Source organism: Rhinoraja longicauda, chromosome 10, assembly GCF_053455715.1.
Source record: "Rhinoraja longicauda isolate Sanriku21f chromosome 10, sRhiLon1.1, whole genome shotgun sequence".
NCBI lineage: Eukaryota > Metazoa > Chordata > Chondrichthyes > Rajiformes > Arhynchobatidae > Rhinoraja > Rhinoraja longicauda.
The window spans coordinates 4,473,789-4,741,484 of record NC_135962.1 but is presented as its reverse complement, the minus strand read 5'-3'; the positions used below and the strand labels follow the sequence as shown (position 1 = coordinate 4,741,484).

At 45.3% G+C, this 267,696-nt stretch overlaps 3 protein-coding genes across 7 annotated transcripts; 2 read left to right on the top strand and 1 right to left on the bottom strand.

Annotated features, from left to right (window-relative positions):
* Positions 1–25,058: 25,058 nt before the first annotated feature.
* ino80 (INO80 complex ATPase subunit) lies at positions 25,059–169,525 on the bottom strand. 4 transcript variants are annotated; one of them, XM_078406099.1, is made up of 36 exons: positions 169,113–169,525; positions 137,179–137,365; positions 129,007–129,179; positions 126,275–126,345; positions 121,444–121,596; positions 119,352–119,472; positions 118,147–118,355; positions 115,025–115,078; positions 113,604–113,807; positions 111,179–111,374; positions 102,449–102,516; positions 100,010–100,219; positions 99,130–99,210; positions 98,518–98,613; positions 96,136–96,195; positions 93,299–93,441; positions 91,233–91,317; positions 90,383–90,500; positions 88,417–88,502; positions 87,406–87,573; positions 86,388–86,521; positions 84,394–84,461; positions 84,214–84,307; positions 82,339–82,504; positions 78,636–78,776; positions 70,319–70,544; positions 56,776–56,903; positions 52,096–52,190; positions 49,096–49,168; positions 46,913–47,071; positions 43,902–44,004; positions 37,911–37,999; positions 31,819–31,995; positions 30,645–30,798; positions 29,811–30,023; positions 25,059–25,301 (listed from the first exon to the last, which is right to left on the bottom strand). In XM_078406099.1, exons 2-36 carry the CDS (start codon positions 137,319–137,321, stop codon positions 25,081–25,083), a joined length of 4,680 nt encoding a protein of 1,559 aa, XP_078262225.1. In that variant the 5' UTR covers positions 137,322–137,365; positions 169,113–169,525; the 3' UTR covers positions 25,059–25,080. The 4 variants fall into 4 exon arrangements, with proteins under 4 accessions (XP_078262225.1, XP_078262228.1, XP_078262227.1 ...); XM_078406102.1 differs by having other exon boundaries at positions 31,819–31,992; XM_078406101.1 differs by having other exon boundaries at positions 126,275–126,342.
* On the top strand, positions 169,166–228,690 carry exd1 (exonuclease 3'-5' domain containing 1). The gene is made up of 11 exons (XM_078406103.1): positions 169,166–169,445; positions 180,037–180,108; positions 183,645–183,702; positions 188,234–188,289; positions 191,919–191,992; positions 200,724–200,810; positions 204,885–204,989; positions 212,917–212,997; positions 221,938–222,081; positions 224,915–225,106; positions 228,311–228,690. Exons 1-11 carry the CDS (start codon positions 169,166–169,168, stop codon positions 228,632–228,634), a joined length of 1,473 nt encoding a protein of 490 aa, XP_078262229.1. The 3' UTR covers positions 228,635–228,690.
* An 11,504-nt stretch (positions 228,691–240,194) lies between these two features.
* Positions 240,195–262,081, top strand: chp1 (calcineurin-like EF-hand protein 1). 2 transcript variants are annotated; one of them, XM_078406098.1, is made up of 8 exons: positions 240,198–240,303; positions 240,337–240,438; positions 240,996–241,068; positions 252,810–252,890; positions 257,153–257,280; positions 258,477–258,538; positions 259,760–259,882; positions 260,238–262,081. In XM_078406098.1, exons 2-8 carry the CDS (start codon positions 240,372–240,374, stop codon positions 260,289–260,291), a joined length of 588 nt encoding a protein of 195 aa, XP_078262224.1. In that variant the 5' UTR covers positions 240,198–240,303; positions 240,337–240,371; the 3' UTR covers positions 260,292–262,081. The 2 variants fall into 2 exon arrangements, with proteins under 2 accessions (XP_078262221.1, XP_078262224.1); XM_078406095.1 differs by having other exon boundaries at positions 240,195–240,438.
* Positions 262,082–267,696: the final 5,615 nt, after the last annotated feature.

The following is a 267,696-nucleotide window of genomic DNA, read 5'->3' as shown; positions in this document are numbered from 1 at the left end:
GTTAGGCTCGTGCACACGGCAAGACAGTCAATAATATTTTTTTAAGGTTGGTATCTCATCATTAATTTAAATGTGAAGCACGAAACTTTATACTTTTATAAAATTATTTTGTATATAGTGTATATTTATAAATGTCTTGACGTGTGTAAACAAAAATCAGTTCACCCATGGTTTTAACTTCATGGCAAAGTTTGAATTTTTATTTCAAACAATGAAATAATTCTTGCTACATGATCAGTTGTCTGTTTTATTCAGTGGCCGCTGGTTTCTCGGCTTTGTGTAGTTTGTTCCCGTGAGGAACTCCTTCAGTCTTCACTGGATATTAAGAGGTAACCTCAGATCCAAAGTGAACATTCATTTCACAAGACACAGGGTTCAACCACTCTCTATTTTCCCTTCTGGGCTGCACACCTTTAGTTTAGTTTAGTTTAGAGATACAGCGCGGAAACAGGCCCTTCGGCCCACCGAGTCCGCGCCAACCAGCGATCCCCCTACATTAACACTAATCTACACTAGGGACAATTTTTACATTTATTCCAAGCCAATTAACCTACAAACCTGTACGTCTTTGGAGTGTGGGAGGAAACTGAAGATCTCGGAGAAAGCCCGCCCAGGTCACGGGGAGAACGTACAAACTCCGTACAGACAGCCCCCGTAGTCAGGATGGAACCCGGGTCTCTGGCATAGTAAGCACTGTAAGGCAGCAACTCTACCGCTGCGCCACCGTGCCATTCTACATCTGACATTACTGTGTGATTCCTTCCTTCTCTGTCCTCCATCCCGCTCATAGGTCAAGCCGAAATATTCCCACATACAAAGGCATCTCAAAGCTCCCTGCATGAACAGTGGCAGACCACTGGTGACTGGTGAAGAGGGAGCTTCACTCACTGTCTAACCCTGGGAGTGTGAGATGGGACCGTGCAGAGGGAGCTCAACTCTCTGATCCTGGGAGTGTGTGATGGGATGATGCAGAGCAATCTCCACTCACTGTCTGGCCCTACTTTAGCTCGCACTAAATGCTGTACCCTTTATCCTTTAACTGTGGACACCTTGATTGTAATCATGTATAGTCTTTGACTGGATAGCATTCAAACAAAGGCTTTTCACTGTACCTCGGTACACATGACAATAAACTAAACTGAACCCACCACCCTTTGTGTGTAAACTTGCCCCTCAGGTCCCTATCAAATCTTTCCCCTCTCACCTTAAACCTATGCCCTCTAGTTCTTGATCCCCTGTCCTGGGTATAATACGTGCATTCCCCTGACAGGGCCATTTTACACAACTCTATAAGATCACCCCTCAGCCTCCTGCGCCTCAAGGAATAAAGTCCCAGCCTGCCCAACCTCTCCTGGTAGTTCAAGGCATTGGGTCGTGTCAACATCCCTGTAAATCTTAGGTAGACACAAAAAGCTGGAGTAACTCAGCGGGTCAGGCAGCATCTCTGGAGAGAAGGAATGGGTGACGTTTCTTCAGTCTGAAGAAGGGTCTCGTCCCGAAACGTCACCCATTCCTTCTCTCCAGTGATGTTGCCTGACCCACTGTTACTGCAGCTTTTTGTGTCTACCTTCCATTTAAACCAGCATTTGCAGTTCTTTCCTACACATTTCCCCATAAATCTTCACTGGACTCGGGGAGCTTCACTCCACGTCTGTCCCTGTGTTGGGAGAGTTTCTCCCGCTGATTCCTCCTGACTGTGGACGCCACAAGATTCTTATTCCACACGCATCGGCCTTCCCCTCCACCCACCTTTGCTACCCTGGTTCTCACCATGCTCCCCGTACCTGCCGGCCTGCCCCAGGCCTGGCCCCGGGGGAACCTGGGTCTCTCCCGCCCGCCCGCCCGCAGCCTGATGAAATCTGGAAGGAGATTTTGGAGCGGGCAGCTCTCCCACCCAGAGACCACTGATCTGTGGAGAGTTCAGCTGCAATGCATGGGGTAGAGGTCGGGGTCAATAAAGACCCACGACAGGCCGACAACAAGCTGACTACAGTCTGACTGCAGACCGACTACAGTCTGACCACAAGCTGACTACAGTCTGACCACAAGCTGTCTACAGACCGACTACAGTCTGACCACAAGCTGTCTACAGTCTGACCACAAGCTGTCTACAGTCTGACCACAAGCTGACTACAGACCGACTACAGTCTGACTTCAGATCAACTACAGTCTGACCACAAGCTGACTACAGTCTGACCACAGACCAATTACAGTCTGACTACAGACCAAGTAGTCTGACCACAAGCTGACTACAGTCTGACTACAGACCGACTACAGTCTGACCACAGACCGACTACAGTCTGACTACAGACCGACTACAGACCAATTACAGTCTGACTACAGACCAACTACAGTCTGACTACAGACCAAGTACAGTCTGACCACAAGCTGACTACAGACCGACTACAGTCTGACTACAGACCGACTACAGTCTGACCACAAGCTGACTACAGTCTGACCACAGACCAACTACAGTCTGACTACAGACCAAGTACAGTCTGACTGCAGACCAACTACAGTCTGACTACAGACCAAGTACAGTCTGACCTCAAGCTGACCACAAGCTGACTACAGACCGACTACAGTCTGACCACAAGCTGACTACAGTCCGGTCCAGGGTGACTGCAGCCCAACTACAGGTTGACCGGACAACTCTGACACACTGCACAGCGATGTGGCCAGAGGAGGCTGTCCCAGACGGCCGCCCTGGCCCTGACACCGGGCGCTGTGGACCCTCGGATTACAGGTCGCTGATCTGGGAGACGGACTTTGAATTCACCTCCAGGTAGGTAGGTTTTAGCCGCTGCCCCGACAGGAGGTTCTGGCAAGGAGACAACCGTCACTGCGGCCACCAGCGGGAGGTAGGTGTTCCAGCTGAGGTGAACCACCCCTGCTCACCCTCCATTCAGGGGATTCTGCATCTACTCCACTGGATTTGCCCCCGGGGTGGAGCAGTCTGACACCCCACCCTGGGGAGCATCATACCTGAGCTGCCAGAGTGGCAAGAGTCCCCGACCACGCTCCCCCTCAGCACTGGAGACATTGAGACTAGTTAATTTATGTGGTCAGAGAAAGTCAGAGACCTAGGGTGGGGCAGGGAGGGAAAGCAAGGGTTACTTGAAGTTAGAGAAGTCAATGTTGATACCGCTGGGGTGTGAGCTGCCCAAGCGAAATATGAGGTGCTGTTCCTCCAATTTGCGCTGGGCCTCACTCTGACAATGGAGGAGGCCCAGGACAGAAAGGTCAGTGTGGGAATGGGAGGGGGAGTTAAAGTGTTTGGCAACCGGGAGATCACGTAGGCCAAGGCGGACTGAGCGAAGGTGTTCAGCGGAACGATCGCCCAGTTTCCACCTGGTCTCGCCGATATGTATGAGCCCACACCGAGAGACACCGGATACAGAAGATGAGGTTGCAGGAGGTGAAAGTGAATCTCTGCCTAATCTGAAAGGATTGTCAGGGTCCTTGGATGGAGGTGAGGGAGGAGGTATAGGTATCTCCTACGCTTGCAGGGGGAAGGTACCTGGGGAGAGGGTGGTTTGGGTGGGAAGGGATGAGTTATCCAAGGAGTTACAGAGGGAACGGACTCTGCGAAAAGCTGAAGAGGGTGGAGATGGAAATATGTGGATCGTGGTGCGATCCTGTTGGAGGTGGCGAAAATGTTGGAGGATTATGTGTTGTACGTACCCAGTGGACACCATAATAAACAATGAAAGAGCTCGATATACTAAAACAAACTAATATACTGCAAAACAAAGTCCCAAGTCCACGTGGAATCAAGACAGATGGTAGTTTAGATGGAGTTGATGGTGTTCAATACACCATCTGATGATGCTCCTGAACCTGGACGTTACAGTTTTCAATCTCCTGTACCTTCTTCCTGATGGCAGGAGCAAAATGAGTGTCCAGAACATTGTCCCTGATGTTGCTTGACCCACTGAGTTGCTCCAGCACATTGTATTTAGTTTAGGTTAATTTAGTTTGGAGATAGAGCACGGAAACAGGCCCTTCGGCCCACCGAGCCCATGCTTACCATCGACCCGTTCAATCGCCCATTCTATGTAATCCTATTCCCTACAAACTAGGGGCAATTTACAGAGGCCAATTAACCTACAAACCTGCATGTGGGATTCACGCAATCACAGGGAGGACGTGCAAACTCCACACAGACAGCACCCGAGGTCAGGATCGAACCCAGGTCTCTGGAGCTGTGAGGCAGCTGCTCTACCAGGTGTGCCACTGGGCTGCCCTTGTTCTGCTGAAGATTCCACAGAAGATTCTGCTGAAGGGGCCACAGTTTAAGAATTAGGGGTAGGCCATTTAGAACTGAGATGAGGAAAAACTTTTTCAGTCAGAGAGTTGTGAATCTGTGGAATTCTCTGCCTCAGAAGGCAGTGGAGGCCAATTCTCTGAATGCATTCAAGAGAGAGCTAGATAGAGCTCTTAAGGATAGCAGAGTCAGGGGGTATGGGGAGAAGGCAGGAACGGGGTACTGATTGAGAATGATCAGCCTTGATCACATTGAATGGTGGTGCTGGCTCGAATGGCCTCCTCCTGCACCTATTGTCTATCAGCAGTACCTTGTGTCCCTCCTGTTTATGGACGCTCTTTATTCAGGTCTGAGTGTCGACAAACCTGCCCTTGATTTTCAGGCCTGGACGAGTCAACAGTTTACTGGAAGACCCAGAGGTCGGTACCTGTCCTGTGGTGGAGGTGAAGGGTCCCGATCCCACACTGGCCCCGGGACTGCCTGTTGTTCGACAAATGAGTAACAGTCTGTCAGTAATCCCTGCACAGCTCACCGGCCAGTCCAAGGGGATTTACAGGACATTCCGCCCTCTGACGAAATAAATCCCTCCTCATCGAGGGGAGGGGAGGGGGAACGAAGGAGTGGGTGGGATTCTGTGTCTCAAAGGGAAACGTTCCTGTTCACCCTCGTGACAAGGGAGACGGGCTCCCACATCCAGTGAAGGAAGAGAGATGTGAGATTCCTCTCCGGGTTAAGAAGGGTCTCGACCATCACCCATTCCTTCTCTCCAGAGATGCTGCCTGTCCCGCTAAGTTACTCCAGCACATTGTGTCTATTTTCCCCTCCAAGTGATAGCTTGGGATGGGATAATGTCACCAATTTCGCCATGAGCTTTTGCCAATTCACTGGATGTTTTGATATGATGAAAGAATGGGTCAATTGGGCTTGTATTCACTGGAATTTAGAAGGATGAGAGGGGATCTTATATAGAAACATATAAAATTCTTGAAGGATTGGACAGGCTAGATGCAGGTAATTGGTACATGTACCAACTAAGGTACAGTGAAATTCGAATTGCCATACAGCCATACTAAAAAAAAGCAACAAGACACACAATTACATAAAAGTTAACATAAACATCCACCATCGATGGTCCAGAACCAAGGGTCACAGTTTAAGAATAAGGGGAGGCCATTTGGAACTGAGGTGAGGAAAAACCTTTTCACCCAGAGAGTTGTGAATCTGAGGAATTCTCTGCCACAGAAAGCAGTGGAGGCCGATTCACTGGATGTTTTCAAGATAGAATTAGATTTACCTCTTACAGCTAAAGAAATCAAGGGATATGGGGAGAAAGCAGGAACGGGGTACTGATTGTGGATGAATTGCCATGATCACAGCTGACTCGAAGGGCCGAATGGCCTTCTCCTGCACGTATTTTCTATGTTTCTATGATACCAAGACCCCTCTCTTCGACCTCCCCTGCACATCCCAATCATCAGGGCAGCAGCTGGAGCCAACTGGCCATCAACCCTCCGACAATAGAAACATAGACAATAGGTGCAGGAGGAGGCCATTTGGCCCTTCGAGCCAGCACCGCCATTCATTGTGATCATGGCTGATCATTCTCAATCAGTAACCTGTGCCTGCCTTCTCCCCATATCCCTTGATTCCACTAGCCCCTAGAGCTCTATCTAACTCTCTTAAATCCATCCAGTGTATTGGCTTCCACTGCCCTCTGTGGCAGAGAATTCCACAAATTCACAACTCTGGGTGAAACAGTTTTTATCTCACCTCAATTTTAAATGGCCTCCCCTTTATTCTTAGACTGTGGCCCCTGGTTCTGGACTCCCCCAACATTGGGAACATTTTTCCTGCATCTAGCTTGTCCAGTCCTTTTTATAATTTTATACGCCTCTATAAGATCTCCTCTCATCCTTCTGAATTCTAGTTAATACAGTGGAATGCCCCGGGTCACCATTCCAATGCAGTATCGAGGCAGGGTTGTACAAAGCACGAATCGCAATGACAGACGTGCAGCCTACCCAGGATAGACGTGACAGGAGGGCGACACTGCTGCTGATATGGATTCCACAGTCAGGTTGTGGTGGGGTTAAACATATGGGTCAGGACATAAGTGGACCCGCTGGGCCCAAACCTCTCCAGCATTGGTGCAGCACCCTCTCCCCCTCCCCACTCCCCTTCTCTCCCCTTCCAACACCCCCCCCACTCCCCCCTTCCCATCCCTCCCTCCTCCCCCCGTCTCTCCCTCCCCATCCCGTCCCCTCCCCCTCCCCCCTCATCTCCCCCCCATTCCAACCCCCCATATCCTCCCTCCCTTGGAGATAGATTTACATTTTAAAATGTGAATAACTTTAACAATATAACACCGATTTCAATGTAACTTCTTCCATTAGCACCAAAGGGACGACGGTGAGTAAGGTGGGCCTAAAATTGTCACGCTGTCGTGTACCGTTTAGGCTGTAGTTCAGGAACAAACAAACAAACAAACGAGCGTTTTAGTATGTAGATGTGGAAGAGTTCAGTGGTGATTTCTACATGGGAATCCAACACCCACACGGATTATAACACAGACACACAGTTTGTGTCTCAAACTTGCGTTGCTTTATTTACGAGAGTGATAAAGATTCAAAGGACTTTGTCTGGGGTTCAAACCAACAATAAATCACCACTAAACCGCTATACACTAAAACTCTCGTTTGTTTGTTTGTTTGTTTGTTCCTGAACTCCAGCCTAAACGGTACACGATAGCGCGACAATTTTAGGCCCACCTTACTCACCGTCATCCCTTTGGTGCTAATGGAAGAAGTTTCATTGAAATCGGTGTAATATTTTTTAAGTTATTCACATTTTTTAATTTAAATCTATCTCCTAGGAAGGAACTGCGGATGTTGGTTTGAACCGAAGATAGACACAAAATGCTGGAGTTACTCAGCGGGTCAGGCAGCATCTCTGGAGAGAAGGAATGGGTGATGTTTCGGGTCGAGACCCTTCTTTAAATCACTGGAGACGTCCAAATAAAACATTCACCTTTCAGCAGGAATCACATCTTTCAGGGATTATTCTCGTCGCGTCTCAAGCCGGGAGTCGGAGTCAGTTCCTTGGTCACCAACAAGATGTCTCTTGCAGCTGAGCAGAATGCACACAGACAGCTGTTTGCGGGCAGTTCACGTCTATGGGGAGATTGATGAGGGAGATCCAAATGAAATGGTTACGCCGCTGGTCCTTAAGAACCGTGGCTGGTCCTCTTTAACGTGGAGAGGCGCAGCGGTAGAGTTGCTGCCTCACAGCGCCAGAGACCCGGGTTCCATCCCGACTACGGGCGCTGTCTGTACGGAGTTTGTACGTTCTCCCCGTGACCTGCATAGGTTTTCTCCCACGCCCCCAAAGATCTACAGGTTTGTAGGTAAATAGGACAGTGTTGGTGTACGATCGTTTGTACTAATAGTGTACTATTTTCCCGCGCTGTATGTCTAAAGTCTGACAAGGGTCTTGACCCGAAACGTCACCCATTCCTTCTCTCCTGAGATGCTGCCTGACCCGCTGAGTTACTCCAGCATTTTGTGTCTGTCCTCTGTCTGAAGTCTTGTTCAGTGTTAGTGCCTCTGGCTCTGTCAGTGTGTGTGAGTGTGTGTGTGTGTGGGTGTGCGCGCATGTGTGTGTTTGTGTGTGTGTCACAGTTTGTGTGTGTATGTCAGAGTGTGTGTGCATTTGTGTGTGCGTGTGCGGGTGTGCGTGTCACAGTGTGTGTGTGATAGTGTGTCATGGTGTGTTTGTGTGTGTCTGTCACAGTGTGTGTGTGTGTGATTGTGTCATGGTGTGTGCGTCTGTCACAGTTTGTGTGTGTTGGTGTGTGTGTGGGGGGGTGTGGGTGTGTGTCATGGTGTGTATGGGTGTGGGTGTGTGTATGGGTGTGTGTGTGGGTGGGTGTATGGGTGTGTGTGTGGGTGTGTGTATGGGTGTGTGTGTGTTGGTGTGTATGGGTGTGTGTGTGTGGGTGGGTGTGTGTGTGGGGGGGTGTCATGATATGTGTGTGTGTGTGTGTGTGTGTGTGTGTGTGTGTGTGTTGGTGTGTGTGTGTGTGGGGGGGTGTCATGGCATGTGTGTGTGCGTGTGTGTGTGTGTGGGGGGAATGTCATGGTATGTGGGTGTGTGTGTGTGGGGGGGGGGTGTCATGGGGTGTCATGGTGTGTGTGTGTGTGTGTGTGTCATGGTATGTGTGGGGTGTGTGTGTGTGTGTGTCATGGTATGTGTGGGGCTCTGTGAGTGCACGGACAGGTTCCTCCCCCCAGCCCAGTGAAGGGGCACTGGGTCGGGAGGTGTCCGGGGATTCAATGAAGAGAGGTGGTACCACGTTCGGGGAGAGTATGAGTCTAGAGAACACGTAAATAATGGGAGAATAAATATTGTGTCCTACAAAATAATGAATGCGTTTGAAAAGGGGTCAGGCCGTGACAAGTGTTGCTGCAATGGCCACCCCAGGTTTATCAGAGTGATACAGAGCTTCCTGTATGTTCAATGCAAGACACACAATGGGAACTTTCTCTGTCTCCCTGCTAATTCCCGCGGTCCGGCTCCTTTGGGAAGTAAAATCCATCAATGGGGCCAACCCAAGAGAAACAATAGGTGCCAGATCCCCAGACCCGTGAGGTGACGAGACTCAAAGGATCCAGGAATTACACAAACATTCATTCAGAGGAAAAATAAGTTCACACCATTATAAGAAAACATTAATACAACGTCTGAGGAGGTTGAGATAAACTGTGAGCGATAGTGGAACCAACAGCGACACAATGGTAACATACAGTGCATTGAGTCACGGGGTGGAAGTCAGGAACCAATAGTTCTGTGAAGCAAAACTGGAAATAGAGGCAAAAGACAAAGTGGAGTCTAAGAAGGGTCTGGACCCGAAACGTCACCCATTCCTTCCCTCCAGAGAAGCTGCCTGTCACGCTGGTATTTATTCACAAAATGCTGGAGTAACTCAGCAGGTCAGGCAGCTTCTCGGAGGAATGGGTGACGTTTCGGGTCGAGACCCTTCTTCAGACTGATGTCAGAGGGGTGGGACAAAGGAAGGATATAGGTGGAGACAGGAAGATAGAGGAACATCTGCCTGTCCCGCTGAGATACTCCAGCTTTCTGTGTCTATCTTCACCACGACCCGAAACATTCTCTCCGCAGATGCTGCCTGACCCGCTGCCTGAAGTTCTTCCAGCACTTTTTTAGTGTTTTGCTCAAGATTTCAGCATCTGCAGTTCCTTGTGCCTCCAGAAGATGAAGGCAGCGAGGTGGTAGGGGCAACGTAACGCGTGGGACTGCAGACAGACACAAAGTGCTGGAGTAACTCAGCGGGACAGGCAGCATCTCTGGAGGGAAGGGATGGGCGACTGGACTTGCCAACGTATGGGGCTTGTGGGAGACACGAGAGGGGGGGGTCTGATTAAAAGGCGTTCTTCAGAATCATTGTTTATACAGAACACAGCAAGGAGCTGGGTGGGGGTGGGGGCAGTGGCGAGGAGAATGGACAAAGAGGAGAGAATAACCATATAACCATATAATAATTACAGCACGGAAACAGGCCCGTTCGGCCCTACCAGTCCACGCCGACCACTCTCTCTGACCTAGTCTCATCTACCTGCTCTCAGACCATAACCCTCCAATCCCCTCCCATCCATATACCTATCCAATTTACTCTTAAATAATAAAATCGAGCCTGCCTCCACCACTTCCACCGGAAGCCCATTCCACACAGCCACCACCCTCTGAGTAAAGAAGTTACCCCTCATGTTACCCCTAAACTTTTGTCCCTTAATTCTGAAGTTATGTCCTCTTGTTGGAATCTTCCTCACTCTCAAAGGGAAAAGCCTACCCACGTCAACTCTGTCCAACCCTCTTAAAATTTTAAAAACCTCTATCAAGTCCCCCCTCAACCTTCTACGCTCCAAAGAATAAAGACCCAACCTGTTCAACCTCTCTCTGTAGCTTAAGTGCTGAAACCCAGGCAACATTCTAGTAAATCTCCTCTGTACCCTCTCCATTTTGTCGACATCCTTCCTATAATTTGGCGACCAGAACTGCACACCATACTCCAGATTCGGCCTCACCAATGCCCTGTACAATTTCAACATTACATCCCAACTTCTATATTAACATTAACTGTTGATTGCACTGGGCAGCAGAAGGCAGGAGGGTGCAGAAGTTGAACTGGCCAGGGCACCGTAGAGTACTGAAAGCGTTCTGCTACAGGCGCTGCTCGATTGGGGAGAAAACAGGAAAGAAGACTAGGAGACAACTCACAGAAGTGAGTGGTGATGGAATGGGGGGGATTCTAAAGGAGTTAGAATCTACCCACACTACCTTTTCCAGGAAAAACAAGTTTTCACTTCTTCGGGGATGGGAGAAGTTCCCAGAACTTATCTGAAGTGTGCATGCAGCATTTAAATATCTAGATGAGAATTTGATCTACGGTTTAGTTTAGAGATCCAACATGAAACAGGCCCTTTGGCCCACCGAGTCCACACCGACCATAGACCAGCTGTTCAGACTAGTTCTACGTTATCCCATTTTCTCATCCACCCCTGACACGTTAGGGGCAATCTTACAATGGCCAGTTAACCTACAAATCCGCTCGTCTTTGGGATGTGGGATGTGGGAACAAACCTGAGCACACAGAGGAAAGACACAAAGTCACATGGAGAAACAAACTATCTCCCGGAAATACTAGGGGACCCAGGATCTAGTGGGAGGAACTGAAGGGAATCCACATTAGTCAGAAAATGGTGTTCAGTAAACTGTTGGGACTGAAGGCAGATAAATCCCCAGGGCCTGATGATCCGCATCCAAGAGTACTCAAGGAGGTGGCCTTAGAAATCGTGGATGCATTGGTGATCATTTTCCAATGTCCTATAGACTCTGGATCAGTTCCTGTGGACTGGAGGGTAGCCTATGTAACTCCACTTTTTAAGAAAGGAGGGAGAGAGGAAACGGGGAATTATAGACCAGTTAGCCTGACATCTGTAGTGGGGAAGATGCTGGAGCCGATTATTAAAGATGTTTGTAACAGCGCATTTGGAAAGCAGTGATGGGATCGGTCAAAGTCAGCATGGATTTATGAAGGGGAAATCCCGCTTGACTTATCTTTTGGAATTTTCGAGGATGTAACAAGTAGAATGGATAAGGGAGAGCCAGTGGATGTGATGTATCTGGACTTTCAAAAAGCCTTTGACAAGGTCCCACACAAGAGATTAGTGAGAAAAATTAGAGCACATGGTATTGGGGTTAGGGTATTGGCATGGATAGAGAACTAGTTGGCAGACAGGAAGCAAAGAGTAGGAATTAACAGGTCCTTTTCAGAATGGCAGGCAGTGACTAGTGGGGTGCTGCAGCTCGGTGGTGCTGGGACCCCAGTTGTTTACAATATATATTAAGATTTAGACGAGGGAATTAAATGTAACATCTCCAAGTTTGCGGATGACACAAAGCTGGGTGGCAGTGTGAGCTGCGATGAAGCTGCAGGGTGACTTGGATAGGTTGGGTGAGTTGGCAGAAGCATGGCAGATGCAGTATAATGTGGATGAATGTGAGGTTATCACTTTGGTGGCAAGAACAGGAGGGCAGATTATTATCTGAATGGTGTCAGATTAGGAGAAGGGGAGGTGCAACGAGACCTGGGTGTGCTTGTACATCAGTCACTGAAAGTAAGCATGCAGGTACAGCAGGCAGTGAAGAAAGCTAATGGCATGTTGGCCTTTATTGCGAGAGGATTTGAGTTTAGGAGCAAGGAGGTCCTACTGCAGTTGTACAGGGTCCTGGTGAGACCGACCCTGGAGTATTGTGTGCAGTTTTGGTCTCCTAATTTGGAGACATTATTGCCATTGAGGGAGTGCAGTGAAGGTTCACCGGGATGGCGGGACTGACATATGATGAAGAAATGGGCCGACTGGGCTTGTATTCGCTGGAATTTAGAAGCATATAAAAATTTTAGAGGAATGGACAGGGTAGATGCAGGAAAAATGTTCCCGATGTTAGAGGAGTCCAGAACCAGGGGTCACAGTTTAAGAACAGTTTATGGCCATTTAGGACTGAGACGAGGAAAACCTTTTTCACCCAGAGAGTTGTGAATCTGTGGAATTCTCTGCCACAGAAGGCAGAGGAGGCCGATTCACTGGGTGTTTTCAAGAGAACGTTAGATTTAGCTCTTGGGGCTAAGGGAATCAAGGGAATTGGGGAAACTGGATGATCAGCCATGATCATATTGAATGGCGAGGATGGCGACAGACAGGAATACTGGAAAATGGGATCTGTATGGATCTCGGAGAGACTCTGGTTATTCTTTTCACTATATATTTTCAAAATATATTCTACTTTATATTGCACTACACTACATCATACTATACTATACATTTTGACATTATCCTTTTCACTATATAGCACGTTCACTCTAAGTTCACTCTCACCCAAACTGCGCCCTCAGGTTGTGCTGAACATGTCAAAATAAACTAATCTCATCAGCCCGCAAATGATCCACAACCTATCTAGAAACCTCTCAAACGCCTTTATCGGATCAGTCTCCACCACCACCGTGCACTCCAAGCACCCACCACGCTTAAAAACAACGACACATCTTTAAATGTTGCCCCTTCACCTTAAAGCTATGCCCTCTAATCTTTGACACTTCTAAAAGTGTCAAAGGTTCTGATGGTTCACCCTATCTATGCCTCTCACAACTGGACATACTTCTAACAGGTCTCCCCACAACCTCTGGCGTTTCAGAGAAAACAATGCAAGTCTGTCCAACCTCTCCTTATGGCTAATACCCTCTAGAGACTCTACCTGGAATATTATGGAGAGGTCTTGTCTCAATAGACAATAGGTGCAGGAGGAGGCCATTCAGCCCTTCGAGCCAGCACCGCCATTCAATGTGATCATGGCTGATCATTCTCAATCAGTACTCCGTTCCTGCCTTCTCCCCATACCCCCTGACTCCGCTATCCTTAAGAGCTCTATCTAGCTCTCTCTTGAATGCATTCAGAGACTTGGCCTCCACTGCCTTCTGAGGCAGAGAATTCCACAGATTTACAACTCTCTGACTGAAAAGGTTTTATTTCACCTCAGTTCTAAATGGCCTCCCCTTTATTCTTAGACTGTGGCCCCTGGTTCTGGACTCCCCCAACATTGGGAACATATTTCCTGCCTCTAACGTGTCCAACCCCTTAATAATCTTATACGTTTCGATAAGATCCCCTCTCATCCTTCTAAATTCCAGTGTATACAAGCCTAGTCGCTCCAGTCTCTAATAGAGAGTTCAATGAAGAGTGACTTGATTGGTTCTAGAGATGGGGAGGCAGATACATCTTGGAAGTGTATCTAGACTTTCAGAAAGCCTTTGATAAGGTCCCACACGGGAGATTGGTGAGTAAAATTGGAGCACATGATTTTGGGGGTAGGGTGTTGACATGGATAGAAAATTGGTTGGCAGACAGGAAGCAGAGTAGGAGTAAACGGGTCCTTTTCAGAATGGCAGGCACTGGTGAGTGGGGTGCCGCAAGGCTCGGTGTTGGGACCGCAACTGTTTACCATATATATTGGAAGAGGGAGTTAGAAGCAACATTAGCAAGTTTGCGGATGACACAAAGCTGGGTGGCAGTGCGAACTGTGAACAGGATGTTAGGAGGTTGCAGGGTGACCTGGACAGGTTGAGTGAGTGGGCAGATGCGTGGCAGATGCAATATAATATAGATAAATGTGAGGTTATCCACTTTGGCGGCAAAAACAAGGAGGCAGATTATCATCTCAATGGTGTTAGGTTAGGTAAGGGGGAGGTGCAGCGAGACCTGGGTGTCCTTGTACACCAGTCACTGAAGGTTGGCGTGCAGGTACAGCAGGCAGTGAAGAAAGCTAATGGCATGTTGGCCTTCATAACGAGAGGATTTCAGTATAGGAGTAAAGAGGTTATTCTGCAGTCGTATAGGGCCCTGGTAAGACCAGATCTGGAGTATTGTGTACAGTTTTGGTCTCCTAATTTGAGGAAGAACATCCTTGTAATTGAGGCAGTGCAGCTTAGGTTCACGAGATTGATCCCTGGGATGGCGGGACTGTCATGTAAGGAAAGATTGAATAGACTAGGCTTGTATTCACTGGAGTTTAGAAGGATGAGAGGGGATCTTATAGAAACATATAAAATTATAAAAGGACTGGACAAGCTCGATGCAGGAAAAATGTTCCCAATGTTGGGGGAGTCCAGAACCAGGGGCCACAGTCTTAGAATAAAGGGGCCATTTAAAACCGAGGTGAGAAGGAACTTTTTCACCCAGAGAGTTGTGAATTTGTGGAATTCTCTGCCACAGAGGGCAGTGGAAGCCAAATCACTGGATGGATTTAAGAGAGAGTTAGCTAGAGCTCTAGGGGCTAGTGGAATCAAGGGATATGGTGAGAAGGCAGGCACGGGTTATTGATTGAGGACGATCAGCCATGATCACAATGAATGGCGCTGCTGGCTCAAAGGGCCGAATGGCCTCCTCTTGCACCTATTTTCTATGTTTCTATTAAAAATTGTCCATTGATGAAGCAGACATCAGCTCCTTGGAATGAGAGATGATTTGATTGAAACATATAACATTCTGATTGGGTTTAGAAGAGTGGATGCAGTGATGCTTCCTATGGTTGAGAATCTCTAATCTATAACTAGGCGTCCCAGTATTAAAATAAGGTGCCATTCACACCAGACAATAAATGTCTTCACTCAGTGGATAGTGAAACTTTGGATAGACACAAAATGCGGGACGGGCAGCATCTCTGGATAGAATGAATGGGTGACGTTTTGGGCCGAGACCCTTCTTCAGAGGCGTCACCCATTCCTTCTAACCAGAGATGCTGCCTGTCCCGCTGAGTTACTCCAGCATTTTGTGTCTATCTTCGGTGTAAACCAGCACCTGCAGTTCCTTCTTACACAGTGAAACTTTGTGAAATTTTCTGTGATACAGGGCCTGTTGCGTATGAGTTGCAGTCTGTTCAAAAACAGAAAGATTTGTGAATATTATAAAAGCGATAAAGTGCAGGAAAATGAAACCGCTGTAAATGCTCAGCTGCGTTAATGAAATATGGGACAGGCACAAGAGAGAAATGGCCTGCTTCTGCTTCTATTTTATTTATTTCCAAAAATAAACTTTATTTCAGAATAAAAAATATATACAAAACAAAACTGCTCTTCAGAAATTTTCTACTCCTACATTCATTAGTGTCATACTCAGTAGTGTTCACACCTATATTTAAGCACATCATTGCCACCCATGTGGCTTCTTGGGATGACCCCACCAGACTGCTCCTCAATGTCCAGCCAAGGGCAGGACCCTAGACTCCGGTCCTTCCTCAGAGCCTTTGCGTGGCTTCAGCGAGCACATAGAAACATAGAAAATAGGTGCAGGAGTAGGCCATTCGGCCCTTCGAGCCTGTACGCACCGCCATTGAATATGATCATGGCTGATCATCCAACTCAGTATCCCGTACCTGCCTTCTCTCCATACCCCCTGATCCCTTTAGCCACAAGGGTCACATCTAACTCCCTCTTAAATATAGCCAATGAACTGGCCTCAACTACCTTCTGTGGCAGAGAATTCCACAGATTCACCACTCTCTGTGTGAAAAAAAACTTTCTCATCTCGGTCCTAAAAGACTTCCCCCTTATCCTTAAACTGTGACCCCTTGTTCTGGACTTCCCCAACATCGGGAACAATCTTCCTGCATCTAGCCTGTCCAACCCCTTAAGAATTTTGTACGTTTCTATAAGATCCCCCCTCAATCTTCTAAATTCCAGCGAGTACAAGCCGAGTCTATCCAGTCTTTCTTCATATGAAAGTCCTGCCATCCCAGGAATCAATCTGGTGAACCTTCTCTGTACTCCCTCTACGGCATGTTCACTTGCAGTGTGGAATGGGCGGTCGGTAACGTTCCCTGACAAACATCTTGCTGTGCTGGGAGGCCAACAGGTTTCAGGAAGATCAAAGAGCATCTTTCAGCGAGTTGTTGATCTTCCAGCAGCACTTGATGTCTTGTCTCTGAATGTGTCCCCGGGAACTGTGTAAATCAGAGAGTCCTCTGTTGCTGAGCTGTTCGGGATGACCTGTACAAAGGGTTCTTGCCTCATTCTCCAGGGCCTCTTCGCAAATCCACACTCTGTGATAAGCTGGGCGACCGTCTCCCTCTCCGTAACAGCATTCCTGAGGACAGCGTACATCCATCCATCGGTAGTACCACAAAATGCTGGAGTAACTCAGCGCGTCAGGCAGCATCTCGGGAGAGAAGGAATGGTTGACGTTTCGGGTCGAGACCCTTCTTCAGACTGATGTCAGGGGGGGCAGGACAAAGAAAGGATATAGGTGGAGACAGGAAGATAGAGGGAGATCTGGGGGGGGGGAGGGGAAGAGAGGGACAGAGGAGCTATCTAAAGTTGGAGAAGTCAATGTTCATACCGCTGGGCTGTAAGTTGCCCAAGCAAAATATGTGGTGCTGGTCCTTGCAGTGTGGCAGTGTCCCCGCTGACTGGCACGTCGTTCGGCATTGAAGCCATGCCCATCCTTTGCAAGGCTGGGGGCAGGTGGAAACTCAGCAAGTAACGACCCTTGGTTCCCACGTGCTTTGGCTTTAATCACGGCCTGATGCAGCCACACACAAATGTGGCCATCAGGATGAGGATGGTGTTGGGTGTGATTTTTGCCCCCATTGTCTGCAGCCTTTTGTATCGTTTCCCATCGGACCCACTCCATTTTGATCACCAGATGAACTGGAAGACGGCCAGGGTGATCGCCAAGGCAGAGGAGAGATGCTGGGGGGGGGGGGGGGGGGGGAGCGCACACCTGCACCAGGTACAGGAGCCTCATCACCCTACACCTGATGACCAAATTCCACATACCTAGCTTTTGCATGACCGTGGCTATCCACTCCAGCCCAATTCTCGTAGCATACCTTGGCCCCTCCGAATCTGATCTCCAGCACCATCAGGTAATCGGACATGATGGTGAAGGGGACGGAAGATTGGTCGGGCCAGTTGCCAAAGAGACTGGCCTCGCTCTTCCTGTGGTTGACTCAGGCCCCCTTTGCTAAATCAAACTGGTCGCAGGTGCTGATCAATCTGCTGACCCACCGTGGATCCGAGCAAAAGACGGCAACCTCGTCCACGTACAGGGAGATTTTGATCTGTGTTCCCCCACTGACCAGCAGTGTCACCCCTCTTATGTTCTCCTCCTTCCTGATGGATTCAGCAAAGGGTTCCATAAAGCACACAAACAAGGCAGGGCAGAGAGGGCACGACTGCCTGACTCCAGTCCTGACGGGGAAGCTATCCATTTCCCACCCATTGATTTAGACTGCATTATCATTATCAGTATAGTGCAGTTGGATACAGTTCCCGATTTCCTTCCCAGTGCCCATTTTGGACAGCACGTGCCTCATGTATGCGTGCAACATCCTGTCAAAGGCCTTCTCCTGGTCCAAGCTGACCAGACAAGCATTCACCCCTCTGTCCTGCACACAGGTGATGGTATCCCTAGGCAGTGCTTGGCTGCCCAAGATTTGCCTGCCAGATACAGCACAGGTTGGGATCATCTGTCCCAGAGCAAGCATAACCTGGACAGGATCTTATAGGTAGAGTTGCCAACTGTCCCGTATTTTGGGCTAAATTGGTTTGTCCCGTACAGGGCCGCCCTTGTCCCAGACGCTGTAGGCCCGGACAGTGTAGGCCCCGAGGCCCGGGTGCCGCCTAATGGAAGTTGCGTAGCAACCGCCTACCGGACCGGGCAGCGGCCATTGGTGGAGCGGGAGCATGTGGCCGCTGGCTGGGTGAGGTCATGTGGGGCACGGGGCAGTGACATCACCTTGTCCCTTATTTGGGAGTGAGATAGTTGGCATCCCTACTTAAAGGTCACATTTAGCAGAGAGATGGTGTTCAAATTCCTGCGGTCATCCTTCTCCCCTTTCTGCTTGCGGATGAGGGTGATGACATCGTTCCTCCTGGAGTCTGACATGTTGCCAGCCAGAATCATACTGTGGCACACTTTCAGCATGTCCGGGTCCCACCCAATCCCACAGCCCAGTACAACTCAGCCATCACTTCTGGGAGTTGTATTTGATTCAAAGGAATGGATGAAGCCAGTCAGCTCCTCCAGGGTCAGTGGTTAGTCTTTCAAGACCTCTGTGATAGAGAACAGGACATTCCAGGAGGCTGTGCAGCCTGTGGCCTTTCTGAAATAGATTGGTATAGAAGGATCTGCAGATCCTCAATATGTTCCAAAGGTACTAGAGGAACAAGATAGACTACTCGACCCTAAAAACCCATAGTATGTCACGGCGCCATTTTAGTAGGCAGAAACTTGCAGAAACATTTAAAAAGAAAAATAACAAAAACCTGTAAATTGATAGATGAGATATATTCTGCATTTTAATCACACATACTGTTCCCCCAAAACACTGATTACACTGCGAGAGGCATAGCGAACAGCGGGTTTTGCTTACTAAAATGGCTCCTTTGCATACTACACTTCAGTATAGGCGGTTTCAACGGAGTGGTCCATCTTGTTCCTCTAGTATCTTTGATATGTCCTTAAGGCCGTGGATCACAGAGCACCCTGTGAACCTTTTGGAGGGAAGCATAAACAGGACCCATCCTGCTCCATGGGGAGGACTCTGGATTAGAAGTTGATCTTGGAATATTGAGGCAAAGGGGACAGCTTGTCAGCTCTTCTGAGTTCCTCCCTCACATTCACCCACCCGCATTGCATGAGTGGCTGCAAGTCTGTCTGGAGTTGACACAATTCCCTCCAACCCTGTCATGGTTTCTGAAAACCTTTGATGATGTAGAACATCTTGATGTTCTCCCACCAGTGTATCAGGGGGTCAAAGAGGGGCCTCGCAGTTCTCGGAGCCTTTAGGCCACGGTTTGGGTTTTGGGGGCACGGTGGCGTAGCGGTAGGGCTGCTGCCTCACAGCGCCAGAGACCCGGGTTCGATCCCGACTACGGGTGATGTCAGTACGGAGTTTGTACGTTCTCCCCGTGACCTGCGTGGGTTTTCTCCGACCTCTTTGGTTTCCTCCCACCCTCTGAAGACGTACAGGTTTGGAGGTTAATTGACTTGGTGTATGTGTAGATTGACCCGAGTGTGTGTAGGATAGTGTTAATGTGTAGGGACCGCTGGTGGGCTGAAGAACCAGTTTCCACGCTGCATCTCTAAATTAAAAACTAAACTAAGCTCCTTGATGTTCTCTGGAGTATGACATTTAACTTGCACGTCCCCCGTCTGATCCTCCTTTACGTGACATGAATCCCGAGGAGGCAGTGGTCGGAGATCTGACGTCGAGAGGGTGACGTCGTGTGCCTGACATTGATGGCCTTCGACGTGAAGACGAAGTCTATCTGGAACCACGCTGAGTCATTCGGTCTCGACCAGGTGAATTGTGACTGTACCCTGCCTACAAGATTGGCAAAGGCGTCGCGCAGCTTTGCGACTTTGATCGTCTCCATCAGGAGGTGCTATTCAGCCTGCTGCCAGCACTGGCAGATTGCCCAGAACGTTGCTAGTAGCTGTGGGAGATGGGCAGTTGCTTATTCCGCATGGGCGAGGTGTATACATTGATCGGCCAGAGCGGAGATTACAGTACATTACACCCACCACGAGGAGACCCCCCCACATCCACTTCCCAGACTTCAGTGATGGAGATGCTGCCTCCTCGCAACAGGATCCCCAGGCTGGAAGTGCAAGAGTCATTGCCCCTGAACATACTGGCACGCGGCCATCATAACCACCTCCGATAGATGCAGTGATGTGGCAGCCCACGCGCTTGTAAATGAACTCGCACCGGCATCGACGGTGGCAAGGTACTGCAAAACGCTGATGCATTGCACAGTTCCCTTTCAATGCACGCGTTTAATGATGTCTGTTTTATCTCCATTGTCATCTTGGAGTTCAGTCATTTATCCTGAGCCCGCATGGCCAGCGGCGCGACGGTAGAGTTGCTGCCTTACAGCGAATGCTGCGCCGGAGACTCAGGTTCAATCCTGACTACGGGTGCTGTACTGTACGGAGTTTGTACGTTCTCCCCGTGGGTTTTCTCCGAGATCTTCAGTTTCCTCCCACACTCCAAAGACGTACAGGTCTGTAGGTTAATTGGCTTGGTAAATGTAAAAATTGTCCCTAGTGGGTGTAGGATAGTGTTAGTGTGCAGGGATCACTGGGGCCTGTTTCTGCGCTGTATCTCTAAATCTAAATCTAAAAAATCTAAAATGCCCACAATTGTAGCACCGCTTCCACACTCAGCTACTGGGTGTCGTCTTCCCCAGGTAGAGGGGCCGCTCTGGCAATACTGGTGGTGTTGCTGGGAGATCATTCCTTGATCCCCTCTCCTCTGAGAGCCCTATAGCATCCATCTCCCGGAGCCGGGGTGCGTTGAGCAGTTCGCTGTTCCCGGAGGTGGGGGCCGCTGGCATCGGTCGGTACTGCTCCCAATCTCCCGGAGCCGGGGTGTCCTCTCACACAGGCCTGTCAGGAAGGAGCTGCCTTTCTCCTTCCAGACCTCTGCATTTTTCCGTTCCTCTGCTTACGTCGACAGCTTCCAGAATTGCATTCATCCTCAGACAAGGAGATGTTGCTGCCGTCAGTCTGCGGCAGAATCATTTTCTTGCCAATGCTGTTCCCAGCCTTTGTTTCTTTTTTGGCGTCTGTCTTCTGTGGCTTTCCCCTCTTCACCACTGTCGGCCACGCCCCGTCTTGTTTTCACCCAACTCCCTCTTCCATCAACTCTCCCTGGTGGTCCATCACTAGGGTCTGGGAGCATGAGTTATCCTTGGTATCTGCTCTGGTCTTGGTGGTGGTGCCAACATCCCTGAAGCTGTTGTTGCCAACCGGCCCCTTATTGCCTGTGAATAGGTGTCGGTTCATTTAGGGCAGGGCCTATAAAGGTGGCCTGCTACCCAGCACTGGCTGTAACACTTGCTTTCTTTGCAGTCTTTGGACCCATGACCTTCCTGCTTGTAGTTCTTGCAGATGACTGCAATGCACTGCACTCGATCGCCACATGTCCAGGTTTGATGCAATTGTGACATTCCCTGTGGAATCATAAACCCCTCCGGTTCCCCCTGATAATGAACACCAACTGTGGGGGGGGGGGTCCATAGTCACCGAAGGATGATGCATCCTTTGTCTAGTTTAGTTTAGTTTAGAGATACAGCGCGGAAACAGGCCCTTCGATCCACCGGGTCCGCGCCGACCAGCGATCCCCGCACAGTAACACTACCGTACACCCACTAGGGACAATGTTTACATTTACCAAGCCAATTAACCTACAAATCTGTACGTCTTTGGAGTGTGGGAGGAAACGAAGCTCTCGGCGAAACCCCACGCAGGTCACGGGGAGAACGTACAAACTCCGTACAGACGGCGCCCGTAGTCGGGATGGAACCCGGGTCTCCGGCGCTGCGTTCGCTGTAAGGCAGCAACTCTACCGCTGCCCACCGTCCACCCTCACCTGGCACTTGCTGACCCAGAACAGATCCTTTATACCGACACAGCTTCCTATTCCCACAACATAACGAGCCTTGGCGGCGAGGACATTCGCGACTGGCATGAACACTGTAACCACAAGTCCCTTCTGGGTGGGAAACGAACGTGCAGAGTGGCTACACCTTCAGCAGTGACAGTGGAGCCTCATTTCCTTTCTCCCCGAGCAAGGGAGCAGCTTCTGCCTTCCCGTCGGGTGTTTGATGGTAACGTCGAAGTATCTGAAACCCGTGAGGTTCTGGAGGGCCATGGCCTCACATTTGCACTTCCCCAGCATTACATTCTCGAGGAATAGGTCCCTGGTGAAGGGGCTCTCCTCGCTGAAGTCCTTTACCATCACCTTCAACATGTTCTGAATCCCCTGTCCTCCCCAGGCACTCAAAAGCCACAGCCATCCTGCTTGAAGCAACTTTTTGAGCTGGAAAGTTGGTATGAGATTGGTCTCCTAATCAGCTTGAATCTGCCTCTAACTCATAAATTGACAGGGAACAGAAACTAAACTACTGAGACTCCAGCCAAAAGGCCAAGAAGATTCTATGTTGCAGACTTTGTCTTTCAAATGATGGCCTAATTTGTCAGCAGCCTGAAGTTATTCAGTTGTTACTGACTCCACAACCTCCCTTTGAGCATCAATCTTAACATGTGCTTTCTTGCATGACATAGAAGAGCTGTTACATTATGACTCTTTCAAATTACATATTCATTTCCTCTGATTATTTTGCTGCTGTGTTCTTGTCGACTGTCCTCCATTACATACTAGGCTAGACTTCACTTCCCCCACATCTAGGTTCTTAGCGGAGAGCCTACAAAATGAGTACTGCAGTCAGTGGGAAAACAGTGAACTAGATTAAATAGGCTCTTTCTAAAAATGATGTCCGTTAGAAATTAGATTGGAAACAACCTGTGCACACAGCCTTCCTGTTCCATTCCCTCCTGTTGTCTTGTTGGAGCCCAGGCATTGAGCATGGTCCTTGGATCACACCAGGGTCTTGACTGGTCAGTTGATTCCCCAAACCGAACCACATCAGGAAGTGCTGAAGCTCTATTTCACAGTCAAGCTTACTTCAAGAAACATAAACCACCACCAGCTCATTAGACACTTTGATTTTATTCTGACACAGATGTACCTGAATCAGTCTTGCTAAAGTGAACACAAATTGTGTGATTTTGTTAACTGATTGTATTAAGTTATGGGGATGCAGTAAAATAAATCAGTTAACCTACCCAGTGTCAAGTTGGTAGGGGAAGAACCGATTCAGAGAACTCGTATTGCATACATTGCACGGTTAACCCTCAGACCCTTCCTCCATGCACCCTTCTCAAACATTCTCCATCTTGTTCCCCGGGCTACAAGTTGAATCTTTGCACAGGCCAATAAGGAATTGAAAAAAAAGTTTCCCTGACTCAGTTTATGACCTGTGCAACATTCAAAACAAGGTGCTGGGTCTTAAACAGAAGATGAGAGTTTGTGAATATAGGGAGTAACAATGTGTGTATAGCTTGAGACCAGAGTGTGGCAGCGACTTCAAACAGGGCTCAAGGATCTGCAGACCTTCCACCTTAACAGGCACCATTCTATACTTGGACAAAGGACTTGCCTCTGAGAGGAAAGTGCCTTCCAATGAAGATTTCTTACGACGTACGAACTGGGAAGAAATGGAATGTAATCTCAGGTACGGACGTACAAGCGATATGACTTTAGTGTGACACAATCAATTGTCCTCTGGACATTCTAAAGCCAAGCACTCTCAGAGGATTAATTCTGTTCAGGGTTTACAAAGGCAAACTGCAGCAGAGTTTATTTATATGGGGGAGGGGTAGTGACGAGGGCTGTTTGCAGCCGGACAAGCAGAACGATGTCTTCTAAATTATACATTGAATCTTTCAACAGATCCATTCCACAAGATGGAAAAACTAGCCTGGCGGCCTACCAGGGATGAAAGGCAACACCGAGGGTGGCAACTGAGAGCCACTGAAGGTTCAAATGAGCAGCACTGTTCTCTGCACATGCTCCAGATTCTAACATTCATATAAAATATCTAATTTTAAAATTGCGTATATTCTTTTCGTGAAAAAAAAGCAAGGGGAAGCAGACTAGAGAAGGGAACAGGTGGAATTTTCTTTTTAAAACAGTCAGAGTGTGAGAGAGAGTGAGAGAGATAGAGAGATAGAGCAAGAGAGGGAGGCCACAGAAAGTGGGTTGAATATAGGGATGGGAACAACAGAGAAGGGCGGAGGAGAAAATAAGAGGGAGAGAAGCACCTGTACTACAGTCTGAACACAACTGAACTCAAGCAGTGACACAGTAGAACTTGCGCACATTTGGAGCTTTGGTGCTTTCTGCGCACAGCTTGCCCCTTTCCACTGGCGTGCAGGAGAGGATAGGGACCTCTGGGATAATCTGCAGAAATCAGTGCATGGTAAAGTATGTTGGAATGCCAGGCAGTGCTGGGGAATCACCCTCCATGTATCTGTCATGACTGGGCTCCACTGGGTCCCGTCCTCTAGCCTTTACAAAGGCTTGTCATCGGCCTGCAAGTTCCCAATCAGACCACTGCACAGCACATTTTTGCATGTTTACAGCTGAAATGCACAGAGGGCGTGTCGCTGCATGAAAGGGAGAGACCATAACCAAGTCAGACCTCAGTGCACATTGCTTGCCAGAGCTCTGTGGCATACATTCGGCATCCTCTCCCAGCTGCTGGAGGGGATAACAGCACCACAGAGCAGATGGCACCTGTAGCCGCTGCAACAAGTGGAAAGGAGGAGGCATGGAGGAGGGCACGAGGCAAATGATGCTTCTGTTCTCAAGGGGAACTGGCTAGCGCCTTTGCAAATTAAACACATGGACCTCAGAATGTTTACCTTTCAGCACTGGACACTAGTAAAAATTCACACGCATACAATCTCTCCATAAAATTACTATTCATCACTCAACTGGATTCTCACCAGCATCTGTCAGGTTAGTAAAAGATAGCAGTTTCTGTTTGATTTTTTTTCCTTTTTTTGTACATATTTACAAGTTCATCTATAAAAAAATAGCACATTCAAAAAAAAAACAAACAAAGATTCTGTGCTCTCCTGGTAAACATTATGTACACATCATTCAGAGGAAAAGGCTTTTCCATGATTTTGCTTATTAGGCTTCTTAAACTTTAAACCCTTACATGTGAAAGTTATTGACACCCCACTCCCCCTCCATACAATCAAGCCCCTTCGCCTCCCCACCCGCCCCCAATCCACCCCTCCCCTCCCACAGCATGCTGCTTGTGGTTACCGGCCCCCAGCTGCAGGGGGCTGAACCAGACCTCTGCTGCCCTTCTTGACGGGGGATGGAGAAGGCGTGCTAGTGTCGGTCGGAGTCTGTGGAGTTCCTGGGACGCTGTTGGACAGGCTGTGCGGGGAGCCCAGGGGAGAGGTGCTGATCATTCCGAACGTGTTGCTGCTTGCTGGCCGGGAGAGAGGCGACTGTCCTGGGCCACCACAGGCCACGCCTGGAGAGCCAAGAGAGAACATGGGAACAGTCAGCACAGTTCAAAGCAACCAGAATTAAAATGCAAAATCTTCGGTGTTGTCAAGATATCACCGACCAAAACGAGGGATTGTCATGCTGGAAATCTCACCCTGACAGCAAGAAACCTCACCCTAACAAAGCTCCATCTCCACTCTCCAAAGCAGGTGCAGAATGAAGCTCACTTTGCCTGGATGCTTTCAAGAGAGAGCTAGATAGAGCTCTTAATGAAAGCGGAGTCAAGGGATATGGGGAGAAGGCAGGAACGGGATACTGATTGTGGATGATCAGCCATGATCACGGTGAATGGCAGTGCTGGCTTGAAGGGCCGAATGGCCTCCTCCTGCACCTATTGTCCTGTCCATTTTACAAAGTGCTATACTTCTCAGTCATTGCCAGAGCAGGTACACAATAATAACTTAGACTGATTCTTCTACTATACTGTCCCTTGAAACATGAATGAATGAATGAATACGTTTATTGGCCAAGTATGTGCATATACAAGGAATGTGCCTTTGTGCTTCGCTCACAAATGACAACACAAACATACAGTTAACAATTAAGAATAAAGCATAAACACATCAAAACAATAAGGATACACCATTACGGTCTAAACATGTGGGTGAAAATAAACCAGAGCAAAAAAGAGTCTACAGACTTTGGTTATTGAGTAGAACTATCACTCGTGGAAAAAAGCTGTTTTTATGTCTGGCTGTGGCTGCTTTGACAGTCCGGAGTCGCCTTCCAGAGGGAAGAGCTTCAAAGAGTTTGTGGCCAGGGTGATAGGGGTCAGAGATGATCTTGCCCGCTCGCTTCCTGGCCCTTGCAGTGTACAGTTCGTCAATGGGGGGGGAGGTTGCAGCCAACATTCCCAGACTTTTAGTTTTTTGAGATACAGCGTGGGAACAGGCCCTTCAGCCCAACAACCAGTCATCACCCTTTACACTAACACTATCCTACACACTGGGGACAATTTACAATTTTACCGAAGCCAATTAACCTACAAATCTGTAGGTCTTTGGAGAGTGGAAGGAAACCAAACCAAGCAGAGGAAACCCACGTGGTCACAGGGAGAAAGTACAAACTCCGTACAGAAAGCACCCGCGGTCAGGATGGAACACGGGTCTCTGGCGCTGCAAGGCAGCACCTCTACCGCTGTACAATTGTGGCACCCCAGACTAAGTACAATACAGTAAAGCTTCCTTTATACTTTCCTATTAAACACTCCCAGGGTGGGAACAACCCAGGTTAGTGATACAGCTCCCCCTACAGAGTGCCATTAATTTCGGCAAAAGAAAGGAGTAGAAACAAATACTGATGGGGTTGGATGAAAGGTGGGAGGGGAAACATTAAAACAGATCTTTACTCTGAATTTTCTTATGAACTGTAAATATTTTGTAACATTTCAATAGTCTAGCCAATTTGACACAGAACCTTTACTGGCAGAATAAAGCTGAAAATATTGTGTCATGAACTTGAAATGAACTTGCGGTCAAAGACTTCAGAGAATGGAAGATCTCCCACAGGCAGTCTCCCAGTTTGAATTACTATTGGTTGTTCCAGGTGCACCAGCTAAAATAGCAAGTGCTTAATTTTCACTCTGACATTAATAACACACCAGTGCATGCAATCTCACCTTCATGAAAGGTGATACTTAATGAAACCCATTTTAAAGTATGAAGATAAGTTACATTGATTCAGTCTGCCATCTTTACACATGGTCAACAGTCAATAAGCGAGTTCGGTATCGCGACCACCCATGGCCATGCCATAAGTCATTGGTGATAAACATTCTCACCAGCCGAGCTGCTGTGTGTATACACACCTGCGTTTCATCCGCATTTTCCAGTTTTGCTTTGTAGAGGTAAGAGCATACTGCTTTCAAAACTATTAACTAGGTGTATTTATGGTTAATTTGAACAAAACTATGATGATTTTGTTGGTTTTATTGCTTTGTGCTTCAGTGAACGAGATCGATTTTATTGTTTTTTGTTTTGGCGGGGGAAGAGAATGAAATGAAATGTATGATTTCTACAACTATCAATAGACTTCTGAATGAGCTTTTGACACATGTACATGCAGAATTCATTCAGAAGTCTATTGATAGTTATAGAAATCATACACTTCATTTCATTCTCCCCCCCCTCTCCAAAACAAAATGCTTGTTATTCATCGTCACGATCTCTATCACTCACTGAAGCACAAAGCAATAAAACCAACAAAATCACAGTAGTTTTGTACAAATTAACCATAAATACACCTAGTTAATCGTTCTGAAAGCAGTATTTTTCTTACCTCGAAGAAGCAAAACTGGAAAATACAGATGAAACGCAGGTCTGAATACACGCAGCAGCTCAGCCGGCGAGAATGTTTAGCACAGGTGCTCTATGACCTGGACATGCGCAGTCGAGATACCGAACTCGCTTATTAACTATCTGCTTTGATTTCTCTAACTTCAAGTAACCCTTACTTGCCCTCTCTCCGTCCCTCCCCCACACTAGTTCTCCAACGAGTTTCACTGTCTTCCTGATTAATTCAGCTGATTGTATGCCTCGTGTCACCTTTCCCGCAGCTAACAATGAACCATTCCACATTTCCTTGATCGTCGTCTGTTTAGAAATATAATGGTCAACCGTACACTAGTTCGATTGTACACACTAGGGACAATTTAAAGAAGCCAATCAACCTACAAACCTGCATATCTTTGGAATATGGGAGGACCCGGAGAAAACCCACACGATTACAGGGAGAACATACAAACACCCATACAGACAGCACCCTAGTCACGATCGAACCCAGGACACTGACACTGGCAGCAACTCTACCACTGCTCCACTGTGCCACACGTAATAAATGTTTCTCTGTTTCTGTTTTCTACTGCACAACCGCCAACAGCTGGGCTATCTGGTGCATTTCTTAATATATAATTATGGCTATGCCCTCTAGTGTCTGACATTTCCACCATAGGAAAAAGGTTTTGACTGTCTACCCTATCTATGCTTTTCATAATTTTATATACTTCTATCAAGTCTCCCCTAAACCTCGGTCATTCCAGAGAAAACAATCCAAGTCTATCCACCTCTTCTTGTTGCTGAAACCCTCCAATCCAGCAGTATTCTGGTAAACCTCCTCTGCACTCTCTCCAGAGACTGCACATCCTTCCTGTAATAGGGCAACCAGAAGTGCACACAATACCCCCAAATGTGGCCTAAAGAGTTGCTTCATGACCTCCTTATATTCAATATCCAGAGCAATGAAGGCAAGTAGACCATACGCCTTCTTTACCACCATATCTACTTGTGCTGCCACCTTCAGTGAGCTATGAATTTGAACTTCAAGAGCTCTCTGCACACGAGTGGTAAGAGTCTTTCCATTAAGTTCTCCTTAGATTGAATCTCCCAAAGTGCAACATCTCGCATTTGTACGCATTAAACTCCCCCTGCCATTTCTCTGCCCATTTCTGCAGCTGATCTACAACATGCAGTATTTTATGACATCCTCTAATTTTGGTGTTGTTACCAAACTTATTCACCAATCTACATTTATGTCCAGGTCATTTGTATGTATCACAAGCAGCAGAGGTTCCCGCACAGATCCCTGTGGAACTTAGAATGGAGACGAGGAGCAATGTCTTTAGCCAGAGGGTGAGCAATCTGTAGAATTCATTGCCACAGGCAGCTGTAAAGGCCAAGCCATTTGGGTATTTTTAAAGTGGAGATTGATAGGTTCTTGGTTAGTAAGGATGTCAAAGGCTACGGGGAAAAGCCAGAAGAATGGGGTTGAAGAGGAAAATATAGATCAGCCATGATTGAATGGCAGAGTAGATTAGATGGGCCAAATGGCCTAATTCGGCTTCTATATCTTATGGTCCACTGGTCTCGGACCTCCAGCCAGAAAATACACATTCCACTGCAACCTTCTGTCTTCAATGAATAAGCCAGTTGTGAATCCACATGACCAAGTCATGGTGCATTTTGTACATCTTAATCTTCTGGATCAGCGTACTGTGAGAGGCCTTATCAAAAGCCTTACTAAAATCCATGTATACAACATCTATTGTGCTACCTTCATTAATTTGGAGTGTTCTTGACTTTAAAAAATAGGGAAGACAATTGTCCTTGTATTGTAAGGATCTGAGCGTCCACAGTTCTTCATTATTAAATTGGACGTGACAAGAGAACTGCACACACCAAGTAATGGCGCCAGCTCCTGAAAATAATTTAATGGGGTGGGGGGGAAATGAATACCATCCCATTAACACAGATGTACCCCTCAGGGAGGACTGATGCCAACCAAAGATTCATGCAGTTGTTTCATCATCCTGAGCCACAATGACCAAACCCAACACTGTAACAAGCCATTACAGATGATTGATCAAGGCAGATGACGTGGAGTTATTAAAGGGAGAGTTTGCCAAAGTCGACATGCACATGTCACTGAGCCAAAGTCGACATGCACATTGGTCCTATTAAGCATTTGGCCTGTCTCTTACCTTTGGACACACTGTACCCGAACGCTACGTATGCAGCAGCTGAGGCTGCTGCTGCCCCTGCCCTGGCTCCTGCCATCGCTGCAGCACTACCAGCAGTGGACTTCCTTGCACGATTCTTCCCTGAACTCTTTGAAGTGTGCCCAGATCCTTTTTGGTGTCCCCTGCCCTTGCCTGAAGCCCCCATGCTGGAGCCAGACTTGTCTTGCAAAACACCTGCAAAGTAAACACATCAATGCATCACCAACAGCAGCATCCAATTTAGTCCAGGATTCCAACGTGGTCCTAGCTGAAGAATCGGCAGAAGTGGTCACAAGACATCCAATACCATGCAGAACCAGAAGCCAATTTCAGTCCCCTCCCGATGGTGGAAAAGACTCATGCTTTTGCCTTTCCGACATCACTCCATCCTCTAGTTAGTGTCTGCCCCTCTCACCCAATCTTTCTTTGCAAATACACACAAATACACTGACATTTGTATAGAATTACCAGCAGGATACGAGAAAACAATTCACCAAGTGCCGGGGGAAGATTACAAATTGACACTTTGGACTGATATCACAGCTGAATTGTTCTCCGGCCTCCCATTAATCCCCAGCTGCTAATTCTATTTATAACCACAGGCTTGAGTGGTACAAGAAAATAAACAGGAAACTGCACAATTAAACAGTAAGGGTGACAATCACTGCCCTGGGTGACTCAAAGTCACGCAACACCACCAGATTTGAGTTCAAGGTTTCAAAATTACCAGCTCATTGCATCTGGCTACATTTTGGGCTCTACATTTGGTAGAGGGATTGGTTACAGGACATGGGAAGGGATGTCTCAATGCCATACCATTCATGTGGTCCGAAGTTGAGCCTGCAACAGACACTGGAGAGTTGGTTGCTCTGGACTGAGAGGCTGATGTTGGGTCATCCACGATCACAAGGTCACTGCTGCTTTCATCAGGCGCAATGGATCCCGTGTGCTGTTCACTACTCATGGATATCTATGGGAACAGAGATTGCAGGTTACACCACATGCGACTGACAATCCATGCCTTATTCCTTAGAGTTCCTCCACAGCATTATTGACACTGAGCAGCAAACTTATATATTGTGGCAATAGTATAGAAATAGAGGCATCAACTTTGAGGAATTTGTAAACATTAATAGAAAAGGAACAAAACCAATAAATGGCATTGTAGATCCAAGCTCCATATTGCAGGGGCTCTTTACAGATGCGTTAAAAAATACATTATCCCATGACCCTGGTCTTCCTCTCAATCTTTCACTTTAGTGTCTTCTGCAAACTTGCTAATCATGCTTTGTACATTCTCATCCAAATCATTGACATGGACAACAAACAGCAATCAGCCCAGCAACAAACCGTGAGGCACACCATTAGTCACAGGCCTCCAGTCCAACAAAGAGCATTCCACCATCACTCTACTTCCTTCCATGAAGCCAATTTTCCATCTATTCAGCTATCTTTTCTTGAATCACACCTGATCTAACCTGCCAAGTAAATACAAACTGTAAGATTCTGCATTCTTTTCTGAAGATCTATAATAAATTCTGGAGATTTGGTTCCTCAAGTACTCCTACAATTTGTTAAATTTGGAGAAAAGACTTTTCCTTCAGACGTCTCTCCCAGAACGTCCCATCCTACCTTGCTGCACTGTTCCAATGAGAAGAGTTCCAGGGTCAGCTGAGGTGGGGCTCGATGTGAATAATTGCCGTGTGTTAAAATCCCTATGTCACGTTGCATCCCCCTTTAGTGGTTCCTTCCCTTGTTCAAATCTGGCCTCTTGATTATCCCAGAATTTACCTGTTCTACCATGGCCCTTTAAGTGGCAACCACCCTATTTGCCTTCTCTCATTTAATCAAGCTCTTTATCAAATATAAATTCTGTTTCATAATGTGCCTGGGAGGCACCTTGGAACACATTTAGGCATGTTAAAGTTGCTATTGTTGGGCTGGAGGCTTGCTCCAGCATTGGAAGACTTGGTTGTAGGAGCGCCATTACCTCACTGTACGGGCTGGGCATAGCGGAGTCCACACTAATGAAAGACTCTTCTCCGTCTGCAGACATGTTTCCTGAGGACATGTTGGAGTTATCAGCAGATGCCAATGAGGGTGTTAACATATTCCAGCCGTCTTTCCTCCTCTTTATTTCATTTTCATTATCCTCCTCCTTCTTCTTCTGTTGAAAACAAACAGAATAAATCAAAAATTGCATTGACCAGACACACCCAGTTGTTGCAGTAGCGTGGTAAACTTACGAGTAAAACATAAGTGCTGGAGGATCTCAGTGGGTCAGGCAGCATCTGTGGAGGAATTGACAGATGATGTTTCACGTAAGGTCCCTTCTTCAGACTGATAGGACACAAGAAACTGCAGATGTTGGAATCTTGAGCAACATAGAAAATAGGTGCAGGAGTATTCTTTGGCCCTTCGAGCCAGCACCATTCAATATGATCATGGCTGATCATCTACAATCAGAACCCCGTTCTTGCTTTTCCCCATATTCCCTGATTCCTTTAGCCCTAAGAGCTAAATCTAACTCTCTCTTAAAAATGTGAATTGGCCTCCACTGCCTTCTGTGGCAGAGTATTCCACAGATTCACAACTCTCTGGGTGAAAGTTTTTCCTCACCTCAGTCCTAAATGGCCTACCCCTTATTCTTAATATAAAGTGTTGAGGGAAAACACAGTGGGTCAGGCAGCTGGGAATGCCCATTCCCTCCATTGATGCTACCTGACCCGCTGAGTTTCTCCAATACTTGGTGGTACTTAAGATTTCAGCGCCTGAAGTTTCTAGTATCTCTGTATCACATTTTGTGACTGGAACGACAAATGTGAATCTGCCCTCACCCCCTTGGTTGCAATTACCTTTCTGACAGCAGAAGTAATGGTACCTATCCCAGGATAATGTGGATGGCAAGGCAGAAACATTGCTGGGACCATGACAAAGATCACAGGGCCCTCTTTAACTGCAGGCAAAGCCTTAGAAGACTGGAGAATAGCCAATGTTGTTCTTTTGTTTAAGAAAGGAAATAGGGATAATTCAGGAAATTATAGGCCGGTGAACTTTACGTCAATGGTAGACAAATTATTGGAAAAGATTCTTCAGGACAGGATTTAGTCATATTTGGAAAGGCATGAATTTATTACGCAGTCAGCATGGCTTTATACACAGGAAGTCACGTCTCACAAGCTTAATTGAGGAGATGACGAAAATGATTGATGAGGATAGGGCCGTGGATGTTGTCTACCTGGACTTGGTTTGATCAATGGGTCGTAGTTGAGAGGTGTTTCTCTGACTGGAGATCTGCGACCAATGGTGTTCCACAAGGTTCAGTGCTGGGACCTCTTGGTTGTATAATATATAAATGATTTCAATTAAAATGTAGGCGGTCTGATTAGCAAATCTGCAGATTATATACTAAATTTTGGGGAATCACAGATAGTGAGAAGGTTGCCAAAGAGTACTACGGGATGTACATCAGTTCTAAATTTAAGTGAGAAATGGGAGATGGAGTTTCATTCAGACATGGGTGAGGTATTGCTAATGGTAGGTGGTTGAATGTAGAAGTGCTAGAAGCAGATACAATAACAACATTTAAGAAGCATTTAGCTAAGACACCTGAATCAGCAGGGAATAAGGGACATGGACCTTGCACAGGCCCATAGGATTAGTTTAGACTGCATTCATGAATATGAGCTGAATGGCCCGTTTCGGTGCTGCACTGTTCCATGCGAGGTCAAACGCAAGGGGAAAATATGCAGTAAGTGGCAGCTTCCTTGAGCTCTGAAGTACAGAGGGATCTTTTGTGTGCAAGTCTTCATTCCCTTAAAGTGGCAACACAAGTGGATAGGTTGGTAAAGATGGCATTTGGCAAGCTTGCCTCTTTGGTCAGAGATACGTGTGGAAATCATGTTACCGACTTATAAAACTTTAGTAAGTGTAGGAAAGAACTGCAGACAGGCAGCATCTCTGGAGAGAAGGAATGGGTGATGTTTCATGTCGAAGCCCTTCTTCAAACTTTAGTAAGTCTACATTTGGAGAATTATGTCCAGTTCTGATTGCCACATTATGGAACCTTGGCCCTTGCACAGGCACATAGGATTAGTTTAGACTGGATTCATGATTGTGAGCTGAATGGCCCATTTCTGTGCTGTACTGTTCTGTTGTTATAATACTGCACTTCGCAGCAAAATGAAGTTATAGAAAGTAAAGCATTTCTATTATTAACCATAAATGAGGATTTGTGTTGAAAATGTTGGCAGGCAGGCATCAACTGTGTGTGAGCTTCTCCAAATACCATTTCCCTCAAGTACCTGCACTTTTCCGGGATGGGAAAACATTAAACTATTTTGGGAGCACCCTTACTCTCTATACCCTTCGATGTATTTGATAGGACAACACAGGGAGGCTGTATTCTGCGAGTCACTTGCATAGCATCTGACCTGATCGTTATGTTCACACTTAGTACTTGAAATCCTGAACTACCGATACCCCTCCGAGTTCATTACAAGATAAGAATTAAATCACAAAGGGCTCAAGTCCCTTTGGCAAGGTCAGCATTCATTGGCAATTCCTTGGACTGAATGACATTTTAGAAAAGATCTAACCACACTCTTGTGGGACTAGAGTGGTAGGAATGGCAGATTTGCTGGTGAGTAGATGGGCTTTAACCACGATTAGTAATAACCATGGTGCATCCACCATGGTGGGATTTAAGCATATTCCTGGATCAACAATTAACCTCATTACAATATTCCAAGGAATATCCAATAACATATGTGACTGCAACTGTGCGCACGCAAATGACGTGATAGTAAATATTGTAAATGTGAGTGTATGCGTATTGTGCAACTTATCTTTATATGTTTAGTTCCTTTAACGATAAGGGTACTGCATGTGTGCACATATTAGGGGCAATAAGAGTGTGAACATGGGGTGAGTAATAGATCTGTGAAGTGTTTTGTTCCTTCAACATATATCCATGAAATGAACTTGTGCTGCAGTGAGCTGGGATGGATGCGACACTCAGTTTTATTAATTTTGGCAATCTGATCAGTAGCACTGATGAATAAATCATGGTCAGGAGATTACAGACATCATTACTGCACATGCAGCTGCAAAGGCTACATACCAGGATCAGGATTGACACCACTGCCCCAGAAAGGAGCCTGGGCGGCAGGCACGGGCAAGAAGAGATGTGGAATATGTTTGATGATGTGGCGCAGCAGGGAGGAATGGTTGTAAAAAATCAGGTTAAGATGGAACCAACTGTTCAAGGGGAATGTTGCAGACTAATTAATTATGGCAGGGATCTCGTGACAGTCTCAGCAGAGAAAAGATTCACTGACCTGTGTTATCTAAAGACCAAACTGCACAAGTTGCCGGGTTTTGCAGAAATGTGCTTTTCTTTGTGGCATTAGGAAGAGGTCAGGAACTCTTGCCCACTGCAGTGTTTAAGGGATGTCAGATATTTCAAGCGGAGAAAGACCGAAGGCTGAGAGGTAATAGGCAGTTTTTGATAATCAGCCACTGTGGATACAGAGGAGTTGAACCTCACCAAGGAAAAATTGAGATAAGGGAAGAACAGAGAAACTGATGCTTGTTGGAAGAGTGTCCAGGGTTGTATTCTCATATTGAGAATCCTCGCCCTTTTACAGGAGTTATGTGGTGGTTTGAAGAGGGTGCAGAAGAGATTTACCAGAATACTGCCGGTGTTAGAGGGTATAAGGAGATGTTGCAAGAACTAAGATTGTTTTCTCTGGAACGCCAGAGGTTGGGGAGGTATCCGTAATAGAAGTACTATAAAATTAAGAGAGGTGTAGATATGGCAGTTAGATTTTTTTAAAATCCAGGGTGGAAGTGTCAAGGACTAAAGGGCATAGCTTTAAGGCGAGAGGGACAACATTTAAAGGAGATGTGCGGGACGATTTGTTTGCATACCCAGAGGGTAGCGAGTGCCTGAACTCCCTGTCAGGAATGGTGGTGGTGACAGATATGACAGTTGTATTTAAGAGGCTTTGAGATAGGCACCTGAATGGAGGGATATAGGTCATGTGTAGGCAACGATAAACTTAAGTTGGCATCTTGGTTGGCACAGACAGTGTGGGCTGAAGGGCCTGTTCTCGTGCTGTCGTGTTCTACGCTGTAACTCCTTGACATTGGTACAGGCTGATTGTAAATTAGCACTTAAACCATGCTCCAATACTTTTGAGTATTTCTCATCTCGGGTCACGGCTCCACCTGGTGCTCAAATCCCGAACTGCTAAAGTTGATCCCATTAGCTAGATCCTCTCTTCAGCCTTCAACAGAGCCTCTCCAGGGAAGACAAAAATACACCCTTCCTCGCAAGCTGGCTCAGTAGCGAAAGTCTGCTTTATCAGGCCTTAATCTCTCTCAGGGTAAAGGTTGGCCATTTAGGACTGAGAAGATGAGAGCCATACTGGGAATTTAAGTTTGCAGGTCTGTGGATACCTCAGTTTATTCCAGTTTCGCATCTGCCCGTGTCCTTGGGTTGCACACAGAGCAAGTGCACTTGCAATTTGAAGCCAGTGGTATGGAAAGTCTCAGTGCACATAAATTCCCAGGCATCCTTTGGAATCGCCAGTCCCAGAGGAAAGTGATACGCAGTCAGGATATATCCAGACTGAGGGTGACGTAGACTTTTGGATGCTAAGAAATTCTAGGATGTGAGAATTCGTAACAGAGCTCCCTCCCTCCCACCCATGGTCTCACCAAGTGGCATGGAGCGCGCTGCCTAAACCTGCACTTCTTTCACTCCCATTTCCTTCTCAAACACGATTTCCCTCTCGTAATTCCGCATTTGAATGCTATCCCATTACCATTTTCTAAATAAAAGATCCAAACCTTTTTACAGGTCTGCAGTTCCCCGTTTTCTCCTCCTTTCCTTTCTTAAAAAGTGGGATTACATTTGCTACCTTGGAAACTGTGGGAACCATTCTGGAATTTGAGCACAGAGACCAGTGACTTTAAATCAGACCATCCCGGAATGGCGGGACTGTCATATGTTGAAAGACTGGAGCGACTAGGCTTTTATACACTGGAATTTAGAAGGATGAGAGGAGCGTCGAAACGTATAAGATTATTAAGGGGTTGGACACGTTAGAGGCAGGAAACATGTTCCCAATGTCGGGGGAGTCCAGAACCAGAGGCCACAGTTTAAGAATAAGGGGTAGGCCATTTAGAACGGAGATGAGGAAAAATGTTTTCAGTCAGTGAGTTGTGAATCTGTGGAATTCTCTGCCTCAGAAGGCAGTGGAGGCCAATTCTCTGAATGCATTCAAGAGAGGGCTAGATAGAGCTCTTAAGGATAGTGGAGTCAGGGGGTATGGGGAGAAGGCAGGAACGGGGTACTGATTGAGAATAATCAGCCGTGATCACGTTGAATGGTGGTGCTGGCTCGAAGGGCCGAATGGCCTCCTCCTGCACCTATTGTCTATTGTCTATTCCTAAAACTCTGGTGTACCAGTCATCAGTTTCTTGCCAAAGATAGACACAAAGGAGTAACTCAGCGGTATGGGCAGCATCTCTGGAGAGAAGAAATGGATGACGTTTCGGGTCGAGACCCTTCTTCAGACTCTGAAAAACGTCACCCGTTCCTTCTCTCCAGAGATGCTGCCTATCCCGCTGAGGCTTCAGAGAGCCCTCTGGAATGTCAAAGGTTGAGTGGAGGTGATAGAAGTATATACATTTATGAGGGGCATAGACAGTAAGAACCTTTCTCCTAGGATGGAAATGCCCAACATTAGAGGGCATAGCTATGTGAGAGGTGGAGACGTGCGGGGCAAGTTGTCCTTTTACACTGAGAGTAGTGGAGGCCTGGAACGCATCGCCAGGGCTGGTGATGGAGGCAGATATGATGGTAATGTTTAGGATAGGCACCTGAAAGTGCAGGGAATAGAGAGATATTGATCATGTATAGGCAGATGTGATCAGTTTAAGTTGGCATCATGTTCAGCACATACATTGTGGCCCGTTCCTGTGCTGTTCTATGTTCTCATCGCTGCTAATAAAAACTTACACGATTAAGAAAATCTAACAATAAAATTACAAAAGCCAGGAAAATTATTTCACCTTTTCTGCATATTTTTCTCGTTTCCGTTTGCGATCTTTAACTTTATTTGATTCTTCTTGTGTCCGCTTTTCTTCTTGCCGTAGACGCACTTCCCAGAAAGATAAACAGAAAAAAATCAATGAACCAACCAACCCAATGCGATACTCAGCAAACCCAATCTCAGTCACTGTGACTCAAGGTTGTACATTGAGTCAGAGTGATGCAGACTCCCATTTACACAAATCCCATTTTATTCTTCCCACATTCATTTTTTTTGTTTACCACCTACTGGCTTTAACCCTAACAAATACTAGGGCAGTTTACATTGTATGTGTGAGAGCATAATCTGTTTGGAGCACTATGCTTGTGCACATAACAAATATAGGCATAGTCATAAAGCACGGAAAGAGGCCCTTCAGCCCAACTCGTTCTCGCCTACCAAGATGTCTCATCAAGTCGGTCCTATTTGCCCAGGCTTGGTCCATATCCCTCAAAAACGTTCCTATCCATGTACCTGATCAAGTGTCTGTTAAATGCTGTTATAGTACATGTCTCAACTACCTCCTGTGGCAGCTCATTCCATATACCACCCCCATCCCCTCAACCCAGTACATTCTAGAAAGGTTGTGGGATAGGGTGACCAGTTGTTCTGAATACTGGGATAATTTGATATTTGGAGCTTTTTCCTGACATCTGATCAAATTACTGCTGAGAAAGAGCTTTTCACATTTGTAAATTGGCCAAGAAGAGTTAGCAGAGTATGGCGAATATTTGAGTAGCTTCCAGTACAATCAGGTGCTTTTGTGTACGGTAATTGCAATAATGCTTATGGTGCAATGGGAGAGGCGTGTACGTGCTGAACCACTCCTCTGTTTAAGAAGGTCATGGTCAAGACGGAACAAGGATAGTGTTCCCCTCGTCCTCAACTTTTATCCCACCAGTCTCCACATTCAACTTATCATTCTCCAGCATTTCCATCACCTACAGTGTGATTCTACCACCAGTCACATCTTCTCTTCCCAGCCCTTTCCGCTGAGACCACTCCCCCCGCAATTACTTGGCTCACTGATCCCTTCCCACCCAAAACACCCCCTCTCTCTAGGCACTTTGCCGCGCAACTGCAGATATAATATTTGTTCCTACATCTCCTCTCTCACATCCATCCAGAGACCCCAGCAGGGCTTTCCAGGTGAGACAGAGGTCCACATGCATCCGATGTCCCCTCCTTGGCAACAATCACTTGTGCTCGATCTGCATGTTGGATCTCCCGGTTGCTAACCATTTTAACTCTTCTTGCCACACCAACCTTTCTATCCTGGGCCTCCTCCATTGCCAGTGCGAGGTCACACGCAAACCGGAGAAATACCACCTCATATTCCACTTGGGTTGCTTACAACCCAACCATGAACATTGAATTGGCCAATTTTAAGTAACACCCATCTTCCACATGCCCAAAGGGAGACACAAAAAGCTGGAGTAACAAGCTCGTTTCCCTTTCTCGTGAAGTTCAGACCGAAGAAGGTTCTCGACCTGAACGTCACCCATTCCTTCTCTCCAGAGATGCTGCATATCCCGCTGAGGTACTCCAGCTTTTTGTGTCTATCTTCGGTTTAAACCAGCATCTGCAGTTCCTTCCCACACACTTCCCCATTCCCGATCCTGGTGCACATTAATTTCTCCCAGTATCCCTTCCACCTTTATCCCTCCCTCTAGATTTACATTTCACTCTTCTCTCTTTATTTGACACCCTTTTATTGCCTTTTCATCTCGAGCCTTTGTTACTTACTCCACCCATCTGCCAATAAAAAACACCCTCACTTGTTTCCACCTATCACTTGCCAGGCCTTGTCTCGCCCCCACCTCTTTCCCAGTTTTCTCGCCTCTACTACAATCAGTCTGAATAAGGGTCCCGAGCTGAAACATCGCCTATCCATTCCCTCCACAGATGCTACCATGATCCGCTGCGTTACTCCAGTGCTTTGATTTTTGCTGAAAATTCCCGCATCTGCAGTTCCTTGTGACTCAATTGCCAAGTGACTTTTCCATTTCACATTTGGGTGCCTACTCTGATGGTTGGTGGCAATTTCTCGTTTAATCCTTTTTATTTTAACATATTGCTAGTAATCCAATTAAAGCAACTGGCTGTGCTTCTTCAGAGGCCACAAGTATCAATAACTGTTGCAGATTAGGAGTACTGTGTCAGTAGATGAGGCAAGGACTAACATTTCATCTTCTAAAGTAGATGGGTTTAAAATCAATCTGATTGTTTTGAGGTCATCTTGTTGCATCTGTACAAATCATTGGCTAGACTGCATTTAGTGGCGTATAGGATGGATGTGGTAACAAAGGACAGCGCAGAAGGGATTTATCCAAATGTTGCCTCGAATGGATGGACTGTAATAGCCAGTCCTTCCCTGGAAATGAAAATCTAAACATTTCTCAGGAACAGAACATAACCAGGGGACTTCACGTATAAGGAGGCAGATGGCTGACAGGTCACCTTATAGAAGTTTATAAAATAACAAGGGGGAAAGATAGGATTTTTTTCCAGGGCAGGGAAGGCCCGAATTAGAAGGCATGCATTTAAGGTGAAAAATGTAGTGATCTGAGGGGTGGGTTTTCCACAGATGGCAGTGCTCAGTCCTCAATGAGGTGGGCGAGCTTTTGGTGTGTGGTGAGAGAATCTGGTTTGATCAGAAGGAGAAAGAAAGAAACACGAGGAGTACGGGCAACCCAACGCTGGAAAATTCAATGTTCGCACCAGGTGGAATATCAGGAGCTGTCCTTCCAGTTTGTGTTTAGCTGTACTATGGCAGTGGAGAAGGTACAGACTGATTGGGAATGGGAAAGAGAATTGAAATGGCATGCAACTGGGAGCTGAAGATATGCACTGTGAACAGAGTACAGGTGCTTGACAAAGTGGTTGTCTAGTCTATGCTGGCTCTTGCTAATATAAAGGAAGTCACATTCCAACCATTGATTGAAGGTGGTGCAAGTGAATCGGTGTATTATTGTTTGAATGTGTGATAGCATATGCATACCTCTCTACTTAGTTCTGCGGCCTATAATCAAACAATAGACAATAGGTGCAGGAGGAGGCCATTCGGCCCTTCGTGCCAGCACCACCATTCAATGTGATCATGGCTGATCATTCTCAATCAGTACCCCGTTCCTGCCTTCTCCCCATAACCCCTGACTCCGCTATCCTTAAGAGCTCTATCTAGCTCTCTCTTGAATGCATTCAGAAAACTGGCCTCCACTGCCTTCTGAGGCAGAGAATTCCACAGATTTACAACTCTGTGACTGAAAAAGTTTTTCCTCATCTCTGTTTTAAATGGCCTACCCCTTATTCTTAAACTGTGGCCCCTGGTTCTGGACTCCCCCTACATCGGGAATATGTTTCCTGCCTCTAACGTGTCCAACCCTTTAATAATCTTATGTCCATGTCAGACACTACTCCCAATACCATGTGCTCTAATTTTGCACACTAATCTCCTATGTGGGACCTTGTCGAAGGCTTTCTGAAAGTCAAGGTACACTACATCCACCGGCTCTCCCCTGTCCATTCTCCTGGTTACATCCTCAAAAAATCCCAGAAGATTAGTCAAGCATGATTTCCCCTTCGTAAATCCATGCTGACTCGGAACGATCCTGTTACTGCTATCCAAATGCTCCGCAATTTTGTCTTTTATAATTGACTCCAGCATCTTCCCCACCACTGATGTCAGACTAACTGGTCTATAATTTCCCGTTTTCTCTCTCCCTTCTTTCTTAAAAAGTGGGATAACATTAGCTACCCTCCAATCCACAGGAACTGATCCTGAATCTATAAAACATTGGAAAGTGATCACCAATGCGTCCATGATTTCCAGAGCCACCTCCTTAAGTACCCTGGGATGCAGACCATCAGGTCCTGGGGATTTATCAGCCTTCAGTCCCATCAGTCTACCCAACACCATTTCCTGCCTAATGTGAATTTCCTTCAGTGCCTCCGTCACCCTAGGATCTCTGGCCACTAGAACATCTGGGAGATTGTTTGTGTCTTCCTTAGTGAAGACAGATCCAAAGTACCAGTTCAACTCGTCTGCCATTTCCTTGTTCCCCATAATAAATTCACCTGCTTCTGTCTTCAAGGGGCCCACATTTGCCTTAACTATTTTCTTCCTTTTCACGTACCTAAAGAAGGTTTTACTATCCTCCTTTATATTATCGGCTAGCTTACCTTCGTACCTCATCTTTTCTCCCCGTATTGCCTTTTTAGTTATCTTCTGTTGCTCTTTAAAAGAGTCCCAATCCTCTGGCTTCTCGCTCTTCTTTGCTATGTTATACTTATTCTCTTTTATTTTTATGCTGTCCTTGACTTCCCTTGTCAGCCACGGGTGCCTCTTACTCCCCTTAGAATCTTTCCTCCTCTTTGGGATGAATTGATCCTGCAACTTCTGCATTATTCCCAGGAATACCTGCCATTGCTGTTCCACCGTCTTCCCAGCTAGGGTCTCCTTCTGGTCAAACCTGGCCAGCTCTTGCCTCATGCCTCTGTAATCCCCTTTGCTATACTGTAATACTGACACTTCCGATTTTCCCTTCTCCCTCTCAATTTGTAGATTAAAACTTATCATATTATGATCACTGCCTCCTAATGGCTCTTTTACCTTGAGTTCCCTTATCAAATCAGGTTCATTACTCAACACTAAATCCAGAATTGCCTTCTCCCTGGTAGGCTCCAGTACAAGGTGTTCTAAGAATCCATCTCGGAGGCACTCCACAAACTCCCTTTCCTGGGATCCAGTAGCAACCTGATTTTCCCAGTCTACCTGCATGTTGAAATCTCCCATAACCACCGTAGCATTACATTTTCGACATGCCAATTTTAGCTCTTGATTCAACTTGCACCCTATGTCGAGGCTACTGTTTGGGGGCCTGTAGATAACTCCCATTAGGGTATTTTAACCCTTACAATTTCTCATTTCTATCCATACTGATTCTATGTCACCCTTTGCAAGGGAGTGAATATCATTCCTTACCAACAGAGCAACCCCACCCCCTCTGCCCACCTGTCTGTCTTTTCGATAGGTTGTATACCCCTGAATATTCAGTTCCCAGCCCTGGTCCTCTTGTAGCCATGTTTCTGTAATTGTCATACTTGCCACGGTCTAACTGAGCCTCAAGCTCATCCACTTTATTTTTTATACTTCGCGCATTTAAATACAACACTTTAACTTCGGTATTTACCTCCCCTCTCACACCGGTCACCATTGGCCCTGACCTTACTCTCTTATCCCATCTAGAACTTTCCTTCCCATTTATTCTAGGGTCCTTTGCAATTTCTCCTGTATTCGCTTCCCCTTTAACTCCATCTTCATATTCCCAGTTTGTCAACCCCTCCCCCCCACTACTTAGTTTAAACCCATACTAATTGTGCAAGTACTAATTTCCAAGAGAGACACAGAGTGCTGGAATAACTCAGCGGGTCATGGTAGCTTCTCTGGAGAAAAAGGATGGGTGACGTTTCGGGTGGGGACCCTTCTTCAGACGACCCGAAGCGCCACCCATCCTTTTCTCCAGAGACGTTGCCTGGCCCACTGAGTTATTCCAGCACTTTGTGTCCATCTTCAGTTTAAACCAGCGTTTGCAGTTCCTTTCTACACATACTAATTTCCAAGGCTTAAACCGGAATGGTTATATGGATATAACACAAGATGCCACCGAGTAAACCTAGAACATGGAGGCCAGTTCGTTGGATGCTTTCAAGAGAGAGCTGGATAGAGCTCTTAAGGATAGCGGAGTGAGGGGATATGGGGAGAAGGCAGGAACGGGGTACTGATTGAGAATGATCAGCCATGATCACATTGAATGTCGGTGCTGGCTCGAAGGGCTGAATGGCCTCCTCCTGCAGCTATTGTCTATTGTCTGACATAATGACAACAAACCGCAGGGCCACCTGGAGAGAAGACACACCCAACTGGGAAGGAAAAAATAGATATTATTTGAACCAGAGGGAGTGTTCTTACATTTCTTCTCCAATTCCTCGTCATCCAGCAACAAACTGACCACCTCCTTGGGTTTGAGTGTGTCGGGTTTGAAGTTCCCTCCAGAAATGACCATCCGCTGAATCTATTTGCAGATAAAATATTAAAATGATTTCAGATCAAGGCAGTTTTATGGGCTGATGGGATCCGTGCGGATCCAAATTCCATCATAATTATACAACAGCATCCAGTTTGGAGTGAGCCTTCTCGATAAAATATGCACAAGATAGGAATTAGGATACACCGTGACATAAATGGACTATCAATTCTCACATGGTAACTATGTCTGGATACCACTGTGCAACCAATCGATGTGTGTATTTACATGTCCCCCAAAACACTTTGGATTCGTTCGTAGAGGATGAAAGGAACAGTAGTTGATTCAGTAAAGCAAACTTTACTTCTTAATTTTTCTTCTTGTGGGACTTAGTGTAGCATTTTACATGATAATTGAATTCAGCACGTTACTATAGACTTACCAAGTCTGTGGAGAACACTGGGCTGTCAGTTTCAATCAGAAACTACAGGCCAGCTAAGGAAGAATTACTGACATTGGGTGCTAATAAAGACCCAAATGGTAAGAGCTACCTAGAGTCGGATGATCCAAGATCTGTGCAGAACCCACCACTCTATCTCCAGGTCCCTCAGGTCGGCCGACTTGGGGCTACTGACTATCCCGCGGTCTAGGCTTAAGCTCAGGGGTGACCGCGCTTTTGCGGTTGCAGCTCCTAGACTGTGGAACATCATCCTTCTCCCCATCAGAACTGCCCCCTCCATCGATTCCTTTAAGTCCAGGCTCAAAACCTATTTCTACTTCCTAGCGTTTGAGGCCCTCTGAGGGGGCGCTGTGAACTGTTTACGTATGTGCTGTTATGTTTGTGTGCTATTGTATGTTCCTTTCTTAGTACCTGAACTGATGTACAGCACTTTGGTCAACGTGGGTTGTTTTTAAATGTGCTATACAAATAAAATTGACTTGACTTGAGAATGAGCTAATGTCATTAGTTTCAGAACCTCTGCATTAGCCAGGAAAATGCAGACAACTCTGGAGTGACGTAAAAAGGAATCACCTCTCCTTCAATACTTTGTCAGTATTCATCCAATTATATTTGTCAATAACATTTCAAATTTCAACCCCACTAAAAATTATAATTTGGGGCCTCTGCAGACCTGGGCTGTGCAGATCCATTCATATTAATTGGTCCACAACAGTGGGCTACCCTTGCATCTGACCTTGTCAACAAGCACAAGACACCTCCAAATCTCTGGACATACTCATATTAGACACTGGGACTATGATGTGCAGCACCATGGTGGCATTGCTGTACAATCTTTAAGTAAATACTAGACCAAGTGGACCAGCTGGGCCAAAGCCTCTCCTGTATTGGTACAGTACCCTCTCCTCTCCCCCCCCCACTCCATCACCCACAACCCCTCCCCCCTCTCCACCCCCTCCCTCCCTCCCTAGAAGATAGATTTAAACTTTAAAATGTGAATAACTTTTAAAATATAACACCGATTTCAAAGAAACCTCTTCCATTAGCACCAAAGGGACGACGATGAGTAAGGTGGGCCTAAAATTGTCGTGCTATCATGTATCGTTTTGGCTGCAGCTCAGGAACAAACAAACAAACAAGAGTTTTAGTATATAGAGAGATGAACCAACCTCATGTTGCTTTCGTACTTGTGCCCACCTAATTACAATGATTTGACGAAGGATATATTAAACACAACATTTCCAGGTTTGATGGTGTTACAGATACAAGTGGTAAGCAAACAGGGCTCAAGGATACAGGCAAGCTGTGTGACAGTGACAGCATGGCCATCCAATGTGGAAGAATGCCAGTTTGTCCTCTTTTGTAGGAAAAAAACCTATTTAGTAATTCTTAAGTGGAAAAAGCTGGGAAATGTTCATGGTCAAAGGGACCTGTCCTTGCACGAGGTCATGTAAAGATAACATGCTGATGCAACAGGCAATTGGGAAGGAGATTAGCATGTTGGCCCTCGTCGCAACAGGGTGAGCAATGACAGCTCATGACAACTGTGCAGGGTTGTGGAATATCGTGTGCAAATCTGAACTCCTTTCCCAAGGAAGGACATTTTTGCTAGAGAGGGATTGCAGTGATGATTCAAAAGACTGGTTCTAGAATTGCACAACTGTCAAGTAAGGAGAAAATTAAGTAGGATAGGATTCTATTTATTAGAAACACACAAAATTCAAAGAGGGCTCAACAAGGTAAATGTGGGTTCAATATTTCCCTGGTTAAGGAATCTAGAATCAGTTATAACAGTCTTTAATTAGGGGTTCTGCCATTTAGGAGCCGTGGAGAATGTCTTGAAAATATCTCGATTTTATTGACACTTCATACTTTGAGAACAGAGGTGTTACTAGACCTTCGCCAGTACAGAACTCAAAGTAATTATTAAACGTGCTCTGTACATACTAGGTTGACGTTGTACCATAGAGAGCATCCTAACACATGGCATCCCTGTGTGGTATTTCAGCTGCACAGAGGCAGAAAGGAAAGCTCTTCAGCGGGTAGTCCATAGAGCTCAGAGGACCATCGGAACACAGCTACCAGCCTTGGAGGGCATCTACAACACATGATGCCTCAGAAAAGCCACCAGCATCCACAAAGACTTCACACCCCTGCAACAGTCTGTTCAAACTCCTTCCAACGGGCAGACGATACAAGGCCTTCTACGCCCGCACCTCCAGACTCAGGAACAGCTTCATCCCCAGGGCCATAGCTGCTATGAACTGGTCCTGCTGAGCCGGATGGTCAAAACGCACAGTGATCCGGCACAGATCTACTTGCACTTTATTCTGCCTTAAAACTGTTACAATTTGTTTCGTTGGGTTGTTGTTGTTTAAATTAATACTGACTAGCTAATTAAATTATTGCATTGTATGGGAGGCGCATTCCCAATCTCGTTGCACCCCTGTACAATGACAATAAAGATATATTGTATTGTATTGTATTGTATTGTACCTCACTCTTTTCCTTGGCACGCTGCAAGATTCGCTCCTCGATCGTTCCCTTGCAGATGAGTCGATACACGGTTACTTGCTTTGTCTGACCCAGCCTGTGAGCTCGATCCATAGCCTGTTGATCCACTGTTGGATTCCAATCATTGTCATAAAATATAACCTGAAATGGAAGACAACTTTAGGAGAGAGGCCGACTAAAAAAATATAGAATTTTTATATCACCTTGTGCTAAAGTGCCATTGTCCTTGATGAGGCATTTAGCAATGTAATTCATGGAGCATAAATTGATAATTTCCCAGTATTTAACAAGTTATTCAAGAACCTCCCACTCTCATCAATATCATGAGATCTGAGCATGTGAAAATGGGATTATAACCCTTATTGTATCACATAATCTTAGCAAGAATATTTATTCTCCCCATAATGACGGAAAGTATCTGACACCAAGATGCTAGCTTTGACACAAAGATCTTTCCAAAGTCCAAAGTTCAGCACAACATAATACCAATAAAATAACGTTCCACTGTGCCGAAAACATGCGCTCAGCAGAGATTTTCCATCCACCCAGCCATCTTCCAGACTCGGAGACCACCGATTCACCTATCATTTAGAAACTATTGTGTACATTAGGAAGTTGCCCAACATCATGGAACATTTAGAACAAAGTTTGCACTAATCAAATATATCTGATTAGTGCTGATTAGTGCTGATTAGGAATACATTTTACATGGGAGATTGTGTCTTATGATTTGATTGAGGATTTTTTGAAGACGTTATCGAAAAAAGTTGACAAAAGCAAGGCTTTAGACATTATCTTTATGGCCTTCAGCAAGACCTTTGATCAGGTTCTGTATGGTAGGCTGTTCTGTATGGTAGGCTGCTCTGTATGGTAGGCTGGGAGAGCTAGCTCGTTGGATACCAAATTGGCTTCATAGAAGGAAGCAGAGGTTGGTGGTGGAAAGGTGTATTTTGGACTGGAGGCCTGCGAGAAGTTGTGTGCCTCAGGAATCGATGTGATTTATCAATGATTTGGATGAATAGGAGGCATGATTAGTAAATTTGCAGATGACACTAAAGTGGTTGGTAAAAAATGTAGTGAAGCTGGTTATCAAAAGTTACAGCAGGCTCTTGATCAGCTGGGAAAGTGGGCTGAGGAATGGGTAATGGAATTTAAGTCAGATAAGTGCAAGGTGTTGCATTTTGGAAAGGCAATCCAGGGCAGGTCCTTCACAACGAATGGTAGGGCACTGGGGAGCATTGTAGAGTAGAGGGATCTTGGAATACATCCTTCCCTGAAACTGACTACACAGGTACAAAATTATCTTTTATTTAAAAAAAAGTCATATTCATAATATCGTGGTTAACTTATCTGTATATAATTTATGTGTACATCATTAGGCATTTTAAACGATTAGTTGCTGAGAAGGGATTTTTAAAAAGTGATTTTGTAAATAATGAATCTTCTTTCACTGTGTAAGATTAATATTACACTGAATTTTGGTATAGTTCAATCTATTGATTATTGATGTAAGAGATAGAGAAGTTGGGAAGTTATATTACAGCTGTATAAGATGCCGGTGAGGCCACATTTGGAGTACTGTGTTCAGTTTTGGTCACCCTGCTATAGGAAGGATGTCATTATGCTGGAAAGAGGGCAGAGAAGATTTGCAAGGATATTGCAAGGACTTGAAGGGCGGAGCTAAAGGGAGAAGTTGTGCAGCCTAGAATTTTTTCCTTGGAGCACAGGAAGCTGAGGGGTGATCTTTGAAGTGTATAAACACAAGAGAGGAACAGAAAGTGTGAATGCACTGTCTTTACCCAGGGTAGGGTAATCAAAAACCAGAGGATGTAGGTTGAAGGTGAGAGGGGCAAGATTTAATAGGATCCCGAGGGGCAAGATTTAATAGGATCCCAAGGGGCAATTTATTCCTCACCAAGAATGGTGGGTATATGGAAAGAGATGCCAGAGGAGGCAGGTACTATAACAGTATTTAAAAGACGCGGACAAATACATGGATAGGAAAGGTTTGGAGGGATATGGGCCAAAATGGGTCTATCTCAGATGGGGAATCTTGGTCGGGATGGGTGAGTTGGGCCAAAGGGCCTTTTTCAGTTTTTCACACCATATCTCAACATCCACTTTTTCCAATGGAGATAAAACATTTCAAACTTTAAATCCCTCACCGTATCAGCAGCTGTTAAATTGATGCCAAGGCCACCAGCTCTGGTGCTGAGAAGGAAGACAAAGATATCCGTTCTGTTGGGAAACAAATAAGCTGTACATAAAATACGGAAAGGGCTGAGTTCTGTTGAAAAACATCTGTTGGATGCATAGTTTTATCCAGGAATTAAATTTATTTTTCACACATTTGAGCCCAGATGCTGAGGAAACACCATTTCAATTGGCTTCATCATGTTCTCTAAATATACCATTGCATCAATTCTGAGAGTTATACAGCACCGAGTTCAATTGTTAAGAACATCCAGCAAAATACGAGACTCGGTGGCAAGAATGTGAAGAATGGTTGAAGGGAATTAATAAAATGAATGCATTACAGGCAATCCCATAAGGGACAATTCCCTGGCATTAATTAAATAACTTTGCAGACTGTTGTGAATTATAATTATATTTAAAATTATAATTAGTGACACTGGACCTTTGATATTAAAATATGCAATGATCCAGTAACATGTTTATAATACCCCATGCATTTCTGCCAGCATCATGTCAATGTTAGTGATCACATTGTTACCAGACTGACAGGAAGTCCAGAATACTCAAGTGAAATGCCAAGCATCATTCGATAAGTGGGCATATGTTGACAACAACACCATTTAGTCAAGTCAAGTCAATTTTATTTGGATAGCACATTTAAAAACAACCCACGTTGACCAAAGTGCTGTACATCAGTTCAGGTACAAAGAACAAACATACAATGGCACACAAACATAACAGCACATACGTAAACAGTTCACAGCGCCCCCTCAGAGGGCCTCAAATGATAGGGAGTAGAAATAGGTTTTGAGCCTGGACTTAAAGGAGTCGATGGAGGGGGCAGTTCTGATGGGGAGAGGGATACTGTTCCACAGTCTAGGAGCTGCAACCGCAAAAGCACGGTCACCCCTGAGCTTAAGCCTCGACCGTGGGATAGTGAGTAGCCCCAAGTCGGCCGACCTGAGGGACCTGGAGATAGAGTGGTGGGTTAGAAGATGTTTGATATGGGGGGGGGGGGAAGCCCGTTTAGGGCTTTGTATGTGAATAGGAGGAGCTTGAAGTTGATTCTGTACTGTACTGGGAGCCAGTGGAGAGAGGCCAGAATCGGGGTGATGTGGTCCCTTTTACGGGTACCCGTCAGGAGTATAAACAATGGCATGAAAAGGCATATTTTCTCATTTCACAATGCTTGATATATTCCTGTTATGCTTTGTGTTCTAATAATTAGTATTTTAACCAATTTTTAAAATGATATTCCCTCACACCAGAAGTTAACCAGTTTCTCCTATCTTAACACATGTTTCCTGGACTCTGTTCCCACTGTACTGGATGCAAGCAGAACCATCTTTTCTATAGTATCAGCTAAGACAACAATATAAGAAACAAGAGCAGTCTGGGCTCTTGAATCTGTTCCACAATTCAATAAGATCAAAGCAGATTTAAACTCGAGCTTCCACACCACTTTCTTGACTTATTCCCATAACTCTCTGCTCCCTTATAATCCTAGAATTTATCTTTCTCAGTATTGAATGTACCCCACAATGTCACATAGACCGCGATATCAACCTTGGTATAAACCAGCATCTGCACTTCTTTGTTTCTACACTAATCTAGCCTTGGAAACAGACTGAGCGTTTACTTCATCCGTGCCCCTCATGATCTATGACACCTCAATAAGATCATTCAACATCCCTTGCAATCATGATGCAGCTTTATACAACTTTGGTTAGGACACACGTGGAGCATTTTGTGTAGTTCTGCTCACCCTGTTACAGAAAGGACAGGGAGGCTTTGGAAAGGGTGCAGAGAAGGTTTACCAGAATGATGCCTGGATTAGTTACTGGGAGAGATTGGACAAACTTGAATTATTTTATCTGGAATGCCAGAGGTTGCAAGGAGACCTGATGGAAGAAGATAAAATTAGCGAGGTGGACCAGCGAGATCAATGGGGGCACACGACAGAGGGCAGTCACGAACAATTGGAGGGGGGGGGGGGGCGGCATGGGGAAGGGTGAAACGTATAAGATTATTGAAACGTATAAGATTATTAAGGGGTTGGACATGTTAGAGGCAGGAAACATGTTCCCAATGTTGGGGGAGTCCAGAACAAGGGCCACAGTTTAAGAATAAGGGGTAGGCCATTTAGAACTGAGATGAGGAAAAACTTTTTCAGTCAGAGTTGTGAATCTGTGGAATTCTCTGCCTCAGAAGGCAGTGGAGGCCAATTCTCTGAATGCATTCAAGAGAGAGCTGGATAGAGCTCTTAAGGATAGCGGAGTCAGGGGGTATGGGGAGAAGGCAGGAACGGGGTACTGATTGAGAATGATCAGCCATGATCATATTGAATGGCGGTGCTGGCTCGAAGGGCCGAATGGCCTCCTCCTGCACCTATTGTCTATTGTCTAGTTTAGTTTAGAGATCCAGTGTTAGTTTAAAGAGATCGTCCCACCAAATCCATGCCGACCAGTGATCACCCATACACTAATTCTATCCTACACACTACGGACAATTTACAGAAGCCAATTAACCTACAAATCTGCACGCTTTTGGAAAGTTGGAGTAAATCGGTGCACCTGGAGAAAACCCACGTGCTCACAGGAAGAACGTACAAACACTGCACAGACAGCGCTCATAGTCAGGATCACACCCGGGTCTCTGGCGCTGTAAGGCAGCAACTGCACCACTGTGCCGCCTTAAGGGCCTGTTTCCACGCTGGATCTCTAAACTAAATAATTATAGTATCTAGCTCAACAACCTCCTCTGTCACTTTGTTCCATACACCCACCACAATAATAAGACCACATACAGAAGTGATCAAAAACTGATATATGAAAAAATCATCCCATACAGAATGTCAAGTCAATCGTGGCCATATCTTTTTGATGTGAAGACTAAATAAATAAGGATTATATACGTTGCACCTCGTTTCTCCCAGATGAGCACCACTCTGCAGCCTGCGAATCACATACCTGGTCTGAAAGTCTGCCACCATATCCCGCCTCTCAGAGATTTTTGAAGAGCCATCCAGTCTCATGTAAGTATGTTGTCTGAACACCATGTACTCCTGCAAGAACAAATTGGAAAGGGAATTAATAAAATACATTCAGAATACAAAATCTTTGATAGTCAGAAGGCAAATTGATAGCAAGAAGCCTGGAAAATGCATTAGCATCTGTACAATGAAGTACCATGACATCAAGAGCAAAAGTGGTAGAATCAACATGAGGTCTAAGTACACAAAGTTCAATAGACAATAGGTGCAGGAGTAGGCCATTCGGCCCTTCGAGCCAGCACCACCATTCAATGTGATCATGGCTGATCATTCTCAATCAGTACCCCGTTCCTGCCTTCTCCCCATACCCCCTGACTCCGCTATCCTTAAAAGAGCTCTATCTAGCTCTCTCTTGAATGCATTCAGAGAATTGGCCTCCACTGCCTTCTGAGGCAGTGAATTCCACAGATTTACAAATCTCTGACTGAAAATGTTTTTCTCATCTCCGTTCTAAATGGCCTACCCCTTATTCTTAAACTGTGGCCCCTGGTTCTGGATTGAAGGGCAAATGAGAGATTTACTGTTCTAAGCAGTGCCTTTTAATCTTTTGTATGGGGAAATGACATCACCACGAGACCAACATTTGGCGCTTATCACTAACTGTATGGTTTACAAGCTCATGAAAAGCTTTTCAGGTAGAAAAAGTCAATGAAAAAGCTCTGGGTTTGGAAGCAAATGCAGACTGGACAGCATAATTTCTACCTGAAGAACATCAGTGAACATAATGGACTTTTACAACAAAATTGATTTTTACAATAATCTAATAGTTCCATGACCATTTAATTAAAATGATGCTCTATTAATTTCAGAATTCCAGAATTTTCTAAACAAAAATCTGTTGTGGTGAGAGTTGAACTCTGATTTCTTGTCGACAAGCACCATGTAACCTTAAGACCTTTATCCACCCGAAACCACAGATGGATCCTTGATGAAAAGCACCGCATTTGCAGTGTGGCAGGGTCCCGATATTACAGCCGAGATATTTGTGCATGCGTCTCTGTCGTGAGGTGCACTTTTTTAAAAATAGTCTTCGTAACTGTAAACATGAAATCACCAGACTTTTGTAAGAACACATCCTGCTCACTAATGTCCTTCAGTGTCGGAAATGTGTCCGTAACTGATTCGTGACGCAAACCACCAACGTGTTTGACTCACAACTGTTTCTTCAGATCAGGGCCATTTAGCAATGGCAATAAATGTAATTGTTTCCAGCAATGCCCACATCCCAGGAAGAGATTAGTAAGAGTACTGAGAAAACCATGCAGCTTTTTAAACATTTTGGTGACCTCATTTTTACAGTGTTACTGGAGATGAACACATGCTGCCAATGTGTTCTAGAGACCTGTGATTCCCCCTGTTTTAGCTAAAGGGTGAACTCCTTTGCCACTGCGGAGGCAACCTGAAGCCACTCAGCTGACCCCAGTTATAGGAAACTTACAAATAGCAGAAATCCTACAAAATGGTCAACTCCCAAACCCATTTATTTTCTTAGTCAAGAATGAACATCCTGTGCTACTTGTGAAATACATAATGCTTTCATCGGGAAAATGACATAATTCCTGAACTGTTCGGATTTTCAGTCAGAGTTGTAAATCTGTGGAATTCTCTGTCTCAGAAGGCAGTGGAGGCCAATTCTCTGGATGCATTCAAGAGAGAGCTAGATAGAGCTCTTAAAGATAGTGGAGTCAGGGGGTATGGGGAGAAGGCAGGAACAGAGAGAGTACTGATTGTGGATGATCAGCCATGATCACATTGAATGTCGGTGCTGGCTCGAAGGGCCTATTCCTGCACCTATTGTCTATTGAGTCTCCCTGTAACAGAAAGAATGGAATATTTTCTGAGGGGTGTAGAATGAAGCAAACCCCTATCCCCTCCCCCCCCCCCCCCCATGTATTTCATGGATTAACCTAGTTGAATCCTTCCCCCACTCACAATATGTTGGGCCTCACCAATGCAACTGTGCTCGCCATCCTAACAGTCAAGTCATTAACAGGAATTCCCTTTCTCAGATGCTAAGAGCGATTATGACTGTCTAACCCGAAAACTGCAATTGCATTTGTTGCTGAAAAATGTGACAAATGCAATGCTATTAAGAAAAAATGGATGCACAGCATATAAATCTCAGGCCACCTTCCATTTGTCTTTGTGTTAAAGGCAAACTGCCCAATGACTTGCGTGGATATCACATTGAATCCCCTTCTGTCCTAAAACAGAGCAGAACAGCACAGGAACAGGCCCTTCAGCCCACAAGGTCTGTGCCGAACATGATGCCACGTTAAACTAATCTCCTCTGTCAGGAGTGATGAATCCATACTGATTCCCAAGGTATAAACTCTCACTGTAAAGCATTGGAATATGACCCATTCATCATAGTTTAGTTTAAAGATACAGCATGGAAATAGGCCCTTCGACCCACCGTGTCCATTGATCATCTGTTCACACTAGCTCTGCTATCCCAGTTTTTCAGACAATTCCCTGCACAACAGGGACAATTTACAGAGGCCAATTAACCTGCAGACTCACACGTCTTTGGGATATGGAAGGAAACCGGAGGCACAGGGATAACGTGCAAACTCCACACAGACAGCACCCGAGGTCAGGATTGAACTCGGGTCTCTTGGGCTGTGGCGCAGCAGCTTTACCGGCCACCCGGAACAGTCATGTGACACGTGAACACACAAACAATTACACAGGGTTACGTAACTAGTGTTGTAGAGGGGTATTCGAACGCCTGGAACTGTGCTCCAGCAGTGATCAGAATTGTGCTGAACATGGGGAGCATTCAATAAACTGCAGGATTCTCCATACAGGACGACTCGCTTGCTGAAAAGAGGAAGTGGATCCTATAATCTGCACTGCACAGTTTTCCTCCTTTTCCTGTAAACAAGCAACACACGCTCCTTTGTGCTTGAGCAGAGCAAAGCAAACTTTATCCCTGGTATTTATTCACAAAATGCTAGAGTAACTCAGCAGGTCAGGCAGCATCTCGGGAGAGAAGGAATGGGCGACGTTTCGGGTCGAGACCCTTCTTCAGACTGAGGTCTGAAATGGACCCCGGCTACAGATTTTGGTCTGGAATCTACTTTGGTTAATCAATGTACCTCAGGTGCTCTAAAATCACCATCCGCCTTTGAATGTAGACACAAAATGCTGGAGTAACTCAGCGGGTCAGGCAGCATCTCTGGAGAGAAGGACCCATTCGTTCTCTCCAGAGATGCTGCCTGACCTGCTGAATTACTCCAGCATTTTGTGTCTACCTTGGATTTAAACCAGCATCTGCAGTTCTTTCCTATCCACCTTTGATCTGAAAAAGACCACTGAGGTCTGAAGAAGGGTCTCGACCCGAAACGTCACCCATTCCTCTCTCCCGAGATGCTGCCTGACCTGCTGAGTTACTCCAGCATTTTGTGAATAAATACCTTCGATTTGTACCAGCATCTGCAGTTATTTTCTTAAACTTTATCCCTGCGTCAGATCATACCACAACCTTGTCCTACGGAGAAATAAAGTACCACAAGGTACATGGCTAGGGATGAATTCATTCACACTAACGATACACACAATATATCCCATCTTTTGAGAGCTTGTTCTTACGAAGGTGCATTTCCAACTTGTTGATCCTTGCATTACCAATCATTCAAAGGCGGATAGGAAAGAACTGCAGACGCTGGTTTAAATCCAAGGTAGACACAAAATGCTGGAGTAATTCAGCAAGTCAGGCAGCATCTCTGGAGAGAACAAATGAGTCCTTCTCTCCAGAGATGCTGCCTGACCCGCTGAGTTACTCCAGCATTTTGTGTCTACATTCAAAGGTGGATGTTGATTTTAGAGCACCTGAGGTACATTGATTAACTAAAGTAGATTCCAGACCAAAATCTGTAGCTGGGGTCCATTTTACTACCTATTCTGTTCAGGTTACTTAAATGCTTCCCATTTGCTCTTTTGATTAAACGGTATGGACTAGCCAAAGGTTCTCTTCCCCTCTTTGGAAGCTAGTTTGTAATGTAACTGAGTGCATACTTATCGTTGATCTGAAAATGCACTCATGTGAAAATATTAATATCCATCTAAGGAAAGGGCTTCTGTATCTTGTACGCAGCTTTCCTCTTGTTCAAAACAATGTCTCCGTTGGGATTTTCAGCACAGCTGCACTGCTTTGGAGGTTTTCAAACAGTCCATTCTCGTGAAACTTTTCCAAATACCTACCAACCCATTATTTTGCCCCAAATTATTATTTTTAAAAACCTTCCTGATCAAGTTCATAGGATTTTATGGGCAAGTTCAAACTGGAATCCCCATTTTGTGGCAATCTCCAGTAATTCAAAGTTCCCATAAATGGCCCTCATCTTTCTAATTTTATTACCACAGAGGTGATGACTGATGTCACCGGTCGGTCGTTGTGCCTTGAACTGATTCTCTCAGCAGAATGACCAGCTTTTAAAGGAACAGCCACCGGCAGGTGATTTAACAGGACATATTCAACACACAAGGCATTATTTTATTTTCCCCAGTGGTCAGTCGAGTCTGTCTTTTGTTGAATATTTCTTTTTGTAATCTTACCAGTCGTATTTCATTCATTGTTAACCAAGTTACTCACCTCCAGGAGATCAATCATCCGTGTCATCTGGGAGTAAATGAGCACACGATGACCGTGAGATTTCAAGCGTTTCAGGAGGATATCAAGGGTGTGCAGTTTCCCACTGTCTGTGATCAAGCATTCCTTATCTGAAATAGAGAGATATTAAACTACTTTAGAGGTCTTTTAAAAAAAAATGATCGTCCCTCTTTCAAAGCACGCGTCCTCCATGGGGCTCAATTCCATGGACCTGACCTAGTCATTAAATGAACATGCACGATATATCTTCACTGGATATTTGTCAGATGCAACATATTCAATCTCGATGCTATGCTCACCGATGCTACGCATGTCCCACCAAAAGTCAATGGATGCGAATATAACGCAGCGAACCAATCATAGTCCGTTGATCTGACCAAACCCTAACAAAGTAAACCACTACATTGCTCAACCAGAAACGCATCGTATATTTAAACACAAGAAAGAAAAGTTTTGAACAACAAGCAAATGAATCAGGGGCAAGAGTTCACTGACAGGATTCAATGTCATACCATAGCCTCCAATGCTGTAAAATCTATATACTAAAACTCTTGTTTGTTTGTTTGTTCCTGAACTACAGCCAAAACGGTCCCTGATAGCGTGACAATTTTAGGCCCACCTTACTCACCGTCGTCACTTTGGTGCTAATGGAAGAAGTTTCATTGAAATCGGTGTCAAATTTTTTAAGTTATTCGCATTTTAAAGTTTAAATCTATCTCCTAGGGAGGGGGGGGAGGGAGAAGGGAGGGAGGGGGTGGAGGGAAGAGGATGGATAAGGGCGGTTGAGTGGGGAGGGGAAGGGGGAGGGAGGGGGAGGGAGGGTAGGGGGAAGGGGGGGAGGGAGGGGAGGTAGAGGGGGGAGGAGGGCAGGGGAGGAAGAAGTGGGGGGGAGGTGGAGGGAGGGGAGGGAGGAGGGGAGGGGAAGGGGAGAGGGAGGGGAAGAGGGAGGGGAAGAGGGAGGGGAAGAGGGAGGGGAAGAGGGAGGGGAAGAGGGAGGGGAAGGGGGAGGGGGAGGGAGGGGGGAAGGTGGGGGGAAGGAGGGAGGGAGGGAGGGGAGGTAGAGGGGGGGAGGAGGGGGGGGAGGGAGAAGTGATGGGGAGGGGGAGGGAGGGGAGGGGAGAAGGGGAGGGAGGAGGGGAAGGGGAAGGGGAGAGGGAGGGGGGAGGGAGAGGAGGGGGGGAGGGAGAGGAAGGGGGGAGGGAGGGAGGGGGGGGGAGGAGGGAGGGGAGGGAGAGGAGGAGAGGGTGCTGCACCAATGCAGGAGAGGTTTGGGCCCAACGGGTCCACTTGGTCTAGTTGATTCTAAAATTGTCTCAATGCTGTGAACAAGTCAAGTCAAGTCAAATTTATTTGTCACATACACATACTCGATGTGCAGTGAAATGAAAGTGGCAATGCCTGCGGGTTGTGCACAAAAAGAATTACAGTTACAGCATATAAATAAAGTTAATAAGTTACTAAACATAGCACAAAAAGTGTCGACAAAAATTTAGTCTCTGGGGTTATCAAAGTTGACAGTCCTGATGGCCTGTGGGAAGAAGCTCCGTCTCATCCTCTCCGTTTTCACAGCGTGACAGCGGAGGCGTTTGCCTGACCGTAGCATCTTGAACAGTCCGTTACTGGGGTGGCAGGGGTCCCTCATGATCTTGCTTGCTCTGGATCTGCACCTCCTGATGTATAGGTCCTGCAGGGGGACGAGTGTAGTTCCCATGGTGCGTTCTGCCGAACGCACTACTCTCTGCAGGGCCATCCTGTCCTGGGCAGAGCTGTTCCCAAACCAGACTGTAATGTTGCCGGACAGGATGCTCTCTACAGCCCCAGAGTAGAAGCAATGAAGGATCCTCAGCGACACTCTGAATTTCCTCAGTTGTCTAAGGTGGTAAAGGCGCTGCTTAGCCTTACCCACCAGTGCGGCAATGTGCGTTGCCCACGTCAGATCCTCTGCGATGCGGACTCCCAAGTATTTGAAACTGCTCACCCTATCCACAATAGACCCATTTATCTCCAGTGGCGTGTACGTCCTTGGATGTTTAGCCCTTCTGAAGTCCACAATCAGCTCCTTTGTTTTAGTGACATTCAAGAGGAGGCTATTGTCCTGACACCAGTGTGCCAGATCAGCCACCTCCTCCCGGTAGGCCTTCTCATCGTTGTTGGAGATCCGGCCCACCACCAGTGTCATCAGCAAACTTGATGATGGAGTTTGAGCTGAACCTGGCCCTACAGTCATGTGTGTACAGGGAGTACAGTAGGGGGCTAAGGACGCAGCCCTGGGGGGATCCTATGTTCAGGGTGAGGGAGCTAGATGTGTGTTCCCCCATCCTGACTACTTGGGGCCTGGCAGTGAGAAAGTCCAGGACCCAGGCACACAGAGGGATGCTAAGCCCCAGTTCCAGCAGCTTCTCAACCAGTCTGCTGGGGACTATTGTGTTGAATGCTGAACTAAAGTCAATGAACAGCATCCTCACACAGTACAGATATCAGGTTGCAGGGATTCAGTGTAGAAGTTGTATTAAATTAAACCCAACCCAACCTGAATACGGAGTCTAAGGTTTTTAATTTTCGATTGCATACCCAGTACATTGTTGGCTTTGGCTGGGCCGTGTGGCATTGGGGCTGACACTAGGTGGACAATGACTATACCAACACTTGCAGTGGGGTAAACTCACATGATATGGTTATTTATCAATCAATGACAAGTGACAAGAAGGCCCAGATTGGCGTGAGGCGCAGTCCCTCGTCGTCAGTGTGCAGGTGGGGAGGCACTGGCAATCTTGGGTTTGTCCCAGCAGCTCAGTCCTGGCCTCAAAGGAGTAGGTGCTGTGATCCCAGGCTTGTCCCTGCAGTTCACTCTTGCTTCGTTAGGCTTGTCCTGGCAGCTCACTCAATCTTGAAGGAGGAGGCAGGGCGATCTCAGACTTGTCCCTACAATTCACTCTTGCCTTGAAAGAGGCGGCATTGGCAGTCTCAGGCTTGTCCAGATGGCTCAGCCTTGGCCTTGTAGAGAAGGAGCTGGTGGTCTTGGGCTTGTCACGGCAGCTCAGTCTTTGCCTTGAAGAGTTGCCACAGGTAATACGGTTTGTTGCGGTCGCTCAGTCTTTGCCTAGACGAGACAGCACTGGTGGTCTAAGGCTTATCCTGGCGGCTCAGCCTTTGCCCCTCAGCCTTTGCCCCTCATAGAGCAGGTGAGGAGGCACTGGTGATGTCAGGCTTGTCCCAGCCACTCAGTCTTAGCCTCAAAGGAAGCACTGCCTGGCTAGGGATTCTCCCAGCAGCTCAGTCTTGACCTTGTAGAAGAGAGGATGGCGGTCTCGGGTTTGTCCCGGCAGCTCAGTCTTCCTTCAAATCTGCAAAGTGGGCATGCAGCTGGTAGGGAGGCACTCCACTTTTTCTCTCTTTTGCTGCTTCTTACCCCACCCCCTTTTCCTCCTCCTCTTTTGGCTGGAATTGCTTTGGCTATTAAGGAAGTGGGCGATAAGATTCAGGTGGGCCAATCCAATAACAGCCATTACTTCTTTGGCTGTCATCTCAGCTCAATCAAGAGCTCTGTCCAGAGTGCCAGTGTTTTTTCAGCAGCCAGACCCTGTTTTAGGTGCTGGGAACTGGCTTTTCCCAGCCTGTCTGCCAGCGTCGGGGATCAGAATAGCATCCGAGGGAGGAGGTACTGCTACTGTACCACTGTACTCCACTGATATAGGTACCTATGCACTTCCCATGTAACAGAATTTACATCTTGTCCATTTAAATAAATGCGTGCAACACGTAAAACTGCAACAATCTTCTCAGCATAAAAATGATGCTGGACATAAATGACAAAAGGCATCTTGGATTTCTTGCTCTCTCTTTAATTTGTTTTATACACTATAAAAATGAGGGCTTCCATCATATTTACAGACTGATAGTGGCACATCGCTGTCAAATTAGTTCAAGTCACTTACTACTTGTACCGCTGAGAATATCTGCGAAAAAAAAGACGCCACAACTCTCGTTCACACAGTTTAGTTTTGTTGAGGCGATTGGAGGGTCAAGTTTGCCCCCAGTGGGGCACAGGAACTCTGGAATTTCAGCCTGACCGGAGCAGACAAATCCATTCCCACAGCTGACGTTGTATCTCACCCTCACCCCTACTCCCACCCCCACCCCGCACATTAACACTATCCTACACACACTAGGGACAATTTTTCTTTTTACATTTTACCCAGTCAATTAACCTACATACCTGCACATCTTTGGAGTGTGGGAGGAAACCGAAGATCTCGGAGAAAACCCACGCAGGTCACGGGGAGAACGTACAAACTCCGTACAGACGGCGCTCGTAGTCAGGATCGAACCTGAGTCTCCGGCGCTGCATTTGCTGTAAGGCAGCAACTCTACCGCTGCGCCACCGTGCCGCCCCTAATATAGGCACATTACCTCCACATCTACCATCAAGATTATTTGGGAATGCAAAGTCATTCTTTCACATTTACACAGTTAAAATCCCCGAACAATCCATCTAATAATACAGCACAATACAGATCAGTCTGAAGAAGGGTCTCCACCATCAGTCTGAAGGTCTCGACCTGAAAAGTCACCCATTCCTTCTCTCCAGAGATGCTGCCCGAGTTACTCCAGCATTTTGTGTCTACCTTTGATTCAAACCAGCACCTGCAGTTCTTGCCTACACAATAATACAGCACAGTTCAAGACGGCTGACCGGCTTGGCTAATTAAGTGGCAATAAATACTTGCTTTGCCAGTGTTGCTCACATCACAAATAAATAAGCCACATCCCTTATCTGAATATTACCATAGAAAGCTGGGCAGATCTTTGTGGGATTTCACTCTTTGTGAACAATGACAGGCATATTTGCTTATGTGATAATTACATAATTATAATAATTAGAGTCATAAAGCACAGAAACAGTTCCTTTGGTCCACTTCATCCGTACCAACCAAGAACTGTAGACTGTCTTTGGTTGCACTACGGACACAGTGTTTCTTGCTCATTTATTGAATTTTTGTTTATTACATTATCTATGTGTATTGTGTTTGCAGGCCTATTATGCTGCAGCATGGAAGAATGTAATTGTTGCATTGTCGGTACATATGACAATGCTTCAGCCTTTCAGAAGTAATACTTTTGTGAAGCAATTTGGGATGCTTGTGAGAAGCAGGCTTTATTAATTTGTCCTTATTTGATACCTGTATCGGGTGATTACCTTCACTGTACATATAAGAAAATAACTGCAGATGCTGGTACAAAGCGAAGGTATTTATTCACAAAATGCTGGAGTGACTCAGCAGGTCAGGCAGCATCTCAGGAGAGAAGGAATGGGCGATGTTTCGGGTCGAGACCCTTCTTCAGACTGAAGCACCTTCACTGTACAGGTGCTACAGCTGAAGCATTAAACACCACAATGGGATATTTCATTGAGGAAAGCAAGAGGATTTGAACTGTTAAAATATCTAATCAAACACATCAGAGAAAGGTCAGTGCCGTGTGTGAACCTAACTGTTCCATTCTTCCTGTTTGCATTTTATATTTAGATGGGAGCTGGGAAGGGAAATAGGAGATGGTTTGGCCCAGATGTGCACTACTCCATAACTCATTTCCACAACAGGAGGAAATTTAACAGGCGAGCTTCCTGGTTTGTTTGCTGGCAGGAGACTAGAGTAAAGCATTTAGCAAAGCAGAGCTGATTTTCTACTATGAAATAGTAACAGGACTATAGAAGTACTGTTTATTAAAGCAAATCGGTTTTCACTGCAAATGTTCTAGTTGCTCATAGACTAAAATAAATACTTTGTGCTGAGAGAAGCTCAAACTCCCTCTGGCCTGAAAGGGGAACAGCTACCTTTCGGAGCAAGCTGGATAAGTTACATATAAATTACAGATAAAGAAAATGGTTGTAAAGTTAGATTTGTCTTGAGTGTGTGACATGTAAGATGAACAGAACAGCAACATGAGTAATTTAAAGATTAATCCTTTGATGGCAGTCACATCCCTGCCCCAAATAAAATACAAAGTAGTAAACTTTGTTTAATTAGTTTAATTGGCTTAATTAGTTGTTAATCTATATACTAAAACTCTCCTTTGTTATCTTGTTTGTGACTGAACTTCAGCCAAAACGGTACACAATAGCGCGACAATTTTAGGCCCACCTTACTCGCCATTGTCACTTTAGTGATAATGCAAGTAGTTTCATTGAAATCGGTGTTATATTTTTAAAGTTGTTCACATTTTTAATTTTAAAAGGAGGGGAGGGGGAGGGGGGAGTGGGGGAGAAGGAAGAGGGGTGAGGAGAGAGGGGAGGGGGGGAGGACATGGTGCTGCACCAATGCAGGAGAGGTTTGGGCCCAACGGGTCCACTTGGTCTAGTTTAACATAAACCTCCCCAGACCAGAGGTCCTCTGATTTGCCCAGGCATGATTATTGCACAAACCTGTGGCGAATCCATCCCTAAAGTTTATAGTGTATAACCTGTATGATACACAGGACCACAGGTTTCCAAGTTTGTTGTGCTCTTGTTTACATAATAAAAATTGAGAAAATTCCTCAAACTATAAATCAAGATTGAACATCCTCAAGCGAAAACACAAAGAATGTCAGACTCCTCCAATTCATCTAGATTAGCAAAGTTACTCACACATAAAAAAAAACTGGTGTGGAAAACCAAAAAGTCACATTTGTAAAATGGATGGAGGGTGCCACTTTGGTCATGGGACGCAGGTGTTACGATTGTCCTTGGGAAGGCGCTGCTGAGAAGCTGCCTTCAACGTCCACAGTCCTTGCCATCACAGTAATGTCCAGATGTTTTGATTTAGTACCTGACATTTTAGGATCTGAGGCATTGCAACAGGAACTATATTTTGCATCCAGGCTATGTTGCAGCTGCTCTAGGAACATTTGTTTAAAATAGGGCCATTCCCCAATATTAATAGCTGCCACCTTGAGTACAACATCACAAAGTCAATGGTTCTGTGAGGGTTTAACCTCAGCCAAAGAAATGGATTTGGGTAGGAGCCAGCCCGGCCTGCTTTGTGAATTATATGTTTGGCCAGATATTCACTTGCTTTTATGCTGCTTCAGAATTATCAAGCTCTCAGGTTTGTCACCGTCAGTTGTTCCTGAGCATGAGGAAATCAGTGTGGGAAGCCAATGAACTCAACAGCAACACTGACTGTGGGGTCTGAGAGAAACTATGAGGGGAAACTGTGCAGGAAGTATTTATTGTTGACTGCTGGTCCTCAGAGGGTAGAAGCAGTGCAATGTGCCACGTAAACAGATCACTTTCTGCTATTTAACCCTATCTGCAAATTGAGCTGTAATTACTCAGACTCTTCCCATTCATGACGATGGAAACTGCTGACAGCTAGAAGAGTAAAAAGGTCAAAACCTGTCACAGCCGTAGTTGCATTCAATAACACGCTGTGACATTGCAACCAGACCCCAGCGTCCTTCAGGAAACACATTTCCAAGTTACAGTTTAATGTGTGTTATTTCAATGAAAGAGCTTAATTAAAAGAAAACAGGACAGGCCTTGCCACAAATTTACACCAGGCCTAGTAAATAACACAGTGCTTCAAATTCAGCATGGTCCACACTGCAGTGACTGACCTCCACATACCATGATTGCACCCAGTGCCATGATGACTGACCTGCCAGTTAACTTTCCAAACAACAAATCTTTGAGATGTGGAAGAAAACCGGTTTAGAGAGTCATACAGCACGGAAACTGTCCTATCGGCCCAACTCGTCCAAGATGCCCCATCTAAGTTACTCCCATTTACCGATATTTGATCCATTTCCCTCTAAACCTTTCCTTGGAGGAACCCAGTAGAAGGATTTTGGTGGTTCAGAGGAAGAATAGACAATAGACAATAGGTGCAGGAGGAGGCCATTCGGCCCTTCGAGCCAGCACCGCCATTCAATGTGATCATGGCTGATCATTCTCAATCAGTACCCCGTTCCTGCCTTCTCCCCATACCCCCTGACTCCGCTATCCTTAAGAGCTCTATCTAGCTCTCTTGAATGCATTCAGAGAATTGGCCTCCACTGCCTTCTGAGGCAGAGAATTCCACAGATTCACAACTCTCTGACTGAAAAAGTTTTTCCTCATCTCAGTTCTAAATGGCCTACCCCTTATTCTTAAACTGTGGCCCCTTGTTCTGGACTCCAATAACATTGGGAACATGTTTCCTGCCTCTAACGTGTCCAACCCCTTAATAATCTTATACGTTTCGATAAGATCTCCTCTCATCCTTCTAAATTCCAGTGCAATGTGCAACCATCACATGCAACAGTGTACCAAGAATGGAAGTTCACATGAACGAACGACCTTATCCAGAAACCGAGCCATGCCAAAACTCTGCAACAAATGAACTACCATGTCCTCACTGTTGCAGGGAAGTACAGCAGTCAGATGCACAAGGCGTGTCTTAATCGTTTTGTTTGTGGGAGGAATTCAGTTCGTAATTAGGTGTAAAGCTATTCCCAATCAACACTAATAAAATAAATTATTTGGTGCTTTATTACATTGCTGCTTTGAATTGGCACATTACAAGCTAACTACCAAAGGTAATAGAGCAGAGCAAGATAGACCACTCGACCCTAAAAACCGTAGTATGTCATGGCGCCATTTTAGTAGGCAGAAACTTAGAAACATTTTAAAAGAAAAATAACAAAAATCTGTGGATTGATAGATGAGATATATTCTGCATTTTTATGGCATCGTCACATATACTGTTCCCCCAAAACACTGATTACATTACGGGAGGCATAGCGAACGGCGGGTTTTGCTTATTAAAATGACGGTCATTACGCTCCTTTGCGTACAACACTTCAGTATAGGCGATTTCGACGGGGTGGTTCATCTTGCTCCTCTAGTATCTTTGCTAACTACCTTCAGAAACCAAGTCATCAGTTGTATAACATTTTGAATTTCTTGAAGGGTGCTGTTTTTCAGATTTCCAGCTCTTGCATTTTGCTTTTAATTATTTTGGGAGGCCACAAGAATTTACAGGAATTGGTACAGGACACTTCTAGCTGTGATTTAGCGACAAAAAGTTGACAATTTTGAATGGGCTCCTGGAAGGCAACTTAGAATGAGGGACGACACGCTTTGGAATAAACAGAATGTGTGCCGTGATAGCTCAGTAAAATTGACCCACAACATTGTTACTAGTTGTGCATTCATACCTTTTAATATGATGCACAGGCTATTAATGATAACTCAGCTTTCACATTATGTTTCATTGCACTCTCTTGATGTCACTTTCACCTTTTGTTCATTGGAAGTCCCAGTATTGAGAGAAAATAAATTTATCTTCCATGTAAAATAGCACATCTTTTAAAAATTGTTGTCATGCCTCAAAAGAGAGCAATGAACCACCAAAATTAGTTACCCAGATTGTTTATGATTGAAAAAAAATATTTTACTTATTCATTTGGCCCCATTTATTAACAATGGGCAGCCTTATAATTTTGTAATGTGGCTGAAAGTTATAGTTCCTTACAGTTTTATAACATAGGTCAACCATTCAATTAGAGATCTACACTGTCGTGCGGTCACAACACTGCTTCCATTTTATCAAAGAAACCAAGCTCGTAGTTGATCCCAGAAACTTTCCAGAAATGTATTGCATGGAAGAATATTAGAAGGCTGGGCCAGAATTTGCAAAAGGGGATTAGATAGACCAGGAAAGGAAGAAAGTTGCAGGGTTATGGGGAATAAAGCTGAGCGTTGGGACTCCAAATATTCTTTCATTTACTATGCATACTATGACTGCTACAGAAGTAAATCAGAGTCTCTGTATCCTTTGGCAACTGTGTCAACTCTTGACGATCCAAGGTCTTTCCACCAGCTACATAAAATAAAAGTCAGGAGCGCCATACAATTCTCTCTACCTGCCTGGTCAATTGCAGCTCCATCGGCAGTCAAGAGGGCTGACAATTACAAAATAGTGCAGCTCATTTGATTAGTACCCCACCCATTACACTAAAATTAATTCCTTCCACACTACAAATCATCGACTAAAATTCACTGGAATTAGTCACTCAGGCTTCTTAACAGCACCTCCCAAACGGCAGCCTTTACCATCACGTAAGAAATAGGAGCACGGGAACACTACCATCATCAGGTTCCCTCCAAGTTGCTTATAATCCTAACTTGAAAATACATCACCGTTCCTTCACCACCAAGTCCGAATGGCCTCCTCCTGTACCTATTGTCTATTGAATCTTGAAACTGCCTACCAAACAGTAGTTCACCAGAAGGACGAACACAGTTCACCACCACCTCCAAGGAGGGAATTATGGATCAGCTTGTCATGGGGCTGGCTAGCAATGTGCAGGAGCTAAAGATCTGCATCTATCACAATGGAATGTCACTGGCATGGTGGTTAATCTACATCAACTAGTCCATATTACAATGACTAATCTGTAGTTAAAACTATTTCTGACAGTCTTGTTGTCTTACAAGTATTAACTTCTGCAACAGGAACTTGTACACAAAGTTGTTTAAACATCTGTTGTTTTACTGTGTAAGCTAAATAGTTAGGAATGTACTGCAGGAAGAATTAGTCACAGTAAGTACTTGTAAAACCATACAATAACCAAGAAAAGTAAGCAACTGTCTAGGGACTCGGGGCCTGATTGTTGGGAGCTGGTGACGTATAAAACTTTGCAACTCTCTATAAAGGAACTGCTTGTCATGTCAGAACTCCAACACCACCCAATGGTAAGAATTAATAGACAATAGGTGCAGGTGTAGGCCATTCTGCCCTTCGAGCCAGCACCACCATTCAATGGCTGATCATTCTCAATCAGTACCCCATTCCTGCCTTCTCCCCATACCTCCTGACTCCGCTATCCTTAAGAGCTCTATCTCGCTCTCTCTTGAAAGCATTCAGAGAATTGGCCTCCACTGCCTTCTGAGGCAGAGAATTCCACAGATTTACAATTCTCTGACTAAAAAAGTTTTTCCTCATCTCCGTGCTAAATGGCCTACCCCTTATTCTTAAACTGTGACCCCTGGTTCTGGACTCCCCCAACATTGGGAACATGTTTCCTGCCTCTAACGTGTCCAACCCCTTAATAATCTTATATGTTTCAATAAGATCCCCTCTCATCCTTCTAAATTCCAGTGTATACAAGCCTAGTTGCTCCAGTCTTTCAACATACGACATTCCCGCCATTCCTGGAATTAACCTAGTAAACCTACGCTGCACGACCTCAATAGCAAGAATATCCTCCCTCAAATTTGGAAACCAAAACTGTACACAGTACTCCAGGTGCGGTCTCACTAGGGCCCTGTACAACTGCAGAAAGACCTCTTTGCTCCTGCAATCAACTCCTCTTGTTATGAGCAATGCAACAGCTAAACTATCTACAACGCCTCAAGAATAGTACATCAATAATACATGTTTCCAGATTAAGTGACCAGACGCAAAATATCATCTGCCCATTTCCCTCCACAGATGCTGCCTGACCCAGAGTCCCTCCAACTCTTGATGTGGTGCTGTGATGCGACTTTGGGGTATCAGTATAATGGTGGAAAGGAATTGGCTTGTGAGGCTGACGAGGGTTATGCATTAGGATGGAGCCGAGATTAGGATCTGATTGCGGGATGATCATCTTGTTGGGAATGCACTGTAGGCACCAAAATCGCCTTGGGGAATTAGAAGAGCAAATATGCCAGGAGATTACAGGCAGCTGCAAGACTAATGCATTAATTATAGGGGATTTTATCTTTATCAATATAGACTGTGACTGTCATAGTGCAAAAGGCTTAGACAGAGCGGAATTTGTTAAACGTGTTCACGAACGTTTCCTCAGGCAATATGTAGAGGGGACAAAGCTTGATTTACTCTTAAGAAATTGGAACGGGCAAGTGGCTGAAGTGTTCATGCCTATTTTTTGGGACCAGCGACCATTGCTCAGTTAGCTTTAAGATAGTTACGATAAATACTGGACAGGCCTGCGAGTTATAATTCTGAATTGGGGCAATGCCCATTTGATGATTTTATACAGAAACTCGCTCAAGTTGACTGGAGTTTGCAGATTGTTAGGTGAAGATGGCGAAGAGAGAGAAAAAAGGTCCCTCAGAAACCAAAATGGTCAACCTTTTGTGGGCAAAGTCCAGAGGATTTCTCCTCTGTGTTTATCGTGGAGAAAGACATAAAGACTGGGGAACTTAGGACAGTCAATGGAAATATCTTGGGGACAGCCAATATTCTGCTTGAGGCAGTGCTGGCGAGGAGGTCTCAAACCATTCTAGTAGGGAAGATTCGTTAGCAGATTTCTCATCAACAGCAAAAATTAGCTAAAGGGACCAAGGAACTGGAAATTATTAAAGTGACATAAGGCATCACAAATGTGGAGAAATATTAACTTTTGCCTCTCCCGATGGATGCCACCTGACCAGAGTATTTTTTGTATTCTCAATGTATACTGCAGATTTCCAGCATCGATAGTTCTTTTATAAAGTGCAAATGCAGCACTGGGTCCAGTCTGCTTTATCCTAGAAAGATGGCTATCAATATGCAGGATATGGTGCTGCTATCAAATCTGTAGGATATCCAACAGCACTGCTCTCATCAACCTATCAAAAATTCAACGGCAGACCTATAAATTACTGTACTGCACATCGACGCTTCACTTTATTAAATCATACAAATCTACAGCCAGTTGCTGACCATTCAAACCAATTGCTCACCCGTGCATCTTTTAGATTTTAGGATACCTGTATCCACCAATTTGGGGCACTGAGTTTCGGATCCCCGTCAAGAGAAATTATATTTTGACAATTGCCCTCTCATCCTTCTATCAACTTAATTTATCTAGCAAGTAAATGTATCTGATTGATCTGCTGCACATCAGACAATAGTTTTCTGGCAATGTAAGCAAAATGCATAAATTCTACATTTTAGAATATTGAAGACAGCACATATGCAGCATAGTGTTTATTCAACAGTTGGATGCAGATGTCGGCTTTGGGAATGGATCTGCCAGCTCCGGCCGGGCCGGAGTCCAGAGCCCCGGCTGAGGTGGGGAAAAATTGGACCTGGTGATTGGCGCAGAAGTCCTGATGAGGTTGGAATCGGCCTAGGTGCCACATTTTCAGTGGGACTTCCAGTGGGGATTTCAAGTGTGCCCTCATAATTTTGACCACCAGTTGGCGGAAAACCACCGGTGGAGCTTTACAGGAAGTTAGTGTAGTCGATAATCTTTATGGATTAAATTGCATTGTCTAAATCTTCCTTGATCAACATGTTTAACAAACTCTGGGAAGAACTCACTTGATTTCCACGTGACATATCGTGTAAATGAAGCGATTACGCTCCCCTGGAATTGTACCTAGTTTTTGAACTTCAGTCAATGTCGAGGGAAAATAAACCAACATACTGCTGATTGGAATTCAATATAGAGAATCCATCTTTACTTCAAAGCATTTACATTTTTTAGCTTAGAGACTCAGGATTATATCCAGAACCCAAATTGCTATATTTGAAGAATTAACATAAGCACAAAAATCCAATTTACTCACCAGGGATCCTAATAAAGGACCAGCCATGTCTCAACTGAACCGCGAGCAAGCCCCCAGGTTCTTCAACGAAGAAGGCAGTTAGTCGATTTCTCCAGTTAAGTGCTAGTTGTGGGGTTCCGTATAGGAGGCACTGCTTGGCTGTGAGTTGACCCCCTTCCCTCATCAATCGACGCTCGTACTCTGCACTTCTATCACAGCAGTAGATATCGCGTGGGATAGCAGTCACCTGAAATACACAAACAAGGCAGGGGATTAGAGTTGGCAGAAGAAAGCCATCACATTGCATCATCCATTTCACTGCTCAAGACATTTACGGTCTGGAGTCAGGACCAGGTTCTTTACATTTGCCATCAAACATACAGCGACAACCTCATTCCACATGAATCCAAGTTATTGCATCTACATGAATCGCACTTACCCATGTTTCCCCCATATCCCTCTAAACCTTTCTTAACCATATACCTGTCCAAATATATTTTAAATGGTGTTATAGTACCTGGTTGTACTTCCTCCTCTGCCAGCCAGTTCCATAAACCCATCACTTGTTGCGTGAAAGAAATTGCCCCTCAGGTTTCTATTAAGTCTTGCTCCTTTCACCTTAAACCCATGCCCTCGAGTTCTAGATTCCCCTACCCTGGGTAAAAGACTACATTCACCATATCCATCCCCCTCATGATCTTATACCTCTCTATATGATCAATCTTAGCCTCCAGCACTCCAAGGAATAAAGTCCTTGCTTGCCCAATTTCTCCCTATAGCTCAGGCCTTCAAGTTCTGATAACATCCTCTTAAATCTTCTCTGCGCTCTTTCCAGCCGAACAACATCCTCCCTCTCGCAGGGTGATCAAAATTGAACACAATACTCCAAATACAGCCTCACCAAACCGTGTACAACTATAACATAACACCCCAGCTTCTATACTAAAAAAGACTCAACGTGCTGGAGCAACCCAGTGAGTCAGGCAGCATCTCTGGAGGATATGGACAAGTGACGTTTCGGGTTGTCTTTCTTTAGATTGAGTAAACCAACATCTGTAGTTCCTCGTATCCACATTCTGTACTCAATAACCTGACTGAAGCCCAATCTATCTAAAGCATTCTTGACCACTCCGTCCACCTGTGATGCCACTTCCAAAGAACTATGTACCTGCACTCATAGATCAGTCTGAAGAAGAGTCTCGACCCGAAACGTCACCCATTCCTTCTCTCCTGACCCGCTGAGTGACTCCAGCATTTTGTGTCTACCTTGCACTCATAGATCCCTCTGCTCTAGACTCCCCAGGGCTCTGCCATTCACCATGAAGGTCCTGCCCTGGTTTGACTTCCCAAAATGCACACCTCACAAGTCTGCATTGAACTGCATTCCCCAGCCCATTTGCCCATCTGATTCTGCTGTAAATTTTAATACACCACCTTCATCATTTACGATACCATCCACTTTCATGTCATCTCCAAACAGGTTGATACTAATCTTAAACATAACATTTTTAGAATTTGATTCCTTCCTGTGATTCAAACGCAAGTTCTCAAGCTGAAGACTGCACTTGCAGGTTTCACGAGATCAACAGGTTTTTATTCACTTAGTATCAGAGTTGTTGACTTCCTAGGAAACGACTTCTTGTTTAAACTAATTAAAAAGGTTGGTAAAAGGATAGTCTTTCTGGTTGTCAGTTTCATAAAAAGTTTGAAATTCATGAGACTAAATAGCACTTGATTCTCAACGTGCAAATTTAAATGACCAATGTTCTTCACTCTTCACCGGCTACAACTAATAGTGACTCTTTTCAAAGACCCGGTTTAAAATGCAATTATGTTTCTGTTTCAATCTTTGATTCTTTGGAATGAAGAGTACAGTTATGTTTGAGCGTGCAACAGCCTCTCCCAAGCTCTGATTTATCACATTGCTACAGATGGACGGACGACTTAACTCACCAGAGTTATGGCAAAGCAAAATCTTGAGCAGCAAATATGTAACCTAATGGACAGGAAACGCAAACACTGAATAATAGCCAGCTTCCTTTATTACCATGAGATCTACTCGCTTGTTCTTTACAGATCCAAATATTGATAGCACCAGGAGCCAAATGCTACCTGTAACTCTGGACAAGATCCTAATCTATTCTCCAGATTTTCATTTCAGGACAATGATACTGCGCTGGGATTGAATGGAACTAGGTTAATTATCTCCAAAGGAAAGCCTGTGCAAAATCAGCATCGTGACAGCATAACCAGGTTAAGTCATTGAGTTTATTGTCACATGCACAAGTACAGTGATTACTAGTATCAGGTGTATCATTGTAATAATATGACTAGAGTTCATATATGACTAGAGTTCATATGGGCGGCACGGTAGCGCAGCGGTAAAGTTGCTGCTTTACAGCGAATGCAGCGCCGGAGACTCAGGTTCGATCCTGACTACGGGTGCTGCACTGTAAGGAGTTTGTACGTTCTCCCCGTGACCTGCGTGGGTTTTCTCCGAGATCTTCGGTTTCCTCCCACACTCCAAAGACGTACAGGTATGTAGGTTAATTGGCTGGGTAAATGTAAAAATTGTCCCTAGTGGGTGTAGGATAGTGTTAATGTACGGGGATCGCTGGGCGGCACGGACTTGGTGGGCCGAAAAGGCCTGTTTCCGGCTGTATATATATGATATGATATGATATATTAGGATTCTGCGCATTACAATAAATATCCATATTAATGTTGGTGTTGTTTTTCCTACCATAACCAAACAGAGGGCAGAAGAGCATCTTTGGGATATAAGCCTTGAGCAGCAAGCTCCAGATCTGAGTGCTTCTGGTAGGGACCTGACCTGCACTGTTTTGAGTACAAAGCGAGATTAAGCTGTGCCAAGCAGGGTCATTGGCTGAAGAAACCACATCAGATGCTGGAAATCATAAATAAAAACAAAAAATGCTGGAAAATCTCAGGTCATGTAGCATCAATCATGGAAAGAGTTAACGTGAAAAGTAAGAGAGACAAAATGGTCTACAGGTAGCATCCTATCAGATGTCCTATCAGATGTTCAAAAGGAAACGACAAAAATGTAGTGGTGATATTTAGTGTTGAGAAGCAAGAGCATGAGTACTTGCCACACATCCAAGTTGCAGAACAACTTTCAAGTCACAACAACTTTCAAGTCACAAATTTGCACGTTGAGAATCAAGTGCTATTTAGTCTCATGAATTTCAAACTTTTTATTTGTGTTTTCAACTTGGATCCTTACAGGGCAAGGCTCGCTTTGTATTAATCTATCCGAACTGCCAATCCCGCACAGCTTTTTTTTTTTGCAAAATATTTTTATTCAGAACAGATTTAAATGACATTGCAATGAACGTGCAGATGTACATTTTAAAATAAATCAGCACAAAGAAGAAAAGAGACGTTAATAAGAAACACTCAAATAATACACAAAAGAAAAATACAAGAATATACAGAAACATAAAAGAAATATAAATAATTTTAAAAAATAGTAATGCAAAATCCCAAGAATCCAACCATACCATCAGTCACACACCCCACCCTGGCTAATTAAGAATGAAGAGTGCACCTACACTTAACAGAGATTAACAAACCAGCCCTTAGTCTGGCAGAACCTGCAAGACTGTGAAGTATGATAAAAAAGGTTTTCATTTGTGAAAATATTTAATCAGTCCATCCCCTCAATGTATATTTAATTTTCTCAAGTTTAAGAAAAAACACTGCATCTTTGAGCCACTGTGACACAGGGGAAGGGTTAGGAGATTTCCACTGTAGGAGTAGGCGACGTCTGGCTATTAAAGATATAAAATTAATAATTTTGTTTTGCACAGAGTTTAATCGACCTGACTCATCTGGGGTCCCAAAGATAGCTTTCAATGGACAGGGCAGTAGATGTATTCCCATTACGGTAGACATTATATTAAAGTAGCCAGACCAAAAATTATGTAATCGTGGACAAAGGAAAAACATATGGCTCAAATGACAGTGTGGGCTCGAACATCTATCACATTTATCCTCCACCTCTGGATAAATCCCAGACAGTCTTGATTTAGAAAAATGGACCCTGTGTATAACCTTAAACTGAATGAGTGCAAGACGAGCGCAAGACATGACAGTACACAGCCCACCCACAACGTTATCCCACCACTCCTCAGTAAGTTGAAGTCCCAGTTCTTCCTCCCGAGCAGCCCTTGTTTTTAAGAGTCGGACTGATTGCAAAGATCCAGAATGCGGTTATACATCTCTGAAACAATCCCTCTTTGTTGTGACTCGAAAGTAAGCAAACCATCCCATGTTTGTCGTGGAGGTGAAGAGGGGAAATTAGAAAAACATTTACAAACAAAGTATCTAATTTGGAAGTACCTAAAAAAATGATTTGCTGGTAATCCATACAATGATGATAAATTGGTAAAACTGTTAAAAATACCATCTGAAAACAAATCAAGAAAACATCGTATACCTTTGTTATGCCTTACCGAAAAAGCGGAACCCAAATGCGAGGGAGGAAACAGGTAATTGTTACATAATGGACCTAAAGGAGATGCAGCTAGAAATTTGAAATGTTTCCTGAATTGATACCAAATCTTTAGAGTATTGAGCACAACAGGATTTTGATAAACAATGAAATCTTGGTTGGAAGAGAGGAATATATAAGAGCAGATATAGAGGATGAAGGCGGGCAAGAGCGGGCTTCCAGCTAAATGAGGCAAATCAACCCAACAACGTATTTTATGAATGTGTGTAGCCCAGTAGTAGAATTGAAAGTTCGGTAAAGCGAGACCACCACTGAACTGACATCGTTGGAGTAATGGTTTACGGACCCTCGGGGGCTTCGCACCCCAAATAAAAGAGCTAATCATTTTGTCTAAGGAGTCAAAAAAATGTTTTGATAAGAATAAGGGAATCGATTGAAACAAATAAAGAAATTGAGGCAAAACATTCATTTTAACAAAATTAATCTTCCCAATTAAAGAGAGAGGCAGATTATTCCATCTCTGAAAATCAGTTTTCACTTTAGTCATGAGCGGGGTAAAGTTGGCAGACAAAAGACCTGAGAATGTACGCGTCACATTGATGCGAAGATGCTTGAATCCAGAACGAGTGATTTTAAAGAGCAAATCAGCTTCCTGAAGTTGCAAAGCTGTAAAGCTGTTGCGTTAATGGGGTAACATTCACTCTTGTGAAGATTTAGTTTATATCCTGAAAAAGAACTAAAAATATCCAGAATAGATAGAATGCCCGGAAGACAAGATGCAGGATCAGTTACATACAGCAACAAATCATCCGCATACAGAGATAAATGATATTCGACACCGTTACGAATAACACCTTTGAAGGAAGTGGAGGACCTTAAAAGAAAAGGCCAGTGGTTCAATAGCCAAAGCAAAGGGAGATGGATATAAAGGACAGCCCTGACGTGTCCCACGTTCTATTGCAAAGTATTTAGAACGAATATCATTTGTTTGAACACTAGCTTGTGGCGATCCATAGAGTAATAAGGGGAGTTGAGTATAGGAGCAAAGAGGTCCTTCGGCAGTTGTACAGGACCCTAGCGAGACCACACCTGGAGTACTGTGTGCAGTTTTGGTCTCCAAACCTGAGGAAGGACATTCTTGCTATTGAAGGAATGCAGCGTAGGTTCAACAGGTTAATTCCCGGAATGGCGGGACTGTCGTACGTTGAAAGGCTGGAGCGACTGGGCTTGAATACTCTGGAATTTAGAAGGATGAAAGGGGATCTTATTGAAACATATAAGATTATTAAGGGATTGGACATGCTAGAGGCAGGAAACATGTTCCCGATGTGGGGGGAGTCCCGAACCAGGGGCCACAGTTTAAGAATAAGGGGAATAAGGGGACTTTGCAGAGTTAGATGGACAATTGTTCATTGTGATTGATAGTCACTCCAAGTGGGTTGAGGTGTTTCCGATGCAAAAACGACATCCAGCAAAACGATAGACATTTTGCGAGGGTTGTTTGCGTCCTATGGATTTCCAGAGGAAATTGTGTCTGATAACGGACCACAATTCTGTTCACAAGAGTTTGCACAATTCATGAAAGGGAATGCTGTAAAACACACTAGAGTAGCTCCATACCATCCCACTTCCAATGGAGCAGCAGAACGCACAGTGCAAATTGTGAAGCGTACATTAGTCAAACAACTGCTGGATCCAAATCCAAAGAAAAGATAGTTGTGTTTGTTTCACAAACTGGCTAACTTTCTGATTACATATCGAAACACACCTCACACCACTACTGGTCAAACACCAGCTGAACTGTTCTTCAAAAGAAAACCCAGAACAAGGTTTTCACTGTTGAAACCAAACTTGGCTCAAACAGTAGAAGAGAAACAGGAGAAACATAAAGCATATCATGACGGAAGTAGAGTAAAGGAAAGGAGTGTTGAGTTGAATCAGAAGGTAAAGGTGAAAAACCATCATCACAAGTGGGTGAAGTGGTTACCTGGAAGATTAGTGAGAAAGTGCAGACCACGGACATACTTGGTCAAGATGTTTGGAAGTGGAAAGGTGAGAAAAGTACACATTGACCATGTCATGCCCATGCAAGCACAGACAGGGTTGAAATCAGACCCAATTAGACGAGTCAGATAATTGGGTTACCACTCAAGTACAGGTACCAGATGAAACGGAAATGGTACAAGAAGGTACACAAGTTAGTGAGAGTTTGAATCAGCCTGAAAATGGAGGTTCAATTGGGTTGACAGTCAAACTTGATGGACTGGAATCTATGAATGTAGGTCAAAAGGAAGGCTTGACTGGATTCAAAATGAGTCCAAGTGGTTCTAAACAGTCAGACACTTTTGGTCAGGGAAGATATCCAGAAAGAAGGAGAAACCCAGTGGTTAGGTTAGGTTTAACTTGTGAAGTTATTTCCTGAAATGCACATATCATTGTATACGCAACATTGTATGCCCTCATTTTATTCAGGTTATATAAAAGTAAACTATCAGACAAGATTGTAATAATTTCATACTGTTGGTTATATTCAAAACAAAATGTCCACAGGGAAATATATTTTGTATTAGGGTGGAAGGAGTTGTAATAGCGCCACCTTTGGTTGGAGGATTGTAAATGATTGAATATACCACAGTACAGCTGGGCAGTCATGCTCCGGTCAGCAGTGAGTTAACTTGTTATTCTGTGTCTGAGCTCAAGATATCACACCACCGATCGGGCGTGGAAGTCCCGATGAGGTCGAGATTGGCTGCCTTGCCCAGCCTCGGTGCCACATTTCCGGGGAGACTCCCAAGGCGCGGGGGATTTCTCGCGGAACCCCTAGCGACCTCTAGCGGAACCTAGTGTACATCACAGGGTCTATATATCGGGGGGGTTTTCGATCCGATTTCTCCGTTTATTTGGCAAAGTGAAAAACGCGGAAACCATGCAAAACAACCACGGAAAATGGATTTTAAAAACGCGGAAATCCGCGGAAAGTTCACATGCCTGCAATAGGGAGAACAGTGATGTGCCTTCTCGGCCCCCAAAGCACCCAATTGAATTGTAATCTCAGTACCAAGCTCAGGAAACTGGGTCTCTGAGCATCACTTTGCTCAAGTGGATATTCCTTGCAGGTTTGTAGGTTAATTGGCTTCTGTAAATTGCCCCTAGTGTGTAGGATAGAACTAACATACGTATAACCTTTGGTCGGCGCAGACGTGGTGGGCTGAAGAGCCTGTTCCACGTTGCATCTCTAAACTAAACCAAACCTACAGCCCTGAAAATACAGCAATAGTAAACTCATCAATAATTCATCTAATTGCACAAATTCACTGGCCCATATCGAAGAAATAAATATTTCTGAATATTTAAAAAAGCATTCGTTACATCAATGAGCTAAAGTGCAATTTGCACTTACACATATTCGTACAAGGAATCTTATTGTCCAGCGAGGATTCTATACTTTCCAAGTCAAGCCAAGGGTGGGTTTCAGACACTCCTTTGAAAGGTAAAGCACTTATTTATAAACCTCTGTATACACTTTGTCAAAAATTAGTTGATGGCTTGTGGAAGGGCAGGGTGAGGTAGAGGAGAGTAACAGCTGGCAAGACCAAGGATTGGAGATAGAGAGGCAAGGTGAGATTGGCCGAAAACCCAGAAAAGGGGGAGCTTTGAGAAGGTGCAGTGCTGAGGAATGTTTACCTCAAATGTTTCCCCTTTCCCTACTTAGTGGAAACATCCTTCCCAAATGCAGTCCCCTTCCCAGTTCAAATGTCCAATCCCATGACTCGAGTTCCTGAAATAAATGAGGCTACAAACTGAACTTGCTCTCTGCACTACCAGTGGATAAAACGTTAGAATAAATGGATAGTTACTCACCCCGGGAATGCTGCTGTAAAGATAGGCTGGGAATTCTGTGGGCTGACTGTGGCGGATGATTGAGGTAGCAGACTTTCGTCGATAGACACGGTGCTGATTATGGCTGATAAATGGTTTGTAGTAGCCAGTAAAACAAAGGCCCTATGGGAGAGAACAGACCATTCATGGAAATCAGTGTTACCCAAAAGAAACCTTGCTCGCGCCTATTTTTGCAAAAGAAACACTAATCAGAACAAAAAACAGTGCTGGAGTAACTCAGCAGGCCAGGCAATCTCTGTGGAGGAAGTGCACAGACAAATTTTCGGGTCAAGGCTCTTCTTCAGACACTAATGAGAATAGTTAACACAATATACAATGGGATGTCTGCATTTTTTCAATGAAACAAAATCAAATAAAAATAGACACAGTAATCGAGTGGGCCTGGCAGCATCTCCGAAGAACATGGATAAGCGGGGTTTTGGTTTTCAATGTTCACACCATTGGATTGTAAGCTACCCAAGCGGAATACGAGATTCTGTTCCTCCATTTGTGTGCAGCCTGACTCTGGCAATGGAGGAGGCTCAGAACAGAAAGGGCAATGTGGGATGGGAAGGAGAGTTAAAATGGTTCGCAACCAGGACATCCAGCATGCCTTGACAGACCAAACTCAAGAGTTCGGTGATACAGTTGCCTCGCTATGCTTGGCCTCGCCGACGTAAAGAAAACCACATTTGGAGCACCGAACGCAAACAAGGTTTGGAGCTGCATGTGAACCTGTCTCACCTGGAATGACTGCTGGAATCAACCCCCCCTCACCTGTATCCACCCATCACTTGCCAGACTTTGCCCCACTCCACCTCTGTTCCACCTTTCTCTCCTCCTAAATTAGTCTGAAGATCCCGACCCGAAATGACGCCTGCCCACGTTCTCCAGAAATGCTGCCCGACCCATTGAGTTACTCCAGCACTTAGTTATATATAAACCAGCATCAGCAAGACCTTATGTCCTGAAACAAAAATAGACTGTGCTTTTACCAGCTTCCACCCCTTTTTGTTGGCACTATTCTTGTCTTCACTGCTTCATTTGTGAAGTCAAAGAAAGGCCACTGAAGTGTTGAGAGAGATTAGAAATCTTAAATAATCAAGGGTGTCATACTGACCCTTGCACCCAAAGACAATGCACAGCAGTAGTGCCCCAAATGCATTTTTTGCAGCACTAATAGGTTGCTTGTCCTAAAATTGTCACGGCAGGCCAATGTAATGAACTATAAGCATTAAAATGTAAATCTGTCTCATAGAACATAGTGCAGTTCAACAGCACAGGAACAGGCTCTCTGGCTGACAATGTTTGTGCTGAACATGATGCCCAGCTGAGCTGATCTCATCTGTCTGCACATGATCCATATACGTCTATTCCCTGTATTTCTATGTGCATATCTAAAAGGCACTTAAACGGCACAATCATATCCGACTCCACCACCACTGGAGTCAATGAGTTCCAGGGTGCCATTACTCTGTGTAAACAAAGCCTTGCTCTGCACATCTCCAATTAACATTCCCCCTCCCACCTTATAGCTATGCCCTTTAGTATTGGGCATGTCCATCCTGGGTAAAAGATTCTGACGGGCTACCTTATACATGCCTCTCATAATTTTACATACTTCTATCAAGTCTCCCCTCAAGCTCCGACATTTTAGAGAAAAAAAAATCCAAGTCTATCCAACCGCTCCTCGTTGCTAAAACCCTCCAATCAAGACAGCAATCTGGCAAACCTCCTCTGCACCCTCCCCAAAACTTCCACATCTTTCTTGTAACGGGGCGAATAAAACTACAAGCATTACTCCAAATGTGACCTTACTAAAGTCCTAAAGAGCTACATCATGACTCTAATATTCAATGCCCCTTGCAATGATGACAAGTGTACCATATGTCTTCTTTACCGCCCTATCTACTTGTGCTGCCACTTTTACTGAGCTATGAACTTGGACTCCAAGATCCCTCTGCACATAAATGCTGTTCAGGGTCTTGCCATTGACCGATACTCCTTCCATTCAACCTTCTAAAGGGTAACACCTCACACTTGATCGGATTAAACTCCACCTGCCATTTCCGTAGCTGATCTATATCTCGCTACATCTTCTCACCATTGCTGTGTCTGCATCTCCTCTGATTATGGAGTCGGCAGCAAACTTACCCACCAACCCACCTACATTTACGTCCAGGTCATTTATATATTGCACAAGCCGCAGAGATCCCAGCAGAACTCCACTGGTCACAGACCTCCAGCCTGAATATCTACCTTCCTCAACCCTGTCTTCTATGAATAAGCCAGTTCTGATTCCACATGATCCTGTGCATCCTATGTTTCTGAACCAGCAGGCACTTTATCAAAAGATTGACTAAAATCCATGTATACAACATCCACCGGCCTACCTTCAATCTCCTTTGTTACCTCCTCGAAAAACGCAATCAAGTTAATGAGACATGACCTGCTGCACACTAAGACATGCTGGTTATCCTTAATTAGCCCATTCTCTGACAAATGGGAGTAAATCCTATCTCAAAGAATTTTCTCCGATAGTATCCGTACCACTGACATAAGGCTCACCAACCTGGATTCTCCCTATTACCCTGCTTAAACAAAGGAACAAAACTGGCTGCTCCCTAGTATTTTGGGACCACGCCTGTGGCTCGAGAAGAAACAAAGATCCTCGTCATCCCTGCCATTTCCTCTCTTATCTCCCTCAGTAATCTGGGATAGATCCCTTCAGGCCCTGAGAATGTAACCACCCAGGCCTGATAGCATCTATCCGAGGTTATTGAGGGAGGCATGAAAATCACCAGCTGATATATGAAATTATTAACCAGAATTGCATTCATTATCAGTCACCAAAATGATTGATGATAGAAATGAACCTAGAAATGATTCTCTACTTGTCAATAGGCAGGTTTGGCAATCGCTAATTTTCCGTCAAAACAGTCTAGTTACATTTATTGGAACCTAAAGTTGCACACAGGCGAGGCTCCAATGAACTCTGCAGGTTTCTTCCACTTCAGAAGGCTTCCCTCAAGTACATTACACCTTTCAACTATACAAAATTACAAGTATCTCACTCAACAACTTTGGTTCATAAAAAGGTATATATGTTTAGATTATATAGTAAAGAAAAGGGAATCCAGCTAACTACTAAAGTAGTTGGAAAGGAAAATATAAGCGATTAGTTTAGTTTACAAATACTGCGCGGAAACAGACCCTTCGGCCCACCGGGTCCGTGCCGACCAACGATCCCCACACATTAACACTATCCTGTACCCACTAGGGACAATTTTTACATTTACCAAGCCAATTAACCTGCATAGCTGTACGTCTTTGGAGTGTGGGAGGAAACCGGAGATCTCAGAGAAAACCCACGCAGGTCACGGGGAGAACGTACAAACTCCATACAGACAGCACACGTAGTCGGGATCGAACCTGGGTCTCCAGCGCTGCAGTCGCTGTAAGGCAGCAACTCTACCGCTCCGCCACCGTGCCGCCCAATGACGGTCCTCTAATGTTGTCATACATCAAGTAAACAATTGAATATCTAATGCTGATGCTCTCCCACACAGAGTAATGCATAGCTTGGAACCCTGCTCAGCATAATATCCTGAAACACTGGTCGCTCATCCCCGATTCAGCGAGGTTGTTGTATTAGGCATGAATATCACAGAGAATGTAGTCTCACCTGAAAAGCCCTACTGCTGTGAACATTAGGGAAAGATGTGCAGGAATCAACCCACATGATCATGTCAGAACGGCTCAGGCACTGACTCTTTGCCTCGCCTTCGCTCCAGCTGCGTATACGGTGGAGCCTGTAGGAAGCTTTCTGTGACAAAAAAAGAGCTAACCACCTGTGGAGAGACAAAGGTGGAACTAAGTATTCAATGTTGTTATGTACCTCAGTGAAAGACACATAGCGGCCATGGCAAATATAAAATCATTAAACTCCATATAGTTCAGTCAACGTGCAATGCTCTTCAATCACAGCACTCTAATCCCAGTCACGGCATTTACAAATAGTGTATCTTCTTAAATAAGAGCACATTAGCCACCCTCCAATCTTCCAACACCTCAGTCATGTCTAACTATTCATACGTTTCAAAGGGAGCTCCTGCAATATCGTCTCCAGCTTCCCAGTGTCCTTGGATATATCTGATCAGGGAGGGGAGGGTAAAATGCACTAGACACAAAACCTTGCTGAAACTGGCGAAAATTTGCTAACGATGAGCAGTTGAAGAAAGAGGCCATTGGGGTGGAATGCAAGGACCAAAGGAACGCTACCCTTGCTCTGTCCAGGAGTGGTTGGGGGGGGGGGGGGGGGAAGGGGGGGGAGAGAAATGGGGAACACAGAACTGAGGAAATGGATGATACTGAAATGGATGATACTCAGACAAGAAAGATTTAGAGGGAAATGGGCCCTGAACAGGCAAGAGGGACTATCTCAGATGGGACATCTTGTCAGCATTTCTCTTTCCCAATTCTGACAAATGGTATATGACCTGAAACATTAATGGTTTGACCTACTGTTTTCCGCCATTTTCTATTTTTATTTCAACTTCACAGCATTTGGAATTAATTTCTATTCTCCTCATGCACTAGTGTTACATCCTGAAAGAATTCTAGCAAATATGTAACAATGATCTCTTGTTCAAAATGTCCTGTCTACTCGATTGTCTCCGATTCTCTGAATGAACTTATCTCCTTAATAATGAATATCCTCATTTCCCCCAGTGACAGCTATAATCCTAACTGGTTTCTAGTGGTCTGAATTGCTTATTGCTTGAATAGTAGAGCACTTTTCAGTCCAGTGTTCATCTCAGGAGCACGGAGATCTGTGGAATTGGAACACATGCAATCACCAGCAAACATCCCCAGAAATCAGAGGAGAAATCAGTGATGAAGTAAATGTGACCGGATCTCACGTATTGTCTGAATCTGCTGCAGTGGCAACAGGCACAAAATGCTGGAGTAATTCAGCGGGACAGGCAGCATCTCTGGAGAGAAGGAATGGGTGACATTTAGGGTCTCGACCCTTCTTCGGACATATTGGTTTGAGTTTGATCATGACAAGCATACTTCTTTGTCCGCAGTTGCTACACAGGAGTGAATCCAGTAACTGTTGTGATGGTGAGAATAAGAGATGGAAATATATCATCCACTATCTGGCTGAAGATGGTTGTACCATCAGCTCTCTTATCATAGATGATGGGAAAATGTATCCAGCCTCCTTTTTTTACGTTATCGATTAACATTCACAAATGGATGTAGCAGAATTGCAGAGCTTTGATCTGAACCATTGGTTATGGGAGAGTTTAGCTCACTCTACAGCATGTTGGCTCTGTGCTTTAGTATGCAATGCTTTGCTGCAACTTCACCATGCAAAACATGTTCCTGGCATGTTTTTTTTTTAAAATTACCCGTTGGACGATAGTTTGTTTGGAATGACACGAGTCCAGGTTGATGCACTGTGCTTAGGTAGTTTATCACCAGAAATGAGAAACGCAAATCAAATTTACTCATTCAGCTTAACAACTCCATGTACTTTTACTCTTGCACTCACCTTGCAAGCATTCCTTGAAGCATCATATTTGACATTTCTGAAGGCGACACATCTATGTAACGTAGGAAAGAAAAGCAGCTTCCTTCATCATTACCTGGGTAGGAAAACAAAAACCTCTTAGGGACCCTGGCAACCAATAAGTAGACAAAATCCTGGGAAAAGTGCAAACTGATACCTTACCTTTTCTATGGAAGAGAGACTGGTGGATGTGAGCTGGGGAAAAGGGGGACAGAAAGACTCGTAACCACCTAAAAAGGAATCATATACAATAGCCTCGGTAAATAAGACCAGAGCACTGGCAATCCAACCAACAAAACCATGCAATCACAACACCAATTCTCATGCAAAACAAGAAACAAATATCCACTCAGCAGTTTAGACACAAGGAACTGCAGATGCTTAAATTTTGAGCCAAACCAAAAGTGCTGAAATAACTAAGCTGGTCAGATAGCATCTATGAAGGGAATGAAGTGGCGACGTTTCAGGTCAGGACCCTTCTTCAGACATTGTAATGGGGGATGAAAACTAGAAGAGAGGTTGAGGGTAGTTCAATGACTGGTATGTAATAGATGGATACAGGGGAGGGTAGTTTGATTGGCAATGGGTGGAGTAAGTGCCAACAGCTAGAGATCAAAAGGGCATCAGATAAGGAGAGTGAAATGTAAAGCCAGGGGGGGGGGTATGGGTGGAAGGAAATGGTGGAGGTGGCTACCGAGAAAATGGCGAGCACAGCTGAGAGGGGAGAGGGGGGAATATTACTTATAATTGGAGAATTCAATGTTCACACTGCTGGGTTGTAAGCTACCCAAGGGGAAGACGAGGTGCTGGTCCTCCAGTATGCCTGTGGCCTCATTCTGGCAATGGTGGAGGCCAACGACAGAAAGATAAGTATGGGTGGAGGTTGAAAAAGAAATTCGGCAATCAAGAAATTGGTGGACAGGGCTGTTCGGCAATCAAGCAGGCCTTGGTGGACAGGGCTGTTCGGCAAAACTGACCCTGCAATTCCTCCCTCTCTCCACCTAGGGACCCCAGCAATCCTTCTAGATGAGGAGGTGGTTTATATGCATCTCCAAACCACAGTTAGATTCATGCATCTCTTCAAAAACATTGAAATGAATAGGCCCCCAGAGCTGAATGAGATCTATCCCAGGTTATTCAGAGGGGCAAATAGAAATTTCTGGGGCTTTGAGTGACAATTTTTTTTGTGTCCTCTTTAGCCACAGGCAAGGTCCCAAAGGAATGAAGGATAGCCAGCTTTGTTCCTTTGTTTAAGAGGGGCAATAAGGACAAACCAGGATATTATGGGTTGGAGTGCCTTGCATCAATAGTAGGAAAAGTATTGAAAAAGATTCTTGTGGGCAGAATTTACTCACATTTGGAAAGACAGACTTTTGGGCAAGACATAGTCAGCATGGCTCTGTGGGGAGGGTGTTGTATTTGGGTTTTTTTCGAGTAGGTGACGAAAATGATTGATGAGGGTTGGGAAGAGGAGATAGATTTCATGGACATTAGTAAAGCATTCAACAAGGTCCAGAAGATGAAGGCACGCGGGATTTACAGTTGGATTCAGAATTGTCTGACGGAGAAGACAGAGGGTGGTTGTGCAGAGGTGTTATTCTAACTGGAGCTCTGTTACCAGAGCCGTTCAACAGTTGGAACCTATTGTATGTGATATATATATATGTATATATATATATATATATACATATATATAGCACCAGTGGATGAGGAGAACGTACAGACGTGCCAGCCGCAGGTTAAGTGAATTATTGAGAAACGCGCCACTCTTATACATTTTAAGCGGTTGATGCAACATGAGCCGTGATGTTGTCAGCCGCTGTGTCGCATACAGAAAACGGGAGCTATGGAATATCTGAACTAATAAAACTAACAAATAATAACTAATAAAAAGCATCACTAATTAGCAAATATATTAGTATTCTAAATGTGTCTTTTTTTATTTCTTTTGTTTTGGCTATTTCTTTGTGTATAACCTCAGTGAGAAAAAAACGCCAGCGAGCCGGGTTGATATAATATTTCTCTTAGGGACTGTGGGCTGGATGATTTTGGGTTACAGGCTGGATCCGGGCCGTAGGTTGCCGACCCCTGTTCTAGATGCTACCTGACCCAGTTTCTCATTTCTTTTACAGAGGAGATAGCTGATCTTTGCTGACCTGTTCCGACAGTGATTGAAGTGGTTAATCTGCCCATCTCTGTAAATAAGCTTGGGAATGTGGTATGCTTTTAGAGACATATGAAACGGCGATTTCGTCTCTTGGCGCTCAAATAGTTCTGGATGATTACAGACCTAAAAAACAAAGATCAAGATAAGATTTTTGATATGAATGAACAAACGCAGACAAGACAATTCATAACTCTATAAACAAATGACATCTTGTACCAAAGCTCTTATTCCTATCTGTGCTAATTTCCTGAAAGTTTACTGAAAGTAAGCACAAATCCTTAATCTGTTCAGATTTAGACTTCAGAGATACAGCATGGATGGAAACTCAGCCCACCGAGTCCACCCGACCAGCGATCACCCCGTACACTAGCACTATCCTGCACACTAGGGACAATTTACAATTTAGAAGCCAATTAACCTACAAACCTGTATGTCTTTGGAATGTGGCTGGAAACTGGAGCACTCCGAGAAAACGCACGTGGTTACAGGGAGAATGTACAAACTCCTTGCAGACAGCGCCTGTAATCAGGATTTAACCCGGGTCTGGCGCTGTAAGGCAGCAACTCTGCCGCTGCACTACTGTGTCACCCTGATTGTCCTGATTTTTGAATGTAGGCACAAATGTTCTGAGGTAATCTAACTCAGGGGCAGAAATTAAAACACAAAGCTTCCTATCCATATTCTCCATTCTCCACTAATTCCCAAGTTGGCATGATAAACAGAGTCCAGAGTTCAAATTGTTATAGGAAAAATCATTTACCCTTACTACTCCCACTATTCTAATTTCACATTTTCTCTGACCACTTTTGTAATGTGATACAGTATAATGTTAATTCAGACTTCTTGATCGCCACTTCCACCCTTCCACTCGTCAGTTCATTTGGAGTTTTTATTAAGAATGAATGTATTGGAACTCTAAGTTAAAAAAAACTATTAAAACTATGCAGGCTTGAGACTTGAGGTCAAGTGGTTTGAATGAAAAGGAGTGGAATATTAAAGAATGTAACCTTGCGAAATTGCATGACTAAGTTCATGAGACTGCTGGTGGTGTTCTGGGCCTGTTGAGTATTTCCCATAGATGATTGCAGTAGGTCTTCAATTGAAATCTTGTTTTTCAGTGCTTGATAGAGCATCTTCTGCCTACTTTTCAATTGGCAGTACATAAGGATCTCGATCTGCATGGAGCACAAAACACAATGCGGTGTTAAGTGAATACTGTCAAGAAGGGCATAGATCATCTAAAGACATCGTAAACTCCATCTTCCAAATGGGTAGATTTGTTTAGATGCAATGCAGCTTCTTCTCAGGTACTCGCATATTACAGATTAATGCAGATAAATTAATTTGAACAGCATTGGTGCTCCATTCCAATAAATAATATTCAAATTATTAGTATCTATATGACAAATTCTCAGGACTTTCTTGGAGCCCTCCGCATAGATATCGCTATTTTGGATGGCTATACAACAATCAACATGCAGACAGAAAATGAAAACTTGTTTGGTCGGGGGAGAAACATTGAATAGAATATTAGGCAAATTCCTGTATTGATTTGAAAAGTCCTGTGAAATCGTTTACATCTCCCCCCCTTCATTGCTACACAAAACTCGGTACCAAAGTTAAAGTTTCACTGAAGAAACTCGTATAGGATGCTATTACCTATTAAAACCTATTTATGAAATACCAGAATAACATGCAAACCCTCTGAGTCCCATCGCCGTACTGACATACTGGTACAGTGTATTGCCCTTTCGATAAAATCAACAGACTGGCAAATTATATCAGAAAAAAACTTTGATTTAGACTTGTTTTAATGTAGCAAACCCTGGAATTTAATTAAGATAAAAACAAAACTTTCAAAAGCATTCAATGAACTAGACAAAAAACATGCACATGTTGAAACCATATTGCTCTACATCACAGGTCAGAACAAACATAACTCATTGTATTACGGTTTTGAAAATAAATCATTCCGAACCCTAAGGTACTGCAATGTAACAATGTGTTATCAGTCCTACCTTATCAGAGAGCTCATTCTCCACATCCTTTTTGATCCTCCTCAGCATGAAGGGCTTGAGAATCATGTGGAGACGAGACAGCTGGTCTACAAAGATAAAAAGAAAAAAAGCCGTCAGAAAGAATTTAAGATTTTCACATGCACTGCCCAAATATCTTTGCCAAGTGCCCCAGAGAACCTCTTCACCAACATTCTGGCATTAAGGACCCAAATGAGCTGGCAATGGCTGCGTATTCAGTACAGTGCTGTCCTCAATCCAATAAAAATGTGAAATGAGTGGCTCTTCATATTGTCAGCTCCCCGAGATGCAATTTCAAACATTTACCTACAATACAAAAGATGACCTGGTGTAAAAATTGAATGGGTATCATAAACACCTTTCGACCCGTAATGTTGACTGCTGTCTGAAGGGTGGGTCCCAACCCAAAATGGTGTCACTGCATGTCCTCCACACCTGCTGAGTTCCTCCAGCACTTGGTGTTTTGCTCAAGATTCCAGCATCTGCAGTTCCTTGTGCCTCCATAAATTACCTCCCTCCTATCCAGCATCAAAAATCCTTATGTCATGTTCATTTTTAATCTCAATCTGTAAACTGCCATTGCCTGTGACCAAAGGTGCAAACTGCAGCAAACAGCCTACGGAAATGTACAATATAAAATAGGATTTATGCAGCTTATTCACAATTTTCCAGATAGGCATAAATTGAAGATATCTCTGGGTTACACTAAAGAATCCCAAATGGTCTGGGCTGCAGGTTGTGCTTTTTGCTGTTAAATGAGGACTTTATACTCATATAAAATTGGGACTAGAATTTGACAAGTTTGACGTAAACTAGGGGAAGGGAAAATTAGCTATACATTTTCCATCTTATGGTTAACAAGAGTGTGGACTAAATATCTCTATAAACAGAGGTAAATATTCCAGCAGTCAGTATTAAAAATGACCATCAAGAGGTGTCGCAGACGGACAGGGAGTGAAGGCAGCTTTCAGCATGCTGCCATTCATCAGTCAGGCCATTGAGTATAGAAGTTGGAATATTGTGTTGCAGTTGTGCAAGAAGCTGTTCAGGCCACACTTGAAGTATTGTATTCAGTTTAGTCACCCAGCTACAGGAAAGGCGTCATGAAACTGGATAAAGCTCATAAAGGATTTACGAGGACATTGCCAGGACACGATGGCCAGAGTTATAGTGAGAGTTTGGCAGGCTAGGAATTTATTCCTTGGAGATTGAGACATGATCCTCATTGAGGGTTAACAGTAGATCAGCGGTAGAGTTGCCACCTTACAGCGCCAGAGACGCGGGTTCAATCCTGATTATGGAGGCTGTCTGTACTGATTTTGTACGTTCTCCCTATGACCGGGTGCGTTTTCTCCAGGTTTTCCAGTTTCCTCCCGCATTCCAAAGACGTGCAGGTTTGTAGGTTAATTGGCTTCTGTAAATTGTCCCTAGTGTGAAGGATCGAACTAGGGTACAGGTGATTGCTGGTCGGCGAGGAATGGGTGGGCCGAAGGGCCCATTTCCACCCTCTACCTCTAAAATAAACCTTACAGAGATGTATAAATCATGATTGGCACATAGTTCTTTCCCTAGCAGTTGGGGATTCAAGAAGTAGAGAGCAAAGATTTATGGTGAGAGTGGAATAATTTAGTAGGAACCTGAGGGGCAAATTTTTCCAAAGGCAGTGGGTACATGGAATGAGCTGTTTTAGGAGGTAGTTGAGACAATAATTAAAAGCCATTTGGACAAGTATATACATAGAGAAGGTTTAGAGGGATATGGGTCGAATGCAGATAAATGAGACTAGCTTAGATGGGGCATCCTGTTCCACATCAACTAGTTGGGCCAAAGGGCCTGTTTCCGTATTGTATGACTCTGTTGACAAGAATGGCTTACGAGCAGGAAAAAGGCAGCAAGGATCCGATGCAAAGCAATTAAACAGCACTGCATTTTGAAAGAAAGCACTTACTTTCATCAATGGCAGATTTATTCTCAGCGTGGCTTTCAATATCCTTAGAAAACCATTCATTAAATTCATCGTGCGAGTCAAAGAGCGTTGGCATGATAAAATGTAGCAGTGCCCACAGCTGAGGGAAGAAACAATATACATTGTGAATATAGTAATGGCCAAATGAAAGCTATTTCTTTAACAAACTCATTTACTATAGACTACCTCTCTCCTAGATCTAATACTGGAACAGTATTAACTTCCATCAAGAGAGAGCTAGATAGAGCTCTTAAGGATAGCAGAGAGGGGGTATGGGGAGAAGGCAGGAACGGGGTACTGATTGAGAATGATCAGCCATGATCACATTGAATGGTGCTGGCTCGAAGGGCTGTATGCACCTATTGTCTATCAACAAGCACAATTTAAACAGATGCAACTTCTGTCATATTTCAAGTATAAGCAAGTTTATTTCATTTATATTTTCTTCACCATTCACATATCAGACAAATTTGAGAAAGGATGAGCCACTTGGCAACAAAGAGGAGTTTCCATATTCCCAAAGGAAGTGAGTGAGCATTGAAATAACCATGGGGACAAGTAATGAACAAGATATGGGATGAAAACTATCTACACACAGTTGAGATCAGGAACAAAATCCAAAAGGATGATTCCAATTGGATTGCATAGTGTTCAGGAACACTCTGCTATTGCATCCAGATATCCAATGCCATTAACGCATAATAGTAAATACTTCCATCAAAAAAATCAAAATAAAAACCACAAGTATTTTTTTTAATCTGGAGATATTTCCTCTGCTGAGATGCCTCGCAGCACCTTTGACTGAACAATGCTGTGTAGAGAAGTGACTGACCTCTGCCATAGTGTTCTGAATGGGGGTTCCTGTGAGCAGCAGTCGGTTGCGACATTGGAATTGCAGCAAAATCTTCCAACGAACACTGCAGAAAGAAAGCAAGCTCAGAAAATTCAACCTTGCATGCCTCCCCTCTCGACTCCATCCAAGGACCCAAACAGTCTTTCCAGGTGAGGCAGAGGTTCACCTTCACCTCCTCCAACCTCATCTACTGCATCTGCTGTTCCAGGTGTCAACTTATCTACATCGGCGAAACCCAGCGCAGGCTCGGTGATCGTTTTGCTGAATACCTCCGCTCAGTCCGTTTTAGCGGTATGAACATTGACTTCTCTAACTTCAAATAGTCCCTGCTTTCCCTCTCAGTACCCTCCCCAGTTCTCCCACTCGTCTTCCTGTCTCCGACTACATTCTATCTTTGTCCCGCCCCATGCCCTGACATCAGTCTGAAGAAGGGTATCGACCCGAAACGTCACCCATTCCTTCTCTCTCGAGATGCTGCCTGGCCCGCTGACTTACTCCAGCATTTTGTGTCTACCTTCGATTTAAACCAACATCTGCAGTTTTTTTCCTACACGTTTTTCCTACACCTGTCCTTACACGTCCTCCCTAAACTCCACCCAGGGACCCCGATAGTCCATTCACATGAGACAAAGGTTCACATGCATCGCCTCTAACATCTACAACATCTGGTGTTCCCGATGTGGACTCCTGTACATTGGCGAGACCAAATGGAGACTTGGTGACCATGCTTGGTCTGCCGAGGCCTTCGGCTTTCTGGTCTATTCCCTGCACTACTTTTACACTGAAGCGCCCCGACCCGAAAAATCACCTATCCTTTTTCTCCAGAGATGCTGCCCAATCCGCTGAATTACTCCAGCATTGTGTAGGAAAATAACTGCAGATGCTGGTACAAATCGAAGGTTTCACAAAATGCTGGAGTAACTCAGCAGGTCAGGCAGCTTCTCTGGAGAGAAGGAATGTTTGAATGTGAGAAGTGAGAAGTGTATAAGGAATGTTTGAATGTGAGAAGTGTATCAGTCTGACCTGCTGAGTTACTCCAGCATTTTGTGATACCAGCATTGTGCGTATTTCGCAGCTTAGTACGTGGCTGGTCGAGTCCGAACAAACCTCATGGAGTTTTTTTTTTGAGGTGGTGATGAGAGAAACGGCGGTTGATGTTGTATGAAATGGATTTTAGTAATACCTTTGTAAGGTCCTTCTTGGTAGGCTGATCCAGAAGATTAAGATGGATGGGATCCATTTGTCTTATGAATTCACAACTGGTTTATTCATTGAAGACAGAGTGTGTGGTGGAAGGTAGATATTTTGGCTGGTGGTCTGTGATCAGTGGAGTTCCACAGGGATTTGTGCTGGGACCTCTGCTGTTTGTGTGATATATAAATGACCTAAACGTAAATGTAGATAGCTTGATGAGTAAGTTTGCGGATGACACCAAAATCGGTGGAGTCGCAGACAATGAAGAATGCTATCAGAAGATACAGTGGGAGAGAGATCAGCTGCAGAAATGGGCAGAGAAATGTCACATGGAATTTAACCCAAGCAAGTGTGAGGTGCTGCACTTTGGGAGGTTGAATGTAAGGGGAAAGAATAGTTAATAGCAAGATCCTTAACAACATTGATGGGCACAGGGATCTTGAAGTCCAAGTTTAGAACTCACTGAAGGTGGCCAGTATAAGTAGATAGTGTAGTAAAGAAGGCATTGTGGTATGCTTGCCTTCATTGCTTGGGGCATTGAATACAAGAGACAGAAAGTCATGATGCAGCCCGGATTAGAGGGGTTCAGAAGCAGGCAGAGGGTGAAAGACCTGGATTGTATTTTCTAGAATGTCAGAGGTTGAAGGGAACAGCTCTGCCTTGCCTATTTAAGTGTCTGTCTAAACTCCTCTTAAACAAAGTGATTGTCAGATTTCACCACCTTATGTGTCACGTAGTCTAGATCAGTGCACTAGATCAGTGCATTGTTGCCAATAATGTGTCCTCCTGACCTATTCGACACTTAAAGCAGGGTAAAAACTATTAGAATTGGAAATTGATGGTAGGTTTACCTGGAACTACTTTTAAGTGCCTGTGCCTCATCCAGCACCATGTACTGCCACTTCACCCGCTGGAAGTACTTCACGTCCTGAACCACCAGCTGATAACTGGTGATCACCACATGGAAGGGTGCATTCTGAGTGTACAATGTTTTCTAAAATCAAGAAAATAGCAAAGGCAGCAGTTATTGCAACAATTTTTAAAGAAAAACTGCGACTTGGTTGCAGATAGAACAAAGATCAAAACCCCACTTCATTCCATGTTCCTGAATACGAGTCGAACTGAGCATCTCCATGGAATGATATGATGCAAGATAATATCTGACCAGAGGACATAGGTTTATGGTGAGGGGAGAAACATTTAATAGAAACCTGAGGTGATGGAAAGACTGGAGGAAAGACTAGGTGCTGAGAGCTCTCTTGTACCTGCATTAAGGAGGCAATAAAACACACCTGAGCAATTACAAACACCTGTGAAGCCATGTGTCCCAAACATTATGGAGGCCTGAAATGGGGGGACTATGTATAAACACAGCTGTAATTTCTACATGGTGAAATCAAAATGTATAAAAATACCCTTTAATAGAATCTGACAATGTGCACTTTAACCACATGTGATTTTTGCTATTACAAATCTCAAATTGTGGAGTACAGAGGCAAATAAATAAATGATGGGCCTTTCTCCCAAACATTATGGAGGGCACTGGAGTTCACCCAGGTACCATCGCAATGTTTAAGAAGCATATCAATAGGTACATGGATAGGATAGGTTTAAAGGGATATGGGTGGGCAGGAGGGACTAGTGTAGATGGGGCACGCTGGTCGGAATGGGCAAGTTGGGCTTGTTTCCACACTGTATGGCTCTGTAACCAAACTACAACATGGGCTAGATAGTGTGAAGCTCTTCACAGGCTCTCTACATGGAATTTGATGCATTTGTTTTAAACCTTCAAAGCCAACCATTGACTGCCTGCCAGTTTGCAATAATAATGATAAGTAAAGGCAGTATTTTATTACCTGCATGTTATTGGTTATGAGTCTTCAAAACAAACCAAGTAGGATTCCATCAGAAAACGGATTGAAATTTAAATTTAATCCTAGTTCATGTCATGCTCGCTCTGCAGATAACTTGTCTGCAATCCAATATTTAAGACCAGAAATCTTTTTAAATAATGCCAGTTGAACAGTACCAAAACCGAAGGCAATGGCCCTTCAACCAGTGGCTTCTCAAGAGAACCACCGGCTCAGTCGTGTTAGCTTCTTCCCTGCTCTAGCATTGGAATGAAAAAGTCAGAAATGACCTGGAGGTTCATATTAACAGGACTATAGTCAGATATATTTTAAATATTGTTCATGTTTGACACTGGTAAACTGACATATAGCCATGAGAGTGACCTAGAGCAGGCCACTGGAATCTACTATTTGAGTCCCAGTTGCCACTTGCAGCTCTTGCTTGCAAAACCTGCAGCATTTTATGTCTACCTTCGATGTAAACCATCGCCTGCTGTTCCTTCCTACACAGCTGGGTCGACAGCTCAGACAGGCCACAAGACATGCAAGGGACCAGAGAGAATTAGCCAAGATCCATGCCTTAAATTCCATTCCCCTGGCCTCAACTCCATCGCTTTCAAGACGGCTGTCTAAACTGAAGCTGCCTGGTTTCAAACTTTCAAGCAGATCGACTCGAGGAAAGTTACAAAACATACACCAAGTGTAATTCCCCATAATATCATCGCACTCTGCCCAGGCTCTACAAAAAATGTGGAAATTCTCATCCATATCTTCGTTGCCTCAGCACTCATCTACTCCACGGTGCTACTGGGTAGTCTCCCTTATCTCCCTGCAATAAACTAGGTCTTTTGAACTTCTACTGCCCCTCCTCTCAACTTCCACCAGGATCTCCATTCATCACTTGGGTTTGTTCGTCTATACGTACTCCTTTATTCAGTCTCCATTCTTAAATGTCATCCTTGATCTCATTCCAAGAAAACTGCTCTTGCGACTTCTTTGCCATCCTCAAATATCATCGCTCCACCTTTGGCAGCCCTGCCTTCAGTGACCAACATCCTTAGATCTGGAATTTATTCACTACATTTGCCTACCATTCTTTCCACCTTTAAAATGTTTCCCTAAAACCCTTTTTATATGATGAAGCTTTGTCATTTCACAGGTATCTGTCTTGGTGGCATGATGGTATATTTTGCTAATACCACCATGAAACACCCTGGAACATTTTTAGATAAAAGAAACAATATGCTCTGAATTAGATTTTCTGCACACAATAGATCATATTGCTGGTTTTATTTTGAAATCACTTCTTTTAATCACCTGAATCACAATTTCATTATGTACATGTCTAGAATGAATTTAGCAGACCTTCCGCCTAGGAACTCAATCTGAAATCAATGGAAACCCAGAAGACTCCCAGTGAAAGTAATTCAAATCCAATTTCTACTTAAGACATTGATCCCTCAGTAAAGTACTCACAACTGTTCAGTACCTCACTCCAATGAGGCAACAAGACGACAAATCCTCATGAGTCACTTTAATCATGGAGTGAATTGCAATCAACTTCATTCTTGCCTCATCTAATACCCAAGATACTCAGGAGGTCGTACAGTGCTGTGACCTAGTAACTTTCTCATTGTTTCATTGACAGGTTTCAACATATATAAATTAAAATTCAATCACAGGCAGGTCTGGAGATTTGAAATTGAACGACAGTCAAGAGAGCAGACCCAGTTGCATTTGAAGGAAGGTATTATACTGAATTGCTGACACCAGTGTGCAACACTCTCCAATAGTTTATTATCACACAATTACGAGATAGGAATCAGAATAAACTTTACCTGACTCCAGAACTTCCTGATCACCTTTCGGTCATGTGGGTTGCCCCAGTAAGGCAGAACCTGAAATTGAAGGAAGACAAATGTAAAGAGCTTGTATCAACAGCTCTTCCTTCTCCCGTGTTTAGCATACTTGGTGGGCTAAAGGGCATGTTTCTGTCTTCTATGACTCTGACTGAATCACCTTCAATACACAGCTTTCTGTTCTCCAATAGACAAGTTGCATTGAGAGCAAGTGCGGCAGATGGTTTAATTTGGCTGAGTGATTAAACTGCTTTGACTGCCTTCTCTGCACTACACAAAATCTTTAGTGATAGTCACACTCGTCTTAAAAGTAGAGTTAATGTCATAGAGTCATGGAGTCAGAGTCTTATTGCATGAAAACAGGCCCTTCAGCCCAACTTGGCCACACCGGCCAATGTCCATCTACATTAGTCTAACCCTGCCCGCGTTTGGCCCATATCCCTCTAAACCTATCCTTTCCATGTGCCTGTCCAAATGTTTCTTAAATGTTGCGATAGTACCTGCCTCAACTACCTCCTCCAGCACCTCGTTCCATACTACTTCATACACGTCAGGACGTCCAGCACGGCTGCGACTGTAATACTGACTGCTCTCAAGACACTTCCAGTGACTAACTCAAGATCCCCCATCCTCCTGCCTTTCTTCATGGTAAAAGCAGAGAAATGTCCAAGGTAATATTTGTTCTTCAACCAACAGTGATTATCCAAGTCACTTATCTCATTTCCATTTGCAAGGATTTGTTGTGTAAACACTAGTTACCTTACTCATTGTTTGGTTGTAAAAGCATTGGCATGGTCCAAGCTTTGAAAGGCAATGTATAAAATTGATACTCTGTTCTATTTGCTAATAAGGCATCAATTGAAAAATTCAGCATACAGGAGAAACAACATAAAATAGTAATAAAAATGCATCAGAGAAAAATCATATTCCTTCAAAGTAAAGACAAATAATTGTTAGAACATAGAACAGTGCAGCACCGGAGCAGGTCCTTTGGCCCACAATGTCAGTGCAGGACATGATGTCAAGTTAAACCAATCTCCTCTGCCTGCAGGTGATCCATACCCCTCTATTCACTGCACATCCATGCGTCTACCAAAGATACCATTCTCCATCCTCTTAAATACCATTGTATCTGCATCCACCACCACCCTTGGTAGAGTACCCACCACTGCGTTTAAAGAAAAACTTGCCTCGCACATCTCCATTACACGTTCCTCCTCGGACCTTTAAGCTGCACTCTCCAGTCTTTCCCTGGGGAAAAAATATTCTGACTGTCTACCCTATCTCTGTCCCTCGTCACTTTATATAGAAACATGGAAAATAGGTCAAGGAGTAGGCCATTCGGCCCTTCGAGCCAGCACCGCCATTCAATATGATCATGGCTGATCATCCAAAATCAGTACCCCATTCCTGCTTTTCCCCATATCCCTTAATTCCATTAGCCCCAAGAGCTAAATCTAACTCTCTCTTGAAAACGTATACTTCCTCTCAACCTCCAATGCGCCAGAGAAAACAATGTAAGTTTGTCCAACCTCTCTGCAAGACAAGAATAATTATTCAACGCAAACCTTCTCTGTAAAACACAACTTCTGCTTCATGCCTGTTGTCGTTATTACTGTGACCTTTTTACATTAAAAGCATTCTCTTTTGCCCCTCAAAAATAGCAAAGTATCTCTCTTAGGAAACTCAAGGATTCTGAACAGACATTTTTCCCCCCACTGGTATTTGTGTCCTACTTACTGCCATATTTCCAGGTTTACAGAGCATGCACTCACACTTATTTGTGGAGTACTGTATTATGTAATACTGCCATCTAGTGCCAGCACTACCAAACAAGCGAGACTTTTGAGAGCTTTTATCTCAAACCTACTGCGACATCCAAATAATAGGTTTTTTAAAAACCATATGGAAAGAAGATACCCACTCACTTGCCCTCACACTTACCTATACCCGACAATACTGGCACAGGTCAAGGTCAGAGAAGGCCTGGGACCTCATCATGAGATGTTGTTCTTCAACTAGCTAAAAACACAGATCTTGTGCACAACCTATTGCCACTTGCACTACTGGACCTGCCAGGTTATCGGTTAGCATCAAAGCAGAATTATAATAGCCTCCTATACTTCCAAATGCATTAAAGACCAGACCAAAAAATATATAGTGTGTTGCAGTAGTTGGACCACGGTCTCTGCTTCCAAATGCATTTAGAGATAGACCGGACAAAAAGACAGCACATTGCAGTGTTATAGCACCTTCACTGCTCTGCTTATAAAAATGCAATTTCAAGTTTGAATAAGAAGTTGCAGCAATGCCTAGAACATTTGCACAGCCTAGTTGCAACCATGCTCTTATGCGTATTACCTTGAATCTTGAAACAAATCTGGAGAATTCCTGGTGCCAATTGTTGAGAGTGGAAGCAGGAGAGATGATCAAGAATGGACCCCAGATATTTTCTCTCTGCACAACAGAAATCATTTTTTACAAACAAAAGATCCATGAAATTCAGTTCAAGTCAACACCGAATCTGTACTGTACCAGGGCTCTCGACAGGTAATGCGTCGCCGAACCTTGAGATCATTTGTGGGTGCGGTATAATGGCAGCTTAATAAAATACATAACCTGAAGCACACATGTCTTGGGAGTGTTCGATTGGATAGTGCAAAAATCATTTTACGTGAAACATGGTCCTTGTTACAAGTAATTCCAAAAAGTTCATGATGATACTCCAACAATGTGTCCAGAGAGCAGGAATAACACAAAAAGAACAAATGAAAACCAATTTATATCAAATAGAAGAAATCAATATATTCGCAGAGCCGTGGAATGAGGGGCGCAGGGAAAAGTTGGGGGTGGGGGTTTGTTTCAGAAGAAGTCCCAAATGTCAGATTTTCCACCAAAATATATCTGAAGCTGCACACAGCAGTGTTCTGTGAGGATTCTTCTCATTCTCAAATATAGTAACATAAATCTCACCTCTGCAAGATGTGCTAAGAAAGCAATGCTCTGTACTGTTTTACCGAGCCCCATTTCATCAGCTAGGATCCCATTGATACCCTGATGGGAGAAGAGAAGGAACTTTAAAAATGAACTTGAGTCACAGTTGAGTCAAATGACAAAATGCCGCAAATATTCATTGAGAGTTAAGGCAACACTAACCAAATTTAAGTTCAAAGATTCAGTGGTCTCCAGGCACAGGAAACCGCCTATTGGGTGGCTATTAAAAGGTCAATCACACACAGAAAATAGTGATGCTCAGGGTAATTGATGGAAACAATCCCAGGGTGAATCACCAGGTAAAGGAAAAAAGCAGATGAATTCTGATGATGCATGTTTATTGCTACCCTGTAGGGAAATGACTTTCTACAGTGCTTTTTGTTCTGGAACACACACCCAGATAACACACACACCACTTGGGATGCATGCTGTTGCGCTAGGAAACTGGATCCTTTACCCTCCCATTTTTATGCCAGGAAGCCCACGTATCACTGCCCTGTCCACCGATACGCTGTCAGCAATGAACTACCCATATCTCGGTGCAGGAAGGCTATGTTTTAGGGATGGGTTCACACTATGTTCCTAGCATAACAGTGCTGCAAAAATGGGTTTCTCAGTATGTGTTGTTATAATGACCCTTTTGTCACAGGTGACATTAGCACTCGTGTTCCTGGTACTGCATCAAGAGTATTCAGCAAGTTCCCAATGTCCTCCTATGCATGGAAAAGAAGGCCGACGCACACAGCTTGTCATGAACAGTGCAATTACTGCAAGGACATAATGACAAAGCAAATTACACTTGCATCTGAACATTTGCTCGTGTAAACACGTGCATCTCTGCCAATGCCACCAAACTTACCTGTTCATAGAGGTTAGCAAGCCAATTCATGCCTTTCAGTTGGTAAGCTTTGAGTTTGCCATTGAACATAGAAGGCTGAGGGATGTCTTCACCAGCTCGAATGGAAGGGTTGGCTAAACTGAAGCTCTCCCCAAAGCCCGTACCAGACTCGTTGGCTGCTCGAAGCGCTGCCATGCGGCTCTCCTTTGCTTCTTCATCAAACAGTCGAGTCTGCAAGCAAGTAAAATAGTGGTAACCACATGCAGTGTAGCCCTTGACTGTCAAGCAGCGCAGGTTGGAAGATCAGCAGTTGTTGCAAAAGCAGTACTACACCAGACTCCACTACCTGGAGATAGACATCTGCTTGCTTTGCAATTCCTGTCCCTGCTGAAACACTTCCTACTGGTATAAAGAAGCACACATTGCTGTCCTGATGAGAGTCTGGTCATTACATCAGTAGCACAGACTCAGGAATGCACTTTATATAACATCTACCATCATTCTCCTCCGCCTGTACAGATTTCCAGATGTACCAATGGTTTAATGTGATCAATAATGCCATTGATAGATATCGGAGAGGCATCCGAGCGAGGAGACCTTGTGACATTCTGCACAAATGAAGTCTGCCCTTTTAACCTTTGCAAACCCTCACAATAAATTACATCCTTCTGAGCTTTCCTAATTACTTGCTGCACCTGCTATCAGCCCTCTGTCATCAATCTTTCCATTCTTTGCTTAGTTTAGACTCGTTTAGTTTAGAGATACAGCACGGAAACAGGCCCTTCGGCCCCCACACATTAACACTATCCTACACACTAAGGACAAATTACATTTATTCCAAGCCAATTAATCAACAAATCTGTATATCTTTGGAATGTGGGAGGAATCCGAAAATCTCTGAGAAAACTCATGACTCCATGCAGTCACGGGGAGAACGTACAAACTCCATACAGGTAGCACCCGTGGTCAGGATCGAACCCGGGTATCTGGCACTGTAAGGCAGCAACTCTACCACTGCGCCACCATGCGGTTTTGCGGTTTCTAAACCGCAACTGATCTTTGTTCTTTTTGTTTGATGCACTTTTTACAGATTGCAAGAGAATCCATGTGTTGTTCATGAGGCACAGGAGAGGGGCACAGGAGCAAGAGAAAGAGAGGGATTGCTCTGAGCACAAACCGAGACTCGATGGGCCAAATGGTTTCCTTCCATGTTAAGAAAATGAGAAATGAGGATCATCTCACACTCACTTCCCAACTATCTTTGAATTATCTATAAATGTAAGTAACTACACCAAGTTTGGGGGCGGGTCAAGGTGAGAAGGCACCTGTCCCACTGTCGATGCTACTTGGCCTGCTGAGTTCCACTTTGTGTTTTGCTTAATTACACTCAGTCCATGCAACCATGTCATGAATAAAGATCTTAGCTGGATGTTACGCAGCAGCAATCATCAAGTTACCTCATTAGCTACAGATTATCAATCTGATAATGACATGCTTACCCTTTACTCTTTTCTATTAGTTAATCAATCCATCATATATTACTCTTAACTTCAAAAGCCTTTTATTCACAAAATGCTGGAGTAACTCAGTGGGTCAGGCAGCATCTCAGGAGAGAAGGAATGGACGACATTTCGGGTCGAGAATCTTTTTCAGACTGATGTCAGGGGGGCGGGACAAAGGAAGGATATAAGTGGAGACAGGAAGATAGAGGGAGAACTAAGAAGGAGGAGGGGAAGAGAGGGACAGAGGAACTATCTAAAGCTGGAGAAGTCAATGTTCATACCACTGGGCTGCAAGCTGCCCAGGCGAAATATGAGGTGCTGTTCCTCCAATTTCCGGTGGGATTCACTATGGCACTGGAGGAGGTCCATGACAGAAAGGCCAGACTGGGATTGGGAGGGGGAGTTGAAGTGCTCGGCCACCGGGAGATCAGATTGGCCAACGCGGACCGAGCGCAGGTGTTGAGCGAAGTGATCGCCGAGCATGCGTTTGGTCTCGGCCTTATCTTCCGCAGTTATCTTTTGTGACTCCAAAATACATCACATCAATGGTTCTCATTCACTTTCATATCTCAAGAACTCACTTGTCAAACACTTCCTTTTCATGGAGCCATGTGAATTAGTCTATCACTTTATTAACCAGTGCAAAAAGAGGTATTATTATGAATTGAGATATGGGACAGAGCAACAATGACAGGTGCTTTAACCAATGTCAGGTCCACATGCTGGCAACCACTGCCCTACAACCTTCCTCCCTCAATTCCCAGCTACCTGCATATTTCTCGTATGATAAGCAATCCAAGTTTACATCCTGTATTCCTTCCAAACAAGTTTGGAGAAAATATGGTGCTTCACAAAACCCGTCACTGTTCGGCAATGCCTGCACCCAGGGACGAGGCCAGGCTGTCACAACTGAAACACAATGAATGACATCATTTGACTTAAGATCCGAGTCACTCACTCGAGCTTGTTGCACTCGAAAAGCATCCTCCGCATTCTTCAGCGCCTGTGCTTTGTAATATTCACTATCTGCAAAACAAAGAAATATGCTAATTAATGCCCATTAATTAGATGCCCCATCTATACATGTCAAACCTTGACAAACATTCCATTATTGTGCTCAGCCTGGAACTTGGGCTGATAAAGTGCCTCGTCCATCTCAATGGTGAACCAGCCTTTCCCAGTCTGAAGAAGGGTCTCGACCCGAAACGTCACCCATTCCTTCTCTCCCGAGATGCTGCTTGACCTGCTAAGTTATTCCAGCATTTTGTGAATAAATACCTTCGATTTGTACCAGCATCTGCAGTTATTTTCTTATATTTTCCCAGTGGTCCCAGCCACAAAAACGATCCACGAATGTTTCATATGCATATTATAGAGTAACAGAAGATTAACTGTAACGCACAAGCAAAGGTGTCACAGCTTTCAAAGAGAAGCTATTTGTCCAGCTTTTCTCGATCATGCAGTCTTGCAAAATCTCCCACAATACCTTTCTCATCTGTTGCTCAAACTCCCCATCCTTCAAGTCATCTCAGACACATTGAATTGCTTCTTTAAACCGGAGCACCCGGAGAAAACCCGCACGGTCACATGGAGAACGCACAAATTCCGTACGGACAGCACCCACAGTCAGAATCGAACCTGGGTCCCTGGCGCTTCAAGGCAGCAACTTGACCACTGCACCACTGTGCTGCCTCTGAGATTGCTATTAAATCTTCCATTAAACATATGCCCTCTAGATCTTGATTCCCCTGCTATGGGTAAAAAAATCTGTACATCTACCCTATCTATTCCCCAAAGTATTTATTCACAAAATGCTGGAGTAACTCAGCAGGTCAGGCAGCATCTCGGGAGAGAAGGAATGGGTGACATTTCGGGTCGAGACCCTTCTATTCACCGCATGATTTGATGCACCTCAACAAAATCAACCCTCGTCCTCCTGCACTCTAACGAATAGTCCTAAACTGCTCATCATCTCCCCACAGATCAGGCCAAGTCCTGTCAACATCCTCATAAATCTCTGCATTCTTTCCAGTTTAACCATGACATTCCCATAGCAGGGTGACCAAAACTGAAAACAATACACCAAATATGGCCTCACTAATGTCTTATACAATTTTAACTGAACATCCTAACTTCTATAATCAACACCTTGACAGATGATGGCCAATGTGCCAAAAGTCTTCTTGACCACCCTATCTATCTGTGACATCACTTTCAAGAAATTATGTACCTGTACAGATTCCTCTGCTCTACAACACCCCCCAGAGCCCTGCCATTCACTGTGACGTTGTTCCCCTTGTTTGACTTGCCAAAGTACAATACCTCTCATCTAATTGCATTGCATTTCATTAAACATTCCTCAGCTCACTTGCCCAACTGCTCACGATCCTGCTGTAATCTTTGATAACCATCTTCACTATCTACAATACCACCCACTTTAGTCATCTGCAAACTTGTTATTCATGACTTCTACATTCTCATCCAAATCATTAATATAAACTGCACAAAGCAATGGGCCCAACTCCCATCCCTAAGGCACACCACTCGTTACACGCCTCCAACCCTCCACCACCACCATCTGCATCCTTCCATAAAGTCAATCTTCTATCCAGTTGGCTAGGTCTCCTTGTCATCTACTCTTCCAGCACAGCCTACTATGTGGAACCTTGTCAAATTACTTGCTGAAATCCATATAGACAATGTTTACAGCTCTGTCCAATTCAAACACTCAATCATGAGTCATGATCAGGCATGCACAAAACCATCCTCAATCAGCCCGTCTATCCAAAAGCATATAGATGTGATCCCTCAATACTCTCCAGTAACTTGCCTACCACAGAAGTTAGGCCCACTGTTCTATAGCTCCCAGGCGTTTCCTTGAAACACTTCTTAAACAGTGGCACAGCAGGAGCCACCTTCCAGTCTTCCAGCAGCTCACCCACATATAATGAAGATTCATACAACTCGCCCTGGGTGGCTGCAATTTCTTCCCCAGCTTCCCACTGTGTCCTCGGATATATCAGATCAGTCCCAAGATATTTTTCTACTGTCATTCGCCTTAGGACCTTCAGCACCTCCTTGAGCGTAATACCGACTGTCCTCAAGACACTTCCATTGACTGTCCCAAGTTCCCCAGTCCTCATGTCCTTCTCCACAATAAAACCAGGGGTGATATACTCTTTGAGGACCTTGCCCATCTCATGCAGCTCCACACGTATATTACCGCATTGGTTTCTCCAGGCCCTCTTCTCTCTCTAATTACCCTCTTTCCCTTAATATACATAAAATCTCTTTGGATTTTTCCTTAATATTATTTGCCAGAGCTATCTCGTCCCCTTTACACCATCCTGATTTCCTTCTGAAATATGCTCCTCAGTGGCCGAAAAGCTTTCAGTGATACACGATTCCAGCTGCCATTCCTCCTTATTTTTCCCCCCAAAGTCTAAATTTACTTTGTCATCCAAGCTTCCTTATTCCCACCTGCCTTGCCCTTCACTCTAACATGCATGCCCCGAACTAGTCATTGAGTCAAAGTTATATTGCACAGAAACAAGCCCTTCGGACCAGCTTGCCAATGTCGATCAAGGTGCCCCCATCCACCCGAGTCCCACCTGTCCACATTGTGCCCATATATATCCCTCTAAACCTTTCCAAGCCATGTGCCTTATGGTTCCAAGCCAATGGTTTTAACACATCACATTTTTAAAAGCATCCCACTTTCCAAACGTTCCTTTGCCCTCAAACAACCCACTCCATTCAACTTAAGCATGTTTCTGTCTAATACCAAAGTTTAACTTGCAGACCAGCCCCGTCTTCATCCATAACTATTTAAAAACTAATAGAAGAGTGGTTGCTGGTCGTAAAAGGTTCACCCACAAACACTGCAGTCATTTCAGTCAGAGGGGTATAGTAGCTGCTGCTTCAATGCCTGAGGCCCCGGTTCGATCCTGACAACGAGTACTGTCTGTGTGGAGTCTGCATGAGCCCTGTGAGCATGCGAGTTTTGTCCGGGTATTTTTGCATGTTTCCACTCTGGGGCCTGTTTCCACTTTGTATCTCTAAACTCAAAAACTAAACTGAACTTGCCCTTCTCAATTTCAAAGAGTAGATCAAGGTTTGCTCTCTCCCATGCAAGGCCCCCAACATATTGCCTGAGGAAACTTTGCTCAACACATTTGACACATTCCACCCCGTCTAAGCCTTTTGCACCATTACAGTCCCCGTCTATGTTGGGAAAGTTAAAATCCCCAACTACGATAACCTTAGTCTTGTAGCTGCCTGCAATCTCCTGGCATATTTTCTTTTCTAATTCCCATTGACTATGGGAATTAGAAAAGCAAATATGCCAGGAGATTGTAGGCAGCTACAAGACTCTCCTACAATACCTGTACCCTGGAACATTATGCTGTCAGTCCTATCCCCTTCGTATCCCCGGTTTCTGTAAAAGGTACAACATCCCAGCTTCACGTACTTATCCACACAGAGTTCATCAGCCTTACCTGTCAGGCCTCTCGTAATAAAATAAGTACAATTTAAAATCCAACAGTCCTTCCTCACTACCTGCTGTGCTCCTGCCAAATCTGTCCACTGAACTTTCTTTCCTCACCATCCATATCAACTTCCAGCCTTTCACCTGCCTCAGTCCTGCATTGGATCTTGCCCCCTTGCCGAACTAGTTTAAACCCACATGTGTAGCACGAGCAGACCTGCCTGCCAGGATATTAGTTCCTCAACAGATTAGGTGCAACCCATCCCTGCCCAGAAGAGATCACAATGGTCCAAAAATCTGAATCGTTGCCCCCTGCACTAACCTCTCAGCCACACATTCCTCTGTCCTCTCTTCCTATTCCTACTCAGGTTAGTACATGCCACCAAGAGTAATTCCAAGATCACTACCCTGCAGGTGGTGCCTTTTTGCCTTTTGCCTATCTCCCTGTATTCGTTTTGCAAGTGATCACAGTATCCAAAAGGGCATACCTGTTTTGAAGGGGAATGGTGACAGAGGTCATCTGCACTCTTTCTAATCCCTTTCCTCATCACCCACATACTCTCTTGCTGTACCCGACGCATGACCACTTCGCTATGTCTTATCTAAGAAACTCATACTCTCAGATGATCCCCGAGGTCATCAGATGTAGCTCAAGCCCCACAGGTGTAGCCGTCAGGGACACCAGTTTCCCTGACATCTCACATCCTGCAGGGGGAACATTGCACCATTCTCCCTGCCATCACCATCATACTAAACCAAGAAAGAAAAATCACAAGAATCTCACACAGCAGCAGACTGCATCTTTTCCTCCTGTCCCCCTCTGCTCACCGTCTTGTCTCAAGACTCCTCACTGAAGACCCGAGCCACTTACCCTCCACACAACACTTCACCTTAACGTGGTCTCATTACCAACACATCCTTCAAGATAATTCCCGTTATTTTTATTTTTTTAATGAATGCTTATTTATTTTTGCTATCCACTTTGCTGCTGTAACCCTGCAAATGTTCCCGTTGTGGGACGAATAAAGTACGTATTGTCATTATTATTATTTCCCAATATTTTATTTGTTGCTCAACTAAACCTTTTTTGTTCACGCATCCAATAAAGATTTAAATTCTCCTGTTCCTCCTCAGACACTGAAATTAACTCTCTCCACCAATCCACCGACTAGCTTTTAAGTTCTCCTGCTCCGACACTACAATTAACAGACTCCACCATTCCACCTGCTAGCTTTTAAATCCTCCGTCTCTGGCACCAAAATTAATTGGATCCATTAATCCACCAGCTCGTTTTTAAATTCTCCCGCTCCGACACTGAAATCAAATAGCTCCACCATTCCTCCAGCTAGCTATTAAATTTCCCCGTTCTGGCTCAGACACTCAAATTAACTGGCTCCACTAATGCAGCGGCTAGCTTTCTAATTCTCCTGCTGCAACATTGAAATTAACTGGCTCCACCAATCCACCATGGTTTAGAGGTAGGGGAGTGTTGTGGCCAAAGAATCAAAGACATTACTGATGATCATGGTCTGAAAACAGGGAAAAAAAACATGTGCTGGAGTAACTCAGCGGGTCAGGCAGCATCTCTGGAGAACATGGACAGGTGACATTTTAGGTTGGCAGGGGCAGGACAAAACGTGGCAAGTGATAGCTAGACACAGGTGAGGGATGTTTTCGATAGACAGATCTTCGGACAAATGCCAGGCATGAAAAGACAAAAGGTGTGAGATATGGATAGAAGTGCAAGAAAGAATGTGGGTGGAAGGGCAGAAATTGTTGTGCATCAAGGTGGGGTTTTGTATGTTAGTTACTTAAAATTGGAGAATTCAATGTTCATACCTTAGGTTGTAAGCTACCCAAGTGGAATACGAGATGCTGTTCTTCCAGTTTGTGTGGCCTCACACTGAAAATGGAGACTGCCCGGGGCAGAAAAACCAGTATGGGAATGAGATGGGGAGTTAAAATGGTTAGGAACTGGGAGGGCCAGGAGGCCTTGACAGACCAGGTGCAAGTGTCCGACAAAACGGTCGTCAAGTCAGATGAATGGGATAGATGGGCAGGAGGGTGAGTGGGGTGTGGGGGCTGTTGGAAAGAGGAGGAGTGCATGAATAGAAATCTCCAAAGACCTTCAATGACCTTCAATGAGCAGTCTGTCATCAAAGCATTCAAGAGAGAGCTAGATAGAGCTCTTAAGGATAGCGGAGTCAGTGGGTATGGGGAGAAGGCAGGAACGGGGTACTGATTGAGGCTCGAAGGGCCGAATGGCCTCCTCCTGCACCTATTGTCTAAAGCACTATTGTACTTTGGCGGGTACATTAGAAAAATAGAACACCAAGTTTGATGTGATAAACTGAGGCAAGGTGATGGCACAATTTTAAAATAAGGGCAGGAAATTCAAACGTCTAGAACAAATGCAAAAAATAATAATTTAAGTGGTACTACACGGTAAAAAGAAATATCAACATCCAAAAACAGACATGTTATGCATTTGGGTGAGATTATCAGTCAGAGATCCAGTCACTAGCGGCCCAACGACCTTGCAGTAACTGGTCATGGAGAGACTTAATACGGTGATCAGCACTACAGCTACTGACAAATGCAGTGCAAAAGCCCAGGTAAAGGCCCACACACACTGCTACAGACACAGCAGCCCACTATTTCCTGTCAACCTATTTCAATCCATGACAAAGCATTACTCCCAAAACCAAGTGCTTCCATTTTAAACTAACCTTTCAGGTGAAACTTTTGTCAAAACATTTCTAAAAATCCAAATACCTCAAATTTTTATCTTTCATCTATTTAATAAGATAAATCCTCCAAAAAAACTTCTGTTAGTTCATCAAACTCAATCTTGATTAGTCAGGCAGGTGGGCTGAGGAACGGTTAATAAAGTTCAATACAGATAAAAAAATGTTGCATTTGAGGAGGTCAGACCAGGGCAGAACCTTCACAGTTAATGATAGAGCTCTTGAGGAGTGTTGAAGAGCAGAAAGATCAAGGAGTGAAGGTACATAGTTCCTTGAAAATGGCATCACAGGTCGATAGGGTGGTCAAGAAAGGCTTTGGCACAATGTCCTTCATCAGTCAGAGTACTGAGTACAGATGTTGGGTTGTTATAATATAGAAGTGGGTTATTATAGTATAGAGGTTGTGTTATTATGTTATGCTTGTACAAGGCATTGATGAGGCCACATTTGGAGTACTGTGGAAACAAAGAATTGCAGATAGACAAAATGCTGGAGTAACTCCACAGGTCATGCGGCATCTCTGGAGAAAAAGAATGGGTGATGTTGCGGGTCGGGACCCTTCTTCAGACTAAATTGTGTTCAGTTTTGGCCACCATTTGGCCATCATTATAGGAATGATGGTGTTAAGCTGGGATGGGGACAGATGATTTACCAGGATGTTGCCAGGAAGTTGAAGGGTGATCTTATAGCGGTGCACAAGATCACGAGAGAAATATACAGGATAAATGCACAGAGCAGTGGAATCAAGAACCAGCGGACATAGTTTAAGGTGAGAGGGGAGAGATTTCATTGGAACCCGAGGGGCAACTTGTTCACACAAAGGGTGATGGTATATTAGCTAATGAGCATAGGCGTGTACATGGACAGGTACATGGATAGGAAAGACTTAGAAGGATATGGGTCAAATACAGGCAAGTGGGACTAGTTTAGATGGAGCATCTTGGGCATGGGCATGTTGTGCCGAAGGGCATGTTTCAATGCTGTATGATCCAGGCTCCAAATGTATGTTGACTGTGTTTAATTTTGTTGATACTTTTGAAGTGTTTTGACACCTCATCCTTTACAAATTCAAAACATGTAGTTGACGCACCATAGAATGGCCCAGACTAGTGTTTCAACCTAGAATACTGATTTCCTTTAGTTTCTTCAAGAACCCTAATATTTTTGGAAAATGACTTGGGTGTGAAGATAGAAGTACTAGTTTAATTGTTATCCAGGTCGCAGCTGGGGAAACTCAACAGACTCTGTGAAATACATCAACACACATCACTCCTTTAAATTAGCTGTGGCGCAGCTGTTAACATCCCATCCTCCAGAGACAAACACAAGACTCGGCTGACACTCCGCGCAGTGGTGAGTGCTGCACAATCAGACGAGATAAGGAGATATTACTTCGAGGCTTCATCTGTCCTGTCATAGATCCACATGACTCCTTGACAAACCTCATGCAAGTTGCAGTTATTGCCCTGACCCGATCGAAATTTTGACAGTGAAACAACACTAACATGCTTTGTTCGGGCCTTTTCTTACCTCCAGTTCCCTCCCCTCTATTTTCAATCTGAGGAAGTGTCCCTAAGCCAAAATGTCACCCATCCTTTTTTCTCCAGACTTGCTGCCTGACCCGCTGAGTTACTTCAGCACTTGAATCTGTCTTCAATATAAGCCAGCACCTGCAGTTCCTTTCTACACTAACATAATACAATTTGGTTTCACATTGCTATCCGCGTACACAAATTGGTTGCCATTTTCACAGTAGAACAATGGCCACATCTAATAAAAAGCTTTTTGTTAGCCGCAAAGGGGGTTGGGACATGATGTTTATTTCAAGATAAATTGACAGATTTTGAAGGCTGATCAGCTTGCTGCATGAAGTCTTCTTTTGCAAACATTCTTCCCCAACCCCAACCATGTTAGACGAAGAGCCGACAGCACAGAAACAAGCTCTTAGGCGCAACTCATGGATGCCAGCCAGGATGCCCCATCTAAGCTACTACAATTTCCCACCCCAGAACCAGGTCGATGCTGGCTCGACAGGCCTACACCTGCACCCATTTTCTATGTTCTTCTCTCTCACCCGAAAACTCTTTCGTATCCATGTACCTAAAATGTTATTTTAAATGCTGTTATTGCAACAAAATGTGACAATGGCTGAGAGCAATAAACTGCACATCATTTAGTAATTAGGTAACTAATCTCTACCTGGAGATTTAACAAGATGTTGAATCTCACGGTCATTAGGAAAACTAATAATTACAGGTAAAGAAACAATTTAACTGAGACAAAGCAAGACTGGAACATTGTTAGAGCAACGTTAAAATGGCTCCATCAATCCTACCTAGAGGCCATATAAAAGGACTCCAAGGCACTGTCGTTAAGACAGAGGTTTCCATGTCATGATCAAACATGTATTATACATCACTCACCAACACTTCAAAAATCACTATTTTCTTACCGTAATCTTCCTGACTGACGTTAACCATAACTCCTCCTCCTATGTCAATCTGCCTGTACAATACATTGTCATCCAGCTTCATCAAAATTTCCTCCTGCAATGCATCAGTCCCAGTCGTTCGTTTCCGGCTCATGAAATGCGCATACAGCTCAGTTTGTGTGATTAGAAAGTTCAACTTCCGCTGTTGTCTTTTCGCCTAGAAGTCAATAAAAGCATATTTAAAGTTTTGTGGTTGTAGGGATGATAGAGTTCCAGGGAGAAAGGCAGCCAGCAGCTGTAGAGATGCCTAGCATCAAATGAAAAAAAGAAGTTTGGCGTATGTTAATGGGTGCTAATCAATTATTTTTGAGGCTTGCTTTTGTATTCTTAGGACTCCAACAAATATTTGAAGATTTCTGAGATTATACTTGACGGATCTTTAACCAATACCCTTAAAATGTGATTTATGAAGAAAAAATTGCCAACAATTTTCACATGCTTCGCCACATAAGAACATGAAGGATTAGAAAAATATCATGCAGCATCAATGCCATGTCCCAGAATTCAGATTCCTTCGTCTTCACTTCTGAACTGGTCACCAATTCAACTACTCAACTGGTCAACTACTCAAGTGACAGTAGTGGATCAAAATACACCATCAAAACACTGGCATAATTGTTCAGCCTTTGTTGGGACCCCACAATATCCCAAAGCTGGTGCTATTGACACCTTCAAAATGTTGAAGTATTCGCAGCTACAAGCTATGTCTCTCTTGTGAAGAGGAGTCTTACATAAATGAACCATTCCCATTTCTGCACTTGCATTTTGAATTCAATTAAATCAACAGTACAATCTTAAGTGAACACAAATCAATTGTGCAATATGATCTCAATGGAAATCTTGACCCAGGCATTAGTCTGGTGAATGTGTGCAATGGCGTGGCGGCGCCTAACGGCAGCGGCTGACTAGCAGTCTGTCCGTCTTTTTTTTGTTGTGTGTCGGTGTTGGGATGGTTTTTATATTTTTTTTTTTGGTTGTGTATGTGTGGGAGGGGGTGGTGGTGTGGGTGGGTGGGGGTGGGTGTGGGGGGGGGGGGAACTTTTCTCTTCCTCACGGCGCAGGGTGCGGCTCGGCTGCGGGGCCCAACATCGCCCGCTGCGGCTCGGCCGCTGGACTTTACATCCCGGTGCGGCTTGGCCGCTGGACTTTACATCCCGGTGCGGCTTGGCCGCTGGACTTAACATCCCGGTGCGGCTTGGCCGCTGGACTTAACAGTGCCCGGTGCAGCTCGGCTGCGGGGCTTAACATCGCCCGGTGCAGCTCGGCTGCGGGGCTTAACAGTGCCCGGTGCAGCTCGGCTGCGGGGCTTAACATCGCCCGGTGCAGCTCGGCTGCGGGGCTTTTCATCGCTGGTGCGGCTCAACTGCGGACTTGACATCGCCCGGTGCGGCTCGACCACGGGACTTAGCTGCGCAAGGCTTGGTCGCGGGCCTTTCATCGCCCGGTTCGGCCGCGGGACGTTTCAGCGCCCGGTGCGGGGACTGTGCGGGTCGGTCGGGGACGAGCTGTCTGTCCGTGGGCGTGGGGAAGAGAGTGGAAGTTTTGTTGCCTCCATCACAGTGAGGGGGTGTTTGGAGTCACTGTGATGGACGTTTGTGTTGGGGTTATGTGTCTTGTGTTCTTTTTTTTTTCTATGACTGCTATGTAGTTTCGTTCGGTACTTTGGTACCGAACGACAAATAAAGCTCTGTTATACCTGTAATGACCATTAAAAACCCCCACAAATAGTTAGATTTTGTTTGCCTCCTTCTCATCATTTGACCCTGTGTTCCTTTGGCAGCTGGAAACTCGAGCAGCTGTTTCTGCCTCAGCTGCAAATTCGATAATGAACAATACTAATCTCAGCACCAACACTGAAGATATCCCCTGAAGTGAGCTCCATGTTAAATCCCCTTAGACCTGTACTTGGCTTCCTAGCTGAAACCTCCCCACAAACTAAAAATCATTCCTCCTCCTTCCAGCTCAAAATCCACATTGGTAAAAAAGTTCTCAGCACTTCCCTAACAGCTCCCATGTGGCTCATGCAACTCTGAAGGGTGTCGACCCAAAATGTCACCCATCCCTTCTCTCTGAAGAAGGGTGTCGACCCGAAACGTCACCCATTCCTTCTCTCCAGAGATGCTGCCTGTCCCGCTGAGTTACTCCAGTGTTTTGTGTCTACCTTTCGCTCGTGCAATACATCTTTATGCAAGGACATTTCAGCAATTTCCAATTTAAAGATACCATGTGCACCTTGGTTCGACTTGTGAAATCTGAGATCTCTCACTTGTTAATCGTTATGGGGTCTATCTTGAGTGGATTCGCCGTGTTTTCTCGGATTTTACCATGCCAATTGTGGTCTTTTACCAACTGTTAAATGAATAAAATGAATAAATAAACTTCAAACCTCGCGCATCTCTTCATCCAGCTTCCGCTGTTCCAAAGCTTCTTTCTCTGCCCGTTTTCGATGCTCCTTCTCCACTTTATCATATTTTTTCCAGTATAGCAACATCTCTTTGGTCAGCCTGCGAGCTCGAGGCAGCGTTTCTTTACAGTTCTTCTGTGCCTGGATGGCAGCTCTCCGCACTTCTCGCATGCACTGGTGGGCTAGCTGGTGAAAGAAACCAAAACAACACCAACATAGCAGATCCATAAAATCAAATTCAATGGTTCAACCATCAATAGTAGTTGTTACTGTCTTTTATGGTTTACATGCTGCACTAAACTGCTCATTGTCCATGATACTCAATCTAATCTGCACAGAACATTCACGCCGCATATCCTTAGCCATTATCATGCGGTCAAGTGAAGCAGCTTCCAGCGTTGGGTCAAAATCTTCCTACAATACTGTGGGCAGAAAGTTCTGCCCACTGCAGTCAGCATTCATCTTTGCTGATATCATTCCACCGGGTGGTGCCGTCAGCAATGGCAGCCTCGCCAACGGTCTGTCTGTTTTTTCATCTTTTTTGTTATTTTTAGTGTGTTTTAAAAGTACGTTAAATGTTCTCTGGTTTGTTTTATGCGGGGGTGAGGGAGGGGATCGGGGGGAAACCTTTTTTCAATCTCTTACCTTGCCGGAGATGCGGCCTAACATCATGGAGCTGGCGGCCTTGCTCGAGACTGACTTTAAGCCCCATCACGGGGACATGGACTTGCCATCAGAGCCTGCGATCCCTTGCTTGGGATCGACTCGCCAACTGCGGATTTCCACATCGAGGAGCTCGCAGTCTCGGGTAAACACCGATGTCGAGAAGCTCCAGTCACAGAAAGTTTCGACCAGCCTCGACCCGGGGTAGATCGCCCGGCACGGGGGAGCTGACATTCCCCCCCAACGCAGGACCTTGATCGCACCCATACGGAGGGTCTGCCGCCGGCTACGGGAGTCAAGATCGTCCAGTCAACGGAAAGCTCGAGGCCCCCGACCGCGGGAGAACCAAAACGGAAGAGATTGAACTTTTTTCCGCCTTCCATCACAGTGAGGAATGTGGAGGAGTCACTGTGGTGGATGTTTATGTTAAAATATATCTTGTGTGTTTTGTTGTTTTTTATTGGTATGACTGTATGACAAAACAAATTCCTCGAATGCTGCAAAACATACTTGGCTAATAAAGTATGATTATGATAAAGTATAGTTCAATTTTCAAGGAACCATTATTAAGTTCCAAACATATAATATGAGCAATTGTAGAACTTGAGGAAAATAACCCACCCCACAAATCTTGACCTGCTCCTCCCCTCCCCACCGCCTGATGTACCCAAAGCTTCATCCACTGCACCAGGTGGAAGGAGAGTTTAACCATTTGCCATGTTTCTGAGAGTCAGACCTACCTTCTTGGTGTTGGTGAGAATCATGTTGCGTGCCGAGGATTTTTGCTTGTAAACCTGAAAAAAACACAACCTAAATAAAAGTCTCATATTCCTCAACATGACACATATCCTCCCTGCCCCGAGCAGAGCAGAACAGACCAAAATTGCCATACGGCCTCCTGTATTTCACCACACTTCTCTTGGGTTAATCTCCTTCCATGCCTTTTCATGTTTATATTCTGCAAGGAATATTCTCGAACCACAAGGAATGCAGGAAACCTCTTTAGACAATATCCCCGCTGTCTAAAGTTCCACCAGAGATAGCCATCACCAACTTGAGGCCTGATCTTGTCCTCTGGTCCAACTCTCAGCGCATGGTGTATTTTGTGGAGCTCAGTCCCTTGGGAGGATGCTGTGCAGGAAGCCTTTGAAAGAAAGAAACTGCGCTACACAGACCTTGCAGCGGAGGCAGAACAGCGGGGCTGGAGAGCAAAGATCTGCCCGGTAGAAGTTGGATGTCGAGGATTTGTGGCAACATCTACCGTAAGACTGATGAAGGACCTGGGGATCAGCGGACAAGCCCTACGCCAGGCTATCAAGGAAACATCACAGGTGGCAGAACGGTGACAGGTAGCCAGTGGCTCTGGCTGAAGAGGAAAGACCCCATCTGGTCTCCCAAATAAGCCGGCTAGGCAGATGCAGAGGGGGGTGGTTCTGGGACGCCAGAATGCACTGCTGAGCCTACTGGAGACGTCGTGGGTCCAATCAGCGAAACGTCGATGAAAGTAGGTGCCCACTTGATAACCCCAATGACGTGTCTGCCCAGCCTTTCTCAACATCGGAGGAGCATAGGTGAGTGCATAAGCCTCCCATTACCACCGGGAGCAAGTTGACATTTGGCACTTTGGATTTCTAACATCTTGTCCTGTGTATTTGGAAACAACTCACCAAGGAACCAACTTAAAAACACAACATTCTCTTTACCCATGTCCTCAAATTCTCTTTACTTATGTCCCCAAAAGGCCAGCAAGCTGTTTAACTTCCTAATTGCTGTACCTGCCCATATCTTTTCAGTGTTACCCAAGTTCCTATGAACATCAATACTTCAATTTTTCACCATTTAAAAAAACCCAGCGATTTACGTTTTCCCTGTCCTCACATTTTTCCACGTGAGATTCTATCTGCCATTTTTTCATCCATATTTCACCAAAGCCCTTTTGCATTCTTCTCACATTGATATCTAGCTTTGTATTCTTTGTACATTTGATACATTCCACTGCATCTCCTTATCCCAAATAATTCCAAGTGGATTGTGAATATGTGGGGCCCCTCCACCCTGTGACAATCCACCCATCACAGCATCCAAACGGCAAATAACATGTTTATTTTGACGCTCGTCTGCTAGTAAATTAATACTTAATCCGTGCCAGTACATGAGCCAGAGACCCACAAGCTCAAAATTCACTTTGGCACATTTATCATAGGCTTTGTGAAAATCCAAATAGACTACTATATTGCCTGTTTCTACGTACCATTTCTGCCGGTTGCAACTTCAAAAGACCAATATATTTCTCAAAAATAATTTCCCTATCGTACATCCATGCCAACACTGCCCATTCGTGTTATTAAGTGCGCTGTAATCACTTTTAAAATAATTGCTAGCGGCATTTTTCTTCCTGAATTCCTTCCACATTTCTCTAGAGGCTTATCTTTGCTATGTTCCAATCTGTGAATATCACTAGTTTTCAGTCGCTTTAGTTTTATCAGCACTTCTTTAAACAAACTATGTCAATTTGATTTGGCTCTTCATCCATTCTAGGTCTCCTGTTTTCTACCATTACCTGGTGGTTTTGTGCATCTTTGATGAAAACAGAAAATGAGTGTGTGTAATTTCTCTGCAATTCCACAATAATATCTCCACTCTCTGCCTTTAGGGTACCAATATTAACTTGCATTTCTCTTATTACCTTTTGGCAATTTTTTTCTCATTTTACAAACCAATAACAACTTCTCAGTTTCTCTTTAGATTACTCTCATATTCTTTCCCTCTTAAAAATTGTTTGTGCATCTTATAATAAATTCTAAAATTTTCTTGCTGTTCTTTTCAGCAATACCAGCCGTTCCCTCAATGTCAGCAAGACAAAGGAGATTGTGATCGACTTCAGGAAGCGAAGCGGTGGTACGCATATGCCGGTATATATTGGCAGTGCCAAAATAGAGACAGTTGAAAGCTTCATGCTCCTAAATATCACCAGCAACTTCTCCTGGAACAGCCATTTCGTGGCAATGGCCAAGAAAGCACATCAAAGCCTCTACTTCCTTAGAAGGCTTTGAAAGTTCAGTATGTCCACAATAACTCTCACCAACCTCCACAGATCCTAGTTTATTGGGATGCATCACAGCTAGGTTTGGGAAAAGAGAATTGCGGACGCAGCCCAGACCATCACACAAACAAACCTCCCTTCCACTGACTCCATCTACACTTCACTCTGCCTCGGCAAGGTGACCAGCATAAACAAGGACGAGTCTCACCCCAGACACTCCCTCTTCTCCCCACTCCCATCAGGCAAGATGTACAGAAGTTTGAAAACGCATACCTCCAGATTCAGAGACAGTTTCTTCCCTGTTCTTACCAAGTTACTGAACCAGAAAAAAGCCCCCTTCATTCCCACTCTCTGCCTTCTAGCCAAAGTTATCCATGCTACTACTTTCCCTCTGTCACCTTCTTTAACAGCCTCACGTGTGGCACCTTATCAAAGGCTTTCTGAAAATCCAAGTAACCAACATCCACTGTCACTCCTTTGTCCATCTTAGTATTTACATCCTCAAAGAATTCCAACAGATTCATCAGGCAAGATAAGATTTCCCCTTCACAAAGCCATGCTGACATCGGCCTATTTTATCACATGCTTCTAAGTTCTCGGAAACCTCACCCTTTATAATGGACTCAAAAATCTTACCAACCACTAGTCTACAGGTCTTTGTTGATTTTTCTTTTCCATTCCAGTCATGCAGCATCAACTTATTGTGTAATAGATAGAAACAAGCAGGAAACCTGTGTCACTCTGTCACAGCATGTAGTGAAGGGAGATCAGTACTGGCATTTGCTCAAGTGTGCTGATCAACATTGCAAGCGCTCTCACCTTCGGTACCTCCTTTTTTGCGATGGTGAGCCACACCTTACGTCGCCGTGCGTTCAATTGCTCTAAATTAAGGTGCTTTTTCTTTGAGCCAAGAGGAGGGGCATCGTGGGAGAATTTGGCAAATATTTTCATCTCTGCCCTTCGTGGGGATTCTTCAGAAGAATGCTCCTCCTCACGCTTCCTCTTCTTCTTCACTTTCTTTAGTTTGGCTGAAAAGATATTAACGGCATCATTCACCTCCTCAGATACATCACGAACCACCCAGATATACCCCACTACTGCACTCAATACTCCCTCGTCAAATCACCACCCCCACTGCTCACAAAATACACCATAACTCTTCCTGGGCTAGGTGAAACCAGCTTTATAAATGTGCAATATGAGCCCCAAGCAGTGGCAAGTCAAACCAAGATCAAACTATAATTTCAACAAAGGATTAGTACATGTTTACCATATAAATTTTTATTGTGGTTGAACCGGCCATCAAAAAAAATCTACGCCCTCCCATCTGCCTTTGTTGCCAACCAAGGCGGCACAATGGTAGAGTTGCTGCCTTGAAACCCGGGTTCGATCCTGAGGACGTCTGTACGGAGTTTCTATGTTCTCCCTGTGACCCCGTGGGTTTTCTCTGTGTGCTCCAGTTTCCTCCCACATTCCAAAGACCTGCAGGTTTATAGGTTAATTGGCTTCTGTAATTTTTCCCTAGTGTGTATGATAGGAGTGTGCAGGTAATCGTTGGCCAGCATGGACTTGTTTTATTGGCAGTCTCTTCCTATTTTTCATCTTAACGACATCTGTAGATCTGGCATCTGCATGCCTTTTTCATATACACTAATAATGGGCAACTTTACAATCCCACTACCTCCCTGGATTCTGCCATTGCCAAAGAATTGGAACCCTCCTTCCTACCAATTAAATTGGTTCTCTCAAATACAACTTCAGCCCGCTCCAAGGATACTCAGGCTGAACCAAATCATTTGCAAACTCTCTATCTTATTGAAAGCTCAACAAACCTCTGACCTCTTGTCCTCTCCTTTACAAAGAATGCATTGTACAGCATTCCTTGTATCAAACAACCCTCAGTTCATCTTCCAAGACAGAAAAATCAAGCATATAGTTAGAGGAAACAGCAGAGATAAAACCTCCAACACTGTAGAAGCAATGGCAGGAACTCAAGAAACAACTGAAAATTGCTGCCAACTCACCCTTGATCTTTTTTTCCTCTTTCTTCTTCTTTCTGCTGGGACCCAGGACATGGCGTTGTTGCTCGTAGAAACTATCATGTGTGGACAGCAGGCCCGTGCTGTAGTACTGATACTGCTGGAGCTGGAGGTGAATACATGTACTCAATACAACTTACTCATAACAGCAACACAAAAATATTCCTCACAGTAGCAGATTATTGTCCACATTACTGAACGACAACAAATGAACATTCTAGCACATCAATAAAATGAAATGGAAATGGTGTCGGGAATGGGCATTGAGAGCCCAGAAATGATTTCTACATTATTTCTACACCAGCTGCAAGTCAATATATTTGAAGGACCAGGAATGTGTGGAGATTTGGACAAACAATTGAATAAGAAAGGAAAGAGATGAACCCTTTGAATGAGCTGGTTTATTAATGTTCGGGCAAAGGAACACTTAAATAATTCTGTCGGTATTAAAGATATGTATGGGAGTTTCACCACACCAGGCAGAGGGAACTGACGTGTCAGAGGTACATTCCGTATTGAAGAGAACATGGGGGGAAATAAGACATTAGGTAACAAACAATTATTTCAACATAAAAACGACAACTTTTAGAAGTAACATACTAAAAGCAACTTCAAGAAGGCAGCAACTCTACTGCTGCACCATGGTGTCTTCTTCTGATCCCATTTTGTTTCTTGCCAAGCCGGATTGGAATTCATTCCTTAACAGTGCTACCCCATCCCCTCTGCCCACCTGCCTGTCTTATCAATAGGATGTGCATCGCTGGATATTCAGCTACCAGCTCTGCTCCACTTTTAGCCCTGCAGTTAGTTGTACAGGGCCCTGGTGAGACCGCACCTGGAGTACTGTGTACAGTTTTGGTCTCCTAACTTGAGGAAGGACATTCTTGCTACTGAGGCAGTGCAGCGTAGGTTCACCAGGTTAATTCCCGGGATGGCGGGACTGACATATGATGAAAGAATGGGTCGACTGGGCCTGTATTCACTGGAATTTAGAAGGGTGAGAGGGGACCTTATAGAAACATATAAAATTCTTAAGGGATTGGACAGGCTAGATGCTGGAAACATGTTCCCGGTGTTAGGAGAGTCCAGAACCAGCGGTCACAGTTTAAGAATATGGGGCAAGCCATTTAGGACAAAGATGAGGAAAAACATTTTCACCCAGACAGTTGTGAATCTGTGGAATTCTCTGCAGTGGAGGCCAATTCAAGAGACAGTTAGATATAGCTCTTGGGGCTAATGGAATCAAAGGATATGGGGGAAAAAGCAGGAACAGAGTACTGATTGTGGATGATCAGCCATGATCATGTTGAATGGCCTACTCCTGCACCTATTTTCTATGTTTCTATGATTCAGTGATGCCCACAACGTCGAACGCGCCAATTCCTAACCACGCTATAAGCTCATTCACCTTGTTTCGTAGACTGCAAACATTCAAATATAACCCCTTCAGTTCTGTATTCACCACCCTCTTCTCTAATTGGTCCCCATGTTGCCTGACGTTAGAGTCACCCCTTTCTAAACTTTCTGCACTATTTCCTTTTCAGGAGACTCTCCTGCGTTTTCCTTCCCTTTAACTTTATCCATTCTTTTCCAATGTGTTGAACCCCCCTCCTCCCTCTTTAGTTTGAAGCCCTATATACAGCACAAGATCGGCAAATCACCAGAACTCTGGTCCCAGCAGTTCAGGTGGAGTCCATCCCATCGTAACACCGCCCTCCTGCCCCAATATTGATGCGAATGACCCACAAATTCAAACCGACTTCTCTGACACTAATCTTTGAGCCACGTGTTTAACTCTCTGATCTTGTTGACCCATTTAACTATCTGTCTGAAGCGGGGGTCCCAATATGAAATGTCGCCTATCCATTCCCCCACAGGATGCTGCCTGACCTGCTAAGTTTCACCAGTATTTCGTATTTTGCTCGATTTCATTATCCGAAGTTCCATGTGTCTCCTTTCTCATATCATTGACTCCTTAACACAGAGACCACCGGACCACCTGTCCTAGTATATCAAAGTAGCAACATTTCTCAGCAACCCAGAAGCAGCTAGAGATAGAAGTGATACACTTTTGTACCTCTCTGACATTATGCACCCGGCTTTGGTGCAGTTTCTTGTACTTATGCAGTCGCAACATATCATGCAACTCTTCTTTGCTGAGCGTGAACTCCCCCTCAGGATCATCATCGTCAGTGTTCGAGTCCGACGTCTCATTGCTCAAGAGAATGTTCTATAGAAGGAAGAGAAAGATGAAAGAATGAATTTGACTTTGTAGACCAGTCCACAAAGTAACTTATAGTGAAGCAAATCGTACTTTGAAGAACACTAGATTCGCACAGATCATGATTTCTGGGCCAAAATGCCTGATAACACTGACCTGCCATGTAAGCAGCATTCCATGCCCCATGCTACTCATTAACTCTGCTTCAACCACCAACTGCTGTACATTCTCAGGTCAAACTCCTGCGCAATGAAATTTCACATGCTCACTCTGATCAATTTCTTGGAATGGTGCCTTGTCCCAAACCCATCAATTACCAGAGACTTGTTGCTTCTTGCCTCTCCCCCATGTCTCTCAACGTTTACTAAATCACCAAGTAACATATCCTACCAAAGTCAGCTTTCAGTCTGAGTTCATGTTTGTATTTGCCATTATTGCCAACATGCTAACGAACTATGCTGTGTCCTCAGAGCCATACAGCAGCGAAACGAAACATCTGGCTGGCATGTGATGGGCCGATTTTCTATTTTCCTGAATTTGGCCTAAAGTCCCCAATTCCTTTCCAATCCATGTACCTGTCCAAATTGCTTCTTGAATTCCATTCAATATTGGAACGTTCAATTCACGCACTTGTACTACACTATTACTTTTACATCCTGTTGCCATTTGTCCACATATTTGTTCTTCCAAATTCTGCTGAGTATTCGCTATAATCGCAAAGCGATCGTCTCTTATTTCTAAATTCTACCTATATTATTTCATTTGCCGGTCGGTCTCCCCAGGATATCTTCCCAAATATTGCTGCAATATTCTCCCAGATCAGCAGTGTAGCACTCCTCTTTTTGAACCCTCCTCCTCCATCGCACCCGAAAATGCTACATCCTACACAAGGGCAGTTACAAGGCAGCAATGACAACTTACAGCCCAACATCAGATAATACATGCACACTCATGGCACTATACTGCTTCATCAATCTCAAAGTCTGCAGACTGAAGGCACGAGCACAAAGTGAACACAATCCAAAATTGTTTGAAAACTGGAAAAATGTGCACATTTCATCCAATATGACGATTGCCTCCAACGTAAATCAATGGCTGCGAATCATGGTAAGGGAGGAAGGGAAGAAAATGGAAAAGCAGCCGCTGTTCCTGCTTCCTACTGTCATCCCTGCTGGACAGTTCAGTGGGAACACATCAGGATGCAGTTTAGGCTCAGCTACAATGTAATGAGCAAAAAGTTCTCATGCAGAATGAAAACTGTGCACTTGCCTTAAAGCTCTCAATCGGTCCTACCACATTTAACAATGTGCCGAAATGCACTTCACAGTCACGCTATTTAATTGTATTAAAGTTACTCCCTTTCAGACAAGGTGAAAAACTAAAAAAAGTGAATCCATTAAATATTTCCATGTGTTGGCACGCCTGTGATTTTATAGCACGCCATTAAATTTCAGGTGTCTTGATTACCCTTGACATTCAAATCAGACAATTAGAGTTTAATACTGCTGAGAGCCTAAAAGAATAAATAGCAAGTGTAAGGAGAAATGAAGGAGGGAAATTTAGGAAGCAAAAATAGGGCATGCAAAAATATTGCAATTAATATTAAACATATCCCAAAAGGTTTTATAAGCACTTGAGAAGTGGAGCCCCTAACAGACCAAAAAGGTAATTTGTTTTGAAGGCAGAAAATGGGAGCAAGATTCTTAATTAACACTTTATGGTCGTCTTTACAAGAGAGGGAGCATGGCTGATGTTGTAGTTCAAGAGGAAGTGTAAGAAATATTGAACACACAGTATAAGAGCAGACACATGGTCTCGGCTAGCTGTGGTTAAACACCCCAACAGCAGGCCTGGCTTGCCCGCCCGCCACAAAACTGGGAGAGGGAAGCGGCCGAGGCCAGCCCCTGCTCACCGCCGAAGACTTGGGGAAGGTGGAGGGAGTTGGTGACGGTGGAGGATGCTGGACGATGGGTGGTAGGATGAACCCAAACGTTTTCCTCTTGGAGGAAGGTCTCTTGCCTCATGCACCTTCAGAAGGCATCCCCGGGGCACAAAGGTTGAAGGTGGGCAGGCAAGGAGGGGGACAATGGATCACGGGACAACCAGATGGAGGCGACGGCTGCAAAAGGCCATTGTGGCCAGCTGCAGTTGGAAATGCGAAATGGACTTGAACCTAGCAAATTCTTGCATATAGTCACAGTGGGCTGCTTCGATGCATTATGTACCTAACCGGGGGATTGTACGCATGTATGGCAATAATCCTACTGATACGTCGGCAAAAAAGTATCTCACTGTAACTTAGTACACGTGGGACCAAAATAAAGGGACCAAAAGAGGATCAGCATTTTTAAAAGTGGATAAATATCAGTCCCAGAGAAAATAGATTCCTAACTGTTAAAGAAATCATAGAGGCTCTGACCATAATTTTCCAAGTTTCCTTGGCCATTTGAGTGATCCCAAGGGAATGGAGGACAACAGTATTTGCATCAGAGTTTTTAAAAAAGGTGGAAAGGATAACACTGAGGATACTATAACTTTGGTTAAGGATCAGCAGAAATTAGAAAGTCACATCAATCAGAGATGGCTAGCATGGATGATAAGGTACGATTCTGTGAGACCAGTGACTAAATTTACTTGCCAAGCAGGAGCTCAATGAGGACAGCGAGTGTGTGAACTTTAGCAAACTTTTTGACAAGGTGCCCTCTTTAGCATGCTGATCAAAGATCAAAGATATAAAAGCACCTGGAATCCAAGGCCAATTTTGGAATCAATATTTAATATATTTTAAATGCCAAAACACTTACCAATGAGTTCTAAAGGTCCAGAAATTGCCCCTTGCTTTTTGTATTAGATAAAGTAGTTTACACTACTAATGTAATGTACGGGCAAACTAAAATAGTCTGCAGATGCTACAAACATTGGCTGTGTATTTGACAGGAGGGAGACAATCTTTAAGCTACAGCAAAGTACAGACGTTCAGGTCAATTGACAAATAGAATTTAATCTGGAGGAGTGCGAGGTAATTCACTTGAAAAGAACTAGACAAAAAAAAATCTCAGAAAAATGGCGGCGCTGCCCCAGCAGCTGCGGCTTACCCGCGGTCCGTTTGTCTTTTGTGTTTTTTGTCTTAATTGTAGTGTTTAAATGTAATGTAGTGTTTTTTTCTGTGGTCGTGTACTATGTGTTGGGGGGGGGGGGGACACTGTAAAATTGTCTCTTCCGAACAGAGATGCGACCTTTGTTTTCTGGGTGGTGTCTCCGTTCCCGCTGCGGCCTACCATCGGCCAAACACCTGGAGCTGGCGGCCCCCACCTGGGACCACCTGGGCTCTGGTTCGTAGAGCCCGCGGACCGGACTTACCATCTGCGGAGCCGGCTGCCTTCGGAGGCTGCGGGAGCGGCTGCGACTCGCCTTTGGAGGCTTCGGCGCAGGCCGCGTGGATATCGGAAGCTTGCAGCCCCCTGGGTGGGGGCCGACATCAGGAGCTCCGGCAGCAGCAGTGTCTTCGCCTGCCCCGAATCGCGGGACTTGGGTCGGCCCGCTGCAGACCTTTCACCGTCCGGCGCGACCTGGAACTTGGCAACTTCAACAGCCTGACCGCGGGAGAAGACGGCAGGGGAAGAGAAAATACATTCTGGCCTTCCATCACAGTGAGGGGGTGACTGGAGGAGACTCACTGTGATGGATGTTTCTTTTTTTTGTTTTGTGTTGGTTTGTGATTGTGTGTCATAGCTTATTTTATTGCTCTTATTGTTGGACTGTGGGTGATGAAATCTCGTCCAAAAGACTTGTTTTTTTTGGATGACAATAAAGGTCATTCTAATTCTAATTCTAACAGTCTACTGAGTGGTGCAGAAAAAGAGGGACATTGGAATGCAGATCTTCATGTCCTTAAAAAGATAATAGGATTAAGTTCATAAACAGGTTAAAAGGGCATTCATTTCTTACCCAAAGAATTGAATGTACGTAACCACACTGTTTATGCTCGAACTATACAACATTTGCACGACCTCAATTTGAGAACTACAAATAATTTGGTTACCACATTCTTGAAAAAATACCCATACATCCAAGCCAATTAAAAGATTGGTAATTTAGTAAACTTTGAGGAAAAGGCCAGAATGCACAGAGCAGGGTACATCACTCAGTCATGAACGGTTACTGACTAGGTACGAAATATTTGTGGCATTAAATGGTGAAGAGGGCAACTCCCTCATCTTTACAAGTTACACTTCTGCTGCAAAATAAAGCTCAGTTTAATTCCTTTCAACTGTTTCACTTCCTCAAAAAACTGGGATGGTCAGACTGGATTTTACTCACATCTCATTAGCTACACTTGATTACACAACAGTGACTCAAAAGGTATACTCTACCACTAAGCAACGGCTTGTTTACAGCAATATACTGTTACATTTCAACTGAAGTTAACATCCCAAGGCCATCAATTGTTACAATACAATTTAACTACATTAAAGTATTTGCATAGACTTCTCTCCAGACTGTTCAAGTCACCCCCACTGCCCACTGATTTTGTTCACACGGCCAGCATCATATCAGGGACAGAACACAATCATCAGTAACAAACACATTCCGCAGGCCACTCATTATAATTTGGACGTTCAGTAACTCTGTGCACCTTCAAAGAAATTAGAAAAGAATCAAACTGCAGATTCAGTTACTTCCATACCTTCAGCCATTTTCTGCTTTTCTTCAATTTGCTGAAATTGTATAAACTTCCCTTCTCAACTTTGAGTTCTGCTGAATATAAAACATTGTGGGGAATTGTTAGTCATTGGCACCACTCAATACTGAGACAAATCAGTTCATCAGAAGTATAATGAATATTGCTCTTAATGGTTTATTCTTAGGCAAGTCCTTAAAGGGCCTGTCCCACTTAGGCGATTTTAAGGCGACTGCCGGTGACTAGGCTGTCGCCGACAGTTCGCCGGGGTGTCGTGGGCATGATCGTGAGGAGTCTTCAAAGAATCGTAGTGGATCTCGGCGCGTCGCTGAGAAATTAACCGGATTTAAATTTCTCGGCGACAGCTGGCTTGTCGCCAGGTATCGTTGCGTATTGCGGGCGCTGTCGCATGCTGTCCCCATGTTTGCTAGGTTGTCGCAGATGCATTTAGAAGCACGTAATATTAAATTAAGTAAAGTCATTTGAAGAGACCATAAAATACTTGTGTTTAACCAATTTATTTACCGTCAGGACATTTGACAGATAGATTGGAGGCGACAGTTTGACGGTCAGGTAAGCATGGGAATTTCACGATGTTTATGGCCATCAGCGATTACTTTTATAGTAGGCTCCCAACCCAGATATGCAACCCAGAAACCAGATAGGCATCTCCTGTATATTTTCATAGAATGCCCACACTCGCACAAAAATCCATTTAACCACGTTTAAAATTAAATTTCTTGATACTGCTATTAGTAAACTGGAAGTCAATCCAGTTTATGCCTTGTTACCGTGAAGCTTGGTTTTCAAGTAACCCGGGCAAGATGCTATATTTTAAAACTCTCAAGTAATTACAGACTTGTCAGTGATTTCAGCGAAAATGAGGACGCCGGAGAAGCATTGATAAGCGTGGGAATTTCGCGATGTTTCCGAAGACGGTGTAATGTCTTAGCCAGGTGCTAGTTTCACAAAAAAAGTAACTTGTATCGACCCGACTCAGCATTGTCATAGGGTAAAAGAAAATTTCGACGATCTGCTACGACTTTGACAGTCGACGGCAGTCGCCTAAAAAAATCGCCTAAGTGGGACAGGCCCTTAAGGATCAAGATAACTCATTTACACTTCATTTCCGATGGGTTGAAGACATCTGGGCCAGAATTCCTTGAAAATGGACTGACCATTACGCACTAGTTCCAGTCTTAATAAGTGCAAGGTCTTGATCCAATGCCAAGTTCAAAATTATGAGAAACCTAGCTCTGTGGTACACACTTTAGCACACGTGTAGATATACACACACATATATGTAAACATTCTCCCTCACACAAACATAAACAACACCTGCACCATCTTCCTCAGCACTTTCTCCACCATCCAGTTCTCTCTCTGCTTCAGGTTTTCCATCCATTTCCATTCATCTAATTGCTTACCTTCTCAATGACCAAACTCTTCCCCAAACCCAGCTCCCCAACTCTCTAGCTACCAGGACCTTGCTGACTGGCACTTGTTGACACTCCAGCCCTCCCGGGCCACTCCCATCCACCTGCTACGGGAACAGCTCCCCGACTTTCAGTCACGATCCAGTCCACAGATTGCACAAACCACGAAGAACAGTTTCCACTTTCCCCCATCCACCCAGCCTCCACCCTCCACCCACATCCCGCTCTTCCCACAACTCCCCAGAAACCAGCAAAAAAGAGAATCTTCAAATGCCCACTATTAGCAGATTGTGGTTTCCCAGTGAAGAGCACAGCAGAGGAACAAGTTTGTCAGTGCACTTGATGCCAATTTTAAATAATCTGATCTGCCCGTACTTGGTCTATATTCCTCCATTCCCTGCATGTTTATGTACCTGTCTGACTGCCTCTTAAATGCCACTATTATATGTCCTACCACTAGCTCCCGCGGCAGCACATTTCAGGCACTTAGTACAGTGTAAAAAATAGCACCATTTGTAAAAGTCCTTTAAATGTTGCCCCTCTTACCTTAAAGCTCTGCCCTCTAATATTTGCCATTTCCACCCGAGAAAAAGACTTGAACCCATTTACTCTGTCTATGCTTCTCAATTTTTTATACTTCTATAAGGTCACCCCTCAACCTCCAATATTCCAGAACAATCACTGGAAACAATATAACAAAGAAGCCATTCTCCTGTTAACTCTCCTCCAATTATAAGCCTAAGTATAATCGAACACCCAGGTCATTTCAGGATGACCACACAGAGTAACATTCAATGATGGTATTTATTCACAAAATGCTGGAGTAACTCAGCAGGTCAGGCAGCATCTCAGGAGAGAAGGCCCATTCCTTCTCTCCTGAGATGCTGCCTGACCCGCTTGCTGAGTTACTCCAGCATTTTGAGAATAAATACCTTCGAATTGTACCAGCATCTGCAGTTATTTTCTTACACTACAACATTCAATGATGGAATCATCTAATTCCCTCAGATAACAAAGTCTGAACAAGATGGTCGTTCATTTGTGACTCCATTAAAATGCCGCCCAGAAAATCACTAAATTGTGGGGACAAAATCACAAGCACAGTTGCTCCATTTGTTTTCTATTAGACTCAAATATTGAAAAATTTATAAAATGTATATATAAAGTAATAAATCACACACACACACACACTGTCATTCCCTGAACAGTTTTGTTTCAGGCACCTTGTTTTGTTTAAAGATTTCTACCTCATTCTATGGGATTTTGTATCAGTGGGATGTAGAAGCTCCGTTAGAGTCTCACCTGGATGAAAGGCACCATTGAGGGAAGGTGGAACTGTCAGGGTTCTGCTGTGTCCTACGTCCGGTTGTTCCTCCCCATCTTCGTCAACAGGTTCCTTCTTAATGTGGCTCAGGTTTCCGCAGCCCGCCTTAGAGTGCGAGGTAGCCTCCTCAAGCCCATCATCACTTTCGTCACTGGACGAGGTATAAAAGAATCAACAATATGCTTAGAGTTTGATGAATTAAGATAATTTAAAACAAAGACATATTGAAACAGTTATATTAAAATGCACACAAATATAGGTCTCCAGCCTACTGAGCTACGAGCAAGCAGTCATCAAGAAACCTATTGACCGCAAGTTATATAAATCCAATCACTCCTCTACTGGTTGGTACTCTCAGCTGCAAACACCTACCCCTGTGAAATAACTATTCCTTATATTGCATTTTGCTGAATTAGTTCACACTGTATGATGCAGATACAGCCTAAACCCCAGCTCGTTCAGTGCGGCTCTTAAGAAACTATGGTGGGAAGGTTTTGTCAGAGAAGCTAGTAGAGGTTTTTGCCATAAGCCTTTGATCCACGTACTGACACACCAAGTATATCATCACTTAAGTGAAAGATTGCAAAGATGTTCACGAATGCTGGGCCAATCACTGCCGAGTCTGGTCCACTGAAGTCCTTGAGGAACCTGCTAAGAAAGCTCTTCAGCCAGCACCTCGCTGCCAAACAATGACTCCCTGCAGGAGCTGCAAAATATCCACTGTTTGGGTACTATGATTAGTACCCATGGAGAGTCTCTACTAGAAATTGCCCAAGACCTCTGATGATAGCGACTGCGCGATCTACAAGGTAATTAATCACACACAAGATGATCTTATATTCAAAACACCACCATGTCACAAGGAAAAAAAAATCTACCTGGCTCCTAGAAGGCAACAAAAACTGCTACAGGACGGTAGGTGGGAAGTGCAGTAATCCAAAACCAGTGGCTCTTTTGAGAGTTGTGTGCACGATGTACTGGCACCTCTTTTAGAGGCTAGACAATGAAATGGTGAGAATTTTGATATTTAGGCTCCTCTTTAGGGTTTTTAAATTAGGAGTTTGATTTCGAAAAGATTACTTAATTTAAAAGTAACTTTTAAATTAGGATGTCAAGTCCTTAGAAACATAGAAAATAGGTGCAGGAGTAGGCCATTCGGCCCTTCGAGCCTGCACCGCCATTCAATATGATCAAGGCTGATCATCCAACTCATTATCCCGTACCTGCCTTCTCTCCATACCCCCTGATCCCTTTAGCCACAAGGGCCACATCTAATTCCCTCTTAAATATAGCCAATGAACTGGCCTCAACTACCTTCTGTGGCAGAGAATTCCACAGATTCACCACTCTCTGTGTGAAAAAAAACATTCTCATCTCGGTCCTAAAAGACTTCCCCCTTATCCTTAAACTGTGACCCCTTGTTCTGGACTTCCCCAACATCGGGAACAATCTTCCTGCATCTAGCCTGTCCAACCCCTTAAGAATTTTGTAAATTTCTATAAGATCCCCCCTCAATCTTCTAAATTCCAGGGAGTGCAAGCTGAGTCTATCCAGTCTTTCTTCATATGAAAGTCCTGCCATCCCAGGAATCAATCTCTTAATCAGCTTATTCACAAAATGCTGGAGTAACTCAGCAGGTCAGGCAGCATCTCGGGAGAGAAGGAATGGGTGACGTTTCGGGTCGAGACCCTTCTTCAGACTGATGTCGGGGGTGGGACAAAGGAAGGATATAGGTGGAGACAGGAAGATAGAGGGAGATCTGGGAAGGAGGAGGGGAAGGGAGGGACAGAGGAGCTATCTGAAGTTGGAGAAGTCGACGTTCATACCACCGGGCCGCAAACTGCCCAGGCGAAATATGAGGTGCTGCTCCTCCAATTTCCGGCGGGCCTCACTATGGCACTGGAGGAGGCCCATGACAGAGAGGTCAGACTGGGAATGGGAGGGGGAGTTAAAGTGCTGGGCCACCGGGAGATCAGTTGCGTTAATGCGGACCGAGCACATCTTAATCAGCTTTTCGGCTGTCAGAGCATCAGGTGGCATATCATTTGACGCACAGCAGCTAATAGTGCACTGTTATTTCACAGCCTCCGAGTATCTGCATCATTGTTTCGTTGTCCAGTAATATCACATTCCTTTAGTTTAAAGATACAGCAAGTAAACAGACCATTCAGCCCACTTAGTCCGCGCCGACCAGCGATCGCCCATACACTAGTTCTTTCCTACATAGCAGAGGCAATTTACAGATGCCAATTAATCTACAAAATTGCACATCTTTAGAATGCGGGAGGAAACCAGAGCTCACTAAGAAAACCCACACTGTCACGGGGAGAACGTACAAACTCCGTGCAGCCAGCATCCGCAGTCAGGATCGCACCCGGTCTCTGGCGCTGTGAAGCAACTTTACCGCCACGCCACAGTGCCACCCTTGATTGAATTTATTCGAGTCAATTTATTGAATTTGAATTTGTTGATTGTCACAAAATCAGAACAGAAGAGGGGAGCATATTGATGGGGGGAAAAGGTTGACAAATGTAGCTTAATTGTTAACTGATATGCACATTGGTACCATTTTGACTACAAAAAAACGACGTGTCAATAACTAACTAATAATCATAGCGTGTTTAGATTATTCACTTCTGGCAAAACCATGTATGGCATAAATACTGACCCAATTAGGACCCAAGAAAGGATCTTACCAAGGATTGCAACACTAGAGGGGATAGGCTCATGGTAAGAGGAGTAAGATTTAAGAGGGACCTCATGGGCAACTCTTTTACACACAGGGCGGCCCATATTTGAGCGACCTGCCAGAGGAAAGTATAAAAGAGGATACAATTATGACTTTGTAAGGATATTTGGATAGGAAGGGTTTAGACTTTAGAGAGATACTAGACCAAGTGGACCCATTGGGCCCAACCCTCTCCTGAATTGGTGCAGCACCCTCTCCTCTCCCCCCTCCCCCCACTCCCTCCCCTCACCCCCCCTTATCCTCCCTCAGAGATAGATTTAAACTTTAAAATGTGAATAACTTTTAAAATATGACACTGATTTCAATGAAACTTCTTGCATTAGCACCAAAGGGAAGACGGTGAGTAAGGTGGGCCTAAAATTATCGCGCTATCGTGTACCGTTTTGGCTGTAGTTCAGGAACAAACAAACAAGAGTTTTAGTATATGGTAAATAGAGATAAATGAGACTTGCTTTCGTCGACATGAACAAGGTGGGCCGAAGGTTCTATTTCTGTTCTGTGTAGCTCTCTGACTCTTATAAAAGCTTGACTAGGCCATATTACAGTTGGAGAACAAATACGGTAGGTCAGAATGGACAAATCTCAAGTTATTAATTAGGGCATCAACTCACAAGTTTATCACCCTCCTCTACTATGCCAAAGATTTCACAGGCCCCAACGATTGTCACCATCTTCAAGGAAACAAATGATATCACAGAGAGATTATCCTGTGTGACACAGGCAACATCACAGCTCGGATCCTCCTCTACTACTGCCTCGGTGCCCCAACAGATTACCACAATGCACATCCTGTCCAACAATAGATACCACAAACATTGTGTAGATAACAAACTAATCTGAATATCTCTGTGCTTCTGAGACATGGAAAACCTGCAGAGGTCAGCTCAACGCCAAACATGATGCGAAGACCATCACTTGTCCACCTGTGCATAACGGTGATATAGAGAGATATAGAACAAATAAATTAAAGATATGCAAAAAAGTAATGATGATAAAGGATGATAAAACTAAACTAAACTCAACTCAACTGAAAGAAAACTGGGATAGGCACAAAATGCTGGAATAGCTCAGCAGAACAGGCAGCATCTCTGGAGAGATGTATAGAGGTCTTCCCTGAAGTATAAAAAAGGATCTCGACCCAAAACATCACCCATTCCTTCTCTCCAGAGACCCACTGAGTTACTTCAGCTTTTTGGGTCTATCTTCGGTTTAAACCAGCATCTGCAGTTCCTTCCTACACATAAAGAAAACTTGGAGTGGGAATACTTCTGTGATGTTATCAGTTGAACTTATCAGGGATCTCATAGAAACATATAAATTATTAAGGGGTTGGACAGGCTAGATGCAGGAAACATGTCCCTGAAGTTGGGGAAGTCCAGAACCAGGGGCCACAGTTTAAGAATAAGGGGTAGGCCATTTAGGACTGAGATGAGGAAAAACTTTTTCACCCAGAGAGTTGTGAATCTGTGGAATTCTCTGCCACTGAAGGTAGTGGAGGTCGATTCACTGGATGTATTAAAGAGAGTTAGATACAGCTCTTTGGGCTAGTGGAATCAAGGGATATGGGGAGAAGGCAGGAGCGGGGTACTGATTGTGGATGATCAGCCATGATCACACTGAATGGCGGTGCTGGCTCGAAGGGCTGAATGGCCTCCTCCTGCACCTATTGTCTATGTATCTATGTAACGTATTGAACTACCCCAAAAACACTCAATTCATTGGCAAGATAGCCAAACCAACATTAGCACTGCTCTGCCAGAACATTCTAGGCTCTGATCATGCTCAATTGCCATCCGTGGGTGGTCCTCGCCATCTGCAAGCTTGATTCCAGACACACTAAACTCGCCAAAACAAGGGGTTCCAAAACAGGAAGGAAATGTTGAGGGTCATTCTCAGTCTCAAACTCAAGGGATACCTTGACCCATGACTCCATGAATGGAGAAGCATTCAGAAAGGGATGTTTAAAATGGGATCCTTCTCCCCTGTGGCTATCAAACTTTACAACCCCCCCCCCCTACTTCTGTCATGGGGTAGACTTTGACCGACTCCCCTCACTCTCCCCCCCCCCTCCCCCCAGCTCCTCAATCTTTGCACATCCCCAAAGCCTTTCCACTCATCACTTTAATTTCATGGCAGATTAATTTCCCTCCTGGGATAAATAAAGTTCTATCATATCGTATGAAACACTTGTATGGAAAAAGAAGTTTCATTCATGAGATGATGATTTGGTATTCATCATCAAAAAATAGCAAATTACTCTGCCTTATCGAACATAGAACAGTACAGCACAGGACCAGGCCCTTAGGCCCACAACATCTGTGCCCAACATGAAGTCAAGTTAAACCAATCTCCTCTGCGTGCACGTGTTCCATATCCATCCATTCCCTGCATATCCATGTGCTTATGTAAAAGCTTCTTAAATGCCACAGTTGTATCTGCCTCCACTCCACCACTACCCCTGGCAGTATGTTCCAAACACCCACCACACTGTGCAAATAAAACGTCGCTTATGTGCAAAGCAGCAACCCCTTGCTACCAAGTTGGCACCTTGAATCATCACTATGGAATGAATCACAACAGGTGGGCGGCATGCTGGTGTAGCAGTTAGCTGACTCAGCTTCAGAGACCCAGGTTCAATTGTGAGCTGTGTACAGCTTGCATGTTTCCTGTGACCTGGTTTTCACCATGATCTCCAGGTTTCTCCTATGTACCCAAGACATGCCAGTTTATAAGGCCATAAGTGATAGCAGCAGAATTAGGCCATTTGGCCCATCAAGACTACTCTGCCATTCAATGGCTGGTCTATCTCTCCCTCCTAATCCCATTCTCCTGCCATCTCCCCATAACCCCTGACACCCGTACTAATCAAGAATTTATCTATCTCGATCTTAAAAATATCCGTTGACTAGGCCTCTAATCTTCTATGACAAAGAATGCCAGATTCACCACCCTCTGACTAAAGAAATTCCTCCTCATCTCCTTCCTAAAGGAACATCCTTTAATTCTGAGCCTATGACCTCGAGTCCTAGATTCTCCCACTAGTGGAAATATTACTCCATAGTATACTAAGTGGCAAAACAACAAACAAGCTTATTGTCATGGGAATAAACTGCAGGTATACAAGTTAAAAAAAAGTTTAAAACAAGATGCAAAATAACCTGATGAAATCTGTCATGTTCAGCCTTGCTCGTAACAAATCCACACAAGATTAGCTACAAATAACAATATTTGGTATTTGAAGCTGAAACTGCAAAAAGCATTACAAACGGCTAAAAGAAACAGCCCACAATATTAACAAAGCATCCAGTTGACAATATATCTCTCCTTATACTTTTTAATGAAACAGGTGCAGCATGTACAACACTAAGAACAATTAGCACCCTATCACGTCCCATCCTAAGTTCTTAAAATTTCTCCCTGTTCATATCACCAATCACGAACATTTTATACAGAGATCAATGAAACATAAAAATGTTGACAGAATTTTTTTATTTGAACCGCTCAAATGCAAATCCTCACCACTTCACTCAGTCAACTTCTCATAGAATTGAAGCATTGAGATGGCATGAAGAGAATTCCCATTCCTCGCCTCAAGAGTTCAGTAGGCATGAACCAGAAATCCAAGTCCACCACACAAAAAGAGATTGGCAACTTTCGGGCCAGATTGAATATTTACAAAGGTAGGACTTGCTTTCGCTTTTAAACTCAGACATGATTGACATGATGAATAACTCCCAAGTAGCTGTAGGAACATTCACTGCAGAAATGAATGAAATTATTGGAACTCCAAAAGCCTTGAGCATTAAGCATGAGGGAGGAATCTTAGTGTAAAATTGACTGCTGGAACTAAGTGCCAGGAAAGAGGTTTCCTGCAAACAAATGGTAGTGAATACATTTCAGTTTTCAGTATAATCTACATTTGTGAATCGCATTATTCCATGAAGAAGTTCATAAGCTTAAAACATTATACATTCTTATCTCAAATCTCCATCTGACAGAGCTCCACTACAGTCCTGCCCCCAACAACATATCAGCCGGCATTCTGAAGATTTACAAATGAATTAGAAACGTAAGATCTCTAGCAACAATTAGCTGTTTTAAGTATGGATTTACTATTTTCTTAAGGTGTAATGCCTGTGACAAAGGTTTTTGGCGCAACATGGGTGGTCGTGTGAGCTGCGATGAGAATGCTATGAGGCTGCAGGGTGATTTGGATAGGTTGGGTGAGTGGGCAGAAGCATGGCAGATGCAGTATAATGTGTATAAATGCGAGGTTATCCACTTTGGTGGCAAGAACAGGAAGGCAGATTATTATCTGAATGGTGTCAGATTAGGAAAAGGGGAGGTGCAACAAGACCTGGGTGTGCTTGTACATCAGTCACTGAGAGAAAGCATGCAGGTACAGCAGGCAGTGAAGAAAGCTAATGGCATGTTGGCCTTCATTGCTAGAGGATTTGAATTTAGAAGCAAGGAGGTCCTACTGCAGTTGTACAGGGCCCCGGTGAGACCTAGAGTATTGTGTGCAATTTAGGTCTCCTAATTTGAGAAAGGACATTATTGCTATTGAGGAAATGCAGCGTAGGTTTACCAGGTTAATTCCTGGGTTGGCAGGACTGACGTATGATGAAAGAATGGGCCGACTGGGTTTGTATTCACTGGAATTTAGACGGACGAGAGGGGATCTTATAGAAACAAATAAAATTCTTAAAGGATTGGACAGGCTAGAAGCAGAAAAAATGTTCCCGATACTGGGGGAGTCCAGAACCAGGGGTCACAGTTCCCAGAGAGTTGTGAATCTGTGGAATTCTCTGCCACAGAAGGCAGTGGAGGCCAATTCACTGGATGTTTTCAAGAGAGAATTACATTTAGCTCTTAGGCTAAAGGAATCAAGGATATGGGGAGAAAGCAGGAACAGAGTACTGATTTTAGATGATCAGCCATGTTCATATTGAATGGCGGTGCTGGCTCGAATGGCCAAATGGCCTACTCCTGCACCTATGTTTCTATCATAATTTTATTTGGGGTGGCACACGAGTGCAGAGGTAGACCTCACTGCGCCAGAGACCCAGGTTCAATCCTGAATACGGGTGCTGTCTATGGGGAGATTGCACATTGTTCCTGTGTTGCCATGGATTTTCTGCGGGTGCTCTGGTTTCCTCCCACATCCCAAAGACGTTCACGTTTGTAGGTTAATTGACTTCTGTAAATTGTGAGATAACAGTGAACTAATGTGAACGGCATGGACTCGGTGGGCCAAAGGGCATGTTTACACACTGTATCTCTAAACATAAACACATTATAATTTACACCTTTAAATGACTGTAGGTAAACTATTCTCATCAGTAACATACAAATCAAAATAACATTGTCTCAACCTAAGCATAATGAATGGAAGGCCTACCTGGAAATAGATCTATTGAAAGCACTTGCAGCCTGGCGCAGGAAAGGGTCAAGTCGTAGTGCACGTTCCAGGTACTGCAGATGTAGGGGCTTTGCCAGCTCTGCACCACACCCATTCTCACTTTGAAGTAGGTCTGCTGCCATAGAAAGGTCCTCTCATGCAGGAGAAACCAGGCCTTATGTTGGTTCTGTGGATAATAGGAAAGTTTGACATCAAAGCTTCAGAAGACTGAAGTTACATTATTACAAACTCAACTCTTCAGCATCAAATTTCAAGAAAAAAAATTGAAAACTAGCACCAAAATCTCCACAATTCAGAAAACCGTCAGAATCATCATCACCCAGACACCCTCACAACATTCACAGTTCTCAGTATAATAGTGAATGAAATCTTTTTTTGCCATCTATATACTAAAACTCTCGTTTGTTATCTTGTTTGTGACTGAACCAGCAAAAACAGTACATGATAGTGCGACAATTTTAGGCCCACCTTACTCACCATTGTCACTTTAGTGATAATGCAAGTAGTTTTATTGAAATCGGTATTATATTTTTAAAGTTATTCACATTTTAAAGTTTAAAAGAAGGGATGGGGAAGGGGGGGGGGGGTTGGGGAGAGAGGGGGAGGACAGGGTGCTGCACCAATGCAGGAGAGCTTAGGGCCCAACGGGTCCAATTTATCTAGTGTCCACTAAAACAGCAACATCCAACAGCAGAATTCCCATATCCTAGCTTCGATTTCTTGCCATATGGGGATAAAATAACAATTGGAAGAATAAGTAAATATAAACAGGAAGGCAATTTATTTGACAGCTGCACATCAAATTTATTTAGCTGCACATCAAACTAGCCAGGTAGCAATGCTAATCTACATACTTTTTTTCATATTTTCCATCCCGTGTATGTCAGAAAAATCCCATCAGTCCTGCTTAACCTGCCTACACCCATTTATCCTTTTCTCCCTCGCATGTACATTAGCTGCCCCCATGCTCGGGGCGATTGATCATGCATGTCTTGGGAAATGGAAGGAAACAGATGAATCCAGAGTGGGATCCAACCATGTCACAGGAAGAACAACCTCGACACTGGGAGACCTATCTCCAACTCATCATATAGTCGAGGACATGGTGGAAAGCTAGAAAATAAATTGCAGGAGCCCTGAAGGAGACATACGAATCACTATTAAACCCTGGTGAGATGCCGGATAACTGGAGGCTAAAGTTGTGCCTCTATTCACGAAGAGTCACAAGGAAAAGCCTGGTACTGTAGCCCAGTGAGGCTAACAGCTGTGGTACATAGGTTATTGGAGAAGATTCTGCATTTGGATAGACAGAGACTGATTGGAGGTAGTCAACAGGGTTTTGTATACAAGAGATCATGGCTTGCAAATTTGAGTTCCATTTTTTAAAGTAATAACCAAGAAGGTTGACATGGACAAGGCCATAGATGTTGTTTATATGGAATTCAGCAAGACCTTTGATTAGGTTCCGCTTGGTAGTTTGCTCTAAGGTTAGAACGCATGGCTTCAAGGGAGAGCTAGATGCCTGGATACAGAATTGGCCTCACGGAAGGAAACAGAGGGAGATGGTGGAAGGACTGGAGGCCTTCAGGGATTGATGCTGAGCCCATTGCCATTCGTGGTTCATATCAAAGATTTAGAATGTGCAAGGAATGATTAGCAAGTTTACAGATGATACTAAAGTAGATGGTATCATAATCAGTGAAAAGTTGGTTATCAAAAATTACAGCAGGACTTGATCAACTGGGTAGGTGGGCTGAAGGTTTTTTAATCCAGTTAAGTGCAAGGTGTTGTATTTTGGTTTTCAGGCTTCGAGGGCCTGAGCTACGGGGAGAGATTGGGCAAGCTGGAACTTTATTCCTTGGAGCACAGGAGGCTACAGAATGATCGTACAAGTGTATAAAATCATAAGGAGAATTGATAGGGTGAGTGCACAGTCTTTTGTCCAGAGAAGGAGAATCAACAACCAAAGGACAGAATGTGTAAGAAGGAACTGCAGATGCCGGTTTAAACCAAGATAGACACAAAAAGCTGGAGTAACTTAGAGGGACAGGCAGCATTTCTGGAGTGAAGGAATGGGTGGCGTTTCGAATCGAGACCCTTCTTCAGACGACAGAGGTTGACGGTGAGAAGGGAAAGATTTATTAGGAACCTGAGGGGTAACTTTTCACAGAGAGGGTGGTCGGTATATGGAATGAGCTGCCAGAGGATGTAGTTGAGCCAGGTAAAATAATAACATTTAGAAGACACTTGGTACAGAGATAGGAATGGTTTAGAGGGATACGGGCCAAATGCAGGCCAATAGAATAGGACATGTTGATCAGCATGGATGAGTTAAACCCCGTTTTTATGCTCTACGACAGACTGTACTGTATAGCAAAGGATGTCAGGACTGAACCTGTCGCCAAAGTTGTACAGCTGCAGCTCCTTTCGCTGCATCACTGTGCTGCCTAATTGTTATGAGCCCCTTCAAACCAAGCACTGTCAAAAGCATTGGGATATCATGACATAAAAGAATTTTGTAACCAATGAGATATATACAATATAAATCCACCAGATTTTCCAGCATCCTTGGTTCAGCGGTTTGCAAATTCTACGTGCTTTGCCAGACCAACAGAGGTCACGTAATGGAATGCCATAAACTTAAAACAAATATAGAATGTAAATTAAACGTGAATTAAATGAGTGATGAGAGACATTAGCACAGGTTTAAATGAAACAGATTTATTTGAACAGTAAATATTCCAGTGGTACCACTTCCAAAGTGGCAATTATTCGAATTTTAGAGGACAATAGACGCAGGAGGAGGCCGTTCGGCCCTTCGAGCCATTCAATGTGATCATGACTGATCATTCTCAATCAGTACCCCATTCCTGCCTTCTCCCCGTACCCCCTGACTCCGCTATCCTTAAGAGCTCTATCTAGCTCTCTCTTGAATGCATTCAGAGAATTGGCCTCCACTGCCTTCTGAGGCAGAGAATTCCACAGATTCACAACTCTCTGACTGAAAACGTTTTTCCTCATCTCAGTTCTAAATGGCCTACCCCTTATTCTTAAACTGTGGCCCCTGGTTCTGGACTCCCCCAACACTGGGAACATGTTTCCTGCCTCTAACGTGTCCAACACCTTAATAATCTTATACGTTTCGATAAGATCCCCTCTCATCCTTCTAAATTCCAGTGTATACAAGCCTAGTCGCTCCAGTCTTTCAACATATGACAGTCCCGCCATTCCGGGAAATTAAGAGCTAATCAGAAGTTGAAGGCGCTGTATTATGGGATGCAGCGAAATGACACACATTTTGCTTGTCTATGCTTTTAAATATTTTATCCAAAGTTGTTTTATGTGCATTGATTTTTCATTCAGCAAATGAAGTCATCAGCTCTTGTTCCGTCATGAAGGTACATCGCCCGAACCCACGGATTAATTCACCCATCAACTTTCTTCATTAAACTTATTTGCTATACTCATGGCAGCAGGTCCCGTACAACGCTATGCATACTCAAGCAACTTATGAGAAACCTCTCTCCTTAGACGCATTCAACCCTGTGAAGGCATTGTCAAGGCAGGCCACAAATTATGCCAGCATTTCTTTATTGTTGACACTTGCACCTTCTTGCAGACACTAACAATGAACCAAAGCACATATTTCATGTTAAACTCTGATAAATGTCAGTCTTGCCAGCATTTACCACATTTGACACGTTTTTCATGAAACAGTCCATGGTCTTGGGGTTGGATAAGGAATGTACACACCACACCATCCTTATTGACCGTCTCCGGTACGCGGTTGGCATTGATGGCACTGCCCTGAGCTGGTTCGCTTCGTACCTCAAAGATAGGAGTTTCGCCATCAACATAGGCAGTTATTCCTCTGCTCCAGCTAGCCTCTCCTGCGGAGTTCCACAAGGCTCCATCCTAGGCCCCATTCTCTTCTCTCTATACATGCTCCCCCTTGGCCAAATCATTCAAAGGCACGGCATTTCTTTCCACTGCTATGCCGATGACACTCAGCTTTACCTCCCCCTGAAACCCAACAACCAGTCAAACTTAAACAGCCTCTCACACTGCCTTGAGGACATAAAATGTTGGATGGCACAGAACTTCCTCCAATTAAATGAGAGCAAGTCTGAGGTCATCCTATTCGCCCCCCCCCGACTCCATCAAATTGATAACAGGCAGTCTTGGAAGTCTATCCTGCCTAGTCAAACTGCATGTCAAAAACCTCGGCATGATATTTGACTCTGCATTAAAATTTGATAAGCAAGATGGGCAGCACGGACTTGGAGGGCCGAAAAGGCCTGTTTCCGGCTGTATATATATGATGATGATGATGAAGTCAACGCTGTGGTAAAAGCCAGCTTCTTCCAACTTCGAACCATAGCTAAAATCAAACCTTTCCTCCAATTCGACGACACAGAAAAAATCATTCACGCTTTCATTTCCTCCCGCCTAGACTACTGCAACTCCCTATACACTGGGATCAGCCAATCTTCCCTGTCCCGCCTGCAACTGGTCCAAAACGCCGCAGCGAGACTCCTGACGGGTACCCGTAAAAGGGACCACATCACCCCGATTCTGGCCTCTCTCCACTGGCTCCCTGTACGGTACAGAATCAACTTCAAGCTCCTCCTATTCACGTACAAAGCCCTAAATGAACACTCCCCCCCCTACATCAAAAATCTTCTAACCCCCCTCTCTAACTCCAGGTCCCTCAGGTCGGCCGACTTGGGGCTACTCACTATCCCGCGGTCTAGGCTTAAGCTCAGGGGTGACCGCGCTTTTGCGGTTGCAGCTCCTAGACTGTGGAACAGCATCCCTCTCCCCATCAGAACTGCCCCCTCCATCGACTCCTTTAAGTCCAGGCTCAAAACCTATTTCTACTCCCTAGCGTTTGAGGCTCATTGAGGAGGCGCTGTGAACTGTTTGCGTGCTACTGTATGTTTCATTTTTTTCCCATTGGAAACTAATCAGATGTACAGCACTTTGGTCAACGTGGGTTGTTTTTAAATGTGCTATACAAATAAAAATTGACTTGACTTGACTTGACTTTGGTGGGAAATACACCGTATGAACATTTCTCTTGCACAGGACTTCAGTTCTGGGGTGAATTGAACAGATATCAATAATAGGAACATAGAAAATAGGTGCAGGAGGAGGCCATTCAGCCCTTCGAGCCTGCACCGCCATTCAATATGATCATGGCTGATCATCCAGCTCAGCCAATAATAATAATAATAATGCAATCTTCTGGTAGGCCTCCAGGTGCGCAGTGTGCTCGGGCATCAGGCACAAAAAACTTTTCAAACCATCCTAAGGTGATCTGGGTGGTAATCCAGCTAGTTTTATTTGCATGATATGATACGGAGTAAATTTAATTGCCTTTCAAACCCTGGGACATTTACTTTTTCCTATCACTAGTGGCTTATATTGTGCGTGTCTGCTGCATTTAAGCACCCTAGAATGGAAACTCGATCCAAGGATCATATGAATCCTTTGGGTTCTACCACCAACAAATGTAGTCAAGTCAAGTCAAGTTTATTTGTCACATACACATACAAGATGTGCAGTGAAATGAAAGGTCACAAATAACTCTTTCGCGTCAGAGGGACATGTCCCAATAGAGCGCATGCATGCTACACGCAATGACATCAGTGGCCGCCCAGGGAATTTCAACTGAGCTCTCATGATTTTGTCTGGATTAAAGGCCAGACCACCAGTAAAATTAAAGGAGGCTGGACCACCTGTAAAACTCGTTGTGAAAATAAAAGCATCTAAACCAGGACTCCAGTTCAAGCAGCAAAACTGAACAGAACATTACTGTGGGATTTGTTTCAAGTGGTGAAGGATCTCAAGGTTTCAAGGATCATTTAAAATCCCTCGAGACATTTTCTCTAGAAATTATTGACTCTACTTTAGCAGTTTGGAGCATTGCATACTTTTATTACGTATTAAAACTCCAATAGATATATTATGCATGCATTTTGTATAACTGACACCTACAATTTTAGTGTTACGAATTTCAGGCTCCAATTAACATTATAGCCCTTAGACCAACACAGGAAAAACCCAGGCAGAATTCACTGCACCTCAAGCAATGACTTTATCATGTTCATTTATTTGATCAGATATAATATGAAGCCTTATGAAGTAATACGAATACGGAAATGAAGCTTCAACGGGTCAAGTTTAATGCATATGACACACTTCCTCAAATACACAGCGGTGTCAGTTTGAATCACGTGTCAAGCCCTTCAATGGTCCTTGAAACTTGTACCTACAACTTTCAGGTTTAGGCTACAGTGCCATCAACCATGAGATTAGCAAGAATTCTGATGCAATTGCTTTCTGTAACTGGATAGTGTTTGTTTTTTAATGATGACGTTCTTGCAAAAATATTATTTATTTGCTGAGTTAAATACAGATAACCCTCGTTATAACAGACCATTGGGGGGAGGTGAAATGGTGTCTGTTATTGCCAATTGTTCACTAGGGGTTATTCCCCATTGACATCACTGCCCAGGTGCCAAGTCAGAAGCCAATAACTGGAGCCCCTGCTGCCATTTCCTGTATTCAGAGAATATGAGTAAAATGGGAGGCCTGGGGTGTTGGGTAGAGATGTGGTGGGTTGAGAAAACCCTGTACCGCTCCGTGAAACTCCTTCGACTGTCCCCCGAAGTTCAGGGTGAAGGGACATTGACTTTAAATGTTTACTCCATTTCTCCTTCCAAAGAAGTTGCCTAACCTGCTGAGTGTACAAAGTTCAGTTTAACAGTTAAAATATATTTTTGTAACTGCAACCTAAAAATACTAAAGGCTGTTTGTTACGTTATTTAATAGAGTTTTAGTGCACAAGTGTTGATCGAAGCAATTGTATGTCAATTTCTATAGCCTCCCGCAGTGTAACGAATAGCCGGTGTTTTACAGAGACAGCGATGTCTGATTACTATGGGTACGCTCCATTCGCTATAACCAAAATCTATTATAATGGAAAAAAGGTCCACGATAACGGGGACAGAATGTATTCCAGAATAAAGCAAGATGTGTAGGAAAATAACTGCAGATGCAGTCAGAAGGGTCTCGACCCGAAACATCACCCATTCCTTCTCACCTGAGATGCTGCCTGACCCGCTGAGTTACTCCAGCGTTTTGTGTCTACCCAGAATAAAGCAAGCTGCGCAGTGTATCTGCTTTGTAAATCAAACATACTTTGGCACTTCCACTGGTAAAAGGGACCCTTTTAATTCAGGCAGTGTATATTTAAGCAATTGACTTCCCATCGCACGACCACAAGACAACAACCTCTCCTTCAATGTCATCAAGACAAAGGAGCTAGTTATTGACTTTAAGAAATGTGATGGGTTAAATCAACATTAATTATGCCGAAGGTGGACAGAAAATGCTGGAGTAACTCAGCAGGACAGCAGGAAATGCTGGAGTAACTCAGCATCTCTGGAGAGAAGGAATGGGTGACGTTTCGGGTCAAGACCCTTCTTTAGACCAGCATCTGCAGCTCTTTCCTACACATTAATTATGCTGAAATGGAATGGTTGAGTGGTTCAAGTTCCAAGGTGTACATATTAACAACAATCTGTCCTGGATCGACTACTTGAAGCTACAGCCAAAACAGCAACCAATGACTCTACTTTCTCAAGAGACTGAGTCTGGCATGGCTCCAATAACCCTTACAGACTTCTACAGATGCACCGTTGAAATTTGCTATCTAGTTGTCTCAGTTTGATTTGGGAGCAACTTGGGTAGCATGGTGGTGCAGCTGTAGAGTTGCTGCCTTGTAGCGGCAGAGACTCGGGTTCTATCCCGACTACGGGTACTGACTGTACGGAGTTTGCACTTTCTCCCCGTGACTGAGTGGGTTTTCTTTGGGATCTCCAGTTTCTTCCCACACTCCAAAGACGTACAGGTTTATTGGGTTGGTAGAAATGTAAAATTGTCCCCAGTGTGTGTAAGATAGGGTTAATATGCAGGGATCACTGGTCGGTGTAGACTTGGTGGGCCAAAGGGCCAGTTTCCACGCTGAATCTCTAAACTAACTCTTCTCAAGTCTACAAGAAATTGCAGAGAATTATGGATGCAGTACAGTCCTAAAGCATACCAGAGTCCCACTGCCCTCTGACAGAAGATACAAAGGCTTGAAAAAAACATACCACCAGATTCTGAAAAAGGCTTCTTTCCCTTGTCATCAGACTTCTAAATGCCCCTCCTATAACCTAGTGTGTAGTCCCGATCTTCCAACCTACCTCTTCTCTGGTACTGTCATGCCAAAAATGCTGAAAAACTATACATTGCACTCTGGTATTTATCTTTTTGCTTTACCTGTTGTGCTTGTGTATAGCTTGTATTCATGTATAGGATTATCTGATTTAATTAGACAGCACACAACAAAAGCCTGTCATTGTATCTCAATGCACGTGACAAAAATAGACCAATACATTTGAATACAGTTTAAGATGTTTACAGATATTATCCATTAGTTTTGCATAACTGACTCAGCCAAAAGAATTATAAACCAATGTTCCACAAAAGCCCACTCCATCACCAACTTGCAAACACAAAGGCTTGCTTAACTCATTCAAGGAATGATCTATTGTCATTAACATTCAATCATGATTTTTGGTACTTTCAGATATATTGTCAATAAATTGTAATACCAACTACACCAAATGCACAGGAGAGCACACAGGGAACTGACATCTTAATGCACCCTACACCTCCAGCTTGACTTGAGCACTGCTGTCCATTGGGTGTATTAAACATAGCGAAGAAGCATATTAATAGTTCCAGGCTGTATGATTCACTGATATATTAATTGTCCAAATACTGCCACCCTCAGCGAAGAGATGTGATTGAGCTGGTGATGTTCAGAAAGGAAATTGAAGACCACTAGCCTTGCTAAGGCTTCCAAACTGCTCAAGACATTCAGCAACAGGCCTGCCTCTCCCATATCAGTGTGCAAAATAACCTCTGCCACAGCAAACAACTGCAACTTTCATTCAGTTGCATCCAATTGATAACTGTCATTTGGATTGAACAAAGAGCACAATAGTGATGTTCCAAAATCAGACCGGAAAAAAGATTTAAAATTAGAGAATATCTATATTATAGATATACTACTAAAACTCTCATCTTGTTTGTTCCCCACTTCGTGTATGTTTGTTCCCCCGTTTGTTTGTCCCGTATGTTTCTTTGTGCAGTTTTCATTCAGAAAAAAATGGTACACGATAGTGTGACAATTTTAGCCCCACCCTACTCACCATTCTGAATAAAACCACTTTTGTTACTTTTAAAAAACAATTTACCTGATAAACTTTAATAAATGCGCCCCCCCCCCCCCTCCCGCCCCGGGAGGACCGGCACCCGTCCTGGTGTGCCTTCTACCCGACCTTCCTCCAGTGGTGCAGCGCGGCGGTGGAGGGTCAAACAAGATGGCTGTCGCCGCCGATTACAGCGCACTGGAAGGACGGAGCCGAGGTCAGTGGCTTTTCCCTGCCCCCCCTCGCCCGCCCATGGCACTGGGGACACGGGTCCACGTGTTGCCGGGCCCGCAGGATCGTCAGTTGAGGGAGAGTTGCCGGGCCCGCAGGAGAAACGGTGCCGTGGTTAGTGGCTTTTGCTTGTCCCCCCTCGCCCGCCCATGGCCCAGGGGCACGGGTTGCCAGGCCCGCAGGATCTTCAGTGGCGGGAGGCTTGCCCGGCCCACAGGAGAAACTGGGTCAAGGTCAGTGGTTTTTCCCTGTCCTTCCTCGCCTGCCCATGGCCCCGGAGCACACTCCCTGCCCGACAATGGGTCCACGGTTCGATAGGGTTGCTGGGCCCGCAGGAGAGGTTTTCACCCAGCGGGGGTTGCCGTATCCGCAGCAGAGATTTGCATCCAACGGGTGCATATCGGTCTAGTGTTATCTAAACATGGTGATAAATGAATTCAATGTTTCAGATCTCAACTCATCTGCTAAAGCAATAAATACATTTCATCTATTACAGATGATGACAAGGTGTTTACAGATGATGATCCTTCCAGTATGAACTTTCTGATCAGGTATCAATTCTTGTCTATACTTGTTGGAAGACTTCTCAAAATGTTGAAGTACACCACGCTTGTGCAAGAGCAAGATCTCAAGATAAAAAAGCAGTCTGCTTCCTCTGTAAATTTATAACTGCCAATAGATATTCTGCAATTGTTCACACAAAGCACCATTGGCAATACTCACAGTATTACTTCAAACATTGCAGATTTTTGTACAGTCGGTAATATGATAAATATACCACTGAGCCACAAGGAAACACATTGAATGCAGCTCAGAAAGCTTCCTCTGGGTAAACAAGTATTATCTCAGGTGCCAGCAGCTTTCAACATTAGAGTTAGAAAAACTTTAGTATAGACAGTGTGAGGGGCCTGGAATTTCCCCAAACACACCACCCACACCATTTCCCCCAGAATACCTCATCTGGTTCTGAAGGGCCATTCGTACTTGCCCAATTGGTTCTGACGCTAAGTGGCAAGGCTCTTAAGTGGCAGCTTGGTCATGAGCAAGATAATCAGCTGATGTAGAAGGCTGGAACAAATCGTGCTCATACTTCAGAACATGCAACTATCAAATAAAAACTAACACAATTACACCTTTTGCTTTCTTAAAAAAAGGTTGCCTCAAAAACCAACTACTTCCAAATCTTGGGGATAATCATTAGGTCAACAAGTTGGGTAGGAAGGAAAAGCCTTTCATCTCTTTTTTTTTGGAAGAACACATTTGTGTATAAAGGTCAGCAAATATGTTGATGCACAAGTTACAAAATTTTCCAAAAGGAAGAAAAAGCTAGTGAGCACTCAAAGCTTTTTTCTGTCAGATGACACGGGATTTTCACAACACTTTGTGAAGGAGTACTACACGCGTTCACTTATAAACATTGTAATTTTAAGATTGTCACTCCCTTCAACTAAATTCTCAAATACTGTGAAAATCTCTAATCTAGTCCATTATAAACTTGAATTTTGTCTTCTTCAAGGAAATGCCAACCATTCTTATGCAATTTGTTGCCAAAATTTAATCCTTAAATCTAGTATGATCTAGTATAGATCAGCCATGACAAATGATGGAGCAGACTTGATGGACTGAATGGCCTATTTCTGCATCTGTTTTATGATCTTATGTGAACCTTAACAAAGGTCTTGCAGTGGTCCATATGAACGACATTCTTGGACAATTCATAACCCAAGATCGTCATATCCTCAAAAAAATAATTAGAGGTAACTAACCCTTCACAAAATCTTGCTGATTTGCTTGTCGATGTAGAGAGGATGTTTCCACTAGTGGGAGAGTCTAGAACTAGAGGTCATAGCCTCAAAATGAAAGGACGATCTTTTAGGAAGATGAGGACTTTCTTAAGTCGAGGGTGGTGAATCTGTGGAATTCTTTGCCACTCATTCAAAGATAGTGGCAAATAAGGCATATGGGGTGTTTGCCTTCATGGGTCGCGGCATTAAGCATTAGAGCCAAGAAGTCATGATGCAGCTCTAAAAGACTTATTCTACATTCGGAATATTGCGTGTCTTACTGGTCGCCTCATTACATGAAGGATGTGGAGAGTTTGCTCATTACAAGAAGGATGTGGAGGCTTTGGAGAAGGTACCAAAGAGGTTTACCAGAATGATGCTTGGATTCGAGGGTATGAGCTATAATGAGAAGTTGGACAATCCTGGATTCTTTTCTTTGGAGCATTGGTGGCTGAGGGGAGAGCTGATAGAAGTATATAAAATTATGAGAGGCATTAATAGGTACATAGTCAGAACCTTTTGGCCAGGTTGGAAATGTCAAAGACCAGAGGGCATACATTTACGGTGGGAGGGGAGAGTTTAAAGAAAATGAGCATAGCAATTTTTTTTAAACTAAAGAGTGGTGGGTCTCTGAACACATTGCCAAGGATGGTGGTAAGATAGTTACGAATAGTGGCATTTAAGAGGCTCTTAGGTAGGCACAAGTGTGTGCAGTCTTATTGAGGGATGTGGACCACGTGCAGGCAGAGGAGATTAGTTTAATTTGGCATCACATTCGGCAAGGACATTGTGTGAGCTCCAGGGCTGGTTCCTATACGGGTTCACCAATCCTATCGAACCTCTTCGCCCACCTTGGGCCCTTGTGCATTCCGACTTCCTTTACCCACACATTGATAAATAACATTGCAGTTCATTATCATATAGCGGCAAAATAGCAAGAGGTAAGAAAGGGAAGAGAAGCAAAGACCATTGGCAAATTGACATCTGGGCCACATTTGTCTGCAAGAGCGAGAGAGCAATTGTTACCGATCTCGTTCCTTGCAGCTCTCTCTCTCTCAGACCTCTTCTTACTTCCTCTCTTTTCATTCTTTCTTCCCTATCACCACCCATCCCAAACACCATGAATGAACCTGCCACCTGGAAGACTGCATAGCAGTTGGAGTCAGAGCTATGGGAATTATTGCACAATTTGCAGTCCATTAGACAAATAAAGACTTCGCCAGAAAAGTGAAATCTCCACAGCTTGAAAGAAAAGACGCGTAAAGCCAATGGATAGTGAACATTTTAGTACACAACATAAAATTGATAAAATAAATCAAATACAAAACTAGCAAAGAATATATAAACACTCTTTGCTCTCAAAAATAAGTCGTTTCAAGTAGATTGCACATTGATTCTAGTGCCTCAGTGAGGTTGGCTGTGGAGGAGGATCTAGAGCCTGAGACAATGTACTGGATTGAAAGTGGACTCTGGAAACTATCACAAAGCTCTTTCAAAAAACATTATTCATTAGTATACAATTATTGAATTTGGAAATGTAATACTGATTTAATTGGAAGACCTGTTTTAAATTACTTCAATCTACTTTAGCCAATTCTCATATCTTTGTGATTGCATTTAAGATTAGTTACATAGTCTTACAGACCTTTCTCTGTCACTCTCATGATGAATGTGAAATTCTAATCATATTATGATCATACTTCCCATTGTATTCCTGAAGAGTCGAGTGTTTTATTGTCATATGTCCCTAAACGGACCAACGATACTCTTACTTACAGCAGCGGTACAACAGGTTTGTAAACACTGTAATCAATAGATAACGCAACAAAAATGTTCAATAAATAAAAAAACAATATAATGTAAAAACAAAACAAAGCTCAAAGTCCCTAGAGCAACCCAATCAGTTTGAAGTTCAGAGTTCAATTAGAGTTCGTAATGTTCACTAGCCTGATGGAAAGGTGGTGTACCTGAACGTTACAGTTTTCAGCATCCTCTACTTTCTTCCCGATGGCAGGAGTGATATTAGAGCACTGCCAGATTGGGGTGGGTCCTTGATGATGGCTGCCTTTTTGAAACAGTGCCTCTTCACGATGATGTGGTCAGCACTCGAGGGCGTGAGCTACAGGGAGAGGTAGAGCAGGCTAGGACTGTATTCCATGGAGTGCAGGAGGATGAGGGGTGATGTTATAGGAGTGTACAAAATCATGAGAGGAATAGATCAAGTAAACGCAGAGTCTCTTGCACAGAGTAGGGAAAATCGAGAATCAAATGACATAGATTTAAGGTGAGGGGGGAAAGATTTAATAGGAACCCGAGGGCTCACTTTTTTTTTCCCACAAAGGTTGGCAGGTGTATGGACCGAGATGCCAGAGGAGGTAGTTGAGGCAGGCACTATCGCAATGTTTAAGAAGCATTTAGATAGGCACATGGATAGTATTGGTTAAGTGGGATATGGGCCAAATGTAGGCAGGTGGGACTAGTGTAAATGAGGCATGTTGGTCAGCATGCGTAAGTTGAGCTGAAAGGCCCATTTCCGCGCAGCATGACAATGACTCTTTACCGTACACCTGTAGAGGTTCAAGAGAATATTCGTCGATACACTGAATCCCCTCAACCTTGTACGGAAGTAGAGGCATTGATGGGCATTCTTTACGATTGCACCAATGTGCTGGCTCCAGGACACATCTTCAGAGATATCGTTGACTCTCTCCACTGCCGACCCATCGATGAAGGCAAGTCTGTGGAACCTCAGCCTTCCTCTTAAGTCAACAATTAGCTTTTTGGTCTAATGATGTTGAGAGCACGATTGTTGTCTGGCACCATTCAATCAGACGATTGATCTCCCTCCTACTGACTCATCATTACACATAATTTGCCTAACAACAGTTGTGCCATCAATGAATTTAAAGATAGAGTTGGAACTGTGTCTGGCTACACTGTCATGGGTACAGAGTGAATAGAGCAGGCTGCTGAGCATTCAGAGTTGAGGTGCCCCTCTGCTGATAGTCATCGGTGGAGGAAGTATTGTTGCCAATTCCAACCAATTTGTGTTCTATTGTTGATGGATCCAGTTGCAAAGGGATGCACAGAAACCCAGTTCTCCGAGCTTACTGACATGTTTGGAGGGGATGATGGTGTTGAACACCGAGCTGCAGTCTGAAGGGTCTCGACCCGAAACGTCACCCATTCCTTCTCTCGAGATGCTGCCTGACCTGCTGAGTTACTCCAGCATTTTGTGAATAAATACCGAGCTGCAGTCTATGAACAATCTAATGTATGTGTTTTTATTGTCTAAGTGGCCCAGTGCAAAATGGAGCAAGCGAGATCGCACTACAAAATTATTAATTAATGCTATTATACAATGCAACATTAGACGCATTGTAACGTTTTGTTATTTAATTTTCCAAATTTATCCCCTTTAAGAGAAGCTGGCCACCATGATGGCAATGCTTCCTCCCTCAGTACCAATTCCAATGCCCCAAGCAGTAAAATCCCTGATTCCATCCATTTATTCAATTCTCTAGTCTTGTTTGATTGCTGTGCCAGTTTGTGCATCAGGTTGTAGTCAATACATGATTTCACCTCATTTGCTAAATTAATCAGCAACTGTAGATTTGTATTCTTGAATAGATCATTCTAATGCTTCTTGAATTTCACTGTACCTTCATTGGTACATGTGACAATAAACTGACCTTGAAACCTTGAATGCTCTTCAGAAGAATCTTGCACCCTCAGTAAACAAACTTCTGTTCAGGACTGGAGTACTTAGAAATCATGATAAAAAGAGGCCAATGTCAGCATGTTTTTGTAAAGGGGAGATCTTGCCTGACGAATCTGCTGGAATTCTTTGAAGAAATAAATAGCAGGACACACAAATGAGAGTCAGTGGATGTGGTTTACTTAGATTTTCAAAAAGCCTTTGATAAGGTGCCACAGGTAAGACTGCAAAAGAACATGAGAGGTCTTGGTAAGGGCAGATACTAGCGTGGATAGCAGATTGACTGGATGGCAGATAGCAAAAAGAGTGGCAATAATGGGGCTTTTTTTGGTTGGCTGCCAGAGACTAGCGGTGTTCCGCAGGGGTAGATGCAGGAGCCGTTACTATTCACGTTGTATATAAATGATTTGGATAAAGGGATTGAAGGCTTTGTGGACGTTTGCAGATTATATGAAAATAGGTGGATGGGGCAGTTACTGTAGTGAAAGCAGGAATTCTGCAGAAGGACTTAAACAAGTTGAGAGATTGTGGGCAGAGAAGTGGCAAATGGATTATAGTGCAGCAAAGTATTTTGGTAGTAGGAATAAAGGCGTAAACTGTTTTCTCAATGGGGCGAGAATCCAGAAATCAGAGGTGCAAAAGGACTTGGGAGTGCTGGTGCAAGGTTTCCAAAAAATTAATTTGCAAGTCAAATTGGCAGCAAGGAGGGCAAACGCAATACTAGCATTTATTTCAAGAGGGCAAAAATACAAAAACAGGGATGCAATGTTGAGGCTCTATAAGGCGCTGGTCAGGCAACACTTGGGAGTATTGTGAATAATTTTAGGCCCCATATCTGAGGAAGGATGTGCTGGCTCTGGAGAGAGGCCAGAGGAGGTTTACAAGAATGATCCCAGGAATTAGTGGGTTAACATGCGATGAGCATTTGACGGCACTGGGCCTGTACTCGCTGGAGTTTAGAAGGATGAGGGGGGACCTCATTGGAATGTACCGAATAGAGAAAGGCTTGGATAGTGGATGTGGAGAGGATGGTTCCACCAGTGGGTGAGTCTAGGACTAGAGGTCAAAGCTTCAGAATTAAGGGATGCACCTTTAGGGAGGAGATGATGAGGAATTTCTTTAGTCAGAGGGTGGTGAATCTGTGGAATTCTTTGCCACAGAAAGTTGTGGAAGTCAAGACAATGGGTATTTTTAATGCAGAGAAAGATAGATTCTTGATTAGTACAGGTGCCAGGGGTTATGTGGAGAAGGCAGGAGAATGGGGTTAGGAGAGAGATAGATCAGTCATGATTGAATGGCCAAATTCAGCTCCTATCACTTATGACTTTATGACTGTTCAGATTTGATAGCTGCTCAATAATTAGCTGCCAGTTTGAGCAGGATTAGCCTCAACGCCTCTGGATTACGAAGTAAATGATTCCTGCCCTTTGACCAATTTACCATCACCCACTAAAATTATCCCCATTTATGCACCAGATTTGAATGTTCTTACACCCTGCAAATAACAACACCCCCTCATTCTGATGCACCATCACAAACTATGTCCTCAAATCTATAAAGCTGAACTCAGTGGATGCTGGAATCTTGAGCAAAAGACAAATTGCTGGAGAAAATCAGGTCAGGCAGCGTCTGTGGAGGGAAATGGACAGTCATTGTTTCAGATTGATGAAAGAGAGGAAATAGCTGGTGGAAAGAGGCATGGGGAAGGGATATGGCAAGAGAGATAGATGGATCCAGGTATGGATGTGCAGGGGGAGTTGGGCAAGAGAATGGTGGAGATAGTAAGCCAATAAGAAAGCAAGATAGGGAGTGAAGTGTGCAGAGAGATGGTGGGTAGATAGAGACATGGTAGTAGTGGGAAGAAGAAAAATAGCAAAACCTTGAAAAGGGAGCAGTGGGTGATGTGCAGATGGAGCTGGGTAAAGGAATGGCCTCTGGCGGGCAGGGCGGTGAAGAGAAATGTGTGCGTGGGCGGAACTGCGTAGATAAGGAGGGGTGGGGAGCAGGGGAAAGGTTGTTTTCCTCCAAGTTCATAATGCAGCATTTGCGCTAATGGGTTGTAGGCTATTCAAACAGAATGAAGTGCTATTCTTCCAGTTCGCATGTACCGCATTCTGACACAAGAGGCAAAGAACAGACGGACCAGCATGGGAATGGGGAAGGAAATTAAAGTGGCTAACTGGTAACCAGGAGCCCCAACTGTCCTTGGCGGACTGAGTGCAAGAGTTCAGAGAAGCAGTCGCCTAATGGCCTAACCTATGTAGAGGAAGCCAGATCTAGAGCACTGAAGGGGAGGTTAGAGGAGGTGCAAGGAAATATCTATCTCACAGGAAGGGCCGTTTTGGTTCTTGAATGGAGGCAAATGACGTGGTGTGGAGACGGATGAGACACCTAATGCAGTTTCAGGGCAAAGTGCCTGGGGAGAGAAAGGGATGGATGGGAAGCAATGAACAAATCAATGAGTCTCTACTTACGGCACCAAGAGATGGGAAGGGGACAATGTGACTGGTGGCGTGTCAGTGCGAAAACTAGCAGAAATGTCAAGAATTATATATTGGAAAAATGGGCAGAGCAATGGCAGATGGAGTTTATTCCAACCAAGCATGAGGTGTTGCATACTTTGGGAGGGGAAAGTATATATTAAACGATACTTTGGATGCAGAGGCTGGTGGGATGAAAGGCAAGGACATGAGAAACACTATTCCTGTTTAGTCAGAATGGTAGTGGGGGGGGGGGGGGTGGCGATCAAGCAAAAGCAGACCTGCAGGAAATGGGGGAGACACTGAATCGTCCACAACTGGAGGAGGAAACCATGTTTCCTGAAGAGGACATTCAGATGTCAGAGTGTGGAAGACCTCAGGCAACAGTGACCGGGTGGGAGGGGGTGTGGTTCAATGTTGAATTCAATCTTCTGGCTCAGACACTATCATAGAATATAGAACAGCACAGCAAAGGAACAGGCCCTTTGGCCCACAATGTCCATGCCAAACATGATGCCAAGTCAAACTAATCTCATCTGTCTGCACATGATCCATATCTCTAATTGTCTGCATATCCATGTGCTTTTCTAAAAGATTCTGAAACGTCCCTATCATATCGGCCTCCACCACCACCCCTGGCAGCTTGTTCCAGACACCAACCACTGTGTAAAGAAACCTGCCCTGCCAATCGCCTTTAAACTTTGCCCCTTTCAACATAAAGCTATGCTCTCTAGTCTTTGACATTTCCACCCTGGGAATAAGTTCAGACTATCTACCCTATCTATGCCTCTCACAATTTTATATACTTCTATCAGGTCCCCCCTCAGCCTCCTGTGCTCCAGATAAAACAATCCAAGTTTGTCCAAAACCTCCTTATATCTAATACAGTATTCTGGTAAGCCTCTTCAGCACCCTCTCCAAAGTCTGCGCGTTTCCTGTAATGAGCTGACGAGACGTGCATTTAACATTCCAAATGCGACCAAACTAAATTCTTATAAAGCTGCAACATGACCTCCTGGCTCTTATACTCAATGTCCCGACTAATGAAGACAAGCATACCATATACCTTCTTGACCATAATCTACTTGCGTTACCACTTTCAGGGAACCCAAGATTCCTCTGAACATCATTGCTGTTAAGGGCCTTAGCATAAACTGTATACTTTCCTCTACATTCAACCTTTCAAAGAACAAAACCTCACACTTACTCAGATTAAATGCCATTTACCATTTCTCTGCCCATTTTTGTACCTGGTCTGTATCTCAATATATACTCTGACAACTTTCCTCACTGTCTGCTAATCCACTAATTTTAGTATCACCTGCACTTACTAACTAACCCATCCTCCCATAACCTATTCTCTTCCAAATGAGTGTACATCCTATCCTAAAGAATCCTCTCCAATGGCTTTCCAATCACTAACATGAAGCTCACAGGCCTATAATTTCCTGGATATCCCTACTTCCCTTCTTAAACAGAGTAACATGATGGCTTCTCTCTAGTCTTCTGGGACCTCGTTGAAGGCTAGAGAAGATACAAATATCTTCATCAAGGCCCATGCAATCTCTTCTCTTGCCTCTCTCAATAATCTGGGATAGATCCCATCAGAACCTAGGGATTTATCCACCTTACTGCTCTACAAGGGCACCAACATCACCTCCTTGATCTCAAACTGACCTAGCATATTAGTATTCCACACACTGATTTCACTATCCTCCGTGTCCTTCTCATTGGTGAACACAGATGCAAATAACTCATTTAGTACCTCACCTACATCCTCGGACTCAAAGCACAAGTTCCCTCCTTTATCCTTGAGCTGTCCTACTTTGTTTTTCAAGAAGACATAAAGCCTTTGACTTTCTTCAATCCCGCATTGTAATGATTTAGGCATGTTAAATTTGTATTTTACTCTGCATTTCAATTACGTCAAAATTCATTTGAGATTTTACCCTAAGAACTCTAGCATATTTTGAAATAAACTCTCATGAACTATATTCCCAGTCTAGAGATGCTCAGAGACAAAGAAAAAGATATTTAAAATTGTTTCCACCAGGAAAGAAGTTTAAAAACAGGATCAGATGCTTGATTACATATTAAGGAGCGTGCATAACTGCCACAAAATCCTCCCATTTCAGATAAACTAAGACCCATCGAAGCAGATTCAAAGTGAACAGCTTCGGTAGGGAAAGTAATTGTTGTGACAATGCTTGTTCATCTGTTGTTGAACTAGCCTTGAAAGAATGAAAATCCTGTTCAATATACATTAAACAGCTTGATTTATTCACAAAATGCTGGAGTAACTCAGCAGGTCAGGCAGCATCTTGAGATGCTGCCTGACCTGCTGAGTTACTCCAGCATTTTGTGAATAAATCGATTTGTACCAGTATCTGCAGTTATTTTCTTATACATTAAACAGCATTCCGCAGATATTAAAATTGAAGATTACCACTTAAATTCTGGCATGGTGCATCCAGCACCACATTTACTTAAAATAAACACTGAAAAATACCATTCATATTTCATTAGCGTATTAAAAATTGGAGAAATAAAATGTGCTAAGGACTAGTTTTAACATTAGTCTATGTCGATACAACCAAGATGTCCTCATGTAATCTTCAGTTAAGTATAACATTAAGCTACATCCACTATCTTCAGCTCACATAAATGACACACGAGACATTTATCAAAGTTTTACAGTTCCAACATTAATTTCTACTGCACTCCTGAGCAATGTTAGTCTGATAACTTTGCACTATGGACCTTAACTTGAACTCCTCAGCTCTGCCCAACCCAAATCTCCTTTCCACTCATCTCAACCTCTTAGGTTCAAGTCCAAACTGAGGTCATATGCAAAGCAATCATTCTGCTCTGCCTAACAAGACCAGCTTTTTTTTGCAGCCAGCTTAAAACCAGTTGTCCCATGTCTTGAAAACAGGACCCTGGGATGTTGCCTGGCATTAAGAGTCATTTTATATTTTGTTTAAAATTGTATGTTAAAAAGTAGTGAAATTGTGAAAAACATACTGACTACTTAGTACACTTTAAGTGTACTATGCTGTAATATAGAATATACTGCAGCCAATTCCCATACCACTACTTCCCACAAACATAACTAGGCAATTCAATTTATTTATAGATTGAGGAAAAAGCAATGGTGAGACCCAGAGAATAACTCCTATGCTCTATGAAATAGTCCACACGATCTTCTGCATCATTCCAAGAGGTAAAATGGAGCCGTGATGCCGTGCGGCAAACCTTGCATCCTCCAGCAGCAGGCCTGACACGCCCGTCGTACCCAATAGGCAAACCGCCAAGCCCTTCCATGCACATCGCCATGGCCCGGAGAGGTGCCAAGGGTCAAAAGTGTACGTCCCAAAACTGAACAATAAAATTCTTACTTACAGCAACACAACATATGTAAATATAATACTCTGTAAAACTCATATTAAACAAAAAAATGATCAATATATATTTTTTTTTATGGGAGTTCAATACCCGTGATGGTCTGGCAGTGATCACTTTTTTGCAATCTACTTCCTTTCTAAGCGTTCGAGTTGCCGAATCAGACCGTGATACAACCACTTAATATGTTCTCTACTGTGCAGGAAGGAACTGCAGATGCAGGGTTAAACCGAAGACAGACGCAAAATGCTGGAATAACTCAGCGGGACAGGCAGCATCTCTGGAGAGAAGGAATACGTGGTGTTTCGGGTCGAGACCCTTCTTCACTCACTGCTGTGCACCTGTAGCAGTTCAAAGAGAGTATTCATTTATATACCAAATCTCCTCAATCTTCTAAGGAAGTCATGGTGGTGATGGGCTATCTTTATGTATGCATCAATGAGCTGGGTCCAGGGCAGAACTTCAGAAATATGCATGCCCAGGAATTGGAAACTTTTGAATCTCTCTACCACCGTCCCGAAGGAGACAGGGTTGGATCCTTGTCCTTCCTCCAAATTCCACAATCAGTTTCTTGGTCTTACTGACATTGATAGAAAGGCTGTTAGACAATAGACAATAGACAATAGGTGCAGGAGTAGGCCATTCAGCCTTTCGAGCCAACACCGCCATTCAATGCGATCATGGCTGATCACTCTCAATCAGTACCCCGTTCCTGCCTTCTCCCCATACCCCCTCACTCCGCAATCCTTAAGAGCTCTATCCAGCTCTCTCTTGAAAGCATCCAACGAACTGGCCTCCACTGCCTTCTGAGGCAGAGAATTCCACACCTTCACCACTCTCTGACTGAAAAAGTTCTTCCTCATCTCCGTTCTAAATGGCCTACCCCTTATTCTTAAACTGTGGCCCCTTGTTCTGGACTCCCCCAACATTGGGAACATGTTTCCTGCCTCTAATGTGTCCAATCCCCTAATTATCTTATATGTTTCAATAAATCTCATGTTATAGGAGCAGAATTAGGCCATTCGGACCATCAAGTCTACTCCACCATTCAATCATGGCTAACCCTAATGTTAACCCAATCATTCTTAGGATCATTCCCGTTAACCTCAGCTGGACCCTCTCCTACGCCAGCACATCCTTCCTCGGTATGGGGCCCAAAACTGCTCGCAATACCCCAAATGTGGTTTGACCAAAGCCATTTAAAGCCTCAGCATTACATCCCCGTTTGTTATATTCTAGCCTTCTAAATATAAATGCCAACATTGCATTTGCCTTCATTACTACCGATTCAACTTGCAAATTAACTTTTTGGGAATCCTATACCAGCCCTCCCGAGTCCCTTTGCCCCTCAGATTTCTAAATTCACTCTCCATTTAGAAAATCCCCAATCTTCGTATAATCAGCAAACCTGGCCACAAAGCCTTCATTCCTTCATTCAAATTATTGATACACAACGTGAGTAGGAGGCCAGCACCGACCCCTGCGGAACACCGCTAGTCACTGACGGCCAACCAGAAAAAGTCCCCTTTATTGCCACCCTGTGCCTTCTGCCATCCAACCAACCTGTTATCCATGCTAGTATCCCTCTGATACCATGGCCTCTCATCTTCATTAGCAGCCTCACATGTGACACCATATCAAAGGCCTCTGAAAATCCAGGTAAATAACATCCACCGACCCACCTTTGTCTATCCTGCTATTTACTTCCTCAAAGCATTCCAACAGATTTGTTCGGCAACATCTCGCTTTCACAAAATGGCACAATTTGGTCAGTCGATCGATCTCCCTCCTATACTCTAACTCACTGTAATCTGTCATTCATCGAACAACAGTGGTGTCGTCGGCAAACTTGAAGATGAAGTTGGAACTGTGTCCGGCTACACAGTCGTGAGGATAGAGCGAGTAGAGCAGAGGTCGAAGCACGCAGCCTTGTGGTACTCCTGTGCTGATTGTTACCAAGGAGGAAGTGTTGATGCCAATTTGTACGGATTATGGTCTGCTGATGAGAAAGTCGAAGATCCAGTTAAAAAGGTATGAGCAGAGAACCAATTCCGAGCTTGGATGCTGAAGAGAGCTGTAGTTGATGAAAAACAGCCTGACCTATGTATTTTTATTGTCCAAGTGGTCCAATCCAGAGTGGAAAGCCAGTGAGATCGCATGCTTTATTGACCTGTTGTGGCGGCAGGCAAATTGTAGCAGTTGGGATAGGAGTTGACATACGCCGTAACCAAGCATTTCATCACCACGGACGTTCATGCCACTGGTCGGTAGTCATCGAGGCATCCTACTCTTCTTGGTTCACTGTCGATTGAGCTGCCCCGATTTCACCCTGAAGGAAGCAAAAGCGTGCATGTCCTGCCACAGCTGCCAAACATCCACCCCATCCTCTGGTTTAGTACAAAAGCCCATTTTAGCCTTTTTAATGGCTTTATCAAGGACATATCTGGATTTCTTGCATAGCGCTGCGCCGCCAGACTTGAATGTCCGTAATCTGGTCCTCTGAAAAAAGCTGAACTCCTGGTTCATCCAAGGCTTCTGGTTGGGGAACACTGGGATGGTTTTTGTAGAACTCAAAGGGGCCTTTAACACATAACATTGTGAATTGCAACTGCAGTGTTCCCAACTACACAGCAAGATAGGCAGTGAAGGTAGAGTTGGGCAATGACCTGGCACAAAGCAAACTATACAAGGCATAGTGAGCACCTGAGGACAATGATTAGCACAGAAACATCTTAAAGTACAGCAGAGAACCAGGCACTTCAGCTCACAATGTTTGTGCTGAATATAGAGCTAAGATAACCTAACCTCATCTGCCCACACACGATGCATACCTCTCCATTCCGTGCATCTCCACGTGCTTATATAAAAGTGTATCTGCCTCCACCACCATACCTGGCAGCGTGTTCTAGGCACCCACTATGGTGTTGAAAAAAAGCTTGCCCCACACATATCCTTTCGACTTTGCCCCAATGTCTTATATTTTCATGCTGCGAAAAAACATTCCGACTGTCTATCCTATTTATGATTCTCATAAGAGGAATAGATCGGGTAGATGCACAATGTGTAGGAAAGAACGGCAGATGTCGGTTTAAATCGAAGGTAGACACAAAATGCCGGAGTAACTCAGCAGGACAGGCAGCATCTCTGGGGAGAAGGAATGGGTGACGTTTTGGGTCGAGACCCTTCTTCAGACTGGGTAACGTTTCGGGTAGACACAAAGTAGGTGAATCGAGGACCAGAGGACATAGGTTTACAGTGAAGGGGAAAAGATTCAATAGGAATCTGAGGGGTAACATTTTCACACAAAGGGTGGTGGGGGTATGGAACAAGCTGGCAGAGGAGGTCGTTGAGGCAGGGACTACCCCAACGTTTAAGAAACAGCTAAACAGGTACATGGATAGGACAAGTAGCTGGGACCTGTTGGCCAGTGTGGGCAAGTTAGGACCGAAGGGCCCATTTCCACGCCATATCACTCCATGACTCTGTTTATATACTTCTATCAGGTCTCCCCTCAACCTCGGACAATCCAGAGAAAACAATCCAAGTTTGTCCAACATCTTCTTGTAGCTATTACCCCCTAATCCAGGTAACATTCTGATAAACCTCTTCTGCACCTCTCCAAAGCCCCTACATCCTTCAATAATGGGGCAACCAGAACTGTACACAATACTTCAAATGCAGCCTATGAATATAACTATTGAGTATGGCTTGTATACTCAATACTGACCAATGCAGGCGAGGATGAAGCCAATTCTCTATTCAGTCGGCTGGCTCACCCTGTATTCCACGCGATCTACCTTAAAGAGCAGCCAACCATGCGGGTCCTTATCAAATGCCTCGCTGAGCTCCATATAGAAAACGTCTACAGCTTTGCTCCCATCAACCTTTTTGGTTACTTTACAAAAATTCCTAAGACACGAGACCCAATTGGGGAGGGGGGGGGGGAGACGCAGGACAAAGGTTAGCAGGAGATTTATTTAAGCGGCTAGCTATAGGTGAGGGGGGTTTGATAGGCAGATCGTTCGACAAAGGTCTGAGTTGTAAAGACATAAGATGCGAGAGAAAAGGAGTGAAGAGTTGCAAATTGTGAAACATGGGGAAGGTAGGAGGCAGGGGAGGGAAGGGGCGGTTGTAATTGAGAACTCATTATTCATACTGTTGGATTGTAAGATACCCAAACAGAATATGATGTGCTGTTCCTCCAGTTTGCATGTGGCCTCACTCTGACAATGGAGGCACACGGGATAGGTCAGTATGGGAATGGGAATTAAGTGTTTGGCAACCAGGAGATTGCGTAGGCCAAGGCGGACTGAGCGAAGGTGTTCAGCAAAACAATCGCCCAGTCTACACTTGGTCTCGCCGATATACAAGCGTCCACACCTGGAACAGTAAATGAGGTTGGAGGAGGTGCAAGAAGCAGCACCTCATATTTCTCTTGTGCAGCTTACAACCCAGCAGTATGAATATTGATTTCGCTAACTTCAGGTAACTCTCGCATCCGCTCTCTCCGTCCCTCCACGACACTAGTCGTCTTGCTAGTAGATTCACTGTTCGTATCCCTTTCCCTTCGTTATCACCTTTTCCTGTCGTCCTGTAGAGTTTCACTGTCTGTATAACTCGTTATCACCATTGTGGTCTCCATCTTTCCTCGATCATCGTTGCTTTTTGCATATCTTTTATTCATTTGTTCCATTTACCTTCTATATCACTCGTTTCCCTTTCCCCTGACACTCAGTCTGAAGAAGGATCTTGACCCAAAACATGAGCTATTCATTTTCTCCAGAGATGCTGCCCGCTGAGTTAAACTGATCTCATCCACCTGTACATGATACATATCCATCTATTGCCTGCACTTCTCCGTGCCTCTAAAAGCTTCTTAAACACCACCAAAAGCCGCTTAAATGGCCGAGAATGGAAAGCCTCATCCCGAGACCAGATGCAGCAGAGACAGAAATTGATAGTAGTGTCCAGCATCTTTGCAAGAGGCAGGGTGGAAGGAAGTGCAGTCCAGAAAACTGTGGTAGTCGGTAGGTTTGTCGCAGACGTCAGTCGATAGTCTGTCCCCTGTGATGGAGGCAGAGAGATCAAGAAACGGGAGAGGTGTCAGAGATAGTCCAATTGAATTTAAAGACAGGTCGGAAGTCGGTGGTAGTTAATGAAATCAATGTTCTGCGTGGGTGCAGGAGGCATACGTCAATGCATCGTCAATGTAGTGAGATAGAGTCATACAGCGTGGAAACAGGCCCTTCGGCCCACATCAGCCAACATGTCCCAGCTACACTAGTACCACCTGCCGATGTTTGGCCCATATCCTCTAAACTGGTCCTATCCATGTACCCGGCTAATTGTGTCTTAAACATTATGGTAGCCCCTGCCTCAATTACTTCCTCTGGCAGCTCGTTCCATACACCCACCACCCTATGTGCAAAAAGGTTCTCTCTCAGATTCCCGTTAAATCTTTTCCCCCTCACCTTAATCCTATGTCCTCAGTTCCCCTACTATGGGCAAGAGACTCTGTGCATCTACCCAATCTATTCCTCGTGATTTTATATCAGGGACACTTAAGTCAACACCTTTGCAGTGGCTCCCTGTCCTCTCTCACATCGCCCCTCCCAGCATACGCAGAAGGGAGAGGGTGTTGAAATATTGGTGCACCATCGAGGCTAACTCTGACCTTCCCATCCATGCTGACTTGAACAATCTGCCCAAAATGCGCCTGAAGTCCAGCAAACCCTTTTGGTCTTCAGCCAAATCCATGGAAGACTTTGACCCCAAGACTGAGTGGCGCAGCGCCTGGAAAGATGCCAACACCAACAACGGAGAGGTCATCACAGACCCCACAGTGAAACCACCGGGATTTGACCTCCATCACAAGCAATGGCTAACCCTGAACAGGATCTGCACCCTCCATGCAAGAACAGCCCATCACCTGCACAAGTGGGAGACGTCAGACAGCCCTGCTTGCGACTGCGGACATCCAGACCAGACCATCCCACACCATGAGTGACTGCTCAGAGGTTTTTCCCTGGTGGCATCAAGGCCACCCACCCATCAACTGATGCTGCCGTGGCCTGGATGCCTACCCTTGGCTTACGACGTTAGGCTGTGCACGCCGTACGCAAGAAGACTCCTGGATCCCTCTGCTCAATAACACGGCCCAGACCCCTGCCATTCACTGTGCAGGTCCTGCCCATGTTAGACTTTCCTTACCTCAAATTTCACTGCATTAAATTCTATCAACCAATCCTTAACCCACCTCATCAAGATTCTGCTGCATTTTTTCACACCCATCTTCACCATCTGCAATACCACTTGTATATTATCTGCAAAACTTGCCCAATATGTTCTTATCCAAATCATTGATGTAGATGACAAACAGTAACAGGTCCAGCACTGAACCCTGGGGCACACACTAGTCACAGGCCTCCAGACCAAAAAGCAACCTTCCACCATCAACCTCTGCACCCTTCCATGAAGCCAATTTTCTATCCATTCAGCTATCTCTCGTTAGACCCCATGCAATCTAACCTTGCATAGCAGCCTATGGAACCTTGTTGAATGCTTTGCTGAAGTCCAAATGTACAAGCTCTGCCCTCTTCAAACTTTCTGGTCACATCTTCCAAAAACACAACCAGATTTGCGAGACAAAACCAACCTCCCAAGTACAAAACCATGCTGACCATCCCTAATCAGCCTTTGCCCATTTAAGTGCACCATTTAAATAAGAAACCTCAGAATACTCCCTGGTAACTTTTCAACCATAGATGATAAGCTCACTGGTCTATAGTTCCCAGCCTTTTCCTTGCAACCATTCTTGAATAGAGGCACAACAATATTGCAGCCTTCTGGCACTTCTCCTGAATTTAATGACTAACTCGCAGATTTCAATCAAGGCTCCCACAAGTTCCTCTCTAGTTTCCCAGTGTCCTTAGATATATCTGATCAGGCCTAGGAGATTTGTCTACCTTAATACACGACAGTACCTTCAGCACCTCTTCATTCACAATACAGACTGTTTAAGACACTTCTATTGACTGCCCCAAGTTCCTCCGACCTCCTGTCTTTCTCCTCAGTAAAAAAAACAGAAGAGAAACACTCATTAAGGACCTTGCCCATCTCTTGTGGCTCCACACAGAATTGATCGCTTTGATTCCTTAGGGGTCCCACCCTCTCTCCAGTTACTCTTTATCTCCTTATGCATTTATAAAATCTCTTGGGATTATCCTTAATGCTACATGTCAGAACTATCTCCTGGCCCATTTTCGCCCTACTGATTTCCTTTTTTAGTTTGCTCATTAGTTCGCGAAACTCTTCCAGGGATACACTTGATCCCAGCTGCCTATACCTGTCCCACGCGCCGTCCTAATTCTTGACCAATGCCTCAATTTCATCATCCAAGCTTTGTTATGTTTTCCTGCATTGCCCTTCACTCTACCAGGTATGTGCATTTCTTGAGCTTTTGTCAGCACACTTTTAAAATCATCTCACTTGGCTGATGTTCCTTTCTCCTCAAGCAACCTGCTCCAATCAACTTGAGCAAGTCCTTCTCTCATACCCTCAAAGTTGGCCTTACCCCAATTTAGCATTTTACGTTTTGGGCCCTCTCCGTCCCTATCAATAACTATCTTACAGCTAATCGAACAGTGGTCACTGGTCCCAAAAGGCTCCTCCAAGAGCACTTCATGCACAAGTGGAGGTGGAGAAAGGTTTGAGGGGTGGTGCCAGCGAACATTTGGAATAAGGACTGTCCAACGTAACTGCCAAAAAAGGCAGGCATAGCTGGGGCCTGTGTAAATGCTTTGGCTACACCTTGAACATGGAGACACCAAGAGGAGTGAAAGAGAAGTGGTTGAGGGCGAGGACAATTTGTGTCTGGCGGAGTATTGTGTTTCTAATTGATTGTGTGTCTGTTCAAGGAAGAACCAGAGGGCCTTGTGACATTCGTGATGAGGGGTGGATATACAAAGGGACTGGAAAGGGAATCATGGCAAGCCGCAGCCATACCCGTCATTAGTCCTGGTTCGCCCATTGTAGAACAGCAATCCACTGGAAGGACAAAGAGGAACGAGCCAGTGTCGGCTGTCCTGAGGAGCAAGGCCAATCATCCCATCATAACAGGCTGCCCCGCTTACAGATTAGCAAGTCGGACGGAGAACTGGAAATCAGGCCGACTGCGGGAAACAGTGCAATGCCTCGACGTTGGAGTGGGCCGCTGGATGGCCCGCAGCAGCCTGGGGCTTGGCTACACCGGGCGCCACTCCAAGAGGCCTACCACATGGATGGATGTGGCCTACAGCGGGACAGAGCGGTGGTGGAGGACACCAATGGCCACTCTAGGCCAGGCTGACCCCGTAACACTGCCAGAACAACAGGCCAAGAACCTTGCACTTAAAACAACTGTACTTGAAAACGATGGCAAAAGCTGGCAGCTCTGTATAGTGTACAACTCTGTACAGTGTACAACTACTATACACTTGTACTGTATATGAGATGCTTATCTAAGAGATATTAAGTGCTTTATGTATAGTGATACTTGTACTGATCTGTATACAAAAATGAACTTCATTTGTCATCTGTACCGAGATACATAGTACCAATGAACCATTGGAATGCATGGTATAAATGAGGCTACAGGAAATTGAAAGTTATTGAAAAGTTGAAGGGTGTATTTGAACATGTTTATTCTCGTTTTAACTATTCAACAATTAACTATTCAATAAATTACAAATTCACATCACAAAATTAAATTTGGTCTAAATTTTGACTTTCAATTAAACCAAAATGAGCTATGCCAAAACAATGTCAGATGTGTAGAAACATAGAAAATAGGTGCAGGAGTAGGCCATTCGGCCCTTCGAGCCTGCACCGCCATTCAATATGATCATGGCTGATCATCCAGCTCAGTAGCCTGTACCTGCCTTCTCTCCATACCCCCTGATCCCTTTAGCAAAAAGGGCCACATCTAACTCCCTCTTAAATATAGCCAATGAACTGGCCTCAACTACCTTGTGGCAGAGAATCCCACAGACTCACCACTCTCTGTGTGAAGAAATGTTTTCTCATCTCGGTCCTAAAAGACTTCCCCCTTATCCTTAAGCTGTGACCCCTGGTTCTGGACTCCCCCAACATCGGTAACAATCTTCCCGCATCTAGCCTCTCCAACCCCTTAAGATTTTTTTATGTTTCTATAAGATCCCCCCTCAGTCTTCTAAATTCCAGCGAGTACAAGCCCAGTCTATCCAGTCTTTCCTCATATGCAAGCCCCGCCATCCCAGGCATTAATCTGGTGAACCTTCTCTGTACTCCCTCTAAGGCAAGAACGTCTTTCCTCAGGTTAGGAGACCAAAACTGCACACAATACTCCAGGTGCGGTCTCACCAAGGCCCTGTACAACTGCAGCAGAACCTCCCTGCTCCTAAACTCAAATCCTCTTGCTATGAATGCCAAGGGACACGTTGGCTGGTGTGGGCAAGTTGGGCCAAAGGGCCTGTTTTTACACTGTATCACTCTATGACAAAACCATGTAACTGACTGTACAAAACATATACTGAAAACAATATTAAATGACCTGGGAGCTTGGCTTACAAAACACTCCATTCTAATATGGTCTATCTGTTTTGATACAGTTCAGCAGTTTCAAAAATGTTGCTCAAATTCAAGTGTCCAACTTCATATTTATGAGAGTGAGCTTCTGCCATTTATTAATGCGAAGTAGTGGCACCTGAGACAAAATAAATAACCACTAATAAAAGTATATGCCCTGGGCTTATTGCTTCTAGAACATTACAATTGTCTAATTACAGCTGGTATACCCCTGATATTTTGTGACTTTAGGCCACAGGATAGCCACATGGAAATTATATTGACTTCGGACAAAATGTGATCATACATGACTGCCAAAGGGCTAACAATCCATAAAAAACCTTCTGTCATGACTTAGCAATTTTTTCAGTGCAAAAAAATTCAAGGCAGTGGATTCAAACAAAAAAGAGAAAACAGGTTGTGTATTCCTAGAGTGTTAAGGAGCAGATAAGGCACCTGTCAGTTACAGGAATATTTTGACAGCATCACTAACTCTTAAAAAAAAATCATTCTAAATAAAAGTTGCTTCATTTTGTTAGGTATAAACCCTACAATATTCAAACCCATTAAAATATTAAATTAAATATATAATGACTCAAAAGCAGGACAATTGTACTAATATCCAGAAGATAACTAATTTGGTATGTCAAAACATTTATAGTATTATCCTTAGTAGTGATCAAATTTGCAATAATTTGTATTATTTTTCATTGTTATGATTGGTAATGGCACACAAATTTAATAATTTCCACCCAATGTAACGCTTATTACAAATGGATGAAAAAAGTAATAGTCACGTGGATCAAAAACTCTTGGTTAAAGGGTGACCGGTGTGGATTATAATTTCAAACGCTTCAAGAAAATAATTATTTACTGGAAAAAACACTACCCTCGAAAAAAAACCTTAAATCAACACCCCACCTCCTCCCTCACCCGCACCTTAATTCGTTGTAAAGTGAACAGGCCGAAGGGCAAAGAGGGAAAAAGTTGCATGGGAGCCTGCAATCCGAGATCGCACCTGGGCGATTCGTTTCGAGGGCGAAGGCAGCGGGGAAATAAAGTTTAAGAGACCGGCTAGGCCCGAGGAGGAAGAGGCAGGCGCTGGGCGGAGGGGGGGGGGGGGGGTGTGAGTTGGGGTAGGGAAGGTGCCTGGCCCTTTAAACGGCCCCAATCCTCCCGTGGAGAGAAGCGGACTTGGGGGGGCGAGAAGGGGAGGAAAGAGGCGAGAAGGGCCGGGTGGCCGGGCCTGGCGTGGCTTTTCCTCCTTCCTCCACCCGATCGGCCGGGGAGGAGGGGGGGTGATTTTAAAAAATCCTCCCAAGGCGCCGAGCCATCCCCCGCGAAATAATGGGCACTAACGCCGGGTCGGCGGGCCGTCCGCCCGGCCGCCTCCTCCCCCCGCCCGCCGCACACACACACTCGCACACACACACACACAGCCGCTTACCTCGCCTCGTCCCTGCGTCTGCCTCGCCGCGCCGCTCCTCTCGTCGAGCCAAGATGGCGCTCGCTTTGGCGAGGCAGAGGTTGCGATGTCTGACAGAAGGAGCGGGGCGGCCGGTTTCACAGCCGCTCTGCCTGAGTCCCTCCGAGCGCCGCCGCCGCCGCCGACCGCCATTGCGGCTCTACCCCCGGCCCCCTCAGGCCGGAGCAGCCGAACACCTATCCGTGTCAACACCGCCAGGCTACGGTGAACACAGATCCCACGCTCCTTCCGAGTTCACCTTGCCGCACGGCTGTGGGGAATATCGGGACCCTCTTCCTCTGCGGTTGGTCATTTCGGGGAAATTCGACCGGGAAAAGGGCGAATTCGAAGTCGGGATAGGAGAGGTCATCGATTGACTCTGTTGTCGACTCTCATGCCGAAATCGACGGAAATTGCCGAAGTGTGTGTGACGTCAGGGAGGGGCCGATCGGTCGGCCGGCCGACCAGTCAGACGGGCGCGCTTTGTTCGTCGTGCGGCTCCGGGAGAGGAGGGGCGGGCGCCCTTGGCCGTCTCGCGATGGCAACGGTCGGGGCAATTCGAAAAATAGCGCCGGCGGGCTTGACAATGACAGCGCGGCGCATGCGCGCCGGCACGTGGGGAGGGGGGGACAGGAGCGGAATAGCGCCTGCAGACCTGTCAATCACAGCGCGGGTGTGGCGGTGATCTGCGGCTTCGGGGAGGGGGCGGGGCTGTGGGGAGGCAGGGGGCGGAGCTAGGAGAGGGGAGATGTGGGGGCAGGGCTAAAGGGGGAGTGGGGGCGGGGAGAGGCGGGGGCAGGGCTAGTGGTGGGTGGGTGGGTGGGGGGGGGGAGGCGGGGCTTGGGCTTGGGCGAGGCGGGGGCGGGGCTGGTGGGGAGGGAAGGAGGGGAGAAAGAAAGAACCAGAATTGGCCGTGATGGACACCGCGTGGCTCCGGGCGCTGCTTGGCCGACGGCTCCGCCTCACCCTGGTGGATGGCACCTACTCCGGACGCCTGCGGCATGTCGACGCCTCCAGCAAAGCCGTCGTCTTGCACGAAGGTGCGAACGCCATCAAACCACGCCAGTCATGTTCGCAGTCGGATGAAATGCTGGGTGGGGTTGGGTGGGGCGGGGGAATGAGGTCTGGGTTGGTGTTGGAGTTGGTGATGAGGTGGTGCCTGAGGGAATGAGTGTTGGGGAAAGGGATGGGTTGGGTGGCAACTGGAGTGGGAGAGGAGATGGGGTGGGAGATAAGGGGATATGGGTGGGTGGGAGATAAGGGGATATGGGTGGGTGGGAGATAAGGGGATATGGGTGGGTGGGAGATAAGGGGATGGGTGGGTGGGTGGGAGATAAGGGGATGGGTGGGTGGGTGGGAGATAAGGGGATGGTGGGTGGGAGATAAGGGGATATAGGTGGGTGGGTGGGAGATAAGGGGATGGGTGGGTGGGGGGGCATGGACTTGAGATGGCCGGGGGTAGTGGGGTGAACGGATGGTTGGGGTGAAGTGATTATCATATCATATATATACAGCCGGAAACAGGCCTTTTCGGCCCTCCAAGTCCGTGCCGCCCAGTGATCCCCGTACATTAACACTATCCTACACCCACTAGGGACAATTTTTACATTTACATTTACCCAGCCAATTAACCTACATACCTGATTAGGAGAGGGTTTGGGGACAGGGCTGGGTGGAATGTGTAGGAAGGAACTGCAAATGCTGGTTCACACCGAAGATAGACACAACATGCTGGAGTAACTCAGCGGGACAGGCAGCATCTCTGGAGAGAAGGAACAGATGACATTTTGGGTCGAGACCCTTCTTCAGGCTGCCTGACCTGCTGAGTTGCTCCAGCATTTTGTGTCTGATGGGGTAGATTGGGTGAGGGAGATGAGTGGGCGGTGGTGAGATAGCTGGAGGTGGAGGGGTGGGTTGGGTGGGTGAATGACTTTCACTCATAGAAAATGCCCAAATGTGCTTAACATTAAGGTAGAAACAAGAAACTGCAGATGATGGTTTACGGAAGAAAACGGAGAGGCTTGGAGTAGCTCAGCTGGTCAAGCAGCATCTCGGAATGACATGGTTAGGTGATGTTTCGGATCAGGACCCTTCTTCAGCCTGATGAAACTCTGAAGCATGACAAAGGGTCCTGACACAAAGCATTGCCTATTCAACTTCTCCTGAGATGCTGCCCAACACGCTAAGCTGCTCCAGCACTATATGCTTAACGTTAATATTGCCAGACAAACATACAAAAAAATTCACGGGGCTTGGCATTGCAGAGGTGAGGATAACGTTCAACATGAAGATAGACGCAAAATGCTGGAGTAACTCAGTGGGTCAGGCAGCTTCTCTGGGGAAAAGTAATAGGTGATGTTTTGGGTTGAGACCCTTCTTCAGACTGAGAGTTATGGGACATGGAAAAGAGATATAGAACAAATGAATGAAAAATATGCAAGAAGTAATGATCAAGGAAAGGTGGAGCCCACAATGGTCCATTATTAGCTGTGGGCAAAGTGATAATGAGTTATACAGACAGTGAAACTCAACAGGACAACATGTTTATCATATCTTTTTTGACAAGCCATTTGGGCTATTGAGTAAGATAAAATCCCTTTTATCCAGGTAATTCCTATTGACTGTCCCTCTGTTTCTGCAGATACTGCCTGAGCCATTGAATTCTTCTGCCCTAGTTAAACTTACCAAATGCAACATCTTGCACTTATCAGAGTTAAATTTCCATCTGCCATTTGTTTGTCTGCTTTGGCAGTTGATCTAGATCTGATTGTAACTTTGGACAACCTTCGTTACTGTCAACTCTACCACAATTTTGGCATCAAACACAAGCGTCGTCACTCCACGTATGTTCACAAGTTATAGGAGTATAATTAGGCCATTCGGCCCATCGAGTCCACTCCACCATTCAATCATGGCCTAGTCCCATTTTCCTGCCTTCTCCCTATAACCCTTGACACTCGTTCTAATCAAGAATTTGTCTATCACTGCCTTCAAAATATCCACTGACTTGGCCTCCACACACAGCCCTCTGTGGCAATGTGTGGGGGGGGGGGGGGGGCTTGATTCCCATATTCCCCCTTCCTGCTACTTTCCTCCCTCTGGCTTCAGAAATTACAACCAATCCTGTCTCAAACCTTCTGCTTTTATCTTTGACCTTTGTTCCAACCATTTGCCTATCAAGCCTCCCTTTGCCTGTGTCCATGTATTACCTGCCATGCTTTGTCCTGCCTCTCCCCTCTTCCAGCTTTCTTCTCCCTCCCCCTCCCCATCAACCCGAAGAAAGGTCTCAACATGAAATGCCACCTATCCATGTTCTCTGGAGATGCTGCCCAACCTGCTGAGTTACTCCAGTATTTTATGTCCTTTTGTGTATTAACTAGCATCTGCAGTTCCTTGTTTCTATGTTCTCGTCCAAATTGTTAATATATATGACAAACAGCAGGTGGCTCAGCACTGATCCCAGCCGTACACCACTGGTCACAGGCTCAAATCTGATAAACAACAAGTCACCATCATGAAAAGACAGTGCAGGAGTAACTCAGTAGGCAGGGCAGCATCTCTGGAGAACATGGATGGGTGACATTTCGGGTTCTTTCCCTTCAGGCTGATTGCCTTCTCCCCATACCCCCTCACTCCGCTATCCTTAAGAGCTCTATCCAGCTCTCTCTTGAAAGCATCCAACGAACTGGCCTCCACTGCCTTCTGAGGCAGAGAATTCCACACCTTCACCACTCTCTGACTGAAAAAGTTCTTACTCATCTCTGTTCTAAATGGCCTACCCCTTATTCTTAAACTGTGGCCCCTTGTTCTGGACTCCCCCAACATTGGGAACATGTTTCCTGCCTCTAATGTGTCCAATCCCCTAATTATCTTATATGTTTCAATAAGATCCCCCCTCATCCTTCTAAATTCCAGTGTATACAATCCTAATTGCTCCAGCCTTTCAACATACGACAGTCCCGCCATTCCGGGAATTAACCTAGTGAACCTACGCTGCACGCCCTCAATCGCAAGAATATCCTTCCTCAAATTTGGAGACCAAAACTGCACACAGTACTCCAGGTGCGGTCTCACCAGGGCCCGGTACAACTGTAGAAGGACCTCTTTGCTCCTATACTCAACTCCTCTTGTTATGAAGGCCAACATTCCATTGGCTTTCTTCACTGCCTGCTGTACCTGCATGCTTCCTTTCAGTGACTGATGCACTAGGACACCCAGATCTCGTTGAACATCCCCTCTTCCTAACTTGACACCATTCAGATAATAATCTGCCTTTCTATTCTTACTTCCAAAGTGAATAACCTCACACTTATCTACATTAAACTGCATCTGCCATGTATCCGCCCACTCACACAACCTGTCCAAGTCACCCTGCAGCCTTATTGCATCTTCCTCACAATTCACACTACCCCCCAGCTTAGTATCATCTGCAAATTTGTTAATGGTACTTTTAATCCCTTCATCTAAGTCATTAATGTATATCGTAAATAGCTGGGCCCCTAGCACCGAACCTTGCGGTACCCCACTGGTCACTGCCTGCCATTCCGAAAGGGACCCATTTATCCCCACTCTTTGCTTTCTGTCTGTCAACCAATTTTCTATCCATGTCAGTACCCTACCCCCAATACCATGTGCCCTAATTTTGCCCACTAATCTCCTATGTGGGACCTTGTCGAAGGCTTTCTGAAAGTCGAGGTACACCACATCCACTGACTCTCCCCTGTCAATTTTCCTAGTTACATCCTCAAAAAATTCCAGTAGATTTGTCAAGCATGATTTCCCCTTCGTAAATCCATGCTGACTCGGAATGATCCCGTTACTGCTATCCAAATGCTCAGCAATTTCGTCTTTTATAATTGACTCCAGCATCTTCCCCACCACTGATGTCAGACTAACTGGTCTATAATTACCCGTTTTCTCTCTCCCTCCTTTTTTAAAAAGTGGGATAACATTTGCTATCCTCCAATCCACAGGAACTGATCCTGAATCTATAGAACATTGAAAAATGATCTCCAATGCTTCCACTATTTCTAGAGCCACCTCCTTAAGTACCCTGGGATGCAGACCATCAGGCCCTGGGGATTTATCAGCCTTCAGTCCCATCAGTCTACCCAAAACAAATTCCTGCCTAATGTGGATTTCCTTCATTTCCTCCTTCACCCTAGGTTCCCCAGCACCTTTTTTTGGAAACCAGCATCTGTATTTCCTCTTCACTACTCTGATTTGACTGCTCCTGACCCTGTTATTTTCTCACTTTTCCAGTTTTGGCAAAGTATTTTAGATGTGAAAATATAGTATCCACAAAGAATTGTAAAGAAAAGACATATAAATGGCTATGTGAAAACAGTCACAAAGAACAGCCAGATGAATCACCGGCCCATTCCTTCCCTCCTGAGATGCTGCCTGACCTGCTGAGTTACTCCAGCATTTTGTGATGAATACAAATGTCTTGTAAGGGATAACAAAATACTAGTTCTTATTTCCAGAGCTGGAATGCAAAGGGTGGAAACTGCGTGCTACAGTTGCATCAAGACCATTTCAGGCCATTGAGTTTAGTTTTGAACCTTCTCCCTCATCTTGAGAAGGGCTATATTTTTGAAGGTTGTTCATGTTGAAGGCCAACATTCCTTTGCAATTTAGAATATTAAGGGATGTCCATCTGCTAATCTCTAAGATGATTAAAATGAAGTAGAGAGAAGCTACTTTTTTGCTAGGGATTTTGAGAACAAGGGACACAAACTTGAAATTAGATTTGTGCCATTTCTGGACTGTCAGAAGGACTTCACATCAAGACAATCTGGACTGCTCAAATATTTTTTTTAAAGTTTTATACTCGTTTTCAAAACCCGGATTTCGTTTTCGCAAACATACTTAAGGTCACAGAATCTAGCATGGAAAAGGGGGTGGAGAAATGGCTGTAAAATCCAGAATGCTTTTTTTTTAAAAACAAGGGAGTTAATTTGTCCCATCAATTCAGTGTTATCAGCTGTTTGTCAACTTTATCCACATAGAACCGCTGGTTATATTTTTTTCTCTTTTAGTGATTCAGTTCTTTTAGACTTTAGCGATACAGTGCGGAAACAGGCCCTTCAGCCCGCACCGATCAACAATCATCCCATACACTGACCTACACACACTCGGGACAATTTTACCAACTTACCAAAGCCAATTAACCTACAAACCTGTACATCTTTGAAGTGTGGGAGAAAATCGGAGCACAGAGAGGACATACAAACTCCATATAGACAGCACCCATGGTCAGGATCGAACCTGGATCTCTGGAGCTGTAAGGCAGCAATTCTACCATTGTGCCACCATGCCGCCCTTTAACACAATCATCCCTCACCCTTCTAAACACCTGCATGTACAAGCCTAGCCCATCCAACTTTTCCCCTCAAGTGAAGCTTCCCATTCCCAGAATTAGTCGTCAGCCTTCACCAAACTGCTTCCAGTACATTTACATCCTTCCATATAAAGAGTTCTTAATAATTCTAATACTTTTATAACCTGTGAATTCCAGACAAAGGCAATGTGACTCGAAAAAGGTTTCTCCTCTCATCTTTTTTTCCCCAATTTTTAAATAATTCCCTTGATCCTTGAGACATCTGCTAATGGAAACCGCTTCCTTCTATCTACTCTATCAGTCAAGATTTGTACGTAAAGGGATCTTGGGGTCCAAGTTCATAGCTTCTAGCAAGTGGCAACACAAGTAGATATAGCGGTAAAGAAGGTAATGGTATGTTTGCGTCCATAAGTCAAGGCATTGAATATAAGAGGCAGGAAGTCATGATGCAGCTTTCTAGGATTTTCGTTAGGCTGCATTTGGAGCATTGCATGTAGCTCTGGTCATCCCATTACAGGGCAGGTTTCAAGGTCAGTTTCTTGTCACATGTACCAATTAAATTAAACATATACCAGTGAAATTCGAATTACCATACAGCAATACTACAAAAAAAGCAACAAGACACACAACTCCATAAAAGTTAACATGAACATCCACCACAGCAGATTCCACGTTCCTCACTGTGATGGAAGGCAATAAAGTCTCATCTTCTTCCTCTTTATTCTCCCGCGGTCGGGGCAGTCAAACCATCCGCGGTCGGGGCGATCGAAGCTCCGCTTCAGGGCGATCGAAGCTCCTGCGGCTTGGAGCTCCCGAAGTCGGTCTCTAACCAGAGACCGCAAGCTCCACGATGTTAAAGTCCGCAGGCTCCCGTGGTAGAGCTCAGAGGTCGATTCCTGGCAAAGGGATCCGGGGCTCCACGGTGATAAGTCCGCAGACACCTGCGGTGGAGCTCCCGAAGTCGGTCTCCAGCAAAGGCCGTCAATTCCTCGATGTTAGGCCGCAGTGCAGATTGAGATACGGTATGGAACAAAATCACATCTACGTCGAGGTAAGAGATTAGAAAAAGTTTCCCCCAACCCCCACCCCCTACATAAAACAAGCTGAAGAACACTAAAACATACATTTAACACATACAAACAACAAAAGGAGGAAGGGACAGACAGACTGTTGGCAAGGCAGCCATTGCTGGCACCACCCGGTGATATGGAGGCTTTTTCAAAAGTGCAGAGGTGGTTTACCAGAATAATGCTTGGATTAGGGGGTATCACCTACAGATTGGACAGACTTGGATTGTTTTCTCTGGGAAGCTGGAGGTTGCAGGGAGATCAGATGGAAGTGTATAAAATATGAGAGGCATAGATAGGGTGGACAGTCGGAACCTTTTTAATCAAATACTAGAGGACATAGCTTTAAAATGAGAGGGTCAAAGCTTAAAGGAGATCTGTGCGGCGTTTTTTTTTTTTAAAGCAGGGTGGTGAGTGCCTGGAATGCACAGACGTGGGTGGCATTTAAGAGATTTTTGGATAGGTATATATAGATATATATATCTATATATACAGGGAATGGAGGGATATGGATTATGTGCAGGCAGATTAAAGTTGGTCTTGGCATCCTGTTCAGAACATACATTGTGGGCCAAAAGACCTGTTCTAATGCTATACTGTTTTATGTTTTATATACATCAAATCTCTTGACCTTCAGTGCTCTAAGGTAAACAATGCCACCTTCTCTAGGATAAAGATCTCGTCCTTCCAATCATTCTGGGAAATCTTTTCTGCATGTCTGCTGAAACTTTGCATTATCCTTTAATCCCTGTAGAAGGGGCTCATATACTGTAGAACATTAATTTGTTCTGAAAACATCCAACTGTACAACACAGGAACAAAGCCTTTAGGCCCACACATATCTAAATAAACTCATTGTTTCTGCCTGCACACGATCCATAAACCTGCATTCCCTGCATATCCATGTGCCTATCTAATACCCTCTTAAACTCCACAATCATATCTGCCACCACCATCACTCCTAGCAATGTGTTCCAGGAACACCATCCTCTGTGTAAATAATATATACAGAGCCCTCCATAATGTTGGGACAAAGACCCATCATTTATTTATTTGCCTCTGTATTCCACAATTTGAGATTTGTAATAGAACAAATCACATGTGGTTTAAGTGCATGTTATCAGATTTTAATAAAGGCCATTTTTACACATTTTGGGTTCACCATGTAGAAATTACAGCAGTGTTTATATATAGTCCTCCCATTTCAGGGCACCATAATGTTTCAGGGCACAGCAATGTCATGTAAATGAAAGTAGTCATGTTTAGTATTTTGTTGCATATCCTTTGCATTCAATGTCTGCTTGAAGTTTGCGATTCATGAACATCACCAGTTGCTGGGTGTCTTCTCTGGTGATGCTCTGCCAGGCCTGTATTGCAGCCATCTTGAGCTTATGCTTGTTTTGGGAGCTAGTCTTCAGTTTTCTCTTCAGCATATAAAAGGCATGTTTAATTGGGTTCAGATTGGGTGATTTACTTGGCCACTCAAGAAATTACCATTTTTTAGCTTTGAAAAACTCCTTTGATGCTTTAGCAGTATGTTTGGGATCATTGTCTTGCTCTAAAATGAACCGCTGGCCAATAAGTTTTAAGGCATTTGTTTGAACTTGAGCAGATAGGATGTGTCTATACACTTCAGTATTCATCATGCTACTACCATCAGCAGTTGTTTCATCAATGAAGATAGGTGAGACAGTACCTTCAGCAGCCATACATGCACAGGCCATAACACCCCCACCACTGTGTTTCACAGATGAGGTGGTATGCTTTGGATCTTGGGCAGTTCCTTCTCTCCTCCACTCTTTGCTCTTGCCATCACTCTGATCTAAGTTAATCTTCATCTCATCTGTCCACAAGACCTTTTTCCAGAACTGCGGTTGCTCTTTTAAATACTTCTTGGCAAATTGTAACCCGGCCATCCTATTTTTGCGGCCAACCAGTGGTTTGTATCTGGCAGTGTAGCCTATGTATTTCTGTTCATAAAGTCTACTGCAGACAGCGGTCATTGACAAATCCATACCTGATTCCTGAAGAGCGTTTCTGTTCTGTCGGGCAGGTGTTTGGGGATTTCTCTTTATTATAGAGTGAATTCTTCTGTCATCACCTATGGAGGTCTTCCTTGGCCTGCCAGTCCCTTTGCGATTAGTAAGCTCACCAGTGCTCTCTTTATTCTTAATGTTGTTCAAAACGTTGATTTTTCCCGCGACACCATTGCTGACACGAGGCCGTGTCCCGCGACGCCATTGCTGCCATGAGGAGCAGCAGCCAGACTCACCGCCTTCCCGGCCGATCTCAGGCCCGGACCATCGAAGCTGCCGTTGCCGACCTCCGGAGCCACAACCGCCACAGCCGCCGACTTCCACGGGCCGCTGCCGCCGACTTCCACGGCTTCCGTGAGGCTACAACTGCCGCTGACCTCCAATGCCGCTGACTTCCACGGCCTCCTCATGGCCGCTACCGCCAACCACCACTGCCTCACCGGGGTCGCCGACCTTCACCGCCTCCTCGATGGCGGCGACCCTCACTTCCTCCCCAGCCATCCGCTGACCGGGCCGACCGACTCGGATTCCAGTTCCCTGCGGGCCTCCACCAGCGACTCTGTTGACCCTCGCCGCTCCACTGCCCAACAGTGGTAAGCCTAATGTTTGGCTGATGGCTCTTAACAGTTTTATTCTTGTTTCTCAGTCTCATAATGGCTTCTTTGACTTTCATGGCACAACTTTGGTCCTCATGTTGTTAAACAGCAGTAAAAGTTTCCAAAGGTGATGGAAAGACTGGGGGAAAGACTAGGTGCTGAGAGCTCTCTTGTACCTGCATTAAGGAGGCAATTAAACACACCTGAGCAATTACAAACACTTGTGAAGCCATGTGTCCCAAACATTATGGTGCCCTGAAATTTGGGGGGGGGGGGGGGGGTTGTATAAACACAGCTGTAATTTCTACATGGTGAAACCAAAATGTATAAAAATGGCCTTTAATAAAATCTGACAATGTGCATTTTAACCACATGTGTTTTTTTTCTATTACAAATCTCAAATTGTGGAGTTCAAATGAGCATTATGAAGGGCACTGTATATATTTACCCTGCTCGTCTCCTTTAAACTTAGCCCCTTTCACCTTAATGGCCCCTCTCATCTTGACATTTTCACTCCAGGTAGAAAGGTTTTGTCTGTCCCCTAAATATGCCCTCATAATTTAATATATTTTTAATCAGGTCTCCCCACAACCTCCAGCATTCCAGAGAAAACAATCCAATTTTCTTTGTAATACATACGTATCCAATCGGCATTCTGGTCATCCTCTTTTGCACCCTCTCCAAATCCTCCACATCCTTCCTATAATGGGGCACCAGAACTGCATACATTTTACCACTCTATTTACTTATGTACCTCATTCAGGGAGCTGTGGACATAGACCCCAAGATCCATCTTTACATCAAAACTGTTACGGGTGTTCTAAACTAATTGTTTCCAAGTTAACTCTTGTTTGATTCTTTCTGCAGTTGAAGATTTGGAAAATAAACGACAGCTGCCCGGTGTCAAAATGTTTTTCGGGTATGAGATCAAAAATTGTAAGCATTTCTTTATACTTTGGTTCTTCCATTAAAGAATACAAATCAAAACCATTACCTGAGGTCCAGACAGGAACTGTGAGTGTTTCCTTATAATTGGTATTGGCCAAATAGAGACGTTGAGGACTTGAACTGTTCCAAGACAAGAGGGCACACAGCTAAACGTGATGGTCCATGTTATCTGCTGATTTGCTATCCCTGGATACACATAATTATCTATTGCATCCGCTGCTCCAGATGTCAACCTATTTACATCGGCGAAACCAAACTCAGGCTCGGCGATCGCTTCGCTCAACACCTGCGCTCGGTCCGCGTTCGCCAATCTGATCTCCCGGTGGCCGAGCACTTCAACTCCCCCTCCCATTCCCAGTCTGACCTTTCTGTCATGGGCCTCCTCCAGTGCCATAGTGAGGCCCACCGGAAATTGGAGGAACAGCACCTCATATTTCGCCTGGGCAGCTTGCAGCCCAGTGGTATGAACATCGACTTCTCCAACTTTAGATAGTCCCTCTCTTCCCCTCCCCCTTCCCAGATCTCCCTCTATCTTCCTGTCTCCACCTACATCCTTCCTTTGTCCCGCCCCCCTGACATCAGTCTGAAGAAGGGTCTCGACCCGAAACGTCTCCTTCTCTCCTGAGATGCTGCCTGACCTGCTGAGTTATTCCAGCATTTTGTGAATAAATACCTTTGATTTGTACCAGCATCTGCAGTTATTTTCTTATAATTATACCTGCTCAGATTTCTCTCTCAGACACTAATCTAAGACCTTCCCATCCACAAAAAAGACACAAAGTTCTGGAGTAATTTAGTGGGTCAGGCAGGATCTCTGGTGAACATGGAACATGAAGTCTGAAGAAGTGTCCAGTCCCAAAAGGTCACTTATCCATGCTCTCCAGAGATGCTGCCTGACCTGCTGATTTACTCCCAACACATTTGTCAATTTTGTAAACCAGCATCTGCAGTTCCTTGTCCCATCCCAGCAAAAAGAGGGATTTGGATCATGTGCAGAAAAATGAGATCAGTTCAGCAAGGATTCATGTTCGGCACAACCTTGTGGGCCACAGGGCCCATTATTGTGCTGTACTGTTCTTTGTAGTCCTCGTTTTGTTAGCTGTATCATGATAAGAAATGAATGCATCTTGCTAGTAAAGAAGGTGTGATATAATTCCAAAATGTTGAGATTTGTTCATAAATTCACAAGATGATGGAAACTAGTGTAAAAATGTAACTAAGCTTATCAAGAGCTAGCTTTCAGATTAAGTTTTATTGCTAATGTTGAGGCAAGAGTGGCTTGATCATAGTAGGTCTCTAAAACTGATTGGAAAATACTTAATTGTTGTAGTGTATTCTCAAATTGTTCTCCTCTAATCCCATTTTGATGCACTAGTCTCTGCTAAGTTGCAGAAGTTAGAAGTCTCTGCTAAGTTACAGAAGTTGTGCAGAAGTTGTACACAAAACAACAGAGTTAGTCAGACACGAAAAGCTGGAGTAACTCAGTGGGTCTGGCAGCAACTAAGGAGAAAAGGAATCTGTGATGTTTCGGGTCAAGATCCTTCTTCACCATTGTTCAGCGATAAGAATTTTTTATGGACTATATTCAAAGTATTTCACTTTTAGCCGTAAAGCTAGGCGTTGGAGCAACTGTTCAACATAGGAGCACAGTTTACAGTTCTTTACTTTTTCGAACCCTGTACCAACAGCTCCTAATATTGACGCTTTAAAATCTGATAGCCTTTCCAAAACCAATAAACCACGATGTGGACAATCAATAAAACAGTGCTTCTGTGGGACCAGTTGAGTTCAGTATGGAGCACTGCGAATCCTGACAACCTCACAAATGTAATGTTTAGTGCAGCCTGGCAAAGTCAAGACTTTAATCTTCATCTTCAAACCCATTTGAGTATTGATTCAATAGACAATAGGTGCAGGAGGAGGCCATTCGGCCCTTCGAGCCAGCACCGCCATTCAATGTGATCATGGCTGATCATTCTCAATCAGTACCCCGTTCCTGCCTTCTCCCCATACCCCCTGACTCTGCTATCCTTAAGAGCTCTATCTAGCTCTCTCTTGAATGCATTCAGAGAATTGGCCTCCACTGCCTTCTGAGGCAGAGAATTCCACAGATTCACAAATCTCTGACTGAAAAAGTTTTTCCTCATCTCCGTTCTAAATGGCCTACCCCTTATTCTTAAACTGTGGCCCCTTGTTCTGGACTCACCCAACATTGGGAATTCTTATGAGACAGCAAAACAAATCTTCGTCCTGCCTTCATCCAGCGTCTACATGCTTTTGGAAGTCCAACCACTAACCCGACTGGACAATTTATAAATGAACTTAGTTGAAATTAATGCTAGGGGGAAAATTTAGTTTGTCGATCCTCATCTCATGGTGTTTTGTCTGATATTTCATTACAACAGCACCTCTCAATTCCATCAATTCTATTCCTGGAAAGACAAGGCTACAAGTGTATGACGGTATCACCACTACCTGCAGGTTCCCTTCTGAGGCTTGCCACATCCTGATTTGGAAATGTATTTCTTTTTTATAGTTGCTGACCTAAATCTTAGAACTCCCTCCTCAGAGTACTGTGGAGAATACTTCACCAAAAGGACTGAAGGTGGCAAACACAGTCTTCTCTGAGGGTAACGAGAAATAGCCATACTTGCAGGACTCGCCAGCAGTACCACATTTAAAAAAAAGTCAAACCATCTCACCCCATTAAATTTGTGAGCATTGTTCATTAGAGATCCTGGGTCATGCCTAATTTAGCAGGCCATTCAATTTGGGGGAGCCTGAGCTCAAACCTCCCTTCTCCTTCAAACCTAGGTATGGTCTGTGACAGCCGCTCAGAAGCTGATAGATAACATGGCTGAAATTGCGTAGATTGAGAAACCAATTGCTGATCCAATGACCACTGAAACCGGCTAACACAATGCAGAAGAGAAATGGAACTTGGGATCTTCTTAGTTTATATTAGACCAAGTGAACCCGTTGGGCCCAAACCTCTCCTGCAATGGTGCAGCACCCTCTCCTCCCCCCTGCCCCTCCCCTCCCCCCTGCCCCTCCCCTCCCTCCCTCCCCATCCCTCCCTCCACCCCCTCCCCATCCCCCTCAACCCCCCTTATCCCCCTCAACCCCCCTTATCCCCCCTTCCCTCCCTCCACCCCACTCAATCCCCCTCAACCCCCCTTATCCCTCCCTCACTAGGAGATAGATTTATTCTTTAAAATGTGATTAACTTTAAAAATATAACACTAATTTCAATGAAACTTCTTCCATTAGCACCAAAAGGATGACGATGGGTAAGGTGGGCCTAGAATCATCGCGCTATCGTGTACCGTTTTGGCTGTAGTTCAGGAACAAACAAACAAACAAGAGTTTTAGTATTTCGATAACTCAGCTGTTAATTGAATGAACCAAATATACCACCAAGCATTGAGGATCTTAACTGTTATTAGAATTAAGTTAATATTTATTGCTTGTTTGTAATGTCAAATCGAATTCTACTGTTTATTTGTACATATCCTCTGTTTCAGTGGCGATCCTTGATGACTTGCCAAGTGCATCTGCAAATGAGCAATCAAATGATGCCAAGTAGGTGCCTTATTATACAACATTTCCAAAAAATAAATTCCACCTTTTTACATTGCATTTTGCGATATACACTGATGAGCCAAAACATTATGACCACCTGCCTAATATGCTGTTGGTCCTCCGTGTGCCGCCAAAACAGCGCCGACCCGCCAAGGCATGGACTCTACAAGACCCCCTGAAGGTGTCCTATGGTATCTGGCACCAAAACATTAGCAGCAGATCCTTCAAGTCCTGTAAGTTGCGCGGTGGAGCCACCGTGGATCGGACTTGTCGATCCAGCACATCCCACAGGTGCTCAATCGGATTGGGATCTGGAGAATTTGGAGGCCGGGGCAACACCGTGAACACTTCATCATGTTCCTCAAACCATTCCCGAACAATGTGTGCAGTGTGGCAGGGCGCATTATCCTGCTGAAAGAGGCCACTGCCATCAGGGATACAATTGCCATAAAGAGGTGTCCCTGGTCTGCAACGATGTTTAGGTCGGTGACACGTGTCAAATTGACGTCCACATGAATGGTCAGACCCGGGTTTCCCAGTAGAACATTGCCCAGAGCATCACACTCCCTCCACCGGCTTGTCGTCTTCCCACAATGCATCCTGGTGCCATCACTCCCCCAGGTAAACGGCGCACACGTACACGGCCATCCACGTGATCTAAAAGAAAACGGGACTCATCGGACCAGGCGACCTTTTTCCACTGCTCCAAGGTCCAGTTCAGACACTCGTGTGCCCAATTTAGCGTAGGGGGTAACAAGTTTAGAGGGTATGTGAGGAAGTTTTTCTTCATAGGGTAGTTGGATGCTGGAACGCACCACCTACAAGGGTGGTGGAGGCAGGTAACATTTAACATTTAACATTAACATTTAGCATGTAACATTTAAGAAGCATAGAAGGCTATGTGCTGTGGTTCAATTGTGCTTTTATTTGCTACATCTATAAATGCACAGTGAAATTCTTTTACATGCAGTCCAGAAAAAGTATTGCCATACCTAAGCACATCCCCGATTAGCAAAGTGTACAGAAATACAGGTTTTGGCGCCATTTTCAAATTCCAGTCCGCACTCTGGTTCTTAAGAGCGGTGTCTCATCCAGACAAGCCCCAGACTGCTACAGGCCTCCAGCCATCATCTTTCTCGCCAGACCCCGGTTCACATCCTCTACTCCTCGCCAGTCACATCCGCCATCGTCGGCTCCATCCTCCTGGTCTTTGGTCTTCGGGTGATGAGCAGAGGCTGGCTCAGCAGCCTCTCCCCTGCAGGCCACAGTCAACCAGGTCCTACGTTCAGCAGTGGGGATGAGCAGGGGCTGGCTAGGCAACTTCCTCCTTGCTGGTAAATAAGACTATTATAGATAGTTAGAGTGGACACAATGAGTCAAAGAACCTGTTTTAATGTTGTTTCATCTTGAGAGCATGTCTGCTATTGACGTAGATGAATGAATAGAAAGTTGTAGGTGCGCGGATAACAGGAAGCTGAGAGTGAAATGAGTTTAGCAGTTGAAAGCAGTAAGGGCTAGTGACAGATTCAGTGAAGGTACAAAACTGGCAGATGTTGAATGTGGGAAATTACAAGGTTATTCACTTCATCATATTCTTTGCATCTTGTATATAACAATTTTCATGCCTCTGCATTTCTGAACCCCATGTAGTCTGAACATGATGGAAAGTATAGATTCTAGAAAGATATGACAAGTGTTTAAGGTCCAAATTATTAAAAACAGTTTCTCATAAAGGCTATGACAACAGCACTCATATCTACAAACTGTACCAGCTAGAAGGACAGAGTCATCAAGAATATGGATCACTGCAAATTCCCCTTCATGTCACACGCCACCCAAACTATGAAATATATTGCTGTAACATGATCGGTGCATGGGCCCAACCCTGGATATTCTTGCCCATTGTGAATCACGATTAGAAGGATTGCAGCAGTTGAAGAAGGTGGATCACGACCACCTCCGTGAGTGATATCCACATCCCATAAATGAGTCACCTAAAAAGCCAGTGGCATGTCAGTCTTTATCTTGGAGGCAAAGAAACAAAGAGGATGAAGTGATTCAGTGTTCCGGTGCTTTGGTCAGATCTGCCAACAGTGCCATGTGTATTGGTTATTGAGTTACTCAAAGGATTTATTGGATTTGGAATAAATGCAGTTTAGGTTCACAATGACCACTAGGTTTTCAAGATTCAATTATTTTGATATAGTCTGGAAATTTTGCACAGAAGTGGGTGGAGAAGTGGCGAATGGATTTAATCCAAACAAGGGCTGTCACGGTGGCGCAGCGGTAGAGTTGCCGCCTTACAGCGAATGCAGCGCCGGAGACCCGGGTTCGATCCCGACTAAGGGTGCTGTCTGTACGGAGTTTGTACGTTCTCCCCGTGACCTGCGTGGGTTTTCTCCGAGATCTTCAGTTTCCTCCCACACTCCAAAGACGTGCAGGTTTGTAGGTTAATTGGTGTGGTAAATGTAAGAATTGTCCTTAGTGGGTGTAGGATAGTGTTAATGTGGGGGGATCGCTGGTCGGCACGGACTCGGTGGGCCGAAGAGCCTGTTTCCGTGCTGTATCCCAGAACTAAACTAAAGTGTGAGGTGTTGCACTTTGGGTGGTCAAATGTAAGGGGAAAATAAATACTTAATGGCATGACCTTCGACATCATTGATGTGCAGAGGGATCTTGGGGTTCCATAGCTTCTTGAAATTGGCAACACAAGTAGATAGAGTGGTTAAAAAAAGGAATGGAGTATGCTTGTTTTCATGGGTCACGGCATTGAATATAAGAGTCAGGAAGTCATGATGCAGTTTTATAGGACTTTGGTTTGCCCACTTTTGGAGTATTGCGTGCAGTTCTGATCACCACATTACAAGAAAGATATGGAGGTTTTTGAAAGGGTGTGGAGGAGGTTTACCAGAATGATACCTGGATTAGGGGGTATTAATTACACGGAGAGGTTGGACAGACTTGGATTGTTTCCAGTGGGAAGCTGGATGTTGTGGGGAGACCTGATAGAAGTATATAAAATTATGAGGCATAGATAAGGTATTTTTTAGGATGGAAAAATCAAACACTAAGGGCATAGCTTTAAGGTGAGAGGGGTGAAGTTTAACGCTGATACGTGGGGCATGTTTTTTATACAGAGAATGGTGAGTGTCTGGAAGGTGCCGCCGGGGGTGGTAGCTGAAGCAGATATGTTAATGGCAGTTAAAAGGCTTTTGGATATGGAGGGAATAGAGGAATATGTGTTACGCGTAGCTAGATAAGTGATGATCTTGGCATCATGTTTGGCAAAGACATTGTGACTACATGGGTTTTCTCCAGGTCTTCCAGACCTCCAAAGACTTGCAGGTTTGTTGGTCAATTGAGTTCTGTAAATTGTCCCTAGTGTGTAGGACGCAAAACTGGGATAACATAAAACTACTGTACAGGTGATCGTTGGTCGGGGCGGACTCAGTGGGCCGAAGGGGCTGTTTCCACTAAACTAAACAGCCAAAAGGCCAGTTCTTGTGCAGAACTGTTCAATGTTCCCTAAGTTTAGAAGGGTGATCCGATTGATGTGTTTAAAATTGAGTCCAAGAGACTGCATAGGAACGGGCCTTTTGTCCCACCACATCCACGGCAACTTTTTTGCCCATCAACACCAATCGCATTCACCCGCACCTGGGCTACAGGAGTCTTCTGTTCGGGGAATGCAGCTGAGAAAGGTGGTATCTTAAAACTGGAGCAGAGCTGTTTAGGTGTAAAATCTGAAAACATTCCCACAGAGGGCAGAAGAGCTTTTGGGACTGAGCTCTAGGGTCAGAAATTTGTCGTTGGTTGCTGATGCTGATCTTGTGAGGAACTGAATTACAAGGAGCCAATGCTCACACACAGCTTTTACCAAAGGCCAGTTTCAGGAGTGATTTTCGTTAGTGGGGACTTCAAAGAATACAGAGCAAAGACCAGTAAACTGAGTTAAAATAAACTGTAAACTCTTCAAATGGCAGGCCAAGTTTGAGAAGTCAAATGGACTGACTCTTTAGGTTTCCAAACCAAGATTGTGCCTAAGCTTGGGGCAGGTGATTCAATTTGTCACTATGTGGGTGGGATATTGTGGATTCAAATCCACACCAACAACATATAACCTTTAATTTCCTTTCAATTTGTTCTGCCCAAAAAGCATGCCATTCCCAAGATCAAACCAGAGATTAATGGTACTTCCAACTCCTCGTTCCTCATAGAAGGCTTATGCTAACTATAGGCCAATTAAATGACTCCCTATTTTTAGCCAGATCTGAGTTTATTTTTTCTGAGTTATGTGACGGAGTTAAGCTATATTGCAACAGTTCAGTTACAATAAAAGATTTATTGAGGTTGCAGAGACATGCAATGGTCGATTCCTGGTGCTCAACATTTTTTTACTTTCTATACAGTTAAGAGGTGACTAGAAACATAATTTGGGTTGCTTGCTCTTGAATATCATTTGAAGAAAACAAAGTAGGAAGCATTTCACAATCCTAACTATATTTTCTGTATATTTTATTGGTGATGAAAGGACCACACTGGAAGATGCAACTCCAGGGATGGTGTTTGGAGCGAAACATTTCCCAGGTACCTGAGATGAAATGTTTCCCAGTGAAATCTTATCTTTTGGAACGTGTAGGAAGAAACTGCAGATGCTGGTTTAAACCTAAGATAGACTCAAAAAGCTGGAGAAACTCAGCGGGACAGGCTGTATCTCTGGAGAGAAGGAATAGGTGAGGTTTTGGGTAAAGACCCTTCTTCAGACTGAGAGTCAGGGGATAGAGAAACGAGAGATATACACTAATGTAGAGAGATACAGAACAAATGAATGAAATATATGCAAAAAAGTAACAATGATAAAGGAAACAGACCACTGTGAACTGTTTGCTAGGTGAGAATGAGATTCTTTTAAAAAGGCCATTTTTAGAAATTAAGGGTTCGATGAGTGAATGGCAAATTCAGGGTTGGGAAGGGATGAATCAAGTGAGAAGCCAAGCAAATAAACTGCAGATATACCTCATCATAAAATGTTATGTCTTAAGAGTGTAAATTTGGAAATTGTGTATTTCCAATAAAATTTCAGATGAAGTGCAGATGTGCAACTAGTCAGATCTTTAAAGTAAAAGTGTCATGAAGTAGTCATGAGTCCTTATCTGTATGATTTTTTTTTAAATGCGGATAATGTAAAATTGTAAAGTCTGGAAGTTGCCAATGCAACATGTTATGGTCTTGGGCATCTCCCTTATAGGGAGAAAGATCTGAAGATCAGCCTGAAGAAGGGCAGCATATCCATGTGCATATCCATGTGCATATCCATGTGCATATCCATGTGCATATCCATGTGCATATCCATGTGCATATCCATGTGCATATCCATGTGCATATCCATGTGCATATCCATGTGCATATCCATGTGCATATCCATGTGCATATCCAAAAGTCTGTGTAAAAATAAATCTTGCCCCGCACATCTCCTTTAAACTTTCCCCCTCTCACCTTAAAGCTGTACCTTCTAGTATTTGCTTTTTCCATCTTGCAAAAAAGGTTCTACCTTATCTCTACCTATCAAAATTGTATATACTTCTATCAGATCTCCCCACAACCTCCGATGTTCCAGAGAAAAAAGTCCAAGTGTGTCCAACCCCCCCCTAACCTCGGCATCATTCTGGTTACCTCTGTAACCTTTCCAAAGCCCCCACATCCTTCCTGTAATTGAGTGACCAGAACTATACTCCAAATGCGACCGAATCAAAACTGCAACTGACTTCCTGACTCTTATACTCAATGCCCCGACCTATGAAAGCAAGCATACCCTATACCTTTTTTTTCAACACTACTAGTATTGCAACCTTCAGGGAGTTATGGACGGACTCCCAAGATCCCTCTGTACATCAATGCTGCTAATTGTATATTTTTCCCTGTCATTTGACCTCCCAAAGTGCAGTACCTCATGCTTGCTGGGACTAAATTCCATCTAGCATTTCTCTGTCCATTTCTGTAACTCATCTGTATTCAGCTGTATACTTTGACAACATTCCTCATTGTCCGCAACCCCAGCAATTTTGGTGTCATCTGCAAACTTGCTAACCAAGGACACCAAGTCCCGCCTACATTTACATCCAAGTCATTTATATATATAACCTAAACAACAGGGCCCCCAGCACAGATCAATGCAGAACTCCACTGGTCACTGACCTCCTGCTGAATATTGTCATTCACCATGACCCTTTGTCTTCTATCAGTAAACCAGTTCTGAATCCATACAACCAAGTCTCTCTTAATCCCGTGCAGTTTAATCTTCTGGATAAGTCTGCCATGGGGCGACTTTATCAAATGCATTGTTAAATTCAGCGTGGACAACATCCACTGCCCTTGCCTCATCAATCGTCTTTGTCACCTCACTACACAGTGCGATAAACCCTCATTATAACGGGCCATAGGAGGGAGAGGGGGGACAATGATGTCAATTATCGTTGGTTGTCCATTATAACCGAGTAAGGTATTATCAAGGTATGTAGTTGAAATAAACAACTGCAGATGATGGTTAATGCACAAAAGGACACAAAATACTCAGGAGTAACTCAGCAGGTCAGGCAGCATCTCTGGATAACATGGAGAGGTGACGTCAGGACCCTTCTTCGGACTGATTCAGTCGGCTGAGTTACTCCAGCACTTTGTGTCATTTCACCTTAAGACTAGGCCCCGATGCTGGTGGTCTGCACCAGCGAGCCCTTTTTGACCAGTTCACATGGCTGTTGTTGCAGCTCACATAGCAGCCCCTGGCGACAGCACTTTTTTCAGGCCACTGCCAACAACAATATGCACTGGATCATCGCGGGGCTCCCTCCCCTCTCACCTGCAGCCGCTTCCAAGGTGGAGTATGTCGACGACTCCAGGGATGGAGGGGGAGAGGTGGCGGTGGGGTGACCATGGGGTGGGAAGAGACTGTGTGCACAGAGCGATGGAAGGAGGAGGCAGCAGCGGTCAAGAGGGTAGCGGACAAAGCCATCGCTGACAACAAGGAGCAGTAGCGGGTGAGAGGGGAAGGAGCCGAGCACGTCCTGGTGGTGACGAAGGCCCCAAGGAACGTTGTCCCCAGGAGCTACAACTTGAGCCGCGTTGCCGGTCCATGCGGTGGGTGAACAAGGGCTCGCTGGTTTACCTTGTGAGCCTTGGTCGCTGGATTAATTGTCCCTAATAAGTAGGTGAACGATAAAAGCTGGGGGGAGGGGGGAGGTGATGGGAATTTGGAAAGAATATGTTATAAATAAAACTAGCAGGGAGAATCGCATTACTTTGTCAACCACCTCAGACTGGATGGGACTATTAGCCTCCTACGTTCTACAGAAATATGGATCAAATAAGGAGAAATAAGAGTTTATCGTAAAGGTTAAAATATTAAAAAATTCTCTCATTATTGCTGTTATGAAGAATTTATAAAAATAGAATTAGCAATGTGGAATATGTAATAAGGAATAGGGAATGTTGAGGGTCAGAGACTGGAAATAGACCCAGTGATTTGTGAAAATAAAAACTTCAGTGAGATTTTTTTTCTCTTGGAAAAAGTATATGAAATCGGTTGAGGAGCGTCTGTGACTTTTATTGATAATCTGCAATTATTCTATGGCGTGATTATGCTTTCATCCAGCTCTCTGGGGTCCTTGTATTCCCCATCTCTGAATTAAATTGATCCAATAGTTTTTCCTAATTAACATTTGGTACCATTCAGCATTTAGCTGGAAAAATAATAAATCCAGTGGGTATTTGGCCCTGAAAATGGCAATTTTTCATCTTATAGAAGCATCTCAGAGCATTTCTTGATGTGTATATAAAGGCGGCACGGTAGCGCAGCGGTAGAGTTGCTGCTTTACAGCGAATGCAGCGCCGGAGACTCAGGTTCTATCCTGACTACGGGTGCTGCACTGTAAGGAGTTTGTACGTCCTCCCCGTGACCTGCGTGGGTTTTCTCCGAGATCTTCGGTTTCCTCCCACACTCCAAAGACGTACAGGTATGTAGGTTAATTGACTGGGTAAATGTAAAAAATTGTCCCTAGTGGGTGTAGGATAGTGTTAATGTGCGGGGATCGCTGGGCGGCGCGGACTTGGTGGGCCGAAAAGGCCTGTTTCAGCGCTGTATATATATGATATGATATGATTAATGTGTAGCTTTGGTATGTGCAGGTTTGTAATTAGTGTTGATTTCTTTCAACAAATAGAATATGATGAACTGGAATACGAAGACTTGGAATACATTGTCATCGACCAATTTCATGAAAAGTTTGGCCCAGCAGTAAGTTTATTAATATAGCATCATTAATTTTCCTTTAGAAAACAAGATAATGTTAAAAGTGTTTGAAAAGGATGTTGCCCATTTACCTGAAACAGGGATGTGATGTTCTATATTCAGTTCTGAGTAAATTGAAAGTAACCTGTAAAATGTGATTAATGAGAAGGATGTAGAAATGTTTATGCCTAATCCAGATCACAGACTTATTGACTACCCATTTCTCCCACTTTCCAACCCCTTCCCCCTTCTTTATTTTCCACCTTGAAGGCGAGCAAAGAGTGATTGTTCACCTTTGAAAGACAACTGGTTTACACGTGAATTGTTGTTTACCTTAAACCACTGGTGTACTTTCTACTTTTAAGTCTCAAAATAGTGATCATGCTGAACTTTTCAGCTACTTTTAGTTTGACCCTTCCTCTTAGCCTGAATTAATTCTACATCTGCTTTGCTGAAATCAACTGACTTAACCTAAATCTGGATCAATGCTTAACAGATAGCTTTTGACTCAATTTCAAGCCATCCAATGGCACCAAACCATGCAATGTGATAGTAGTCTTGAGAGGTCAGCTGGTTAAGGTTCTTGGCAAAGTCTCAGTATTTAGATAACGGCAAGATTGCTGGAGTTGCGGAAAGTGAGGAATCAAAGTATACAGTAAGATCGGCCATAGAAATGGGCCGAGAAAATGCATGAGGTGCTTAATCTGAGCAAATGAGAGGTGATGCACTTTGGGATGTTAAATATGTGAAGGTATATGGTTGATGGCAAAACCCTTGACAGCAGTGATGTGCAGAGGGATCTTGGGGTCCAGGTCCATTGCTCCCTTGAAGTGGCAGCAGACGTAGATAGAGTGGTATAGAAGGCTTGAGTATGCTTGAGTATAAGAGTCAGGAAATCATGATGCAGCTCTGGTTAGGCCACATTTGAAGTATTGGGTGTATTTCTGGTCAACCCATCAGAAGAAAGATGCCGAGCATTTGGGGAGACTGCAGGAGTTGTTTATCATAATGCTGTCCATATTAGGTATTGGCTACAAGGAGAGGTTAGACAAACCTGGACACAAAGTGCTGGAGGAGCAACTCAGCTGGTCAGGCAGCATACCTGGAGAATCATCCCTGCAGTTCCTTGTTTCTACATTTGGACAAACTTGTATTTTCTCTGGAGCAGAGGTTGAGGGGAAATCTGATAGTATATAAAATATGAAAGTCATAGAGTCGGAACCTTTTTCCTAGAGTGGATACGTCAAAGACTAGAGGTCATGACTTTAAGATGAGGGAGACAAAGTTTAAAAGGGATGTGCAGAGCAAGTTTTGTAATATGGTGGCAGGAGGCTGAAACGCACTGCTAAGGGTCATGGTAGAGGCAGATAGAATACTGGCCAATGCTCCGGTTCCCACACTCCCTTCAAAGTTACCTGGTCACTGGAAATTTATCACACTGCATAACGTCTTTCTAAAGGTGGCTTAAAAGTGTCTTGGAGTTTAGTTTAGAAACTAGATCAAGTGGACCCGTTGGGCCCATTCCTTGTAGAGGGGGAGCAGGGAAGGGGAGAGGGTGTCACTGAGTGAGCCCTGGACCCAAAGCCTCTCCTGTATTGGTGTAGCACCCTCAACCCCCCCACTCAATCCCCCTTATCCCCCCCTCCTCCCCCCACTGACCCACTTCATCCCCCCTGACCACTTCCCAGCCCTGCCTCCACCCCCATTCTCCCCTCCCCACCTCTATTCCCCCCCACCCCCACTCTCCCCTCCTCCCCACCCCCACTCTCCCCCACCCACCCTTCCCCCCACACCACTCTCTCCTCCCCCACCCCCACTCTCCTCCACCCCCCCTTCCCCCCACCCCCACTCTCTCCTCCCCCAGCCCCACTCTCCCCTCCTGGCAGCGGAGGCGGGCAGTGGGTAAGGTTGGCGGCTGAACGTGGCCTGGTAGGTCATCCCAAATCCCCTTGGATATTCAAGTTCACATCTCCTGCCCAATCCACAAAGCCCCTGGCGCAAACTTTAACCCCCCACCTCTCCCTCCCTCCCTCCCTCCCCATCGGCACCACCAGCCCCAACCCTCTCCCCGTGTCCTGAGGCGGGAGGAGCAGGGGAGACGAGACAGAGAGGGATGGATGGAGGGAGATTTCACATGAGAGCGGCCCTGGCCATCTGACTCCACTCATGCGCACAGCCGCCACTGGCTGGGATATCCACTGATTGCAAGCACGCAGGGTGGGTGGTGCAAGATCCTGTGCAAAATAATGTCTTTCGATATTGTATTAGAGTTAATTAGCGTGCAAGAGTAATGAATGAGCCGAGAATGACCTCAACACAGTCTTCAAGAGAGAGTTAGATTTCACTCTCAGAGCTGAGGGAATCAAGGGATTTGGGGAAAAAAGCAGGAACGGGGTACTGATTTTGGATGATCAGCCATGATCATTTTGAATGGCGGTGCTGGCTCGAAGGGCTGAATGGCCAACTCCTGCACCTATTTTCTATGTCTATGTTTAAAACCCACGCAGGTCACGGGGAGAACATAATAACTCCGTACAGACAAGCACCTGTAGTCAGGATAGAACCCAGGTCTTTGCCCAGTAAGGCAGTAGCTCTACTTCTACGCCACCGTGCCACCCTATTAACAATATTAACAGTAAATAAGATCCAATAGTACGGAAAATCTGTTCAAGAAAGTAAAGAGCAGTGGAGATCAGAAATAGGTGGGTGTCCAGGTGGGGCTTGGGGGAGGGGGGGGGGCAAGAGACAGGGGTGGGGGTGTGGAGGAGAAATCAGACTTATGGCAGAGGTATTGGGGACGGTTACTTTAATAGATTTAGCTGAGGATAGATCAAGAGCTGGCATAACCTGCCTGGGCAGGATGGCCTGTTTCTACATTATGTAATCCGATGAATACGGAAGATCTGGCTGAGTTTTGGCCAAGTTGATGATCAAAGGGGCTTGGAAATGAGAGGGTGGTACACTGTTGAAGGAAGCTAGGAAAAGAAATAGCCCCTCAAGTCTGTTTTGCCTCTTAGTTATCTCTATCAGGACAACATTTTCACATCTTTAGTGTTTTCCATTCCTTTCAATACCCCCAGCAATGTTAATATTACATGTTTTCTTTTAACACAGGAGACTGTTCAGCCCATTGAGTCTTTGTCGACTTGGAGCAATTCCATGTGCCTATTACATCTGTTTACTTGTTCATTAATTCTCCCCTATTTGCAGCCACCCCAAGCCTACTGATTCTCCTACATTAAAGTGTACTTGTTGGGAGGAACCCAAAGGCTTCCTTACTTAATACCATCATGCTTTGGAAGCTGAGGATCAACCATTCTCCCGCTCTCTCGACCCCCTCTCCCGCGCTCTCGATCCCTCTCCTGCTTATTCTATCTCTGCCCCGCCTCTGTCCATTCTGCCTCGGCCTCTGCTTCATTTCAGCACTGCCCCCTATACATCTCTCCCTACTGTCTTCTTCACCCTCTGCCTCCCCCACCCACCCTCCTTCATGTCTGTAATCTATAACTTGCTATATCCTTTGACAGCCTTCCTCACTGTCTGTAACTCCATCATTTTTTGTGTCCTGGCAAACATACTACATTTTATTCATCGTTTTTATTTATACTGAGGTTTCAGTTCTGTTCCCTGCAGAACACCACATTCCAGCCAGAATGGCACTCTTCCACTTTAACCTCTGTGGGTAAGCCAGTTCTGAATCCAAATCACCAAGTCAACATGGATCCCATGCATCTAAATGTTCTGGTTCAGCCTACCATATGGGGCCTTGTCAAATGCCCTACTAAAGTCCATGTGTACAGCACCCACTAGCCTACCCTCATTGATCACCATTATCACCTCAAAAAATTCATTCAAGTTCATAAAGATATGATCTTCCACAGGCAAAGCCATGCTGACTGTCTGTAATTAGCTCATCCTTTTTCAAATGAGAGTAAATAAGATCCCTAATAATCCTCTCCAAAAGCATCCCTACCACAGATATGAGGCTCGTCAGCCTATAATTTCCCGAATTATCCTGGGTGTCCTAGTGCATCAGTCACTGAAAGGAAGCATGCAGGTACAGCAGGCAGTGAAGAAAGCCAATGGAATGTTGGCCTTCATAACAAGAGGAGTTGAGTATAGGAGCAAAGAGGTCCTTCTGCAGATGCATAGGGCCCTAGTGAGACTGCACCTGGAGTACTGTGTGCAGTTTTGGTCTCCAAATTTGAGGAAGGACATTCTTGCTATTGAGGGAGTGCAGCATAGGTTTACTAGGTTAATTCCCGGAATGGCAGGACTGTCGTATGTTGAAAGACTGGAGCGACTAGGCTTGTATACACCGGAATTTAGAAGGATGAGAGGGGATCTTATCGAAACATATAAGATTATTAATAGGTTGGACACGTTAGAGGCAGGAAACATGTTCCCAATGTTGGGGGAGTCCAGAACCAGGGGCCACAGTTTAAGAATAAGGGGTAGGCCATTTAGAACGGAGATGAGGAAAAACTTTTTCAGTCAGAGTTGTAAATCTGTGGAATTCACTGCCTCAGAAGGCAGTGGAGGCCTATTCTCTGGATGCATTCAAGAGAGAGCTGGATAGAGCTCTTAAGGATAGCGGAGTCAGGGGGTATGGGGAGAAGGCAGGAACGGGGTACTGATTGTGAATGATCAGCCGTGATCACATTGAATGGTGGTGCTGGCTCGAAGGGCCGAAGGGCCGAATGGCCTACTCCTGCACCTATTGTCTATTGTCTATCTGTATTTCCCTGTTCAACATAGGAACCACATTGGCTATTCTTCAGTCCCCTGGGACCTGGCCTGTGGCGAGAGTTCAGAACATGTACTAATAAAGGATTATTCATCAGACACCTGTGCTCACCATTTGAGGTCCATTCTTTAAGATGTTAGATTGAGATGAGCATGACGACACAAGCTTGTTGGCCCCAGCAATTGTTTTCATTGTAGGAAGCTGCACAGATCACAGGGTGGCACGGTGGCATAGCGGTAGAGCTACTGCCTTACAGCGCCAGAGACCCGTGCTCAATCCTGACCATGAGTGCTTGTTTGTACGGAGTTTGTGCGTTCTCCCTGTGATCTGCGTGGATTTTCTCAGAGATCTTTGATTTCCTTCCACACTCCAAAGACATACAGGGTTGTAGGTTAATTGGCTTGGTGTAAATGTAAAATTGTCCCTAGTGTGTGTAGGATAGTGTTAATGTGCGGGGATCGCTGGTCAGTGGGCCGAACGGCCTGTTTCCACGCTGTATCTCTAAACTAAACTAAACAAGAGTTCACTTTCTGCCATTTCTTTGTGCGGTAGTCACGTCAGAATCTCAGACCTTAAGCAGTAACAGTGTGTTGGTGCTAAGATGGTAAAGAAAGTTGAAGCAGTCAGGGAGAAAACATCCCATTTCACTGATTTTAAAGTCCTGGAAATTCTAGTAGATGAGGTAATATCTAAGAGCCAAATGTAAATGCTGGGAAAGTAAGGCAGGTGTGTAGAGAAGTATATTCTAAGGTTGGTGAACCATGCAGAAAAAAAGTATCCTGAGCTGGCTCAGTATTTTAAAGCAATTTCTGCAACATTCATAGCTGCTCATTCTACACCAGAAATGCATGTAAATGCATCCCCTACCACCAATAATACACACACTCAGACACTAAATAAGCACTGTCATAACAGCACATTAGGGAAGGAGAAACAGTCCTCCTCTCCTTCTCATGAGTATAGGGGCACCCAGACCAGACTGAATCAAGAACAAGGTCTGTCAAAATCTGCTTGGTATGATATTTAGATTTAGATTTAGAGATACAGCGCGGAAACAGGCCCTTCGGCCCACCGAGTCCTCGCCACCTAACGATCCCCGCACATTAACACTATCCTACACACACTAGGGACAATTTTTACATTTACCCAGTCAATTAACCTACGTACCTGTACGTCTTTGGAGTGTGGGAGGAAACCGAAGATCTCGGAGAAAACCCATGCAGGTCACGGCGAGAACGTACAAACTCCATAGTCGGGATCGAACCTGAGTCTCCGGCGCTGCATTCGCTGTAAGGCAGCAACTCTACCGCTGCGCCACCGAGCTCAGGATACTTTTTTTCTGCATGGTTCACCAACCGTATCTAACATTTCTCATCTTAATTCCTTGTCTTTCGATTTTGATGCATACACCTTCATCGTGCTGTTGCGTAATGAGTGAAGTTTATTTCTGGACACAAAATGCCGGAGTAACTCAGCAGGTTAGGCAGCATCTCTGGAGAAAAGGAATAGGTGAATTTATGGGTCCAAACCCTTCGACAGACTGAACTGAAGATGGGTCTCGATTCGAAACGTCACCTATTCCTTTCCTCCAGAGATGCTGCCTAAGAGTTACTCCAGCATTTGTGTCTATCTTCAGTGTAAACCAGCATCTGCAGTTCCTTCACATTATTTCTGGACACCTTGTGTTTTTATCTTTGCGCGTGATGAAGCATGGTTTAGAGGAGGATGGAGAACAGCACATTGCGTAATTTAATACTCTATCAGTTACTGGAACCACGAACAAAAGAGAAAATAGGTAGGGTAGTCAAGTCAAGTCAAGTCAATTTTATTTGTATAGCACTTTTAAAAACAACCTACATTGACCAAAGTGGTGTACATCAGTTCAGGTACTAAGAACGAACATACAATGGCACACAAACATAACAGCACATACATAAACAATTCACAGCGTAGAGCAGGGTAGAGCAGAGAGACAAATTAACACTAATTGGTTGTAGTCAGACAGGAGGTGAAGAGAAAGTGCCATATCCCTTCTGTACTGAAAAAACAACTGATGAGGGCTACAAAAGCGAGGCATTTATAAGAGGATTGATTACGAGCATATGGTCAGACCCGCTTGACTCAACGCAGGAGATGCCATGGAGGATGCCACCTTTCAGGAGTGGTGTGGAACTTTGGCTGCATCAGTTCAACTTTGAAGTAGCATGCACCTTATTATTGAAATACTTGGATAAATAAATGTCTCCATGTGTTGCAGCTGCTGCAAGTCAAATATTATGAGGCTTTCCTAGATCTTATTGCTTTACCCTTGCAATCCAGGCCTATAACCAGTGAGTCACCTGTAGAGCTGGAAACTTGACATCAACATTGGTAGAAAATATCTGAAAGGTCTTTATGCACATTAACTCGCTGATGAATGGGCAAATAGATGACGGAAATGTGACTTCATTCGCATGATCAGAATTATTGACAAGAATAGGGACGGCACAGCAATAGAGTTCTGCCTCAAAATGCCAGACCCGGGTGTAATCCTGACTACAGGTGCTGAGTGTACGGAGTTTGTTCTCCATCTGGGCTTTATCCGGGTGCTCTGGATTCCTCCCACACTCCAAAGACATACAGGTTTGTAGGTTAATTGGCCTGTAAATTACGGTGGCGCAGCGGTAGAGTTGCTGCCTTACAGCGAATACAGCGCCGGAGACTCAAGTTCGATCCTGACTACGGGCGCCGTCTGTACCGAGTTTGTACGTTCTCCCCGTGACCTGCGTGGGTTTTCTCCGAGATCTTCGGTTTCCTCCCACACTCCAAAGACGTACAGGTATGTAGGTTAATTGACTGGGTAAAAATTGTCCCTAGTGTGTGTAGGATAGTGTTAATGTGCGGGGATCGCTGGGCGGCGCGGACTCGGTGGGCCGAAGGGCCTGTTTCCGCGCTGTATCTCTAAAAAAATATAAAAATAAAAATAAATCTAAATTGTCCCCAGTGTTATCGCTGGTCGGCATGGTCTCAGTCGGCCGAAGGGTCTGTTTAAATGTTGTTTCTCTAAAGTCCAATACAGATGATTGCCCAGCCACCGACATCATGTGAGAAATGCATTATGGATAAAAAACTCTGGTATGGATAAATATTTTACGCAAATGTTCATTATGATGACATTCATTTTTTTTAAGATGCTGATATTTGACTCTGAAACTCGTGCTTGTGGAAAAACTTGATATTAAAGGCGCAAATCAAAATACTGTAGATAATGGAAATCTGAATTTAAAACACTCAGTAAGTTAGACACGGTTTTGGGTCCAGAGCTGATGTGCCATGAACTTGTTGGTAAATGCACATCCAGAAATAGCCTTCTGTTGAATGCCATGTGGTGATTTAAAATACATTGTGGTGCAACTGCTTCTGTTTCTCGAGTCTCTTCTGGCTTAATGATCACAATAGACAATAGGTGCAGGACTAGGCCATTCGGCCCTTCGAGCTAGCACCGCCATTTCACCGTGATCATGGCTGATCATCCACAATCAGTACCCCGTTCCTGCCTTCTCCCCATATCCCTTGATTCCACTATCTTTAGAGCTCTCTCTAACTCTCTCTTGAAAGCATCCAGGGAATTGGCCTCCACTGCCTTCTGAGGCAGAGAGTTCCACAGCTTCACAACTCACTGAGTGAAAAAGTTTTTCCTCATCTCCGTTCTAAATGGCCTACCCTTTATTCTTAAACTGTGGCCCCTGGTTCGGGACTCCCCCAACATCGGGAACATGTTTCCTGCCTCTAGCGTGTCCAATCTTATATGTTTCAATACGTTTTATTCTACATCCCTTAATAATCTTATATGTTTCAATCACGTTTTATTCTATATCTCAAATTTTTTGGTGGTGATTTATGAATTTCATAAGAGTGAATTTCCATTACCCAAACTGCCATTATAGCTGAGAATACAAAAAAGAAACTGGTCATCGGTGTAATAGTTATCTTTTGTCTGAATATCTACAGATCTTTCACATTAAACAACAGAATGTGATTGGAGTTGCAGTGAAAGGTATTAACGTCTGCCGCTTTGGGAAACTGTGCTGGATACAGGTAATATTTCAACCCAGTGCCCCACCTGGATGTGCACCTATTCCTTCCATTCCCCTTCTCTCCTCCCTCCATTCCTTTCCATCTCTCCACCCCCCCCCCCCCCCCCCCCCCCCCATTCCTTTCCACCTATCTTCCTTCCTTCCTCTGGCTTCGCATTTCATGCCTATCCTTTATCTCTCACTTTTTGTCTTTCCATCTCTGGCCATTGTCCAACTATGTCTGATAAATTCCTAAACGTTTTCCTTTTACAAGTACAGCAAACCCCTTTTTTAACAGACCACTTTCTAACAAAATTTGGTTATAACAGACCAAATTTGGTGTAGGCAGAGTTTGCAGTTTTGCGGAATGACCACAAGGTGGACGGAGCGAATAGTGCTTTTGAACCATTTTAGTTTAGTTTAGTTTATAGGTACAGTGTGGAAACACCGAGACCGTGCTGACCAGCGATCACCCACACACTAGTTCTATCCAACGCACTAATACACAATTCACCGTATGTAGGATAGAACTATGGCAGTGGTTTTACCTTTCCTTCCACATAATTACCGTAGTGGTTCTATCTTCCCCACCTCCCCCCATACACATTGCAAAGACAAAGACATTGTGATAGCGCGGACCTCCCCGGGCATCCCCAACCCCCTGCCGTAAAGACGTGCTGGCCTGCAGCCCAATTTGCCTCCGCGAATTCTAAGAACCACCCGCAGAGCCTCTGCCCCACAGTGCAGGAGGCCCAGGCCCCACAGTGCCAGAGGCCCAGGCCCCACAGTGCCAGAGGCCCAGGCCCCACAGTGCCAGAGGCCCAGGCCCCACAGTGCCAGAGGCCCAGGCCCCACAGTGCCAGAGACCCAGGCCCCACAGTGCCAGAAGCACAGGCCCACAGTGCCAGAGTCCCAGGCCCCACAGTGCCAGAGGCCCAGGCCCCACAGTGCCAGAGGCCCAGACCGCACAGTGCCAGAGACCCAGACCCCACAGTGCCAGAGTCCCAGGCCCCACAGTGCCAGAGGCCCAGGCCCCACAGTGCCAGAGGCCCAGACCGCACAGTGCCAGACCCAGACCCCACAGTGCCAGAGGCCCAGGCCCCACAGTGCCAGAGACCCAGGCCCCACAGTGCCAGAGGCCCAGGCCCACAGTGCCAGAGACCCAGGCCCCACAGTGCCAGAGGCCCAGACCGCACAGTGCCAGAGACCCAGACCCCACAGTGCCAGAGGCCCAGACCGCACAGTGCCAGACCCAGACCCCACAGTGCCAGAGGCCCAGGCCCCACAGTGCCAGAGACCCAGGCCCCGCAGTGCCAGAGGCCCAGGCCCCACAGTGCCAGAGGCCCAGGCCCCATAGTGCCAGAAGCCCAAGCCCCACAGTGCCAGAGGCCCAGGCCCCACAGTGCCAGAAGCCCAAGCCCCACAGTGCCAGAGCCCCAGCCCCCACAGGGCCAGAGGCCCAGGCCCCACAGCGCCAGAGGCCCAGGCCCCACAGTGCCAGAGGCCCAGGCCCCACAGTGCCAGAGGCCCAGGCCCCACAGTGCCAGAGGCCCAGGCCCCACAGTGCCAGAGGCCCAGGCCCCACAGTGCCAGAGGCCCAGGCCCCACAGTGCCAGAGACCCAGGCCCCACAGTGCCAGAAGCACAGGCCCACAGTGCCAGAGTCCCAGGCCCCACAGTGCCAGAGGCCCAGGCCCCACAGTGCCAGAGGCCCAGGCCCCACAGTGCCAGAGACCCAGACCCCACAGTGCCAGAGTCCCAGGCCCCACAGTGCCAGAGGCCCAGGCCCCACAGTGCCAGAGGCCCAGACCGCACAGTGCCAGACCCAGACCCCACAGTGCCAGAGGCCCAGGCCCCACAGTGCCAGAGACCCAGGCCCCACAGTGCCAGAGGCCCAGGCCCACAGTGCCAGAGGCCCAGGCCCCACAGTGCCAGAGGCCCAAGCCCCACAGTGCCAGAGGCCCAGGCCCCACAGTGCCAGAGGCCCAGGCCCCACAGTGCCAGAAGCCCAGGCCCCACAGTGCCAGAGCCCCAGCCCCCACAGGGCCAGAGGCCCAGGCCCCACAGCGCCAGAGGCCCAGGCCCCACAGTGCCAGAGGCCCAGGCACCACAGCGCCAGAGGCCCAGGCCCCACAGCGCCAGAGGCCCAGGCCCCACAGAGCCAGAGGCCCAGGCCCCACAGTGCCAGAGGCCCAGGCCCCACAGAGCCAGAGGCCCAGGCCCCACAGCGCCAGAGGCCCAGGCCCCACAGTGCCAGAGGCCCAGGCACCACAGCGCCAGAGGCCCAGGCCCCACAGCGCCAGAGGCCCAGGCCCCACAGAGCCAGAGGCCCAGGCCCCACAGTGCCAGAGGCCCAGGCCCCACAGAGCCAGAGGCCCAGGCCCCACAGCGCCAGAGGCCCAGGCCCCACAGTGCCAGAAGCCCAGGCCGGAGGAAACCCATGCGGCCACAGGGAGCACGCAAGGCCAAGATCAAACCTGGTGCAGCGAGGCAGCTACTCCAACAGTGACCCACAGAAGCCAGCCAAACCACAGACCTGCACATCTCTGCAACACGTGGGGAAACTAGTTTGATTTAGCTCTTAGGGCTGAGGGAATCGAGGGACATGGGGAAAAGGCCGAAACGAGGTACTGATTTTGGATGATCAGCCATGATCACAATGAATGGCGGTGCTGGCTCGACGGGCCGAATGGTCTACTCCTGCACCTATTTTCTATGTTTCTATGATACCCACGCTGTCAAAGAAACCACCTGTGGTCACCATCAAATTCTGGTCTCTGGCGCAGTAAGGTAGCAACTCTACAACGGCACCACTGTGACGTCCAAAGATATTATGTATTTTGTGTCCTTTAGTGTTTACTAGACCAAGTGGGCCCAAACCTCTCCTGCATTGGTGCAGCACCCTCTCCTCCCCCCCCCCCTCTCCCCCCCTCCCCTCCCCTCTCCCCCCCTCCCCTCCCCTCTCCCCCCTCCCCTCCCCCTCCTTCCCTTTCTCGCTCCTCCCTCCCCCGCCCCACCCTTCTCCTCCCCCACTCCATCCCCCTTATCCTCTCCCTCCACCCCCTCCCTCCCGAGGAGATAGATTTAAACATTAAAATGTGAATGACTTAAAAAATATAACACCGATTTCAATGAAACTTCTTCCATTAGCACCAAAGGGACGACGGTGAGTAAGGTGGGCCTAAAATTATCGCGCGCTCGTGTACCGTTTTGGCTGTAGTTCAGGAACAAACAAACAAACAAACAAACAAACGAGAGTTTTAGTATATAGATTGTGTTGATTGGCTGTTTCTCCAATAGTCCTCTACATATTAACCCCCTTATTCAGTTATAGCTTGACAATGTGTAATAACGGACCCCATCTTCCCTCCTTGTGGTCCATTGTAGCGAGGGATTGCTGTTTATTTAGAGCACCGTATTTATTACATTTCAAAGGCTTTGATTTAAATACTTGGTTTGCATCTTCTAATTCCAGACCACACTCTCCATCCTGAACCAAAAGAAAGCAGATTGATTTCATTGCTGGCAGCCGTTTGTCCTCCCCTGCAGAACTGTGCTATCAAATCACGTTTTAAAATGTTCTATTCATGAGGGTCCAACTTGAATGCCAAGGTCGGGGCAACCTCGACCCAAGTTGAACCAGCTTCCTTTATTTGCCTGTTTCCTTTATTATCATTACTTTTCTGCATATCTTTCATTCATTTGTTCTATATCTCTCTACCTCACCATCCATATCTGTCGTTTCCCCTGACACTAGTCTGAAGGGTCTCGACCCGAAACACCACCCATTCCTTCTCTCCAGAGATCCTACCAGTCCCACTGAGTTACTCCAGCATTTTGTGTCTATCTCTACCCTATACCATTTGCTTGCCATCCTGTTGATGCAGCCAAAACTGTGGAAATAACTATATTTGGCCCAATGAATTCGGAAGCTCTGACAGATTAATTTAAGAACTTTGTTAACTGAACTGATATTCTTATTCACTATCCATGAAGTATTAGGTGTTGGGTCCCAATCCAGAGCCTTACTGCATCAGAGCTTTGATATCACTTTCCCACCATTTTGAATTATTTAATTCTTGTTATCCTTTCTCTAGATTTCAACAAAAAATCGGATTTACTGCTTTGATATTTTTCTGCTGGGAGCAGCAACATTTAGAAATGGACTTAAAATGATTCTGGAGGACTCTAATATACTGAAGGTAATTGTAGCTGCCCACGTTTATGAATTTAAATGATTTGCCCATCGCTCCGAGATAACCTTTCCATACTCTGCCATGTTACATTTTTGAATTTATGATCTGCAGCTCCCCGCTAGTCCAAATTTGCTTTGATATGGACAAGCCTGTACATTCTAGGAAAATATGCATACCTACACTCAGGATTCTTCCAAATCCTGTAGATTTTAAATTGAGCTCTTCAGACTGGACGGAGCAAACCTAATTCTGATGTTCCATGGAAAATTGGGGGAAAAAAAATACTGCAAAGCATTTGATTGTGCTTCTCGAACGGTAATACTAATGATAATGTCAATGGGATAAATTTCAGAAACAGACGGCAATGTATTGTTGCTGCTATGTACCATGTTTTGCTTATATATTTTTAATTATTAGGCATCTGGGTCAAATATATTGGCATCAGCGCCAGGGAAATGCTAGAATCTATTAAGCCATTGTAAAAAGAAACTTAGATAATCAGAGTACGTTGCTGGTAAGTTGATGTGCATTTACAAAAGGGAATTCTTGTGCAGGTTTTCTGCCCCCCCCCCCCGGTCCAGAGCCTTTCTGAATTATCCGTTTTGCGGGGCCAAGATAACGCCTGTAAAGTCGGCCGCAGAAGTTGGCTATGGGAACTAATCTGCTGGCTCCGGCCGGGCCAGAGTTCGACAACCCCAGCTACAGATGGCAAATTCAATAGACAATAGGTGCAGGAGAAGACCATTCGGCCCTTCGAGCCAGCACCACCATTCAATGTGATCATGGCTGATCATTCTCAATCAGTACCCCGTTCCTGCCTTCTCCCCATACCCCCTGACTCCGCTATCTTTAAGAGCTCTATCTAGCTCTCTCTTGAAACCATCCAGAGAATTGGCCTCCACTGCCTTCTGAGGCAGGGAATTCCACAGTTTTACAGCTCTCTGACTGAAAAAGGTTTTCCTCATCTCCGTTCTAAATGGCCTACCCCTTATTCTTAAACTGTGGCGCATTGTTCTGGACTTCCCCCAACATTGGGAACATGTTTCCTGCCTCTAACGTGTCTAATCCCTTAATAATCTTATATGTTTCAATAAGATCCCCTCTCATCCTTCTAAATTCCAGTGTATACAAGCCTAGTCCCTCCAGTCTTTCAACACATGACAGTCCCGCCATTCCGGGAATTAACCTGTGCAGCACTCCCGCAATAGCAAGAATGTCCTTCCTCAAATTTGGAGACCACAACTGCACACAGTACTCCAGGTGTGGTCTCATTAGTGCCCTGTACAACTGCAGAAGGACCTCTTTGCTCCTATACTCAACTCCTCTTGTTATGAAGGCCAACATTCCATTGGCTTTCTTCACTGCCTGCTGTACCTGCAGGCTTCCTTTCAGTGACTGATGCACTAGGACACCCAGATCTCGTTGTACATCCCCTTTTCCTAACTTCACACCATTTAGATAATAATCTGTCTTCCTATTCTTATCACCAAAGTGGATAACCTCACATTTATCCACATTAAACTGCATCTGCCATGCATCCACCCACTCACACAACCTGTCCAAGTCACCCTGCAACCTCATAGCATCTTCGACCTCATAGCAAATTCGACCTGCCGATTGGCGTGGGATTTCCGATGAGGTCGTGATTGTCCGCTTCACCTGGCCTAGGCACATTTTCGGGGTGGGGACTTCTGGTGAGGGGAGGATTTTGTCCAGATTACAGGGAGGCTGGAACACCAGTTGCTGGGAAATTTGTAATGGACCTGTAATCGTTTTTGTAGAATGTAACTAATAAGAACAGTTGGAGAATGCAGTTTAATTGAATATTCATTTGAGTCAGGTGCCACTATAGGTTGTTACAAAATTATAGCATGTTGATTGAGTATGTGACTAGATTAGCAAGTTTGCATATGATTCAAAAGTGGGTGGTATTGCACAGGGTGAATATGGTTGTGAAAAATTGCAGATCTTGATCGGTTGGCTAGGTTGGTTGAGGAATGGTTGATGGGTCCACTTGGTCTAGTTTGTAGTTAAACATCTGAAGAAGGGTCTCGACCCGAAACATCACCCATTCCTTCACCCATTCCTTCTCTCCCGAGATGATGCCTGACTCGCTGAGTTACTCCAGCATTTTGTGTCTACCTAACATTTATAGTTCTCAATCTTCTCTGAGCTTTATGTCTTGGAACATTACTTCAGGCATGCCATTTATCTGCATTATGGGCTGAACGAGCATCTAATGAAAGAGGGATGCAAAGGCCTAATTATCTGTCCATAAATTGATCTGTGAGGATCCCGTGTGCCTGGAGTTAGTATTCAGAGATTGGGAATTTGAGTCAATCCCACTTCTCCCTAGATTCAAACTGTGAGTCTAATTTTTCGTCGAGCCTTACAAGAACAGACTGGGCAACAGTTTTTTATGCACGAGCAAAATTTGGTTCATGGAACCCAAAATTGAATGAATTAATCTTTCACCTCTCTGAAAATGTAATAAAGCTGAAGCAAAATGTCACAGATTGTGGAAATCCAAAATGATAAGAAAACGGAAATTACTGAAAGCCGTAGGATTAGACAGCGTTGTGCTGACTGAAGAGTAAATGCATCAGATAATGATCGCTCAGGAAAGTTTATTACACACTAGGGTGAATGAACTCTCATTTAGCATCCAGCAATAGCATTATAGAAACAGGAGTAGCCTGTTCACAAAGATCATGGTTGATCTTTTATCTCTGCACCACTTTCCTGAATTCTTATCTCTTGATTATCTTGATGTCTAAAAATCGATTAAATTTGTTTCTTGACGTCACTGAGCCCTTGGGTAGAGAAATCCAAAGGGTCACTACACTGGATGAATAGATTTCTCCTTTGGCCTGAATTGCTGAGACCTCATTTTGAGATCTTGAGCCATGGTTAAAGACACTGTAGTAAGAGGAAACATCATTAGTTGAGCTCATTCGAACAAAGAGTAATTTATGATCCATATTTTTGAACATGTATCTTTAAGGGCAATGCAAACAGCTGGCGCAGCGGTAGAATTGCTGCCTTACAGCGCCAGAGACCCAGGTTGACTGTGGGTGCTGTTTGTATGGCGTTTGTACGTTTTCCCTGTGACTGCATGGATTTCTCCAGCTGCTCTGGGTTCCTCCCATATCCTAAAGGCGTGCAGGTCTGGAGGTTAATTGGCATCTCTAAATTGTCCTTAGTGTGTAGGATAGAACTACACACTGTCCATAAATTGATCTGTGAGGATCCCATGTGCCTGGAGTTAGTATTCAGAGATTGGGAATTTGAGTCAATCCCACTTCTCCCTAGATTCAAACTGTGAGTCTAATTTTTCGTCGAGCCTTATCTTTTGATACAAGAACAGACTGGGCAACAGTTTTTTATGCACGAGCAAAATTTGGTTCATGGAACCCAAAATTGAATGGATTAATCTTTCACCTCTCTGAAAATGAAATAAAGCTGAAGCAAAATGTCACAGATTGTGGAAATCCAAAATGAAAAGAAAATGTGTACCAGTGATCGATGGTCGGTGTAATATAATATATTCCTTTATTCGTCCCACACCGGGTAAATTTACAGTGTTACAGCAGCAAAGTGGATAGCAAGAGATCAAGTGTAGAGTGGGCAGAAGGGCCTGTTTCCACGCCTTATCTCTAAACTAAACTAACCGTGATAATATGTGTAAGAAAATAACTGCAGATGCTGGTACAAATCGATTTATTCACAAAATGCTGGAGTAACTCAGCAGGTCAGGCAGCATTATGCTGCCTGCTGCTGAGTTACTCCAGCATTTTGTGAATAAATCGATTTGTACCAGCATCTGCAGTTATTTTCTTATACTACATGATAATATGTGTGGTGGAGCCGGAGACATTCCCATCTGCATGGAGCATTGCGACTGCATTGGTGCTGCTTTCTGCACTTGTGCAGACCACCTCAATTTCATTCCCCTTGCCACTCGCTTCCATCCTGCCCTCAAAGTCTCCTGGAATTCATCCTCTCGTCCCCCTCGCTGGAGACAGACGTGCCACTGACATCTATAAACTTACAGTCTCCCATTGCTACCTCGACAACACCTTCTCCCACTCTGCCTACTGTAAGAACGCCATCTTTGTTTGTCAACCTTTCTCCCCACAGAAGGTAGTGGGTAAATGACACGAGCTGCCAGAGGACGTCGTTGAGGCAGCTGCAATAACAACATTTTAAAGATCTTTACATAGGTACATGGATAGGAAATGTTTGAGAGTTATAGGCCAAATGCGAGCAAGTGATCTTATCCAAACATATAAGATTATTAAGGGGTTGGACACGTTAGAGGCAGGAAACATGTTCCCAATGTTGGGGGAATTGCAGAACCAGGGCCCACAGTTTAAGAATAAGGGGTAGGCCATTTAGAACGGAGATGAGGAAAAACTTTTTCAGTCAGAGAGTTGTGAATCTGTGGAATTCTCTGCCTCAGATGGCAGTGGAGGCCAATTCTCCAAATGCATTCAAGAGAGAGCTAGTTAGAGCTCTTAAGGATAGCGGAGTCAGGGGGTATGGGGAGAAGGCAGGAACGGGGTACTGATTGAGAATGATCAGCCATGATTGCATTGAATGGTGGTGCTGGCTCGAAGGGCCGAATGGCCTTCTCCTGCGTCTATTGTCTAAGTGGGACAAGCTTAGATGACGCATCGTCATGGCGTGGACGAGATGGACTGAAGGACTTGTTTCAGTGCCGTCTGACTCTAAAAGTAGAAAATTGTATCAGCCTCTTTCGCAGGGGTGTCAATCTCACTTTAGGTCATGGGCCGGAATGAGCAATATGCGACTTCATATGGGCCGGATCAGTTGTGCACGCGGGAACACATGCGTGCCTGCTCCCACAGCTTTTGTTGCCTTCGTTTGTTCAACCTGCTCTCGTGTCTCAGTCTCTGCAAAAACTACAAAGTGTTTCACTTTACGGATTTCGTTTCTTACGAAGAAGACTGCCTAGCAGGCATTACCTTTATGATTGGTATCTAGGCCCCAGATAGAGTGGATGTGGAGATAATGTTTCCAGTAATAGAAGAGTCTGGGACCAGAGGTCACAGCGTCAGAATAAATGGAGATGAGGAGGAATGGGTGGTGAATCTGGGGAATTCACTGCTACAGACACGGTGGAGGCCAAGACATTGGGTGTTTTTGAGGTAGGGATTGATAGGTCTTGATTAGGTTACAGGGAGAAAGAAGACAATAGAATGTGGTTGAGAGAGAAAATAGATCAGCCATGGTTGAATAGCAAAGTAGACTTGATGGGCTAAACGGCCTAATTCTGTTCCCCTGTCTTATAGTCTTCCTACAGTGTTAATGTTTTGCCCACAATGGGCTGGCTGCATGGTGAACAGCCAAACAGCAGCTACCTGGCATGGTGAAAGATGGTCTGTCCATCATCTCACCTGAAGGCCCCGCTCCCCATCCTTCTCCTTATATCGTTCTTCCTTCCCCTCACATCCTCTCCCCTCACCTCTCATGTCCTTCTCTACCCTCACCTTCTCCCTCACCTGCCTTCTCCCTTTCCTCAGCCTATCCCTTCTCTCATCCCGATTTCCTTCCTTCCAACAACTCCCCCACTCCCCTCCCTTACTTCATCCTCTCTTTCCTTACCTCATCCCTAAATCCCCTCCCTTCCCTCATCCCTAAACACCATTCCTTCTCTCATCTGCTCCCTTCCTTACCCCCTCCGTCCCTACTTCGTTTCTTTACCGCCTACTCCCCCACTCCCCTCCCTCGACACCCTATCTTCCCTTCCTCATCCCTAAAAACCCTCCCTTCCTTCTCTCATCTGCTCCCCCTCCCCTTCCTTTACCACCACCTTCTCCCTTCTCTTCCCTGTTCCCGCATCCCACCTAACAACCCAAGCCCAGAGCCCCCACCCTGGAGAGCAGCTCAGATTTTGGATCGCTGGCTGTGGCCCCATTCACAGTGCAGCGACTTCCCACCAGCCTCTATCCGCGCACTCACCTGAGTCTCAGGTACATGGTGGCGGTCTCTGTGGCGGCAGCCCAGGCACTTCCCGGCGTCCACAACAACGCTGAGACTCCTCACCTTCCCCAGCGCCGGCCCCCTCCCCCCCCCCCCCCCCCCCCCCTGTCACTACATGGCCTGTCCCAGAGAGAGAGCGGCGAGAGAGAGAGAGGGAGCGGCGAGAGAGAGAGACAGAGACAGAGGGAGCGGTGAGAGAGAGAGAGAGAGAGAGAGAGGGAGCGGCGAGAGAGAGAGTGGCGAGAGAGAGAGAGGGAGCGGCGAGAGAGAGAGAAAATGGCGAGGGCGAGAGAGCGGCGAGAGAGAGAGAGGGAGCGGCGAGACAGAGAGAGAGAGACAGAGGGAGCGGTGAGAGAGAGAGAGAGAGAGAGAGAGAGAGAGAGAGAGAGAGAGAGAGAGAGAGAGAGAGCGGCGAGAGAGAGAGTGGCGAGAGAGAGAGGGAGCGGCGAGAGAGAGAAAATGGCGAGGGCGAGAGAGAGCGGCGAGAGAGAGAGAGGAGCGGCGAGAGAGAGAGAGAGAGAGAGAGAGAGAGAGAGAGAGAGAGAGAGAGAGAGAGAGAGAGAGAGAGAGAGTGGCGAGAGAGAGGGAGCGGCGAGAGAGAGAGAGAGAGAGAGGGGGGAGCAGCGAGAGAGAGAGAGAGAGAGCGGCGAGAGAGAGAGAGGGAGCGGAGAGAGAGAGAGAGACAGAGGGAGCGGCGAGAGAGAGAGAGAGAGAGAGAGAGGGAGCGGCGAGAGAGAGAGAGAGAGAGGGGGAGCAGCGAGAAGAGAGAGAGAGCGGCGAGAGAGAGCGGTGAGAGAGAGAGAGTGCGTGGAGAGAGAGAGAGAGAGAGAGAGGGAGCGGCGAGAGAGAGAGAGAGAGAGAGAGAGAGCGGCTGCCGTACAGATACATAATAAATGGTCGCGAACATACTTTTTGTTCCCCCAAAAGGGTTGGACCCCTTCGCGGGCCGGATGCGACCCATGGGCCGGTAGTTTGACACCTCTGTTCTATAGCTTCCTCTGGGATATCATTCCAAATAAAGGTGGCGCAGTGGTTCAGCTGGTAGACCTGCTTACTCCAGGAAAATGACTTGAGTGTTCACTGAATGCTTGCCCCTCATGATCTGGTACACCTCAGTAAGGTCTTCTCTTGGCCACCTATGTTCCAATGAAAGAGTCGCAGTCTACCCCTCAACCCCAGGTGACATTCTGGCAAATTGCTTCTGCACAGTTCTGACTTGATAACATTGTTTCTATATCAGGGCGGCTAGTGCTCCATACAGTACTCCAGGTGTAATCTCACTAACTACATCATTTGTACTCAATGTTCTTCCCAAGAAGGCAAGTGTGCCAAAGGCTGCCTTTACCACACTCCTCCTGAGTTTGCTTGGCTTCCAATCCCTCTGTACCTCCAGTCTAATATCTTGTGTTCAAATGCCTTTGTCGTTCATCCTTCTGTTTGTCCACCATCAGCCTTGATCTTACTTTTCCTCTGGCCCTTTCACTCAGGCATCACGTCACCCACCTTGCCTGTCATTTTCAGTTGTCTAAGTTTCATGTTAAATCCTGCCATCTGCAAACCCTTTCTTACAGCCCTTCGTTTCAACTCCACCAACTTCCAACTTTAACCAACTGTGTTCATTTGTGAATCACATTGGATTATCTTTCTAGATTAAAGATGCAATTGATAAACAACACGTCAACCAATTAAACTGATGGAAGTCAAATTATTTCATTTAATAATAACCACTGTTAGGTTTTTTATTTTGGCTTTTTATTGAAAGGTTTGCAGTAAACTCTGTCTGGGAGAACCACCAAATATCAGAGCATAGTCTTATTTTATAAATTGTGCCTTGAAGCGCTGTTAAGACTCTATGTACTAATATCAGTAGGTAGCTTCCATTGTGTATTTCAAAGTAAAGATAAAATGTAACCTTTATTTGATTCAGGTGATACACGATTGTCGCTTGCTCTCAGACTGCCTGTACCACCAATATCGGGTGGACCTCACCAATGTCTTTGATACTCAGGTGAGATGAACTTTGTTGGTTTGAATCATAAAAACCCACCCCGAGTTTAATTATTGATGCACATCATTTTCTCAACTAACAGCTCTGTTGTAGTGAGTCAGTATTTTGTTCAATTTTTCTTTTACTGTGAAGGAATCTTGGTGAAGTTCAGGCTGGTATCGAAGAAAAGGAGGCCAATTCCCTGGATACTTTCAATGGAGGCCAATTCCCTGGATGCTTTCAAGAGAGAGCTAGATAGAGCTCTTAAGGATAGTGGAGTCAGGGGGTATGGGGAGAAGGCAGGAACGGGGTACTGATTGAGAATGATCAGCCATGATCACATTGAATGGCGGTGCTGGCTCGAAGGGCCGAATGGCCTCCTCCTGCACCTAGTGTCTATTGTCTATAAAAGAGTAGATTATTCAGCTAATGAAAGGAGTTCCAGGAGATGCAATGGGGCAATGCCGTGGATGTGGATTTAACAGAATGGATATGGTGGGTAGAGGAAAAGGTCAGGGGACAAATTATTTGAAGCCAATATGTGCCTGAAAGCTAGCCCACTGGAGAAAACCATCAAAAAGCAGCAGAGATGGGGGAAAAAAGGAAAGATAAAATATGAATCTTCTGTGAACTCTGTGATATATGAAGCAATTGAAAATTTCTGATCGTTTCTGTTTTTATGGAAGCAACTCCATAGAAAGACTACAGCAATTCAAAAGGGCAGCTCATTTTCTCCATGGTGAAGTGGGGGAATAATCGCTTGCCTTCTGAGCATCAGCAACCAGCAGACTCACAACTTTTAAAACAAAAAGTGAGGAAGAAGTGCATCAGTTAAACCTATGGGGTTGAGCAGGAAATATCTCAAGAATGGGATTGAACGAGCTGGGCCAAAGAGCTTGTTTCCATGCTGTATAGATCCTCCTGTTGAGAAAAGACATACTGGGAGTCATGGATTAATCTGAATTCGGAAAACTGGTGAGCATAAGGTGGGAACTGTGAGCAACAGGAGGTAAGCAACTGAACTATTGATCCCCAACTCAAAGCTTAAAGCCCGAGCTGCTTGTCTTGTGTTGGAGGATGGCGAAGAATGTAGAGAATCTAAGGACTCAATCAGAGCATTGATCAGTATAACGTAGGAACAGACCTTTCACCCAACAATTTCTGTGCTGAAGACCAATAATTAAATGGTGGAAAGAGATTCTGTGTTTATCTCAGTCGTTCATGAAGCTTTTGGAATTGGAGTACCGTTTGACACAGGAGGTTCAGGCCTAGGCGAATGTTATATGGCCTTTCCAGTCTCTCCAAGGCCATGGCCATTGAAGGAGCCGCTGCCGACCCGTACAACTCCCGCAGGCGATTCCACACCGGACCCACCAACGCCGAGGTGACCACAGACCCAAGCAGCTTCCTCGTCCATTCCCAGGCCTCACCTGCTAACAACACCACCACCACTCACCCTTACCTGCCCCTGGCCAAGCGCGAGGCGCAGCCATTGACTCCGCCGATTCTCACATCTTCCCTGCCACCAAGGCCGTCAACCCACCAGGGTTCCAGGCTCAGTTCCCAGCCGAGGGCCTCTACACTGATGACCCCATCACCACCTGGTCTGGCTCTCCTGGGTCCCACTGCTCCCTCCCCCACACACACACACACGCGCAGAATCTCAGTAATGGTACCACTGGGTCCTGCTGCCCTTCCCCATCTTCAAACCGCACTACTTCTCCTTATTCCTACCCTTACACTATCCCTCTCACCCAACGTCCCCTCACAGCCCACAACTTCCCACCCCCCCCCCCCCCTCCCCACAGTGCCTCCCCTGAGCCTCCTTCCACCCTTCTGACTCCAGCCCTCCCCCCTATCATGATTTCATCATCCCCCCTGACCTCCCTCCTTCCAATATAGAATGGTCTGACCACAACAGAGGCCTTACCTTTGTACCCCTCAATGAGTTGCGGGCCCACCATAATGTAGAGCTTCTCTTCTGTCGATTCTGCCTTCGGTCATTTTTCTCAGTGAAGAAGTCCTCATCTCAGAGTGATGGCCTTCCTCCCATCTCCAAGATTCTCTCTCCTCTTGGGAGGAGCTAGGCCTTCTATCCTCTCTGGACCTTTTAATTTCCAACTGCCTGCGCAACATCAACCTTCTGAACTTCTCTACTGCCCGCAGACAACCCTCTGAACACACAGCTCACTGAAACCTACCAACAAGGCAGGTTCTGTTGTAGTCTGGCAGGCTGACCTCTACAGTGCTGAGGCTGAGACGCCAGCTCTTGGACCCCTCCTCATCACTACCGCTAGACGATAAGCCCACAAACAAACACCAGGCCATCATTTCCCACCTGTTTCTGATCTCATCGCCTCTGGAGAAGCTCCCTCCACAGCCTCCAACGTTATCGTTCCCCAGCTCCCCACTGCCCACTTCCATCTCCTTCCCAAAATCCACGAACAGAACCGCTCCAGCAAAGCCATCATCTCTGCCTGCTCCTGCCCCACTGAATTAATCTCCACATACCTCAATTCCATCCTGTTTCTCCCCCCGCCCCTCCCTCCCTTGTCCAGTCCCTTCCCACATCCAAGCCACTTCACACGCTCTTCATCTCTTTAATAACTTTCAGTTTCTAGGCCTCCATCGCCTCATCTTCACCATAGGTGTTCAGTCTCTCTGCACCTCCATCCCCCCACCAGGAAGGTCCAGATCACCCTGCATCTCTTGTGTCCCATAGTTCTCCCCCAGTCAGAACAAGCACAGAGTTCCCCTGGTCCTCGCCTTTCACCCCACCAGCCACCGCATCATCCTCTGATATTTCCTTCCCCTCCAACATGATCCCACCACCAATCAAGTCTTCCCAGTTACACCCCTTTCCGCCTTCCGCAGAGACCGCTCCCTCAGCAACTCCTACGTTCACATCCCTTCCCACCCAAACCACTGCCTCCCCACGTACTTTCTCCTTCAACAGCAGGAGATATAAGACCTGTCTCTATCCAGGGACCACAGCAGTCCTTCCAGTTGAGACAGATGTTCACGTGTATCTCTTCTAACCTCACCTACTGCATCTGGTGTTACCACGGTGGCCTCCTGTACATTAGTCAGACCAAGCATAGACTCGGCGACCATTTCGGTGAACACTTGCACTCAGTCCACCAAGACCTGCTGAATCTCCCGGTTGCTAGCCATTTTAACTCCCCTTCCCATTCCCACACTGATTTTTCTGGCCTCCATTGCCAGCGTGAGGCCACACGCAAACTGGAGGAACAGCACCTCATATTAGAAACATAGAAAATAGGTGCAGGAGGAGGCCATTCGGCCCTTCGAGCCAGCACCGCCATTCATTGTGATCATGGCTGATCGTCCCCAATCAATAACCCTTGCCTGCCTTCTCCCCAAATCCCTTGATTCCACTAGCCCCTAGAGCTCTATCTAACTCACTCTTAAATCCATCCAGTGATTTGGCCTCCACTGTGGCAAATTCTCTGTCGCAGAGAATTCACAACTCTCTGGGTGAAAAGGTTTTTTCTCACCTCAGTTTTAAATGGCCTCCCTTTATTCTAAGACTGTGGCCCCTGGTTCTGGACTCGCCCAACATTGGGAACATTTTTCCTGCATCTAGCTTGTCCAGTCCTTTTATCATTTTATATGTTTCTATAAGATCCCCTCTCATCCTTCTAAACTCCAGTGAATACAAGCCTAACCTTTCCTCATATGTCAGTCCCACCATCCCAGGGATCAATCTCGTGAACCTAAGCTGCACTGCCTCAATTACAAGGATGTCCTTCCTCAAATTAGGAGACCAAAACTGTACACAATACTCCAGATGTGGTCTTACCAGGGCCCTATACAACTGCAGAAGAACCTCTTTACTCCTGTACTGAAATCCTCTTGTTATGAAGGCCAACATGCCATTAGCTTTCTTCACTGCCTGCTGTACCTGCACGCCAACTTTCAGTGACTGGTGTACAAGGACACCCAGGTCTCGCTGAACCTCCCCCTTACCTAACCTAACTCCATTGAGATAATAATCTGCCTCCTTGTTTTTGCCACCAAAGTGGATAACCTCACATTTGTCTATATTATACTGCACTTGCCACGCATCTGCCCACTCACTCAACCTTTCCAGGTCACCCTGCAACCTCCTAACATCCTCTTCACAGTTTACACTGTCACACAGCTTTGTGTCATCCGCAAACTTGCTAATGTTGCTTCTAATTCCCTCTTCCAAATCATTAATATTCAGCTCGGGTAGCTTACAAACCGAATGGTATGAACGTTTAATTCTCCAATTTTAGATTTAGATTTAGATTTTTTAGATTTAGAGATACAGCGCGGACACAGGCCCTTCGGCCCACCGGGTCCGTGCCGCCCAGCGATCCCCGCACATTAACACTATCCTACACACACTAGGGACAATTTTTACATATTACCCAGTCAATTAACCTACAAACCTGTACGTCTTTGACGTGTGGGAGGAAACCGAAGATCTCAGAGAAAACCCACGCAGGTCACGGGGAGAACATACAAACTCCGTACAGACGGCGCCCGTAGTCAGGATCGAACCTGAGTCTCCGGCGCTGCATTCACTGTCAGGCAGCAACTCTACTCGTGCCGCCCTCTAACTAATCCTATGCACCACTTGGACTCCAACCTATTTTTCCCCTCCGCACCTTCCCTCCATCTCTCCTCCCCTGGATTCACATTCGCCAACGTCAAACATGTCTCACACTATCAGTCCTACCTCTGTCCTTTGTTCCAACCATCTCCCTGTCAAAAAAAAAAACCCTTGTCTGTGTCGACCTATTACCTGCTGCACTTTGTTCTGCCTCTCCTCTTTCCAGCTTTCTTCTCCCCCCTACAATCAATCTGAAGGAAGATTCCAACCCAAAACATAACCTACCCACGTTCTCCACAGATGCTGCCTGACCAGCTGAGTTACTCCAGCGCTGTCCTTTTTTGTCTGTATCTGCAGTTCTTTGTTTCTACTGATGTGGACATACAAGATACTCTGAGTCTGTGTTCTGTGACGCATCAGTAAAGAATTGTGTTGAAATAACCTGCATGATACAAAGTAATTTAGCTGGTGACAGTACATCAAAATGTAAAGGCCACACACTGTTCGCATCAGCCTACAACAGAATGTTGGACTTATTTCATAGGGGATATAGTTTTTAAGCAATTATGCAATACTTCTCCAAACTTAACACCTTGTGGCCTATTTTCATTGTATACCTTTAGCTCCATGTGTGATTCAGGATCATTAAAAGCAACATAGTCTTTTAATGTTGCATTAAAAGCAACATTGCTCTGAAGTACCAACTGAATTTGTCAGGTGCAGAGGGATTAGACAGTGAAATGTAACTGTACAACATCATTTATTTAATTTTCCTTTATTTCCCTAATGCCTCACCACTGGTATCTTTAAAACCATAAGTGGTGTAATAATTTGGTGATTTCTATTCAGTTAGACTTACCTTAATGCTAACGACTTTTAGATTAGTACTTCTGTGATTTTTTATCATAACCTTAGATTTCATATATTTGAAATGGCAACTGAATATGATAACTTTAGTCTGAAGAAGGTCTCGACCCGAAAGGTCACCCATTCCTTCTCTCCAGAAATGCTGCCTGACCTGCTGAGTTACTCCAGCTTTTTGTGTCTACCGATGACAACGTTATTAATCAATATGGCGTCAGAGCGACTGCTAAATTAGACTGTCTCCTGGAAAAAGTGATTCATTTCCCCTTCTAAACGTCCTGCCCAGAATAGAACAGTAAAGTACAAGAACAGGCCCTTTGGCCAAAAATATGCCAAACATGATGCCAAGAACATCACTTATCCACCTGCACACAACCCATATCCTTCCATTCCCTGCATATCCACATGCCCATCCAAAAGTCCTTTGAATGCCACTAATGTACCTTTTACAACCACCTCCCCAGCAGCGCGTGGTAGGCACTCACTACCCTCTGTGTAAAAAAACCTGCCCCACTTTAAACTTTGCCCCTCAAAAGTCTTTCATCTTTGCCCCTCTCACTCTAAAGCAATGCCCTCTAGTATTATAAGAATATAACTGCAGATGCTGGTACAAATCGAAGGTATTTATTCACAAAATGCTGGAGTAACTCAGTAGGTCAGGCAGCATCTCAGGAGACGTTTCGGGTCGAGGCCCTTCTTCAGACTGATGTCAGGGGGGCGGGACAAAGGAAGGATATAGGTGGAGACAGGAAGATAGAAGGAGATCTGGGAAGGGGGAGGGGAAGAGAGGGACAGAGGAACTATCTAAAGTTGGAGAAGTCAATGTTCATACCGCTGGGCTGCAAGCTGCAAGAAATATGAGGTGCTGTTCCTCCAATTTCCAGTGGGCCTCACTATGGCACTGGAGGAGGCCCATGACAGAAAGGTCAGACTGGGAGAGGGAGGGGGAGTTGAAGTGCTCGGTCACCGGGAGATCAGATTGGCAACGTGGACCGAGCCCTCTAGTACTATTTCATTTTTCCATCCTGGGAACTGAATGGTTCAAGGTTAGTTGCAACTGTAGAGTTGTAGCCTTACTGTGCCAGAGACCCGGGTTCAATCCCGACCTCGGGTGCTGTCTGTACGGAGTTCGTACGTTCTCCCCGTGACCTGCATAGGTTTTCTCTGAAGCTCTGGTTTCATCCGACACTCCAAAGATGTACATGTTTGTAGATTAGTTGGCTTGGTATAAATGTAAAATTGTCCTTAATGTGCGTAGGATAGTGTTAGTGAGCGGGGATTGCTGGGTCGGCCGAATGGCCTGTTTCCACACTGTATCTCTAAGTTAAACCAAACCTGGAAGTATAAGGGTTGTGTGTACATGAGAACAGCACTTGCAGGTTCTCCTTCACATTGCACATCATCCTGCATTGTTTGAATAACCCTTCATCATCGCTGGGTCATAATTCAGAACGCCGATACCACACCACTCTGGAAAGGAATGCAGCAATTCAAAAGAAGGTGGCTTACCTCCAGTTTATCAAGGGCAATTAGGACAGGGGAATAAATGTTTTACACACCAACAATACCAAGATCCTGAAAAAACAAGTAAGTAAACATATTTTTACTTTAATATAAGCACCAGATTATTCATCTGAATAACGGCTTTGTTTTGTTTTCTTCTGACCTCTGTCATTTAATATCGTGAAGCAATTATTGGCTAACGTCCATATTGTTCTTGCTGTTACATTGTTGGAATTCAGCCATGAAACTGTTTTCAATTGCAGCCTCTTAAGTATTTGCAAACCAAAAAGATTTCACTAAACACGATTTAACCAAGACTCAGTCTCAGTCTCGCCAATCCAGTTTCTTACGACTTGTGACCCACTAATTTCAACAAAAATGTCAGTGTGTTACATAGACCATTGCACAAACGTCACTGAAATGAAATGTGGGTTAGTCAGTACCACAACAAAGGCATGGTGATATTTCAGGGAAGGAACAGAGAAGGAAGTTAAAAATTCGAACGTATGGGAAAATCCAGGGATACGTGAGTGGAAACAACCGAAGAACAGGCTCATTGCCTTCCTGATAGCTGAATAATAATATCTAGGATGATAAGAACAAGCTCATTGAAGAGAATAAAAAGGTCATAAAAGATCATAAAAGGTACGAAAGGTACATCCACATATAAATGTGAAAAGTAGGGAAAATGGGACTGAGAAGACAGCTTGCTAATTTAGATTTGAAATCATACAACACAGAAATAGACCCCTTGCCACAAGTCCATGCTGACTAAGGTGCCCCATCCAAGCTAGTCCCATTTGCCTGCGTTTTGTCCATATCCCTGTAAAACTTTCCTATCCATGTGCATGTCCCAACAGCTTTTAAATGTTACTTTTACCAGCCTCAACTACTTCCTCTGGCCAAAAAAAGACACAAAGCGCAGGAATATCTCAGCAGGTCAGGCTACATGACAGCCTGTTCCATACACCCACCAGCCCTCTGTTGTAAAAAAAAAAGCTGCCCATCAGGTTCCTAATAAATCTGTCCACTCTCACTTTAAACCTATGCCCTCATTCTTCATTCCCCAGTCCTGGGGTGAAAAAAAACTGTTTTCACCCTATGCATCCCCTCATGATTTTATACTGCATGATATGATCACCCCTCGGCTTCATTTGCTCAGAAGGGTAACATCACAGTGAAGTCTTGTTTTGTTTCGGAGATATACACAAAGTGCTGGAGTAACTCAGCGGCTCAGGCAGCATCTCTGGAGAAAAAGGATGGGTGATGTTTCAGGTCGGAACCTTTCTTCAGACTTGTTTCATTTCACTTATCGTCTCACCAGCAGTGCTGTGATCTGATTAAAAGACCTGCGAAATGGGTAGGTAACACAAAAGTTCTGGTTCAAAAGTTTCATCTCTTCACCGCGGAGATGAAACCTCTCCTGTTGGGAGAAGGATGTTTCTGATTTTTTTTTGTGATAGCAGTATTTTAAATATTTATTTACCTTCCTGTCCTTGGTATTTATTCACAAAATGCTGGAGTAACTCAGCAGGTCAGGCAGCATCTCAGGAGAGAAGGAATGGGTGACGTTTTGGGTCGAGACCCTTCTTCAAACTGATGTCGGGGGTGGGGGGGGCAAAGGAAGGATATAGGTGGAGACAGGAAGATAGAGGGAGATCTGGGAAGGAGGAGGGGAAGAGAGGGACAGAGGAACTATCTAAAGTGGGAGAAGTCAATGTTCATACCACTGGGCTCCTCTCCTTGGTGATCAGTCATGACTCACCACTCCAGCAATTAAATAGTAAAATGCTGGGTGGTAAATAGTTCTTCCTTTCTATCCATCCCTGACCCTTAGTTGATATGGATTAAGTAGGTGGAGCTGCATGTAGATTAGATCTTCTCACCTTCTCACCTCTGCCTCACATCCAAATTAACTGGAGGATTTTGTACAGGTTCTGTACCTTGCAGCTACATCATTTAACGTACTGGACTTATTTTACAATGTGCAGGTTGCTGATGTTCTGCAGTTCTCCACTGAAACAGGAGGCCTTCTTCCCAGTTGTGTCAGTACTTTAGAAGAATGTCTAGTTCATCACCTCAGCCTCCCTCGAACAAAAATCCGATCCTTGCAGCACAGTGCAAGTGCTCTTAAGGTACATAACAATAGTTTGTACAATTTTTTTGGTGCCATCAAAGGACATTAGCAATGTCCTGAAACTATCACTCTATACAGAGGATAAATGGGTGGCTGATTACTTGTGCCAAAGGGAAATTTAAGTACAAAGTGGATGAAAGTTGGGCATTTTCAAGGGGAATTAATCTAAAACCAAATATTACAGATGTAGCAATTGCAAATGTTGGGAATATTTATAGAAACATAGAAAATAGGTGCAGGAGGAGGTCATTTGGCCCTTCGAGCCAACACCGCCATTCATTTTGATCATGGCTATTTATTCACAAAATGCTGGAGTAACTCAGCAGGACAGGCAGCATCTTGGGAGAGAAGGAATGGGCGACGTTTCGGGTCGAGACCCTTCTTCAGTCTGATGAAGAAGGGTCTAGACCCGAAACGTCGCCCATTCCTTCTCTCCCAAGATGCTGCCTGACCTGCTGAGTTACTCCAGCATTTTGTGAATAAATACCTACGATTTGTACCAGCATCTGCAGTTATTTTCTTACATTGTGATCATGGCTGATCATCCACAATCAGTAACTCGTGCCTGCCTTCTCCCCATATCCCTTGATTCCGCTAGCCTCTAGAGCTCTATCTAACTCTCTTTTAAATTCATCCAGTGAATTGACCTCTACTGCCTTCTGTGGCAGAGAATTCCACAAATTCACAACTCTCTGGGTGAAAAAGTTTTTTTTCACCTCAGTTTTAATTGGTCTCCCCTTTACCCTAAAGGGCCTGTGCCACTTAGGCGATTTTTTAGGCGACTACCGGCGACTGTCAAAGTCGTAACAGATCGCCCAAATTTTCTTTTACCCGACGACAATGACCACGACAATGCCGAGTCAGGTCGCGATTACACCGTCTACGGAAACATCGCAAAATTTCCACGCTGTCAATGCTTCTCCGGCGTCCTCATTTTCGCTGAAATCACTGACAAGTCGGTAAGTCCTTGAGAGTTTTGAAATATAACATCTTGCCCGGGTTACTTGAAAACCAAGCTTCACGGTAACAAGGCATAAACTGGATTGACTTCCAGTTTACTAATAGCAGTATTAAGAACTATAATTTTAAAAGTGGTTAAATGGATTTTTGTGAAAGGTGTGTGGGCATTCTTTGAAAATGTATGGGTGATGCATATCTGGTTTCTGGGTTGGGAGCCCACTTTAAATGTAATGGCTGATGACCATAAACATCGCGAATATTCCCACGCTTACCTGACCGTCAAACTGTCGCCTCCAATCTACCTGTCAAATGTCCTGACGGTAAATAAATTGGTTAAACACAAGTATTTTATGGTATCTTCAAATGACTTTACTTATTTTAGTATTATGTGCTTCTAAATGCATCTAAGAGAAACTAGCAAACCTGGGGACAGCATGCGACAGCGCCCGCAATACGCAACGATACCTGGCGACAAGCCAGCTGTCACCGAGAAATTTCACTCCGGTTGATTTCTCAGCGACGCGCTGAGATCCACTACGATTCTTGGAAGACTCCTCACGATCATGCCCGCGACACCCCGGGGAACTGTCGGCGACAGCCTAGTCACCGGCAGTCGCCTTAAAATCGCCTTAGTGGGACAGGCCCTTTAGACTGTGGGCCCTGGTTCTGGACTCTCCCAACATTGGGAACATTTTTCCTGCATCTAACTTGTCCAGTCCTTTTATAATTTTATACATTTCTATAAGAAACTTGCCTCTTCCTGCATTCCAACCTAGGAATGCGCAGTAAAATCCTCTAACAGACACCTCTCACCCCAGTGCACACTTCACATGTTTCCCTCTACCCTGAGAGTGCACAATCACTTCTCCACACACTTCCCTCCAACCTGAGAGTGCACAGCAAAGATACTAGAGGAATAGGATGGACCACTCCGTTGAAATCGCCTATACTAAAGTGTAAGAAAATAACTGCAGATGCTGATACAAATCGAAGGTATTTATTTCACAAAATGCTGGAGTAACTCAGCAGGACAGGTAGCATCTTAGGAGAGAAGGAATGGGTGACGTTTCGGGTCGAGACCCTTCTTCAGACTGAAGTGTAGTACGCAAAGGAGCGTAATGTCTGCCATTTTAGTTTGCTATGCCTCTCGCAGTGTAATCAGTGTTTTGGGGGAACTGTATGTGTGATGATACCATTAAAATGCAGAATATATCTCATCTATCAATTCATAGATCTTTGTTATTTTTCTTTTTTAATGTTTCTGCAAGTTTTTGCCTACTAAAATGGTGTCATGACGTACTACAGTTTCTAGGGTTGAGTGGTCTATCTTGTTCCTCTAGTATCTATCTTTGGTGCACAGTAACTTCCTCACACTCTTACCTCAACCCCTGTGCACACTCACCTCTTCACACACTTCCCTCCAACTTCTATACACGGGCTATACTGCTCAAGAAATATGTGGAAAGGAACTGCAGATGCTGGAGTAACTCAGCGGGACAGGCAGCATCTCTGGAGAGAAGGAATGGGTGACGTTTCGGGTCGAGTGGACCATGATCCCACAGATGAGCACCAGGCCTAAAAAATCTAAATATAGGTCTGAAGGGTCTCGACCCGAAACATCGTCCGTTCCCTCTCTCCAGAAATGCTGCCTGTCCCTCTGAGTTACTCCAACGTTTAGTGTCTATGCTGCTCAAGGCTGATTAGACTGATTAGGAAGGTGCTGCATGGTGAATCCAGTGACAGGTTGAGTTAAGTTTACCCATAACTAACAACCTCTCGGAGAGTATATTATTTTACTTTGAAATCTGTGACGACGTCAGTGGTTCTCATGATTGTTTTTTATTGTCTTGCCTTCTGTCTCTGGTGTGCAGGTTAATCCAAAGGTGTGGAGCTGCCGTCCACTCCCCTCACGCTTGCTGCAGAGTGCAGGATTAGAAGTCATGTTTCTGCTCTCACTCCGCACTGTTTTGATGGACAAGCTAATGATGGATTTCACAACGCAAGTGGATAACTACCTGAGCATGTACAGGAATATGCCCAACATTTCTTTAGGGTATGCTGAGGTAGGAGCTGTTGGGCAATTAAGAAAATGCCTCCAAGCAATTTTTGGGTGGATTGCTCATCCTTTTTCTTCCAAATGAACCTGCTAGGAGTGACCCAACAGTAAATGATTTGATGATTCTTGCCCAAGGCAAAAAATACCTTCCACTCCACGTGTAGGAAGGAACTGCACGAGCTGGTTTAAATCGAAGATAGACACAAAATGCTGGAGTAACTCAGCAGGACAGGCAGCATCTCTGGAGAGAAGGAATGGGGTCGAGACCCTTCTTCAGACCGATGTCAGGACAGGAGAGTGGCCGGTACATAGATAAGGAAGTGTAAAGATAAGGAAGGGTAAAGTGTGAAATCCCTTACACTTCCTTATCTATACACTTCACACCTATACACACACCTTACACTTCCTTATCTATACACTTCCTTATCTATGTACCTTCCACTCAACGATTTCCCTCAGCAGCTCTCTCCGCAGAGTGGACAGTTGTGGGAGGGGTGGGGTTGGCTTGACATTGAAACTACACAGCAGTGTGGAAAAAAATGTCACAGTTGCTTGCCTGCAAAGTTCGTGGGATTTCTGAAAGGCAACCGGTTACTTTAATGGAACCTGGGAAGGAACAGTGCTGATGAGGACTGTGTCTGAGGCTCTGACTTGTCCTTCTCTCCACGAAGCTTGTACCTAATTTGCTAATATAGATAATTCTGAAAAACATTCTGTCTGTACTTCGTAATTTACTGTTCGACTAATTCCATACAAAGTGTTTAGCAATGAATTTCAGGAAACTATACTCTGCATTGGAAAGCAAATTTAAAAAATAAGAGCAGAGATTTTAATTTACTGCCTAGCCCATTTGACGAAACCCACCATTAGGTGCATTGTCTAGACATTCTAATGCCTGCCCAGTTGAACTTTAGCAATAGACCTATCTCCCATGTGGTGGAAACTCGAGGTAGCAGCAACACCCTTGAGCATTTTTGTTTTAGGCCCCTGGTCTACATGGCATCCATCATGCAATGAGGCCACTCTGAAGGATAGCAGGCAGCCTGTGCTGCTTGCTGGGAAGTTGCTTGTGCAGCATTGTGCTGTGCACACACACAACACACGGTCTGTGAATGGCGTGGAATCCACACACCAGAGACAGGCTGGGCACAAGGGGATTTTTGGATTATTAGAGGTAGCCCAACCGTTCCTAAGCAGTGATCTGCCCCTGACACCTTTACCACAAATACTTCATCCACTCACTTTCAGTGCTTGGGGTTAGGCCATATTTCCTGTGATACCACTAAAGAGTAAAACACTAGTCCTTTTTGGAAATGCTAAGTGTCTGTAAACTCAGAACATTATTTTTAACTGAAAAGATAAAGGCTTAAAGTTATTTAACACAAAAAAATAAACTGCTGGAGGAACTCAACAGGCCAGGCAACAAGGAAATGGATAGATGACGTTTTTTCAAAGTGTGTCTTATTTCACACATCAGAATCAGAATAACCTTTATTGTCATCCAAAAAAACAAGTCTTTTGGACGAAATTCCATTACCCACAGTCCAACAATAAGAGCGATAAAAATAAGCAATAACACACACAATCACAAACCAACACAATTTTTTTTTAAAACATCCATCACAGTGAGTCTCCTCCAGTCACCTCCTCACTGTGATGGAAGGCCAGAATGTCTTTTCTCTTCTCCCGCGGTCAGGCTGTTGAAGTTGCCACATCGGGCAGGGAATGCAAGAAATACAGCAGGTCAGACAGCGTCAGTGGAGAGTGAAGTTCGGAATACAGGCTTTTATAGGTTTCTTGATTTCATGCCTTCCATTCAAAAAAATTGGGGGCGTGGCTGTGTTCTGCAGCTGTGGCTCACCGGCAGTCTCTCTGTCTTTTTTTTGTTTTTTGTCTATTGTCATCGTTTAATGTACGTTTTGTTCTATTTTTAACTCTGTGTATGTGGGGGGGTGGTGGGGGGGTTGGGGGAAACCTTTTTTTCTAATCTCTTCCTCAACGGAGATGCGACCTTTACCGTGTCGTATCTCTGTTCGCGCTACGGCCTAATATCGTGGAGTCGGCGGCCTCCAGCTGGGATCGACCTTGAAGACTCCGGTCGCAGGGCCTGGACTTACCATCTCGGAGGCTTCGGCCGTGGGCCCTGCAGACCGCAACATCGGGAGTTCGCAGGTCCCTGGCTGGCGACCGGCTTTTGGGAGCTCCAGCCGTAGCAGCTTCGACCGCCCCGAAGCGCGAGGTACGATCGACCCGCTCGCAGGCCCTTCATCACCCTGCGTGGCTCGGCCGCAGCACTTTCCATCGCCCGGTGGGGGCTCAGGACTTTCATCGGCCTGCTCGGCTCGGCCCTGGGACTTTCCATCGCCCGGTGGGGGCTCAGGACCTTCATCAGCCTGCTCGGCTCGGCCCTGGGACTTTCCATCGCCCGGTGGGGGCTCAGGACTTTCATCGGCCTGCTCAGCTCGGCCCTGGGACTTTCCATCGCCCGGTGGGGGCTTCAAAAAGTTGGGAGCCTCGATCACCCCGTGGCACCACGGGAGAAGAATGAGGAGGAGATAAGACTTTGCCTTCCATCACAGTGAGGGTGTGCCTAGAGCAATCACTGTGATGGCTGTTTGTGTAAAAATTGTATCTGTGTGTCCTGTGCTTTTTGTTGTCTACTGCCGGACCCTGACGTGAGAGGACGCTGGCGTTGTTTATTCGCCGCTTTTCCGTTAGGATAGTTTGTCTGTTTGTTTTTATGTTGATTGTTTTTGTAAAGCGCTTTGAGCACCCGATAAGGCGCTATATAAAATAAATGAATTATTATTATTATTATTATAAAAAAATCACGTAACTTACACATATTTGCTACAATATAATTCATAGTCTCCTGCAACCCACATTTACGAGGCTGCTCTAATGAATAAGAAGTAAACATGTGGTAATTGAGGAATGAGAAATTCATTGACCACAAGTGATAGATAGTAGTTCTGCTAATAGCCCTTAGAGACTCAGCAATAATCTGCCCTTTTGGCTGTGCCCTTAATGTTCATTTTTGTGTTCACCAGAATGTCTTGTTGCCTCACTCACTTGACATCCTGTTGAGATTCCTCCATTTGAGTTTGATATGGGCTAGATGTTTAATTGGAGGGTGTCCACTCTGAATCTTATTTGAGTTTTATTTCTCCCCACAAAACTGGAGTCACGTTTATCTGCTTATTTTTGCCAGATTTCCTCACTGGAGCTTCCATATGAATTGAAGGAGTTAACTGTTATTCAGAAGTTAAGACGAGAGGATGCGCTAAAGAACTATAGAACTGATGAGAATGACCTCCTGGTGCGACCAGACCCTCACTTCGAAAGTAAGCCCAAGGCCAAGGAAAGGATAATAAACATAGATGACATTCCAGAGCTTGAAACAACCAAGACATCAAGAGAAGATCTAATTGAGGTACAGAATGAGAGGATTCCATTGCTCGAGCCCAATCCTGACTGTGGTGAAGATATTTGTCCTCCCCTAGAGCGAATCAGCCTTTCAACAGCCAAACCTTGAAGAAAATTATTGCCCATCTATGCAGAGAACCCAACTGTGTTGTGTTGGGATAGTGATGTGACGATAGTGATTTTAGTGCTGTGGAGATGATCAAACATTTCGAGGAAATACATCCTATCTTTGTCCCGCCCCCTCCCCTGACATCAGTCTGAAGAAGTGTAGGAAAATAACTGCAGATGCTGGTATAAATCAAAGGTATCACAAAATGCTGGAGTAACTCCGGGTCGGGCAGCATCTCTGGAGAGAAGGAATGGGTGACGTTTCGGGTCGAGACCTTCGCTCAGTCCGCCTTAATCAACCTGATCTCCCGGTGGCTGAGCACTTCAACTCCCCCTCTCACTCCCAGTCTGACCTGTCTGTCATGGGCTTCCTCCAATGTCATAGTGAGGCCCACCGCAAATTGGAGGAACAGCACCTCATATTTCCCTTGGGCAGCTTACAGCCCAGTGGTATGAACATTGACATTTCTAACTTTAGATAGCTCTTCTGTCCCTCTCTTCCCCTCCCCCTTCCCATTTCTCCCACTGTCTTCCTGTCTCCACCTATATCCTTTCTTTGTCCCACCCCCCCTGACATCAGTCTGAAGAAGGGTCTCGACCCGAAACGCCACCCATTCCTTTTCTCCAGAGATGCTGCCTGACCCGCTGAGTTACTCCAGCATTTTGTGATACCTCAGTCTGAAGAAGGGTCTCGACCCGAAACGTCACCGATTCCTTCTTTCCTGAGATACTGCCGGACCCGCTGAGTTACCCCAGCATTTTGTGTCTACCTTCGATCAAACATTTCTAACTGGGTGGCTGTGCCAAGAAACTCGAGTTACACTTCAACGTGATTCCCAAGATCTTTGGACCAAACCAAGACCTCTCTGAAGACAGTAGATTTCAAATTAATCCCAAAAACATACTTTTCAGAAACGGGTGACTCCTCAAGAGATTTCTGCGAGTCACACAGGCCAGGATCTGCTTCTGTTGATAACTTATTTGGGTGACTGAGTGGCCTTTAATGCTCCAGCATTTTTGTACATGGGGTGAGAGTCGTGGGTTTTATTTGCACAGTGAGCTCCCAGTTGGAGAATGCTGTGGGAAGGAAAATGCTGAATGAATGCTGCCAATTTGATGCTTCAGCTAAGCAACAGCAAAATATTAATTTGTTAATTTGGTGAAAATGCAAACATGAACGTGCACATTTCTGATGAATGCAGTAAAGGTCCAGGTCAGAAGAAAAGTCTCGACCCGAAACGTCACCCATTCCTTCTATCCAGAGATGCATCCTGTTACTCCAGCATTTTGAGTCCATCTTGAATTTCACCATGGTATCCCATTGAAGTTTTGCTTTTAGGGTTTGGACACCAAATTGACTCTAAGCCCTTAAAAACTAAAATAATGTGCAAGTTCTGATATCTTTCCAAATAAATTTCTTCAAAAATGAAAGATGTTATATTCTTGACAAACTGAGGAGGTGATGTTTACTTCCAAAGGACCGTTCCGCTTTCTTCGGCCTTTAGCGTGTAGATACGAGTTTCAGAATACATGGGAATAGTTCACTTGAAATTAAACAGCAGACACAGATGGAGTACAGTCACATTTGTGTACTGAGTGAATGTCAAAAATGGTTATAGACCCTGTGGTTCGGCTACTTCTCCCTGTATTTGTTTCTTTTCCCCTTCCATTTGTATATTTTTCCCTTCCATTCGACCTCCCAATGTTCAACCACTCACGCTTGCTCAGGTTAAACTCCATCACCCATTAACAATGCTAACAGGCAATTCCTGTTGAAGCTGGAGTCTCGAGACAACAACGCATATACCCGTAGATTGTGGCTGGACAATAGACAATAGGTGCAGGAGTAGGCCATTCGGCCCTTCGAGCCAGCACCACCATTCAATGTGATCATGGCTGATCATTCTCAATCAGTACCCCGTTCCTGCCTTCTCCCCATACCTCCTGACTCCGCTATCCTTAAGAGCTCTATCTAGCTCTCTCTTAAATGCATTCAGAGACTTGGCCTCCACTCCCTTAATGACTTGCATGCAAAAGTAGGCTACAAAGCGAAGGCGCGCAATATCATTGCCAACAATGGGTCACTCCCAGATGAATTCAATCCATTCTACACCCTCTTTGAACAGAAGGTTGATGCAATGGTCTCGCGTGCACCGCTACCAACTGTTACTGAGGCAGATGTAAGATCTGCAAAAAGCAATTGGTCTAGATGGAGTCCTTGACACCGTCCCCCGGATCTGTGCAGATCAGCTGGCAGAGGTATTAACAGATATCTTTAACCTCTCACGACTCCATTCTGATATTCCAACATGCTTCATTAAAAAAACATTATCATCCTGATGCCGAAGAATCGTGCATAAATGATGGCTCTGACGTCCACCATCATTAACCAGCCTTCCAGCTGGCCTTGTTCCAATGCAGTTCGCAATAGATCCACAGCAGAAACCATCTCCCAGGCCCTAAATTCATCTCCAGAACACCTAGACAGCAAGGACTCCTACGTTAGAGTCCTATTTATTGACTATAGGTCTGCATTCAACATCATAGTCCCATCCAAACTCATCTCCAATTTCTGGGACCTGGGAATCACCACCCGCCTCTGCCACTGGATGCTTGATTTTCTTACCCACAGACCTCAATCACTGAGGGTAGGTGATAACGATACGATAGAACTTTATCTTATCCCAGGAGGGAAATTGATCTGCCAACAGTCATAAAACACAAGATACATGAAACATGAAATTAAAGTGATGTGTGGGAAGCCGAGGATTGGGATGTGCAAAGATTGGGGGTGGGGGGGGAGTCAGTCTAACCCACGAGAAAGGGGGAGAGTTATACTGTTTGAAACATAAGATTATTAAGGGATTGGACACATTAGAGGCAGGAAACATGTTCCCAATGTTGGGTGAGTCCAGAACCAGGGGCCACAGTTTAAAAACATGGGGTAGACCATTTAGAACAGAGATGAGGAAAAACCTTTTCAGTCAGAGAGTTGTAAATCTGTGGAATTCTCTGCCTCAGAAGGCAGTGGAGGCCAATTCTCTGGATGCTTTCAAGAGAGAGCTAGATGGAGCTCTTAAGGATAGCGGAGTCAGGGGGTATGGGGAGAAGGCAGGAACCGGGTACTGATTGTGAATGATCAGCCATGATCACTTTGAATGGCGGTGATGGCTCGAAGGGCCAAATGGCTTCCTCCTGCACCTATTGTCTATTGTTTGATAGCCACAGCTGTGGTGATGTGCTGCATCTTGGTGGGACCAGTCTGTTGCTGAAGGTGCTCCTCAGGTTGACCAGTGTGTCACGGAGGGGGTGAGCTGTATTGACCAGGATGCTCTGCAGTTTGAGGAGCATCCTCCCCTCCAAGACCACCTCCCATGAATCTAACTCCGCCCCCAGGACGGAGCCAGCCCTCCTGATGAGCTTGTTGATTCTGTTGGCATCCATGGTCTTCGCCCTCCTGCCCCAGCACACGGCAGAGCAGAAGATGGCACTGGTAGAAAATCTGCAGCATTTTATACTGGTTCTGGATTCCCCCAACATCGGGAATTTTTTTCCTGTATCTAGCCTGTCCAATCCTTTAAGAATTTTATATGTTTCTATAAGATCCCCACTCATCCCTCTAAATTCCAGTGAATACAAGCCCTGTCGACCCATTCTTTTATCATATGTCAGTCCCGCCATCCCTGGAATTAACCTGGAGAACCTACGCTGCCCTCCCTCAATAACAAGAATGTCCTTCCTCAAATTAGGAGAACAACATTGCACACAATACTCCAGGGTCGGTCTCACCAGGACCCTGTACAACTGCAGTAGGACCTCCTTGCTCCTAAACTCAAATCCTCTCGCTATGAAGGTCAACATGCCATTAGCTTTTTTCACTGCCTGCTGTACCTGCATGCTTCCTTTCAGTGACTGATGTACAAGGACACCCAGGTCTCGTTGCACCTCCCCTTTTCCTAATCTGACACCACTCAGATAATAACCTGCCTTCCTGTTCTTGCTACCAAAGTGGATAACCTCACATTTATCCACATTATATTGCATCTGCCATGCATCTGCCCACTCACCCAACCTATCCAAGTCACCCTACAGCCTCATCGCAGCTCACACTGCCACCCAGCTTTGTGTCATCTGTAAACTTGGAGATGTCACATTTATTTCCCTCATCTAAATCATTAATATATATTGTAAATAATTGGGGTTCCAGCACCGAGCCTTAGTCCATTAGTCATAGCCTGCCATTCTGAAAAGGACCCGTTAATTCCTACTCTTTGCTTCTTGTCCGCCAACCAGTTTTCTATCCATGTCAGTACCCTACTCCCAATACCATGTGCTCTAATTTTGCACACTAATCTCTTGTGTGGGACCTGGTCAAAGACTTTCTGAAAGTTCAGATACACCACATCCACTAGCTCTCCCTTATCCATTCTACTTGTTACATCCTCAAGCATGATTTCCCCTTCATAAATCCATGCTGACTTTGACCACTGCTTTCCAAATGCGCTGCTATGACATCTTTAATAATTGACTGAAGCATCTTCCCCACTACTGATGCAAGGCTATGATTCCCTGTTTTCTCTCTCCCTCCTTTCTTAAAAGGTGGAGTTACATTGGCTACCCTCCAGTCCACAGGAACTGATCCAGAGTCGAGAGAACATTGGAAGTAGGTTCGAATTAGGAATCCTGCAAAGTGGCAGATGATATCGGAGGTATCACAGATTTAGGAGGGAAAAAGCTGGACAAGGGAAGGAATAATTTCTGTGTGGCACTATATGTCTGCTTGGGTAATCCAGTTGGTTCTTGGGAGAAGATAGAAGCTATTTATATGTCTGAGGGACTATGGCGGCTGCAGAGGGAAGTTCTCCCAAGGAAATAAGGTCAGTGAATGCTTGGGAGACAATGGTCTGATGGTCATGTTCCAGAGGTCAGTGTGAGGAGCGTTTGAGAGCTGATGTGTGGCCTCTGTGAGATCCAGGTCAGTTTACCAAACCAAGGGTCTTGACCCAAAACATCACCTATCCATGTTCTGCAGAGAGGCTGCCTGACCTGCTGAGTTCATAAATTCATAGTGATAGGAGCAGAATTAGGCCATTCGGCCCATCAAGTCTACTCCGCCATTCAATCGTGGCTGATCTATCTCTCCCACTCAACCCCATTTTCCTGCCTTCTCCCTATAACACTTGACACCTGCACTAATCAAGAATCTATCTATCTCTGACTTAACAATATCCACTGACATGGCCTCCATAGCGTTCTGTGGCTATGAATTCCACAGATTCACCTCCCAACGACTAATGAAATTCATCCTCACCTTCCTAAAGGAACATCCTTTAATTCTGAGGCTGTGACCTCTGGTCCTAGACTCTCCCACTAGTGGAAACATCCTCTCCACATCCACTCTATCCAGGCTTTTCACTATTTGGTAAGTTTCAATAAGGTCCTCCCTCATCCTTCTAAACTCCAGCGAGTACAGGCCCAGTGCCGTCAAATGCTCATCATATGTTACTCCAGCACTTTGTGTCCTTTTGCATATGACAACCACCTTGTCAGGAGGTTGAGTGACAATATTGGGCTTGTATCTCTGAGAGGACAAAGTTGAGGTTAGAGCTGGTAAGACCAATGGAGTAAGTCCAGGGTCCTGGATGTCTCGGAGAGCTTGCATGGCATTCTCAGGGTGAGGAGGCAGAAGTCATTATGTGTGCTGGCACAAATGACATGGGCAGTAAAAGGACTAAGGTCCTGTGAAATGAACATAGGGAGTTTGGCAAAAAGGTTTAATACAGGACCTCCAGAGTAATGATCTCTGGATGATGCCCAATGCCATGTGCTAGTGAGGGTAGGAACAGGAAGATAGGACAGATATGGCCAAGGAGTTGGTTCAGGGGACAGGAATTGAGATTTTCAGATCATTGGGATTTCTTCTGGGGCAGAGGTGACCTACACAAGGAACGTTTTACACCTGAACTGGAGGGGAACCAATATCCTGGAAGGAAGGTGTGTAAGAAGGAACTGCAGATGCTGGTTTAAACCGAAGATAGACACAAAAAGCTGGAGCAAATCAGCGATACAGGCAGCATCTCTGGAGAGAAGGAATGGGTGACGTTTCAGGTCGACCCCAAACGTCACCCATTCCTTCTCTCCTCTCCAGAGATGCTGCCTGTCCCGCTGAGTTACTCTAGCATTTTGTGTCCAGCTGCAGATTGTGGGATCTGATAAGAAAGTGATGTAGGAATTTCTGGACATTATAAGAAAATCAAGCATGTCAAACATAGAAAATAGGTGCAGGTGTTTGGCCCTTCAAGCCAGCACCGCCATTCAATATGATCATGGCTGATCATCCACAATCAGTACCCCGTCCCTGCTTTTTCCCCATATCCCTTGATTCCGTTAGCCCTAAGAGCTAAATCTAACTCTCTCTTGAAAACACAAATGTTTTTAATAGAATAACCCGAGATCGTTACTTACTCAAGACCCTTTTGTCAGGTTGCTCCTGCTATTTGGGTGGGTTTCAACTAAATTGGCAAGGGGATGGGGTAGAATGCAGGAGTGAGACTCGGGAGAGGCTGGAAGTCAGTGTGGATGGTAAAGAAAGGAGGTTCGGTGGACAGGATAGGCAGGAGCACAGCAGCGAGCGAGGGAGGACTGATGGATTGAATCGCATTGATTTTAGTACAAGGGACCTGACCGATAAAGCGGATTAACTCAGGGAGTGGTTAGGTAGGTGCGACAGGGACATTGTAGCCATCACGGAACCCTGGCTAACAGAGGGCCTGGACTGGCAACTTAATGTTCCAGGGTACAGATGCTTCAGGTGAGATAGAGGTGGGGGTAAAAGAGGAGGGGATGTTCAAGATTTCAATTTATTGTCACGTGCACCAATTAAGGTACAGTGAAATTTGAGTGACCATACAGCCATACTAAGTGAAAAGCAACAAGACACACAGCCACATAAAATAAATTTAACATGAACATCCACCACAGCGGATTCCACATTCCTCACTGTGATGGAAGGTAATAAAGTTCAATCATCTTCCTCGTTGTTCACCCGCGGTCGGGGCTGTTGAACCGTCCACAGTCGCCGCTGCTGATGGTCCGAAGCCCTTGCGTCGGGATGATCGAAACTCCGGCCGAAACCAAAGGACGGTTGAAACTCTCTCCGCAGCATGGAGCTCCAGAGTCGGCCTCTTCTTACCAGAGACAGCGGGCTTCACGGTGTTAGAGTCCACAGGCCCCGCGGTTGGAGCTCTCCACAGTCGATCCCCGGCAAAGGATCGCAGCTCTGCGATGTTAAAGTCCACGCGGCGCCCGCGGCATGAAGCGCCGGGCCGGTCTCCAGGAAAGGCCGCCAACTCCTCGATGTTAGGCCGCAGTGGGGACGGAGATACGATACGGGGAAAAATCACATCTCCGTCGAGGTAAGAGATTGAAAAAAGGTTTCCCCCAATTCCCCCCCCCCGACATAAAACAAACCAAGAAACACTAAAACATACTTTAACACATACTTAAAATAATAAAAAACAGTAGAAAGGACGGACAGACTGTTGGCGAGGCAGCCGGTGCTGGTGGCGTCACCCGGTGGAACACCAAAGGAGAATGTCGGAGCAGTAGTCTGAGCTAGCAGTACTGATGGTTTGTCTCGTGGAGAAACCTACATGGGTGGAGCTGAGGAATATGAAAGGGATGGTCACCGTGTTGAGGATGTACGACAGGCCCCCAAACAGTCAAAGGGAATTAGAAGAGCAAGTATGCCAGGAGATTGCAGGCAGCTGCAGGACTAAATGGGTTGATATAATAGGGGGTTTCAACTTTCACAATATCGACTGGGACTGTCATAGTGCAAAAGATTTAGAGGGGGCATAATTTGTCAAATGTGTTCAGGAAAGTTCCTCATGCAATATGTAGAGGGTCCCACAGGGGAGTGTCTTCGAAAATTGGGAAGGGGATCTCGTCTGAGAAAATTGGGAGAGGAAAGTGGATGAAGTGTTCTTTTCATTATCGGCAGACCAATTATGAAAAGATGTACACTGTTGTCATCAGAGGGACAGTCAGACTGGTCAGAGAACTGTGAAGGATGGATGGTGAGAGAGGGAAAGCAAGGGTTATTTGAAGTTAGAGAAGTCAATGTTCATACCACTGGGGTGTAAGCCGCCCAAGCGAAATACTAGGAGCAAAGAGGTCCTTCTGCAGTTGTACAGGGCCCTAGCGAGACTGCATCTGGAGTACTGTGTGCAGTTTTGGTCTCCAAATTTGAGGAAGGATATTCTTGCTATTGAGGGCGTGCAGCGTAGGTTTACTAGGTTAATTCCCGGAATGGCGGGACTGTCATATGTTGAAAGACTGGAGCAGCTAGGCTTGTATACACTGGAATTTAGAAGGATGAGAGGGGATCTTATCGAAACATATAAGATTATTAAGGGGTTGGACACGTTAGAGGCAGGAAACATGTTCCCAATGTTGGGGGTGTCCAGAACCAGGGGCCACAGTTTAAGAGTAAGGGGTAGGCCATTTAGAACAGAGATGAGGAAAAACCTTTTCAGTCAGAGAGTAGTAAATCTGTGGAATTCTATGCAAACAACCTGCAGCAATCGACTTGAGCGAGTTCCTGCCTGCCACCTTCAAAGTCGGCCTCGGTCCAATTTAGAATTTTAACTCATGGATCCATCCATAACTATCTTAAAGCTAATAAAACAGTGGTCACTGGTCCCAAACCTTGAAGGCAGTGGAAGCCAATTCTCTGAATGCATTCAAGAGAGAGCTTGATAGAGCTCTTAAGGATAGCGGAGTCAGGGGGTATGGGGAGAAGGCAGGAACACGGGGTACTGATTGAGAATGATCAGCCATGATCACATCGAATGGTGGTGCTGGCTCGAAGGGCCGAAAGACCTACTCCTGCACCTTTTGTTTATTGTCATGAGGTGCTGTTCCTCCAATTTGTGCTGGGCCTCACTCTGACAGTGGAGGAGGCCCAGGACAGAAAGGTTTGGGACCAGTGACCACTGTTTTATTAGCTTTAAGATAGTTAATGATGGATCCATGAGTTAAAATTCTAAATTGGACCGAGGCCGACTTTGAAGGTGGCGGCAGGAAGTCGCTCAAGTCGATTGCTGCAGGTTGGTTGCAGGAAAAGGAACATCCGGAAAGACAAGAGTTCAGGGCACGCATACTCCTGTTAGAGTGAAGGGCAAGGCAGATGGGTGTAAGGAAGCTGGGATGACGAGAGATAGTGAGGCTGTGGTCAAGAATAAGAGGGAGGCATGGGGTAGGTATAGGCCGCTGCGATCAAGTGTACCCCTGGAGGAGTTTCAGGAACTGAGGAGAAAGCTAAAGAACGAAATCAGTAGTGCAAAAAGTGGGCAGGAGATGGCTCTGGCAGATAATATTAAGCATAGCCCCAAGAGATTTTTATAAATACATTGAGCCCATCTGGAATCAAAGTGGTCATCTCTGTGTGGAGCCACAGGAGATGGGCAAGGTCCTCAACGAGTATTTCTCCTCTGTTCTTACCGAGGAGAAAGACATGAGGAACTTGGTGTCTGGAGGTGTCTTGGGAGCAGTCAAGGATACGCTAAAAGTCCTACCGCATATAAAGGTAGACAAATCTCCTGGGCCTGATCAGATATATCCGAGGACACTGTGGGAAGCTAGAGAGGAAATTGCAGGCACCCCTGGCTGCGATTTATGTCGTCATTAAATATGAGTGAGATGCCAGACAACTGGAGGGTGGCAACTGTTGTGCCTCCATTTAAGAAGGGCTGCAGGGAAAAGGCTGGGAACGACAGGCTAGTGAGTCTAACATCTGTGGTCGGAAAGTTACTGGAGAATATTCTGGGGGATATGATATATTTGCATTTAGATGGACTGATGAGGGGTAGTCAGCATGGTTTTATACATGGGAGATCGTGTCTCACAAATCTGATTGAGTTTTTTAACGAGGTAACAATAAAGGTTAACGAGGGCAGAGCTGTAGACGTTGTATATATGGATTTCGTATAGTGACAAGGTTTTACATGGTTCAATGGTTTATTGACACGTACCGAGGTACAGTGAAATTCTTTCTATCCATAAAGTACTACTATACATAAATCCAATCTCAGATTAAGTACAAAGTGTATAGAAATAGTCCACTGAGTTGATCTACAAGAGTTGCCAGGTTTTGCTGCTACTTTCAAAGTCTAAGTTGTCTTTGAATGCAGCTGACCACAAAGGCTTGTTGTCCTGGAAGCGTTGCAGGATCAGACTGGCCAAGCAAAGTTGTAGGAAAAACAACTTCCTACAATTACGCAAAGATTTAAGTTGGGTGACGCATATTAGTCAAGTGTCTAACAAAGCAAATAGAACTCTTGGCCTTCTTAAAAGAAATGTTCACACATGCAGTACATCCGTCAAAGAGAACACCTACAAGTCCTTGGTCAGGCCCAAATTGGAGTATTGTGGAGCTGTATGGGATCCTTTCAACAACAACAACAAGATCACATTGGAGAAAGTACAACACCGAGCAGCCCGCTTTGTATGTAATGACTACAAGCGCAAATCAAGCGTGAATAATATGCTGACTTCTCTCGGATGGGATACTCTAGAGCTCCACAGAATCAGGCTAAGACTTATTGCAATTTACAAGGAGATTCACAAAATCACCCCTTCAAATCTTCCGTTATCCTATAGCACCAACCGCCATGAAACAAGACAAAATACCGGTCCCAACATCATTAACTCGCTAAATTTCAATAAACTGTGCTACCAATATTTCCTTTACCCGAGGACGATAAGGGAATGGAATATGTTACCACCCAACACACTCTCGATGTTCAGCCATTTAAAAAGGGGATTGAGCAACTGGATCTCCTCAACTTGGTCAAAAAGGCTCACTTCAAAATTTAATCACGACTCTACTCACTCCGACCTGCGCGGGATAACCACTTATGAGGTGTTTGTGCAGTAATGGACCAGAACCAGAACCAGAAGCAGAACCAGAATCAACACCAGGACCAGGACCAGAATCAACACCAGGACCAGAACCAGAATCAGGACCAGGACCAGAATCAACACCAGGACCAGGACCAGAATCAACACCAGGACCAGGACCAGAATCAGGACCAGGACCAGAATCAGGACCAGGACCAGAATCAGGACCAGGACCAGGACCAGAATCAACACCAGGACCAGGACCAGAATCAACACCAGGACCAACACCAGGACCAGGACCAGAATCAACACCAGGACCAACACCAGGACCAGGACCAGAATCAACACCAGGACCAGGACCAGAATCAGGACCAGGACCAGAATCAACACCAGGACCAACACCAGGACCAGGACCAGAATCAACACCAGGACCAGAATCAACACCAGGACCAGGACCAGGACCAGGACCAGGACCAGGACCAGACATAAAATGCTGGAGTAACTGAGCCACTGCGCAGCCGCCAACTGCAGCCCGTGACGACACGAGACCCCGCCCCTTTCTCAGTCTGAAGGGTCTCGACCCTCACGTCACCCGTCCCTCGGTCCCGCTGAGCGACGCCAGTCTCGGTGACTCCGCCCCTTTTTCTCGGAGCGGAGTGACGCCACAGGAGGCGGGCGGGCCGGGCCAGGCCAGGCCAGGCCGCCGGAAGTGGGTGGGCGGAGCGAGGCGACGCGGGGAGGAGCGAAGGCCGCAGCCGGGCAGCAGCAGCAGCAGCAGCAGCAGCACTACCACCACCACCACCACCACCACTACCACCACAGACACAGCGGCCGCGATGGGCTCCAGGGCGTCCAGCCTGCTCCGTGACGAGGAGATCGATGACATCAAGAAGGAGACGGGCTGTGAGTGCGGCGAGATGCCGGGGCTGCGAGGATGATGGGCCGAGGGAAGGGGAGGGATGGAGGTTTCGGAGAGGGCGACGTTTGAGGGATTGGGAGAGGGGGGGAGGGTGGAGGGGGTGAGGGGTAGAGGAAGGGAAGGGGAGGGAGGGGGTAATGGGCGAGAGGAGGGAGGACTTGGCTGGGAAATGGGGTCAGGGAGGGAAGGGAAGAGTAATTTTGGATGGAAGAAGAGGTTGGAAGATGAGGAGGGATGAGTGAGTCGGCCTGAGAACAGAGGAGGGAGTCGTGGGTCGGGTGCAGCTGGAGGGGGAGTGGGGCATTTGGAGACAGGCCTTTTGGGGACAATAGAATGATGATGGGGGGGGAGGGGGGTAGGTGAGAGGACGGGGTGGGACTAGTTGTGAATGCTGTGTTGCTGCTTGTGTTATAGTGTTGACAGTAGGCATTGGACTAAAATGTACGGGAGGGGGAAGTTACCCTTTATTGATGCTGAACACCAACATGCGAACATTTTAATCTGAAGCTTAATTTGATAACATCTGTTTTTCCTTTGTCAGTCTCTCATAGCCAGATTACACGCCTGTACAGTCGATTCACCAGCCTTGACAAGGGAGAGAATGGAACACTCAGGTAAAGATGTACTGTCAATCAGTTCCTAGATGTGCTGATTGTGAAACCTTGTACAATGGGCCGTTTGTTTTATTTGCAATTGCCTTTTTGTCTTGTCATTTAGTTCTATTACTGTTTTTGTTCCCAGTTCCTTCTCCGATGAGGGTCACCAAGGTGATTTTTGCTGACACATCCTACCTCTGTATTTCAAATGGCCGATTAGTTGGCTGGGCTACTGCTGTTAGGAGGAAGTAATATGGGGAACGGGCTGTCGACAGTGATTGGCGAGGAGAGGGCAATGGGCGTTGTGTGTTGGGAGGAACTGTCCGAAGAACAGTCTCGACCCGAAACATCACCCATTCCTTCTATCCAGACATGCTGCCTGTCCCGCTGAGTTACTCAAAAAATGTTGTGTCTATCTTCAGGGCAGTGGATGTTGTCTACATGGATTTTAGAAAGGGTTTTGGTAAAATCCCCCATGGTTGGCTGATCCAAAAGATTAAGGTGCAAGAGATTCACATTGATTTGGTCGTGTGGATTCAGAACTGGCTTATTCATAGTAGACAGGGTTGTGGTAGAAGCTGGAGGTCTGTGACCAGCAGAGTTAGGGAGGGATTTTGTGGTGGAACATCTGTACCTTGTGATATATAAATGACTTGGTAATTGTAGATGAGTTGCAAATTACATCAAGATTGCTGGGTTTACAGTGAAGGTCTGTCATGGGAGTTTATGTGAAGGTCAGTCATGGGAGTTTACGTGAAGGTCTGTCATGGGAGGTGGTGGAGCTGGAGACGATAGTGGTGTGCCATTTAAGAGGCTTTTGGATAGGCACTTGGATACGCAGGGAATGGAGGGATATGGATCATGTGCAGGCAGAGGAGAGTAGTTTATCTTGGCATCATGCTGAACCACATATTGTTGGCTAAAGGGCCTGTTCAATAGGTGCAGGAGGAGGCCATTCGGCCCTTCGAGCCAGCACCGCCATTCAATGTGATCATGGCTGATCATTCTCAATCAGTAACCCGTTCCTGCCTTCTCCCCATACCCCCTGACTCCGCTATCCTTAAGAGCTCTATCCAGCTCTCTCTTGAATGCATTCAGAGAATTGGCCTCCACTGCCTTCTGAGGCAGAGAATTCCACAGATTTACAACTCTCTGACTGAAAAAGTTTTTCCTCATCTCAGTTCTAAATGGCCTACCCGTTATTCTTAAACTGTGGCCCCTTGTTCTGGACTCCCCCAACATTGGGAACATGTTTCCTGCCTCTAACGAGTCCAACCCCTTAATAATCTTATGCGTTTCGATAAGATCTCCTCTCATCCTTCTAAATTCCAGTGTATATAAGCCTAGTCGCTCCAGTCTTTCAACATATGATAGTCCCGCCATTCTGGGAATTAACCTAGTAAACCTACGCTGCACGCCCTCAATAGTATTCCTTTACTGTCGTGTTCTAATGGACTTCCCTGTGCTCTAGCCCAACCGTTACGACATGTGTTGCAATCTCTGGGCTGTGTCACATGTGATTTGTACGTAGTAAACAGTCAGTGAGTTGTATGTCCTACTTGAGGAACACGATCAAGGCTAGACATGTTTCATCATCAAAAGTCAGGCTGGATTGAGCACAAGGAGTCATTGAGAGGCACCGCACAGAAAAGCTCACCGTATCCCCGGTGGGTGCAGACTACACATTTGCTGAAGGAGGGCCTCGACCCGAAACATCACCCATTCCTTCTCTCCAGCGATGCTGCCTGTCCCGCTGAGTTACTCCAACACATTTGCTCTAATGTATGTACTGTATAAACCCCATTATGGTTATTCAGCCTTCTTGTCAACTGCCTCCCCCTCACTTCAACTCCCCCTCCCAGTCTGACCTTTCTGTCGTGGGCCTCCTCCAGTGCCATAGTGAGGCCCACCGGAAATTGGAGGAACAGCACCTCATATTTCGCCTGGGCAGTTTGCAGCCCCTTGGTATGAACATCGACTTCTCCAACTTTAGATAGTTCCTCTGTCCCTCTCTTCCCCCCCTCCTTCCCAGTTCTCCCTCTATCTTCCTGTCTCTACCTATATTCTTCCTTTGTCCCGCCCCCCTGACATCAGTCTGAAGAAGGGTCTCGACCCGAAACGTCACCCATTCCTTCTCTCCCGAGATGCTGCCCGACCTGCTGAGTTACTCCAGCACTTTGTGAATAAATCCCCCTCACCATGGGTACAGTAAGGGTAATTTATGGTGGCCAATGAACCTGCATGTCTTTTGGTTGTGGCAGGAAACGGGAGCATCTTGAGGCCATTGTGAAGGTGCAAAGTCCGTGTAGACAACACTCGCGTCAGCATTTAAAAAAAATAATTCAAGGGATGTGGGCCTCCAGGTTGAGCCAGCATTTAGTTGTCTTTGAAGGTGGTTGTTAGTTGCTTCCCTGAACCGCCGCAGTTCTTTAGCAGTGGGCGTACCCACAATGCTGTTAGGGAGAGAGTTGCGAGATTTTGACTCAACGGTGGTATATTTCCAAATCAGGGTGATGCATGGCAACTTCCCCTGCTTTTGCTGCCCTTCTGGTGAGTGGAGGTCATGGGTTTGGGAGGTGTTGCTTAAGGAGTCTGGCTTCTGTACGTCAGTTATGGAGAGGGTGAATGGCAGTGGATAGGGTGCGTATCAAGTATGCTCCTGTGTAGGTCTGGTTCTTACGGTTCTTGAGTATTGTTGAAATGCCACTCGTCTATGCAAGTGGAGAGAATTCCATCATACTCCTGAATGGTGGGCAGGCTTTTTGGAGTTTGGAGGGAATTTGCGTGCTGCGGGATTCTGAGCCTCGGCCTGCTTTAGGAACCAACATTGTGCGTACGGTCACTCCAGGATATTGATAATGGGAGATACAGTGATGTTAATGCCATTGAGTGTCAGGAGGTGATACCTGGACATTTTCTTGTTGGATATCGTCATTGTATGGTGCAAATGTTCCCACCTCTCAGTGATATTTAGGCCTTGCTCCTTTTGGATTAGTTTAGAGACTCAGCGTGGAAACGCCCTGAGTCCGCACCGACCAGCGATCACTCGTACACCAGTTCTATTCTACCCAATTGGCACAATTTACAGAAGCCAATTCACGTACGTACAAACCTGCACGTCTTTGGAATGTGGGAGGAAACCGGAGAACCTGCAGACAACCCACGTGGTCATGGCAAGAACATACAAAATCCATACAAACAGCACCAACAGTCAGGATCGAACCCAGGTCTCTGGAGCAATGAGGTGGCAACTCTACCGCTGCGCCACCGTGGAATGCTTTAACCGAAGAGTCACAAATGATGCATTACATTGTGCAGTCGTCAGCGAACATTCCTACTTCTGTCCTTGCGGCTGAAGGAAGTTCATCCATGAAGCAGCTGAAGATGGTTGGGGCTAGGACGTTACCCAGAGATGTCCAGTGGTGAAATGATTGAATTCAAACCACCACAGCCGTCTTTCTAGCCCCGTTCCTTCTCTCCAGAGATGCTGCTGTCCCGCTGAGTTACTCCAGCATTTTGTATCTATCTTCGGTGTAAACCAGCATCTGCAGTTCCTTCCTACATCGTTTGTGTTGGGGTTGAATGCAACCAGTAGGGGGCTTGAGGAAGGATTGAACTTGGGCCTCTGTGCGGCTCTAGTAGCTGTCACCTCCAACGCGAGTAGATTTTTTGAACCGACGTGGTTCTTTGATCTGTGATGTTTTTACTCATTGCAGTTGTTTACATCTCACCCTTCCCCCTTCAAAGAAACGGTCTAATGCCCCGTTAGAAAACGATTTAAGGGCTCTTGATGCATGACACCAATGTAAAATCTATGGCCTTGATGGCAATCGTTCTATATTGATTTTAAGTTTCTGTACTGAAAATAACCCTCATCAGACTGGCTAATCGGAAAGCTGAACACCTCCTCAGGTTGCTCATTAGTTCCCACAGTTCCTGTGGGAAGGATTTCTAATTTATTCCTATTGTTCATGACTATCTGGTTCATACCTATTTGTGGTGGGAATGCCTAATGAGCACATACTCATGAGAGATGGGCAATTTTTTTCTTCTGTAATGTGAGAGAAAGTAGGCCGGAGATTAGAAAGGATGCAAAGATCTTGAACTGTGTTATCCTGCTATATTTTGAAGTTGTACATAGAACCACCGTCATACAATATGGAAGCAGGCCCTTTTCCCTCTGCCACTCTGTGCCAATTGTTGAGCGCCCATTTTTTCTTGTATTATCTTGCACTAATTAAATTTTTCTTCTCGCCTCCTTCCCATCAATCCCCCCAGACTCTGCCATTCACCTGTACTTGTGGCAATTTACATGGCCAACTAACCAACAAACTAGGTAGACACAAAAAGCTGCAGTAACTCAGCAGGACAGGCAGTATCTCTGGAGAGAAGGAATGGGTGACGTTTCGGGTCGAGACCTTTCTGCAGACTGATGTCAGGGGAGTGGGCGGGACAAAGATAGAATGTAGTCGGAGACAGTAAGACTAGTGGGAGAACTGGGAAGGGGAGGGATGGAGAGAGAGGGAAAGCAAGGGCTATTTGAAGTTAGAGAAGTCAATGTTCATACCGCTGGGGTGTAAACTACTCAAGCGAAATATGAGGTGCTGTTCCTCCAATTTGTGCTGGGCCTCACTCTGACAATGGAGGAGGCCCAGGACAGAAAGGTCAGATTGGGAGGGGGAGTTGAAGTGCTGAGCCACCGGGAGATCACGTAGGTTAAGACGGACTGAGTGGAGGTGTTCAGCGAAACGATCACCGAGCCTGCGCTTGGTCTCGCCGATGTAGAGAACCAACAAATTAACTGGAGGTGGACACAAAATATTGGAGTAACTGGCAGCACCTCTGGGGAGAAGGAATGGGTCTAACTGGAGGATTTGGAGCAGCCCACAAGATAAAATGTGCCAGTGTACAGCCTAATGGTTCACTCGTTGGATAATTTAAAGTACTCTGGTACATCAAGTATTTTGTCCTTATTTATGCTAAAACTTATCTGCAATAGGTGAACTTTCATCAGAAGGTATTATTTCCATTTCAGGTGTAAAGACATGTTATTGCTCATTTAATTTCAGAATGTTTTGGCAGGCTTATTCCTGGAGTCTCAAAACATACACAATGCGAGGAAGAATGCTCTATTGATAACCTGAATAGATTACCTTTTTGGATGTTCAAAGAAATACAGCACATAGTCATAGAGTGTGGATACAGGCCCTTTGGTCAAACCTGCCTACACCGAACAACCTGTCCCATCTACGCTAGCCCCACCTGCCAGCTTTGACCCATATCCCTCTAAACCTGTCCTATCCATGTATCTGTCCAAATGTTTCTTAAACGTTGTGATAGTCCCTGCCTTGACTACCTCCTCTGGCAGCTCATTCCATACACCCACCACCCTTTGGGTGAAAAAGTTACCCCTTGGGTTCCTATTAAACCTTTCCCCCCTCACTTAAACCTATGTCCTCTGGTTCTCGATTTCCCCTACTCTGGGCAAGAGATTCTCTGCGTCTACCCGATCTATTCCTCATGATTTTGTATGCCTCTACAACATCACTCCCCCATCCACCTGATCTCCAATGAGTAGAGTCCCAGCCTTCTCAACCTCTCCCTATCGCTGAGGCCCTCGTGTCCTGGCAACATCCTTGTAAATCTTCTCTGCACTCTTTCCACCTTGACAACATCATTTCTATAACATGGCGCCCAGAACTGAACACCATATTCCTTCCTTCCTTCCTTCTCTCCCGAGATGCTGCCTGACCTGCTGAGTTACTCCAGCATTTTGTGAATAAACCATATTCTAAATGCGGCCTCGCCAACGTCTTGTTTAACTGCAACATGACCTCCCATCTTCTATACTCCTTTTCTGAAGACAGCCAATGTGGCAAAAACCTTTTTGACCACCCTATCTACCTGTGATTCCACTGTCAACGAACTATGCACCCGCACTCCTCGATCCCTCTGCTCTACAATACTTCCCAGAGTCCTACCATTCACTGAGTAGATCCTGCTCCATATTGGTGCTCCCAAAATACAACACCTCACATTTCTCTCTCTTAAATTCTGTATCGACCATTCTTCAGCCCACTTGCCCAAACGATCAGGATCCTGCTGCTATTGTTGAAAACCATGTTCACTACCACCCCCTTTTGTGTCATCTGCAAACTTGCTAATCATGCCATGTATGTTCTCATCCAAATCATTGATATAGATGACAAACAGCAATGGGCCCAGCACCGAACCCTGAGGCACACCATTAGTCACAGGCCTCCAGTCTGTAAAGCAACCTTTCACTATTACCCCCTGATTCCTTCCATGAAGCCGATTTTCGATCCATATCTCTCCTAGGATCCCATGGGTTCTAACCTTCCAGATGAGCCTACCATTCGGAACCTTGTCGAATGCCTTGATGAAATCCATCTACAGCTCTGCCCTCATCAATCTTTTTGGTTGATAATCAGATTTGTGAGACACGACTTCCCATGTACAAAACCATGCTGACTATCCCTAATCAACCCTTGTCCATCTGAATGCATGTATACCCTATTGCTCAGATTACTCTCTGATTTCCGACCACAGATGTTAAGCTCACTGGCCTCTAGTTCCCAGGCTTTTCCCTGCAGCCCTTCTTGAATAGTGGCAGAACATTTGCCGCCCTCCAGTCTACTGGCATCTCTCCCGTATTTAATGACAACTCGTAAATCTCAACCAGGGCTCCCGCAATTTCCCATCTAGCTTCCCACAGTGTCCGTGGATATATCTGATCGGTCCTGAGAGATTTTATACGCGTCAGGGCCTTCAACACCCCTTGGACCATAACACTGACTGCTCTCAAGACACTTCCAGTGACTGCCCCCAAGTTCCTCCGCCTGCCTTTTTCCATGGTAAAAACAGAGGAGACATACTCATTGAGGACCTTGCCCGTCCCCTGTGGCTCCACGCAGAGTTGACCACTTTGATTCCTGAGGGGTCGCACTCTCTCTCTCTGTCCCTCTGGTTACCTTTTCCTTTATGTACTTATAAAATCTCTTGGGACAATCCTTACTGCTAGCTGCCAGAGCTGTCTCCTGCCCCCTTTTTTAGCTTGCTCCTTAATTTCATGGGATACGCTTGATCCCAGCTGCATATACCTGCCCCATGCCTCCTCTGTATTCTTGCCCGCAGCCTCGATTTCCATTGTCATCCAAGCTTCCTAACGTTTGCCTGCCTTGCCCTTCACTCCCAAGAGGAACGTGCGTGTCCTAGAGTCTTGTCAAGAACTCTTGTTAAAAAGTCCCACTTTTCAAACAAACCTACTGCAATCAACTTGAGTGGGTATCTGTCTCATATCGTTAAAGTTGGTCTTGCCCCAATTTAGCATTTTAGCTCATATCACTAACTAAATTACTGGTGAGATAATAAGCCTTGGAGTAATATCTGGTTTGAAAATAGAGTGGAGGGGGAGGCCATTTGGCCCTTCTCGAGCCAGCACATTCATTGTGATCATCGCTGATCATCCACAATCAGTAACCCGTGCCTGCCTTCTCCCCATATCCCTTGATTCCACTAGCCCCTAGAGCTCTATCTAACTCTCTTTTAATTTCATCCAGTGTATTGGCCTCCACTGCCCTCTGTGGCAGAGAATTCCACAAATTCACAACTCTCTGGGTGAAAAGGTTTCTTCTCACCTCAGTTTTAAATGGCCTTCCCTTTATTCTTAGACTGTGTCCCCTGGTTCTGGACCCCCAACATTGGGAACATTTTTCCTGCATCTAGCTTGCCCAGTCCTTTTATAATTTTATACGTCTCTATAAGATCCCCTCTCATCCTTCTAAACTCCAGTGAATACAAGCCCAGTCTTTCCCAGACTTACTACAAACAGTCTAATTTGCAATGTCTAGTCTAGTTTCCATGCAGAGAACCTGTATTTGGAGTACTCTGCCATTAACTAAAAGGTACATTCAAATACTTTGTGATTTATGCTGCTGAATCGATTGGAAATGTTTTTGTTGCAGCACCTCATCAGCAAATGTGAGTGCAAACTGCATCAAAAAGTATTCTACTTGATGCAAACGGTCTTATTTGGTGCTTCCGATGTAGGGGGTAGCTATGTTTCAATCATCTGCTGGTGGCGAGGAGGAACACGGAAATAACTTGTTGAAACCGACCTTATTTGTGCAATTCCTGCTCCTGGATTGATTGGATATGTTTATTTGGTTGGAAAAATGTTATCATCAAAAGTTAGGGCAAACTGCATCAGAAAATATTCTACTTGCTACAAAGTCTAATTTAGCATTTAGTGGGCGGCACAGTGGCGCAGCGGTATAGTTGCTGCCTTACCGCGCCAGAGACCCGGGTTCCATCCTGACCACGGGAGCTGTGTGTACGGAGTTTGTACGTTCTCCCTGTGACCACCTGGGTTTTCTCCCACACTCAAGATGTACGGATTTGTAAGTTAATTGGCTCTGGTAAAATTGTAAATTGTTCTTAGTGCATAGGATAGTGCTAGTGTACTGGGTGATTGCTGGTCTTCACTGACTCGGGCCGAAGGGCCCGTTTCATCGCTGTATCTCTAAAATCTAAAAATTAGCTGTGGGGCACTGGGATTCGTGAGGCTACAGGCGAAAGAAGGCCACAAAGGAATGCACAAATCTGTTAAATTGTCCGTCAGACGACACTAAAGAATTTATTGTTCTTGCAAGTTCCTTGCAGTTGAAACCAGTTCTGACTCCACTAACCACTTCCCCCACCCCCTACCCTCCCCAAGGTCAGCCAGTTTTCTTCATGCCAGCAAGTTCATGTCAGCAAGTTTAGAGTGAAAGCTAATAACCAGCCTCCTACCATCATCATCACCATAGTGGCTTGCAAAAACACACCTTCTTTATGTGTTTATTTTCCTCATTGCCACGCGATGCGGGTATTTTTACAGTGTCAAACCATCGCCTGCCCTTGGAGCATTCTGCTCGACTTATCTCCCTGCAACCTTTAGTTTAGACATACAGCACGGAAACAGGCCCTTCGGCCCACCGGGTCCGCGCCGACCAGCGATCCCCGCACATTAACACTATCCTACACACACTAGGGACAATTTTTACATTTACCAAGCCAATTAACCTACAAACCTGTACGTCTTTGGAGTGTGGGAGGAAACCGAAGATCTCGGAGAAAACCCACGCAGGTCACGGGGAGAACGTACAAACTCCGTACAGACGGCACCCAAAGTCAGGATCGAACCTGAGTCTCCTGCGCTGCATTCGCTGTAAGGCAGCAACTCTACCGCTGCGCCACCTTTACCTCTCAAATGCCCATTGGCGCTCTCCCCCCCCAACCCCCCCAAAATCATTACTCACCCACTGTAGAGAATAATTTACACTGGCCAATTCACTTCGGGATGTGGGAGGAAATGTGAATGGGCTCTGGGGGATAGACAATAGGTGCAGGAGTAGGCCATTCAGTCCTTTGAGCCAGCACCGCCATTCAATGCAATCATGGCTGATCACTCTCAATCAGTACCCCGTTCCTGCCTTCTCCCCATACCCCCTCACTCCGCTATCCTTAAGAGCTCTATCTAGCTCTCTCTTGAAAGCATCTAACGAACTGGCCTCCACTGCCTTCTGAGGCAGAGAATTCCACACCTTCACCACTCTCTGACTGAAAAAGTTCTTCCTCATCTCCGTTCTAAATGGCCTACCCCTTATTCTTAAACTGTGGCCCCTTGTTCTGGACTCCCCCAACATTGGGAACATGTTTCCTGCCTCTAATGTGTCCAATCCCCTAATTATCTTATATGTTTCAATAAGATCCCCCCTCATCCTTCTAAATTCCAGTGTATACAAGCCTAATTGCTCCAGCCTTTCAACATACGACAGACCCGCCATTCCGGGAATTAACCTAATGAACCTACGCTGCACGCCCTCAATAGCAAGAATATCCTTCCTCAAATTTGGAGACCAAAACTGCACACAGTACTCCAGGTGCGGTCTCACCAGGGCCCGGTACAACTGTAGAAGGACCTCTTTGCTCCTATACTCAACTCCTCTTGTTATGAAGGCCAACATTCCATTGGCTTTCTTCACTGCCTGCTGTACCTGCATGCTTCCTTTCAGTGACTGATGCACTAGGACACCCAGATCTCGTTGAACATCCCCTCTTCCTAACTTGACAACAAGCATGCCAACAAAGGTGGGATTCTCTGGGCCAGGGCTCTCCTGAGACCATATTGGGAATGCCTTCTGTGGAATGCTGTTTGAGGTCTGCTGGGGCTCGAACCAATGGACCCGCAGGGAGAAGGCGCAAAATTCACACAGCAGTGGACATCTGGGTCAAACCGGGGTCTATGGAACTGAAGCAGCAGCGTACCGTTGTGCTAGAGGAGGAATGTCTTTGACCTTCATATTTCAAAATGGGCCTTGTGGTCAATGCTGCTCTTTTGAACTGTTGTTAAATGTGGCGACCAGATTATTTTCAGCAGGTCCCATGAGTAACAGTATGATGCTCTTTGTGTTCTCAGCGTGAAATTGGGCATCTTGGACCATTGAGGCCATGTTAGCCATCACGCACACATTCTTACTCTGATCCGATCCTAATCCAGTGCATTCTTCCCATATTCTAGTCAAGTCTCCCCAGATTCCACCACTTGCATACACGTGGCAATCTACAGCCGCCATTTAACCTACCAACCCCTATGTCTTTGGAATGGGGGGGGCGGATTTGAGCACCGAGAGCACATTTATAGTTACAGGGAGTACGTACAAACATGACACAGTTAGAGAATTGAACCTGGGTTGTCGGAGCTATGAGGCAGCAGATCGAACCGTGTTGGGATAATGGAGAGAACTGCGTTCTGGCAGTGCAGCAGGCTTCCCTTGCATTCACCCGAGAGGGCAATCAGGATTTCATTTCAGCATGCCAACAAAGGTGGGATTCTCTGGGCCAGGGCTCTCCTGAGACCATATTGGGAATGCCTTCTGTGGAATGTTGTTTGAGGTCTGTTGGGGCTCGAACCAATGGACCCGATGCAGGCGAGAATAGTTTTAAAAAGGACAAAGTGCTGGAGCAACTCAGCGGGTCAGGCAGCAGCCCGACCGTGCTAGAAGGACGACTGTTCACGGGATGACCAGAATGGAGGCGACGTTGCAACGGGCCTTTGCAGCCGGGACTGTAAAATAGTGCCAAAATGGCGACTCTTGCATATAGACTCAGTGGGCTGTTCTGTAGTAACCAGGGGATTGTGATTATGTACGGTGATAGTCTTGCAGATCTCTATGCAAAGAAAGTATTTCACTGTACCTTTGTACACGTGATAATGAAGAAGCCATTGGGAACAAAAATAGGTGACGTTTCGGGTCGCGGTTGCTCTTCAGACTGATTGTGGTGGGGGAAGAAAGCTAGAAGAGGATAGGGGCAGGACAAACCCTGGCAAGTAATAGGTGGCTACGGGTGAGGGGGATGTTTGATAGACAGAAGGTTGGACAAAGGCCAGAGATGAAAAGACAGAAGGTGTGAGAAAAGAATTGAAGAGTTGCAAATTGAGGCTATAGGACGGAATGGAGTGGGATAATTATTGTGGTGCTCGCTTGGTCTTCCTTCACTGATTGGGAGAAATTAGTCCCAGAGCAGAGGATGGATTTCTCGATCCATCTTGCCACAATAAACTCTGAAACAATTAAATGTGCTCCTGGATCATTGCAAGTATTTGAAAGTGAAGAATGGTAAATGCTTGTGAGATTTCGGGAATTGAGGGTGATTGGGATGTTACTAATTATTCTGCTCTGCCTTTCTATTCACAGTCGTGAAGATTTCCAAAGAATTCCGGAACTGGCCATTAACCCTTTGGGGGACAGGATCATTAATGCCTTTTTCCCAGAAAAGTAAGTACAGGAGCTCCTCAGCTTACGATGGAGTTCTGTTCTGAGAAACCCATCAGAAACCGAAAATATTGTAAGTCGAAATGCATTTAATACACGCGATCACGTGGCTGGAAACGAGCTGCGGCTCGCTGCCGTTTGCACCTTCGCAAGTCAAAGCTTCGTAAGCCGGGGGGAGCACCTGTAGTGATTAATTAATTCCTCCTTAGTGTTGCCTCTGCCAAGCTTCCAACCTCAGTGCCCAGCGCAGTGATCGCCCATTCGGCAAATGATAGGTCACTGCAGTAGGTTTAAGGATTGAGGCATTTGTATCTCATTACATTTCCTTTCCCAGGAGTAAAAATGGAGGTGGTCTATCCAGTCCTGCCTGGGTTAGAGGCATCTGACCCATCCTTAGAGCTGCAACCCTAATCCCATTCAAGGGACTGATCATATGTTTTATGGAGCGGAATATTGCATTCAACCTGAATTTGCCATTTACTTGTGTAGGGAGAAAATGCAGATGTTGGTTCAAACCAAAGACAGACACAAAAAGCTGGAGTAACTCAGCGGGTCAGGCGGCATCTCTGGAGAGAAGGAATATGTGACATTTCAGGTCGAGACCCTTCTTCAGAGATGCTGCCTGACCCGCTGAGTTACTCCAGCTTTTTGTCTGTCTTTGCCATTTACTTGTTTGTTCCAATGTTCTCCTTATTCAAAATTCCCAATTGTCCCAGGTTGGAATTGTTTTCTCTGGAATGCCGAAGGTTGCGGTGAGGCCTGACAGAAGTATATAAAATTGAGGTATAGATGGGATAGGCGGTCAGAATCTTTTTCGCAGGATGGCAAAATCAAATACGAGAGGGCATAGTTTTGAGGTGAGCGGGGCAGTTTAAAGTAGTTTGTTTTTTTTACAGAGAGTTTGGCGAGAACCTGGAAAGACTTTTAGATAGACATATGGATATGCAGAGAATGGAGGGATATGGGTTATGTGCAAGTAAATATGTGATGGTTTTGGAATCATGTTCATCAGAGAGATTTTGAGCCAAGGGACCTATTCTGGTGCTGTGTCTGAAGAAGGGTCTCGACCCGAAACGTCACCCATTCCTTCTCTCCCGAGATGCTGCCTGATCTGCTGAGTTACTCCAGCATTTTGTGAATAAATCAATCTGTGTTGTTCTATGTTTTATATCTCTCTAAACCTTTCCCATCCATGTCCAAATCTCTTAAATGTTATGGTGCCTGCCTCAACGACTTCCCCTGGGAGCTCATTGAATATACCCACCAATCTGAGTGTACCAAAACATTGTACCTTGGGTTCCTAATCATTCCCCTCTCACCTTAAACCTAGGCCTTCTGTTCTAGATTCCCCTGCCCTGGAATTTAAAAAAAATCTGCGTTCACCATCTCAATTCCACTCATGATTTTATACACCCCAAGAAGAGCACTCTTCAAACTCCTCTCCAAGGAATAAAGTCACTCCAAGGTCTCCCCCTCATCCTTCTAAACTCCAACGAGTACAGGGCCAGTGCCATCAAATGCTCATCATACATTAATCCAATCATCCCTGCGGTCATTCCCGTAAACATCCTCTGGACCCTCTCCAACGCCAGCACATCCCTGTCAGAGTCTGAAGAAGGGTCTCGACCCGATACGTCACCCATTCCTTCTCTCCCGAGATGCTGCCTGACCCGCTGAGTTACTCCAGCATTTTGTGTCTGCCAGCACATCCCTCCTCGGGCACGAGGCCCAAAATGCCTCTCAATACCCCCCAAAAGCGGTCTGACCATTACACGTGGCAAAAAAGCTTTTCATTGTGCTTCAGTACACGTGGCAATAATAAACTAAACAACACATACAGCTCAGCATTACATCCCTGTTCTAATATTCTAGTCCTTTCACAATAAATGCTAGCATTGCATTTGCTTTCCTTTCTACTGATTCAATCTGCAAATTAACCTTTTGGGAATCCTGCACCAGCATTCCCAACTCCCTTTGCACCTCCAATTTCTGAATCTTCTCCCCATTTAGAAAAGGGCCTGTCCCACTTTAGGCGATTTTCAGGCGACTGCCGGTGACTAGGCTGTCGCCGACAGTTCCCCGGGGTGTCGCGGGCATGATCGTGAGGAGTCTTCCAAAAATCGTAGTGGATCTCAGCGCGTCGCTGAGAAATCATCCGGAGTGAAATTTCTCGTCAACAGCTGGCTTATCGCCAGGTATCGTTGCTTATTGCGGCCGCTGTCGCATGCTGTCCCCAGGTTTGCTAGGTTCTTTTAGACGCATTTAGAAGCACATAATATTAAAATAAGTAAAGTCATCTCAAAATACCATAAAATGCTTGTGTTTAACCGATTTATTTACCGTCAGGACATTTGACAGGTAGATTGGAGGCGACAGTTTGACAGTCAGGCAAGGGTGGGAATTTTCGCGATTTTTATGGCCATCAGCCATTACATGTAAAGTAGGCTCCCAACCCAGATATGCAACCCAGAAACCAGATATGCATCTCCCGTACATTTTCAAAGAATGCCCGCACACTTTTCACAAAAATCCACTTAACCACTTTTTTAATTAATGTTTTTAATACTGCTATTAGTAAGCTGGAAGTAAATCCAGTTTATGCCTTGTTACAGTGAAGCTTGGTTTTTAAGTAACCCATACAAGATGTTATATTTCAAAACTCTCAAGTACTTACCGACTTGTCAGTGATTTCAGCGAAAATCAGGAAGCCGGAGAAGCATTGACAGCGTGGGAATTTCACGATGTTTCCGAAGACGGTGTAATCGTGACCTGACTCGTCAATGTCGTCGGGTAAAAGAAAATTTTGGTGATCTGCTACGACTTTGACAGTCGCCGGCAGTCGCCTAAAAAATCGCCTAAGTGGGGCAGGCCCTAAAGTCTTTATTCCTGCTACCAAAGTGCATGACCACACACTTTACTACGCCGTATTCCATCTGCCACTTCTCGGCCCACTCTCCCAATCTGTCAAAGTCCTTCCGCAGACCCCTTACTTCCTCTACATTACCTGCTCCTCTTTGTATCATCCACAAACATCTCCACAAAGCCATCATTTCCATTATCCAAATTATTCATATACAACGTGGAGTAGTGCCCCAGCACTGACCCCTACGGAACACCACTAGTCACTGGCAGCCAACCAGAAAAAGCCCACTTTATTCTCAGTGGTACCATTATAGAGGTTCCCTGTTGGAAGGGGGGGTGAAGTAGGACCCAGGATAATCGGACCACATGGTATTGGAGCTGACAGCGTGGAGGCTCTTGGCCTGGGGCTGAGCCTGGAATACAGTTGAGTCGGCCGTCCGGCCTGCTGCTAGGTGAGGGAGAGACAAGAATCGATGCAGTCAATGGGAGTCCCCGTTGTACGTTCTCCCCGTGACCTGCGTGGGTTTTCGCCGAGATCTTCGGTTTCCTCCCACACTCCAAAGACGTACAGGTATGTAGGTTAATTGGCTGGGTAAATGTAAATGTAAAAATTGTCCCTAGTGGGTGTAGGGTAGTGTTAATGTACGGGGATCACTGGGCGGCACGGACTTGGAGGGCCGAAAAGGCCTGTTTCCGGCTGTATATATATGATATGATATGAGTCAGTGCAGATAAGGGTCGGTGGTGAAATTGGCATCCGATCGGAGGTGGCAGACACTGGTGCTGTTCGTAGCAGCACTAGTGCCTTTGTCCGCGGTGGTCGGGCGTGATCCAGCAGTGAAGCCTTGGGCCTGCGGGTGGCTGAATCGAGGAGAGTTGGCGGAGGGACCAGTCGGTGATCTTTGGTGGAGTCCAGGTAGGCTGGGAAGCGTTTATTGAAGGTGTGGATCTGGCAGGTGTGGGTGACAGAGGCCCAGAGCTGCGGAGCAAGGGCCTGTTGGAGCCAGTGTATGGCTACCTGTGTGGAACGCAGGGCACAGGAGGAGAACTGTTGTGAGAAGTGGTGGATTAACTGTTGGTATCAGATATCTGGGTTGGGTCTGAACTGGGAGGTCTGGAACTGAAATTGGAAGCCATGAGGCACAAGATGTTAGCACAGGCAAGCACTAAGGAACCAAGTGGCAAGTCCAGGTTAAAACATGGACCAGTCTGAAGAAGGGTCTCGACCCGAAACGTCACCCATTCCTTCTCTCCTGAGATGCTGCCTGACCTGCTGAGTTACTCCAGCATTTCGTCAAAATGGTATAATCCTTTGCTGTGTTCGCTAAATGGCATTTAATGAGTCTTTACATTTACTGTTGCTGGACTATCCTGACCTTTTTTTTCTTTCTAAATGTGCTCAGTGAAGATCAAGTAAATTTTCGAGGCTTCATGCGGACTCTTGCTCATTTCCGGCCCATCGAGGATAGTGACAAAAGCAAGGACCCTCGTGTTCCTGAGCCGCTCAACAGTAGGAACAACAAGCTGCTCTGTAAGTCATTTGGTCAGCTCTGATAGAGAATAGGGATAATGTGGTATCAAATTGGCAGCGATAAGGCAGCCGGAACAGCCTGTGTGTGTCAGCATGTGGGTATAGGATTACGGTAGACACAATGTTGGAGGAACTCAGCGGGTCAGGCAGCATCTCGGGAGAGAAGGAATGGGTGACGTTTCGGGTCGAGACCCAGTCTGAAGAAGGGTCTCAACCCGAAACGTCACCCATTCCTTCTCTCCCGAGACGCTGCCTGACCCGCTGAGTTACTCCAGCATTTTGTGTCTACCTTTGATTTAAACCAGCATCTGCAGTTTTTTTCCTACCTGGGTATGGGATTAAACGGGTGGTCCCATACTTTCCAGATGGGTGTAGTGCAGCCATTGGGAGTTAACAGTTGCACCAGCAACAGTGTTAACTTGTTTCTATTTTCGATTTAAAGCAAGACATTGGCGTGTTACTAGGGATGGAAATTGCCAAACTGTATTAAAAAAGCATGGTACACTCAAGCTGCCAGTACACATTCCTCCCACACTGTAGTTTGCCTCCAGCCTCTCACTTTTCCCCTCCAGTGTGTGTGAGCGTGCGTGCGCTTGCCACTATTAACCACACAGTTAAGACATGTTCTATCCCAGGGTTATTGTGACCTCAAGGTATGTGTGAAGGAACTGCACATGCTGTTTTAAACCAGATAGACAAAAAGCTGGAGTGACTCAGCGGGTCAGGCAGCAAGTCTGGAGAAAAGGAACGGGTGGCGTTTCGGCTCGAGACCTAAGACCTCTCCAGAGGTCCTTCTCTCCAGGGATGCTGCCTGACCCACTGAGTTCCTCCACCTTTTTGTCTGTATCTTCTTGTTACCACAAGCTGATAATCGTTGAGACAGCAGGGAGGTTTTCTCTATCCTTGGGATAAGGCATTCTGTAGGATAGTGTGATACTAAGAACTTGTTAATGGAAGGAAATATGTAACAGTGAGAGGAGACAAATAAAGCAAAGGAGAAAGGAAGCTGGTCTTTACAGGGAAGGGAAGGGAAGATGAAAGGAATGGCAGAGGGAGAAGTGATTGAATGCAGGACCAGTTCTGTGCTGAGCCCATGTGACTCTACTGCCTGCTGTAGGCACTTCTGCTCTCCATGGCTAATTATGTTGTGTTGCCCAGATTTTTCAACAAATAGACGCGCCTCTCTTCCATTTCAGTTGCTTTCAGGCTGTATGATCTGGACAAGGATGATAAGATCTCTCGAGAAGAGCTCCTGCAGGTAACGAGCGACTTCTGCTGGATCTTAAGCTGCAGGAAAATGATAACTCCTCGCTGTCGTTACCACTTATGGAATTGAGACCCAGAGACACTTTCCGCCTACCGCTTGAAGGAGTTGCATGCTTGTTGGGAAATCGTCAAGAGTGTTTAATTGTCATGTGTACCGACAATGGAATGAAATTCTTACTTGCCACAACATTATAGCCATGTAACACAACACCATATAAATAAACACATTCAATAAATGAATAACCTCATAACTGCTGCAAAAAAACCCCAAATTCTCAGGGCAACTAAAGACACTCCATGGTTCATAGATTAGTTTAGATTTAGTCTACAGATACAACATGGAAACAGGCCTTCCGGCCCACCAAGTCCTCGCCGACCAATGATCCCCGCACGTTAACACTATGCTGCATACTCTAGGTACAATTTTATATTTATACCAAGCCAATTAACCTACAAACCTGTATTTGGAGTGTGGGAGGAAACCGAAGATCTCGGAGTAAACCAACCCGGTTACGGGGAGAACGTACAAACTCTGTACAAACAGTACTCGTAGTCAAAATCGAACCCGGGTCTCTGGTGCTGCAAGCAATGTAAGGCGGCAACTCTACCGCTGCACCTTAGTGTTGTAATATTAAAGAGCCTGGTGGCTGTTGGGGGGAAGCCTGCTGGGCGGCACGGTGGCGCAGCGGTAGATTTGCTGCCTCACAGCGAATGCAGCGCCGAAGACTCGGGTTCGATCCTGACTACAGGCGCCGTCTGTACGGAGTTTGTACGTTCTCCCCGTGACCTGCGTGGGTTTTCTCCGAGATCTTCGGTTTCCTCCCACACTCCAATGACGTACAGGTATGTAGGTTAATTGGCTGGGCAAATGCAAAAATTGTCCCTAGTGTGTGTAGGATAGTGTTAGTGTGCGGGGATCGCTGGGCGACGCGGACCCGGTGGCCCGAAGGGCCTGTTTCTGCGCTGTATCTCTAAATCTAAAAAAAAAATCTAAAATCTAAGCCATTCTTCAGCCTGGTGGTTTCAGACTCTTAGACCTTCCTGGTAGTATGAGTGAAATGAGAGGTGTGGGTCTTTTGATAATGTTTGCGGCCTTTTAGAGGCAGCGCATCCTATAAATCCCTTCCATGGTGGGGAGAACCGGGCAGTGTTATACATGGCATCTACCCCCCCCAATAGATATGCATTCACCGTCTGTTTATTCTTCAATCAGGTCCTTCGCATGATGGTGGGAGTGAACATATCGGATGAGCAGCTGGGGAGCATTGCTGACCGAACCATTCAAGAGGCTGATCAGGATGGCGATAGTTCAATCTCCTTCATGGAGTTTCAGAAGGTAACGGGAGAGGAAGGAGCAGATGGAAGGGAGAGTGTGAGAGGGGTAGAGATAACGATAACATAAGATGGGGGGGTGGGTGGTTGATGTGCGGAGGAGCAGGATTGTAGTACTGTATCTCGAAAATATACAGGGAGAGACCTGTACTCCTGTGTTATTTGGATAGAACTGCACTCAGATGTGCTGTAGCTGGCATTATAGAGACAGACCTGCATCCACCAGTACCAAACTGCACAGGCAGACCTGTACCCAGCAGTACTTTCCTCTCACAATCAGTGCCGCCTGCTGTTTTCAGTTTGTTGCAGAATTCAATTCAATTCTGTTTTTCTCCTTCTGTTTCATTTCTCCCCTCCAGGTGTTGGAGAAGGTTGATGTTGAGCAGAAGATGAGCATCCGTTTCCTTCACTGAATCCTCTTTGCCGTGACTCAGCAGGCCAGCTCTCCACTCAGACTCTGTCCGCCGCTGACGTCACTGACATGTTACCTGATTGTGTAGAGACGTTTATCTATTGCATGGGAGAGCGCCAGTCATTTAGTTGGGTCCCTCACTCCTGGGCAGTCGTGGAGATCGTTAACTCAGTGTGGCGATTTCTAGTGTCCCTCTCGTTTGCCATGTGGTGTATTTCACCTGGGTACCACCGAGCAGCTGGCTGCAGGGCAAACTGATTAGCCTTGCTGTTGGGGCAATGCTGCACCTTCAGGATATGATTAGCAGTGGAAATCAGCCCTGCCTGAGGGAATCCATGACTCATGGACTGCACCACACTGGTGCTCCTGAGAATGGGCTGTTCTCCAATTGAACTGTAAGACTGAGGGGATGGCAATCGGGTGCTTTTAAATTATATTTGCTCATTTTTCTGATCGGGGTTATTGATTATGGGGTATTTATTAATCCAAAGTTGTATAAATTGTGGTTTTTAGGTTGCTTGCTATTAATTGTCCCTTACTGCCAGTTTTGTCCCTTAGTTCCAGCCTTGCTTTGTCTGTTCTGCTTGTGATGCTTCCAGGCCAGTCTCTAACACACAAACAATGGAATGCTGTTTCTCTTTTGAGACCAGGCCCCTGTAATTACCCATGCATCATACTTATTTGACTTGGCTGTCATTGGGACTCCTGGAGGCTCCCCCTGTCCCCATCCATGCTGAAATGATAACATGGATGGTGGTGAAAAGTGCTGCCTTTGCCTGCTGCTGCAGTCTGGCCAGGTTCCTTTCTGTCAGTATGTTATTGTTGCTGCGTGTGAAGAGGAAATGGTCACCCTTTTTTTCAATAATTGTATGTCCCAGTGAACACTAAAGGTGACTGTGCCTTGCCTGTTGCTCCTGTGAAACCACTACTTCAATGTGCAGCCAGACTGGGATGGGAGACCTCACTTGGAGTCCCTCACTATTTAGCTCCACTTGCTTTTGATGCATTGCCCCTCCTGCTTCCTGTGTGGATAGAACACCTGTAATGCCTGTTAATTAACTAGACGTGGCATTACAGTCTGTTTATATTTAACTCTGGTTGTGTGTTTATCCTGTTTGCTGGGCGGCTCACAGTATTGTGATGTGAGATGGTTGTCAGCAAAGGAACGTTAAGTGTGAGGCTAGGCCAGCACAGCCCGGCACTCAGGAACTTAAACCAGTTGCACCTTTGAGTCTTCAGATAATTCAGAACCTGAGTTTTGCCAAGCAGCACACTACAGATTCCTGGGCTCTGCACACTGACAGGAATCTGCCCAGGATAAACTCACCAGTATTTAACTTCATACCAAAGTCTTCAGACTAAGGTTCACTCAGTTGTTCTGTTTCTCAGACTGGGGTTCATTTTGTTTTGAGCTTGAATGTCTCATCCCATTCAGGTTTAATTTTAATTTTGGTAATTTAGACAGTACTTGCATGGACCACTGGAGGGTCTGATGTAGCACAGGTGATGCTCCCTTCACTGAAGGCTGTGCACAGAATAACTGCCCAACGACCTTCACTTGCGTAATGTTTCATGTCCCCCTCCAAGGCACACGTGGAAAGGCGATGACCATCCAAGTCCTTCCTAACAAAGATCGCTAGGGAGCTTCTGATTGAACTGAATGTGTCATGTAATCAGTTAAGTGCTTTCAGATGGAATGCTATCACCCTTTCCTGAATTGTGCCTTCACTTTCTTCCCTATGAGAAGAATATCTGTACATTTCATAAATAAAACATTTAATCGTTCCTTCATTTTGGCTACCTTTTAGTTTGATATTGATTATTAGATTCTAGTAATAGCCAATTTTTCTCTGATTCGGAGCCACATTTTGAAACTAAGTAAGGCAGACCTGTGCTGAGCTAATTTATCACAGCTGTTCTAAAAGTTGGAGGACCTTGAACTCAGTAGCTGTTCAATGATGTTTTGGAAACTGTCATTCCTGAGGTCACTTGGAAATACTTTTAACATAGGCTTGTATGTTTTATACAGCCATGACTTGAGGACCCATGGAGAAGATGAGAGCCCATGGTATTCGAGGGAAGATACTAGCATGGATAGTAGGTTGGCTGAATGGCAGAGAGTGGGAATAAAGGGGGCTTTTTCTGGTTGGCTGCCAGTGACTAGTGGTGTTCTGCAGGGGTCGGTACTGGGGCCGATACTCTTCACATTGTATATAAAAGATTTGGATGAGGGAATTGAATGGCTTTGTGGCCAAGTTTGTGGATGATACGAAGATAGGTGGTGTAGACAAAGCAGGGACTGCAGAAGGTCGTTTAGCCTGGCTTCAGTGGTTGATAAGATTTCAGAGTCCATTATTAAAGATGAGCTTTCTGAGTACTAGGAAGCACACTAAAATCAGAATGCTTTTGGGAAGGAGGGATCTGATCTGACAAATCTGTTGTAATTCTTTGAGGAAGTGAATAGCAAGATAGACACAGTGGATATTGTTTGCCTGGACCTTTAAGGTTACGATACGATAAACTTTATTCATCCCCGGAGGGAAATTGGTCTGCTGACAGTCGCTACACAAAAACTTGAAATTAAAAGTAAAAACAAAAAGGACAAGCGACTGTTGGCTGGCTGCCGTGTGCACAGCGCCTTCACCGGAACAAACGAACAAACACAGACTTACCCCTGGGCAGAGGATTCTAAACTAGAGTCCGTCCGTCCCCCACACACCCAGACTGGGTCCTCCTTTGTTTTCCCACCGTCCCTCTCGCTGGGTCCCCATTGTCTTCCCCTCCCCCCTCACGCTCATCGACCGCGAGGCCCCACCGTCGCCGAGGCCCACATTGCCTCTGAGACTCCCATCGCCGCCACCGCTGAGGCTCCTTCGGCCCAGACAGGCCTTGCTTCACTGCAGTCACCTGAAAGGCCAGTGGGGCGAGTCGGGCCTACCGGGGCGCGTTCCGGTCTTCGGTTGTCGTTCTGATCGTTGGCGGCTCTTCGGAACATGTGAGGCTGCTAAAGATGATTAGAGCCCATGGCAGTTACATGTTCAGTGAAAAGCTTTTGTTGCGTGCTAACCAGTCAGCAGAAAAACAAAACATGATTACATTCAAGCCATTCAGTGTACAGATACACGATAAGGGAATAAGGTTTAGTGCATGATAAAGCCAGTAAAGTTTGATCAACGATGGTCTGAGGGTATCCAATGAGGTAGATAGTAGTTCAGGACTGCTTTCTAGTTGTGGCAGGATAGTTCAGTATTAGAGGGAAGATACTAGTATGGAGAGAAGGTTGGCAGAGTGGGAATAAAGGGGGATTTTCTGGTCAATTGTCGGTGACTAGTGTTCTGCAGGGGTCGTTGCTGGGGCCACTACTTTTCACATCGTTCGTTAATGATTTAGATAATGGAATTGATGGCTTTTTGGCCAGGTTTGCAGATGATAGAAAGATAGGTGGAGGGGCAGGTGGTGTAGAGAAAGCAGGGACTCTGCAGAAAGACTTGGACAGGTTGGGAGAGTGACAAAGAAGTGGCAGATAGAATTCAGTGTAGCAAAGTGTACAGTCATGCATTTTGGTAGTAGCAATAAAGGTGTAGACTACTTTCAAAATGGGGAGAGGATTCATCAATCCTCTGGGAAATGTAGTGGAGAAGGATCTAGAAGTGCAGGTAATAGTTCCTTGAAAGTGGTGTCACAGGTGGATAGGGTGGTCAAAAAGGCTTTCGGCACATTGGCCTTCATCAGTCAGAGTATTGAGTAGAAGTTAGGAGGTCATATTACAGATATATAAGACATTGGTGAGGCCCCATTTGGAATATTGTACCGAAGATAAACACAAGTGCTGGAGTAACTTAGTGGGTCAGGCAGCATCTCTGAAGAAAAAGGGTGGGTGATGTTCCGGAATGGGACCCTTCTTCAGACTGAAAATAGAGGGGAGGGAACTGAAGTTAGGAAAAGGCCAGAACAAAGCAGGGCCGGCAACAGGTGACCAATGAAAGGTAGGGCCTGTAATGGCCCATTGTTGGGTGGGGAAGAGGTGATAACAAAAGGATACAGGAATGCGAACAGTGCAACTAGTAGGACGACTAGGGTGGGAGAGAGGGGGAGTGCAGGGGTTACTTGAAATTGCTGGGTTGCAATCTGCCCAAGCACGGTGGCACAGCGGTAGAGTTACAGCGCTTGCAGCCCCAGAGACCCGGGGTCAATCCTGACTACGAGTGCTATCTGTACGGAGTTTGTATGTTCTCCTCGTGACCGTGTAGGTTTTCTCAGAGATCTTCGGTTTCCTCTGTTTGTTTTGGTATAAGTGTAATTTGTCCCTAGTGCTAATGTGCAAGGATTGCTGGTCGGTGCGGACTTGGTGGGAAAATGCAGTTTATCCAGTTTGCATGTGACCTCACTTTGACAGTGGAGGAGGCCCAGGACAGAAAGGGCAGTATCAGAATGGGAAGAGGTGTTTCAAATGTTTGGCAACCGGGAGCTCACGTAGGCCAAGCCGAACTGTAAGTGTTCAGTGAAAGGATCGCTGGGTCTGCACTTGGTCTCACATTGTATATAGGTGCGCACACCGGGAACAATGTATACAGTAGATGAGGTTGGAGGAGGCGCAAGTGAAGCTGCCTCACCTGAAAGGAATATCAGAGACCCTGGATGGAGTCGAGGGAGGAGGTATGAGTATTGCGTCTCCTATGGTTACAGGGGAAGGTTCCTGGGGAGGGGGTGGTTTAGGCGGGAAGGGATGAGTTAACTAGGGAGTTGCGAAGGGGATTGTCTTTGCGGAAAGGGGTGGAGATGGAACGATGTGACGAGTGGTGGGATCCCATTGGAGGTGACGAAAATGTTGGGCGATTATGTGCTGTATGCGACAGCTGATGGGGGTGAAAGGTGAGGACTAGGGGAAGTGAGAGCGGAATTACAGGATACAGAGGAGTCGTGTGAAGTGCCTCATCTGGGATAGAAGAGGGGAACCCCTGTTCCCTAAAGAATGAGGACATCTCAGATGTCCTGGTATGGAACACCTCATCTTGGAAGCTGATGCCGATGAGACGGCGGAATTGGGAGCCTTTGCAGGAAGCAGAGTGGGAAGAATTGTAGTCTTGTTAGCTGTGGTAGTAGGTTTGTAATAGATGTCAGTCGATAGACTATCTTCTGTGATGGAGACGGTGAGATCAAGAAAAGGGAGGGAGGTGTCGATGGTGAATTTGAGTACAGGGTGGAAGTTAGAGATGTTAATAAAGTCCGTGAGCTCTGCATGGGTACAGGATGTAGCACCAATGCAGTCATCAATGACGTGGAGTTCAAGGACGGGGCCAGTGTATGCCTGGAACAGGGATTAGTCTATGTACCCAACAAAAAGGCAGGCATCGCTGGGACCCAGGTGAGTGCCCATGGCTACGCCTTGGATTTGCATGGTGGGAGGAGTCGAGGGAGAAGTTGCTGAGGGTGAGGACCAGGTCTGCTAGGTGGAGGATAGTGTTGGAAGAGGATGATTGGTATCTGTAGGCTTTAGTGCCTTCCTGGTGGGGGATGGAGGTGTGTAGAGACTGAATGTCCATAGTAAAGATAATAATAATAATAATAATATATTTATTTTATATAGCGCCTTATCACATGCTCAAAGCGCTTTACAAATACATTTAACATAGAGACAAACAGACAAACTATCCTGACGGAAGGATAGGGGTCTGGGAACCAAAAGGCTTTCAAGAGTCAAAGGGCATGTGGAGGGGGAAAGATTTAATAGAAACCTGAGAGGTAATTTTTTTTACACAAAGGGCAGTGGGTGTATGGAACAAGCTGCCGGAGGAGGTAGTTGAGGCAGGGACTATCGCAACGTTTAAGAAACACTTAGATAGGTACATGGATAAGATAGGTTTAGAGGGATATGGACCAAACGCAGGTAGGCGGGACTAGTGCAGTTGGTTGGCATGGGCAAGTTGGGCTGAAGGGCCTGTTTCCACACCGTATGACTTTTTGACTCTAAATCAAAGGGGCAAAGGGACTTGGGAGTGCTGGTACAGGATTCCCAAAAGGTTAATTTGCATGTTCAATCGGTATTTCAAAAGGACTAGAATATAAAAGCAGCGATGTAATACTGAGGCTTTATGAGGCACTGGTCAAGCCACATTTGGAGCATTATGAGCAGATTTGGGCCTCATATCTCAGAATATATATCTCGTATATGTGTGCTGGCCCTGGAGCCTCGGAGGGTCCAGAGGAGGTTTACGAGAATGATCCCAGAAATGAGTGTCTTTTTTTGCCTTTGTCTATTGTTACCGTTTAAATGTATGTTTTGATATATTTTTAGCTCTGTATATGTGTGGGGGGGTGGGGGAAACCTTTTTTTCTAATCTCCTCCTCAACGGAGATGCGACTTTTTTCCGTGTCGTATCTCTGTTCGCGCTACGGCCTAACACGTGGAGTTGGCGGCCTCCAGCTGGGATCGACCTTGAAGACCAGCTGGGATCGGTCGTGGGCCCTGCAGACCGCAACATCGGGAGCTCGCAGGTCCCTGGCTGGCGACCGGCTTTCGGGAGCTCCAGCCGTAGCAGCTTCGACCGCCCCGAATCGCGAGGTTCGATCGACCCGCTCGCAGGACCTCCATCGCCCTGTGTGGCTCGGCCGCGGCACTTTCCATCGCCCGGTGGGGGCTTAGGCCCTTCATCGGCCTGCTCGGCTCGGCCCTGGGTCTTTCCATCGCCGGGCGGGAGCTTCAAAAGTCAGTTTAACTGCCTGACCACGGGAGAAGAATGAGGAGGAGATAAGACTTTTCTTTGCCTTCCATCACAGTGAGGGTGTGCCTGTAGCAATAACTGTGATGGTTGTTTGTGTTAAATTATAATTGTGTGTCTTGTGTTCTTTATTGTTTACTGTCGGACCCTGACGTGAGAGGACGCTGGCGCTGTTTGTTCGCCGCTTCTCCGTCTGGACAAATCTTTTGTTTGTTTTTATGTCTTGTTTGCTCTGTAAAGCGTCTTTGAGTTTCCTGAAAAGCGCTATATAAATTAAATATATTATTATTATTATCACATGATGAGCGTTTGATGGCGCTGGCCCTGTGCTCACTGGAGTATAGAAGGGTGAGGGGGAACCTCATTGAAAAGTACCGAATAGTGAAAGGCTTGTGGATGTGGAGAGGATGTTTCCACTAGTGGGAGAGTCTAGGACCAGAGGTCACAGCCTCAGAATTAAAGGTGCCTTTAGAAAGGAGATGAGAAGGAATTTCTTTAGTCAGAGGGTGGTGAATCTGTGGAAGTCATTGCCACAGAGGGCTGTGGAGGCCGTCAGTGGATATTTTTACGGCAGAGATAGATAGATTCTTGCTCAGTACGGGTGTCAGGGGAATGGGGTTAGGAGAATGGGGTTAGGAGGGAGAAATAGATCAGCCATGATTGAATGGTGGAGTAGACTTGATGGGC

Coding starts and splice junctions, on each gene's coding strand:
- ino80 (XM_078406099.1), bottom strand. CDS start 137,321: ATGGCAGCAGACCTACTTCAAAGTGAGAATGGGTGTGGTGCAGAGCTG. Junction 129,180..137,178: donor TTCAATAGATCTATTTCCAG/GTAGGCCTTCCA, acceptor TACCTCGTCCAG/TGACGAAAGTGATGATGGGC. Junction 99,211..100,009: donor TTGCTAACCTCTATGAACAG/GTAAGTTTGGTG, acceptor TTCTCCCATCAG/GGTATCAATGGGATCCTAGC.
- exd1 (XM_078406103.1), top strand. CDS start 169,166: ATGGCGCTCGCTTTGGCGAGGCAGAGGTTGCGATGTCTGACAGAAGGA. Junction 180,109..183,644: donor CGGGTATGAGATCAAAAATT/GTAAGCATTTCT, acceptor CCTCTGTTTCAG/TGGCGATCCTTGATGACTTG. Junction 222,082..224,914: donor ACAGTGCAAGTGCTCTTAAG/GTACATAACAAT, acceptor TCTGGTGTGCAG/GTTAATCCAAAGGTGTGGAG.
- chp1 (XM_078406095.1), top strand. CDS start 240,372: ATGGGCTCCAGGGCGTCCAGCCTGCTCCGTGACGAGGAGATCGATGAC. Junction 258,539..259,759: donor CTCGAGAAGAGCTCCTGCAG/GTAACGAGCGAC, acceptor TTCTTCAATCAG/GTCCTTCGCATGATGGTGGG. Junction 259,883..260,237: donor CCTTCATGGAGTTTCAGAAG/GTAACGGGAGAG, acceptor TCTCCCCTCCAG/GTGTTGGAGAAGGTTGATGT.